We start from the raw sequence: 210604 nt of genomic DNA on the forward strand, positions 1-210604 counted from the left end.
ACAGTTGTGTAACCATCACAAAAATAATATAGTGTATTTCTATTACCCACAAAATTCCTCATCACCTTGCCAGTAAATACGTTTTCTCTACCTGTGGCACCTAGCAACTACTAACCTGCTTTCTATCACTACAGTTTTGCCTTTTCAAAAATGTTGTGTAAGTAGAATTATACAGTAAATAGAATTTTGAGACTGACTTCTTTTACTTAGCAAAATAGTTTTGAGACTTATCCATGTTGTTGAGTGTATAGTTTATTCCTCTATATTATTGTATTCTGTCGTAAAGATGTACAAAAATTTGATGATGTTTTCAACAGTTGATGTTTGGATTTTTTTCCAGTTTGTGATTATTATAAGCTGCTATGAACATCTGTATAGAGGTCTTGCTATGATCATTTTCTCTTGGTTAAATATCTGTAAGTGGAAATGTTGGGTTGTGTAGTAAGGGTAACTTAATAAGAAAGTGTTAAAACACAAAATAGCTCTGCTATTTTACGTTTTATAAGAGTTCCAGGTGCTTCACGTTCTCACCATCATTTGGTATTACTCATCGTATCTTGCTGATACGATGTCTGTTCAATTTTTTTACCCACTTATTTTATACTGTTGTCTTACTGACTTTCTCAGCAATTAGCTTTATATTCTAAATACAAGTCCTTTATTGGATGTGCCTTTTGTAAATATTTTCTCCTAAGTCTGTGGCTCATTTTTTCTTCCTTTATTTTTTTGAGACAGAGTCTCGCTCTATTGCACAGGCTGGAATTCAGTGGCATGATCTCGGTTCACTGCAACTTCTGCCTCCTGGGTTCAAGTGATTCTCCTGCCTCAGCCTCTCCAGTAGCTGGAATTACAGGCATGCGCCACATGCCCAGCTAATTTTTGTATTTTTAGTAGAGATGGGGTTTCATCATACTGGTCAGGTTGGTCTCAAACTCCTGATCTCAAGTGATCCGCCCACCTTGGCCTACCAAAGTGCTGAGATTACAGGTGTGAGCCACCACGCCTGGCCCATTTTTTCATTTTTTAAATAGTATCTTTTAAAGATAAGTTTTCGGATGAAGTCCAATTTGTTTTTTATAGTGAGTATTTTTTGTGTTCTATCTAAGAAATCTTTGCCTAGCCAAGACAGAAGTTTTCTCCAAAGTGTTTTATAGTTTTCACTGTAGCATTTAGATTTATATCAATTTTAGTATATAGTGTGAGCTCAATGTATATATAAAGCTCAAGTATAACATATATATAAAGCTATATATGGCTGGGAGCCGTGGCTTATGCCTGTAATCCCAGCACTTCAGAAAGCCGAGGCAGGAGGATCACTTGAGGTCAGATGTTTGAGACCAGCCTGGCCAACATGGTGAAACCCCATCTCTACTTAAAAAAAAAAAAAAAGGTTAGCCGGGCTTGGTGGTGCATTGGTGCATGCCTGTAAGCCCAACTACTGCAAAGGCTGAGGCAGAATTGCTTGAACCTGGAGGCAGAGGTTGCAGTGAGCCAAGATCATGCCGCTACACTCAGCCTAGATGACACAGTGAGACTCCATCTAAAAAATAAATAAATAAATCTCTATATATGTGTATAAAAAGCTCAAGGCATTTTTTTCTTTTGCACATGAATGTCTAATTGATCCAGCAATAGTTATTGAAAAGATATCAATTATCCCCATTAAACTGCCTTGGCACATTTATTGAAAACCAATTAAAAAGAAATGTATAGGTCTTTTTCTGGGCTCACTAATATATTCCACAAATCTATATCTATGGTTTTTTGTTTCTGTCTTTAGACAGGTTCTCACTCTGTTACCCAGGCTGGAGTGCAGCAGTGCCATCATAGCTCACTGCAGCCTCAAACTCTTGACCTAGAGTGATCCTCCAACCTCAGTCTCCCAAAGAGCTGGGATTATAAGCGTAAGCCACTGTGATTGACCCCATGTCTATCCCTGTGGTAACACCATACTGTGCTGACTAATGTAGTATCAAAATTAATACAAGAACTCCATTATTTGAAATTAAATTGTTTTGACAGCCAGATGTGGTGGCTCACACCTGTAATCTCAATACTTTGGGAGGCTGAGGCAGGAGGATGGCTTGAGGCCAGAAGTTCAAGATCAGCCTGGACCACATAGTGAGAACTCATGTCTACAAAAAAAAATTTTTTTAAGCACCCAGGTAGTGTGGTGCACACGTATAATCCTAGCTACTCAGGAGGCTCTACCCCATCTCAACAGCAAGGCAGAAGGATCACTTGAGCCCAAGAGTTCAAGATTACAGGGAGCTATGACTGCACCACTGCATACCAACCTGGGTGACAGACTGGGAGCCTATCTCCAAAAACAAAAAATAAATTTTTAAAAATATTTTAACTATTCTATCCCTTTGATTTTCATATAAATGTTGGAACCACCCTGTGAATTTCTATTTTTAAAAACCTGCTAGGATATTGTGAATGCATTGAATCTATCATAAATGTGGGTAGAATAGTATCTTATTATCTTCCAATCCAGTAATATGCTAAAGCTCCATGATTTCTGTCTTAACCACTAAGCATGACATTAGCCATAGGTTTTCTGTAGACATCCTTTATTGGGCTAAGGAAATTCTCTTCAATTTCTAGTTCAGGAACAATACTGGTCTGTAGTTTCAATTTCTTGCAATGGGTTTTCTGGGTTTCTGTTGTTACCAGAGTAATGCGGGAATCATAAATTACATTGGGAAATGTCCCATCTTGTTTTATTTGATAAAAGAGTTTGTGTAAATTTGACATTCTCTCTTAATGTTTAGTAGAATTTGCCACTGAACTCATCTAGGCTAGGAATTTCCTGGGTGGGAAGGTATTTAACAATTCCTTTTCAGAGATAAAAGGCTCTTTTCCAGTTATTATAATCTTGCCTGCTTTGGCATCTGTGTCTTGCAAATAATTATTTCATCTAAGTCGCCAAATGTATTGGTCTGATCTACTTATATTTTATTATTTTGATATCTATAGGATGTGCAGTATTATCCCCTCATTCATTCCAGATATTAGGTATTTGTGGCTTCACTCATTTTCTGGTGTAACTAGAGACATTTTTCAATTGTACTAATCTTTCACCAAATTGACTTTGATTCCATTTGTTCTGCTTTCTGAATCATTAATTTCTGGTATTTTTACATTCCATCTGCATAATTTGCTCTTCATTTTCTAATTTCTGAGAGAAACTTAGATAATTAATTCAAAATTTTTATTTCCTAAAATGAACATTTAAATTTTTCTCTAGGTACTGCTTTAGCTACATCCCATGATTTTTTTTCTTTTCATTCAGTCCATATTTCCTATTTGACTCATGGATTATTTTAAAATACATTTTTTTGCCAGGTGTGGTGGCTTACACCTGTAATCCCAGCACTCTGGGAGACTGAGGCCTGTAATCCCAGCACTCTGGGAGACCTGAGGTCAGAAGTTTGAGACCAGCCTGGCCAACATGGTGAAACCCTGTCTCTACTAAAAATACAAAAATTAGCCAGGCATGGTGGCATGTGCCTGTACTCCCAGCTACTCAGGAGGCTGAGGCAGGAGAATCACTTGACCCTGGGAGGTGGAGGTAGCAGTGAGCTGAGATCGCACCACTGCACTCCAGCCTCGGTGACAGAGCGAGACTTGGTCTCAAAAAAAATAGTAATTTTAAAATATGTTTTTTATGGCTGCGCACAGTGGTTCACACCTGCAATCCCAGCACTTTGGGAGGCCAATGTGGGCAGATGACTTGAGCTCAGGAGTTTGAGATCAGCCTTGGGCAACACGGCGAGACCCCATCTCTACAAAAAGTATAGAAATTAGCCAAACATACCAGCATATGCCTGTAGTCTCAGCTACTCAGGAGAGTCACCCGAGCCCAGTAGATCAAGGCTGCAGCAAGCCATGACTGCATCACTGCATTCCAGCCTGGGCAACAGAGGGAGACCACTGATGGGGGGTGGGGGGAAGTTGTTTAATATCAGAATGTTTGACATTCACCCAGATAATTTTGTTATTAATTTTCATTTAGTTCTGGTGTAATCAGAAAAAATACTTTAAATAATTTTGGCCTTCTGGAATTTGAGACTTGTTTTATGGCCCAGCATACTAGGTCTATCTTCATGAACACTCTATGTAAGCTTGAAATGAATGTGTGTTCTATTGTTTGGCTAAATGAATTATGTCAATTAGATTAAGTTGTTAAATTGTTCAAGTCTTCTAGACCCTAATTTTCTTTCAATCTATCAATTGTAAGATTTTTGAAATATCCCACTGTGACTATAGATTTGTCTATTCCCTTTTCCATTCGATAGGCTTTTAATTTATGTATTTTGAAGCCCTTTTATTAGGTATCTAAGAGTTAAAATTCTTATTTCCTCATGATCAGTTAATGAGATTGCCAACATGAAATGTCCTTCATTATTCCTGGTAACATTTATCTTGAATTATATTTTATGGAACTAATATAGCCCCCTCCAGCTTTCTTTGGATTAATTTTTGCTTATCATTAGGTATTCCTTCCATATCCAATCTGATATCTACCTTTTGTGTTTAGACCATTTTCATTAAATATAATTATCAATATGGTTGTATTAAAATCTTACCTGCAAAACAAAAACAAAAAACAAAAAGTAATAAAAACAAAAAAATAAAAAATAAAATCTTACCTGCTTCATAGTTGTCTCATGAACTTTGTTCTTTCCTTTTCTCACTAGTTTTGGATTCACTGAGTTTTGTCTTTTAAAATTATTCCTGGCCAAGAGTAGTGACTCATGCCTGTAATCCCAGCACTTTGGGAGGCTGAGGTGGATCACTTGAGGTCAGGAGTTCAAGACCACCCTGGCCAACATGGTGAAATCCCATCTCTATAAAAAAATTTAAAATTAGCTAGATGTGGTGGTGCATGCCTATAATCCCAGCCACTCAGGAGGCTGAGGTACAAGAATCTCTTGAACCTGGGAGGCAGAGGTTGCAGTGAGCCAAGATCACACCACTGACTCCAACAGGGGCAACAGAATGAGGCTCACTCTCAAAAAAAGAAAAAAAAAAATTCCACCTTATTTCCAGTATTGACTAATTAGCTATACTTCATTTTCTTCTTCAGTCTTAGTAATTTCAATGATTTATAATATACAGTAAATCTTCAAATAAGATTACGCCACTTCACATAGAGCATTAAGAACCTTGCAAATGTGTACTTCGCATTCCGTTTCCACACTTTAGTGATACTGCTTTCAGACATCTTACTTCTACATATGACATAACTCCAAAAACAATGTGAATATTTTTGCTCTAAACAATGAAGTACTATTATTATTTTGAGACAGGATGAATTATTATTATTACTTTGAGACAGGGTTACCCAGGCTGCAGTGCAGTAGTGCAATCATACCTCACTGCAGCTTTGAATTATCAGGCTCAAGCAATCTTGTGACCTCAGTCTCTCTAGTAGTTGGGACTACAGGTGCCAGCATCCCCAGATAATTTTTTAATTTTTTTGTAGAGACAGGGGTCTCCTTATGTTGCCCAGGACGGTTTGAACTCCCTGGTCAATGAATTATGTTTAAGAGATTTAACAGTGAGAAAAAACAATCCTTTTTATCTACCCACATATTTAACATTTCTAGTACTCTTTCTTCTTCGTATGAATTCAAATTTCCATCTGGTATTACTTTCTACGGGGAAATTTTTTCTTAAACAGTGTGGTCTACTAACAATGAATTTCCTAATCTTTTGCTTGTCTAAAAAAGTATTCCAATTTTAAAGTGTTTTCTTGGGTCAAAAATTTTAGGTTTACAGGGTTCTTTTTTACTTTTAAAGACATTCTTCCATTGCGTTACAGTTTCCATAATTTCAGATAAGAAATCATTTGATATTAGTATTTTTGTTTCTCTGTACCTACAGTGTCCTTTCTCCTCTAATTTTTATAAAAAGATTTTCTTTGTATCCGTGGTTTTCAGCACTTTGATTATAATGTGTCTTGCTGTGGTTCATATTTATGCTTTAGGTTCACTGTGCATCTTGGAAGTGTTTCTAGTTTTCGTTAAATTTGACAATATTTTGGACATTATTTCATCAAATATTTTTTCTATCCCTTTCCTTTCTGCCCCTCTTCCCCTGGGACTTCAAGTTACACATGTTAAACTACTTGACATTGCCCCAGAGGTCACTGATGTTTCTTCTTCCTCCCCTCAATACTTTTGTTTGTGTTTTACTCTGGAAAGTCCTGTCTTTATTTATCTTCTAGGTTTTTTGTTTGTTTTTTGAGATAAGAGTCTCATTCTGACACCAGGCTGGAGTGTAGTGGCACAACCACTACTAACTACAGCTTTGGCAACCCTGGATTCAAGCAATCCTCCCACCTCAACCTCCGAAGTAGCCAGACTATAGGTGTATGTCACCACAGGCGTGTACAACCATGCCCAGCTAATATTAAAAAAGAAAATTTTGTAGTGACACAGTCTCACGGCTACCCAGGCTAGTCTTGAACTCCTGGACTCAAATGATCTACCCACCTTGGCCTCCCAAAATGCTGAGATTACAGACATTAGCCACCACACCAACCTGTCCTGTCTTCAAATTCAAATTAGTGTCTAATTTGCTGTTACTCCCATTCAGTATATTTTTCATTGCAGGTATTATATATTTTCTCATTTCTAGAATTTCCTTTTGATCTTTATATCTCCTATGTATATCACCATGTTTTCTCCTACATTCTTGACCACGTGGAGCATATGTGTTAACAATTGCAATGTCCTTGTCTTGTAGTTCCAGCATCTCTGGCATTTCTGGATCTCTTATTGATAGATTCCCTGACCCACCCCGTTATGGGTCTTTTTTGTTTTTTCCTCTTTGCTTACTCTGTGTGTGTGTGTATGCATGTGTATGCTGGACATCTGAACCTTACATCGTTGAATACTAAATTTCGTTACAGTCCTTCAAACATGGTTGGATATTATTCTAACATAGTCGTTTGTGATCAGTGGGATTCTCTGAGTCTTGCTCTCAAGTTTTTTAAAGACCAGTATATAGCAAAGCCCTAGTCTAGAGGTAATTAAGCACATTCTGAATTCTTCCCATAAAACATATATATATTATACGGGAAGAATCCATAATGTGTGTGTGTGCGTGTGTGTTAGGTCTTTCTACTTTGGTAGAAACAAATTCCAAGTCCCTTCGGTGCTGTAACTGGTTATTCTACTCCTTTGCAATCCTCTTCCTGAACTCGGATCATCTCCTCTCAAACATGCACAGATTCGTAATCAACCAAAGACTCAATGGAATGCCCCTGTTGATCTCTATAGCCCCTTCTTTGTAAAACAAACCTCCTCTCTAGTACTTTGCTCGATAAATTCAAATCACTGTGGCTTCCCCAGTCTCTGACCTGCTTCCTCTATTGTGCTCATGTCTTGTGCTGCTTAGATTCCATCTGCTGAGCTGACATCTGGAAATAGCCTCCAGGCAGTAATCTGGTACAAATGGCCATCCTGGTTTGTTTCCCTTCACTTGTGGATTCCACTACTGTACTAGCTGTTGTCCAGTGCCTGAAAACTGTTATATTTTATCCCTTTTTCTAGCTGTTTAAGCAGAAGGGCAAATCCAGTACCAATTACTTCTTCTTGACTGGAAGAGAAAAAACAAAGCAACAATTTTGTTATTGTTGTTCTTGTTTTGAGACAAAGTCTTGTTCTGTCGCCCAGGCTGGAGTGCAGTGGTGTGGTATCGGCTCACTGCAACCTCCACCTCCTGAGTTCAAGTGATTTTCCTGCCTCAGCCTCCAGAGTAGCTGAGATTACAAGCACACTACCACATCTGGCTAATTTTTATATTTTTAGCAGAGACAAGGTTTCACCATGTTGGCCAGGCTGCTTAAACTCCTGACCTCAGGTGATATGCCCACCTCGGCCTCCCAAAGGCTGGGATTACAGGCCTGAGTGACTGTGCCCATCCAGCAAGGCAATATTTTTGAAAAGGACCTTTGATGTCATATAGATCTAGAACTTCCTATTTATGTTTGAAGATGTGGAATAAACACATTTCAAGGGCTTAAAACTTTAAAATATAATTTCATTTGGAAAAAACATCCTAAGGAAAAAACTAGAAACAGGTGTAAGAATAAGAACACCATTTATGACACAGAAAAAAAGAGAACGTCTAAACATCCAGGAATAAAAAAATCTGTGAAGTAAATTATGGTATTTCATATCTCCCATGATGACAGGTAAAATAGTATCTGGTGTATTCTCTTTCTGTTACTCCGCTGGCAGAACGAAGACAAAATTATTACCATCAACTTCTAGGATATTAAATTCAAAAGTCATAATGTAGGTAGACAATAGGAAATATCTAGAAAAAAGTATCATCAGGGACATCAATCTCTGTCCCTAATCCACTGACTAGATTCCTCCCAGTTGAGGATGACAAGAGTAGGAGTTGTAAACAGGAAACAAAGGAAGTGGGTCGCAGACACAAGGAGGTAAGACCAGTATTGTGCAACTATCCACCCCTCCCTCACATCTAACCCAAAGGAAAACTAGAAAGTCCCCTTGGAATTTTAGATCTCCCAAAAGAGTGGGCATTAGGTTTTGGGGGTTTTGTTTTTTTCCCACAGAGCAGTAAATTATGGTAAGAAGTCCCCCCCAAGCATGGTGCCAGAGAGATGGAATAAAGGGTCCAGATATAAAAACTCACTCAGTTCAGCAGAGTTAGGCAGCATAGAAGTTGATTTAGAACTGACAGTGACTCCAAGGTCCAATAAGGGGTAAGATGGAACACATTGGTGGATATAAAACACAATATAAATTCAGCAGATGGAAAGGCAAACATATGAGCAGATATTTATAGAGAAAAATGTTATATCCAAGACCCAGCAAGGGGCAAACAAGGACCAGGCATAATTCTAACACTTGGCTGGTATATCTACACTTTTGTATGTAGATATCATGTAGAAAGAAAGAAAGAATGGGACAATCTCTGAGTTGACGGAGAAAACTTTGACTTGGCTATTTTTTTCTAAAATAAGCTGACATCAGGAAAAAAAACCCAAATAAAAATTGAGTTTAAAAACCACAACACTGTATACATGGTGGAATTCTACTTTAAAAGACAGAAACACATATTATATGCTCAAAAAATATTAGCAAACCTACTATGTACCTATTTGTAGTACAGATGGGCTTTCATTATGTTGGCCAGGCTGGTCTCAAACTCCTGGCCTCAAGTGATCTGCCTGCCTCAGCCTCGTGCTGGGATTATAGGCATCAACCACCATGACCAGCTAATGTCTCAAAACTTTAAAACAAATTTTTTTCTCTTTAATTTTTTTTTGAGACTCTAGCCAAAGACAACATCTCAAAATACTGGCTAAAGGGAATGCCTTGACTTAAATGGTCAAATGTTTACATTGTCAGGAAGGAAAGTAGTACAGAGGGATTTGCAAGAGTCACCATTTCAAAGTATCCAGTACCAGAACACACTGAACCTGGCTAAAGGTATCCAGAGCAAATCTTGTTTTATGCTCAGTCCATGTTTGGGGGAAAAACACAGTTATTATTGGTTCTACTAAATGTTGAATGCAAAGCCAGGAACTATAGGAAGTATGAAAGCATTAAGCTCTGTGTTCAGGAAATAGTTGAGAAAATAGTGCTAAAACTGCATGGAAAACAGGCTACAGAAATTCAGAGAGGAGTATCAATTAAAGGAGGGTAGAGAAAACAACAGAACTGGTTGACAAATAATACGTTCCAGGAAAGGTGACACATATGGAAAGGCGAGGCATATGGAAAATGGGGAAGAAAAAAATGGCATCTTCCTAGATAGCAAAATGAGGAAACGCTGAGCAACAAATTTACCAAATTCACAAATTTCAAAAAGTTGAGGGAACAATTGAAATTATTGCAATGAACGTTGGCTTTGGAGCAAGTTAGGCTGGACTCAAATCCCAACTCTGCCTCCCAATAGGTGAATGCCCTTGAATAGGCTTACTCCCCTACTGAAATGTTTCTCCCAGTTTATGACTTGTCTTCTCATTCTTGTAACATTGTCTTTTGACGTTGAGCATTAGTTTTCAGTATTAATGAAGCCAAATTTTTCTTTTTTTTTTAATGGGTCAGCCTAGTTGGCTGCTGGGCAGAAGTTGCCCTCAGTTCCTTGCTGTGTGGGCCTTCCCAACATGGTAATTTGCTTCATCAAAGCCAGCAAGGGAGAGAGTCTGCTAGCAAGAAGTGACATACCTGTAATGATGATTAGATTACTCAAGGGGAAGGCACATTATATTCAATGTCATAAACACCAAGAGGCACAGGAGTCACCGGGGTCATCTTGGAGGCATGTTCTCTAAACTTCTTAACAGACAAAGATTTATTTGGGGGGACTGAGGGAACCTAGACCATCTAAGTTTTTGGTCATGAGTGTCTCCAAAAGTATAGGGATTATTCTTGGTCAGAAATGTTTTCTTAGCTGTGAAAACGTCTACCTAAAAATAGGGTTATTGTAAGAATTAAATAATATAAAGTATAAGATTGAATCACACTAAGTTGCAGTTTGTATAAGTAAACAACAGTTAAATGTCAGCAATTTCATATGGTTCTTAGATAAAAAATGTACAGTCTGTCATGTAGTAGGTACTCAATAATATTTGCTGAACCACACTACCTTATTTCATGAAGAAAACTAATTATTGACTAAAACAGAAAACAGCTCCTCACCATCACACAAAACGTGTTTCTTCTCAAATCTAATGATAAAATCAACTTTTTCATTCAGTATTTGTTACTTAACTTTTCCTCCAAATTCAGTTTCCTCAAATTGACACTCATGTTTGCCACTTACCTTGAACTTTTTCTCCTCTTTTTATGTTTGGGGTCCAAAACCAAGAACAACACTATAGAAAGACTTAAAATGATGAATACGATGTGTGAGAATGCCACAAAACACTGTTAGGATAGCAATTCCCCTCCCCTCATACACTGTATGTATAATCCTGAATTATTACCCTCAGCAAGTATCTGTAATAAGTAGAGTTTCTATTTCCAAGAAGTTACTTATCATGAAAACTCATTGCTTTTCATGAATAAAAGTACATCACAGAGATGACCAACCAATCGTTAGTTTTCAATGGTTTAGCAAAAGCTATTGGTCAACCAGTCTACAGACCTAATTCATCCAAAAATAATATTTAAAAAACAATGACTTTTTTCTTAAAAAGAGGGAAAGACACTGGTTAAAAAGACAATATGGAAGAAGTTGCAACCTTTCTGTTGACATCTGATTAAATAAACTCAGATTGAAGTTTTTTTTTCTTTAGGCCTGCATAATTTGCCCTACTATATACAAAAGAACCCCATTCGAGAAGAAACTAAAAAAAAATTTTATTAACAATTTGTTGGTGGCAAAGAAAACAATGTCTTTACATACATGTTTACAAAATATTTCTATAAAATAATTGAAATATTTTTCCTTTCATTTTAAAAGACTTTTTTTCATTTGGCCAAAGATTAAAACATTACCATAAGCAATGAAACTCAGCACTTTTATATAAAGTTATTTCTTTCCTTTACCCCTTTTCTTAAATTCAACACTCTTACAGGCTAAATTGACAGTGATATTTAGAAGGATGAACATGTAGTATGATTAATGATAGAACTGTTATATTAGGAGATAGTGCTAAAGTTATAAGTGCTACTTGAGAATAAGAAGGATTTGGAGGATTTTTTAGGGGGTGGGAACATAAAGCATTTTAGAATATCACTACCAGGGAAGAAAATGCCCAACACCATCCCTGCACTCAAACATGGGACTGCTAGGTCAGAGTAGTCAATCTATTAAGCTATAGTCTCCATTTTTAAATCTTGGTAAAGGATACTAGAGAATGAAGAGATTACTTGCTGCCAGAAGCTACAGACCTAGAGCTAGCTTAAAAATTGAAAACTCAAGTTCCTATCAGGTAACAAAAGACTAGTCAAGACTATTAAAGCAGCCTTTTGTTGTTGTTTCTAATATACAGAAGGGAAAACACAAGAGAGAAAAGGAGGATAGAAACAGATTGGTGTCTTCTATCTTCATATTAGTTCTTCTATCTTAGAGAAAACATCATTTTCTCTAAGATACCAGGTAATTAGTATTGCAGAATTTTAACCAGTAATACTACTATTGAAATATCTGTCAATTAATTTAAAAGGGGGGAGAGACAAGCAAGATTTATCTTTGCATTTACTGCTGTAGTTCCCAAATACACAGAGATCATCAAAATATGCAGTATCTTTTCCCAGGGATAACCAATTTATGTTCAATAGCTTAGATTTTTAAAAAATATTTTGGCTATTCATATTAATTTTTGGCTTATATTTTTCCATTTATAAACCTCATTATCTTCACTTGCCAGAACATTTTTCATTGAACATGACATAATTCCCAGGATCAAAAATTTCAATGTCTCTATTTTGTCAAAACAATCCATCTGTTACTTTCCTGAGAGTGTTCCTAAGCTGATTTGCAAAATGGGTACAAATCTTGGTAAAGGTTTTTCATTTTATTCTTTAATATTTAGCAATGCAAGCTCTGTTATGAGGGAAGTAATGTAACCTCATCATAATACTGTTCATCTTGGGCAGATACACTAAAGTTTGTTGAAAATAACTTCACTTTCAAATATTTAGTTATCCTAAATTTGTAGAGAAGGTGCTGGCAATGCTACCACTAAAAAACAAACATGTGGTGGGCAGGGGGTGTTCGGAGTAAGAATTGGGTAGAAGCTGCCAAGAAAAGCTAAAGATTCTAACCCACAAGCTTTTCGTTACCATGCATTATTGAAATTACTATAAAATTACTGCTAAAGAATATTTTTCTAAAGCCATTTTGTCACATGAGTTGGGCACAGAAACCTCCAGCTATTATATATGGACAGACATCTCTTCAGTTAAAAAGCTGAAATTCCAAGGAAAAACAAAAGAACATCTGGTTGTACCATATAAAAGTGGATATCACACACTGAACAAAAATGCCTTTGAAGTAATAAACTAGTAACTTGAATACTGCATATGTACCTACATTTCTAGCATCTAAAAATTGTGTCCATTTAAAAAATAAGCATGTTAATTGTGAAAATAAAGTTGTAAATAATGCAAAAATCTCTAAGTTACATTTAAAATATAAATTAGAATCATGCAATTTTGAATCTAATATTAACTGTACTGTAAATATCTGAGTGAAACATGATATCCTTTCAACATTGAGTCCCCAAACCTAAATTTCAGCATAAATTCTTTTAGTACTAACAATTGGTTTATCCTTAGTCAATAATATAAACATTAGTTAAAAATTGCTTGTTATTAAAAATAAATAAATGGCAAACACACACACACATCAGGGACTTGATTACTGCAAAGTATAATATTTCTTATAACACAAAATAACAAAGAAAACCAGAAATTAGAAACTTATTTATAGCAATTAAGGATATCTGCTTTTTTAAATATAAATTTATAAACTATTTAACTGTTAAAACATGACCATTGTTTCATCCAAGTTAATTTTCCCCAACAACTGTAGCAAGTAGAGCTTCTAGGAATAGACTAACCTTGTTTGCTACTCATCAAAATAACAAACATCCAAAGATACAACACTGTCAAATATATACAGCTGACATTAGTAAAAGGAAAGAGGCACTTTTTAAACCCAATAAAGACCTGGCTGTCCTTCAATGCTCAGTATAGAGGTATTGTATAAGTGGCCTGTGGTGATGAAATACATGTTAACTTTTGAAAAGAGACTTTTTCAGGCTTGTTTTACAAGTTATCATTAGACCGCACATTTAACACATGGATTCAGCTTCCAGCTAAGACTTTAAAAGGACACACTCCATTTTTCATCACACTATCTTAACACTACTTATAGAAAGTATTTAGTGTTCAGGCCAGGTGTGGTGGCTCATGACCTGTTAAAACATGACCATTGTTTTAACAAAGGTCATTGTTTTAACAAAATGCTGTAATCCCCAGCACTTTGGGAGGCTGAGGGGGCGGATCATTTGAGGCCAGGAGTTGCCTGGCCAACATGGCAAAACCTCATTTCTAAAAATACTAGCCAGCCATGGTGGCACGTGCCTGAAGTCCCAGCTACTCAGGAGGCTAAGGCAGGACAATCGCTTGAGCCAGGAGGCAGAGGTTGCAGTGAGCAGACTGCACCACTGCACTCCATCCTGGGCAACGGAGTGAGACTCCGTCTCAAGAAAAGGATTTAGTGTTCAGGAAATGACCTGGTTTTCTGAACACATTTTTTAAACTGTCTCTGGTTTTTACACAGATTTTCAATTTACCACATTGAGATAATTGATATGTCAAAGAACTATGAATTTTGTAATAAATTAGGTAGTTATTTGGATGTAACATGTCTAAAAAGCAACAAGATTAATTTTCAATAGTACAAGTGATATTAACAAACAGTTACTTAGACTATAAGTTTATTCCTATGTGCCACTGTGGCACGTTGGGGTGGGGACATTTTAAAGCACAGAAAGGCAACTTAATTCTTTATAACTAACATTCCTCCCCTAAACCTTATTATCCAATCTAATCACTCAGCTGATCATTGACCATTCCTAAGAAATACAACCTCAAAGGTCAAGAAATATCCCGCCAAATATTCAAGAGATTGTATCATAGACTCTATCTACACCAATATATAACTATATACATAGAAATATAGATATATATAATATAGAGAACAAAATATGTTTAAAGATGTTACTTTACAACCAGGATAAATATTATTACTATTATTATTATTATTTTGAGACAGAGTCTCACACTGTCGCCCAGGATGGAGTGCAGTGGCATGATCTTGACTCACTGCAAACTGTGCCTCCCGGGTTCAAGCAATTCTCCAGCCTCAGCCTCCTGAGTAGCTGGGATTACAGGTGCCTGCCACAACACCCAGCTAATTCCTGAATTTTTAGTAGAGACAGGGTTTTTGCCATGTTGGCCAAGCTGGTCTTGAACTCCTGACCTCAGGTGATCTGCCCACCTCAGTCAGCCTCCCAAAGTACTGATACAGGCGTGAGCCACCGAGCCGAACCCAAGATAACTAATTAAATATATTCTTTAAATGCTCTGTTGTTCTTATGGGAAGATGCTTGTGTCTGCTAATCTTAGGATGACTCTACAAATAGAACTATAAGCTTCCTTAAACTTCATCTGTGTTCTACCTCAAAAACCAAATAAATAGAAAATATACTTGAGACATTAAATTACAATTTTTATACCAGAAAAGAAAAAAGAAAACGGATACGCATTTCCTACATCAATTCTTGGAAAACATAAAAACTAGTATTTCCTATTTTAAAAACATGCTATCAAAGCTGCAAGTAAGAAACACAGACAAAAGCAACAAAAAATCCAAGCAGAATACTCGATAGAGGAACCCAACTCAGATCTGACTGCATATCCTCCTCCTCTTTTGAGTTACAACCATGTAATCAATTTAGTGTAAAGCTTGTTCAATTTATAAATTCCATACATATTACTTAATCTTTAATAAATATTAATCACAAAAAGTTTTGCTTTAACCAAAATCACAGAATACTATTTGATAAAATTAATAATCTTCATGTGAAGCTAAATTTAACCTTACAATCAATGTTAGGCAAGCCTAATCTTGCTCCCTGATCGTGAATAAGAAGGTCCAGGTAAGAAATGAGAAAGTTAGGTTCAACTACAAAATAATCTATAATTTTGGTTCAACTAAATTTCATGTTTTAAATCAATTCAATGAAAATAAATAATCAGTTTTGTCCTTAAGTCATTCACATAACCATCCTATGGTTAAATAATGTGTGGTTATTAAAAATAATCTTTCTACTAGATCTATTCTTGTATGATTAGAAATAAATCTTTCTACTAGATCTACTCTTTTTAAAAGTTAAATACTCTACCATATTTAAAATACAGGCTGGTGGCTCATGTGTATAATCCCAGCTTAAGGGAGATGAGGTGGGTGGATCACTTGAGGCCAGGAGTTTGAGACCAGTCTGGTCAACATGACAAAACCCCGTCTTTACTAAAAGTACAAAAATTAACTGGGCATAGTGGTGCACATCTGTAATCCCAGCTACTCTGAATGCTGAGGCACAAGAATAGCTTCAACCTGGGAGGCAGAGGTTACAGTGACCTAGGATTGCACCACTGCACTCCAGCATGGTTGTAATAGAGTAAGACTGTCGCAAAAATAAATAAAATAAATCAGAGGAACTGAATGTTTATCCTATATCTGATGGTAACTAGCTATATAAACAAAACAAAGTTATGAAATTTGTATGTGTCTCAGGTACTATAACAGTAAAATTAAGGTATCAATGTCTGGCTTGTAATCCTTGAGATTGAGAGAAGGGGAAAATGTTGTGAAACACATTAAAAAATTTTAAGTACAATACATTAAATAAATAAGGTGTTTTCATTCATGTCCTAAAAAGTCAAAGGTGGAAAGACCCTTAGAAGTAATACTATTCAATTCTAATTCACATTAATAAAGAAATAAACTCTTTATCTAGAAACAGTGACTCGTTCTAGCAAACCAGTAGCAACTCACCAGCAAAGTTGTAAACAGATTCCAGTCCAGAATTTGTAACACTCCCTAATTATCTTTTTACTTGAGAGTTGGCTGGACATGTCATTGGGCATGCAGCTAAGGACATTTTATTAACTTTCTTAAATTTTTCAACACCTTCAAGTAATGGTAAACATCACAGGACACTGACAAATATGAGCTAGGAATCATGGGCCAAAGGGTTCAATTGTACCAGATAACTTACACTACCATTTAGTTTATTTAGCATCACATATAGAGCCTAGAAATATTAAATTCTACCCTACTTTAAAATTAGTGAGGAAGATGATTTCCAGAATCAAAAACTGTAAACTGACAAAAGCCAATTAAAAAATGCTTCCAGTTAAAAGGTTTATGCTTTCCTGATCTTTAGAAAACACTTGAAGACTATCTTATTCTCCTTGCTTCAAAATTCAATTCATTGAAACTGAACAAACACCGAGTATCTATTCTGTGCTAAATTCAAATTGACAATAATTTTTTTTTTTTTCTTGAGACAGGGTCTTGCTCTGTAGTCTGTGGTGCTGTGATCTCACCTAGACTGTAGTCTGTGGTGTTGCGATCTCAGCTCACTGCAACTTCTGCCTCCTGGGCTCAAGTGATCTTCCCACCTCAACCTCCTGAGTAGCTGGGACTACAGGTGCATGCTATGACAGCCAGATCACTTTTAAATTTTTAAGTTTATTTATTTTTAATTTTTTTGTAGAGATGAGGTCTCACTATATTGCTCAGGCTGGTCTCAAACTCCTGGACTCAGGCAATCCTCCCACCTCAGCCTCCCAAAGTGCTGAGATTACAGGCATGAGCCACTGTGTCTGGCCAAATAAAAAATTTTAAGTGAAAAAAAAACCTCAGAAAAAAACTTCCATTTATAAAATAGCTAAGTTAAAAATTAGCTATTAAATCAAATTCAAGTCTTAGGATTTAATTTTCAAAAACTCACAAAACTCAGTATGATCTAATTTTTGTTTTCATCTTGTTTTACTACTTTTACTAAAATGTAACATCACATTCAGTAATTCAGAATATCGTTGACAAAAAAACTTAAGTTTTTTCAAAAAGTTACATAAAGATCAGAACTCAGTTCTGCTTATAGTTGCCTCACTTGGCCTTCAAAAGCTTAATAATGGTATTTAGATTCTCTTTGGTTTCATTATTAGGATAAGGAAAAAATAAGACTACATTTAATAAAATTACAAACAACTTTACAGTGAGAAATGTTCATTTGAACATATAATTTACAATTAATAAAATTCTTTCCATTATTTTTATAGGGTGATTGCCAAAACTTTGCATTAGAATTAATTCACACACACACACACACACACACGAAATATGATAGGTCCTGGGCATAAACCACTATGGAATCATTAGAGAACCCTAGAATAAATGACAAATCTGAAACTCCAAAGTTCTTTACATAGTACTTGAAGACAGGATGGGCAAACAAATCCATCCTCAACTTTAAGAGGTAGAGGTTCCAGTTTTTAGTATTAGTTGAGAGAGCCTTACCAAAATGTATAGCATAGCCATAGATGACATGGCTATGCTATGCCACTCAGCTGTACTTACTGGTATGTGATGGGGTACCAGAACCGGAAGTAGACAGGAAAACATCTTAAGTGACAGCTGCTCCTAATACTTTGACATTAATGGGTATTAAAAAAAAAAAAATACTTCAAATTCCTTTTCTGCTAACTGATATGGCTGTGTTTTAGATTGAAGCAGCAGCTCTGTTTGAGTTATTTATTCAAAGACCAACTTTATTTTAGAAAATGGTGGAACTCTGCCCTATAGTTAAATGTTTTTTTTTGTTTGTTTATTTATTTTTTTTTTTTTTAAATGGGGTTTCACCATGATGGCCAGGCTGGTCTTGAACTCCTGACCTCAGGTGATCCACCCACCTCAGTCTCCCAAAGTGCTAGGATTACAGGCATGAGCCACCACACCTGGTCCGTATTTAAATGTTTTAACTAAAACAGATTAATTATTCTAAGGTTCCTCCAGTAACTGGCACACCAGTGTTCGCCCAGTAACAATTAAGCAATAATCAATTTATAATTTCTGTGTTAAAGTTAGTATCAAATGATCAAAATTCATTCTGATTTAACAATAACTTCAACAGTTTTATACAAATAATCTCCATTTCACTTGTATACCAGTTTTTTTTTCAGCTTGGTGATCATAGTTACACATCTCCAGGTGATACTGATGCTGACAGTCCAGGGACCCTACTTTGATAATCACTGATCTAGTTTTTTGTCTGAATAATTCTTATGCTTTTATGAGGACACAGCAAATTTTCATTATTAGAAATTCTCATTATACAAGGCTGGCGGATCTCTTGAGTCCAGGGGTTCAAGACCAGCCTAGGCAACATGGTGAAACCCCGTCTTGAATGAAAGAAAGAAAGAGATGAGACAGAGAGAGAGACGGGAGGAAGGAGGTGGGGAGGTGGGGAGGTAGAAAGAGAGAAAAGGAGGGAGAGATGGAAGAAAAGGAAGAAAAGAAAAGAAAGAAGGAAAGAAAGAAAGAGTCCGAGCGTGGTGATTGACACCTGTAATACCAGCACTTTGGGAGGCCTAGGCAGGTGGATCACCTGAGGTGAGGAGTTACGACCAGCCTGGCCAACATGGAGAAACACAATCTCTACCAAAAATATAAAAATTAGCCAGGTATGGTATGTTGCCAGATGCCTGCAATCACAGCTACTCTGGAGGCAGGAGAATTGCTTGAACCTGGGAGGCACAGGTTGCAGTAAGCAGAGATCATGCCACTGCACTCTATAAGAGTCAGAGAGACTGTTGGGGGCGGGGGAGAAAGGAAGTGAAAGGGAGGGGTGGGGGGAGGAGAGGGTAAGGAAAGGGGAGAAAGGAAGGAAAGGAAAAGGGGGAGAGGAGGGAAAGGGGAGGAAGGAAAGGAAAAAACAAAGGAAGGAATTCTCATTATAGAACATTCAACGTAAAACCGGAAGCTCCCATTTCTTACTCATATTTTTTCTACCTAGAACAACAGAGAACAAATACTATTCTTTCTCATATATGAAAGTCACTCAAATATCTGAAGAAAACTCCCTATCTTTAAACTTACCTTCTCCAAAATAAGACTCACCAGTTTCTTCAACCACATCTCTCACTCTCTAGACTGTTGAGGCCTTTTATTATTCCCTCTACAGGGAACAATATTAAGTGTATTAAGTGCCTCCCGCTTAATACATGGCAGTTAAAATTAAAAGTATTAATCTCAGTAACAGTGTACATGTGGCTTATTCATCTACTAGTCAATAACAGCTTTGTAAGTATAACAGGTCTTCCAACAACCATATTACAGCACTTCCCAAATGTCCATCTATGGACTGACACTAATACTTGTTGATGCAGAGTAAATGAGAAAATACCAGTGTAGTAATTTTTTCATCAACTTAAAGCTATTCATGTTAAATTACTCTATCACTCTGAGTTTAAGTCCTTCCTAAATAATGGGAGTCACTTTTAAGATAAAATAGTAATGGAAGATGGTAGTTGTCTTTTCAAAGTCCTTATATGGCAAAATTTTCACATTTCACAATCCTTTTTAAAAATGTTGGTCTAGTGTCCTAAAATACTCAGGTAAAGAGGTTCATCTGATCTAGCTTCTGATATCAACTAGGTAGCCAAGCACTTAGAATAATTTAAAGAATCTGCAACAACTAATCACAAGCTCCACCGATCACTTTTTTGATTAGTTTATGGAACCAAAGTAAACCTCCCAATGTGTTCCCACAAACAAAAGGGCTATATAGTTATTTAACACTAATTTTTAAGACTTCTTAGTTTCCCATGCCCATTTCCCACTTACCTTTATGATCCTAAATCACACCCTAACCCAGTCAATAGATTACATCAAATTAAGAGACGACTGTGATGGCAGAAACTTACCACCACTTTTTGCAGTTTAGATTATTTGCCAACTTTTGAACTACAAATGACACCATCTATGACAGGAGACAGCAAATTATGGCCCACAGGCCAAATTCAGCTCACCGTCTTTGTATAAATAAACTTTTATTAGAACACATTCACATTCATTTGATTACACATTGTCTATGGCAGGTTTTGTGCTACAATTGCCAAGGAAAATACGACAGAAACTATATGGCCTGTGAAGCCCAAAATATTTACTATCTGGTCTTTTACAGAAACATTTACCAACCCGTAATCTCAGAGAATAAACTATGTTTGGAATAAATATACCAAAGCAATATTTAAGATCTGTAACAATAACCATTAACTAGCTCAGAACATCAACCATCCAAATGGGAACATCTAAATACAAATACTGGTATATCTGAATAGTTCTTTATCCTACTCTGTATGAAGATTTATTGCCCACCCAAGACAGAGCACTTACCTGCTCAATGAACTAATCTTTAACATACATTTCTCAAGGATTCACTAGCGGAATAGTGAAGAACCCATGAATATGCTGCTCTGTGCAATCTAACATAAAAAAAAAAAGTTGCTACAAAACACTCAAAAGTATATAATAAAGAAGCAACTGTATAGAGCTACATAAGAATTTCCTTTATATTTTAGATTCCAAATACAAAACTTTTAAAGGCACTTAAAAGTAGAAAAGCTTAAGTTCAACATTTTAGGTAATATTAACTGCATTAAATAATGCAAACTAATTTCCTTTTGTGTTAAATAGCAAGACTTTCATTTCCATGTATGTGAAGTTGAAATCAAAAGACAATCTCTCTAATCTACATTACTCATGTAGGTATTAAAAATAAGTGACACCAGAACCTCTAAAAAACAAAGTCACAATATCAAAGTACTTTGAAACTAGAGAGCACTTAAGAGATCCCCTCCACATTTTACAAATGAGAAAGTTTCAATATGACATGGAACAGTTAAGTTCAGAGAACTAATCAGTGGCAGAAACAGAACTAGAACCCAACACTCAACCACCAGTTTGGAACTTTTTCTACTTCATGACCAGGTATGTTCATGTTCTAGGAAAAGGTAGAGTGATATCAAAATATTCTGCAGGTCTGTTTGTTTGTTTAGAGGGTTTTTTGAGGCTTATTACATCGCCCAGGCTGGTCTCAGGCTGCTGGGCTCAAGTGATCCTCCTGCCTCAGCACTCCAAGTAGCTGGGATTACAGGTGCATACCACCATGTCCAGCTTCTAGGGTTTTGTAAGTGCTAGAAATATACTTGTACTATAGTCCACCCAACTTAGGCAACCCTCTTGTCTTCTTAAAAATCAACCATAAAATTATAGAAAGACAAAAATGATTACTTGTAAAGGAATTCTTATTAGAAAGATCAAATAAACAACTGATTATGTTGTTATGCTAACAAATTGTCAGAGATTCAAAAAACTGATACTGGTGAAGGGGCAGTAGGATGGGTGCTCATACACTGTTAGTTTAGCACAATCGTTCTGAAGGTTGGAAATATTATAAAGAGACTAAAAAGTTCTCACAACCTGAATCACTTATTCCATTTACATGAGTATATCCTAAAGAAAGAGTCTAATATAGAGATCAAATTTTACAAACAAGGATGTCTCCCCGACTATTATTTATAATGGTGAAAGATTAGAACAACCTAATATCCAAAGAGAGAAGTAATTAAATTATGGCATATTCATACAATAGAATATTAGGCAGCCATTTTTAAAAGTCACATTTTCAAAGACATGGGTAGATATTTATGAAGTTAGGTTATAAAAAACAGGGTACATAACTATATGGTCAGTATAATCTCAAATTTGTTATTACACACACACACAAACACATGTACACACACTCATACATAGAAATAGCATAGACAACGACTGAAAAGAAATACAGAAAAATATTAACAGGGTTATCTCTGGGTCGTGAGACTACAGATAATTTTTTCTCTTTTTTGTAAATTTTCAATATCTTTCAAATTGTCTATAATAATCATGTATTAGTCTTATACTCAGAAAACATTTTAAAAATTCACTGTTGTCAATTTTAAAATTTTTATAGTTCATATTAAACAGGAAATAAATATTAATGTACTCAAAAGTGTATCTAAAGTATGGAAAATAAATCACTAATGTGTAAAAGTATAATTTCCACACATACATAGGTAGATGACTTTGAATCTAAAAGGGTAACATTATTTTATCTCACTCAAGTATAGAAAGTTGATATTTAATAAATAAAAAACATAAATCTTTAAATAAAATTGGTGCAAGGCATCTAAAAATTGTGCTACTCGGGTATAACACTGAAGATATAAACACTCTTGCCAATATAATGTAGACACTCAGTGTTAAGTTAAAATAGGTATAATCAGTACATACATGGTGACTGAATTATTAACTGAATTATATCTTTTTTTTTTTTTTTGGCCAAAGTGACTAGAACCAGTCTATGCTAAAGAAAGAAATACAACACCATACCATTATTTTAGTTGGAAGAGCCGCACCAAAAATCATGACAAAAAAATTGTCTAACTATAAGAAAATCCAGTGACTTGCTGTTGATGACGTTAATGGTCTCTTGCTAAAAATTCAAGTAAAAGAGTCAAACTGCTTAAAGCACTAAAAAAGCACACAGCAGTGTATGGTCTGCAATGATATGAAAAACACTTAAGAACACTCTTCAATGTTTCCTCATTTGCAGACTATCAAACATGATCTTTGAAGTCAAGGATTACATCTAAGTTCTTTTACCAATCTTGAATATATATTGTTACAATACAGTAATGACACAAAGGGATGTCACACACAAAAAGGCAAACTGCACGTAATTTAAAAAGTTAACTTTAAGATTATATGATTCTAATTTCTGATTTTTAAAAAATCATATAAATATATAAAATATAAAATACATCCTAATATATTTTTACATAAGAGCTGAGGTTTACCATTTTTAACAAAAATTCTGAGATGGAATTAATAAAAAACAATTTTCATATATACCACAGAGCAATAAGTTTAAATCAGACTATTTTGAGTTGTGTAGCCCTTTATTAGCAACTAAAATAGAAGGTATCTGTTGTACAACATGGGTAGTAATTGACTATAACTGGAGATTTATTATATTCTAATACAGATCATTTATAAATGCAATTTCTTTATTAAAAAGCTTCCACCTTTTTTGTTTGTTTGTGTACAATTTGCAAAACTATTCTGAAAGCGGAATATATGTGCACAAGTCTGCAAAGAGTGCAAATTTAGGATATGGTAAATGCTTTACAAGTTACTTTCAAAAACTGTCTGCCACAACTGAGCCTTTACATTGTCATCTTTTTTGATCAAAATACTTTGATGCCAGCCTTCCTTACAGTGCCCTAAACTATAAAGCATTTTTAAATGAGTTGAAATTAAGGAAGGACTACACCTACTAGAAAAAAAGAGAAGAAAGTTCTATTAGTTTGAGGTTTCAGAATCCCCCCAAACCAGGACCAGTATCTTGGTAAAGGCTAGGCTGGGACCCCGGACAGAGTATGAGAATGTGCAGGTGGCATCCCTGAGGATTCAGAGCTTCAGTGGACCGTGAGTGCTCCAGCTGCATAACTCACTGAACTGTCTTGCCAGTTTCTACACTGGCTTGACTGGGCATAATTCAAAAAGGAAAAGCTCATATTCATTCCATTCTTCTGGAGCTCTGTGATAGCCTAGAAAAAGAAAAATTTGGTTAGACACACACCACATAAAAAAGTGAGCATTCAATATGTTCATGGTTTGACTTTGTCCACTTCACAGCTGAAGCCTAGATTCCTCTTTTGCTCTTTTGTTTCTTGAATTTCTCTTGTTGCATCATATTAAAATAAAAAAAAAGAATTCCTAATATCATCCTCTCAAATAACTTCTAATCTTGTTTCTTGATAATTAAGTATCAGTCATTATTTACCCTCCCTCTCCCTGTAATAATGCCACTTTTTAAGCCCTTTTTAACTTTTTAAATATATTTCTCTTTACTGTATAAACTAAATCCCTGGCCACTTCTGTCTGAAGATGTCACAGTCTTTGTCTGACTTTGATTATATTTGAAATGTATATAAATTAAAATCCAGATATAAGAGGTATATGCTAGGATTTTTACTTTAACTGTAGATTGGTTCAGTGTTTACTTTATAATGAAAATATTATTTGATTCAATTCAGATTTTAGGAAAGTAGTACAGTTTATTCTAGCTTTAATTTCAAAAATTAGTAGTTTAAGCTCTTGAAAAGCTTTTCTTTGAGCCAATCAATACAGCTTAAAAGAAAAACGCTTCCTAAAAACCCATAATATATTACCTTTCAAATCACATTAAAATAACATTGGAGTTAGGGTCCTACCCTAGCCTATTCTGGACTACATTATCTTCTCCGTTATTTCCCTGCTTCTCCAAATGAGCCCACTGTTACCTTCTCCTCCCATTCACTTTCTTCTTTCTTAATGAATGTCATATTTTCATTCAGTAAATTAATAGTTTTACTAATTAGAAAAAAAAACACATCATCTGTCTTGCTTTATTACATTATGAACACCTAAAGTGTAAGAGCAGAATCTTCCATTTATTTTTTATAGAGTCTAGACCACTAAATAAAACCAAAAAATTAATTAAGAGGTCACTTTAGTTTTTATTTATAAAGAGCATACTGGAACTAAGAATCAAGAGAAAATAAGGGTCTCTATTCTAAATAACTTCCTGTATTTAACAGAAAGTATTAAACAGTATTCCAATGATAAATAACTTTATTCAAGTAAGCAAAAGCAATGAAACTCCAAATTATGCTAAAGATACTAAAAAGAAACTTCACCACAGGTACATAAAACCAGTGATGCCACTGTATTACAATGATAATGAGATATTTTGTAATATCACATGACCAAATATTAAGTCAAGGCTTCCTAAGGATACTTACATTTAATAACACCCCAATGGGATGTCTTCCACATATAGTATTATGGTATTTCTTCAAGTAATTGCTAAAAGATACAGGGTCTAATTGTTCTATGATACTCATACCCTAAAAAAACAACAAAGAAGAAGAAGACGGGGAAAAAAATAAAAGAAAAAGGCCAATATTTATTATTTCCTAATCATATTTTAAAATTGTTACTTAAACATAATTCTTCATTAGGGAGACACAAAGAAAACAGATTAAATAAACCTTGTGAAACATCAAATTCATTCATCAAAGATAATACCATTATAATTAACTCTATTAACAGAAAACTTTTAATCCCCAGTTTATTTTCTCCAACTTCCAGGTATGTTTTTATACTACTTTAACCAATTGTCATTTATCTCATAATCCTCAAACATTTCATAATATTTTATCTTCCTCACAGAAAGAACACACAAAAGTAAGTCTACTCTGAAAATCTGTATATGGAACCTAAAATTTAATTTATGGCTCTTTTCTCCATATCCATTATATTTTTCCTGCTTTTGGCATGAAAAATCAAGAGTTAATTGTAATTGAACTATTTCCATAACATATACTTTAATATCAACAGTGTAAGATATTTTAAATTACCAGCATTAAATAATCTAGGTATGTGAAAAAAAAAAACACAAACTAAGAAAATAGTTAATATCTTTTAATTAACTTAAAGCTCATGATAAAGGCAGGTTTAAGCAACACAGATCTCTCTTTTTTTTCTTTTTGAGATGGAGTCTCACTCTGTCACCCAGGCTGGAGTGCAGTGGTATGATCTCAGCTCACTGCAACCTCCGCCTCCTGGGTTCAAGCGATTCTCCTGCCTCAGCCCTCGGAGTAGCTGGGATTACAGGCACGCACCACCACACCCAGCTAATTTTTGTATTTTTAGTAGAGACCAAGTTTCACCATGTTGGCCAGGCTGGTCTTAAACTCCTGACCTTAAGTGATCTGCCAGATCTGGCCTCCCAAAGTGCTAGGATTACAGGTGTAAGTCACCAAGCCCAGCTTACAACACAGATCTCTACGAACAAGATTAATAATAAAGAAAAGCTTTTCATCTCTTTGTTCTTTAAACTAGAATGCCTTGTTTTCAAGATCTTAATACAGAATAAAACTTGTTAGACTACTGTCAAAACAACCACTATGACTTGAACATTAGTTTACACTAAATTCTACAATCTCCAAATACATTAAATAATGTATTTATAACTTTATAGAGCAAATCACCAAGTCAGGGAAATAAATCATTGATTCAAGCTAATTCATTCACCAATTATATTATTTTCTTATTCAGTTAAAACATTTTCTATTCAATAAATTGGATTCATAATCTCTGGGAGAAATGTAAATGATAGTTTAACTAGGGACTTAACTGGTTATTCTTTGTTTTTTGTTTTTATTTCACATTTTAACAAAACAGGTACAGTGTAAAAGCACCAAGAGTAATCAGATAAACATCGTTTAAAAAAAACTCATCTGAAAAATGATAGTAACCAGTGGGTGACAGAAAATTTACAGTGGCAGCATCAAAATTTAATTCTACCAAAAAAAAAAAAAAAAAAAACTTTTCTTCAGAATCCAAGTCCTTCACAAACATTATCAATATTCCACATATGTGTGTAAATATACACATCTGAAACATAGACATATACATGTACAATCAACTTTGAATTGCTTGCACATGAATTAGCCACTCTCAGATGGTCCATAACCAGTTTGTAATGCTAAGTTGGTTGTCCCTTGCCAACCAGGGGGCTTCCAGGTCAACACCCTCCACTGACACTTGGAATATAAGTTCAGAGAAATACTAACTTAAAAGTTAAACCTAAGATGGGCCAGGCAGTGTGGCTCATGCCTGTACTCCCAGCACTTTGGGAGGCTGAGGCAGGTGGATCACCTGAGGTTAGGAGTTGAGACCAGCCTGGCCAACACGGTGAAACCACGTCTCTACTAAAAATACAAAAATTAGCCAGCCATAGTGACACACGCCTGTAATCCCAGCTACTTAGGAGGCTGAGACAGGAGAATCACTTGAATCTGGGAAGTGGAGGTTGTAGTGAGCCAAGATTGCGCCACTGCACTCCAGCCTGGGCAACAGAGCAAGACTCTGTCTCAAAAAAACAAACAAACAAAAAAGTTAAACCTAAGATAAAAATATATCATAATTCTGATGCCAAAAACATTACAGTACATTTCTAATCCAAGAATCGATTATAGTAACGCAGAGATGGAATTCTAAATCTCTTCCATAAATAATGGATAATCAAGATATAACTCCCTAGAGATAAATGAACGGAGGCACAAAAAAGGCAGTCCTGGCTCTAAATTTCTCTTTTTCATTGACTACTCTGATTTATTAAAGTATAACAAGAGTCATACTAACAATTCTTTGAATACTCACATAGCTACAACTTGCATACATATAGTAGGTGAACTTTTAATGCTCCTTAATGAAGTCTATCTAGAATACCTTACCTTAAATATAAATCCACTCATTAATAAATAATGTGACACTGAGATTTTAATGTACATTTTAATATAAAAATCTCAAAGCACATTCAGAACAAACATCACATTTATATACTGATATGAATTTAAACAGAAGAAAACTAATGATCACATTTCAGAAGACAAAGAATTCAAACTAACTGGGCAAGAAACCCTAATATAGAAAAACAGGAGATTATAAATGCAGAAAAGATACTACTAAGTAAAGAGTTCAAAATGAAGATATACTGGTTAAATAACAACAGAGAAAATTTAAAAATTGAAATGATGGGAGTTAGGAAGTTAAATATGCAATAATTTTAATTCTTGCATATATGTGTGATATAAACTTAGTGCAAAAATTAATTCAATTATACTCAATCGGCTGACACAAGTGATATTTTTTAAGAGGTATGCCTCTTTATAAGTAAATACAGAGGGGAAAATTAAGGCTTTTCTCATAGGTGAACCTCTCTTATTGAAAAATTCATTAAGTATGCAAACAAAAGCAATAATGATAAAATTTAGAAATGGAACATTATTAACTAATATAGAATACTGGCAAATACACTTTTAGAGATACCTATGTTTTTAGGTTAACAACTATGAGATTACTATTAGGAAAATTCTAAAGAGACAGAAATGCTAGTTTAATGCTGTTGGCAAAAGTCCAAGAAGGTGAAAAAGAATGTCCTTCCCCAATTACACTGAATTACCTTTTTTATTTATTAAAAAGGTATAAGATATGATCAGTGACTCTGAAGTCCAGGAATAAGAGTTTCCTAAGGCCTAGTATAGTGAAAAATTGATTATTCACATAAACTTAATGTGGAGCAGTAGAATGGGTCACTATACTACCCATTCAGCTCTAAGATATAAGGCAGACATAAATACCAAAAGTCCATCAAGGATTATAGGTTTCTGAGGAATTTAAGTTTCAGCAAGAAATACGCAGACTGAAAGCTAACTCCCTAAATTTAGGGGGTGAGCCAATCTATCATTGTGTTGACTCTTCAAGTAATCAGTGAACATTTGTGTCAAATTCCCAAGTAATCAGTGAACATTTGTGTCAAATTCCAAGTGGCAACCCTAAACTAAATAGGCAGTATTAACTGACAAAGCACAAATTCAAGACTCTGATAAGACAACAAATATCTTCTCTTTTTAAAAAAAGTTTATATTTAATAAAATGGCAATCTAAAAATTATCACCCAGAAGTAAATCTCTCCCAAAAATAACAAACGCAAAGGAGTAGCAAAACATTTTAGAGATACTTATGAAACAAAAACCAGAATCACGTCTTTTAATTCCAACCACATAATTAACACGCTATTATCGAATCAATAGAATTCTGGGCTCATTTTTTAAAGGATACATTTATATTTGCCATGAGTACACATTTAGTGAGGTGGAGTAGGAAAAGGAAATATTCTAGTTTCTTTAAGAGGCATCAACATAAAATTCTAATGGTGAAAGTTCTATAGAAAAAGCTCACCTTAAAAATAGCAGGGCTAAGTAATGTACTAATAAATGGCTATCTTACAGAAAACGTTATAAAACTTCTAAGAAGCTGCTGGCTTAGGTTCAAGAGAAAGAAGTTTGAGTTGACAAAAGGAACAATTTTCACTTTTAAAATAGTAGGAAGGAAGAAAAGTAGTTCATGTTCAAATTAAGTGACGTAACTGACAAATTTAAAAGAAAAAGAAGTTGTAACAGATGAATACAATAACATTTTCAGATTATCCTTGCCAAATCATAATTTACCAATATCCATAATGAGACACTGGTCTACACCAAAAAAAGTAGTATAATAAAAATGATAACCTATGACCACATCATATATATATACATAAAATATGAATAACTATTTTCAAGTAAAATTCACAAGATTGATATCTCCAAATAGGTTCCACTTTAGTCACAGTAATTATTGACATTGCAAAGTACTAATTACCCAAAAAACTGGTCTATAAAAATTGTAAGGTTTTCAGAGTTTAGATAGCCTATGCTACAGTTACATAATTTTTCCCAACTATATTTGATAGTTTGTTCTCCTATATTTTATGTGTTTTTTTCACATACTTAATTTCTAAGATATTCAAGTGCTAGAAATATAAACATTTTGCAATAAGAAGAACAGCTATTTTTCTTTGGCAACTTAGAAATGGTTTTATTTTCCAGCATTGTAATAACTATATTTAGTAATAGTTTTGTTAAAAAGGATCAAAACTTAATTAACATGCTAATTTTGAAGAGATAAAATCTAAAATTTTATGCTTAGTTTCTTTTTACTCTACCAAACTTTCAAAATGTATACTTATTACTTATTAATTGTAACATTTGAATTGAAATGTTACAATTCAAAATTCTTAACATTTTTCTAATGCTTCTTTGGAGAACCATCCAAGTACGTTTTGGCTGAAAATATCACATATGAAAACTAAGATAATGGTTCTCAAATGAATTAAATTATTTATAATATCTATTAGAAAAGAAATATGCAAAAGTATATTCACCATCTGATTATATACATCAATTAAGACAATACATTATTGAAGTCTGACTAACAGCAAGTATACATACATAAAGGTAACACAAACACACCTAAGTTTATGTCTAGAGCTAACCATTCTTATTATTTTGACTCTTATATTCTAATTCCCAGAATTGACTTGTAAGCTGAATCAACAGTACACTACTAAAACAGAACGCTTATTTATGAGTCATTCAAAAATTCTATATATAAATAAAAATATCTCAACAAATGGACCACAAAAATCAACTCCAAGTCCAAATGTTAAAATCAACCATTAAATTCAATCATATTAATATGAAACAAATACTCAATATTTATTCAGAAATTATATTCCAGGGGATTTAAATAGAATTTTAAAAATTATGTTCCAGTAATTTGGGATATCTAATGTAAGGTAAATCAGATGCAAACGCAGAAGTCAACCTGAGCTAACTGGTTCTACTGCACAATTTTTTCCCTTTTTTTCTTTTTTTGCGACAGGTTCTCAGCAAATTTCAACAAAGTTCCACAAGTGAGTTCTGTTGCAATGACAGGGTTAATGATTACTATAGTAGCCAATCTCATCTCTGTCCTGGTCTTAATTATCTACTGAGACCTCCCAAACGTACATCTGTAGTCCAATAGAAAGCCTTCTCTGAGCTCCAAACCAAAACAGTCAACCCATTAGCAAAGCCCTTTTGACTCTTATTTCTGGAAAGATCTGAAGTTACTATCATCTCTCCCTTGAACTTCCTTCTACCAATGGCCCATTGTTGCTACTTCTTTTTTTTTTTTTTTTTTGAGGCAGAGTCTCACTCTGTCCCTGGAGCTGGACTGCAGTGGTGCGATCTTGGCTCACTGTAACCTCCACCTATCGGGTTTAAGCAATTCTCCTGCCTCAGCCTCCCAAGCAGCTGGGACTACAGGCATGTACCACCATGCCCAGCTAATTTTTGTATTTTTACGAGAAATGGGGTTTTGCCATGGTGGCTAGACTGGTCTCAAACTCCTAACCTCAAGTGATCCACCCACCTCAGCCTCCCAAACTGCTGGAATTACAGGTGTGAACCACTGCACTTGGCCCCATTGTTGCTACTTCTGACCCTCCTGTATAATCCATTTGCCATAAAACTACCAGAGTGATCTTAAAAATAATGCAAATTATATCATTTCACTTCCTATTGTACTTACATAAAGTTCTTACCCTCAATTATTACCCTGTATCATCAGATCCCTGCCTCTTTTACCACAGCTTACACACCACTCTTCTTCCTCTTAGGCACCATACTCCCACAACACTGGCTTTTTCCTTTTCTTCTAACACACTAGCCTCTTTCCAATCTTAAGGTCTTTGCACTGGCAACTTCTCCTGTCTAAAATGCTCTTCCCTCTGATCTTTACTTGGTTTGCTCTTCCTTATCATTTAGAACTCACTGTAATTTTCATCCTCAAGGCATGAAATTATACCTTTCTCAGACCACTCAATCCAAAACAGTCTCCAATCATTTACCATCTCAAAACCTTTTTAGCTATTTTCTGCACACATTACTACTTCACACTAATTAACATATTTCCTTACCTTTTAAAATTAATATGTGTCTCTTCCAATTAGAAGCTTTATAACAGCAAGAGCCATGTTTGTTTACTGCTGTATCTCCACCAACGCCTCAGGATGTATATACACTCAAAAATAATTGGTAAAATGAAAATCCAAATGTCTACCTGACATCTCTATTTAGATGTCTTAAAGGCAACAGCAAACATAACATATCCCTAATAGAATTTATGATCTTCCTGCCCCTCAAAAAATTTTGATCCTTTCTTCCTGTGCTTATGGTCTAAGTAAACACAACCACCCAACCAGCAGCACAGCCAAAAATTTAGGCGTCATCTTTGACATTTCCTTCATCCTCAACCTCAATCCACCTCCAAGTCCCATCATCAATTTTTGTCTCCTAAATATACTGAATATATACATTTCTGTCCCTCTCTTCTACCACCACCACCTCACCCATTGTCTAAATTAGCATCATTTCTCATCTGGACTACCTAACTCCTCCAGCCTCCTTCCAACCCCTTGGCTACACTGCAGTCATACGATCTATTCAAATACAAAACAATTTTATCACTTCTCTATTTAAAATCCTTCAAAATAGCTGTTCTAGAGTCTTTAAGCTTCATTTCTCACCATTCTCCAGACTATCCATTTATCCATCATTCATTCAACAAACGTATATATTGCGTGCCCACTGACAGGCACTGGGATGGAAAATGGACAAACTTCCTGATCTCATGAAGCTTATATAATCCAATGAGGGAGATAACCCCAAGACAAATCAGCAAATGAATAAGTCATGCAGTAATAAGTACTGAGAATAAAAATACAGCAGGGAAAGGTCAATGAACAACTGTTCATCCAAGGAGCATAAGAGAAAATGATGTACACTTTTTGGCTGTCAAACTAATTTGAAGATGGTGTTGGGACTCAGTGGGATTCAAGGGATGCTGACACAGACAGTTTCATACACATAAAGATTGTTCTCCATCAATAAGACTTATAGAATATCTACAGCCTTAATTATATAATAATTCACTCTATATACAAACAGAAAGAAGTTTTGCATTGATTTTAATATACAATGAGTTTCCCAGGAATAAAACTATCATTTAAAGTGAGGGAAGACTGTACTTTGTTTTGTTTACAAGTTTACTAAAAATTGTTCACCATTTTGGAAAATCAAGTTACTAGCAATAGCACTTAGTAATTTCAGTCACAAATATATAACTGTGTAAGTTTCTATTTGTAGCTGTTTTTACATTAATAATATTATTCATAAAGATTTAAATACTTCATTATACCTTCTAATTTAGTTGTGCCTGGGTATTTACATTCTTAAATATATATTTATTATAGATTCTTTTTATTTCCCTTGCATGTTACAGTTAGGATAGTCATGTTTTTAAATTGTGTACAGGAAGATTATATCCATTAATTTATTTATTTGAATAGTAAGTACTGAGCACCTACTTATGTTCTCATCACTACTCTAGGCACTCTGTATACAAATATCCTGATTGACAGAAATGTAGTAAGTAAATTATTTAGTTTTTTAGAAGAAAAAGTAGAACAGGGTACAGTGGATTGGGAATGCTACAAGGCTAGGATGTAGGATGCAAAATTAAATAGAGCAGTCAGAAGGCCCCACTGAAAAGGTGAGAGCTGAGCAGACTTGAGGTAAATGGGACAGTCAAGTGCAAAACAGCCAAAGCCCTAAACTGGGCACATACATGGCATTATCAAGACACAGTAAGGAGATTACTGTGTCCACAGTAGAGTGAAGAAAAAGTAAAAGAAAGAAAATGGAGGGCTCTTAACATTTGGGGGCTGCAAATCAGGTTGGTCCTTTTAGCCCACCCATTGTAAAGACACTGCTTTTATTCTGACTGAAAAGGGGCAATTTTACAGGAGATATGAAGCAGAAGAGTAACATGATCTGATTTAGATTTTAAAAGAATTGCTTTGGTTCCTACTTTAAGCTACCTGAGACTGAAGAAGACAAAGGCAGGTCTAAAAAGACCAGTTCAGAAAGTGGAAGGACAGGACTACCATCACCTGAATTAAGAAAGTCTATAAGTAGAACAGGTCTTGGTGGGAAGAAAATGAGGAATTCAGTTTGGATATGTTCAGTATGAGCTGTTTGTAAGACATCCAAATGCAAATTATGTATGGTGTTTGAGAATGTGGTTCTGACTAGAGTTATTCTTACTATTTCTGGTGCAAAAAGCATTGCTGTTTCATAAAATTTAGTACAAACTTGCTAAAGATCATGTCCAGGAAGACATGATCTTTATTTACTTTGAAAAATTTTAGTACTGAGATATCTTTTAAAATTATTTTTTGTATGGTTACCTAACCAAAAAAGGGTAATTTTAATGACGGGAAATTTTACATGCATACCATTAATAATTTATATTTCACAAACATACACCCATTCCTCCTTATAGATTATTTCCTAAATGAATAAAATGTAAGACAAGAAAAGCCAGGGAGAAATGAGAATCATACAGCTGATATAATCTTGAGTCACATCTCTCCAAGACCTAAAATTAGGAATTAATGTTACTAGAAATTCTAAGTAATCTCACAGTTTCCATCTTTAAAAACTCCTCCTTTGACTGTGTTTCCCTGGATCTCCTCATCTACCACATCAGTTAACATTTAAATATTGTTCCTTTCTATCATACTTAAACTAGTAGAGAACAATTTCTCATATTTGATTTTTGCCTCTTCATTCCAATTTAGCTTCTAACCTGATTCTACTGAAATAGCTCTTGCAAGGTTCTTAATTCACCTCTGTGCAGCATTTGATACTCTTCCTCTCTCTTTGCTAAAGCTCATCCTCTCTGTGGTACCGCTCATTCTCAGTTCTCTCCAAGTAGAATTTTACTGGCTCTTCTTTAACTCTTCCTCCACTTAAGGTTGGTATATCCGTCTGATCTAACTCTCCCTTTCTTCCTATTCCTTATACTCTCTCTCGAGATTGACTCTCTGAACAATGGCATTAACATCCTTTCTTCCCATCCACTCCTCATACACCAGTAACTTCCAAATGTTTATCTCCATCTAGACCTACCTTCATGTGCTGAACCAGTACTGTCCAATAAAAATATAATGCAGGCCAGCCAGGCGCGGTGGATCATACTTGTAATCCCAGCACCTTGGGAGGCTGAGGTGGGTGGAACACCTGAGGTCTGGAGTTCAAAACCAGCCTGACCAACATGGAGAAATCCTATCTCTACTAAAAATACGAAATTAGCCAGGCATGGCTGGCACATGCCTGTAGTCCCAGCTACTCGGGAGGCTGAGGCAGGAGAACTGCTTGACCCAGGAGGAGGAGGTTGTGGTGAGCCGAGATTGCACCATTACACTCCAGCCCAGGCAGCAAGGGCAAAACTCTATCTCAAAAAATTAAATTAAATTAAATTAAATTAAATATATATACATATATATACACATACACACACACACACACACATATATATATATGTAAAACGCAGGCTATATATATAATTTTAAATTTTCTTGTAACCATATTTAAAAAATAAAAATTTCTTATAGCCGTATTTTTAAAAAATTAATTTTAAGCTATTTTATTAAACACAATCTGGCAGTATCATTTTATAATATAATCAAGATAGATTATTTTTGAGATCTGTTTTGTTCCTCTCATACTACATGTTCAAAATCCAGTGTATATTCTATACTTATGACATATCTCAAGTTGTATAACCACACTTCGAGTACTCAATAAATACATGTGACTGGTGGTATCAAAAAGTGCAATTCTAAACATAACATAAAAGCCATGTCTAAAATTAAGCTCATCTTTTTCCTTAAATCTGTCCCTCTTATATTCCCTGTATTAATGAGTAACAGCATCTAAGTATACATGGAACCCAGAAATCATCCCACATGCCAATACTCCCTTAACATGACATACCTAATTAATCACTAAAGTCCTTTTCGTTCTACCTCCTAAATGTCTCTCAGCTCTCTATATTGTAACGGCTTCTTTGTAAGTGTGTTCAACCACTGGACTCTAATTTCCATTAAGTCGTGGACTATGTTTTCTCTTCTTTGTATCTTCAATACTGCACAGAGTACCAGACATATAGCACATACCCATTCACCATTTGCTTTGACAATCATTAATCATTTGCTATATGGAGAAAGCCAGAAAAAGTTTTCTGAGGCAACTGAGAACTAAACCTCAGAATAAGAAGACTAGAACTAAAAGTCAAAGGAGAGTTAATCAACTGAAATGAAATCATCAAGAAGCCAAAAGAGAAGGTAATACATTAAAATCCAAATAAAATTCTAAAGGTAAAAGTATTGGACAATTAAGTAGCAACTAAGGTAAATCTGAATATGATAAACACACTAAGTAACCAACTTTACATTCATTACATTTGGCTTTAATAAAATATACTACATGATATATTCTATTTACACATTCAAATCCAGATTCCTTACTAAAATATTTGATATACTTTAGACCAAATAATCTTGTACTAAAACATATGCATAAGGCTTAACACATTGGTAGAGTTGATTTGAACCAACTGCAGACTTAAAAGCTGACAGAATTTAAAGACAATTTGGAGACCATCTAGTCGAAGTCTATTTTCTTCCAGATAAAGAAATGACGACTAAAGTATTAAAATAATCTGTCAACGGTCACAGAGAGCAAGTTATAGAAAGTTCTGCTATATTTCATACTGTTTATGAGTAAATACCAAAATTATTTGTGTTATTTAAAAAATTAAAATAAATATCATCAGCTTAGGCAACATGACGAAACCCCATCTGTAAAAAATAAAAATAAAAATTAGCCAGGCATGGTGGCACATGCCTATAGTCTCAGCTACTTGGGTGGCTGAGGTGGGAAGATATTTTATACCCAGCAGGTTGAGGCTGCAGTAAGCTGTGACTGTGCCACTCAACTCCAGCCTGGGTGACAGAGGGAGACACTGGAAAGAAAGAAAAGAAAGAACAAAAAGAAAGAAAGTAGAGAAAAGAAAATAAAAAATAAATATTATGACTATCATAGCCCTTCTAGAAAAAAAGACAGTAAGACTAATATCTACTCCTAAGCTAAATAAGAATATAATTATATTTTAAAATTTTGTATTTAGAACAACAAATTAAAATTCCTTTTAAGAAAAATCCAGGCCGGCCAGGCGCAGTGGCTCATGCCTATAATCCCAGCACTTTGGGAGGCAGAGGTGGGCAGATCACATGAGGTCAGGAGTTTGAGACCAGCCTGACCAACATGGAGAAACTCCGTATCTACTAAAAATACAAAATATTAGCTGGGCGTGGTGGCGCATGCCTGTAATCCCAGCTACTCAGGAGGCTGAGGCAGGAGAATCTCTTGAACCTAGAAGGCGGAGGTTGTGGTGAGCTGAGATAGCGCCACTGCACTCTATTCTGGGCAACAAGAGCGAAACTCTGTCTCAAAAAAAAAAAAAAGAAAAGAAAAAGGCCGGGCATGCTGGCTCTTTCTAATCACAGCACTTTGGGAGGCTGAGGCGGGCAGATCAGGGGGTCAGGAGATCGAGACCATCCTGGCTAACATGGTGAAACTCCGTCTCTACTAAAAATACAAAAAAATTCGCCGGGTGTGGTGGTGGGCGACTGTAGTCCCAGCTACTCAGGAGGCTAAAGTAAGAGAGAATCGCTTAGACCCGCGAGGCTGAGACTGCAGTGAGCCGAGACTGTGTCACTGCACTCCAGCCTGGGCAACAGAGGGAGACTTCATCTCAAAAAAAAAAAAAAAAAAAGAAAAAGAAAAATATTATGACTATCATAGCACTTCAAGAAAAAAAAATGACAGTAGGATCAATATCTACTATACTCCTAAGCTAGGTAAGAATATAATTATATTTCTTGATTTCTAGTAGCTTTGAAGGTCTCTTAAAAAAAAAAAGAATTATATTTTAAAATTCTGTATTTAAAACAACAAATTAAAACTCTTTTTAAGAAAAATCCAGGCCAGCCTGGCACAGTGGCTCACACCTGTAATCCCAGCACTTTGGGAGGCTGAGGCAGGAGGATCACCCAAGGTCGGGAGTTCAAGACCAGGCTGACCAACACGGAGAAACCCTGTCTCTACTAAAAATACAAAATTAGCCGAGCATGGTGGTGCACACCTATAATCCCACTACTGGGGAGGCTGAGGCAGGAGAATCACTGGAACTTGAGAGGCAGAGGGTGCGGTGAGAGCCAAGATTGCGCCATTGCACTCCAGCCTGGACAACAAGAGCAAAACTCCATCTCAAAAAAAAAAACAATATCCAGGCCAGGTGCTGTGGCTCATGCCTGTAATCTCAGCACTTTGGGAGGCCGAGGAGGGTAGATCATTTGATCTCAGGAGTTCCAGACCATTATGGGAAACAAAGAGAAACTTCGTCTCTATAAAAAATTACCAAAAAATATTAGCCAGGTGTGGTGGTGCGCATCTGTGTTCCCAGCCACGCAGGAGGCTGAGGTGGGAGGACTGCCTGAGCCTGGGAGGTTGAGGCAACAGTGAGCCATGATAGTGCCACCACACTCCAGCCTAGGTGACAAAGTGAGATCTGTTTAAAAAAAAAAAAAAAGAAAAATCTAAATGGCCCAAAAACAAGATAATAAACTAAGAATTTGTAAAAAGAGCAAAAGGACAAACGAAGAGGAAAAAAAAAATTTGCATCTGTAAAAGTAATGTTTTTTCTTATGCTTTTTTAATAGCCCTTTTTAGCAGACACCTAAAGGCTCCAGCCCATAAAGTTCAAGTCTTACTATGTGCCAAGTGTGGTGGCTCACACTGGTAATCCCAGCACTTTTGGAGGCAGGAGGATTCTTTGAAGGCAAGAGTTCAAAAGCAGCCTGGGCAATTAAAGTAAGACCTGTCTCTACACACACACACACACACACACACACACACACACACACATACAGGTTGGGCACAGTGGCACATGCCTGTAATCCCAGGACTTCTGAGAGCCTGAGGCTGCCAGATCACTTGCGCTCAGGAGTCTGAGACCAGCCTGGGCAACATGGTGAAACCCTGTCTTTACAAAAAATACAAAAATCAGATGGGCTTGGTGGTAGGCGCCTATGTCCCAGCTACTCAGGAGGCGGAGGTGGGAGAATCACTTGAGCCAGGGAGTTAGAGGCTGCAGTGAGCCGAAATCACACCACTGCACTCCAGCTTGGGCCACAGAGTGAGACCTTATCTCTAAATAAATAAATATTAGTTGGGTATGGTGGCATGTGCCTATAATCTCAGCTACTCTGGAGGCTAAGGCAGCAATAAGCCAAGGAATTCCTGGTTGCAGAGTGTTATGATGTGTGACTGCACTCCAGCCCTGGTAACAGAGTGAGACCCTGTCTCTTAAAAAAAGGAAAAAAGAAATGTCTTAATATGCATGCTTAAGAGCAATGGGAAATGCAAATCAAAACAAAAATGGAATTATATCTAACAATCTGATTTACAGGATATTTTACAGAAATATATCAATGATATGAGTTTATGTTTAAATATTAATTCCATTAAATTTTAGATCATTTTGAGAGCTTCTAAAAATTTGAAGAAAAAAACGTAGTTCCAAAATAAACATGCCTCTGTCAGGTCAAACTGCTGATCCAAGGAAATAATAAAAATAAATTAACAAAACAAAATAAACATGCCTGAAATTTTAAAAATTAAAATAAAGTATTTGTATAAATCCCTTCAGCACAGAAGACAAGATTTAAGTTAGCTAAATTTTATGTACACTGGAATTCCTGTATACTGTCATTATAAGGCTATGATGTCTTTATTTCCAGAGGTAAAGGGGCAACAATTTATAGTTTACTTATAGTTCCTCCAAAGAACACAAATTTTTATTAGCTAATTCATAAAATCTTCATTATCACTTAAAAATAAAAATATACTAAGTTATTTAATAAATTGTAAGAAACAACAATGCTGTTCAGAAAGAGTCAGAAGAAATATTTCAGAAAGCCATGAAACAAATAGGAATTAGAGTCAAGGTATCCCATCATCTGCTATAGTTATTACTGCTTAACAGTAAATAATAATATTAGTACCCCACTGTCCCTAAAGCTAAGGTACTTCTCTAAAAAGTATTTTAAATCCATATATAATTATTCTTAAATATTCTCATTAATCAAAATTATGAAGAAGGAAATTCCTATTAGAATAGGGATTATTCTTTTAGTCAGTATTTATATGATGACACATTGCATTTTGTACATTTAAAGATAGGGAAAAAAAAATTAGTCCATTATATTATTTCAACATATTAAGTCTTGAATTACTAATCTGAAATTAAAGAAAAAGCCTTACAGCATTAAAATCCCACACCTGAAAGACTTACCATTTTATCTAGATGTTCAATGGATCTATAAATCTCCCCCTGGGATTCATCATAGTAACTGTAACGGAACCTTTGACCTTGAAACAAATATCATGTACAAAATAAAATAGGGAAAAATTAGAAGCTAAAAAGAAAGCAAGCGCTTACCAAATAACTTCAGTTCTCATGAAAGGCAAAGCACAGCTTAAGCCTCTGAGAGAATCATTCCCAAGAGCCCTTGTACATAAAAATAAAAGGCATATTTGGGAAGGAAATAAAGAAATGATATCACCAGTGTTTTATGATGTTAAAAACTATTTCAAATTGTAGAAACCTTAAAATCACCAGAAATACAAGGTTAAGGAAACAAAATAGCTTAAAAGTTAGAAGCATTGTTAAACATTTTATCAGTCTATATTGGAAAGCAAACCCAAGGAATATTACTCAAGAAAATTTGGTTTGAGAAAACTATCTTGATATAGAGCAAATCACTAAAAGCTTAGGTTTTGCTGTACAAATGCAAGATTTGATCTCTCTTACAGGAAAAAAATTGTATAGGTCACAAATACTGTGACTTGTGTGATTTTTATGATGCAAATTTTAAAAAATTTATCTCATTTTTGTACTACTTGGAAAAGGATCAATACAAGTGCTTTATGCAATGTGAACAGTATACACAGAAGGGTAAACATAACATAAATATAATAAATATTCCTACCCTGACATAAAATCTCAATAAGAGTATAAGCATAGAACATTCAATGTTTTGGCTACTCTCCAAAGAACAGAGAGGGTAAAAATGGAAGAAGCTTAAAGAGAAGACAGAAAACAAAAGGCTCAGAAAATAAATTCTTTTTCCTACTATAGATATATGAAAATCAAACGTTAAACATTTTCTTAATTATGGATTGTTACTCAACTGACTGCAACATATTCCAGATACACCTAAATCTATCTTTCAGCAGTGCCTTTCTTCTAAGAACTCATTACTTTTATATTTCCTTATTGTTAAAGATTGACCAAAATGCATTTCTAAAGGAATTAGAGTATACAAATCATGTACACACATCATGTGTCCTGTGCTTCATGTTTAGAGCAATATTGATATATCCAGCTACCATCCTCACATCTGAGGACATGGAATTCTTCGGCTGGATAATTAAGATTTTTAAGTTTTCTGTTCATCTTGCTTAAAAAAATATATATAAATAGTGGGCAGCACAAAATTCTAAAATCCTCTTTGATGTCCTTTTTTGAAAAACTACACATCACAGAACTTAAACACTTCATTCATTTGTTGATATTGATCACCTTTGATGGTCACTTTTCTAAAATGTCATTATTTCCTTAATTTTCACATTTTAACTTTCATATACAGTAATATAATTATTCAATGTAGCAGTCCTTATTCTCTCCCAAGAGCCATTACTCAATCAATACTGCATCTTATAACTTAACTGATGATATCCTAGAATTAATTGGGCAATAGGGTCTAAAGTAATATCTGCTTTCTGAATGTAACAATAAAGATTACTGCATGTTACCTTAGCTATGAGATCAACTATAGTTCTTGAACTAAAAAAAAAAATTCTTAAACAATGATAATTTATCATTCAATGCCTCTATATTGATAATTCATCAAACATTTCTTTCAAAATTTAGAGTTATGTATAGCCTTATTTTTCTGTAAAGAATGTATATATTAATACTTCATATATAACTAACAATAAGAATTACTCAATAACTATATAACTAACACTATTTTTCTCTCCTTTTTTTTTTTTTTTTAGAGTTTCACCCTGTTGCCCAGGCTGGAGTGCAGTAGCGCAATCTTGGCTCTCTGCAACCTCTGCCTCACGGGTTCAAGTGATTCTCCTGCCCCAGCCTCCCCAGTAGCTGGGACTACAGGCATATGCCACCACATCTGGCTAATTTTTGTATTTTCAGTAGAGACGGGGTTTCACCATGTTGGCCAGGCCGATCTCAAACTCCTGACCTCAAGTGATCCACCTGCCCTGGCCTCCCAAAGTGCTGAGATTACAGGCATGAGCCACGACACCCAGCCTGACACTACTTTTCTCATTGCCAGGTGGCTGTGAGAAGGCTGCTCAATGCCAAATCTAAGGTGCAGTCATAATAATTTCTCGATTCAATTCATTGATACTAAATTTTTACTTCTATTTCAAAGTTATTTTGAGAAAGCTGTCCAAAATCTTTCTGAAACAAATGAACACCTTAGACAAGAATATTCTGACTCACTGTCATTACAGTAAGAACAACATTCTCGGAGGAAATCAAGGTAGTATACAACTCTGTCTTTGAACCTAAACTGCTTTAGGTTTACACTAATACATTCTCTTTTCTCTGCTTCTGGACATAGCTATTCATTTTGGCTACTATCAGTAAGCCTTGTGACTGGGACATAATCTACTGCTACTCCCAGGTGCAGAGAAAAATGCATATACTCTGTGATAGTCATTTGCTACTCAAAACTCTTTTATGCTTAATTGCATGTTAAGAGTTGCTGTTCCAAATGGCTGAAGTTGGTCAACCAAGCCTTAACACAAAGTGAAAAGTCTATACTTTAAATTGCTATCTTGTTCATATGGACCATTTTCTATGTAACTTTCACTTAAAAACTGCTTCTGAAGGAAAAGAAGAGGAAATGTTTGAAATACTTTAAAATACTGAATCAGCATGGGATTTAATGAGAATGCCAAAATGCACAGAGAACCAATGGGAGTAAATGCTCTACTTTTTGTTACTATTTAGTAGCCACCTCACACTTTAGTAACTGAAAAACTGACTATAAATATTTGAAGGGCTCTAAAGAACGTTTCAACTAAGTAGCTAAATCCATACTACATATAGCTACTACACCGAATAAATATTTTACTTGTAACAGCTCAAATTGTCTCATGGTAATTTTTTAAAATTATACAAATATTTAAAAATCACTTGAGCAATGTATTCTGGTCAATATAAATACAAAAGGCATCTAATTTTAAGTAAATAGTTGCTATCATCATAACCTACATGCATGTGTGTATTTACATATGCGTGCATACATACACACAACTTTAGTCAATCACCACTTAGAAACTTCAGTTTAAAACACCATTCTTTGGTTTTTATTATTAAAAAGTTAAGTGTCTCAAAATTTTATTTAATAGTAAAGAAAATGATAGCACAAGCACAATAAATTGATGATAAATATACCTTTAACTAAAAATGTATTACTGACTTAAATTATAATTTTATGTATCTCCTGAGCAAATATATTTTATTTTTATCAGTTTTTATGTTTCTGACATTCAGTAAAGGTTATGAAGCTAAACTATAAAAAATACAATTGTCCATGTACCTGGAGAACTGGACTTTTGTACTTTTACAAGTATCAATAAAGCGTATCACATAGTAAGAGAAAATTACTTACCTGAAACTTATCCTTTCAGAAGGTACACTGGGAAAATGGATTCTTTGAGCCCCTGTTTCAACTCCAAGTATGAGCTTTCTAGCTTTAAGAGCCATTGACACTGCCCCTAGGGGCAGCACAAGCTTTGGAACTCCCCTAGTGAGTATGTCAGTAGTTTCTTCAGGTGCCTTCCCTCAGTTCTTTTCAAATTCAAAAGATGAGAGGAAAAATAACCCAAGAAAAAAATCCTGTAAAGCAGAAACCTTACTCTTTGAGGGAAGGAGGGTAGCTCATTTGTGAATCCATTCCAGAGCACGCTTTCTGAGAAAAAGAAATACAGGTAAGTAATTTTCCCATCTCCAAAGGTGACTGGTGATTAATGAGTGGATTCACAGAGTGTGGAGAATAAGCTCCAGGGATGTCTGTTTAACACACAACAATCAACTAATGAGGACAAACATAACAATGAATGGTACAAGAACCAATGCTACTTTTTAACTCCCTTAAAACAAGAGGTATAAGAATATTAAATACCTCAACATTAAGCTATGCACTGAACTGCAAAAATAAATAATGACCTTGGAAAGTTGATCTATAAAGTCCCCAAAAGATCAGTCAGTAAGATAGATTTTTTAGACACATAGCCATTAAAAATTATACTGTCATACATTTACTTAATCACATTGCTTATATGTTAAACCACTTTCAAATATTTGAGTTAAACCTCACAACAACCTTGTGAGATAGATTATTAGGCCATTCTATACTAAGGACCCAAACTGGGGACATTCGTAATTGAAATCGCTACCAAAGAAAAAGTGTATTTCATAAAGGAAATATTCTCTAAGTAGCATCAAATAAGGTAATCACTCCAAAAAGCTAAATAGTATCATGCTTTCATGCTGAAGTCCTAGTTATATAAGTATTAGCCTTATCTCAAATCTGCAAAAAGTCAAAAACTAAATATGTAAAATCAGTATGTGCAATTATTTGAGAAGACAAATATGATGGCTTGGTTAAGATATATTTTAAGAATTAGCTAACTTACACTCAAACCAATTTAACTATTTAGAAAATAGCAACAGCTTTATACCCAAGAGACTAACAGAAAGACTATGCATGAATAATCACGTTAATATACATTAAAGAAGAAATCTGAGTAAATTATAAATTTCATAAATATTTAGGGGAATGCCACTTTTAATAAGTGGTAGATATGTATAAAAAGCTAGTCATGTAAACAAAGACAAATATAAATTTATGCATAAAAATTCAAAACTGCTGAAAAGACTATAGTAAACTTCTCATATTTAAAAATATATATAATGTCATAAATATTTACCAAGTAAATTATCTAAACTGATTTGCAAAACCACCATAAAAGGCAAATCAAATAAATCATGACTTCACTTTTTGTTTATATTTTATTAGAGATGGGGTCTCACTTGTTGTCCAGGCTAAATTCAATTAATCCTTCTGTCTCAGCCTCCCATGTAGCTGGGACTACAGGCACAAACCACCATACCAGCCTCATGACTCCACTTTTGAAAAATCAACTTTTGTTAAAACCAATTTCAATTAGAAACTTCTTAGAAGTAAAAATTATGTTATTGAAAGCTGCCAACAATCTAAATTTTGAAATGTAAATTTCAGGAAGGTCAGGAAAACACAAATATCAATCATATATATGAAGAAGGCCAAAACTGAAACTTGAGAAAACAGGATGAAAATTCTACTATTTGAAAACTTAAAATAGGTTCAGACAAAATTCTCTCTACGGAGTCATCCTATAGGATATAGAACTTGATAAGCACAAGAAGTATTGGAACAATTTACTTAACTATGGTAAAGCACACAGACTAGTGGCAAATGTCTTTTCACTTATTCTACTTCCTGCTAGTAACAGAAAGGATGAAATGAGGTAGAACTATCTATTTCGTTACCTGAGAAACATAACCTGGCATTTCTATATGTACAAGACTGGTGATGTAATACAAAGCAGGAACAGAAATGGAGGGCTTCTTTTGGATAACTCAAATGAGAGGATAGAAAGAAGGAGGATAATGGAATCTAGATTCCTGTCTCTCCCTTGGCTTACCTCAACTAGAAAGAAAACTTGAGAGTACACTTCAGTATTTCTACCTTTCTCTCTCTAATGTCTCTTTTCAAGTCTAAATAAAAGCTACAAGGCATCTGAAAAATGAACATCTTTAGGGTAAAATAAATTTAAGAAAATAAATCATTTTTATAAAGAATATTGGCTAACAAATAAGGTCAACAAGAAAAATCTTTCCAATTTACACATAAGAATCTGAAATGTCTCTATCATCATGGTTTTCACTTTACTTTCTGCAAAAGGTAGACACAATATAAAAAGAACCAATGACTAGAAGTGAAAAATGTAGTCAATGCCAGTAATCTAATAATCAATACAAAGAAACTCTACTGTGTATATCTGAGTAATTTTTCAAGTGTACTATCATAAATTACTTTTCCCCAAAAATTCAGTGTTTATAAATATAGTGTGTTAAGAGGAAACTCAACGAACCATTTAAAAGCTCTGCATGAGGTACTGAATCCCTCCTGTGAAATTATTTAGAAGTTAGTGTTATGATTGCTTTTATATAATAAAAATCAATCTGTATAGTATCTCTTTAAACAGAAAGAAAAACCATTAAGTATTATCTTCATAAGAAAAAGCTGAATTTTTAAGATGGTAATATGGCACGCTTACTAATTTAGGAAAGATGCCCAGCGCCAATACAGTATGAATGTGAGAAACATGAAACCTAACTCTTAAGATAGCTTCACCCATAACTGGTCAATAATTCATATTACTTCAGTAGGCATGCAAAAGAGAAAAGGTATCTTATTTTACAAGAATTACTATGGTAGTGAGAAGACTATCACTTTTGGAATATTATCTATGTTATACTTTTCACTTATTCCCAAAACCCCAACATATTTCTCAGTAAAGAGTAGCACAGTGCTTTCCATAAGTACAAAGAAAACATTTAATGAGTATTAGTAATGATGGTGATACTAAAAATTCAACACTTGGACAGTTCTATTACTTAACCACCAAACAAAATATAAAAATGTTTTAGTCTCTGGATAATTCTTATAACTATTATTTATGAATCTTTAAAATTCTTTAGTTCTTTTTTGTAGCTATCACCTGGAAATCCTGTCTTACAATTTAGATACCAAAATTTTCAAGAAATCAGGAGACAAAACAACCTCAATAATTTTCTGAGAATCTAGGTAGAAGGTAAAACAAATTTACTTTTCTCTCTCAGCCACTGCAGTTACATATAGCAGTGGACTAGGCTGTGCTTGCTTTAGAATTCTTTATTAATGAGGTTAACAAGGATGATTCCACAGAAAAGAGCAATATTGAAATGTTTACTGATATTTTATGTGAATTTCTGTTATGGTTGCACAAGTTGCCAACCTAGAGAGAAAGCCCAGGTTCTGAAAAATAGTATCAAGGGAACTAATTATTTAAATCAAGTGATTCATAAGAGCCTTAAAAATGAAGAGGGTATGGGGCACTTGCTTCAAGAATTTTAATTTTCAAAACATACGGACATGCTTTGTTACCAACACAAATTCACAATATTAAGGAAAACACCCTGTTTTGCAGTAATGATACTTAAGTTTTCAAGGTCACCTATTATTAAATTTCAAAATTCCACAGAAAAGAACTCCTTTTAAGCATCTACTTAGTCTTCATGTCTAAGTAGTATACTTATATCCATAAAATATAACTTCTGCCAAAGGTAGAAAACCAGCTAACCAATAGAATCAGTAAGTAAAGAACCCTGAATATTAAAAATAGATTTAAAAAAAAAGAAGAAGAATGCTGAGAGCTTCTTTGAGGGTTGGAAAGGAAGCACAACTACCTGCATACCCTAAAAATCTGGGTTTCCTAACCTCAGCACTCCTGACATTTTGGGCCAGGTTATTCTCTGATGTGGGAGCTGTCCTGTGTCATTATGGGATGTTTGTTTAGCAGCTACCCTGGACTCTACTCATTAGATACCATTAGTATTGCCACCCTCCAAACCATATCCCAGCTGTGGTGATCAAAAATGTCTTCAGACATTTTCAAACGCCCCTGAGAGTAAAATCACTCCTAGTTGAGGATAAGTACCTTATGCAAAAAACAAATCTATACCATTATGAAAGATAGTTCTCTCGAACTGAGATCTCAACTTTGAAAAGGCCATTCAGAGACAGAAGCAAGAGAAGACACCAGCCAAACCAGGCCAGATAAATGTTGAATTAATTCTGGCAATCAATGGGTAAGACATATATTGGGTAAGACATATAATGGGCTCCCTATATTTCACTGAAGATGTTTTTCTGGCTATCCTTGCATTGTATCTTATTATGGTCTTACATTTTAGGTTTCCTTATAGTCAAAGAAATAACTGATAAATGAACAGATATTGGCATCTTAAACCAATAAATTAATAGGTCAAAGAGATGTCCTAAAAGGAACAAAACTTTAGAAATATTCTAGGACAGTAATGGATAAAGGAAAGCAAACTTCATCCAAAGACTGTAAAAGCCAAGTTTACTAAAAGAGGCGTCCACAAACACCTCACTTCTCTTATGGTGTATTCACTATGAAGCGCCCTTACTCTAATTCACAATGATTACAAAAACTACTCAAGAATCCTTACCCTTATAAAAGCATTACCAATGAAGTCCACAGTGTTATAATCTTTGGAGGGTAGTTTTAAACTGATGGCAATTGTGAGCAAAAACTAAGCACCAAAGGAAAAAAAAGAAAGACTAATTACAAAAAAGGAAATGTGGAAAAGGACTGGCATAGCACACAGTGCTCTTCTGTATCCTAAAGAACATTGGATTTATCCACCACAACTAAGTTCAGAAAATCTACCATACACACTTACCTGGAAATGAGGTTAAAAAAGGTCTTAACTCCCACTAAATAAACGTCTAAGCAAGGATGCCTTCACAGTGTGAATCCAATTATACCAGTCGCCTTTGGAAATGTACCCATAATCCACTATTGTAATCTGATCCTTTTTAAAGGATCAAAAGATTTTTTATTCACTTTAAACATTGCTGCCAGAAGTAAAACTTTCCAAGGAAAGTGATAAAGAATTGAAAATCAGAACTCAGAATGAAAAGATACCTTTAACCAGAAGTATATAATATCTACCATGATATGTTAAAATCTAGAACTTACCCCAATGGCAGAAATCAGAAGAAACCACAAAGAGATTACTAGGATCCGCTAGATATTTACTGAAGAGTTTTCCGAATTCCTGTTCTTTTGACTCACTCAGAGCTCCAACCAGTACAGGAATAATGGTAAACTCATCCTTATGGCTTAAAGAAAACAGAAAAAAAAAAAAAAAGTCATTTAAGATGCTTAAGAATAAAAATACTTTTCCAACTGTGTTGGCATTAGACAGTGGAATATTTATTAATAGTGATAAGGATAACATACATAATATTGTTGAATTCTTAAAATCCATAAATTAAATGCTTAAAGGGTACGAGGGTACGATTAAAAATGAGACATACAGAACACTAAAAATAACCATTTAAACTACAGAAATGCATATTACTACTTTAGGTAAACAAAGCTATTTTACTATAATAATAATAATAAGGTATAATAATATCTCGAAAAAAAAAAAAAACAAGCCTATCACAACAGCACCAACTCAATTCTTTTCAAGTATTCCTCAAGGTTACAGTTACCTGTCAAATCCTTCTGTGATTTTTAAAAGAGCATTAAACTCTTCCTCACCTATTTTAATTCTATCCTATTATAAAAACCATCATTTCTGGCACTTGTTCTATAAACCTGCCAACTAAGACCTACAAAAGTTCATCTTGGCTCCCGTAAGATTTATCAACTGCACTTTTACACTCATTCTAATGATCAGATACAAGACAGTCTGAATATACAACTCAAATATCATTGGCATCTAGGGTAGACAAAGAATTAAAGGAAGTAAGTATTAATTTCTAGCAGCAAGAAAAAGACACCACACCCACCCACAATGTTTATGGCATATCCGCAAGTCCCTTTTTCACTCTACAGATTGACAGATTCATGGAAAAGAAACAAGGTAGATTAATAAAGAATAACTACGATGAGCTATAGAAACAGATGCTCACTCAAAACCTTTTTTTAAAATGTTATTGTCATGAAATTTTACTTATATATACTCAGTGATGTATATTCTAAATGATCCCAGATTTGATATTTTCAAAGCATGAATCATGTTTGTCTGAGTTGTTCTGAACAGGACCTTTTAAAAACAAGCCATTACAATAAATGCTTTTTAATATGATAATCTGGCACTTAACTGATATAGGACAAACAAAATTCATAAAAGTTTTTAAAAATATTAAGTTTAAGTAATCCCCAAATAAATGTTAGCCCAGCTGCATAAAGCTAAATTTAGGGCACCCAAGCACCTCCCCCATAAGGCCCCCTTACCCTGTCAATTGCGAAATAAACAGATCATACAGATCTCCAGTCCCTCTGCAATGCAGGGGCTTCTTGGGCAGAATCTGCATCTAGGGAGTAAGAGAAAAAAAGGAAGCTGGCAGAGGAAGCTGCCACAGGAACTCTTGCTCTAACTCTTACCAGTTTGCTAAATAACTGCCTGACTGAATGGGGCTCTTCAATTAGTTAAGAGTGATTATCAATTGAAAGAAAATAATTAATTATTCTAACCTCAACTACTAACTACATAAAAAAAAATACATTAAGACCATCAAAGAGTCTGCAAGTAATTATGATATGACTGGGAAGCAGTTATACAGAGTATAAAGAACAGGTAGAAACCAGAAGAAATGCGTTCAAGAGCCATCCCCGCCACATACAAATGTTCAGAGCATAGGTAAGTTCCCAACTTGCAAATATATTTCCTTATCTGCAAAATGATCATAATTACAATACTTATTTCATAAAATTGTTATGAACAAAAGAACACTATAGGAAAGGTACTTTGTCACAATAGTTGGCTCACTCTGAATAAACAACACATGTCTACTCTCCACAAGAGCCATTAATCCCTTCAATTAACCTCAGTTTGAGCTTGCAAATTTATAAGGAGATATAAAACTATGCCCTCTGTAGAAACCTAGGATTTGAATCGAGGCTCATTCATCCACCCCTCTGTCATCTCTCTTTTTAAAAAATTACTTGTTCTAATTAGAGAAAAGACCACTTAGCTTTGAAATGTAATACTAGTAGGATTTAAAATCCAAGATCTGAAGTAGAACTTTCCAGTAAAGGAATACAAAATGTCATTCCCAAAAAGTAATTATAAAACTGAATAAAAGCATCAAAAACAACCATCTTTGTGCTATGGAAATTGACCAAAGACAAAACAAAACAAAACAAAAACAAAACAAAAAACCCACAATGACGGAAGCATATTCATGAAAACCTACAGAATTTCTTGGTAACAACAGTGGAAATCTGGCATCCTACCAGGAGCTGCCTCCATCCCCTACCCCAGCTCCACTGAAGTAAAAGTTACATCAAGAAACCAGCACCTTCATTGCAAAAAGGGGATGACTTTGATTTGGAGCAGAGGGTGGAAAACCCACATTCAGTAGGAAACACAAAAGCTTGCAGATTTCCTAGCCCAAGATTGCTGTTGTCGGGGTGAGCCAGAAACCTGAGGACTAGCTAGAAATTTAATAGAAAGATCCTGGAAATGGAAAAGCCACGAAGAGACTTGATAAATTTTCCACCTATCCTAAAGAGATAACCTATGCCCTCCACACAACACTGGCTGACTAGGAGACTGCGCACATGTACAGGGGAGCCCCATAAGGTGCTAAGTTTCACACAAAATGCAGACCAACTGACAGACTGGCAGTGTATGCACAGGGGAAGCTGGAAACCTGAGAGACCTAGCTCTCCACATACCCCTGGCTAACAGAAAATTTGAGTGCACGCACAGGGCTTAGGTCAAAGACAACATAGTAAAAAGTAAAAGAGAAAAACATGAAAACAGACTACAATTAGTTGATTTTTTCTTTAAATTAGAAACAGGGTCTCACTATGTTGCCCAGGCTAGCTTCAAACTCTGAGCCCAAGTGATCCTTCCTTCACACCTTCCATACAGTCTCCCAACAGAGGGTGAAGGCCTTACTGGCTCAAGATGTTTAGGTACAGTATTCAACCAATAATTAGCTAAGCACTAAATTATTCAATTGCAAGTGGAAACCATACAAAACCAACCTTAACATTAAAAACTTTTAAAAGCTGGGGACACACATAAGTAGCTACACATAGTGGGAGAGACAGATGCTGCAGCTGAAGTCCGTGAAAGTTAGAGTGAATAAATAAATACAATGTGCAAGAGGAAAAAAAAAGAATAAAAACAGAATCTAAGGTTACTATAACATACTACACAAAATGTACAGTTTCAAGAAAAAATTGTAAGTCATGCAAAGAAACAGCAAACTATGACCCATATTCGGGGGGAAAAATAAGCAGCCAGCAGAAGATGTATCTGAGTAAGAGCAAATATTAGATTTAGCAGACAAAAACTTCAAAGGAGTTACTATAAATATATTTGAAGAATTACAGGAAGCCATGCTCAACGTTATGATGATATAACTAGACAAATTGGGAATATCAACAAAGAAATGCAAACTATTGGCCGGGCGCGGTGGCTCAAGCCTGTAATCCCAGCACTTTGGGAGGCCGAGGCGGGTGGATCACGAGGTCGAGAGATCGAGACCATCCTGGTCAACATGGTGAAACCCCGTCTCTACTAATACAAAAAATTAGCTGGGCATGGTGGCGCGTGCCTGTAATCCCAGCTACTCAGGAGGCTGAGGCAGGAGAATTGCCTGAACCCAGGAGGCGGAGGTTGCGGTGAGCCGAGATCTCGCCATTGCACTCCAGCCTGGGTAACGAGCGAAACTCCATCTCAAAAAAAAAAAAAAAAAAGAAATGCAAACGATTAAAAAGAACCAAGCGGAAATTTTAGAGCTGAATAGTAACAAATAAAAAATTCACTTGAGTTCAATAGATGATCTGAAGAGCAGATTTGATACATAAGAAGCAGTCTGTGAAATTACAGATGAAGAAATTAATCAGTACAGAGAAAAAGAACAGAGCACTGAAGACTTGTAAACAATATCAAGCATACCAGCATGCATATATATAATGGGAGCTCGGGAGAGGGAACAGTAAAAATATTAGAAGAAATAACTGCTGAAAACTTTACAAATTTCATGAAAAAAAAAACATTTTAACCTACAGATCTAAGGAATTCAACAAAAATCCGAAGTAAGGTAAGCACAAAGAGATCCTCACCTAGATATAACATAATCGAACAGTTAAAAACAGAAGAAGAAAACCTTGAAAGCAGCCAGAAAAAAAATAATATATTACATATAGGAGAGTTTTTCAACAAATGGTACAACTGTATATCCACACAGCAAAATAAAGATAAAAATAAAAATGATAATGAACTTGTCTCTCTGCCTCAGACCATATACAAAAATTAACTAAAATTGGATCCTAGAACTACAAGAGCTAAAACTGTAACACTTCTAGAACAAGGGTCAACAAACATCTTTTCAAACGGGCCATTAAGTATTTCAGGTTTTCTGGGCGATACAGTATAGCAACTGCTTAACAGTTCAGGCAGAGAAGGCAGGCACAAACAGTATGTAAATACAGAAGTTGGCTATGTTTAAATCAAACTTTATTTACAAAAGTAGGCTATGGGCCAGATGGAATTCACAGGCTACAGTTTGCTCAAACTTGTTCAAGAAGAAAACAAAGGAGAAAATTTCTATGACCTTGGATGAGGCAAGTTTTCTTAAATTTGATACCAGAAACAGAATCTATACCAAAAAAAAGTTAACTGAAATTATCAAAATTAAAAACTTAAGAAAATGAAAAGTCAAGTCATAAAATAGAAAATCATTGCAAATCATGTATCTCATAAAGAATTTGTCTCCAAAAATTCTCTTATAACTCAATAAAAACAACAAATTACAAAAATAAAAATTGGGAAAATATGAATAGATATTTCACAAAAGAAGGTATACAAATGAATAAAAAGCACATAAAAAATTGCTCCATGGTTTATAGTTCTCCTTGAAGAGGTCATTCACATTCCTTGTAGGTTGTATTCCTAGGTATTTTATTCTCTTTATAGCAATTGTGAATGGGAGTTCACTCATGATTTGGCTCTCTGTTTGGCTGTTATTGGTGTATAGGAAGGCTTGTGATTTATGCACATAGATTTTGTATCCTTAGACTTTGCTGAAGTTGCTTATCAGCTTAAGTAGATTTTGGGCTGAGACAATGGAGTTTTCTAAATATACAATCGTATCACCTGCAAACAGAGACAATTTGACTTCCTCTCTTCCTATCTGAATACCCTTTATTTCTTTTTCTTGCCTGATTGCTCCGGCCAGAACTTTTGATACCATGTTGAATAGGAGTGGTGAGAGAGGGCATCCTCATCCTGTGCTGGTTTTCAAAGAGAATGCTTCCAGCTTTTGCCCATTCAGTATGATGTTGGCTGTGGGTCTGTCATAAATAGCTCTTATTATTCATTTTGAGATACATTCCATCAATCCCTGGTTTATTGAGAGTTTTTAGCATGAAGCAGTGTTGAATTTTATCGAAGGCCTTCTCTGCATTTGTTGAGAGAATCATGGTTTTTGTCTGTTTCTGTGATAGATTACATTTATTGATTTGCGTATGCTGAACCAGCCTTGCACCCCAGGGAAGACGCCAATTTGATTGGGGAGAATAAGCTTTTTGATGTGCTGCTGGATTCAGTTTGCCAGTATTTTTTGAGTATTTTCGCATCAATGTTCATCAGGGACACTGGCCCGAAATTTTCTTTTTTGTTGTGTCTCTGCCAGGTTTTGGTATCAAGATGATGCTGGCCTCATAAAATGAGTTAGGGAGGAGTCCCTCTTTTTCTATTGTTTGGAATAATATCAGAAGGAATGGGTACCAGCTCCTCTTTGTACCTCTGGTAGAATTTGGCTGTGAATCCGTCTGGTCTTGCGCTGTTTTGGTTAGTAGGCTATTACTGCCTCAATTTCAGAACTTGTTATTGGTCAATTCGGGGATTCAACTTCTTCCTGGTTTAGTCTTGGGAGGGTGTATGTGTCTAAGAATTTATATATTTCTTCTAGATTTTCTAGTTTATTTGCGTAGAGGTGTTTATAGTATTCTCTGATGGTAGTCTATATTTCTGTGCACTCAGTGGTGATATCCCCTTTATCATTTTTTTATTGTGTCTATTTGATTCTTCTCTCTTTTCTTCTTTATTAGTCTAGCTAACAGTCTACCACACTTCATTAATCTTTTCAAAAAACCAGCTCCTGATTTTTTGAAGGCTTTTTGTGTCTCTATCTTCTTCAGTTTTACTCTGATCTTAGTTATTTCTTGTCTTCTGGTAGCTTTTGAAATTGTTTGCTCTTCTTTCTCTAGTTCTTTTTGTGAAATGGTGATTTTAGGGTGTCAATTTTAGATCTTTCCCATTTTCTCCTGTGGGCATTTAGTACTATAAATTTCCCTCTAAACACTGCTTTAGCTGTGTCCCAGAAATTCTGATATATTCTGTCTTTGTTCTCATTGGTTTCAAATTTTCTGCCTTAATTTTGTTATTTGCCCAGTAGTCATTCAGGAACAGGTTGTTCAGTTTCCGTATCGTTGTGCAGTTTTGACTGACTTTCTTAATCCCAAGTTAGTTCTAATTTGATTGTACTGTGGTCTGAGAGACTGTTTGCTATGATTTTCATTCCTTTTCATTTGCTGAGGAGTGTTTTACTTCCATTTATGTGGTCAATTTTAGAGTAATTTTGATGTGGTACTGAGAAAAATGTAAATTCTGTTGATATGGGGTGGAGAGTTCTGTAGATACATATTAGGTCTGCTTGGTCCAGAGCTCAGTTCAAGTCCTGAATACATTTGTTAATTTTCTGTCTCATTGATCTGTCTAATATTGATAGTGGGATGTTAATGTCTCCATTAGTATTGTGTGGGAGTCTAAGTCTCTTTGTAGGTCTTTAAGAACTTGCTAAGATGGCCGGTTAGGAGAAGCTCAGGATTGCACCTCTCAGTGAAAGTGCAGAGGGTGAGTGGACACTGCATTTCCAGACAGATTTTTATTGCCCACAGACCAGGAGATTCCCAGGCGGAGGAGCCCCACGGGTCACCAGCGCAGGTGTTTTGGCCAAGGTGGCTGTTTTGCCAGCGCCCCGATGCGGCGGTTCCCAGTGCAGAGTAAACGGCACTGTGTCCCCACTTAGCCAACAAGGGGAGCTGAAACAGGGAGCCAGGCCAGGAGATTCCCAGGCAAAAAAGTGCCACGAGTCTCAGAGCCGCGGTTTCAGCCGGCGCAGTGGGTCGCTACACGGGAAATCACACAGATCCCAGCGCCTTGTCAACAGGCGACCAGGACACCTGGGAGAGAGCCGACTGTTCAACTAAAAAACAAAAGGCTCTGAGGCAGGGAGCCAGGTGATCAGGCCCGGCTGTACCCACCCCCACAAAAACAAAAACAAAAACAAAAAAACAGCAATTGGAAACGCTCTGGGTTGAGAGCTTCACAGCAAGCACAGCTGAACCCGGGACAGTCCAGCTCTGTGGGAGAGGGGCGTCTGCCATTACCAAAGCACTCCACCACTACGGAGGCAGTCCGCCATTGCTTAGGCAGCCTGCCATTGCCGAGGGAACCTGCCACTACAGAGAGAGTCCGTCATTACACAGGCGGGCCACCATTGCCAAGGCAGTTCTAACTACACCCATATAAACAGGACTGCAGGAAGTTCACATGGCAACTGGGCGGAGCCCACAGCAGCTCAGCGAAGCCTCTGCAGGCAGAGAGTGACTACGCTGCATCCTTGTGGGCAGGGCAGCCCTGAAGGAAAAAAAAAAAAAAAGACAGCAGCACAGCGGAAACTCATAAAGCCCTAACTCCCTGGGACAGAACACCTGGGGAAAAAAAGGGGTTTATGAGTTCTGCTGCTGCAGACTTAAACATACCTGCCCAGTAGCTCTGAATGAACAATGTAGCTCAAAGTTCAGCACTTGAGCTACTATAAAGGACAGACTGTTTCCTCAAGCAGCTCCCTGACCCCCGTATGTCCAAACAGTCACCTCATAAAGGAGAGCTCAGACTGATGTTTGGCAGGAATCCTTCTGGGACAAAGCAGAAGAAGAAACTGGTAGCAACCTTTACTGTTCGGCAGCTGCTGCAAGTGATCTCCAGGCAAGTAGGGCCTGGAGTGGACTTTAGCAGTCCTACAGCAGAGAGGCCAGTTCAAAGGAAAACTAAGTAAAAGAAATAACTTCATCATCAACAAACAGGACATCCACTCAGAGACCCAATCGGAAAGTCAGAACTACAAAGTCGACAGGTGTATAAATCCATAAAGATGGGAAGAAACCAGCACAAAAAGGATGAAAACACGTGAAACCAGAACACCTCTCCTCCTCCAAGGGATCACAACTCCTCACCAGCAAGGGAACAAGACTGGATGGAGAATAAGTGTGATGAAATGAAAGAACCAGGCTTCAGAGAGTGGGTAATAAGAAACTTCCGTGAGCTAAAAGAACATGTTCTAACCCAATGCAAAGAAACCAAGAACCTTGAAAAAAGCCTTGATGAAATGCTAACAAGAATGGACAACTTAGAGAGGAATATGAGTGAATTGATGGAGCTGAAAAACACAACACGAGAACTTCACGAAGCATGCACAAGTTTCAACAGCCGAATTGACCAAGCAGAAGAAAGGATATCAGAGGTCAAAGATCAACTCAATGAAATAAAACGAGAAGGGAAGATTAGAGAAAACAGAGTAAAAAGGAATGAACAAAGTCAACAAGAAATATGGGACTATGTGAAAAGACCTAATCTACGTTTGATAGGTGTACCTGAATCTGACGAAGAGAATGAATCCAAGCTGGAAAATACTCTTCAGGATATTATCTAGGAAAACTTCTCCAACCTAGCAAGGCAGGGCAATATTCAAGTCCAGGAAATACAGAGAACACCACAAAGATATTCCTCAAGAAGAGCAACCCCAAGGCATATAATTGTCAGATTCACCAGGGTTGAAATGAAGGAGAAAATGCTAAGGGCAGCCAGAGAGAAAGGTCGGGTCACTCACAAAGGGAAGTCCATCAGACTCACAGCAGATCTCTCAGTAGAAACCCTACAAGCCAGAAGAGAGTGGGGGCCAATATTCAACATCCTTAAAGAAAAGAACTTTCAACCCAGAATTTCATATCCAGCCAAACTAAGCTTCATAAGTGAAGGAAAAATAAAATCCTTTGTGAACAAGCAAGTACTCAGAGATTTCATCAGACTTGTTTTACAAGAGCTCCTGAAAGAGGCACTACACATACAAAAGAACAACCAGTACCAGCCACTCCAAAAACATACCAAATGTGAAAAGAGCATCAACACAATGAAGAATCTGCATCAACTAACGGGCAAAACCGCTGGCTAGCAACAAAATGGCAGTATCAAATTCACACATAACAATATTAACCCTAAACGTAAATGGACTAAATAAATGCCCCAATCAAAAGAAACAGACTGGCAAATTGGATGAAAAGCCAAAATCCATCAGTGTGCTGTATCCAGGAAACCCATCTCACATGCAAGGATACACAAAGGCTAAAAATAAAGGGAGGGAGGAAGATTTACCAAGCAAATGGAGAGCAAAAAAAAGCAGCAGTTGCAATTCTCATCTCTGATAAAATAGACTTTAAAGCAACAAAGATCAAAAGAGACAAAGAAGGACATTACATAATGGTAAAAGGATCAATGCAACAAGAAGAGCTAATGATCCTAAATATATACGCACCTAATACAGGAGCACCCAGATACATAAGGCAAGTTCTTAATGACTTACAAAGAGACGTAGACTCCCACACAATAACAGTGGGAGACTTCAACACACCATTGTCAATATTAGATCAATGAGACAGAAAATTAACGAGGATATCCAGGACTTGAACTCAGACCTGGAACAAGCAAACCTAATAGACATTTACAGAACTCTCCACCCCAAATCCACAGAATATACATTCTTCTCAGCACCACATCACACCTACTCTAAAATTGACCACATAATTGGAAGTAAATCACTCCTCAGCAAATGCAAAAGAACGGAAACCATAAAAAACAGTCTCTCAGACCACAGTGCAATCAAGTTAGAACTCCGAATTCAGAAACCAACCCAGAACCGCACAGCTTCATGGAAAATGAACAACTTTCTCCTGAATGTTCACTGGATAAAAACAATGAAATGAAGGCAGAAATAAAGATGTTCTTTGAAACCAACGAGAGCAAAGACACCACATACCAGAATCCCTGGGACACATTTAAAGCAGTCTCTAGAGGAAAATATATAGCAATAAGTGCCTACATGAGAAGCAAGGAGAGATCTAAAATTGACACCCTATCGTCAAAATTGAAAGAGCTAGAGGAGCAAGATCAAAAAAACTCAAAAGCTAGCAGAAGACAAGAAATAACTAAGATCAGAGTAGAACTGAAGAGATAGAGACATGAAAAACCCTTCAAAAAATCAATAAATTCAGGAGCTGGTTTTTTGAAAAGATCAACAAAATAGACCACTAGCCAGATTAATAAAAAAGAAAAGAGAGAATAACCAAATAGATGCAATAAAAAATGATAAAAGCGATATCACCACAGATTCCACAGAAATTCAAACCATCATCAGAGATTATTACAAACAACTCTATGCACATAAACTAGAAAACCTGGAAGAAATGGATAAATTCCTGGACAGTAGCCTCCTCCCAAGCCTAAACCAGGAAGAAGTCGAAACCCTGAATAGACCAATAACAAGGTCTGAAGTCAAGGCAGCAACTAAGAGCCTACCACCCAAAAAAAGCCCAGGCCCAGATGGGTTCACAGCCGAATTCTACCAGACATACAAAGAGGAACTGGTACCATTCCTTCTAAAACTATTCCAAATAATCCAAAAAGAGGGAATCCTTCCCAAATCATTTTATGAGACCAACATCATCCTGATACCAAAACCCGGCAGAGACTCAATAAGAAAAGAAAACTACAGGCCAATATCCATGATGAACATAGATGCAAAAATCTTCAATAAAATACTGGCAAGCCGATTACAACAGCACATCAAAAAGCTTATCCACCATGATCAAGTAGGATTCATCCCCGGGATGCAAGGCTGGTTCAACCTACCCAAGTCTATAAATGTAATTCACCACATAAACAGAACCAAAGACAAAAACCACATGATTATCTCAATTGATGCAGAGAAGGCCTTCGACAAAATTCAACAGCCCTTTATGCTAAAAATCCTCAATAAACTAGGTATTGACGGAACATATCTCAAAATAATAAAAGCTATTTACAACAAACCAACAGCCAATATCATACTGAATGGGTAAAAACTGGAAGCATTCCCTTTGAAATCTGGCACTAGACAAGGATGCCCTCCCTCACCACTCCTATTCAATATAGTACTGGAAGTTATAGCCAGAGCATTCAGGCAAGAAAAAGAAATAAAGGGTATTCAATTAGGAAAGGAGGAAGTCAAATTGTCTCTATTTGCAGACGACATGATTGTATATCTAGAAGACCCCATCGTCTCAGCCCAAAATCTCCTGAAACTGATAAGCAACTTCAGCAAAGTCTCAGGATACAAAATCAATGTGCAAAAATCACAAGTATTCCTATACACCAATAACAGACTTAAAGAGAGTCAAATCAAAAACGAACTGCCATTCACAATTGCTACAAAGAGAATAAAATACCTAGGAATACAACTAACAAGAAACGTAAAGGACCTCTTCAAGGAGAACTACAAACCACTGCTCAACGAAGTAAGAGAGGACACTAACAGATGGAGAAACATTGCCTGTTCATGATTAGGAAGAATCAATATCGTGAAAATGGCCATACTGCCCAAAGTAATTTACACATTCAACGCTATCCCCATCAAGCTACCAATGACCTTCTTCACAGAACTGGAAAAAACCACTTTAAATTTCATATGGAACCAAAAGATAGCCCGCATAGCCAAATCAATTCTAAGCAAAAAGAACAAAGTGGGAGGCATCACACTACCAGACATCAAACTATGCTACAAGGCTACAGCAATCAAAACAGCATGGTGCTGGTATCAAAACAGAGATATAGACCAATGGAACAGAACAGAGGCCTCGGAGGCAACACAACATATCTACAACCAGCCGATCTTTGACAAACCTGACAAAAACAAGCAATGAGAAAGGATTCCCTGCTTAATAAGTGGTGTTGGGAAAACTGGCTAGCCATATGCAGAAAGCAGAAACTCGACCCCTTCCTGACACCTTACACTAAAATTAACTCCAGATGGATTAAAGACTTAAACATAAGACCTAACACCATAAAAACCCTAGAAGAAAACCTAGGCAAAACCATTCAGGACATAGGCATAGGCAAAGACTTCATGACCAAAAAACCAAAAGCATTGGCAACAAAAGCCAAAATAGACAAATGGGACCGAATCAAACTCCACAGCTTCTGCATGGCAAAAGAAACAGTCATTAGAGTGAATCGGCAACCAACAGAATGGGAAAAAATTTTTGCAGCTTACCCATCTGACAAGGGCTGATATCCAGAATGAACAACGAACTAAAACAGATTTACAAGAAAAAAACAAACAAGCCCATTCAAAACTGGGCAAGGGATATGAACAGATACTTTACAAAAGAAGACATACATGAGGCCAACAGACATATGAAAAAATGCTAATCATCACTGGTCATTAGAGAAATACAAATCAAAACTACATTAAGATACCATCTCACGCCAGTTAGAATGGCGATCATTAAAAAATCTGGAGACAACAGATGCTGGACAGGATGTGGAGAAATAGGAACACTTTTACACTGTTGGTGGGAGTGTAAATTAGTTCAACCATTTTGGAAGACAGTGTGGCGATTCCTCAAGGACCTAGAAATAGAAATTCCATTTGACCCAGAAATCCCATTACTGGGTATAGATCCAAAGGATTATAAATCGTTCTACTATAAGGACACATGCACACGAATGTTCATTGCAGCACAGTTTACAATAGCAAAGACCTGGAACCAACCCAAATGCCCATCAATGATAGACTGGACAGGGAAAATGTGGCACATATACACCATGGAATATTATGCAGCCTTCAAAAACGATAAGTTCGTGTCCTTTGTAGGGTCATGGATGAACCTGGAAACCATCATTCTCAGCAAACTGACACAAGAACACAAAATCAAACACCGCATGTTCTCACTCACAGGCACGTGTTCAACAATGAGAACACATGGACACAGGGAGGGGAGCACTATACACTGGGGTCTGTTGGGGAGAAATAGGGGAGGAACAGCAGGGGGTCGGGAGTTGGGAAGAGATAGCATGGGTAGAAATGCCACATATAGGTGAAGGGGAGGAAGGCAGCAAATCACACTGCCATGTATGCACCTATGCAACAATCTTTCATGTTTTTCACATGTACCCCAAAACCTAAAACGCAATAAAAAATAAAAAATAAATATAAATAAATAAATAAATAAAAACTTGCTTTATGAATCTGGGTGCTCCTGTATTAGGTGCATATATATTTACAATAGTTAGCTCTTCTTGTTGCATTGATCCCTTTACCATTATGTAATGCCCTCCTTTGTCTTTTTTGATCTTTGATGGTTTAAAGTCTATTTTATCAGAGACAAGGAAATAAGAAAAGACACAAACAAATGGAAAAACATTCCACACTCACGAAGAGGAAAAATCAATATTATGAAAATGACCATACTGTCAAAAGTAATTTAGAGATTCAATGCTATCGCCATCAAGCTACCACTGACTTTCTTTAAAGAATTAGAAAAAAACTACTTCAAACTTCATATGGAACCAAAAAGAGACCGTATATCCAAGACAATCCTAAGCAAAAATAACAAAGCTGGAGGCATTGTGCTACCTGACTTCAAACTATACTACAAGGCTACAGTAAACAAAACAGCATGGCACTGGCACCAAAACAGAGATATAGACCAATGGAACAGAACAGAGGTCTCAGAAATAATGCCTACAACCACCTGATCTTTCACAAACCTGAAAACAAGCAATGGGGAAAGGATTCCCTATTTAATAAATGATATTGGGAAAACTGGCTAGCCACATGCAGAAAACTGAAACTGGACCCCTTCCTTACACCTTATACAAAAATTAACTCAAGATGGATTAAAGACTTAAAAAGAAGACCTAAAACTATAAATATCCTAGAAGCAAACCTAGACAATACCATTCGGGACCTAGGCAAAGGCAAAGGATTCATGACTAAAACACTAAAAGCAATGGCAATAAAAGCCAAAATTGGCAATTGGGATCTAAATAAACTAAAGAGCTTTTGCACAGCAAAAGAAACTACCATCTGAGTGAACAGGTAACTACAGAATGAGAGAAAAGTTTTGCAATCTATCCATCTGACAAAGGGCTAATATCCAGAATCTACAAAGAACTTAGACAAATTTACAAGTAAAAAACAACCCCATCAAAAAGTGGGCGAAGGATATGAACAGATGCTTCTCAAAAAAAGACATTTATGCAGCCAAGAAACATATTAAAACAATTTAATCATCACTGGTCATTAGAGAAATGCAAATTAAAACCACAATGAGATACCATTTCACGCCAGTTAGAATGGTGATCATTAAAATGTCAGGAAACAACAGATGCTGGAGAGGATGTAGAGAAATAGGAACCATTTTACACTGTTGGTGGGAGTGTAAATTAGTTGAATCATTGTGGAAGACAGTGTGGCGATTCCTCAAGGATCTAGAAATAGAAATTCCATTTGACCCAGCAATCCCATTACTAGGTATATACCCAAGGACTATAAATCATTCTACTGTAAAGACACATGCACATGTGTGTTTATTGCAGCACTGTTCACAACAGCAAAGACTTGGAAGCAACCCAAATCCCCATCAATGATAGACTGGATGAAGGAAATGTGGCACATATACACCATGGAATACTATGTAGCCATGTAAAAGGATGGGTTCATGTCCTTTGCAGGGACATGGATAAAGCTGGAAACCATCATCCTCAGCAAACTAACACAGGAACAGAAAACCAAACACTACATTTTCTTACTCATAAGTGGGAGTTGGACAATGAGAACACATGGACACAGGGAGAGGAACATCACACACCAAGGCCTGTTGGGGGGTCGGGGGTGAGGGAAGGTATAGCATTAGGAGAAACATCTAATGCAGATGACGGGTTGATGGGTGCAGCAAATCATCATGGCATGTGTATACCTATGTAACAAACCTGCACATTCTGCACATGTATCCCAACACTTAAAGTATAAAAAAAAAGTTGCTCAACATCATTAGTCATTAAGGAGATACAAATTAACAGCACAATTACACTACATGTCTATCAGAATGGCTATAATCAAAAATACTGTCAATAACAGACGTTTGCCAGGAAATAATGAAACTGGAACCCTATGCACTGTTCCTAAAATATAAAATGGTACAGTCACTTTGGAAAACACTTTGGAAATTTGTGATAGAGTTAAAACATAGACTTATCATATGACTCAACAATTTCCTTTGACATAAAGATTTGCACAAGAATTTTTATAACATTACTCATAATAGTCAAAAACTGGAAATGGTTCAATAGTTTATCAACTGGTAAATTGATAAATAAAATGTGGTATATTCATATAGTAGAATAATCATTTGGCAATAAAAAAGAATGAGCCAGGGACGGTGGCTCATGCCTGTAACCCTAACTCTCTGGGAAGCCGAGGTAGGCAGATCACTTTAGAGCTCAGGAGTTCAAGACCAGTCTGAGCAACATGGTGAAACCCCACCTGTAGTAAAAATACAAAAATTAGCCAGGTGTGGTGGCGCACGCTCCTCGTCCCAGCTACTAGAAAGGTTGAAGCAGGAGAATCTTTGAACCTAGGAGGCGGAGGTTGCACTGAGCTGAGATTACGCCACTGCACTCCAGCCTTAGCGACAGAGTTGAGACTCCAACTCAAAAAAAAAAAAAAAAAAAGAAGGAACTACCAACATATGTGACAACAGTGATTAATCTCAAAAACAGTATGCTAAGTGAAAAAGAACAGACTACGTTTTGTACAATTCCATTTATATGAAATTTCCAGAAAAAGCAAATCAATGGTTGTCTGAGATTGAGGGTAGGAACAAGCATTAACCTCAAATAAACACCAGGTTTCTTTTTAGGGTGATGAAAATCTTCTGGCCGGGTGTGAAGGCTCACGCTTGTAATCCCAATACTTTGGGAGGCCAAGGCAGGCAGACTGCCTGAGGTCAGGACTTCGAAACCAGTCTGACCAACATGGTGAATCCCTATCTCTACTAAAAATACAATAAAATTAGCCAGGCATGGTGGTATGTGCCTGTAATCCCAGCTATGTGGGAGGCTGAGGCAGGGGAATTGCTTAAACCAGGAAGGTGGAGGTTGCAGTGAACCGAGATCACACCACTGCACTCCAGCCTGGGTGACAGAGCAAGACTCCATCTCAAAAGGAAAAGAAAAGACAATGTTCTAAAACTAGACTGTGAGAATATTTACACAATTCTGTAAATTTACTAAAAAAAACATTGCGTTGATGCCTGGTGCTGTGGCACGTGCTTGTAAGTTCCAGCTATTTGGGAAGGTGAGCCCAGAAGTTCAAGTCCAGCCTGGACAACACAGCAAGACCCCTAAACTTTAAAAAAAAAAAAAAAATTTTGGCCAGGCATGATGGCTCACACCTGTAATCTCAGCACTTTGGGAGGCTGAGGCGGGCAGATCACTTAAGGCCAGGAGTTTGAGACCAGCCTAGTCCACATGGTGAAACCCCATCTCTACTAAAAAATTCGCCAGGTGTGGTGGCATACACCTGTAATACCAGCTACTCTGGAGACTGAGGCACAAGAATCACTTGAACCCAGGAGGTGGAGGTTGCTGAGATGAGCCGAGATCATGCCACTGCATTCCAGCCTGGGTAACAGAGCAAGATTCTGTCTCAAAAAAAAAAAGTTAAGGGCCGGGCGCGGTGGCTCAAGCCTGTAATCCCAGCACTTTGGGAGGCCGAGGCGGGTGGATCATGAGGTCAAGAGATCGAGACCATCCTGGTCAACATGGTGAAACCCCGTCTCTACTAAAAAAAATACAAAAAATTAGCTGGGCATAGTGGCGCGTGCCTATAATCCCAGCTACTCAGGAGGCTGAGGCAGGAGAATTGCCTGAACCCAGGAGGCGGAGGTTGTGGTGAGCCAAGATAGCGCCATTGCACTCCGGCCTGGGTAACAAGAGCGAAACTCTGTCTCAAAAAAAAAAAAAAAAAAAAAGTTAAATCATCAAGTTGAACTCTTACATGAGTAAATTTTAGTATGTAAATCATACCTCAATAAAGCTGTTGAAAAAAACAGAAAAGAAAATCCATCTCTGCCACTCACAAGCTTGCCATCTATAGCAGATTACGATCCTAAGCCTCAATTTTGTCATATGAAAAAAAGTTAATACCTCACCAGGTTCTTGTGAACATTTTAATAACACAGAAGAACGTTTTAGTCCTTCTTTTTTTGCCTTATAGCTTAAACCATGTTGCAGGAAATGTATCAATCCAAGATAAAAAGAGTTGAAATCCAAGAATATTTTTTTTTTTAGATACAGGATCTTGCTCTGTCACCCAGGCTGGAGTGCACTGCTGCCATCACACCTCACTGCTGACTCAAACTCCTGGAACCCCTCACTTTAAAACAAAAACAGAAACACCATATTACCAATGCTCTTACTAAAACAGACTATGAAAATTCTAAATTCTAACATAAAAAGATGAAATCTAATAAAAATACTACAAGTGGTAAGAAAACATTATAATTTAATTGAAAGTGGTTTATTAATTTGTGGTATATAAATAAAATCTTAAAATTTTAAATGTGTAAACATTGACATTTATTAGATATACAAATTAAATATTTATATATGCATTAAATACACAAATACTTATTTGCTTAATCTTCCCCTGCCATTAATTTGAACATTTCTCCTCTGGATAACATTGATGAATATGCAAATTTTCCTTCCTATACACATTCTTCCAGTTTCCTAATAAGTCTAGAAACAGTCCCAATTTCTTAAGATGTGAGGAGAATTAAACCAATTATAACAACAACTACAGTTAGCCAGTCAGAAGGGACATGATCCTTATCCCTAAGGTACCAAGGTTGTTGTCATAGTAACATCACTGTGATTTATTCTCCTCTCCCGTTTCAGTTTGAAAATACAGAAAAAAAAGAGGGGGACAAAAATTCTGTGGGTAAATACAAAAAATCTTGACTCTGATAAAATATATTCTAATCTTCTCAAATGTCTTTTGCTACCTCTTCTTTATGCTTTTCATGGACATAGAAACTGAAATTGTTCCATTACCATCAACAAAGAATGATTTCCTATTATTCCAGAGCTCATCCATGTTCTATACTTCTTAAAAATGCTCTCCTACTGATAGGAGATAAGGTAATACTCAAAGAGAATCAACATACAGAAAAAGGGGAAACTGAGAAACATAAAGAAATGTTACATTTGCTCTAAAACCAACAATAAAAAATATTTAACTGTAAGACATATGCAGACATATACAAATAACTGTAAATATAAAAGTCACAGAATAAGAAAACACTTGAAAATGCCACTGATCTGGGGAAAGGAAGAGAATCTCTGGCTTCTTTTTATTCTAGATCCAGAGAGAAATCATTCAAATCTCTTAAAGACTACTTATATAAGAGCAGATCTACTTTTCTCTATTTCTAATATTTGAAGACCTCATTGAGGCCACAATAAGAAAAGCAAGTAAAATCTTGAGATGCAGTGAAACCTAGGCTATAATAAAGGTTAAGATGGCATTTCAGAGAGTCAAAAATCCAGAATGGCAACATGGTAGCCTGAAACTGGGTAAAAGGCATGGGAGCTTTACAGGAGAGTTAACATAGCAGGCCTGATGCTACAATCTTTAGAAGCACCTGTTTGTAGTAAGACTGGTCCTTGGTTGGCATCTGGGAACTTGGTTTTTAGAATATTCCTTATGTTGATAAAGCTGTTTTACCCATTTAGGACACTGAATTCTGCTATACCAGCTTGCTGAAATTGTTTGTAAACAATGTGATTGCATATAGTAAACACTTTCCTTCTGAGAGCCTGGAATTTTGTAGGCAGAGTGCAAAATTCCATGGACCTGTAATCCCAGTTACTCAGGAGGCTGAGGTACAAGAATCACTTGAATCCAGGAGGTGGAGGTTGCCACTCCCATGGCATGGTCAATATATGACCAGTCCCCAGTAAAAATCCTGAATTTTGAATCTTAAAACAGCCTTCCTTGGGCAAAAATACTGTGTACTTTCTATGTAGCCCAGCTCTATGGAAGGGAGAACATTAGACACCTGTAACTGGATTCTAGAGCACACAACCCAGATCCCTCACACGTGCAGTTCACAATAGGGTCCACACTCCTATGAGAATCTAATGCCACCACTGATCTCACAGGAGGCAGAGCTCAGGTAGTAATACTTGCTAGCCCACCATTCACCTCCCACTGCACAGTCCAGTTCCTAACAGGCCACGGACCAGTTGGAGACCCCTGCTCTAGAGAATCACCAAATATGAAGGTGGTCATGAAAGTCTCAAACAGGTGTTAAAAGCAAACTGACATAAAAGAATCATAACTACAGTTTTAAAGAGCCCTGTAAGGAAGAACTTCTCATATCTTTTTCTCTTGATCAAATTCACTTTCAGACCAAAGAGACATACATATAGAATTTAAGCAGAATACTGTGATTCACCTAAGAAAAAAATAAACCACAGAGATCAAGAAAACAGGCTGGGTGTGGTGGCTCATGCCTGTAATCCCAGCACATTGGGAGGTCAAGGTAGGCAGATTCCTTGAGCCCAGGACAAGACAAGCCTGGACAACATGGCGAAATCCCATCTTTACAAAAAATACAAAAATTAGCCAGGGGTGGTGGTGCACACCTGTAGACCCAGCTATTTGGGAGGCTGAGGTGAGAGGATCACTTGATCCTGGGAGGTGGAGGCTGTAGTAAACGTGATCATGCCACTGTACTCTAGCCTGGGTGACAGAGTAAAATCCTTTCTCCAGAAAAGAAAAAAAGAAAAAAGATCCAGAAAACATCAGAGGCAAGGAACTACAGAAAGAGGTAGAGGATGGGGAAGAAGGGTAAACTAGCTGTCAATGACTTAACTAAAATTAACATTTAAGTCATTATAAATCTTTATTGTTTGATCAGTTAAATGAATCTAATGAGATTCCCAAAATTAATTTTTAAAATTATATCTTTCCAAATTTCTATTTAAGTAGGAATAATGATAAGAAAGGTTTTCTAAGAAAGGGCATACTTCAGGTACTACAGAGCCATTCCAAACTCTATATTTAAAACTCAACCATTTGAAGCTACTACGAAGTAACACAATCTTATCATAAATTGGCCAAGTTTGCTGTCAGAATCATAGAGAAATTCCACTATGTTGTTAAAAATAAGTCAACATTTCCATACCCTACATTCTCTTATACTTACATTCATTTCTGGCTTTACCATTTCTGATAATGGCAATATTGTAAGGCCTTGAACCTCATATTCTCTTCATTTCATCTTAACTTTCTCACACAGAAACAAATCTATCTGCATAGAATGCCGTGTAGAATCCTGATGATTTTAACCCTTAAACAACTCCCACATCTGCTCAATTTATTACCCCACCTGCCACTGCCTTGGTTCGAAGCCCCCATGATTTTTTTACTTCACTATTTCTATTTATTTCTTCCAACTCCAATCCATCCTTCATATTTTCATCACACCAGCAAGGAGTGCTATTCCTTTTTTTGAGACAGAGTCTCACATTGTCACCTGGGTTGGAGTGCAATGGCACGATCTCAGCTCACTGCAACCTCCGCCTCTGGGTCCACACCATTCTCCTGCCTCAGCCTCCCAAGTAGCTGGGATTGCAGATGCATACCACCACAGCCAGCTAATTTTTTGTATTTTTAGTAGAGATGGGGCTTCACTACGTTGCCAGATGAATCTCAAACTCCTGATGTCGTGATGCGCCCGCTTCAACCTCCCAAAGTGCTGGGATTACAGGTGTGAGCCACCATGCCTGGCCAGGAGTGCTATTCTTATTCAGTTCCAATCATTACCCCCTCCTTTGCTAAGAACTTCCATTAGCTCTGTACCACTCATAGTACAAAACACAAGCATCTTACAATGGCATTCAATTCCCTTCATAATCTGGTTCCAATCTATTTTCCAACTCTCTAATTCTGCTCCTCTTATGCAATATCTCTATAGGTCACCTCTCCAGCCCCAGGTTGGTGTTATGTATGTGTGAAAAGGTAGACAAGATGTAAGATAATAGGGAATGGTAGGACCAATATCTAACTATAAACATCTATAGAAAACATTTTTTTTCTAACCATGCAAGCCAAACAAAAAACATCTACAAACAGATCTCAGTTACTAGCCAAGCCTTTTACAACGCCTACAAGTTAAGCCAAATAGTTTCCTGCTACTAAAATAAGCCCTGGGTTTTCCTACTCCTATACTTTGTATTTACGTAACTCCCTTTCTCATGAAAATCTTATGCCCAATTCCATGAAAATTACAGGCATCTTCAAAATCCATTCAAACGCCATCCCTTCAATGAAGCCTCCTCTGTGCTTCCCTAACTCAACTATTACTTCTTTCCTCCCAACTCCCTACTCTTTGCTCCTGTAACTCTTTAATTACACTTAATTACATTTTGAATTGCATTATAATCATTTATGTACATTTCTTATCTATTCTACCAGACTATAAGATGAGAAAACAAACAGCGTGTTTTCTTATTTTTGTATTCTCCATCCTTAAACATAGGTTAGTACAATTAGGTACATCTATTATACTTGAAAAATTCAGTTTAACCAAAATTTTTAAAATCTTAAAATGTTGAGAGTAAATGTCATCTTAAAAACAAGCCAATTATTATAAAACATAACTAGTAAGGCCAGGCACAGTGGCTCACACGTCTAATGCCAGCACTTTAGGAGGCTGAAGCAGGCAGATTGCTTGAGCCCAGTTCGAGACCAGCCTGGAGAACACGGCAAAACTCTGTCTCTACAAAAAATACAAAAATTAGCCAGGTGTGGTGGTGTGCGCCTGTGTTCCCAGCTACTCAGGATGCTGAGGTGGGAAGATCACTTGAGCCCAGGAAGTGGAGGTTGCGGTAAGCCAAGATTGCACCACTGCACTCCAGCATGAGCAACAGAGCAAGACCCTGTCTAAAAAACACACACACAACTAGTACAACTAGTAAAACAGAAAAGACGAAAAATTACCACTTAGGAGCCAAAATGAGTTTCATTAACCTATTTATTTACTCCCACATGTAAAATGCATTATTCTTAATCTGTGTTTAAGAGAGACATCAGAAAAGAGTCTCTTATTTTGTGTATTTTTCAGAAGGAGGTAAAGTTAAAGGGAAAAAAATTCTGTTTACAACCACCACAAAACAGCAAATTTTAAATAGTGAAATCAGAGCTATAAACTGGTATAATACTTTTACATGGTACTTGGGTCATTCAGTAATTCATTTAGAAGAGTTTTCTTTAAGAAAGTGAAAGAAGCTCAGATTTCTAAGTGTCTATATTTTTTTCTAAACATTTTTGACCCTTGACCCTCTCTTCCTAACTCCAGTCCTACCCACACACTGCTTAAAGCAACTGTCTACAGAATGCACTGAATCTTCTTTAAGAATCAAAACAGGTAGTGATATAAACAGGTGCTAGTTAAGATTTCAGGAAACTTCAGACTTCCTCCCATATGGTGAGAGTTAAAAAAAAAAAAAGAGAGAGAGAAGAAAAAAAGGAAAGAGATTTCCAGTTTCTGATCCAACATGGAAAAATTTTAGAAGGCATTACTCTTATCCTAACAATTAAAACAGCTGTACTAAAAACCTATAACTCTTACCAGATCCATCAGAGAACTGAGGTGACAGAGCAAACCAATGCCCCAAAAACTGGAAACACAGACAGAATCAGAGAATCATAAACCACCCTTGGAGCCAGCAGGAATACTTAAAGAGTAATGAACTAACTGCTGGAGACTAAATGTGGACTACCCTGAGAGATACAAACTCCTGGGAACCAAAGGGATCAAGCCATAGAAGGCTTTTTGAAAGTTTTACTTCCAAGAGCCCCAACAAATACCTACTTCACTAAGTATTCTGTTATCTTTACAAAAATGTCTAACTGCAAGAGAAGCTATTTTACCAGAGCCTAACAAAATTGGGCCTTACAAGAGCGAAACAGACTTGGAGTAAAAGTAATACCCAAATCCAGCCCCCTCCAGCCATCTTATCTGATCTAAAGTGGGAAAAAATCTGAGAAGAACTTGTTAAGTCACAGACCAGTGGCATAGGCTCACCTAAAATCTTACCACTACATGAACAGGGCACCTGTATAATAATAGGGGAAAGGAACTGAAAGAAATGCAGGACTCAGACCTTATCTAAAAAGTCTCTTAACAAATTGGGTGTAGAAAGAACATACTTCAACATGACAAATATCACATATGACAAACCCACAGCTAATATCATAATGAACAGGGAAAAGCTGAAAACCTTTCCACTAAGATCTGGAACAAGATAAGGATGCCCATTTTCACCACTTCTATTCAACATAGTACTGGAAGACATAGCCAGAGCAATTAGTTAAGAGAGGTTAAATAAAGGGCATCCAAATGTAAAAGAAGAAGTCAAATTATCCTTGTTTGCAGATGACATGGTCTTATATTCAGAAAAACCTGAAGACTCCACCAACAAACTCTTAGATCTAATAAACAAATTCAGTAAAGATGGAGGATACAAAATCAACATAGAAAAATCAGCAGCATTTCTATATGCAAACAGTGATCAAACTGAAAGAAAGCAAAAAAGCAATCCCATTTACAATAGTTACCAAAAAATAAAATACCTAGGAATAAATTTAACCAAGGAAGTGAAAGATCTATACAAGGAAAATTTTGAAACACTGATGAAAGGAATTGAAGAGGACACAAAAAACTGGAAAGATATCCCATGTTCATGGATTGGAAGAATTAATATTATTTAAATGTCCATACTACCCAATGCAATTTAAATATTTAATAAAATACCTAGCAAAATACCAATGACATTCTTCAAAGAAATTTTTTTAAATGCTAAAATTTATAAAAGATATAATACACATAAAATGGGAAAACCAGAAAGAGAGAAAGAAATACAGTAACTGCTGAGAAGTTTCCAAAATTAATGACAGACAGCAAACCACAAAACCAGGAAGCTCAGAGAACCCCAAGAAAAATAAATACAAATAAATTGACACTTAGGTATATTAAAACGGCAAAAAAAAAAAAAAACAAAGACAAACAAAAGCTCTTGAAAGAAATCAAGAGGACAAAAACACTTTAGCTATAGAGAAAATGAATAAAAATGATTCTTTTCAGAAACCATGCAAGAAGTGATAAAGTGCTGATAATGAAAGAAAAAAACTCACTAATTTAGAATTCTACATCCACTAAAAATTTCTTTCAAAATTAAAGGAGAAATAAAGCCTTTGTTAGTCTAACAAAAATTGAGGGAGTCTGTCAATTTAGACATTAGATCTGCCTTGCAAGAAATGTTAAAATAAGTCCTTCAGTGAGAAGAACAAGGATATACATCAGAAAAGCATATCTACATAAAGCAAGCAAGTACATTAGAGAAAGAGTAAATGAGAATAAAATAAAATATTTTATTTCATTTCTGTCTTATTCTTAATTGGTCTAACAAATAGTTCAAATTAATAAAAACAGCAATGTATTTGATGATTATAGCTTATGGATATAAGCTTAACTGTAGCTTACGGAAAAGTGAAACAAATGACAGTAATGTCATAAGGGACAGGAGGGCAAAATTAGGAAGACCCTTAGATGATGCTTCTACTACCCATGAAGTAGTACAATGTTATTTGAAAGCTGTTAGCCAGGTGCAGTGGCTCGTGCCTATAATCCCAGTACTTTGGGAGATCATGGCAGGAGGATAGCTTGAACCCATGAATTCAAGACCACCTGGCCAAGATAGTGAGACTCTGTCTCTACAAAAAATTTAAAAATTAGCCAGGCATGGTGGTGCATGTCTGTAGTCCCAGCTACTTAAAAGGCTGAGGCAGGAGGATCTCTTCAGCCAAGGAGGTCGAAGTTGCAATAAGTCACGATTGTGTACCACTGCTCTCTAGCCTGAATAAAGAGTGAGACCCTGTCTCAATAAAATAAAAAATGAAGAAAGTTGTTAATTAGTTGTAAATGTATGCTGCAGACTCCATGGCAAAAATGAAAAGACAATAATAAAAAAGTATAAACATATCTGGAGCCATTTGTTCATAATAAAAAAATATATAAACATATATATGTATAAATAATATGTTAAGAGAGGAAAAAATCATATTCATATAAAATGCACAATTAAAACCAGAGAAGTCAGGAAAAAAGTGGAAGACCACAAAAAGAAAAAAAAAAGGTAATGATTAGAAAATGTAATAAAGGCCAGGCATGGGAGCTCAGGCCTGTAATATCAGCACTTTGGGAGGTGGAGCCAGGCAGATCACCTGAGGTCAGGAGTTCAAGACCAGCCTGACCAACATGGAGAAACCCCATCTTTACTAAAAATACAAAATTAGCTAGGCATGGTGGTGCATGCCTGTAATGTCAGCTACTCGGGGGGCTGAGGTAGGAGAATTACTTGAACCCTTGGCGGAGGTTGCAGTGAGCCAAGATCGTGCCATTGCACTCCAGCCTGGGCAACAAGAGTGAAACTCCATCTCAAAAAGAGGAGGGAGGGAAGGGAAGGGAAAAAGGTAATAAGCAAGGTAGATATTAATTCACCATAGCAACAATCCTTCAGTAGGTGGGATGGATAAACGAACTATGATACACCCATAAAATGAAATACTATTCAGTGATAAAAAGAAGTTATCAAACTCTAAAAAGAAATGGAGGAATCTTGAAGGTATATTGCTATATGAAAGCTAATTTGAAAGTATATATATACTGTATGACTCCCAAGTACAGGACATTCAAGAAAAGGCAAATTATTGAGACAGTAAAATGGTAAGTGGTTACTAGGAGTTCAGGGATGGGGAGAAGGTGATGAATAGGTGAAGCACTGGTTTTTAGGCAGTGAAACAATTCTGTATGGTACTGTAACAACAGAGACATGGCAGGCATTTGGCAAAAACCGTAAGACTATCCAACACAAAGAGTAAATCCTAATTAAACTATGGACTTTAGTTAATACAGTAATGTATCGATACTGGTTCATCACTTGTAACAAATGTACCATACTAATTCAAGATGTTAAGAACAGGAAAACTGCTTAGGTATGAATGGTATTTAATGCCATATAAAAGCATCTAATGTAGCATTCTCACTTAGGGAACTCAAAAATATAATCATTATGGATAAACACAACAGATAAACATAACTAGACCTCCCAGGCTGAAGTACTCCTCCCACCTCAGCCTCCCAAGTAGCTGGGACCACAAGTTTACACTACCTCGTCCAGCTACTTTTTTTACTTTTTGGAAAAATGAGACGGGGTTTCACCATGTTGGCCAGGCTGGTCTTGAACTCCTGACCTCAAGTGATCTGCCCGCCTCAGCCTCCCAAAGTGCTGGGCTTGAGCCACCGCGCCCGGCCCCTAACTATATCTTAATTGAACCTCCCTCAAAAGCAATTATAAAAAGCAATTATAGGCCAGAAGTAGTGGCTCACGCTGTAATCCTAGCACAAGGCAGGTGGATCACTTGAGGAGGCCAAGGCAGGTGGATCACTTGAGGTCAGGAGTTCAAGACTAGCCTGGCCAACATGGTGAAACCCCATCTCTACTAAAAATACAAAAAAATTAAATGGGTATGGTGGCGGGCACCTGTACTCCCAGCTACTTGGGAGGCTGAGGCAGAAGAATCGCTTGAACCAGGAAGGCAGAGGTTGCAGCGAGCCGAGGTTACACCCCTGCACTCCAGCCTGGCCAACAAAATGAAACTCCATCTCAAAAAAAAAAAAAAAAATTAGGCTGGACACAGTGAGCATGCCTGTAATCCCACTACTTGGGAGGCTGAGGCAGGAGAATCACTTGAATCCGGGAGGCAGAGGTTGCAGTGAGCCAAGATCGTGCCATTGCACTCCAGCCTGGGAGACAAGAGTAAAACTCCATCTCAAAAATATTTTAAAAATAATTAGAATAGTAAAAGTATGCACTTCAATATAAAAGATAATATATGATGACATATAAAAGAAAAAGTAATCATAAGAAAAAAATTTTTTTTTACTATATGGACAAAACATAACAAAGTGCATAAGATATGATCTCGTGTGTATGTTTTAACATAAACATGTGTATGTATGAATTTTACATATATACACAAACTTACCTATGCAAAAATGTTAATGTATGCCATAAAACTTTTACTGACAGTAAACACAAGCTAATTAGAACCAGAGTCTTCCACCATTCATTTTGTACTTCTTGATTCTATTTACATTTTCTAACCACGTACATATATTTTTTGTCAGTAGAGTTAACTGAGAAATGAGATCATGAGTCATTTTATGTTTTCTTTTTTATATTACTATTTTTTAAAAGCTCTAATTTTTAAATCTATTAAAAACATGCAGAAGTTTAAATATCTTAGACATAACTTTTTTTTTAAATACATAATGTGGTTTATAATAGTGAAAAATGAGGGGAAAGCTTAAAAGTTAAATGGTCAAGAATTGATTAAAGTACTACAAGGATCTTTACTAGAAAGCTTTATGTATAACCAATAAAATGGAGTAAAAAATGACAGGAAAATACATTCATGACAAGAAAAGCAGTTTTAAAAAATATATATTTATAGCTAAAGATGATTCAGAAATTTTTTATTTTTTGAAAATTAAAAAAGGTAATTTAAAAAAAAAACATTTGATCCACTTTTTGGAAAAAAGTATTTAATTAAAGTATTGAAAATGGCAAGACAGTTTATTAATTCATTCAACAATTAATTACTGAAATCCTTTTATATACCAGGTACTGTGCTATGCATAGCAGACATGGTGAAGACTAGCTGCTCCAGGCAGTAAACATTAGGGAACTACCATGGAAGGAACAAAGACTTATTTACAAATAATCCCTCAAGTATTTAACCACAGTTTCTACAAATCTAATCACCAAAAATTCTTCCCATCTCTCAATGCTCAATGTCACTCCTCCCATCAAAAGTAGCATCTGTAGTTCCCTCTCCTTGAATTTAGCCTTATGACACACTTTGACCAGGAGAATGAGGCATAAGTGATGCTGTGCCAGTTCTACACTTAGATATTAAGAGGACTGGAAATTTCTACTTTTGCTCAAATTGCTGTCCTGCTAGAGAGGTTACACCATGTGAACAGAGAAGCCCTGAAGGGTGAGTGTCAACAGGCAGAGACAGATGAGAACCAAGATGAAAAAACTGATGTGCCTCAAGAAGATAACCAGCACCATGGGCCCAAGAGAGGAAGCTAGGACATCTTGGAGTCTTTAGCCAAGCTGCCTCAAATGACAGCAGGTCAAACAGAGACAAATTATCTCCACTGACCCAACTAAATTTCCAAACTATAGAATCATAAGTGAAAAAGTACACATTTGTGGGACCTAAAAACCAAAATTATTGAATTCACAGACATGGAGAGTAGAAGGATGGTTACCAGAGGCTGGGAAGAATAGTGGAGGGCTGTGCAGTAGGTGAGGATGGTTAATAGATACAAAACAAAATAGAAAGAATGAGTAAGACCTAGTATTTCATAGCACAACAGGGTGACTATAGTCAGTAACTCAATTGTACATTTTTAAGTAACTAAAAGAGTATAATTTGATTGTCTGTGATACTAAGGATAAATGCTTAAAGTATTTTTAATACCCCATTCTCCATGATGTGATTATACTGCATGACTGTATCAAAACATCTCATGTACCCCATATATACCATGCACCCACAAAAATCAAAGTTTTTAATTTTTTAAAAAAAGAAAAAAAATACATACACTGAGGTGATTTGTTATGCTGCAATAGATAACTAAGACATTACTTGGGAGACTGAAGCAAGAAGCTCACTTGAGGTCAGGAGTTCAAGACCAGCCTGAGGAACATAGTAAGACCCCGTCTCTAAGAAAATGTTTTTAAAATTAGCCAGATATGGTAGTAAATTAGTCAGATATGGTAGTACCTGTAGTACCACTACTTTGAAAGCTGAGGTAGGAAGATCCCTTGAGCCCAGGAGTTTAAGGCTGCAGTGAGTTATAATTGTGCCACTGCACTCCAGCCTGGGTGACAGAATGAGACCCTATCTCTTATCAAAAAAAAGAGGCCGAGCACAGTGGCTCATGCCTATAATCCCATTGCTTTGGGAGGCTGAGGTGAGAAGACCTCTTGAGACCAGGAGGTGGGGGCTGTAGTTGAGCAACGATCATGCCACTGCACTCCAGCCTGGGCAACAGAGCTGTGACTCTTCCCTGCCTCCTGCCCCGCCCCCTGTCCCCCAGAAAGAGGACCCACACTCCAGGAGCCTCATTCACATCCTAACTTTATGGAGATCATAATAGATTTTGAGCCTGGGGTCATAGTAAGTAAGATTTCTGAACATCCTGAGAGGGCTGGGTGTATATGACATGTTAGCGAGACATGAATTGTCCACCAGAGGAAGAACTGTAGTAGACCATCAGCAAAGACAGCTGCCAACAATTTATCTTATTCCTGTATACACATGCTATTCCTCCCATCAAGAGAAGCAATATGTTGCTCTTTTCCTTAAATCTTAGCTGACATAGTGATCTTACTTGCTTTGAAAAACACAATTCACTGGAAATGTGCTATGTAGTTTCCAGCCTAGGACATAAGAGGCCTAGAAATTTCTGGTGTTACTCTCATGATTTAAAAAAAAAAAAAAAAGTTTAAGCTATTATTCTAGAGAGCAACACCCACCCGCCCAAAAAAAAAGAAAACATACCGTACTTGATGAACAAACAGGTCAGCTGCAGAAGAAATGAGGGGGTCTCAACAGAGAGCCAGCACTAAGATGCAAGACACATGAGTGATGCTATCCGAGATACTGTAGCCCCATTTGAGCTCCCTCAGTGTCTTGTGGACTGGAACAAGGCATTCCCTGCCCCAATTTTAAGTCACAGTTTAAATCTGTTACTTAGTAATAGATAACTGATATAGGTAATTTTAAGTAGCAGCTTTTGTTACTTAGTAATAAATAACTGACATAAGGTAATGAGTCCAACTAATGTTATAAAGATACTTAGTACCATCAATATTAGGGATCCTAATGTAATGCGGCAGTAGTTTATTTGATACTATTTAAAACAGGGAATTATAAATAGGAATTTTATCTGCTGGCTTTCAGTTTCTATTTTCCTAAATGTTCCACAATGTACATGTTTTACTTTTAAAATAACAATAAAAATGTTGTTTTGCTATAACCTCCTTGAGAATACTATTGTCAGTTTATTGGTCCTGTTTTTTGGGGTTTTATTGTGTGTTTTTGTTTTTTTGAGACAGGGTCTCACTGTGTCACCTAGGCTGGAGTACAGTGCCACAATCTTGGCTCAATGCAGCCTCAACCACCCAGACTCAAGCAATCATCCCACCTCAGCCTCCCAAGTAGCTGGGACTACAAGCACCCAACACTACACGCAGCTAATTTTTGTATTTTTAGTAGAGATGGAGTTTTGCCACGTTGCCCAAGCTGGTCTTGAACTCCTGGGCTCAAGCCATCCACCCAGCTCAGCGTCCCCAAGTGCTGGAATTACAGGCAAGTGCCACTGCACCCAGAGTATTAGTATTTATTAAGTCTAAATTATATTTTGTCAAGAGAAAATATGCAAACATTTCAGTGAATAAAAATATTTGATTATCTTTTCTGGTTGAAGAATAGAAAGTTCTGATTACATCAATAATTCAAGAAATAATATATATGGTTTCACATTTTTGAAGAATTAGAATGTGTTAAAAACCCTAAAATTATACTGCTTATAATGTAGTATCACACTGATTTTTTTTGAAACTTCCGTAGATTTATATAATTCCTCATGGTTATCATTGTGAGCAGAAGCAGATAAAATACTGAGAAAAGTAAATAATACTTTGAATACAGAGTAAGAGTGGAAATAATCCAAAAAGACTGCAATAATGAGCTAAACAAGAAAAAATAAACAGCAATAATTGAGAAGACATACATATTCAGGGTTTAAAAAAAATCAACCACACAAAAGTCTGAGAACAGAAAATAATTCATTGAATATTATGAAAAGGCCTTGGGTTTTAGCTGAGCACATTAGCCAATAGTAAGCTACATCAACATAAAAATAACGTTATCTTAGACTTTATTAGTGCATTTAATATTTACAGACAGCCTACAGAGCATCATCATGTACTTTACTAAGAAAATACAATGAACGAATCCAGAGAAGGAATTATATTACTGTACTTAGAACTGCCCAACTAAATATGAAATATTAAGTCCATATATAGGAAATGGTTTTAAAAATTAGAGAAACCTACAAAAGAGAAGACTTCCTAATCCAAATGTTTTACTAAAAGAAGAAAACCCTTGAAATAATTTTTTCATTTTATCAAAATACTTTAATAACTACTATGTGCTGGACATTGTGCTAGGCAGTGGGGCATACAGTAGAGAACAAAGTAAGTATCATCCTTGTCCTTGTTCTGCTCACAGTACAGTGAGTACCTCATCACAGGAAGACCTTTAGCAGGTACTACATAATAATCTGCCATGTGTATCATAAAAAGATTCACGTATCTTGCAAAAGGTTGAAATAAATGACCTCCAAAATTAAATACAAGTCTAAAATTTAATGATTAATTATAGCATGGTACCATAAAAGAATGTAATTATTATTCTAAGATAAAGAAATGTTGAATGAATAAAATACAAGCAAAGCAAGATATATACATACCCACATACACTCACATATCCATGAGTTTTTTTTTTAATACTTCCACCTAATAAAACAATCATGTCAATTCATACATTCAGCCTTCATAGGCAAACTACTCAAAACCAACAATCCACATTAAGACACTCTTGTCTCAATTTTTTATCTCATTTCTTAATCTCCTTATCCTGATAATTATTAGGATTTACTAGTTTTAAAATACCAAAGAAATTAATGTCTATGATTTCCTGGGGATTTCTTATATCAATCAATATACCTTTCCATGGCTTTAGCTGTATAAGGCAAATGCATTTCAATACTGTGTTCATCTTCATCTGTCTGCAGAGACATGCGTTCAAACATTCCTGTCTTCCATAGTTCTCCGTAAACTAAAGAGATTTCAAAATATAGTAAAACAAATATATTAATGTATATCCTTATCCTTTGAGATTCCACCCAGTAACACAATTAACTACATGCTTTGGCAAGAGACAGAAACACCAGATAATATTCTCATTTTTATTAAAACAAAACAAAACAATCGCTTCTCGGCCTTTTGGCTGAGATCAAGTGTAAAACAAAACAAAACAATGGAAAGGAAGGAGGGAGGGTGAGTAAGGAGAAAGAGAGGGGGAAAAAAACAGAACTAGTTTTTATTTAACAGGTAAAACAGTAATACATGTAAAGACTTACTCATTATTTGCATATGTTACATAGTGATATAAAAAATGATCACTTCAATTCTTCATCAGTTCCCCTCATTATTTCTAAAATCACCTTTGGGTCTAGGCTTTTCCTTGACTTTAATCAGTACATGCTAGTGAGAATATAATTAGAATTTCTACTGAAAAATGGAAAAACCACTGGTCTATTTAACTCATGAGGTCAATAGTATAGTTTCTGAGTTTTTTTTTTAATAAAATGTGTGGTATTATTTCACACCTCAGGTTTCTGCCATACCAAGAGAAAATTCTCACTAATGCTATTTTCCTGAAAATTCAAAATTAAGCCTGTAGGATAGATCAAAATATAAATTTGCCAAAATACCATCCCAACTTAAAAAGACCTAGTAATTCAGGCCCTTCTGATGAACTATACTTAAAATTGAATACTGTAGAACAAGAAAAACGTAAAAGTTAATGTGTAAAAAATATATATAAGAATATTTTTAGCACAGAACAGAACCAACAACTTTATAACCAGATCCTTAAATGGGTTTACCTATACCAAAGAAAGAAAGAAATGGCTGCATGACCTCTTTTCTTTAAAAAATTCTCTATTTCTTCACTGGTAAGCTACCCAAAATTAAAATTTTGTGAATGCCTCAACAAGGTTTTAAAAGTAAAATGTGTTCCCTAAAACCATCTCAGGAAGTAAGATCAGAAAAACTCCAGTTTCATTAATAAGATGCATTAACAAATTGCTAATATTCTATGATACCTAAAACCCCAAATCATAAAAATTTACATCAAAAATAAGAAAAAAGAATTTTTTTCTTGCAAATAGACTCCTTTATTATTTTATTTATTTATTTTTGGAGACAGGGTTTCACTCTGTCACCCAGGCAAGGCTGGAGTACATCAGCATGATTTCAGCTCACTGCAACCACTACCTCCCTGGCTCAAGCCATCATCTTCCCACCTTACCACCCTACCCTCCGCCCTTTCCCTTCCCACCAGGTGGCTGAGACCACAGCCATGTGCCACCATACCCATCGGAGTTTTGTACTTTTTTGTATAGACAGGGTTTTGCCATGTTGCCCAGCTCAAATTCCTGAGCCCAAGCAATCTGCCCGTCTCAGCCTCCCAAAGTGCTGGGATTTCAGACATGAATCACCACACCAGGCCTCAACTCCTTTCTTCTACACAAGACATTTTTGCAAAATTCTTTGAAACAATATCACCCCTAACATACTTAAAAATATAATTTGAGGCCAGGTACAGTGGCTCACACCTATAATCTCAGCACTCTGGGAGGCCAAGACAGAATTGCTTGAGACTGGGAATTCAAGATCAGCCTGGACAACATAGCAAGGCCCTAACTCCACAAAAAAAAATTTTTTTAATTAGTTGGGTGTGGTGATGTGTGCCTGGGGTCCTAGCTACTTGGGAGGCTGAGGTAGGAGGATCAATTGAGCCCAGGAGTTTGAGGCTGCAGTGAACTATAATCATGCCACTGCACTCCAGCCTGGGCCACAGAGTAAGACTCTTTAAAAAACAAAAAAGTATATATATGGGTGGGTGTGTGTGTGTGTGTGTGTGTGTGTGTGTGTGTGTGAATAATTTGATGAACTGAAAGGACACATACCCAGTTCATGAAGCTGGTTACTTCTGGGCAGGTAAACTGAGTTCAGGAGGAGCGAGAAACTGAATAAATTGTGGATGTTAATTTAAGTACATCAGTTATTTCTTATACTATTCTTTATACTGTTCTATATTTTTAAAATTACCCCCCCTCCAAAAATACCTTTATAAAGTCAAAAGGTTTTTACTTTATACACCTATTGTGTAAGAACAACTAAATAAAAATGTGACTGGAATCCTATAGAAAAAATAAGTCAATCAAAATTGTAGGCATGTTTAAAAATAAAATATATTTATCATTTATATAGCACACTTCTTTCAGAGTTTCATAATTACAGGCTCATTTTTTCCCATAAAAATCATTTGAAAGAAAATATATTATCAGCATTACCTATTTACAGTGAGAAAAGTGACACTACATAGAAGTAGATTAACATGGCCAAAATCTTTCATGAAACTGGTATGGGTACTAATTTCTTGTCTCCTGGTACACTGAGTACATGGCATTTTCCTGAATATTAATGTAACCACTGCAATCTGCAGACTAGCAGATCTGACAGATTTCTGTAGCTAAGTGAAAAACACTAGTTGCCTTTTAGGGATATGGAAGAGTTTCCTTTTTTTTTTTTTTTTTTTTGCTGTTTTATGCAGATTAGTTACAACAAATTTTATTTTAAATATTGAGATATTACTTATGATTCTGTTCATATTTGTAAGTTTTTAATTAATTTACAAGTCCTATTAAAAGAATATTAGCTATTTGAAAGCTATAATACTTCTATATACTTACTCTTTTGGTCAATATGAAGGTCATACAGGGGTGTCCTATATATATCCACACTGGAAAGTGCACATCGAGAGAGGGGCACATGATGAGAAGGCCCAAGGATGAAAATTCTCCGGCTAGGAGATACACAACAAAAAACACAGAACAATTGCACTTCTACACAAACCTTATTAAATAAAGAAGGAAACAAGTAATTCTTACAAATTACTTGTTTCCTTCTTGATTGATTTAATTACCAACTGTTAATGGCTGAACTGTGTTCCCCTGCAAAATTCACATGGTGAAGTACCAATCCCTAGGAGCACAGACCATATTGCTATTTAGAGATAAGGTCTTCAAAGGGGCGATTAAGTTCAAATGAGGACATTAGGGTGGGGACCTAATCCAATGAGTCTGGTCTCCTTACAGGAAAAAGAGACACCAGGGGTATGCCCACAAAGAGGTATGATCATGTGGGAAGGGGCAACAAGAGGGCAGCCACCTACAACAGGCAGAGGAGAAAGTTCAGGAGAAACCAACCCTGACAGAAACTTGATATTGAACTTCCAGCTTTTAAAACTGTTTAAAAAAAAATTTCTGTTGTTTAAACCACCCAATCTGTGGTGTTTTGTTATGACAGCCCTAGCAAACTAATATACCTAATAATGACTTGCTCCTCCATTAATTAAGTTCAATTCCTTATTTTTGTCTTTATTAGATGGCCTTTAAGAGAATCATATTCAATACTTGGAAATACCAGCTATTAATACAGTAAACCAATCCACTATGCATAAAATATGCATAAAATAATCTCTGTATTCACACTGACAAGGATACAATAGGTTTTAATAGATTTTCAGAAGCTGTATTTTATTAACTGGATTTTATGCATTTAAGCTATTAAAATCTCAAAATTCTAACACATTCTGAAATTACCTTCTAAGATCCACCATGGGTTGGGCGTGGTAGTCACGCCTATAATCCCAATACTTTGGGAGGCTGAGGCAGGTGGATCACGACTGGAGTTCAAGACCAGCCTGGCCAAGATGGTGAAACCCTGTCTCTACTAAAAATACAAAAATTAGCTGGGCACGGTGGCACATGCCTGTAATCCCAGCTATTCAGGCGGCTGAGGCAGGAGAAGCACTTGAACCCAGCAGGCAGAGGTTGCAGTGAGCCGAGATCACACCATTGCACTCTAGCATGGGTGACAGACCAAGACTCCGTCCCAAAAAAAAAAAAAAAGATCCACTATGATTTTAATAAAAATACATAACAGCATAAAATTCTAAATATCTATCTAAAATATCCATTATAAAGAAGCATTCTAATAAAGCTATTTCCACATTTCTTCGACAGTAGGGGGAAAAGGAATCTTGTTGAAAAGAATTCTATACAATAAGCTTTCTCTATTCCCATTCAAGTAGAAGTCATTCTCAAAAACGAAGAAACTAGATGATGTGCTATTTGCACTGTAGTCTAAAGAAAAGAACAGAGCTAAAGTGTAGCTTAAATCTTTATAATCTCTTTATCTTGACATCAGTAGTAATATTAATTTCCTCTCATTCTATGTCAAATATCCAAACCTGCCCTACAATCTGAATTCCAAAACTATCAATGTTCTCTGTTCTCCAATATTCATATGAACCAACCTTCCCACATCACATATAAAACTTAGACTCATAAAGCCAAAACTATGAGAAGAAAGTATATGATATGCTATGTAACTAGAAAAGTATTACTGATTGCTCAGTTCAAGGAAAAAAGCTGAGAGATAAGCTAGTTCTTTTCTATCAAAAATTTGCAGGCCAGGGAATGTGTGTGTTAGCAATGTATTTAGTCACATAAAATTCTATCACAGCTAAGAAAATTAACCAATTGTTTGTTATGTGTTACTTCATATATTGCAGGGAGGGAGAGAGGAGATAAAGCTGTGGATATTAAGTTGATCTGCTATGAAAAAAAGGAGAAAGTTGTGGGTAAGTGGTTCTCAGTTTAGAGTCCCAAAACCTCCTTAAGATAGCACACACAGCAAATGTAAGACTTCATTCACAGGCCATTTCTGGTCAGAAACAATCTCTTTTTCTTTCTTTTAACTTTTCCTTTAGGTTCAAGGGTACCTGTACAGGTTTGTAACATAGGTAAATTATGAGTCACCAGGGTTTGGTGTACAGATTATTTGAGACAAAGTCTTGCACTGTCACCCCGGCTGGAGCGCAATGGTGTAATTTCAGCTCACTGCAACCTCCTGCCTCAGCCTCCTGAGTAGCTGGGATTACAGGCACCCACCACTACACCCAGCTAACTTTTTGTATTTTTTAGTATAGATGGGATTTCACTATGTTGGCCAGGATGGTCTCGAACTCCTGACCTCATGATCTGCCCACCTTGGCCTCCCAAAGTGCTGGGATTACAAGCGTGAACCACCATTCCTGGCCCATAGTAGTTTTTTAATCCTCACCCTCCTCCCACCCTTTACCCTCAAGTAGGTTTCAGTGTCTGTTGTTCCCTTATGTCCACAGGTACTCAATATTTAGCTCCTAACTTGTGAGAACATGGAGTATTTGGTTTTCTGTTCCTGTGGGAGTTTGCTTAGGATAATGGCCTCTAGCTCCATGTTGCTGGAAAGGATATGAGCTCAATCTTTTATATTGCTGCATAATATTACACAGTGTGTGTGTGTGTGTGTGTATATATAAATATATATATATATGTGTGTGTACCACCTTTTCTTTAGTTTACCACTGATAAGCATTTATGTTGATTCCACATCTTTACTATTGTGAACAGTGCTGCAATTAACACATATGTGCATGTGTCTTTATGGCAGAACAATTTATATTCCTTTGGGTACATACCCAATAACTGGACTGCTAGGTCCAGAGTTACTTCTGTTTTAAGTTCTTTGAGAAATCACCACAATGGCTGTTTTCCACAATGGCTGAACCAATTTTTATACTCCTACCAACAATGTATAAACTTTCTTTTACACCACAACCTTGCCAGCATCTGTTAATTTTTGACTTTTCAATAATAGCCATTCTGACTATTATCAGATGGTGTCTCATTGTGGTTTTGATTTGCATCGCTCTAGTGATCAGTGATTATGAGAATTTTTTTTTTATGCGTGTTGGCCACGTATGTGTCTTCTTTTGAAAAGTGTCTTTTCATGTCCTTTGCCCACTTTTTAATTGGGTTGCTTTTTGCTCGTTAATTTAAGCTCTTTACAGACGACAGAATCTTTTTTCTACCCCTCTTCCTTCAGTATGTTATTAGCACTGCTAATTCTCATTTCTTGTCATTATCTCTATCATCAATTCAAGAACCATTTCACAAAAAAAATTCAAATCTATAGATTTCTAAATGAAGAAAACTAAAAGACAGCACTCTAGTCACCTATCTTAATAGCACATAAATAATATGACATACCTTTTTAAAATTAAAGTCTAATGTGGGCTATTTATACTGGTAACTCAGAAATGTTTAGGTAACCTGACTAGACCCAGGTAATATACGAAACAAGAATCAAATATGGGAAAGGGTATTTTTCTGACTGGGGAATATATGAAAAAATAGAGAGAAAGAATATTTAACATCAGAGCACTCCTGGAAAATCTAAAACACATAGTCAAAATATGAAGTGATTTTTAAAATATCAATCTAAATTCAAGGCATACATAAATTTCCTAAGTATAATAAGGTTCTAACAATAGCCAAAACATACACTGCTCCAGAATAAGCACCAGAGGTCTGCTGGAAGCCTAATTAACTCCTCTGATACCTACTTTCCTTGCTTGCCTTTTTGTCTGCCCCAACCTAGATGAAGGGAAAAGAACCCCATCAATCTGAATTAACCAACTGAGCACCCTACAGATTCTTTCTGGTTTGGTAGAAAAGTCACCAATAGCCAAGTGAAGTTCCATATTTGATTAAAAGAAATAATGAGGAAAAAAAAGATTTAGGTTCCATCAATATAAAACCCTTAAAAGCAATATATCTAAAAACAAAACCAAAAAAAAGTTAGATGTCATTGAAAGGGAAGTAAAATGGGGCATTTAAACCAGTAGTAATCTCAAAATGGGTCTCTTTGTTAGCTAAATACTAACAAAAGAAAATGAATAGTGTACATTAAAGTTCATGCATTTTCTTTGTTAGAATGCCAGATCTATAAACACCAAGGCCACAGGAATATTTTGAAGAGAAATAAATAATATAGGCATTAGAAGCAATGCCACTTTCTCTCCCTTTATTTGACTGCAAGGGTGCTTTGTCTTTAAAGGAGTAACTTTTCAATATTAGCACATCATCATTGTTGATACACAGGTAAAAGAAACCTTTAATATGGAAAAAATGGGGGAGGAGCAAGATCAGTAGGCATTCTCTTAGAAATAAATGTACTTCATATATAATAGCTCCAGAGAATTCACATTTGTAGAGTTACAATGATGAATGTAGTCTGTGCACCCAATGTACAAGCTGCCTGAGTGTGTATCCTCATGATTGTTTATTCAGCCACTTAGTCCAAATAATGGAACATAAGAGTAATTTTATAAAGGTTTCACAGGAAGTGAAGATACTTTAACCAAAGAATAAAATGTCATGTGGCCCCAAAAAGCATTCCTTTTGCTTTTTTCTGTCCTGCAAGGATTTCTGAAAAATATGTATCCAAATCAAGTTACTACTAGCTAAAGACATCCTGAATTCTGAGTAAAAAATTTTTAGAGTTTTAATTATACTCAGGAAAGAATACTGCAACTACCAATATGGAAAAGAACTAAAATGTATCATTTTTAAAATTCCTTAAACAGTCAGAGTGATTTTCTGGAAACCTAGATCATATCACTTCCCTTGCTTAAAGCCTTTCACAGCATTTCATGGTCACAGGGTAAAATCTAGAATCCTTAAAACGGGTTCTACACTCTCAAATGCACTGGCAAATTTGCTATTACTCTTGCCCGCCTTGATCATAATACTTTATGTGTACTGGTCTTCTTGTAGTTCCTTGATAACACCAACAACTTTGCCTACTTCAAACTTTTCACCCGTGCTACTGTCCCCTTGACTTGGTTAGTCTGGCTTACAAAATCCATTCCTCAGAGATACCTTCCCCAATACCTCTTCTACAATTTAAATCAAGTCACCCTCTTAAGGTCTATCACAATAGTTCCGAAAAGTGTGAACTTTGGATTCTTGGTATTAGTCCTCAAGATCCTATGCAGCAATCCATAAAATTATTTTCATAAGAATACAAGGAAGTTATTTACTTTTTTTATTTGTACTTATGGTGCAAAAGTGAGGGAGCATAAAACCATTGGTCCATTAGAACAAAGGTCAAAGTAGTATAATCAACATGTACTAGTAGTCCTATTTTTTTAACCTTACTCACACTAAGTTTAAAAAGAAGGGAGTTCTTAATTTCATTAAATCTTGACTCTTGAGTAGATATCTTTTTAATATTCTATATGGCAAAATGTATTCAATCTGTGGTGATAAATAAAACGCTTCTGCTGCATATGGAAATATGTCTCAGGAAAAAGCACTTGTGTAGTTGTGAGCTGTAAGCTAAACTAAACATTTTCCTCATGGAACAAAATTTTTATTTCAAAAGATGACTATAGATAAATTATGGCTATTCTAGTTTAGGTAGCTGGCAAGAGTTTTCTCAAAAGTAAACAAAAGACAATCATGGTGGTTCATGCCTGTAACTGCAGCACTTTGAGAGGCTGAGGTGGGAGGACAGATTCAGGCCAAAAGTTCAAGACCAGCATGAGCAACACAGTGAGAACACATCTCTACAAAAATAATTTTTTAAAAAATAGCTGGACATGATGGCACGGGGCTGCAGTCCTAGCTACTCAGAAGGCTGGGGCAGGAGGATCACTTGAGCTTGGGAATTCAAGGCTGTGTGAGCTATGATCAACTCACTGACTCCAGCCTGGGTGACACAGTGAGATCCTGTCTCAAAAGGGGAAAAAAAAATAGAATCTAGTACTTTAAAGAAAATAATATATTTGTTGTCAAGGATAAAACTGAGGTTTTCAAGTGAAAATCAGACTTTCATAAAACTTTTATCACTGTAAGCTTCATAGTCTCAAAAGAATTAATGATTTTTCTGATAAAATACCTGGTAACATTAAGAAATGTGACTTTTGGCCGGGCACAGTGGCTCCTGCCTGTAATCCCAGCACTTTGGGAGGCAGAGGCAGGTGGATCACAAGGTCAGGAGTTCAAGACCAGCCTGGCCAACACGGTGAAACCCCATCTCTACTAAAACTACAAAAATTAGCTGGTCGTGGTGATAGGCGCCTGTAATCCCAGCTATTTGGGAGGCTGCAGGAGAGAACTGCTTGAACCTGGGAGGCGGAGGTGGGAGTGAGCCGAGATCATGCCACTGCACTCCAGCCTGGACAACAGAATGAGACTCTGTCTCAAAAAATTAAAAAAAAAAAAAAGAAAGAAATTTGACTTTTAATATCACATAATGAAATACCAGCATTGAAAATATCTGCATAACCCAATAAAAATTTTCCAAATGTTCTATGCATGATGTTACAAAATCATGCAAGGGTAAAAGATCCATTCAAACTGTAAAATAGACAATGACTTTATAAAAGTACAAAAATTCATTAATACTAACTTCAGGTTTTTCATTATAACTAACCTTTAAGAAACTATCATTTGTTGAGTTTTGGTGTAGTATTAAAGAAAAATATTCACAATTATCTGGAAAGGTAATTACACTACTCCTCTTCCTTTCCTAACTACATACGTGTGTGAAATTGAGTTTTCTTCATATACTTCAACCAAAACAAATGATCACAACAGAGAGAATGCATAACCAGATGTGAGAACATAGTTGTCTTCTATTAAGCCAAATAATAAAAGGAAATTTAGTAACTGGTAAAAATGTCAGACATTTTTATATTTTATTTAAGAAAAAAAAAAAAAAAAAAAAAGTTAAGCAAGGCCCGGTGCAGTGGCTCATGCCTGTAATCCCAGCATTTTGGGCAGCTGAAGTGGGTGGATCATTTGAGGTCGGGAGTTTGAGACCAGCCTGACCAACATGACAAAACCCTATCTCTACAAAAATACAAAAATTAGCCAGGCATGATGGTGTGTGCCTGTAATCCCAGCTACTAAGGAGGCGGAGGTGGGAGAACTGCCTGAACCCAGGAGGCGGAGGTGGCAGTGAGCCAAGATCAGGCCATTGCACTCCAGCCTGGGCGACAGAGCGAGACTCCGTCTCAAAAAAAAAAAAAAAAGAAAACAGTAAAGCAATGCCACTTTTCCCACTATCTTATAATAGAAATGTACTTATTTCTCGTTTTTTAAAATGTTATTTTTGTTAACCTCTAATCTGTTTACTTTTTTAAATAATTTAAGTATCTCATTTTAATTTTGAATGCATTCAACAAAGGTAGATGTAGCCTATATTTGTTGTTCTTAATAAGTTAAAAGTGTACAGGGGTCCTGAAACCAAGAAGTTTGAGAACCACTGTATTTTACTTTCAGCTTTTTCATTAGATTTTTAGCTTTTAATAAGATATCTATATTTGTTAATATGCTTAATAAGATCTATCTCACCTACCAGTGTATCAGCACAGAGCTAAAACCATGTCTGTATTATTAATCACTGTGTCTGTAGCACTACCACAATATCTGGATCATAGCAGTCATTTAATAAACTTTTAAAAGAAATATTGTTTAATTTATTCATCCATTTCTCTTGGAAAGCAACACCTAAAAACCTTTGTTACCAATTCTTCATAAAACAGGCAAGTTTGTTTGCAAACAATCTTCATTATCACCTCAAAAGCTGCCTCTTAAACTCCCCATTAAGTTATCAGCCCTAATAGTTACTGTGAAAAGAAAATTTTGGCCAGGCATGGTGGTTCATGCCTGTAATCTCAACACTTTGAGAGGCCAAGGCAGACAGATTACTTGTGGTCAAGTGTTCAAGACTAGCCCAGCCAACACAGTGAAAACTCATCTCTACTAAAAATACAAAAGTTAGTGAGGCATGGTGGCACATGCTTGTAATCCCAGCTACTCGGGAGGCTGAGGCAAGAGAATTACTTGAACTCAGGAGGCGGAGGTTGCAGTGAGCTGAGATTGCGCCACTGCACTCCAGCCTGAGTGTCAGAGAGAGACTCCATCTCAAAAAAATAAAAAAGGAAAGAAAAATCTTATTAGGCCCTGACCAGTCATATTATAAATCAAAGAACCATTCTGTCAGTTTAAGAATCATTAGTCCCTTCAACTTGTAATCATTTTTGCACAAATGCTTTCAAATTTTGTATTTTTCACCATAAAAATATGTCCATTTATCATACAAGAAAATATATGCAAACTATTATCAACCATTATAATTTATTTAACCTCATAAAGTACATTCTTTTTTCCCAATTTTACACAATTTTATACCCTGATTTTTCTACTTGCCATATTATAAATATTTTCCAAGTTACAACAAAGCCTTCATAACCATTATTTTCAACAGCTACATAAGATTTCATTGAGTAAACTATCATATTTATTTAGTCAATACACTATTAGAAACTCAGATTCTTTAAAAAATAATGCTGCTGTAGAAATCTTAACACATTTAACTTTTTCTGTTTGGGGACTTATGATAGAGCTTTTGAACCTGAATTTCTAAGCCAATAACTATATGCATTTTTATGACTCTTACGATATATTATCAAATTGCTTTAAAATGATATAGTCCATTGAAATGCATTTTTTTAATTTAAAAAAACTAATTTTGTCATAATCTAGCCAGTTCTCGATTACAAGAATTACAAAACTGTATTGTTCTTCAAACTGTTCATTTAAATTGGTTCCTCACTACTGTCAAAACCACATTGAGATACCACCTCATGCCAGTTAGAATGGCGATCATTAAAAAATCTGGAGACAACAGATGCTGGAGAGGATGTGGAGAAACAGGAACACTTTTACACTGTTGGTGGGAGTGTAAATTAATTCAACCATTGTGGAAGACAGTGTGGCGATTCCTCAAGGACCTAGAAATAGAAATTCCATTTGACCCAGAAATCCCATTACTGGGTATATATCCAAAGGATTATAAATTGTTCTATTATAAAGACACATGCACACTTATGTTCATTGTGGCACTGTTTACAATAGCAAAGACCTAGAACCAACCCAAATGCCCATCGATGATAGACTGGACAAGGAAAATGTGGCACATATACACCATGGAATACTATGCAGCCATAAAAAATGATGAGTCCGTGTCCTTTGTAGGGACATGGATGAATCTGGAAACCATCATTCTCAGCAAACTGACACAAGAACAGAAAATCAAACACCGCATGTTCTCACTCATAGGTGGGTGTTGAACAATGAGACCACATGGACACAGAGAGGTGAGCATCACACACTCGGGTCCATTGGGGGAAGCTAGGGGAGGGATAGTAGGGGGGAAGGTGGGGAGGGATAATGTGGGGAGAAATGTCAGGTGTAGGCGATGGGGACGGAGGCAGCAAACCACATTACCATGTATGTACCTATGCAACAATCCTGTATGTTCTGCACATGTACCCCAGAACCTAAAGTGCAATAAAATATATACATATATATGTAAAGAAAAGAAAAAAATTTTCCATTTTTATTTTATTAATTATATTTTTTGTAATTTCAATTAATATTCTTTGACTAGCCCTAAATACTAAGATTTTTATTATTTTTGATATTAATCCTTTGTCATTTTTTCGCAAATATTTTTCCCATTCTGTTCATTGCTTCCTTTGGTTACATTATGACATGAGTTTCCCCCTGCCATGTAATTTAATCTAATTATAATTTATCACATTTTGTACTCTTCCCAACAATGTCTCATAAATATTAAGACATATTGTGTTCCAAATTAGCTGTGGCTTGAAATGCCTCTCCAGATATTTTAATACCCTCACCTAACTAGTATTTACTTTGATGGACAGTGTTAGCAGGGATTCTAAACCAAGTTCTTTTTCCAAGCTGCTAGTCAGCTTTCTAACATCAATTTTGGAATAATTTTTACCTGTTATTTGTAATGCCTTTTAAAATCTTATTTGTACCCCCACTGACTTGTAAATTCTGGAAAGTAACATGATATCATTTACATTTTCAAAACATGATCCTGGCTGAAATACAGAATGAAAATGGATTAATGTGGAAGATAAGAACAGAAAGTGGTAGTATAGAATTTAACATTCTCTCATGGACTCTCATTTTTTTCTCTATATTTCTCATAGATGCCAAAAGGATATTCTTTCTCTACCTTCTCAAAGCACTCTAAAGACACTATAATTCCCAGAAAGTACCTCTTTCAAGAGAATTCAACTGTGACTGGCAATTGTTAATTTTACACTTAGACCTTGAAATTTATTCATGCAGAATTCAACTATTATATACTAATAACAAAAAAAATAATTTCACTGGGCTGAGCACAGTGGCTCATACCTATAATCGGAGCACTTTGGGAGTCCAAGCTGGGCGGATCACCTGCGGTCAGGAGTTCAAAACCAGCCTGGCCAACATGGCGAAAGCCAGCCTCCACTAAAAATATAAAAGATTAGCTGGGTGTGGAGGCATGTACCTGTAGTCCCAGCTACTTGGGAGGCTGAGGCAGGAGAATCGAGTGAACCTGGGGGCAGAGGTTGCAGTGAGCTAAGATCACACCATGGCACTCCAGTTTGAACGACAGAGCCAGACTCTTTCTCAAAAACATTAATTAACTAAAATAATTTGATCACATCAGCCATCATTTGCCTCTTTCTACTCATCTTTATTTTCCTCTTCTTAGTCCTTGGCTCACTTCCATTTTTTCCTTTCCTTTTGCCTCCGATTCTCACTTTCCATTAACTTATTTAATACATAAGCTTTCCACTTCTACGAACATAAACTCTATACCCCTCTACAAATTCCTAAGCCTAATTTAATTCTGGGGTGTCCCACCAGCACATGAGTTTTATCAATAAAACCTTTGCCAAACAGAGGAAGGTTTGGAAAAGAAAAGGCTGTTATACAAACTTTTATTACAGCTGGTTTATAGGCCCAAGTCAAATGAAAGAAGCTTATAAAAAATCTTTTTTTTTTTCTTTTTTGAGACAGAGTCTCTGTCGCCATGCTGGAGTGCAGTAGCAGGATCTCAGCTCACTGCAACCACTGCCTTCCGGGTTCAAACAATTCTCCTGCTTCAGCCTCCTGAGTAGCTGGGATTACAGGCACACACCATCATGCCTAGCTAATTTTTGTATTTTAGTAGAGACAGGGTTTTACCATGTTAGCCAGGACGGTTTCAATCTCCTGACCTAGTGATCCACCCACCTCAGCCTCCAAAGTGCTGAGATTACAGGCATGAGCCACCACACCTGGCCAAAAAAATCTTTTTTTTTTTTTTTTGAGATGGAGTCTTGCTCTTATCACCCAGGCTGGAGTGCAATGGCACAATCTCAGCCCACTGCAACCTCCACCACCCAGTTCAAACGATTCTCCTGCCTCAGCCTCCCGAGTGGCTGGGATTACAGGCACCTACCACCACACCTAGCTAATTTTTGTATTTTTAGTAGAGACAGGGTTTCACCATGTTGGCCAGGCTGGTCTCGAACTCCTGACCTCAGGTAATTTGCCTGCCTCAGCCTCCCAAAGTGCTGGGATCAGAGATGTGAGCCACCTGGCCTGGACTAAAAAATTGTTTCAATTTAACTTCTATTTGGTCTTATTGATGAAATAAATTACTTAAGATTATATATTAAACATGTATCAAGGGATAATTGTTAACAACACTCCTCAAAACATCATAAACAAGACAGGGCTAGCCAAAACCTCACCAATTTAGAAATACTATTGTTTTATCATTAGAAAAAACTTGCTAAAAATAACTTTTCAATGAATTATAATATACAGAGAATACTATATAAACATTTGAAAGAACAACTTTTTTGTTTTAAAACTTTGAACAAATTGCTCAAAGGCAAGTGGGCTGGCTGTGCATAATTTTCTTTTTCTTTCCTTTTTTTTTTTTTTTTCCAAGTTTTGCTCTTTCGCCCAGGCTGAAGTAAAGTGACACAATCCTGGCTCACTGCAACTTCCACCTCCCAGGTTCAAGCAATTCTCCTGCCTCAGCTTCTCGAGTAGCTAGGATTACAGGCACCTACCACCATGCCCGGCTAATTTTTATATTTTTAGTAGAGATGGGGTTTCACCATGCTGGCCGAGCGGGTCCGAACTGCCGACCTCAGGCGTTCCACCCAGCTCGGCATCCCAAAGTGCTAGGATTATAGGCATGAGCCACCTCACCCAGCCATGATTTTCTTTTTTAATCATGGCTGCTATGAGCTATTTCTTTTGAATAACTATCCTACATCTCTACTAATTCAGACCTAACAATCAGTATTTGACAGAACTAAGACAATCACTTTACCTATTCACATAGCTTGTACATCTGGCAAAGTCGAAGCTGATATAGGTTCATATCTAGTAAATTAACTGTGTAAATAAAATGCCGCTCAACAAACTAAGTAATCTGAGTGACTATTTCCAGAAAAACCTCTTGTAAGTTCACAAGTTTCTTACAGAGTAGTATACTACTAAAGGAGTCTCAAGTTCCCAGGAAATATTTTTTTAAGTTCATTTCAGAGCTGTCATTGAATTATTAAGAGTTAACATGCCTCAAACACCATATCAAATGCACTGTCAGATTCTAAAATATTTCAAATACCTTATCCTGTCAATGAGAAATTATCCTTTCAGTAACCACAACTTTAACAAGTACAATAAAGAATTTTAAATTACAAAATGATTAAAAATAGATCAGAGGGCTTTGCATTTTTCTTAAGAATGCTCATCTCTGGGTTTTCAAAGAAATATTAAAAACCAAAATATTTAACCTTCATAACTAAACATTTTAAAGGGAAGGTAAAAACCAAATGCTCAAACAACAAAAAAAAGAGTATTGGAAGTTTTCTGTAACCTATATAAGGTATAGTGAAATTCATCAAAAGTCAAATCCCTCATGAAATTGAGTACATCATAACAGTAAGTATAAAAAGCAAATTACTTCTATAACAAAGCAATGAATTCTCAAGCTTCTCCGAGTTAAAACAAAACTATATTACTTACGTAATAGACGGATCCACTTGTTTATAAGCATGGGCAGCACAAGACCCACAGTACGTATATCCTGCATGGCTACAAAACAAAATATTTTTGAACTTAATCATCAGATTCAAAATCAAGATATTCTAGAAAGAAAAACCTTTGAAATAAATATAGTAACTATGGTAAACACAACAGAATTGAGAGCATACGTTAAACAGCAATGTAGTTAATGATGCCACTTCTAGAATAAATTAGGAAACACAAGATCTACACTGTGTTCCAATTCGAAACTTTTAAAATATTTTGTAATTTTTTTGTCTGAAAGACAAATTTAGAGGCGTTTAAGGTTTACTTGAAGTTGCTATGTAACACAATTATTGTGGTTGTTTTGTTTTTTGGTTTTTGTTTTTTTTGTAGACAGAGTGTCACTTTGTCATCCAGGCTGCAATGCAGTGGTACAATCATGGCTCACTGCAGCCTCAACCTCCCAGGCTCAAGCAATCCTCCTGCCTCAGTCTCCTGAGTAGCTGACACCATAGGCACATGCCACCATATCTGGCTAATTTGTAATTTTTAACAGACCCGAGGTCTAGCTATGTTGCTGAGACTGGTCTTGAACTCCTGGGGTCAAGTGATCCTCCTCCCTCAGCCTCCCAAAGTACTGGAATTACAGGCATGAGCCACCACACCTGGTCTACAATTGAGTTTTTAATACTCCTCTTCAGTAGCATTAGCAGACTATTACAGAAAAATGACAAACCAACAGGAAGTCAAGTCAGACCAAAACAAATACCCTACAACTATTAAAATACCTTCTGTGTCTTTATAGATAAAAGTAAAGATAAAGACAAAGACAATTATTCTAATTTTCTTTCCATACTATTCTTCACTTTCATCTGCTGGTCTCCAAATTCAGTCAATTCTCTTGTCACCTATAGAATGACTGTTTCCTGGTCTCAAAAGATATACTATATATCCATACAATGGAATACTCTTCAGCAATAAAAAGAAATGAATTACAGACACGCAAAATAATTAAATAAATATGCTGAATGGAAGAAAGTCAAACAAAAGAGTTCATTCTGTCTGATTCCATTTAAATAAAATTCTAAATAGCGAAGCATGGTGGCACATGCCTATAGTCCTAGCTACTCAAGAGGCTGAGGCAGGAGGATTGCTTAAGCCAAGGAGTTCTATATTATACAGTAAGCTGTGATCACACCCCGACTCCAGCCTGGATGACAGAGTGAGATCCCATCTCTTAAAAAAAAAAATTATAGAAAGGGGAAGAGAGGGGAAAAAGAGGTACAGAAAGGAAGAATTATAAGGGAACACAAGGAAACTTTTAAAGGTGATGAATATGTTATTTTCTTGATTGCGATAGTTTTACCCTCATACATATGTGAAACATCAAATTGTGTGGCTTAAATGTATACACTTGTACGCCAATCATATCATAATAAGGCTCTTTTTTAAAAATGGTCCTAATCTGAACTAGCTCAAGATACGAATGGAGAAAATGAGACTCACAGCACTCTACCACAGCAATACAAGACAGTAGTGGTGCTTAACCAGGAGCTCAACAATATGGAACATACACTAAGCTCACTGAAATCACTGAACGTCTTAACTAATGGTAGTCACTCTACCCCTACACCTCTGGTAAAGGAGCCTATCAAGTTGCCTCGACATAGCAATATTCTCACAACCCAGTTTTGATCTTAGCCAGAAGGAAATTCTTTAGCTCAGCATACTCAGTTTTGATATCATCCTGCACTAGTCTTAATACTAGAGCCTAACCAGGAGACCTATTTTATTCTGTTATGACTCCAATCTCTGAGTTCCTGAGACTTCACTGCTCACTACTTCAGATTCCTAACACCCAGTTCTTGATCTTAACTGATTCTCTTACCAGTCTAGAAGTATGCCATCTTGCCTGTCCATGTGGACCTTAAAGCCACCGGGTCCACCTGGATCTGCCCAGGTCTATCTGAAACCTTAACGACATTTCAGATTTTCAACACTGCCTTGAAACTTTGCTCTCAGTTGTCACTCATATACCATCCCTTCAATGCCTTATCCTTATATCTTAAAGTGCTCCTTCCACTTTATATCAGCTTTTCAGACTTCAGTTCCTCTTTTTTTTTTTTTTTTCGCTCTTGTTACCCAGGCTGGAGTGCAATGGCGCGATCTCGGCTCACCGCAACCTCCACCTCCTGGGTTCAGGCAATTCTCCTGCCTCAGCCTCCTGAGTAGCTGGGATTACAGGCACGCGCCACCATGCCCAGCTAATTTTTGTATTTTTAGTAGAGACGGTTTCACCATGTTGACCAGGATGGTCTCGATCTCTTGACCTCATGATCCACTCGCCTCGGCCCCCCAAAGTGCTGGGATTACAGGCTTGAGCCACCGCGCCCGGCCCAGTTCCTCTTTATCATTCTTAAATTTAAAGGCTCTAATCCCCAATCTATAGCCTGATCTCTAAATCAACCTGTCTTTCTAGTCTGAGTCTCTCCCATTTCTACCAATCCTATTCCTGACCAAGCTCAGTTCTTTAAATCCAGAAAGACTTCTTACAAACACTGGATTCTTCCCATCACTGCACTCCATCCTGGGTGACTGAGCAAGACTTTATTTCAGAAAAAAAAGACAAGAAAAGAAAGAATCGTTGGATTCTTGAAGTATGGCTAGGACAGAAATAGTAAGAGTACAAGGGTAAGGACATTAAGGAAGGGCATAAAGACTAAAGGAAGAACATGAGCAAATGTCCAAGTACACAATGTAGATGAGAAAATACAAGACTGGTCTGAGTAGAGGAAAAGAGTAATGATAAGCCAGAGTCAGGTAAAGGAATATGGGCTTGATAAAACAAGATACTAAAACATGCTGTGGGCTCTTGGGCAGGGGTGTGTCAATATCAAACTGTTATTAGTCCAGTACTGAAAAGCACTGGCACAAACTAGATATTAGTGGCAGGAGAGTGTTAATAGAACCTCTCCTGGAAATTGTGGCAGTAGTCGCCCAAGCATGAGGTACTCATGTCATGGTCTAGAACTGTATTAGTGCTGGAGGGCAAAGAGAGGCAAATGTTATAGAGTCTAAAAAAGAAAAATTGACAAATCTCAGTGACTGAGTATGGGAAATGAGGAGAATAATGGTAATAATAGTAGTAACATTTACTGAATACTTACTACGTATCAGGCAGTCTTCTATGTACTTCAAAGTATTAAATTATTTAATCCTCACAGCAACTCTATGAGGTAGGAATTATTATTATTCTCATTCTACAGATGAAGAAACTAAAACAGAGAGATTAAGAAACTTGCTCAAGTTCACATAGATAGCCAGTGACCAAGTCAGGGCTTAAGCCAGGACTGCCTGGCTCTAGAATACATACTGTTACCCACCATAAGAGATCTTTACATGTTTGAAGGATCAAAGGAAGGAGTCTGTGGCATAGGAAAAGCAACAAGTCTGAAAACAAGAATTCTTATACAGCCATATACCCTATAAAACTATAGGAAAGGATGAAAGTTTTGAAAACACAATTAGCTAAGGTAAATACATGATTAATAATGGAACTCAGATTTCATGGTTTCAGTCCATGCTGAAGCTGAAGGCTTCCAAGTCTGCTTGAAGTAAAGACAAAACAGTTACAGGGAGAGAAGGAGAGTCTTAACTTGAAAAGGTCTTAACTTCAAGACTATACTACAGAGTATTGAAAAAAAAATCTTTCAGTGCACCGTGCTTCTTAACCCCATCACAAAGAACTTGACTTCATGAAAGGAGGAAGATAATAATCAAGGAAGATAATTTCTTGTACTTTCCTTTATCCTAACCCAGAAACATGATAATGAAGAAAATCAGAGTAATAACCATCAAATCTCACTACAGATGCTCTTTTCCTACCCTTTCTCTTGCTAACAGAATCTATGATTCTACATGTATGTGGAAACAATGTTTTATCAAGAGATGGTTCATAATAAAGGAGGCTTCACTAAAAAATGGCTAGTTTTTTCTTCTGTCCTAACAGCCAGAACAATGAAAACTTAAGATATTCTAACATGTACCATAAAAGTGTGTCCCACTCAGTCTTTTAAAATCTCTTAAAGTCCTTAATACAAAAAGCCATCCCCACTAGCTTTTCCAAGTCACTTTGGTTCCCAATCTAACATATCATGAAGGCAAATGCAAAATTATACTTAAAGCCTACAATACTTTGTTATTTTTATTAGTGGAACCTTGCCACTAAAAATTGATCCTTCTTTTAACAGGGAGTGCTTTTGCTTCTCCCTTTGCTCCTACACAGTAGACCCTTTACATCAGCAAGTCCAGTTCCTGACACCAGAATTTGTTTTCCCTGTGGAGCTGCAATAAAGTGAGGATGCAAAGGCCATTCATTGCTCATGAACATTTACTGGTTAAGTGACACTTTCCCACACAGCAACCTTGCTGTGTGGGTATAATTCAAATTTTTACCTCAGAAAAATGACCAATTACTACAGGACATGGATTTTCACTTGTTCATTCTGAGACCTTCAAGGTCACAGGTGAATAGTATAAACTGTCAATGCCAAGAGTCATAATAAAGAAATACTTAACGAGGATTCAACAAAGTCAGGTTCAATAGTCCTAGTTCTACTTAACAGTAGCAAAATGCAAAATAAAAAGGTTAAAGTAGATGAAATAAGAAACTGAACCAGAGGAAATGGAGAGATCTCCAACAATAAGTCACAAAATCTACTTAAGCTAAGTAAGATCAAAAAAGCTAGAAACTAGGCCGGGCGCGGTGGCTCAAGCCTGTAATCCCAGCACTTTGGGAGGCCGAGGCGGGTGGATCACGAGGTCAAGAGATCGAGACCATCCTGGTCAACATGGTGAAACCCCGTCTCTACTAATACAAAAAATTAGCTGGGCACGGTGGCGCGTGCCTGTAATCCCAGCTACTCAGGAGGCTGAGGCAGGAGAATTGCCTGAACCCAGGAGGCGGAGGTTGCGGTGAGCCGAGATCGCGCCATTGCACTCCAGCCTGGGTATCAAGAGCGAAACTCCGTCTCAAAAAAAAAAAAAAAAAAAAAAAGCTAGAAACTAAATTAGAAAACTCCTCTGAACAGATGGGATCAATTTGATTGACAACTGGCCATAAATAATTTGCAAAAGCAGCAGCTTCCACATTGCCTTTCTCAATTTTATTTTGCTGTACCTAGTCTTTTATTCTTTTATTTTGTAGGCATTGCTCAATGGCCCTCAAGATTCCTGTTTTGATTTAAAAAAAAAAAAATCAGTAGGAGCCAGGCGTCATGGCTTATGCCTGTAATCCCAGCTACTCGGGAGGCTAAGGTAGGAGAATCGCTTGAACCCGGGAGGCAGAGGTTGCAGTGAGCCAAGATTGCGCCACTGTATTCCAGCCCTGGGGACAGAGTGAGACTCTGTCTCCAAAAAAATAAAAGCCAGTAGATAATTATGCCCAAAAAAAGTCCAAGTTATATCGTTATTATTCAGAATATCTTATTTTTACAAGGCTCTTAAAGTCCTTAAGGCAAAAAGCCATCCCCACTAGCTTTTCCAAGTCACTCTGATTCCCAACCTAACATATCATGAAGGCAAATACAATATTTTTACAAAACAGAATACAAAATACAATATTTTACATAATTTTAAAAGTTCTTTAAGAACTTTTAAAAGACTGAGTGTGACACAAAATACAATCTCAAAAGATTCATTGTCTCATGATATACAGTGATAAAGCGCTGTACAGGTATGCTTCACTATATACAAACTGGTCTTCTCTATAAAAGCTTTTTAGCTTTTACATTTTTTAAACTAGTTTTTATATTAAAAGTAATAAATACACGTAGTAAAAAAGTCAAACAATAAAGAAGGGTACACAATGAACAGTGAAAGTGTCCTTTCTACCATACTACTCCTACTAGGTTAATTAATATCAAGTCAAACTCCTACTAGGTTAACTAATAGCAAGTTTTTTTTTTTTTTAATGTGTAAGACGGGGGTCTTCAATATTCAAAGTACCTGTTTTATAATTTTAAAAAATTCATCATGTTAACAACCAAGTCTTTGATTATGTTTTATATTTGTTAAGTTTCTTAAGTGATGCGTATCTGCACAGCTTCATTCTAGGGGTTGCTGACATATTTCTGCATAGTGCAAGACAAGCAAGAAGATTGGTATCAAGGTATCTGGAAGTCATGTAAAAAGGCTTTTCAGACTTTTAGCTCATGAGATCATTTCAATATATCCCTGGGACACACACTGTCTCCTACACATCAAGATAAGGTAGTTCTAAATTCAACCACAGTACATTTTAATCAAATTAATTTCTTTTAAATCCTCCAAATGTGCCTGCCTTATGTCATATAGATTAGAATTCATTAAGATAGAACAACAGTTGACAGGTCAATATTTACTCTTTAATGACATATATCCTATTTCATTGGTATCAACATAAAAACGAACAATATGTTTATGCACTTTCAAAAATTTGCCATTTTCACTCAGCCTGATTAGTTACAACTATATCCAGGTTCTGGGTTTATTTAAGGTTTCCATGATACAATTTATACCTATAAAGGTAAAAAAAAAATCTAAGAAAAGCAAGTCCTAGCGAGCTAACATTTATAAATCTTAAAGTAAGTTTTTGAGTAACGTGATTTTTCTAATTACTATATAACATAAAGACACTTTCATGCCATAGAACAATAATTTTATATTTTTTTGAGACAGGGTCTCACTCCCATCACCCAGGCTGGAGTGCAATGGCGTGATCTCAGCTCAGTGCAGCCCCAACCTGCCGGGCTCAAGTGATTTTCCCATCTCAACTTCTGGAGTAGCTGGGGCTGTAGATGCATGCCACCACACCCAGCTGATTTTTGTATTTTTTGTAGAGGAGGTTTCACCATGTTGCCCAGGCTAATCTTGAACTTCTGAGCTCAAGTGATTTGCCCACCTCAGGCTCCCAAAGTGCTGGGATTACATGCATGAGCCACTGCACCCAGTAACAATGAAATATTTGTTGTTTTCTACCTCAAAAAAAAAAAGGTAACCTTGGAAAGGAAAATAATTACTTCTGGAAACCATGTAAGATAAAACTTGGCTATACTTAAAGTCTTCCTATGTTAACAAAATAGAAATTGCCTGTGAATGCACATTTACATATGTTTATTATACATTTATATTTATGTTTTTATATGTTTATGTAATGTTTATTACAACATTTATTATATGTTATATACAAAGTCAGTATATAACAGAAACACACCAAAGCCAAAACTATTTTCATTTTAAAATCTACAGTAACTTGGAAATCAACATATTTGTAATTTAGGCTGAAACATTTCATTTCCCAGGTCACTCCCAATGATTCCAATTTAAAATTAATTACAAGAAGGAAACAAGTCTGGCTACTTTTTTATGAATACTAGCCTCAACTTAATTATATGTTGATTCAACTCAGCTTCCAAATTTAGAACAAGTTTTAACTGGAAAGACAGCATACCATAAGAAATGAAAATAAAATGTCTCTCATGAGTTACTATAAAGAAATGATTATTAATCCATTGTTTCTTACCTAATCAAGGATCTCACTTAGGTAAATGCCCCCTCTTATCCCTGCATCAGTTTTTCTTTCCATACTGACTCTCTTCATATACAAACACTTTAAAATCTCTCAAATGAAATAAAAATCCTCCTTACCATAGAGGTATTGTCCTATTTCTCTGTTTTACAGCAAAATTCCTCAAAAAACTACCTATATTGATGTCTTCATTGCCCTCACCTCTCATTCTTTCCTGAACCTACTCCCTCTAATAACGCTTTCATTTCCACCACCCACAGAAACTTTTCTTCTTAAGGTCACCAGTGATTTCCACATTGCCAAATCCAATTATCAATCCTCAGTCCTCCCTGGCAGCATTTGATACAGCTGATCACTTTCTCCTTCCTGACACATTTTTCATCCTTTGGCCTCCCAGAGACATCACTCACTCTTGGTTTTCCTCCTTCCTCACTTCTTCTCCCTTCAGTATCTCCTTTGCAAATGTTCATCTTCATTCTGGCCTCTAAATTAAAGTTGGCTTGTCCAAGAGCTTAGTCCTTGAAACTCTTCTCCTGTCTATCTTCATTTTATTACCTAGGCAACCTCTGTGATTATATATACTAATATAGCCCTTATTTCTATCTTAAGTCTGGTGCCACTTCTTTGTACTCCAGATTCATTTAGCCAGCTGCCCATTAGTAATCTCCGTTACTAATTAGATAACGGAGATTACTATTAGATATCCAATAAGCACCTCAACATTAACAAGATCAAAACCAAAAACCTAGATTCTATATAAACACTTCAAAATCTACTCCACACTTCCACTCGTCCTCCCCTTATCAGTATCAAAGTAATTCCATCCTTCTAGTTTCACAGGACAAAACTTAAAAATCACTCAGTCATGATATTTTAAAACCATGTCTTTATAAATATTTTTAAAGACAGGGTATCTCATTGCTGCCCAAGCAGGAGTACAGTGGTGCAATCAGACCATAGATCACTGCAGCCTCAAACTCCCGGGCTCAAGGGATCCTTCTGCCTCAATCTACCAAGCAGGCAGGACTACAGGTGCATGTGCCACCACATCCAGTTAATTTTTGTAGCGATGGAGTCTTGCTTTGTTGCCCAGGCTGACCTCAAACTCCTGGCTTCAAGCAATCCTCCTGCTTAGGCCTCCCAAAGTGCTGGGATTAGAGGTGTGAGCCACTGCCCCTAGCCAAGTGTCATTCTTGACTCTTTGTCTCCCTATCTTGTTGGTTCAACTTTTAAAACATGTCCAGACTATAATACTTCTCATCACCTCCACCTCAAGCCCCCAATCCAAGCCACTATCCCGTCTCTTTTCTAAAGAGATGAGAAATAAGCCTCCTAAACTGGACTCCCTGTTCCCACACAATATAATATCCATACAGCAGCAAGTGTAATTCTTTTCAAACTTAAATCAGATTATGTCACTACTGCTCAGAACTTGTCATGACTTGCCATATCACTCAGAATAAAAACCAAAATCTTTATGACTACAAAGTCTCTTCATGATCTAGCCCTCTGCCGCCTATCTCATCTACCACTCTTCCCCTTGTACTGCCGCTCCAGCTGCACTGGCCTCCTTGCCTTTCCTCAAACACACTAAGCACACTCCTGCTCCAGAGCCTTTGTGCTTGCTGTTCCTCAACCTGAAACCCTCTTCCCCCAGGTATCTGCACAGCTTGCTCTCCCACATCATTCAGACTCAAATGTTACCTTACCAGGGAGTCCTTTTCTTACTAATCCTATATAAAACAGTGACTCCCTACTCATACTGTCACTCTCAATCCTCTATCTGCTTTATTTTTCTTAGCACCCATCAGCACTTGACACAGAAAATAATTATTTGTTTACTGCCTGTCTTCCCTAGTACCAAAATGCTAGTACCACAGAGTAGCAATTTTGATTTACTCAAAAAGCAGCACAAAGAGCACCTGGCCTTTAGCCTGGTACATAAATGACTAAACAGTAGTAAGTTGCTTGCTAAAAGTATTATAAAGATTTGGTCATTTAATCTTTTGTTATAAAGCATGAAGGAAGTACTATTATTATTCCACCTTTACCAATGAGGAGCTAAAATCACAACAGATAAAATAAGTTGCATGTCACATAGCTTGTAAGTGGAAGTCAGGCTCCCGTACCCCTTAAATGAGATCAAGTTAGATATACAAAAAAGGCATTTAACAAAATACTTGGTATATAAAATCCCTATCATTAATAGAACACTTCTAATCTAGGCTTTTTATGTGTATTTACTATTTACTCATTTAATTCTGATATTAATAAGCAGTTATTATATACTGTCATCACTATTTACTATTTATCAGGGCATGAACCTTAACCTAATAGTAGTCACAAACAGCATGCTATGAGATAAATGGCACAGACTGAACCTTCACTCTTCTCAGAAAAAAAATGCTACCATGTGTTTCAAACAATATGTTGTGAAGGTTAGCACTGGAAACCAAATCAAAATTAACTGAATTCATACCATACATAGACACACATCATTAACTAGGTATGTGCTAGCTTGCAGTTCTAAAAAGCAAACTCTCTAAAATCTCTAAAATTAAACTCTCTAAAATTTAAAAAAAAAAACTACTCAAAAATTAAGCTGCTATTCCACGTTGTAGCATACTATGCTTAATATATCTTTTTCATTATAAATTAAAAATATCTGGATTAAATTAGATCTCTTTAATATTTAAAACAGAACTTATTCATTTATAGCAATGACTACTGATATTGGCAAGTTTACCTAATGTAAATAACCCTTTTCTTTAAAAGTCAGTTTTATTACCAAAAATAAATTTTGAAATTACTGCCTCTGAGGAAATAAAGTAGCCAATTCTTTTTTTTTTTTTTTCTTTTTTTTGAGGTGGGGTCTTATTCTGTCACCCAGGCTGGAGTGCAATGGCACAATCTGGCTCTCCACCTCCCAGGCTTAAGCCATTCCCCCCACCTCAGCCCACACCCCCACCCACCCCAAGTAGCTTAGCTGGGACTACAAGTGCATCACCAAGCCCAGCTAATTTTTGTATTTTTAGTAGAGATGGAGTCTTGCCATGTTGCTCAGGCTGGTCTCAAACTCCTGGGTTCAAGCAATCCTCCCACCTTGGCCTCCCAAAGTGCTGGAAATACAGGTGTGAGTCACCGCACCCAGCTAAAGTAGCCAATTCTTTACTTAAGTTACAGTGAAAACCCACAGGAATTGTGGAAATTACTGAATACAATTTCTTCAGCTCCATATAGACTTCAGTTTTTAATTTTTAGTTCAATCTGTAGATATTCATTTACTAATAATAAACATACAAAAGATTTTAAGTAGACTCTTAAAACTTACAGTGCAGACCAAGTGCGGTGGCTCACGCCTGTAATCCCAGCACTTTGGGAGGCTGAGGAGGGTAGATCACTTGAGATCAGCAGTATGAGATCAGCCTGGCCAACATGGTGAAACCCCGTCTCTATTAAAAATACAAAAATTGGCCAGGCGTGGTGGCACATGCCTGCAGTCCCGGCTTCTAGGGTGGCTGAGGCAAGAGAGTAGCTTGAACCTGGGAGGGAGAGGTTGGAGTGAGCTGAGATCACACCACTGCATTTCAGCCTGGACGACAGAGGGAGATTCCTTAAAAACAAACAAACAAAATTAAAAAATAAAAAAACTTACGGTGCAATAATGGCTCTAGCAGGTCTTTTTGTAGACTGTACTTGTGAAAGCCAACCTTCTAGCTGTGCATTCAGCTGCGGTCCTATAAAAAGACAAAGACAAAATTAGAGTCAGCAAAGCAGTGCACTACAGATAACCACACATGGCATAAAGCCCTCATTGAACTTACGTGGGATAAACTAGCTTAATGAGCAATAGGATCATCAGTTGGGATGTTAATGTTTAATTTTACCAACTACACAATAAGGCCGAATTCTGATTAAACAAAATTTGCTTTTATCCATTTACTTATTTACAACTGTCTTCATTTCAGAGCAACACAATGTGATTTACAAGTTGAGGCAATATTTAAACAAAATAAAACAGGAAACGAAAGATTCTCAGTATATGAAGAAGAAATAATTGAATATGTTATAGAGCACCAAAATCTCCTTTACAGATTAGTCACTGAAATGACATCCATGAAGGTAATCACTTCCAAACCCAATCATTTTTTCTTCCGTCCCACTCCAGGCCCCTAGTCTCATGATGAAATTGACAACCAGTAACTACACTACCTTAAAAATCTCAATTTCAAGCATCTCAGCTTCTTTACTCAATATACTTACATATCTTTCCAATTCACTACCAGAAACCTGTTAACTCCAACAGACCCTACACATTTTTTCACTATCCTTCATCTCTCTTTTTTTGAGTCTCTAGTCTGAAACTCAAGAAAATCCATGACAATCATTCCCTTACTTGCGGCCTCACTTCTCTGCTCCTCTCTCCCACCATCACAGTCAAAACACAGTTTAAAACCAACTTTCCACTTAACACAGTACTTTTACCTGAATAGCTGAATGAGACTAAAGAGAAATACAACCATACAAACTTTAAAATAATAACCATAGGGAGCCACGGTGGCTCAGGCCAGTTGTCCTGGTGCTTGAGGAGGCAAGGCTATGCGTTCGAGAACAGCCTGGGCAACATACAGAACTCTCATTCACTGAAAAAGGATTAAAAAATAATAATAATAATAACCATAAATTTCAGCAGACCCCTGAAATGCTCAAAAATCCTATCACATTCACATAGTGAATCTGTTCTCCTATCACTCATAGCTTCTCTTTTCACCTTAAGCCTGTATACTCCCTTCATTCCCTTATCTCTCCCAGAAGACAATCAATGCTTTTCATTTTGTCAAGGAAAAACAATCAGAAGTTGGCCCAAGACTTTCCCAGTTTTAGCACTGGAAGTCCTGCATTCTGAGAAACTGCTAAATCACAAGCAAACCTTGATGTTGGTCACCCTAAATTCAGAAGAGAACTACTTCATCTTCCCTCCACTTATTCTGCTTTCCCTCCTATTTCAACAAATTATCCATGTTCCTATCAAGAACCAAACAGTAGTTCTATACTGGATCCCCTTATTTTTCTCTTTCTCAAGGATTCTGCTCCCATAACTATTATAGGTCTCCTATATCAATTCTTCCCTTTTTACATGATCATTATTATTAGCATGCAAATGTGTCATACTAACACTGATTAATTTCCCTTCAACTACCTCTCCATTTCTTTGGTCCACTTTACAACAAATTTTCTTGAAGAGATGTCCTCATTTCCTTCCACCGCTTGCCATCCATTCTTCCTTTTAAAACTTTCAATCATTAAATATTTAAACATTACAAAAGAATCTAGGTAATAATATAACAAATGCACACATATCCACTGCCTAAATAAATTAAATCTTAACATTCTACCTTATTTACTTAAGATTTTCTTTGGTTAAGAAATAAAAGAATCCCTTGCTGATCCCTTTGTACACCTCCCTCCTTAGAGGTAACCACTTCCTGATTTTGGTGTTTATCATTCTATTCTACTTTCACTGTATATGTATCAGTAAAAAATACATGGTATTGTTCTGCATGTTTTTAAATGTTATATCACTATACTGTACATATTCTTCTGCAACTTGCTTTAGTAATTAAATATTGTTTTTGAAAATTACTCAAGTTGATACATTCCCCTAAATTATTCATTTGCAATGCTGTATAGTATTGTACTACATGAATATAGCAAAATTTATCTACTCATTTCTCTACTTAAAAATATTTTGGTTGTCACCAATGTTTCACTATTAATACATAATGCTACAAGTATCCTATGAACATGTGTTAACAATTCTTCTAAGATTTATCTAAAAGTAAAAGTGATGAATCAGACGGTGTACTCTTCTTCAACTCGACTACAACACTGCTAAGTTGCCCACTAAGGTAGCTGGATCAACTTATCCGTCAGTATACAGGTAAATGAAAATTTAAAATAAGAGGCCTAATTCTACCTGTACTCCCCCAGCCCTTTTTTTCTTACAGTATTTTCTTTCAAAAACTTGTAAATTCTTTCTATGCTCACTTAGAGATGTATGTAAATCTTTGTAAAAGCTAGCCAGCAGCAGCCCAAAGCTGCCTTTCTCAAGGACCTAATGGCCATCTCTTTCAAATGAGATCATCAAAAGAGATGGTGCCCTTATCTCTCAGTTTCTGTGGGAGGATAGGGTGCCTAACTTTGGCAGGCCATTTAGTTCCAAGTTGCAAAATTAAATCCTTTCATAAAGATATGAGTTCATTTTTCCTTTGGAAAAAGTCAATTCATTCACACAAAAGGTCGCTCCAATTACCAAGTGAATTTAGGATAAACTATATGTGGCAAAAGATGGTATCAAGTCCTCTTAGTTTAACACCATTTATTGTTGATCTTGAGAACTGGTTTGTAATGGGTTGCACCTACTTGGCTATATGTAAGGGTGAACGAACATCCTTTTGGTCTTTGCAATCTTTTAGCAGATTGCTTGTGATACATGCGTCATTCTGGTTTAATACTTACTCAAAAATGAAATTGTTTCCTTTCTCTTCTGCCTTTGAAGAGATGTTTTCTGGGGGAAGCAGATATCAGTTTTAATCCTATTTCATCATTGTTAACACAAGCAATAGTTAAAGGTTCCCATTTCTCTACCTCCTTCTTAATATTTGACACTGTCAGAATTTTTCTTTTCTGTCAATCCGGGTATGAAATGGTATTCATTCCTTGTTTTCTTTTTATTTGTATTTCAATAATATACACTGAAATCAAGCATCTACTGATTTAGAAGTCCTTCTGTATATATTTAGGATGTTACACATAAACAGGTCAAGTTTAAAATGGACAGTAAATCTGTAAATTGCCAAAGTACAAAAAAAAGTCTGACTCAGTGATTAAACAGAGTTCATCTTAAAATTTGAATTTAAGAACAGTTACCAAAAAAACTTATACAAAGTAATTTCATAATTAACTCAAGGAAAAATAACTCATATGTCACATAATGACGTTTCAGTCAACAATGAACCACATATTCCGTAGTGGTCCAATAAGATGACAACAATGGGCCAGTCGTGGTGGCTCATGCCTGTAATCCCAGCACTCTGGGAGGGCAACACAGATGGATCGCCTGGGCTCAGGAGTTCAAGACCAGCCTGGCCAACATGGTGACACACTGTCTCTACTAAAAACACAAAAAATTAACCAGGAATGGCGGGGTGCAGGTGCACCTGTAGTCTCAGCTACTCGGGAGGCTGAGGCAGGAGAATCACTTGAACCCAGGAGGAGGAGGTTGCAATGAGCTGAGATTGAGCCATTACACTCCAGCCTGAGTGACAGAGTGAAACTCCATCTCGAAAAAAAAAAAATTACAATACTGTATTTTAACTCTACCTTTTCCATGTTTACATACACAAATACCATTTAGTTACAACCTCCTATGGTATTTCATACAGGAACATGCTATACAGGTTTGTAGCCTAGGAACAACAGGCTATATCATCTAGCCTTGGTGTGTAGTAGGCTATACCATCCAGGTTTGGCAAGTACACTCTTATGATGCTCAGACTACCATTTCTGGAGTGCATCCCTGTGATTAAGCAACACATGACTGTATAACCCTGAAAAAGTCCACAACACAAGAAGTTTACCAAACCAATATGAAAAACATATAAAAGCGAAAAATATATACCTAAATTCATCCACCCCACTTCCACCAACTTCACTGTTTTCAAGCACTAAACCAAGCTTTCATATGGCTACTTCTGTAAAAGAACCAATTTCTTCCCAAGGATGCTAAGGTAAGAGCCAAACTTCCAAGTTTCCCACTCATCTTTGAATAAGATAATTAGGCATATCTATTTATTACGTATGGTTGCTTAATTATCTATAAACTGTCAAGTATAAAGGTGACTCTGAGTTCTTCCACAGAGACTAGCCAATATTTGGCAATATGATATCCTTGATACATGAAGAATGTAGAAATATGCGCTTTGTTTTTCAAATACCACTGGGTTTGAAGAAATACTGATAAATGGAAAAAGAAAAAGCATTGTTAAATCCCAGCAAAACTACTTAATGTCTGTGTGACCTTGCCCTTAGAGGCAAACTGGGCACTCATCTTTGAATAAGATAATTAAGCATACCTATTTATTACATATGGTTGCTTAATTATCTATAAAGTATCAAGAAAAAAGATGAATCTGAGTTCTTCCACAGAGACTAGTCAATACTTGGCAATATGATATCCTTGATACATGAAGGATGTAGAAATATGTACTTTGTTTTTCAAATACCACTGGGTTTAAAGAAACACTGATAAATAGAAAAAAAAAAAAAGAGCATTGTTAAGTCCTAGCAAAACTACTTAACGTTTGTGTGACCTTGCCCTTAGAGGGAAACTGGGCATTCACTTTTTTGGATAAAATAGTAAAAGTAGGTTCCCAAAGAATTAAGCTAAGGTATTTCCTCAATAAATAGACAACAAACAATGTGCTGCAGGAAATGCAGGAACACTTCTATTTGAATCCCACTTGACTCAAATAATATTTTCCAAGTATGTTTGTTTGCGTGGCGACAAAACCAGACACTAAACGCACACACATGCACACACACCTGCTTTTCAAGAATTCCCTTGCAACTATTAGCAGAACGATTTGAAAATAAGCTAATGAACTAAGGCAAAATGGTTTTCTATACTTCTCTATTGCTGTTTAGCCTGCTCCTCCTTACTCTAGACAGAAGTCATGTGTTCTATAAACTCTTTTCAAACTTAATATGAGTATGAACCATCTGAGAATCTTGTTAAAAACACTGATTCTGATTCTATAGTTATAGAGTAGCACTGAGATACTGAGATTCTGCTTTTTTTTTTTTTTTTTTTTTTTGAGATGGAGTTTCATTCTTATTGCCCAGTCTGGAGTGCAATAGCGCGATCTTGGCTCACTGCAACCTCTGCCTCCTGGGTTCAAGAGATTCTCCCGCCTCAGTCTCCCAAGTAGCTGGGATTACAGGCATGTGCCACAACGTTCCACTAATTTTGTGTTTTTTGTAGAGACAGGATTTTTCCATGTTGGTCAGGCTCTAACATGCTTCTGAGGTGACAGCAATGTTGCTGGCCTAGAGGATATATTCCAGCAACTAGTCTAAATCAATGGTTGTCATGAAATTCCCAAATCCGTATGTATACAAAGTTTCCTTTAGAGATAAAACCAAGGTCTAGATAAAGATGTATTTTAGAAACCAGGACAAATGTGTAAGAGAAACATTTCTCCACAAGGGACCCTTCTAGTATTGCTCAAACTATTCTACATATGTAAGTTAAAGAATGACCAACTGCCACAGCCTTTTTCCATTCTTTTATAGGAAATACTTGCCTATTAGCACAATAAACTCAGCCCCACATGATTGGGTATAAAGTAACAAGAAGCAACACATAAAAAGCCAAAAAGAAGTAGGCTGTTGGCATCTAGGGTTTCATTATTAATTATTCTGTGAAATACGTTCAAACAAAATTAAGAAATAAACTCATCTATAGTTAGAAACCTATAAATAATAAGATGAATAAGCCAGATTTTTTTTAAACAGTGGTTCCTGGATCTCTGATTTTCACAGGCCAATAACATTTCAAAAGAGGGTGTGGTGGCTCACTCCTGTAATCCCTGCACTTTGGAAAGCCAAGGCAGATGGACCACCTGAGGTCAGCACTTTGAGATCAGCCTGGCCAACACGCGAAACTCTGTCTCTACTAAAAATACAAAATTTAGCCAGGCGTGGTGGCACATGCCTGTAGTCCCAGCTACTCAGGAGGCTGAGGCAAGAGAATTACTTGAACTCCCAAGACGGGGAGTTGCACTCCAGCCTGGGAGACAGAGTGAAACTCCATCTCAAAAAAAAACTCAAAAGAAATTTGGGGAACGAACAGAGCTTCCAATTTATTTTTCTAAGAAAGGATGTTTAAAACATAACCATTTATCTATCATCATCATTTCATAAAAGAAATAATCTAACACCAAAAACTTAGAAGAGCAAAAATTTAAGATAATCTAAATCCTTTAAACTGAATAAATTAACCACAATTCATCAACTTCAAGATGCCATCAATAACCAGAATATATAAGGAGTGCTAACAACTCCACAGGAAAAAAATCTAATAACTGGATCAAAAATGGGCACAAGATCTGAATAGACATTTCTCAAAAGAAGATATACAAATGACAAAGAGGCATAAGAAAAGGTGCTCAGCATCACTGATGATCAGAGAAATGCAAATCAAAACTACAATGAGATTATTATCTCATCCCAGTTAAAATGGCTTATATCTAAAGAGAAGTGTAAAAAAAGGAAGCCACTGCACACTGTTGGAGGAAATGTATAGTACAATCACTACAGTACAACCACTATGGAGAACAGTTGGAGGTTCCTCAAAAAAAAAAACTGAAAATTGAGCTACTATAGGATCCAGTAATTCTGCTGCTGGGTGTATACCCAAAAGAAAAAGGAAATCAGTATATTGAAGAGATATCTGCACTCCTATGGTTGTTGCCGCACTGCTTACAATAACTAAGATTGGATACATCTTAAGTGTCCATCAAGAGATGAATGGATAAAGAAAATATGCTACATACACATAATGGAGTACTATTCAGCCATAAAAAAGAATGAGATCCAGTCATCTGCAACAACATCGATAGAACTGAAGATCATTATGTTAAGTTAAATAAGCCAGGCACCAGAAAGACAAACAATACATGTTCTCATTTATTTGTGGGATCTAAAAAAACAATAAAACTCATGGACATAGTAAAAGAATGGTTACCAGAGGCTGGGAAGGGTACTGGAGGGTTGGGAGGTAGAGATGGTTAACGGGTACAATACGTGTGTGTGTGTGTGTGTGTGTGTGTGTGTGTTTAGAAGGAAGAGGACCTACTGTTTGACAGCACAATAGGTTAGCTACAATCACTAATAATTTAAAATAATTTAAAGATTATAACTGGATTGTTTGTAACTCAAAGGATAAAAGATTGAGGGGATGGATACTCCATTCTCCATTATGTGCTTATTTCATATTGCATGCCTGTATCAAAACATCTCATGTAAAGAGAAGGAAGGAAGGAGGGAAGGAAGGAGGAAGGAAGGAAGGAAGGGAGAGAGGGAGGGAGGGAGGGAAAAAGAAATTAATGGAAATAACTAATTTAAAAAACAAAAAAATGAACTTATTCAGACATATATTATCATATAACTCCTGTGCTTATTATATAAAACACAAAACCAAAATAAGGTATTTTTAAAATTTTCTTCAACATTCACAATCTGATCATTAAATTGCTTTTTACTCAGAGTCATCAGCAATCCTTGTTATTCTGTAGTATCATCCTTTGTATCATTAAGAGAATTCATGATTCAACATTTTTTTAAAGTGTTTCTCTATTGCTCTGGGACTCTCTTCCAAGCCTCTGACATACATTGCCCAAGTCTCAATGCAGTCCTTTTCTGATCTTATCAAAAGATATCACTGGAAGACGTAACAGAAAGTTTCAGTAAACAACCCAGGGATGGTACACCTTCCATAATTGGTACTTAACTGGCATGTTGACTAAAACATCAATGGGATGACATTAGTCAGTCATATCAGTAGGATTAACTACCAAATGAACAGGCAGTGACAACTGTTTTCCAAATGACAATTTTAACTTGCTACTGATTGGAAAATACATCTCAAGTTCAGAAATGTAAAAATGTGGGAAAATGTACATCTTAAAATTCATGAGATATAGTACCACTATGAAAACCCCAATCACTATGATGTTCTGATGTTCTTTCTTTCAATGCAGAACAGTGAAAAATTCATCAAAAATCAGCATTTGCGAACTACTGCTTCTCATCAAAATGAAAAGTGTTTCTGAGAAGCCTTACCAACTACAAAATCTCATTTAAAACAAGTAATACTTCAGCAGCTTTCTCCGAATCCTTTCTCTCATTACTAACGCCCTACCATGATAACACACTTGGAATTTATTGCTATGCTTTTTACAAAATTTGAATCTTATTTTTAGATATATCTCAAGGGATGTTGTTTGTTTTTACATGTCTGTGATAGGGTTAGTCACACAGAAAATAGCATGCCCTTGGTACAGCACCTTAGGGAGTGCATGAACTGTCACAGCAAGTCTGAGCCAAAACCTATCCACAGCAGTATTGTATCAAACCAAAACAAATTTTAAAAGTTAAAATTAAAATAAAAATCATGCTGTGAAAAACACTGATTGTTCACCTTGATATAAACCTCAAGGTTAGGCTAAATCCAAATATCTTGGATTCCTTATTATCTACTAATTTATGTAAACTTTATAAGTATTTATTTACATTTTTGGCTATACTGTATTTCAGAATACAATGGCAGGGGGCAATTAACAATCCAATAAATAATATTTACTGTGTACCAACCACCTCTTAGATTTGGCCAATTGGAAATCACTTACTACTTTGCTGCCCACTCATATATAGTCTCAAAATTTTCATACAGCTAAAATCAATTCCATTGGCATTTTATACCCAAAAGAGCTACAAATTTGGAAGATCACAGTATACTCCTTTCAGATCATTTACAAATGCCTAATCTGAAATGGGTTTAGCACTGATTCCCGTAACAGTCCGTTAATTTGGATTCTCTCTTCCTATCCCTATTCAGTGTTTATAAATCAATTTCCTAGCTCTGTCAAACGCCACTAAATACTTTGATAATATCTGGTTGTAGTATCTTATCTAAACTATTTTTTGAGATCAAAATATTTATTTTTGCTTGCTATGTTTTCATTAGAAAAAAAAGCATGCACAGTACAGAAAATTCAGGGAATATGGATGAGGGGAACCACAATCCCATAATTATAAAAAAAATTACCAAAATTAATATTTTCCAAATTTCCTTCTAGTCTTTAAGATGATATACAATTCTGTAGCCTACTTTTACTTACATAACATTCTAGTACAAGCACTTCCCTACATTATAAACTCTTCAAAAACACTGTATGATTAAATAATATTTCCTTGTGTGAATAGATCAGTTTCCTTAAACATTAATATAAAATCTTTAGACTGTTTCCAATTTTTGTGTTATTATAAACAATTCTGTAATATGTATCTATACTTATAAAGCTTTTTCCATATTTAAGATTATTTCTGGCCAGGCACGGTGGCTCACGCCTGTAACACAGCACTCTGAAAGGCCGAGGTAGGCAGATCACAAGGTCAGGAGTTTGAGACCATCCTGGCCAACATAGTGAAACCCTGTTTCTACCAAAAATACAAAAATTAGCTGGACATGGTGGTTGCGCACCTGTAATCCCTGCTACTCAGGAGGCTGAGGCGGGAGTATCGCTTGAACCCCCAAGGTGGAGGTTTCAGTGAGCTGAGATCATGCCATTGCACTCCAGCCTGGGTGACAGAGCAAGACTCTGTCTAAATTTTTTAAAAAAAGATTATTTCCTTTTGAGATTCTCAGAAACGGACTTATTATGTAAATCAGTATGAACTTTTATATGACTTTTTTTTCTTCATTTAAGACGGAGTCTCGCTCTGTCACCCAGGCTGGAGTGCAGAGGCACGATCTTGTCTCACTGCAACCTCCACCTCCCAGGTTCAAGCAATTCTCCCACCTCAGCCTCGTGAGTAGCTGAGATTACAGACATGTGCCACCACATCCAGCTTACTACTTTTTAGTGGAGATGAGGTTTCACCATGTTGGTTGGGCTGGTCCCAAACTCTTGACCTCAAATGATCTGCCAGCCTCAGCATCTCCAAGTCCTGGGATTACAGGTGTGAGCCACCCCGCCCAGCACCTTTGTAAGATTTTGATACATATATTCAAAATGTAATCCAAAGCTGTATCCATTCAAAATCATGCATGATGCATGAACAGGCCTATTTCGCCATAATCTTGCTACTCTCCTGCAAATAATATTTTGAAAAATTAACTCATTTAACCCGTGCCCCCATTTGATAACAACAAAATCTAATGTCCCATTCCTCAATGATATTTGGCATTTCAAAATAAATATTCTGATTTTTTTAAATCAAAGCCATTTTAAATTCCAAGACAAAGGTATTTTGACTTCTAAGATATTTATTTGCTACTTAGGACATGTATAGCAACATGATTGTTGAGTCTTCTTGCCAGCCACATCACTAACACTGAAGGAACAGCTTGTATCTATCTATCAGTCTTCACAGAAGACAAACCAATTTCAAGCTTACTGTGTTGCACTATGGTGTTGTTTTAAATTACCCACAATCCTGAAAATGTTTACATGTTCCTGCCTGTAAATCTCTTTAACAAATGGGGTATGATTTTTCATCCTTTTAGAAATCATAATTCTTGGCCAGGCTTGGTGACTCATGCCTGTAATCCCAGCACTTTGAAAGGCCTAGGTGGGAGGATCACTTGAGGCCAGAAGTTCGTGACCAACCTGGTCAACACAGTAAGACCCCTAGTTAATATAGCAAGACCTTGTCTCTATTTTTGTAAAAATTAAATTTTTAAAACATCATAATTCTTACTCCTATAAGTCAAAAAGTGGTCTACAGACCAGAATCATGTAATATGTTTAAGAAAAATCCCTAGATTTTATCCCAGAGATGTGCCACCACAATCTCTGGGATGGCAACCAGGAATTTTTAACAACCTCTGCAGGAAACTCTGCTGCACATTAAAATGTGAGGCTGGACACAGTGTCATGCCTGTAACCCCAGTACTTTGAAAGGCCAAAATGGGAGAATCACTTGAGCTCAGGAGTTCAAGACCAGCCTGAGTAACATGGTGAAACTTCATCTCTACAAAAAAATACAAAACTTAGCTGGGTGTGGTGGTGCGTGCCCCTGTAGTACCAGCTACTCCAGGGCTGAGGCACGAAGGTCGTTTGAGCCCAGGAGGTCAAATCTGCAGTGAGACCCTGTCTTCAAAAAAAAAAACAAAAAAAAAAAACAAAGGTGAGGACCACTGCCTTAAAGGAGTTTATTTGCACATGGTATGTTCTCAATGAATGCAGCTAACAGACTCCTGGAAGGTTTATAACTGAGATTTTTCAGTATAATTAAGAAATCATATAATCTATAAATTATCAATAAACACATTAATTTTAGCTCCAAGCTACTATGAAGCCTTAAGTAACCCCCACTGTTTCTTAGACTAACTTCAATTAATTCCTCTCCAGCTTTTCCAAATAACACTGATAATAGAAGAAAATAAAACTCAGACTCTCAGACCCTAAGTGATACTTAAACCCAAAATTCTCTTTAGAAGTCTTCTGTTTTAGTTCAAAAATTCATGAGAATGTTCTAGTCTAACTGAAAATATCCAGGTTTATTTCTTTTCTTTTCTTTTCTTTTTTTTTTTTTTGAGATGGAGTTTTACTCTTGTTGCCCAGGCTGGAGTGCAATGGCGTAATCTCGGCTCACTGCAACTCCACCTCTGGGGTTCAAGTGATTCTCCTACTTCAGCCTCCCAAGTGGCTGAGATGACAGGCGTGCACCACCAGGCCCAGCTAATTTTGTATTTTCAGTAGAGACGGGGTTTTACCATGTTGGTCAGGCTTGTTTTGAACTCCTGACCTCAGGTGATCCACCAGCCTCGGCCTCCCAAAGTGTTGGGATTATAGGCAAGAGCCACCACACCCGGCCATCCATGTTTATTTCAAAACTCCCCAATATTCCTCCTTGCTCCCATTTGCAATTTAAATGAAGGCTTCAAAAAGCCCATGTTTACCCTCTGACAAAAGGGTCCAGTACTCTAGTGAGGGAAATATAAATCTGGACCATAAAAAGCAACCACCTCAAGTGACACAAATGCTTGAAGTTGAGTCCACAGTACCTCCCCAAAACAGATCTAAACAGAAATCATTATTTCCTTCCAAATTCAGCTAGCATATTTCTTTTTTCTTTATTTTTTGGAGTTTACAATTAGTCAATAGTAGTAATCAGGATAATTCAGTACTCAAATCCTAAAACAAAAACATAATCTGTGGAAAAATAAAATGAGTCTGCCTGATTGGAAAGAATCAGGACTAGGATAATAACACTTCCCACACAATGTAGCACTTCTTATGGAAAGAAAGAAAAGAAGAAAAGAAGAGAAAGAAAGAAAGAAAAGAAAGGAAAGAAAGAAAGAGAAAGGAAGAGAAGGGAAGGGAAGGGAAAGGGAAGGGAAGGGAAGGGGAAGGGAAGGGAAAGGGAAGGGAAAGGGAAGGGAAGGGAAGGGAAGGGAAGGGAAGGGAAAGGAGGGGAAGAAGGAAAAAGAAAAATTTCTTAAGAGAAAATGAAGTTAGAATTTTTATTTTTCATATATTTCCATGACACAACAGATTTATAAACAAGCACTGTCTCACCCTATTCAGTGTGATACAGATTTCCTTCTGTAAGAGCTTTCACTTTGTTTTTTTTTTTTTGAGACAGAGTCTCGCTCTGTCACCAGGTGCCAGGCTGGAGTGCACTGGCACGATCTTGGCTCACTGCAACCTCCACCTCCCAGATTCAAGCAATTCTCTTGCCTCAGGTTCCCGAGTAGCTGGGACTACAGGCACATGCCACCATGCCCAGCTAATTTTTGTATTTTGGTAGAGACAAGGTTTCACAACGTTGGCCAGGATGGTCCTGATCTCTTGACCTCATGATCTACCTGCCTTGGCCTCCCAGAGTGCTGGGATTACAGGCGTGAGCCACTGCGCCCGGCCCACTCAGTTTGATCAGGAGAAGCAGATCAAGCCCAGTGGATGACACCATGTAAAATGTGGTAAGAGAGGCACAGATTACATATGTGTGAACTGATAGAACAAACAATCTGAAAATCAAAGAGTTCCTCAAAAAATAAACTAGTTAAATAAATTATGTCAGACTTATAAACCAGAATATTAAGCAATCAGAAAACAATGAAGCAAAATTTAAGAACCTCTGTGGAATGTCTTTTAATTGAGGGGGAAAAACAAGCATTATGCAGAACAGAAGGTACAACATGTTGCCATTTTTGTGTGTACATATGTATCAGACATGATTATATACTGGTTTGTATTTATGTAGAATACCTCTGGAGGAACACAAAAGAAATGTGTCACAGTTACTGCAACCTGAAAAGGGAACAAAGAGAGACACTTTGCTTTTTACTGTATACTCTTTCAGGTCATTTGTATTTTGTACTATGTACATGTATTATCGATCAAAAAATTAAGTAATAAAAAATACAGTGCAATCATATAACAGAATACTATGAAGTCATAAACAATGATGTGGCAGGATATGTGTACTGATGTGGAAAAAGGCCTCTGAATGCTACACCTAGCTAAAAACAAATCATTGTTGAACCTCAGACAATAGCTACATTAATAATCTATGCTAAAATGCATAAAACCAAACTTTTGAGAATTGTTATTTAACCAATAAAATATACATTACAGTAACTAGATATATGTAGGCCAATGTGACCAAGTTTCCCTATTAGCAAAAAGAAACTTCCTCCTTTTACTTCACTTTCCTAAGTATGATAACCATCACCAAATATCTGGTAGAAAGAATCAGAGAACATGGGAATACCACAGAAAAGAATAATCTAGAGAAGAGTCAAGACATGAAATACCTTATTAATATCTTTCTTCATAATTCTTCTCCAATTAACAAAGTTAATAGTTTCATTAGTTTTATTTGTCTAGCAAGGGCTTGAGCTGTTCTCTACTCTGACTTCGTCAGCATTTACAAATAATCTAGAGAAGTTAAACTGCCTTTTGAAGTAATTAACTATAACGTGATACAATTTTTGGTTTTGTGCATTTGTTGTGGCATGTTGAGGTCTGTTTCCTTCTTTCACTAAGCACTGGTACTGCAAGCACCAGCTTATCCATCTAAAAAGTTTCTGATTTAGCAACCATAAGACGCACACAAAAAGAATCCCAGCAAACTCTGCCCTTCAAACTTGCCAAGAAACATGTCTACTGTGGACAGTGATAGCAAATGGGCATGCCAGGTTTCAGACGTGCAGGGGAATAAAAAAACTTAATCAGATATAACAGCTATCACAATAGAAGACTTTCCAGAAGGTTCTGATATTGATAAATTAGGGGGAAACTACGCTTGGAAAGTAAGGGCACAGTTAAACATAAAAGTTGAGTTGTATGCGTGTATCCACTCTGCCAAACATTTTTCGTGTCCCTTTGGAATGAACTGCCTCACACTGAAGCAGACATGTTAACGTAAAAACAGGTGCCTGGATTGAAGCGGTACGTCTCCAATTAGCAGGAAATCATATCAGAAAAGGTCAGCGTCTCAGTCATGCTCAAGCACCAACACCTTTAAAAGGCCTTCCACAATGCCATGACACCTTCTTTTAAACCATAGTCACCACAAAACTTCTATTAAAGAAATAAGAACCTACTCCTACTCTTAGGCCAATTCAGTAAATGAATTAAGTAAATAACAAATCAACCAACTTCAATTTTGTAAAAATCAGCATTTCCCAACCTGTGTGTGGTGTTTTGTTTTGTTGTGTTTCGTTTTGTTCTGAGATAAGCTCTGGCTCTATCACCTAGGCCGGAGTACAGTGGTACCATCTCAGCTCAGTGCAACCTCCACCTCCCTGGCTCAAGCCCTTCTTTCACCTCATCCTCCTGAGTAGCTGGGACCACAGCCATGCGACAGCACACCTCATTAATTTTTTTTTTTTTTTGAAACAGAGTCTTGCTCTGTTGCCCAGGCTGGAATGCACTGGTGTGATCTCGGCTCACTGCAACCTCCCCGTCCCGGGTTCAAGCAATTCTCCTATCTCAGCCTCCCAAGCAGCTGGGTCTACAGACACGTACCACTATGCCCAGCTAATTTTTTTTTTTTTTTTTTTTTTTTAAGTAGAGATAGGGTTTCACCACGTTCACCAGGATGGTTTTGATCTCTGACCTCGTGATCCACCCACCTCGGCCTCTCAAAGTGCCGGGATTACAGGCGTGAGCCACCAGCTAATTTTTATTTTTAGTAGAAACATGGTTTCACCATGTTGCCCAGGCTGGTCTCAAACTCCTGGGCTCAAGCAATCCATCCTCCTCAGCCTCCCAAAGTGCTGCATTACAGGCATGAGCCATCGCGCTCAGCCCAAACTGTGTTAATCAAAGTTAGAACAGAACTGTGTGCCCAAATAAACTGAATGGCGATAAGAGTCCATGATAATTAAAATGGGGCTACATGAATAATAATACCAGTACCAATAACAAAATCAAGGAAGGCCATGAAGTTTGTTCCAAGATGAAGACTTTGATTTTGGACACACCAGAAGTTATAGGAGACAACAAGGAGGCAACCAGGTGAAGATTCCCATTAGTAAGAGTAAGAGCCTTAAGTGCAGGAAAACAGATCGAGGAACAAAACAGATTTCAGAATCATTTAATTACGGTAGTAAAGACAAAACAAAATGAATAAGAGCCATCTGAATGTGTACTGACTGATAATGACAATAGAAATGTTAGAAAAAGTTGATCCTGAGATACAGGTACTTGGGCATAGAAGTAAGAAGTTGAGCCAGTAAGGAAGGGAAAAGAGGTACAGCTCGAGAGATAAAGAGAAAATACAGTATAAGGGAAGCAAAGAGATGAGATCCTTCATGAAGATTAACAGAATCTGATTCTCTCTAATGAATAAGCACAATGAGAACAGAAAAAAAATGCCAATCAATTGATTTGGTTATTATGAGAAATCAGGAGTCTATGAGCAATTACTTTTCAGGGGCTGCAGGTAAAAGTTGCATTTACAAGTAGTTACAGACAAGATGAGGTACAAGAAAATGGAGAAAGCAAATGAAAACTACTCCAAAAAAAATGAAAGTAGTTAAACTTTCTATTCATCACCTCAAGGATCTCCCAATTTGAAGTCTACAAAACCTCAAAAAAATTCATTCACCTTATGAAACACAACCTCAGGCATTAGCAATCATATTTCTATACCTTACAACAAAGAAAACTAGCTATCTGTTAATGTCATGGGAAAGTATCTGACAACATGCTTCTGCAACGGTATTCAAACAGGAAACAATCTGAATCTAAAAGTGCATTTTTGGATAGATAAGTATTAATCATTTCTGGCCTGGTGTGGTGGCTCATGTCTGTAATCTCAGCACTTTGCAAGTCCCAAGAGGGTGGATCACTTGAGGTCACGAGTTCAAGACCAGCCTGACCAACATGGCGAAACTCCATGTCTACTAAAAATACAAAAATTAGCCAGGTGTGGTGGTGCATGCCTGTAGTCCCACCTACTTGGGAGACTGAGGCATGAGAATTGCTTGAACCCAGGAGGCAGAGGTTGCAGTGAATCGATATCACGCCACTGCACTACAGCCTGGGTGACAGAGCAAGATCCTCTCTCAAAAAAAGAGTTTCTAAAATGTTCTCTGCACATTCACATTAAACATTACAGGCTAACAATCCTGTAGCGAGCACTACAGTACTCAAGCCATTATTTCAAATTAAAAAGGAGAATGATAATTAAAAATACTAGCATTTGGTGTTGGAAGCATAGCTTTCATCTAAGGACATCAAAGCAACTTTTGAACATCTATTAATTATGGCCTTTCCAAACTATCCTGTTTACTGTAGCAAAATACAAGCATGAAAATAATTACACTGTACCCTGCTAACACACAAAATATGATTAAGAACTATTTGTGATTAATACTCAATAATTACAATAAATTGGAATTAATAACAAAAGTTACTTTGGATAAAGTACTTCAAAATGAAAAGTAAAATCTTCCCAATTTATTTTATTTTTGTTTTTTTAAAGACAGAGTCTTACTCTATTACCCAGGCTGGAGTGCAATGGCATGATCTCAGCTCACTGCAACCTCCACCTCCAGGGTTAAAGGAATCCTTGTGCCTCAGCCACCCAAGTAACTGTAATTACAGGCACCTGCCACCACACCCGGCTAATGTTTGTATTTTAGTATTTTTAGTAAAGAAGGGGTTTCCCCACGTTGGCCAGGCTGGTCTCGAGCTCCTGACCTCAAGTGATCCGCCTACCTCGGACTCCCAAAGTGCTAGGATTGCAGGTGTAAGCCACAGAGCCTGGCTAAATCTTCTAAATTTAAATTTCAGTAACTGTCACCCAGAAAAATTCAGAAAAGGAACAAATTTTTTAGTCTATTGAGGAAAAAAGTTTGCTAAGCAAGTACTATAAACAAAGTAACAAATGTAAGAAAAGCGTATTATTTTCAGATAATTTAGATATACTTGATGTTAAATTCAAAAAGGAGGGAAGAGGCCAGGTGCGGTGGCTCACGCCTATAATCCCAGCACTTCGGAAGGCCGAGGTGGGCAGGTCACTTGAGGTCAGGAGTTTGAGACCAACCTGGCCAACACGGGGAATCCCCATCTCTACTAAAAATACAAAAACTAGCTGGGTGTGGTGGTAGGTGCCTGTAATCCCAGCTGCTCAGCAGGCTGAGGCAGGAAAACTGCTTGAACCTGGGAGGCAGAGGTTAGATCTTACCACCCCACTTTAGCCTGGGTGATAAAGAAGACTCCATCAAAAAAAAAAAAAAAAAAGAGGCAACAATATGCCAGAAAAGACTGCAATCTGGGAGGACAGGAAAAGAACAGAAATTGCAGTGTACCTACAATGTGCCAGGCACACTAATGGATTCTTTAAAATATGTTATCCTGGGCCAGGCGTGGTGGCTCACACCTGTAAACCCAGCACTTTAGGAGGCCTAGGTAGGCGAACTGCTTGAGCTCAGAATTTCAAGACCAGCCTGGGCAACATAGTGAGACTCTGTCTCTACAAAAAAAAAATTTTTTTTTAATTAGCTAGGCATGGTTACACACCCCTATAGCCCAGCTACTCAGGAGGCTGAGGCGGGAAGATCACTTGTGCCTGGGAGGCAGAAGGTACAATGAGCCAAGATCGTGCTACCTGTACTGCAGCCTGGATCACAAAGTGAGACCCTAACTCAAAAAAAAATAACAATGTTATACTGGTTAACTGTCACAGTAGTCCTACAACATAGTTATTCTGCTGTTCAATACAGGAGTTACTAGCCACGTACTGCTACTGGGTACTTGCAATGTGGCTAATACCAAGATGTGCTGTAAGTGTAAGATGCACACCAAATTTCCAAGATTTATACGAAAAAAATGCAATATATCTCATTAATTTCGTTGATTGTATGTTGAAATAATAACATTTTGGATATACTAGGTTAAATAAAAATATTGTTCAGGCCAGGCGCAGTGGCTCACGCCTGTAATCCCAGCACTTTGGCAGGCTGAGGCGGGTGGATCACGAGGTCAAGAGATCAAGACCATCCTGGTCAACATGGTGAAACCCCGTCTCTACTAAAAATACAAAAAATTAGCTGGGCATGGTGGCCAGTGCCTGTAATCCCAGCTACTCAAGAGGCTGAGGCAGGAGAATTGCCTGAACCCAGGAGGTGGAGGTTGCGGTGAGCCGAGATCGCTCCATTGCACTCCAGCCTGGGTAACAAGAGCGAAACTCCGTCTCAAAAAATATATATATATTGTTCAAACCAATTTTACCTGTTGCTTTTCACTTTTTAAAAAAAGTATATATGGAAAAATTAAAATGATATATGGCTTAAATTTATGGCTTACATTATATTAGACAGTAGTACTCTAAATCAAATTACCAAATTGTATAAAATACATGAGACAGAAAAACACTAAACACCATCATAATCTCCATGGTATGAGGACATTTAGAAGTCAAAAGATCCAGTTTCTTTATACATACACACACACAAACACACGTACATTTTTTGTTTTGTTTTGTTTTGTTTTTTCTTTTTCACACATTTTTTTTTAATGCAGGAAAATGAGAAAGTGAGATAGAGGTGAAATGTGTAGATTAGAGACTTAACAGACATACCAACTAACTAAAATGTATGGGCCTCACATGAATCTCAGTCAGTTTAAAAATAAATTATGACAATCACTGAGTAGACAGGAAGGAATTAATGTTGTTGTTTTTACAGTGATAACAGTATTGTGGTTATGTTTAAAATTTTTACAAAATAGTTTATGTTTTTATTTTTATTCCTTTCTTTTCACAGGTGTTGAAGTTTCTATCTTTTAGAGCTATATACTGAAATGTCTAGAGATGAAATAATATGGAGAGGCCGAGTGCAGTGGCTCACACCTGTAATCCCAACACTTTGCAAAGCCAAGGTGTGTGAATAACCTGAGGTCAGGAGTTCAAGACGAGCCTGGCCAACATGATGAAACCCTATCTCTATTAAAAATACAAAATTAGCCAGGTGTGGTGGCGCATGCCTATAATCCCAACTACTTGGGAGGCTGAGGCAGGAGAATCGCTCAAACTCAAGAGGCAGAGATTACAGTGAGCCAAGACTGCACCACTGCACTCCAGCCTGGGCAAAAAGAGCAAAACTCCATCAAAAAAAGAAGGCAAAGGGAACAGAGGAAGGAAGGAAGGATATGGTGACATGTGTGTCAAAGTAATGTGGTGGGAGAAAATAATGTTGGGAGGCAACGATAAAGGGACACTGATGAAACAAGTCGACCACAGGATAACAATTTTGCAGTTCAGTAATAGGTAAATGGGGGTTCATTACACTGTTCTTTCCACTGTCATAGAATCACAACTTTAGAGTCAGAAAGAATATTAGAAATCAGAACACAGTAAATGTAAGGGAAAGAAATGAAGATAAAGCCAGAAATACCTGGGTATGTGACCTAAACAAAACTCTCTGAGTTTCAGTTTCCTCATCTATAAAAATGAGGATAAGAAGGAATGAGATCACATCCTTTGCCGGGACATGGATGAAGCTGGAAGCCATTATCCTCAGCAAACTAATGCAGGAACAGAAAACCAAACACTGGGTGTTCTCACTTACAGGTGGGAGCTGAACAATGAGAACACATGGACAAAGGGAGGGGAACACCACACACTGGCCTGTCAGGGGGTTGGGAGAGGGAGAGCATTAGGAAGAATAGCTAATGCAAGCTAGGCTTAATACTTAGGTCATCAGTTGACAGGTGCAGGAAACCACCATGGCACACATTTACCTATGTAACAAACCTGCACATCTTGCACATGAACCTCGAAACTTGCAATTAAATTAAATTAAACTTTTAAAAATGAGGATAACACTTTGTGAGGCTGAGGCAGGTGGATCACCTGAGATCGGAAGTTTGAGATCAGCCTGATGAACATGGAGAAACCTCATCTCTACTAAAAATACAAAATTAGCCAGACATGGTGGTACATGCCTGTAATCCCAGCTACTCAGGAAGCTGAGGCAGGAGAATCACTTGAACGCGGGAGGCAGAGGTTGCAGTGAGCCGAGATTGCGCCACTGCACTCCAGCCTGGGCAACAAGAGCAAAACCCCGTCTCAAAAAAAAAAGAGGATAAAACACTTACCTTATATGAAGTGGTTAAGCATTAAATCGAGTAACACATATTAAACATATGTTTGCTAAAAGTAAACTCTTTTCACCCTTTCCTAAAGTACTAAACAAACAAGAGCTCAACTGGCCCAATCTCCTGATTCAAAAAGTGAGAAAACTAGCAAAAATTCTCACAAGTCTACATGCAGTTAGCACCTCTTTCCAAATATCATCCCTTCATGCCCAAATAATACATTAACAAATGGCTCTGTATACCTCCACTGTTTAAATAGAGACTTATTTTAGGATGCACAGAATTTTACTAAGTTCTCACCAGCCAGTGTTAGTTACTGCTACTGGTTATTTGATGATCTGTCATTAGAGATCCAAGTAGACACCCTTCTTCTGAAAGACGTATAGTAAGTATGAATTCTGTCTTTAATAACTATTTGCCATTAAAACTAGGTCTGGCTGGGCATGGTGGCTCACATCTATAATCCCAGCACTTTGGGAGGCTGAGGAGGGTGGATCGCTTGAAGTCAGGAGTTCGAGACCAGTCTGGCCAACATGGGAAAACTCCCTCTCTACTAAAAATACAAAAATTAGCCAGGCGTGATGGCGACCACCTGCAGTCCCAGCTACTCGGAAAGCTGAGGCAGGACAATCACTTGAACCGGGGAATCGGAGGTTGCAGTGAGCTGAGATCGTGCCACTGCACTCCAGCTTGGGCAACAGAGCAAGACTACCTCAAAAAAAAAAAAGAAAGAAAGAAAAAAAAGAAATAAAATAAAATCTTTCAAAATAATACTGTATTTAGGTTGAAAACAACTTAACTGAGTAAACACTGCCACATTTGTAAATAATGTAAACCAATACACTTTCAGTGATTATTCTGGGGTGTCAAATTATAAATACCTTCTTTTGTCATCTCTATATGTTCAAATTTTTCTATAATAACCAAGTATTTTTAGAATTAAAAAAAGCTTTGTATAAATATAGAATACAGGACTTTGTTCTATAAGACAGAAATAATAATGCATACTAAATTATTTTGTAGTTATTGACATAATTTCATTAAATAAAATTGCTGTGTGAAAAATATTAATAGATTGCAATCATTTACCAATCAATAGTAACTATTTTTAATAAAAGTATAATTTTTTCTTTGAGACAGGGTCTTGCTGTGTTACCTGGGCTGTAGTGCACTGGCACAATTACAATTCACTACAGCCTTGACTTCCCAGGCTCAAGCAATCCTCCTACATCAGCCTCCCAAGTAAGTGCGGACTACAGGCGTGCACCACCACATCTGGCTAATTATTTTTTGTAGGGACAAGGTTTCATGATGTTGCCCAAGCTGGTCTCAAAATCCTGGCTCAAGTGATCCACCTAACTCAACCTCCAAAAGTGTGGGACTACAGGCATGAGCCACCATGCCAAGACTAATAGAAGTATAATTTCTGGCTGGGCACAGTAGTTCACATCTGTTATCCCAGCACTTTGGGAAGCCGAGGCAGGTGGATCACGAGGTCAGGAGTTTGAGACGAGCCTGGCCAACACGGCGAAACCCCGTTAGCCAGGCATAGTGATGTACACCTGTAGTCCCAGCAACTCAGGAGGCTAAGGCAGGAGAATCATTTGAACCTGGAAGGCAAAGGTTGCAGTGAGCCGAGATGACGCCACTGCACTCCAGCCTGGGTGACAGAGTGAGACTACATCTCAAAAAGAAAAAAAAAAATTATAATTTCTTAATAAAACTTAATAGATTTTTGAAAATGGGTGTTTGTGTTTAGTGGGAGGATTTTTAGTGGGAGGTTTTTTTCCCACTAAACACAAACATACTGTTTTAAAAAACTATGTAGAGTACAAAAAGTAGTTATCATGAAATTATTATGACTTCTATCTTCAAATATTATATTGGAGAGTCACCCGAGGCCTCAGAAGAATGAGAGACTGACCAGGATACTTAGACAATATGAATCAAAACTCACAATGAGTAAGCATATTTCTGGAGAAAAAAATAAAATAGAAGTAAAAACTCACAATGGCCAACCAAGAGTCAAGAGTTCTACCTGTGTGTCTCAATCTGTGGTTCAAGAGCCAAATAGAATAGAATCAGCTGCTGTGCTTAATAAAAATTAAGACCCAGTCGGGCGCTGTGGCTCACCCCTGTAATACCAGCTCTTAGGGAGGCAGAGTCGGGAGGACAGCTTGAGCCCAGGAGTTCAAGACCTGCCTGGGCAATAGAGCGAGACCCCATTCTCTAACTAAATAAATAAATAAATAAAAATTAAAATTAAGACCCTCCAAAAGCTGACCCAGAAAGACTGAAGCAGAATTTCTGGGAGCGTTCTCAAACCAATGAACATCTGTCTGAGCCAGTTTCCTCATCTATAAAAAAAGGAATGATGAAAATCCTTTGCAGGGGAAATATGGGAATAGGATGCATCTGCAGATCTGAGCTCCTTCTGGCTTCAAGTAACACCAAGGGGCCCAAAGATGTCTACACCCAACTGAGGCCAACTGCAAACACTTCCACCATGGAATGGTAGAACTATGCTCTGGAGCTCTCGTGCTGATATCCTGATCCAGAATTCCCTAAATCCTGCACTATCTGCCACTACTAATAGTAAGAGAAGATTTCCAGTACTGTGGACACCTCCTGGTAGCAAACCCCCCAGTTAATTAATGGGCAGTCTCTGTTCTGTTAGTGACCAAACTGCAATGACAAGTCCCCCAAGAAGTGTCAGATTAATTACAAAGGAGGCCGCCATTCCTTTCAATTGTTTCCCTGATAACAAAACTACTCTTGACTCCATATCCTTGCATTCCAATCTCCATGCTTGCCCAAAAACTCCTAACATATAAACTAAGTGTTCTATTTGTTTCACAATTCAATGTCTATTTGTTTTTGTTTTCATTCAAATGTCTTTGTCAATGTTGTCCACCATAGAATTTTAGATAGTAAATATGTTCTCTAAAGAGGACATTTCCATTCCATTTTTAACTCTTTCTTCTCATAAACTAGAAAATACTTTAAAAGTCCTGATTCAGTTTACAGCATATTTATAATAAAATTGTTAATTTTAAAGTAAAAGTTTAAAAAATGGTTGATAAACTACTAAGAAGTTTAAAATACCAAACAAGTTGGTAAGTAGACTAGCATATATGCAGAATACATATTATTAATACTAATAACGTGATTTTAGATAAATGATATGGACAAACCAATTTTTCCAATAATGTCTATTTCATATACAGAAAAATCTAATCACTATATCCAGCTGGCCATTTGATAAATAAGATTATATTAAATACACAGGAAACTTTCTGGCAGGATTCCTAATCACCAATATTTCAGTATTTCCCATGTTAGACTTACGGTTAAGTGAATTAAGCAGGCTACAAAGCCATAATATATAAATAATAATTTATATATATACACATATACACCCATGTGTGTATACATATATACACACATATGTATATATACACATACATATATGTGAATGTATACACACATATATACACACATATATATTAAATAATCTCATTTTCATACACAGAAAAAAGTTTTAAAAAGATTATATCAGGATAACAAGTGACTTATTTCAGCTTTATATTTATCTACACTTTCTAAATCTTTTCTGGGTAGGTGGGTGTGTGTGTCTGTGTGTGTGCTTTTAAGACAGGCTCCCTCTCTCTGTTGCCCAGGATGGAATGCAATGGCACAATCATAGCTCACTGTAACCTCAAACTCCTGGAAACAAGCAACCCTCCCACTTCAGCCTCCCAAGTACCTGGGACTATATGCATTCAAAACTGCACCTAACTTTTTTTTTTTTTTTTTTTTTTTTTTGTAGAGTAAGGGTCTTGCTATATTGCCTAGGCTGGTCTCAAAACTCCTGGCCTCAAGCAATCCTCCTGCCTTGACCCCCCAAAATGCTGGGATTATAGGCATGAGCCACTGTGCCTGGTCCCTGTATTTTCTAAATTTTCTATAACATATCTGAATTACTTTTGTGATAGAAATAACACAAGGTCACTTTTCTCTCTCTCTTTTTTTTGGTGGGGCAGGGGATTTACAGGGATCACATGCCTGTAATCCCAGCTACTCAGGAAGCTGAGACAGGAGAATTGCCTGAACCTGAAACAGGGAGGTTACAGTGAGCTGAGATCATATCACTGCACTACAGCCTGGGCAACAGAGCAAGAATCCGTCTCAAAAAAACAAGGATATTTCATGTAATTGCCTACAAATTAGACCAAAAATGTTTAACTCGCTCCAAAAGCCACCTTAAAATTTTGCTGTTACATTTTCAGATGTTTTAATTTACTTATTGATGCATTCATATGGATCTCTTACCATTTGCAGGATATGTTCTCTGTTAAATTATAAAGACTGTAGACCCTTCTTTCTCAGGCATAAACCTAACATAGGCACAGTCACCCAGAAAAAAAATGTAAATATAAACCTTTTTTTTTTCCTTTGAGACAGAGTCTCACTCTGCTTCCCAAGCTGTTATACAGTAATGCAATCATAACTCACTGCAGCCTCGACCTCCTAGGCTCAAGTGATCCTCCCAACTCAGCCTCCCAACTAGCTAGGACTACAGGCTTGCATCATCATGCCCAGATAATTTGTTTTTAATTTTCTGTATCCCAGGCTGGTCTTGTACTCCTGGCTTCAAGAGATCCTCCAACTGTGGCCTCCCAAAGTGCTGTGATTATAGGTATGAGCCTCCATGTCCAGTCTAAACATTTTTTATTATTTTTTTTAGAGACAGGGTCTTGCTATGTTGCCCAGGCTGAACTAGAACTCCTAGGCTCAAACAAACCTTCCACCTCAGCCTTGCAAGTAGCTGAAACTATAGGCAAAAAAACCTAATTTAAAGAAATACAACTAATACCAAGCAAGTGGACAATTCAATAATATAAATTATATCAAGTGTTTTATACCACGAGATTCAGAAAGGTGCAGACTAGGAACAGACTACACAAAATTGTATGTGAAATACCTTTTTTTGGTAATAATCTTTCTCTCAAATGTTTCTATAACTGATATAGCAGAAAGACGGTCTAGGGGTCTGATGAACCTTTCTCTGAATTGATATACAGAGAATCCAGTACAAAGCAACTTTTCGATGTTGTATTTCTGATTTGTTTTCAATTCCCCCACCTTCTGAAGCAAGTGAAACAAAGCTGTGTCAAAAACATACCAAATCAAGAAATAACCTAACAACAACAACAAAATTAAAAGTTCTATTTAAAAGCCAATGTAATAAAGACATTACTAATTACCTTACAGAAAAAGATAAGAGAATACTATGGGCCGAGTGCAGTGGCTCACCCCTGTAATCCTAGCACTTTGGGAGGCCAAGGTGGGTGGATTACTTGAGGTCAGGAGTTCTAGACCAGCCTGGCCAACATGGCAAAACCCTATCTCTACTAAAAATACAAAAAATAAGAAGGCGTGGTGGTAGGTGCCTATAATCTCAGCACTTTGGGAGGCAGAGGCAGGTGGATCACCTGAAGTCAGGATGTCAAGACCAGCCTGACCAATATGGCAAAACCCCATTTCTACTAAAAATACCAAAATTAGCCAGGTGTAGTTGCATGCACCTGTAGCCCCAGCTACTCAGAAGGCTGAGACAGAAGAACTGCTTGAACCCAGAAGATGCAAGTTACAGTGAGCCGAGATCGTGCTACTACACTCCAGCCTGGGCAACAGAGTAAGACTCCATCTCAAAAAAAAAAAAAAAGAAAGAAAGTTAAGACAACCTACAGAATGGGAGGAAATACTTGCAAATCACGTATCTGGTAAGGGATTAATGCCCAGAATATATACAGAACTCTTACAACTCAACAACAAAAAAGACAACTCAATTTTAAAATGGGCATAAGACTTAAGTAGACATTTCTCCAAGGAAGAAATACAATGACCAATAAGCACATGAAAAGATGATCATCCTCTCTGGCAATCATGGAAATGCAAATCAAACCACAATGAGATACCACTTCATATCTACTAGGATGGCTATTTTTTAAAAAGGGAAAATGGCAAGTGACAGCTAAGAGACAGACGAATCCTCGTATATTGCTGGTGGAACTACAAAATGGTGAAGTCACTGTGGAAAACATTTGTCAGTTCCTAAAGAACTTGAACATAGAATTGCCACTAGCAATTCCACTCTTAGGTATATACCTAAAAGAATTAAAAACAGGCCAGGCACAGTGGCTCACAATTGTAATCCCAGCACTTTGGGAGGCTGAGGCAGGAGGATCACAAGGTCAGGAGTTCAAGACCAGGCTGACCATCATGATGAAACCCTGTCTCTACTAAAAATACAAAAATTAGCAGGGTGTGGTGGTGGGCACCTGTAATCCCAGCTACTCGGGAGGCTCAGGCGGAAATATTGCTTGGACTTGGGAGGCAGTGGTTGCAGTGAGCCAAGATCACACCACTGCACTCCAGCCTGGGTAACAAAGGAAGACTCCATTTCAAAAATACAAAACAAAACAAAAAAAAGAATTAAAAACAGGTATTCAAACAGAGATACCTGTACACAAATACCGATGGCATCACTGTTCACAAAAGCCAAAAGGTGGGACAGTCTTTTGAAATGTCCATCAACAGATGAATGAATTAAAAAATTTGTTATATACATAAAGTATTATTCAGTCATAAAAAGGAATGAAGTACTGACATATGCTACGATGTGAATGAACCTTAACAGTACCAAGCCGGACATGAGAAATCACAATACTGTACCATTTCATTTATATAAAATATCCAAAATAGGTAAATCCATAGAGACAGAAAGCAGAATTGTGGTTTATGGGGGATAAGAGAAGGGAAAGGAGAGTGACTGCTCTCCTAGGGGTTTCCTTTTGGAATTAAAAAAATGTTCTGAAACCTGACACAGGTGGTAGTTGCACAACACTGTAAATGTGTTAAATGCCAATGAAATACACACTCTATAATTGCTAATTTGCATTATATGAATTTCACCTCAATAAAGCCAACAAAGAAAAAAGACAATTTAGATAAATCTTTAGTTTGTGGGGGTTCATAAGTATGATAAAAATTAAAAATTAGTTGAAGCAGAAACTGGTAAGTGATTGTCGCTCACTCGCTCCCTCCCTCTAATCTTTTCTACCAGTTTAATATTATGGACATTCACAAACATGCTAACTTCCTCTGTAACACAAAAAGAGGAGCACTTCTTTATTTACCATGTTTTTGCCTGATAATCAACAAAGTTAATGTATGACATCATTTGCAATTAATTTAAATATGCACACTTAATGCCAATTACTATAATATAATGGTGTGAAAATCATACTTTCAGTTTTATATTCGAAATATACTTATTTAAGGTACTTATCCCTAACAAGATGATTTATGTAATGAATATTTGAGGTGTTTCATACTTTTCTAATGACTCAAATTTGCTTCTAAGTAAAAATTAAAACATTTGTATATGCATACAGTTTGTTTTGGTGGGGCTTCAACACCGCCAGAAATCTAGCATCTCAAACCATAGAACACCAATAAACTTATGAAACATCTAGGAACAGAGTATTCCTTTTATATTTTTTGGACAAGGTCTCACTCTGTCGCCCAAGCTGAAGTGCAGTGGCGTGATTTTGAACCTGGGAGGCAGAGACTGCAGTGAGTTGAGATCGCCCCACTGCACTCCAGCCTGGACGACAAGAGCAAAACTCCATCTCAAAAAATAATAACGTTTATTCCTATTTAGTCTGCAAAAGGAAAGTAAAACTAATATAAAAGAATTATTTTAAAAGAGATACACATGCACACCAGGTTGGTTAGTAGAATGATACCTAAATTCTCCTGGGACAAACAAAGCTCCTTTTAGACAAAACTAGAGTTTGAAGAAATTTTTCCTCTCCAGATCTATGTGACAGTCAGAGCAGTCAGCAGGCAACATATAAAACATTTTGGGACTTTTGGAGACCAGTTACGTAAAAGCCCACACTTCTCTTGAACCCACCCTATCTCCTACACACATGGACTGTGCCGCCCAGATCTCAAAAGTACAGCACTTAGCTTCCACATCCATTAGTGTGTATCTAGAAAAAGACAGTAGTGTCCTAGTTTCATTTCTTCCTAAGAAGCAGAACACTTTAATGATGAGCTAAGAAAGGAGTTTAAACTCTGATACATTTAAAGTGGCAAAAATGAAAAATGCTGAAAATGATGTCAAAATAAGCATTAGTGCTCAGTAACAAGTCACATTCCTAAAAATTACTAAAAAATACATACTCATATTAAAAATATAGAGACAATAAAAAAAGAAGAGCCCATAATTTCCAGAGTTGGACTGTACATACAGTGGCACAATCTTGGCTCATTGCAACCTCCATCTCCCAGATTCAAGTTAATCTTCTGTCTCAGCCTCCTGAGAAGTTGGAATTACAGGTGTGCATCACCATGCCCTGCTAATTTAATCTGAATTACTTATGTTTCTTCTGAGATTAGTACTCCACAACTGAACAACAGATGTGGAAGAGATAAAGTAGCAAATGGAAAAGCAAATTCTCACAGTTTAAAATTTTTAAATAGAGTTAAAAGTAGAAAAACTACTAAACAGCACAAAAAGGCTAAACTTAAATGCTCTCTCCATGTACATTCCAAACTTAGAAAGTATAATTCAGAACTATAAAGAATATACTTTCGGCCAGGCGCGGTGGTTCACGCCTGTAATCCTAGCACTTTGGGAGGCCGAGGTGAGTGGATCACCTGAGGTCAGGAGTTCAAGACCATCCTGGCCAACATGGTGAAACCTCATCTTTTAAAAAAAAAAAAAAAAAAAACGCATTTCGTGAAGAGACGAAGACTGAGCGGTTGTGCCCGCGTTGCCGACCTCGAGCAGCAGTTGGCTTCTCCACGTAGAAACCAGGAGTAGGAGACTCAGAATCAAATCTCTTCTCCCTCCTCCCTCCTGTTTCCAGCTTTGTGAGAAACCTTATCAAACACAATGGCCAGCAACGTTACCAACAAGACAGATCTTCGCTCCATGAACTCCCATGAGTTCACTGGGAATCTCAACACTCTCGTGGTCAAGAAATCTGATGTGAAGGCAATCTTTTTGAAGTATGGCAAAATTGTGGGCTGCTCTGTTCATAAGGGCTTTGCCTTCATTCCATATGTTAATGAGAGAAATGCCCGGGCTGCTGTAGCAGGAGAGGATGGCAGAATGATTGCTGGCCAGGTTTTAGATATTAACCTAGCTGCAGAGCCAAAAGTGAACCGAGGAAAAGGAGGTGTGAAACGATCTGCAGCGGAGATGTACTGCTCCTCTTTTGACTTGGACTATGACTTTCAATGGGATATTATGATAGGATGTACAGTTACCCAGCACGTGTACTGCCTCCTCCTCCTCCTATTGCTCGGGCTGTAGTGCCCTCAAAACGTCAGTGTGTATCAGGAAACACCTCACGAAGAGGCAAAAGTGGCTTCAATTCTAAGAGTGGACAGCGGGGATCTTCCAAGTCTGGAAAGTTGAAAGGAGATGACCTTCAGGCCATTAAGAAGGAACTGACCCAGATAAAACAAAAAGTGGGTTCTCTTCTGGAAAACCTGGAAAAAATTGAAAAGGAACAGATCAAACAAGCAGTAGAGATGAAGAATGATAAGTCAGAAGAGGAGCAGAGCAGCAGCTCCGTGAAGAAAGATGAGACTAATGTGCAGATGGAGTCTGAGGAGGCTGCAGATGACTCTGCTGAGGAGGGGGACCTACTGGATGATGACGATAATGAAGATCGGGGGATGACCAGCTGGAGTTGATCAAGGATGATGAAAAAGAGGCTGAGGAAGGAGAGGATGACAGAGACAGCGCCAATGGCGAGGATGACTCTTAAACACATAATGGGCTTTAGAAATCTTATCCCATTATTTCTTTACCTAGGCGCTTGTCTAAGATCAAATTTTTCACCAGATCCTCTCCCCTAGCATCTTCAGCACATGCTCACTGTTCTCCCCATCCTTGTCCTTCCCATGTTCATTAATTCATATTTCCCTGCACCTAGTCCCACTTTCACTTCCTTTGATGCTCCTAGTTGTTTTAAGTCTTACCCTGTAATTTTTGCTTTTAATTTTGATACCTCTTTATGACTTAACAATAAAAAGGATGTATGGTTTTTATCAACTGTCTCCAAAATAATCTCTTGTTATGAAGGGAGTACAGTTCTTTTCATTCATACATATGTTCAGTAGTTGCTTCTCTAACTGCAAAGGCAATCTCATTTAGTTGAGTAGCTCCTGAAAGCAGCTTTGAGTTAGAAGTATGCGCGTTACACCCCAACATTAGTGTGCTGTGTGGGGCAGTTCAACACAAATGTAACGATGTATTTTTGTGAATGAGAATTGGCATGTCAAATGCATCCTCAAGAAAAATAATTAGTGTTACAGTCTTAAGATTTGTTTTCTAAAGTTGATACTGTGGGTTATTTTTGTGAACAGCCTGATGTTTGGGACCTTTTTTCTTCAAAATAAACAAGTCCTTATTAAACCAGGAATTTGGAGAAAAATCAAAAAAAAAAAAAAAAAAAAGAATATGCTTTCGGCCAGGCATGGTGGCTGGTAGCTCACACCAGCACTTTGGAAGGCCAAGGAGGGTGGATCACTTGAGGCCAGGAATTCTAAACCAGCCAGGCCAACATGGTGAAACTCCATCATACAAAAAATAAAAAATTAGCTGGGCGTGGTGGCACATGCCTGTAATCCCACCTACTCAGGAGGCTGAGGCATGAAAATCACTTGAACCTTGGGGGGCAGAAGTTGCAGTGAGCTGAAATCACACCATTGAACTCTCCAGCCTGGGTGACAGAACAAGACTATCTCAAAAAAAAAAAAAAAAAAAGAATATATTTTCAAAACTAATATAAGATATTCCAGAAAATTACTTTTAAGTAATTTTTCAGTTAAGGATAATTAAATATCTCAACTGTCAGAAGAATATCCATTTCTAAAAATTCACATTACTATGATCATATTTGTTTTTGCTTTTTGCTAATCAATACAAAATATAGCTTTTTTTTCTTTTAGGGAGTCTTTCATTTCCTGATGAAATTAAACACCAAAAATCTTTCAAACAAAAATATAAATTTTCAGATTATAAACAAGATTTATAATGAGACTGGATAAACAAAATGAAAATGTTAACTAAGCAACATTACTGAGACTGCATATATGGCTTATCCTCTTTATTGGCAATCAATTATTGAGACCTTCGTGTGTATGATACTACCTACAAAACAGCCATGTCCATCAGAAGGCCTATCTAGTTGGGTAAACAGCTAAATAAAACAAGGTAGGATATATGCAGCACCTAATGAGGAATTTATAGTTCAGAAGAAGAAAAATGTTGGGAAGAAAAAGGGACAAACTAGAAAGCAGCAATAGAAAAGCAGAAGATGGCAGGGTATTTCAAACAGAAAGCAGCAATGAATAAAAGCATAAAAGTGGATATGACAAATTCAGTTCATGAAACAAAAGCCTGCAGAGTTGAGAAGGGGAAAGCTGGAATAGGTGAGCCCTTTAAAGCCTAGTTAAGCAGTTTGCTCATTTTCTATATACACAGTCAACGAACTACTGATGGTTTGGGACTTCTTATACTTGAAAAAATTTATCATATGCACTGTATAGTTTAAGCAACATGCATGGCTAAAATCTTTTTTTTTTTTTTTTTTTTGAGATGGAGGTCTCACTCTGTCACCCAGACTGGAGTGCAATAGTATGATCTCAGCTCACTGTAACCTCCGCCTCCCAGGTTCAACTGATTCTCCTGCTTCAGCCTCCCGAGTAGCTGGGACTACAGGCTCTTGACACCACACCCGGCTAATTTTTTTGTATTTTGTTTTAGTAGAGACGGGGTTTCACCATGTTAGCCAGGATGATCTCGATCTCCTGACCTTGTGATCTGCCCAACTCAGCCTCCCAAAGTGCTGGGATTAGTCATGAGCCACCGCGTCCAGCGCATGGCTAAAATCGTTAACCTTATGTCACCATGATGTCTGCAAGAAAACAGTATCTTTAATTTTACACATTAGAGAATTTTCTCATAATTATCTTGCTTTTATTTTTACTTTATTTTATTTATTTATTTTTTTATTTATTTATTATTTTTTTTTTTTTGAGACGGAGTTTCGCTCTCGTTACCCAGGCTGGAGTGCAATGGCGCAATCTCAACTTACCGAAACCTCCGCCTCCTGGGTTCAGGCAATTCTCCTGCCTCAGCCTCTCGAGTAGCTGGGATTACAGGCACGCGCCACCATGCCCAGCTAATTTTTTTGTATTAGTAGAGACGGGGTTTCACAATGTTGACCAGGATGGTCTCGATCTCTTGACCTCGTGATCCACCCGCCTCGGCCTCCCAAAGTGCTGGGATTACAGGCTTGAGCCACCGCGCCCGGCCTATTTTATTTATTTATTTAATTTTTAGAGAGGGTCTCACTCTGTCACCCAGGCTGGAGCGCAATCGTGCGATCTCAGCTCACCACAACTTCTGCCTCCTAGCTACAAGTGATTCTCCTGCTTCAGCCTCCTGAGTAGCTGGGACTACAGCATGTGCCACCACCACCACCAGGCCTGGCTAATTTCTGAATTTTCTGTTAGAGACGGGATTTCACCATGTTGGTCAGGCTGGTCTCAAACTCTTGACCTCAAATGATCCACCTGCCTCAGTCTCCCAAGGTGTTGGGATTACAGGCATGAGCCACCACCCTCAACCTATCCTTGCTTTTATTTTTCACTATGAAACTTCACAAAAAAAAATATGTATAATGAGTTATTTTGTAAAATTTTATATTCAAATAAACATATGCTTAATAACCTACAATACTGCTGTATTAAAACCTTGTATGAGAAACAATATGAAATAGTGACTAAGAGCTCCAACTACAGAATCACCTGGTTGAAAAACCAGCACCAACTGCATGATTTTGAACAACCCGAGGCTCAGTTTTTTCATATGATTGCTGTATTAACAGAGAAATGCATCCAGGCATGGTGGCTCTCACCTGTAATCCCAGCACTTTGGGAGACTGAAGCGGGAGGATCATTTGAAGTCAGAAGTTTGAGACCAGCCTGGCCAACATGGTGAAAACCTGTCTGTACTGAAAATATAAAAATTAGCTGGGTGTGGTGGTAGGCACCTATAATCCCAGCTACTTGGGAGGCTGAGGCAGGAGAATCACTTGAACTCGGGAGGCAGAGGTTGCAGTGAGCCCGGTATCAGGTCATTGCATTCCACCCTGGGCAAGACAGTGAGACTCTGTCTCAAAAAAAATAAAAGAGAAATGCAAGTGCAAATGCCTGGCATATAGTAAAGGCTCAACAAATGTTGGCTATAATTATTAAAGAGAATCCAGAAGCTCATACTGGAGTGTAGTGGCATGATCATCAAAGCTCACTGGGCTTACACAACCCTCCCACCTCAGCTTCCCAGGTAGCTAGGACTACAGGTACATGCCACCATGACCAGCTAGTTTTTTAATTTTTGGTAGAAATAGGGTCTCGCTATGTTGCCCAGACTGGTCTCAAACACTTGGCCTCAAGTGATCCTCCCACTTTGGCCTTCCAAAGTGCTGGGGTTGCAGGCATGAGCCACCGCATCGGGCCTAAAATGCGTCTTCTCATTTTGAGGAAAGCCTCAAACACTGGATACTATTAATTACTCAATTTGTCTCCTTGTTACTCACTATTTTTTCTCTTTTGAAATGTATTTTCCCAAACAATACCTAATAATTTACTTCCATTATTGGCAAACTTTACACATTAGGTATGTTTCAAATTTTTTTTCATAAGGCAATAATTTGCCTATGGAATCACATTTTTCCAGATCTTAGCATTCTATGAAACACTTTTCTATCCCACAAAAAAAAAAAAAAAATCTTGAAGTATTTCACACTGCTATAAAGATACCACTCGAGACTGCGTAATTTATAAAGGAAAGAGGTTTAATTGACTCACAGGTCCACATGGCTAGGGAGGCCTCAGGAAATGTACAATCATGGGAGAAAGTGAAGGGGAAGCAAGGACCTTCTTCACATGGCATCAGGAGAGAGAAGAGAAAAGCCCAGAAGAAATTGCCATTTATAAAACACATGAGATAGCAGAGAGGAAGTGGTCCCCATGATCCAATCACCTCCCACAAGGTCTCTCCCTCAACACCTGGGGATTATAACTCAAAAGAATATCTGGGCACTTTGGGAGGCCGAGACGGGTGGATCACGAGGTCAAGAGATCGAGACCATCCTGGTCAACATGGTGAAACCCTGTCTCTACTAAAAATACAAAAAATTAGCTGGGCGTGATGGCGCGTGCCTGTAATCCCAGCTACTCAGGAGGCTGAGGCAGGAGAAGTGCCTGAACCCAGGAGGCGGAGGTTGCGGTGAGCCGAGATCACGCCATTGCACTCCAGCCTGGGTAACAAGAGTGAAACTCCGTCTCAAAAAAAAGAAGATTTGGGTAGGGACATAAAGCCTAACCATATGACTTGACATTAAGATATTAACAATCATCACATATAGGAATCCTAACATTGAATGCAAGAACCATCCCTAATGTTCATTTTATTTTTCTTTGCTGTCCTTAAAAGTTAACTAATACTAAACTGATCTTAACATGAGCTTTCACAATTATTAATTATATATATTAAGTAAAATATATTTCTTATTTTTCAGAAAGTCATCAAAATTTATGAATCTGCTATGGATAGATACTAGTGGGGATAGCACAATGTCAATGTACTTAATGCCTTGAACTATACACTTAAAAATGGCTAATAAGGTAAATGTTATATAATTTTTTTTTGAGGCAGAGTCTCGCCCTGTTACCCAGGCTGGAGTACAATGGTATGATCTTAGCTCACTGCAACCACCAGCTCCTGGGTTCCCAAGTAGCTGGGACTACAAGGGCACACCACCACGCTCGGCTAATTTTTTGTATCTTTAATAGAGACGGAGTTTCACCATGTTGGCCAGGCTGGTCTCTTACTCCTGACCTCGTGATGCGCCTGCCTCAGCCTCCCAAAGTGCTGGGATTACAGGTGTGAATCGCTGTACCCGGCCAATGTTAGGTAATTTAAACCACAATTTTTGTTAATAAAAAAATAAAGTATTATTTGTGAATCTGGATTTTAAAAAACAAAAAGCAAGCTAAAAACTATGGTATTGGAATGTCATGCCATTGCTTGATGATTGTCAGAAAAACCATAATTTAAAGATAGATATTGATAACTTCTAGTGTTGGCTCTTCTGAACTGCAGTGGGGGTTCATTTGTACTTATTTTCTACTTCCCACAACTCCTTGTAAAATGCTACCATGTAGTTAGTCAATAATTATTAACTGATATATAGAAACTAGCCATTTATTAATATAACAGATGATGGATTGCATCCAAGTCCAAATCAGAAACTGTATTAATTTTAAAAACTGGATTGTATCCAAGTCCAAATCAGAAACTGTATTAATTTTAAAATAAAACTGTCTTAACTCAGTTATTTTAAAACGTATTTTAAATTTAAAAAGAACGGAAACTAATGATCAAATTATATTGATGCCAAAGTTACATTAGCAATGAAATTTTAAAATATTTTGCCAGGCACAGTGACTCACATCTGTAATCCCAATACTTTGAGGGGCTGAGGCAGGAGGATTGCTTGAAGCCAGGAACTGGAGACCAGCCTGGGCAATAAAGCAAGACCCCCAACTCTACAAAAAAATTTAAAATTAGCTGGGCATAGTAACACACACCTGCATTCCCAGCTACCTGGAAAGCCAAGACAGGAGGATTGCTTGAACCTAGGAGTTGGAGGCTGTACAATGATCTATGATCACATGTGCCTAGGTGACAGAAGACACTGTCTCTAAAAATAAAAATATAAATAATTTTTAGAATTTTTTTTTATTTTTAAGTCATTGCTCTTCATTCAGTACTGGTCTGTTATAAACATTCTAAATGCATGAGTCAAATTTCTTTATTTGAACTCTCTCTGCCATTTCACATGGCTTCCTATTGTAATTAGAATAAAACACAAACTATTTTACCAACCCTATATAAGATTATATATGAAACAGTTTTAACCTCCTTCTCCAAAATTTTTCACTATATTTCAGCTATACATTCCCTCTAAATGGAGATCTCTCCCACTGAGAACGTCACAGCATTTGGGATTTCAATTTAATTTCTACCTGCACAGAAAAGCCACCTCTTAACCCATATTTATAATAACTTCTAGTCACTTCTGCATTACTCGTTGACCATACCCAAATGGAGAGGCAAGCAGTGGCAAGCATGGTAATATAAGGCATAATCCAGGACCCTTCCATCTAGTAACAGGTGACTAGAACAGGAAGAGCTGGCAGTCTCACTAGCCAAAGAATTCTACACAAAGTAAACATGGTGACTAGATAAACTATCAGTGTCCAACTCTCCCTCCCATCTTCCTCACATAGTTTCAATAGTCAATAGTACCAATTCAGAAGAAGCAGACCTTGAATCACCTAACGTCAAAACAGTAGAGCATAAGTGTTTATCAGAATCACATATGGAACTTTAGAAGAAAATACACAAGCCTACAATCCCCATTACTAAAGCAGTGACTGACTGACTGAACAGATCTGAAGTAGGGCTCCACAGACAATTCTTACTACTGTCTCTAGTTGAGAACCACTGCAGGGGTGGAGTAGTTAGAACTCCCTGGTTTCCTAAATGACTGCCCATTTCCTCAACCACAGTCTGTCTTCCCGAAACCTTGTTATGCAGCAGTTGGGATTTTTATGTCACTTACCTTCCCATAATAAATCTCTATTCCTTGAGATAACTTAAACCTATCTCTCTGCCTTAAAACCTCAACAATATATTATCTGACTTGTGGCATGAAAGCCATGTATCCAGATGTTAAAAATAATCACCAAACAAATGTTCTTCCTTGCCACATTTGGCCCAATCTTTCTAAACATTGTGATATTTATCAATCTTATACCCAAACTTCAAATGAAACCACAAACAAGAACCAAAGAAGAAAAGCATTTGCATTAACAAAATCAACGTTTTAGTTAATATAATACAAGGAAAACTCATGTATTTTACTCCCAAGAAAGTTCCCAAAAATTAAAGACTTAACTTCACTCAATTCCAATAAATTTATTTTCCAAACACCCAACACCTCAGGACCACAGGTTCTTTTTTGAAAAGCAACAACCAAGGGGAAAGTGACGGACTGCTACAAACAGGCATAATGACACCTAAAAGAAATAAAAAATGCATACACACATTTTTTCAAAGAAACAGATTTTTAGGCATTTGTCAAACCACAGAACTGAAATCATAAAGAATGAACTTTAATGTATGCAAAGTAACCAAACAAAAAAATTTACCAGTATGTCAGGAAATCCTAGGATGAAATATAGATAATAACAAATGAATCTAACTGTATTACAAATACAAAATACAACCTCACTGAAGGGAGTGGGGAAAAAAGCTGCTATAAAGTTTAGTAACTTTCCAAAGTTACTTAACTTTAGGGAATGATGTTTGATTAGAAATTATAAGCAAAAGGCACAAAAGCTGTATAAAAACTTATACACTAGTTGGTAAATTTGTTTCAATCAGAGGTATAGGTTAACAATTCTAAGCCTGTTTTTCATGTATACTGGCACTGAACAAATGGGTAAAATGAACAGTAGATGGGGGGTGGGAGCTAGGTTTCTCAATGTTGAGGAAGGAAATTACAGATAAGTACAAGGAAAACAGTAAAATGAACCTTGTGGTACTGGACTAGAATTGGAGAAATAACTCATGTTAAGTTTAATATACATAGGCTGGATGCAGTGGCTCACACCTGTAACCCCAGCACTCTGGGAGGCTGAGGCAGGCGGATTACCTGAAGTCAGGAGTTCAAGACCAGCCTAGCCAACATGGCAAAACCATCTCTACTGGAAAAAAAAAAAAAAATACAAAGATTAGCTGGGTGTGGTGATGGGAGCCTGTAATCCCAGTTACTTGAGAGGCTGAGGCACAAGAATGGCTTTAACCCTGGAGGCAGAGGTTGCAGTGAGCAAAGATTTCGACATTGCATTCCAGCCTGGGCGACAGAGCAAAACTCTGTCTCAAAAAAAAAAAAAAAAAGGAAAAAAAGTTTGATACGCATATAAATGCATAGATACAGAAATAGAGATATGTATGTACATAAGTTGCTACAAATAAATATAGTTCCTGTCTCTACCCCGACAGGACTTAGAAGCAGTGACATCCAGTAGTCATGAACACATCCAATGCCCAAATCTTGGTTTCTAAATACCATTTCCCAATAATAAAAGAAAGCAAGGCTCCTTGGAGAAATAGCACATTCTATCCACAGGGCAGAAAAATACAAGATGAGTTTGGAGCATCCTGAAGAAAGCAAGGGAGTGCTTAAAAGTCAAAAGAATGAAACATGCCAAAAGGATTCAGGTACCAACCTAAAAATACTCCCAATAGCTAAGGCTGAAAAATTCTGAGCAACAAAATAGTGTGGGATTGGATTACCTTCCAAAGTACAAAACAAATATACATGAGTCCATACTGATATAAATAAGTTGAGTGGGGAGGGGCAGAGAAAACCTTCCTTAGAGAAGAATTCAAGTAATATATGTAGATATTTCCTCATCCAAAAGAGTGGGTTGGACTTTAGCAACTCATAACCAAAGAATACAATATGGGAAGAGGAAGATAGCAACTTTACAACAGAGAAAACTGGCAAACACTCACTACCTTAACCAAACGAACAAGGTTAACCACACCAACAATAATTTCACATAACCCCAACATACAATGAAGCCATTATACCTCTGTGATATTCATCCCCAAAACTGGTAACTCCAATCTAGTTGGGGGGAAAAAAATCAGACAAATGCAAATGAAGGAACATCCTACAAAATGCCTGACAGTGTTTCTCAAAACTGTCTTGGTCATGAAAAATAAAGAAAAATTAACAACTTGTCACAGATCAGAGAAAACTAAAGACATGATCACTAAACACAATGTGGAATCCTTGATTAGACCGTAGAACAGAGAAAGGACATTAGTGTAAAAACTGGTGAAATCAAATAAAATCTGGAGTTAATTGTACTGACCAACTACTATTTTTAGTTTTAACAAATGTACCATGTAACACTAAGGTGTTACTGTAAGATGTTAACAGTAAGGGAAATTGGGTAGGAATATATAGAAATTCTGTACTACTTTGTAACTTTGCAGTAAATCTAAAACCATTCCAAACTAAAGGGTTATTAAAATAATAATAAACATGAATAGTACATAAATCTGAAGTCATTTAAAGAGCAGGCAAATATCACGAAATTCCTCACTAAATCCTGACAGTGTCACTATTTTCCACCACAGTAAAATATGGTCCCCACTGATTTCTTAAGAAAATAAGAGATACGTATTTCCAAGTCCCTAAAATGAAAGCTATAAACACTAAAAGTATTTACCTAAAATAATTAACAAAATGATTCTTAGATAATTATAAACAGCAAGGATTTTAATCTTATTCATTTACACATTTATTTATTTATTTAGTGAGATGGAGTCTCACTCTATCACCCAGGCTGGGGTGCAGTGGCACAATCTTGGCTCACTGCAACCTCCACCTCTTGGGTTCAAGTGATTCTCATGCCTCAGCCTCCTGAGTGCTAGGATTACAGGCGAGCACCAACATGCCCAGCTAATTTTTGTATTTTTAGTAGAGACGGGGTTTCACCATGTTGGCCAGACTGGTCGTGAACTCCTGACCTCAAGTGATCCATCCACCTCAGCCTCCCAAAGTGCTAGGATTACAGGCATGAGCCACCACACCCGGCTTACAGACTTATTTTCCACCAGAAATTAGTGTTGCTCCCCTTTACATGGATTTAACAATTGTTTAGAATTACATTTATTCATTTATTAATAGAAAATGTCCTATTCCACAAGCAATTTTATACACCAGAAGCCCTCATACGTATGTAATGTTTAACTTAATAATATAGCAGAAAAAAGTTATTTATGCAAAACCTTTACTAATAAATATAACTGGCTTCACCAGCCAGGCACAGTAGTTCACACCTGTAATCCCAGCACTTTGGAAGGCCAAGATGTAAGGATTGCTTAAAGCCAGGAATTCAAGACCAGCCTGATCAACATGGTAAGACCCCGACTCTATTAAATGTATATATTTATATATATATTTATATAGCTTGTCTGAAGGCTAGTGAGTTAACTCAATAGATTATTCACAGTTACATATTGAACTCCTTATTCTAGTCTTTCCTCCCTTCTTACTACTACACTTGACTAACCTAGTTTTTAAATTTAAAAATAATACTGTTACCTTCATTCATTATTTATTGTGTAACCAAAATAATTTTTTTCCATATATCCTTTTCACTCATTCATTCATCTATTTATAAATTTATTTAATAAGTTTAGCAAAATACCTATTATGTACCAGGATTGTTTCTGATTATGAGGATAGAACAATAAATAAGACAGGCAGGTCTACATTCTCATGGAACATATATTCTAAAGGAGAGAGGCAGACAGTAAGTAACAACTTAAGTAACTTCAAATTGTGATAAACACTATAAAAGAAACAAACAGAAACATTTATTTCACTGCTATTCTATGTGCAATACAGAAAAACAGACTACTTCCAAAAAAACAGACAGGAAGGGCACCTTTAAGTGTGTGACAACCAAATTGTTATCTGAAGGATAAAAAGAGTCAAGAAAAGATCTGGGGAAAGAAATGTCTAGGAAGAGAGAATAGCAAATGCAATGGCCCTAAGGTAAAAGAGTGTAGCATGTTGCAACAACTAGGGAGAAAAAAAATGGCCAAAGTTTTCTGTTTGTTTTGGGTTTTGTTTGAGATACAGTCTCACTCTGTCATGCAGGTTGGAGTGCACTGATGCAAACAAAGCTCACTGCAGCCTTGACCTCCTAGGCTCATGTAATCCTCCCACCTCAGCCTCACCAGCAGCTGGGACTACAAATGTATACAGTCATGCTTGGCTAATTTTTTATTTTTTCTAGAGACAGGGTCTCGCTATATTGTCCTGGATGATATCAAATGCCTGGGCTCAAACAATCCTCCCACCTCAGCCCCCGACACTGCTGGGATTACAAGTATGAGCCACCATGCCTAGACCAACAAATGTCTTGTTAATCCTAAAACACAGCAAACAAGGAGAATGATAAAAGACTAGGAAGGATAGGGTAGGCACAGGCCAAATCATGTGAGCTGAAATAAGAAGCTTACGTACAATTAAAAAATCACTATTAAGCCAGGCGAGGTGGCTTACGCCTGTAATCCCAGCACTTTGGGAGGCTGACGCAGGCTGATCACCTGAGGTCAGGAGTTCAAGACCAGCCTGGCCAACAAAGTGAAACCCCATCTCTACTAAAAATACAAAAATTAGCCGGGTGTGGTAACATGTGCCTGTAGTCCCAGCTACTCGGGAGGCTGAGGCAGGAGAATCACTTGAACCTGGGAGGCGGAGGTTGCAGTAAGCCGAAACCTTGCCATTGTACTCCAGCCTGGGTGAGAGTGAGACTCCATCTCAAAAAACAAACAAACAAAAAATTAATGATTTTAACTAGCACAGTCACATTAACCAATTTACATTTTTTAAAATTCTAAAACATACACTTGTAACTATAATTTAATATATAATTTAAGGCTAAATTTGTCATCATTCAATTTGGAAACTTGGTATCAGACAAATAACATAATAATCTAGTCAGATTAGTCATTCAATCATTCATGAAGCATTTGGCCAGCTCCTGCTCTGTGCCAGATAGCTCTGGGTGTTGAAAATACAAAGATGATAGTGGTGATGTCACCTTCCACTCTGAGCAATAAATACAAAAATGATAATGATGACATCATCCTCTATTCTGAGTAATCTAGTTTTCTTAAGGCCTCAAAGCTGTAGTTCTCTAACTCTGCTGTGTATTAAAACCACCTTTGGTGCATGGTAAAAAACGCAAATACCTGGGTCCCACCTAGCAGTAATTCTAATTCAGTAGGTTTCCAATCATCTGTCACCATACTTTGAGGTGAAGAACGAAAAATAAAATCACCTGTAATTTATAAATTACATTTCCCCGTGGTCCTCTTGAGAATCATGCCAAAATGAGCCACTGTAATTAATGGAAGGAGTATGCATAACATGTGTTAGTAAGAAGGACTTGGAGTCAGTATGCAGAGAGAGATTAAGATTGTTCAGCAAGATTAAGATTAAGACTGATAAGAGTTCTTGGTTTCTTTTTTAATTGCCAAGGAAGAAGTAAGGATTTCTACATACCAGAATTCTGCAGGACCTTTCAGAAGGTCCACCAAATCAGAACCATTTTCATGATAATACTAAAATATTATTTGTTTCTTTCACTGTATTGGGATTTCCCCTAATGGCTCAAAAGTAACATTGAGCCAACCATGGTAGCTCATGCCTGTAATCCCAGCACTTTGGGAGGCTGAGGCAGGCAAATCACTTGAGGTCAGGAATTTGAGACCACCCTGGCCAACATGGTGAAATCCTATCTCTACTAAAAATACAAAAATTAGCTGGGCGTGGTGGCACGTGCCTATAATCCTAGCTACTCGAAAGGCTAATGCGGGAGAATCTCTTGAATCCGGGAGGCAGAGGTTGCGGTGAACCAAGATGGGGGCCACAGCACTCTAGTCTGGGCAACAGAGCAAGACTCCATCTCAAAAAAATTAAAAAAAAAAAAAAAAAGGGAACATTGGATAAAACTGTTTATGTCTCATTAGCAGAAGCACCAAACTATAGTAGTAGTGACTACACTCTTCACCACCACAAACTCGCCAAATTTTTTAAGTCAGTTTCACTTAAGAATGTCCTTGATATAGCTGCAAATATTACACATTAAATCTCAGCCCTTAAGTACACAACTTCTTAATATTAATATTCTGTGCACTTAAATGGGTGGAAAGATGGCTGTCTCAAGAAAAAGCATTTTATGAGAGCTGCAAGCTGAACTAGCTAGCTATGTGCTTTTTTACAGACTACCATTTCTGTTGAAAGAACAACTAGTTACTTAATCTTTGGTTTCCTTGAAAAGGAATAGTGGGCTTGTCACATCAGGGAAAGCAACCAACAATATTTAAACTTCAAAAAAATTAGAATTTTGCAAAACTTTTTCTATCGCTATGGGCTTAACAACTTCCCTGGTCAAAAACACTTTTCTATAGAGAATGGTGATGATATTAACAGGTGTGATTCTTTCACAATGAATAATGAAATGCGTAAACATTTAAAAGATCTGCGTAACTCAATAAACAAATATTTTGCAAATGACTAATGCATGATGTTAAAAAATCCTGCAAGGATAAAAGATACAATCAAAGTGGAGGATAAACCAACTAGATTCACATATCTTAATGAAAACTTTACTGAGATGGTTTCAAATTCTACACAGCAATTAATCTTTAAGAATCTACCTTTAAAAGGTACACCATCTTCATTGTGTTGACTGTTTCACAGATGTATTAAATATATGTAACTTAGGTAACTTATCAACTATATCCCAATAAAATGATTTTTTTTTAAAAAGAAACTACCACATGTTGAGTTTCAGTGTAGCATTAAATATGGCTATCCAGCTGGGCGTGGTGGCGTGTGCCTGTAGCCCCAGCTATTCGGGAGGCTGAGGTTGGAGGATCTCTTGAGTCCAGGAGTTCTGGGCTGTAGTGTGCTATGCCGATCGGGTGTCCGCAATAAGTTCTGCATCAATATGGTGACCTCCTGGGAGCAGGGGACCACCAGGTTCCCTAAGGAGGGGTGAACCCGCCCAGGTCGGAAACAGAGCAGGTCAAAACTCCCGTGCTGATCAGCAATGGGATCGCGCCTGTGAATAGCCACTGCACTCCAGCCTGGGCAACATAGCGAGACCCCATCTCTTTAAAAAAATATATATATATATATATATGGCTATCCATGGGCAACATGGCAAGATACTGTCTCAAAAAAAAAAAGTCTCCAGCCACCTCTTAACTCATATACTACTACTCTGTTCCAGTTCACTTCATTTTAGCTGCAACGACCTTGCTTACTGGGTCTTCCTCAAATATTCCAGGCCTGCTCTAGACTCAGAACCTTTAAATTTACTGTACCCTCTGCCTAAAATTATCTATCCCCAGATAATGTACAATACGAGGCTTGTTTTTTTCACCTAATTCAGGCTTTTCTTTTTCTCTTTTGAGACAAAGCCTCAATCTCTCACCCAGGCTGGAGTGTAGTGGTGCAAACATGGTTCACTGCAGCCTTCACCTCCTGGACTCAGACAATCCTCCTGCCTCAGCCTCCTGTGCAGCTGGGACCACAAGCACACATCACCACATCACTACATCCAGCTAATTTTTTTATTTTTTGTAGAGATGGTGGTCTCATTTTTTTCACCCAGCCTGGTCTCCCAACTCCTGGGCTCAAGCAATCCTCCCATCTCAGCCACCCAAATGCTGAGATCACAGACCTGAGCCACAGAGCCCAGCTCAAGTCTTTACTCAAATGTCATCTCAGTGAAGTCTTCCCTTTCTCACCCCCACACCCAGAAGGAGTTTTGCTCTTGCTGCCCAGGCTGAAGTGCAGTGGCGCCATCTCAGCTCACTGCAACCTCTGCCTTCCGGGTTCAAGTGATTCTTCTGCCTCAGCCTCCTGAGTAGCTAGGATTACAGGCACACGTCACCACGCCTGACTAATTTTTTGTATTTTTAATAAAGACAGGGTTTCATCATGTTGGCCAAGCTGGTCTCAAACTCCTGACCTCAGGTGATCCACCCGTCTCGGCCTCCCAAAGTGCAGGGATTACAGGCATAAGCCACCACACCCAGCAGAAGTCTTCCCTTTCAATGCCATTTAATATTGCAACCTTGACCCCCAAGCACTGAACGTTCCCTATACACCAACTATGCTTTGCTACTCTCCATAGCACTTTCCTCTTTCTAGCATACCATATATTTTCTTTTCTTTTTCCCCATGACACAGTCCTCAGGATGTCCTGAGAACATGTACTCGATTTTCCTTACTTTATTCATCTGTCTTCTCCAATTAAAATGTAAACTCCAGGATTTTTGACTGTTTCATCCCCAGCTATTCACCTAGTCCCTACAGCAGTGCCTTTCACATAGCAGAACTCAATTCATTCAGTATAAAATTACCAAATGTTAAATAAAGCTTCTTCAGAAGTGCCATAAATTTTGTTAGGTCCAATTCAAAGGCTAGGACTAGCCTAATTAAAATATACCAACTATTCTGTCAGTATTATATATGTATTATATTTATATTATACTCAGTATTCCTAAGTGTTTTTAGTTATGCTTTTATTATTTTTATAATGTAAGATATCACTTGACAATTACAAAGATGTTTACTGATTCCAAATAGTTAAACTTCTCACTTACTCTGGCATAACTATAAATGGAAAAAACAGTAGACTTCAGCCAGAAGTCCTGGGTTCAAATCTTAGCTCTATAATTTACCAGTTACAATTCATGCAAGCCTCCTCCAAGTCTTAGTTTTTCTTCTTAACAGTAAGCTTTTGCCAGAAGTCCTGGGTTCAAAACCCCACTCTACCATTTACAAGTAATGTGACTCAGACAAGTGTAGCTTCCTCCAAGTTTTCATTTCTCATCTATAAAATGGCAAGGTGAGTATGGGATTAAAGACTTACCTGCGGCCAGGCACTGTGGCTCATGCCTGTAATCCCAGCACTTTGAGAGGCCCAAGAGGGCGGATCACAAGTTCGGGAGTTGAGACTAGCCTGGCCAATATGGTGAAACCCCGTTTCTACCAAAAATACAAAAATTTGCCAGGCATGGTAGCACGTGCCTGTAGTCCCAGCTACTAAGGAGGCTGAGGCAGGAGAATCTCTTGAACCCAGGAGGTGGAAGTTGCAGTGAGCCAAGATCGCACCACTGCATTCCAGCCTGGGCAACAGAGGGAAACTCTGTCCCCCCCAAAAAAAAAAAGACTTGCCTTGCATTATCTACCCTACACCTAATCATGGGGTTATTGTAACAATTTAAAATATATGAAGAAATCCCTTATATAAGTCATAAATAATATACATGTATGAGTTAAATGTCCATAGTGTAGTTTGGGGAAAATGAAGCAGGACAGAATAAGTTCAGTGTTTCAGGAAGCATATTTTACCATACCTCCTTGCCCCTAATACTAAACTCTAATCTTAGAGTCAGACTGGTTCTTCAACTTATTTGTTATACCTTAAATAAGTTACTCAACTTAAGTCATTGTTTCCACATCCATAAATGGAGATAATACCTACCTTGGATGATCTTCTTGAAGATTGGGGATTATGTACACCCATACGTAATATACCTATGAAATATTCTTAATGACAGAATTTCTTTTGTCATTTTCATCTTCTTTCAAATGGACAAAAACCTCAAAGGCAGTTGACAGGAACCAAGATGATGATTTTGACTTGGAAACTGCATGTGAAAGGACAAGGAAACTGACAACTAGAAGTAATCAGGTAATTATAGCAAGTATCCTATTAAATTTGTTCTTTCCTTCTTGCCTTTCTTCAAGGTAAAATAGGATGGGATGCAAAGAAAAATCAGCATACAGAAACCTGTATTTAGTAACATAAAAGAATTTACTTTGGAACTAAATTTTATTATATAGTCTTTCCAAAGAGAAATACTTTTATTATTCAGTTTTTCAATTTCTCACACACCAAGATCTATTATTTTGACACTCTTATCTTTTTTTTACCCAATCAAACTTAGAGCAAATATTTTACACTCCTGAACTTAAGGTACTTGCTAAAAATATTAAGTTGTAGTTTTCCAGCTATAGAACCCTGATATCATTTTATTAAATGTTTAGAAACATAGAATAAAAACAAAAACTAAAACTGCATTTAAGATATGTATCATAGAAATACTTGAATAATGCTCTTTGAAATTATCAGACTTTGATATTTCCTCAATTCCATGACAGCCATGATTATAAGATGTACCATCAATAATATAACCACCATTTTCCAAGTGAAAAAAAGCAAAGAAAATTTCAATTTCTATTTTCAAGGGAAAATGTTACATAGGGTATATTAAATCTGTGAATATCTACCAAGGTATATACTTGATTTGCATACTTTTTCAATATATGTTTACTTCAACAAAAAAAATTTAGTGTAATGTCCTGCTGCTTCACAAACATAGCATACATATGCTGCAATCAATCTAAATATGAAAGATAAAAAGAGAAAGCTCTTGGGGAAAAAACACAGGAGAGTAACTTCACGACATTCCGATAGGTAGAGATTTCATAAATGGGAAACAACAAAAGCACTAACCAACTGATAAACTGGGCTTCTTTAAAATGAAGACCTTGGCCAGGCATGGTAACTTATGCCTGTAATCCCAGAACTTTGGGAGGCCAAGGCAAGAGAATTGTTTGAGATCAGGAGTTTGAGACCAGCCTGGGCAACAAAGTGAGACACCATCTCTACTAAAAAGTTTAACAATTAGTCAAGCATGATGGTGCATGCCTGTAGTCTTAGCAACTCAGGAAGCTGAGGCAGGAAATCACATGAGACCTGGAGTTTGAGACAGAGACCCCCACCTCTACAAAAAATTTTAAAAATCAGCCAGGCATGATGGCGCACACCTATAATACAAGCTACTCGGGAAGCTGAGGCAGGGGGATCACTTGAGCCCAGGAGTTAGAGGCTGCAGTGAGTTGTGATCACACCACTGCCATCCAGCTTGGGCAACAGAGCAAGACCCTGTCTCAAATAAATAAATAAGTAAATAAACAAAAGTAAGAACTTTAATTCACTGACATACCAAGATTCTAAAAGAGCAGAAGATAGGAAGATAGTTGCAATATGTATCTAACTATCTAAAAAAGAAATGTAGCCAGAGGTCAGGTGCGGTGGCTCAAGCCTGTAATCCCAGCACTTCAGGAGGCCAAGGCAGGCGGATCACAAGGTCAAAAAATTGAGACCATCCTGGCAAACATAGTGAAACCCTGGCTACTAAAAATACAAAAAAAATAAGCTGGGCATGGTGGCATGCACCTGTAGTCCCAGCTACTTGGGAGGCTGAGACAGAAGAATCGCTTAGACCTGGGAGGCAGAGGTTGCCATGAGCTGAGATCACGCCACTGCACTCCAGCCAGGCAACAGAGCACTCAAAAAAAAAAAAAAAAACAAAGAAAAGAAATGTAGCCAGAATGAGAACTACAAGTCAATATGAAAAAAACTAAACCACCCCAATAGAAAAAAAGGGCAAAAGATTTAACAGACACTTCACAAAAGCAGAAATCCAATAGCCAATAAACATGGGGTCCTTAATGTGAAAAAATGCTCAACTTCATTAATCAGGAACATAAAAATTAAAACTATACTCCACTACCACTATACACCCTTCCAGAATAACTAAAAAGACTGACAATACCAAGTACTAGCAAAGATGAGAAGTAACTAGAACTCTTATACACTGCTGGTGGGAGTGTAAATTTGTAAAACCAGTTTACAAAACTTCAACACAATCTACTGAAACTTATCATATGCATAGACCATGATCCAATTACTCCACCCTAAGGCTATACTTTTCAAAAATCACACATACATTGACTAGAAAAAGGTGTAAGTGTTCACAGCAGCAAAACTAAAAAACCCAAGTGTCTATCAACAGTAGAATAAACTGGTGTCATCACAACAGAATGAGCAAAGTACAATATAACAATATTAATCTTACAAATGTAATATCGAGCAAAAGAAGCTCAAAGAAGCCAGACACGGTGGCTCACACCTATAATCCCAACACTTTCGAAAGCTAAGGGATGAAGACTGCTTGAGCCCAGGAAGCTGAGGCTGCAGTGAGCTATGATAGAGCCACCGCACTCTAGCCTGGACGAGAGAGAGACTGTCTCCAAAAAAAAATGGGGGGCCGGGCGAGGTGGCTCACTCCTGTAATCCCACCACTTTGGGAGCTCAAGGCAGGCGGATCACCTGAGATCAGGAGTTCGAGATACAACTGACCAACATGATGAAACACCATCTCTACTAAAAATACAAAAATTGGCCAGGCGGGGTGGCACGTGCCTGCAATCCCATCTACTCAGGAGGCTGAGGCAGGAGAATTACTTGAACCCGGGAGGCAGTGGTAGCACTGAGCCGAGATCGGGTCACTGCACTCCAGCCTAGGCAACACAGCAAGACTTCATCTCAAAAAAATAAAAATAAAAAAGAAGCTCAAAGAATACATCCTATATAATTCCACTGATACAGAATTTGAAAACAGACAAAATTTTTCTATGGTCTTAGAATACAAGGAACATGGAATGTGGGGAGGGGCATTTGTTGGGAATTCCAGTACTGTGTGTTTCTTGAGTTGAGTACTCATTATGTGAATGAACTTATTCATCTAGCTGAACTTGTTTAAAATATGTCATACTTTAAAAATCTTATACTCACTGGATCCCTAACTGGAAGAACAGGATTTGTAATCCCTTTCTACCACCAAGATTCTTCACCTATACACATGATTAGAGACAGGCAGCAGTCTTACATCAGCCCCACCACTCTTCAGAATGTAAACATTTGTATCCCTGTCCATATATGCTACCAATACCTACCACCTGCTAATTACCTACTATATGTCAAGCACTTTAACATTCAGTTAAATACTTAATGAGCATCTTCTATGTACAAAGCCTGTGCTAAGTACTTACGGTACAAAAAATGAGTAAGACACGGTACCTGTCGTACCATATACACAGATAACAAGAAACTTAAAAACTACGTTGGGGAGGCAAAGCACCACGGTAGGTTTCTTGGAGGTGTTAACACTTGAATCGTTAAAAGAGGAGTAGGAATTATGCTGACAAAGAACATTTCAACAGAGGGACCAGTTTGAGCAAGAGCACAGGGGTAAGAAATAGCATGATGTATTTAAAGAAACAATGCACAACTACTAGATATCATTTAAGGGGGGTAAAACCAAAACTGGGTTGGGGTAGAGGAAGGCAGTCATAGAGATAAGAAGATGATGGCAAGTTATTAGGGGATGTAGACCTTATCCAACAGGCAAGATAAATGTGTGGCATTTCCCAATTCAATGTTCTTTTTTTTTCTTTTTCTCCTTTTGAATCCAGTGTTCTTTCCTCCTGCTCCAAACCTGCTCAAATACCCTTCCTTCAAAGCATAATTCAAATCCTACCCCAAAATGATTCTACCCTCCTCAGAAGTCCTAAAAGCATATCTCAAAATAATGGAATGAAAGCTGTAGGAAATTGGAGAAAACAGACTACATTTCGATTATGCTGCTGGTCCAGAGATCAAACTTTGACAACCACTAACCTACACTAGCCAGGGTTTGGCCAATTTTTTCTATAAAGGGTCAAACAGTAAATATTTCAGACTTTGTGTGTCACATACAGTCTCTACAGCATTTCATGGTTTTGTTTGTTTTTTAAACAACACATTAAATACTAACAACCATTCTTAGCTACTGGACCTTATCAAAATAAATAAATAAATAAAAAGGGCTGCAGCTTATCCCTGCTACACACCCATACAGAAGTGAGAATGAAACTTCCTATAAGATTAATTTTCCTAAAATGCTACTTGTGTTATAGTAGTCCCCTACTCAGAAACCTCCATTGGTCCTCTCTCTCTACTGAGTAAGTCCAGTCCCAATGATGTCTGGCATTCATAGGCCATCTGTACTCTAGGACCAGTCTACTACTTCAGACTCATGAACTATGCCCTGTGTACCTTCCATTCCTATTAAACTGAGCTATCTACATTTACCTGCCTCTGTTATCTATGTGGCGTTTCTCAATCCAATGTTCTTTCCTCCTGCTCCAAACCTGTGAAAATACCCTTCCTTCAAAGCATAATTCTAATCCTACCCCCAAAATCATTCTACCCTCCCCAGAAGTCCTAAAAGCATATCTCAATTTACCTGATATTTATTTGCTGCCCTATGTTATTACTTACTTCAAATAAACTGAAAATTCCTTGAGGGCAGGAAATAATTTATATTACTCTCTATCAATGGATCCAGCACATAACAAGGGGTAGACACAAAGAAGATATATGTGTGTGTATATATGTAATATTTATATATGTACACACACACATTTTTTCCTGAAATAGCCAGATAACTAAAACAAATGTGTTTTCACCCTTATTTATGCTAGTAATAAAATACATTAATTCTGTGGACACAACTTGAATGCTGTAGGAACCACAGAATGACAACCCACAAAAACCTCTCCATCTCCTATTACTCACACTTTTTTAGGACTAGTATACTAGAAAAACAACACAATACAAGTACAATTTTTCCAATGGTCAATGTTATCAATGTAGGTACACTGGCAACTATTAAAGACAAATGTTACTAAACCCAGTCAAAGTTTACTTATCTGTAGTTGTACTTCATTTATTTTTAAATACAAAATAAGCTTTTACAATTGAATTGCTTTAAATCTACCCTCAATTATTACTCAAGTTTAAAAAGTCACACACCAACTTCCCCCCCAAAAAAGTCACATATATGGCCTTAATTTTAAGGTTCTCTATGACAATGTATATTATCAAAAATGGCATTATTGATTTCACTCAGAATTTAGGGAAATAAGAATACATTTAGAATTTTTAAGAAAATAGTCCACTTTAGTTCATTGTTGATAAATAACAATAATCACAGAATGTTCTGAGCTGGATTAACGAATTCATCTTAGATCTGAAAAGACAAACCAAATAACTCTCTCCAAATCCTATGCCCTATAAGATTATCCAAAGAATGTTCAAGAATCTATAGAAATTCCTCCAGAAACACTTGCCCACATTCCAATGCAAACTACAACAAAAGTTTAAAACACTGAACTTCTGGCAGGGCGTAGTAACTCACGCCTGTAATCCCAACACTTTGGGAGGCCGAGGCGGGCAGATCACGAGGTCAGGGGTTCAAGACCAGCCGGGGCAAGATTGTGAAACCCTATCTCTACTAAAAATACAAAAAAGTTAGCAGGGCACGGTGATGCGTGCCTGTAATCCCAGCTACTGCGGAGGCTGAGGCAGGAGATTCCCTTGAACCCTGGAAGCAGAGGTTGCAATGAACCGAGATAGCACCATTGCACTCCAGCCTGAGAGAAGCAAGACACTGTCTCGAGGGGGGAAAAAAAACCACTGAACTTGAACTTCTCTACATCTTTTCCCATTCACTGAACAAGAATAATTTAACTGGCATTCTCGGGCTGTGAGAACTGATTAAATGTTTATGAAGTACTTTAGGACCATGAAGGGAAACCACTGTAACCATAAAATGTCATATTTGCTTAATGCAAAACTATAGCTACCTGTTAGCTATAGCTGCAAATCCAATCCTCAGAATTCTTTTGTGTCTCCCTAACACAGAAAATCTTCAGTGAGTCATGTATTTCAGTAAGGTATATTGTATTTAATGAGCTAGTTTAGCAATCTCAGAGAAATGAATTTTCTTCCAAATCTTTGCCTTCTCACAGGCCATGTCACTCTCCAAGCCAATTCTTTGCAAAGAGAAACATGATCCGATTCATATGGAGAAGTTAGGTCTGCTTATTGATAAGCCAATACCAAATGACTGAAGACTATGAGGAATCACAGTAGAACTTTGTTAACATACCAGAAATGTGACTCCTGAAAATAATCCCAGAAAACAGGCGTTCTAACAAGCACTTTAAAGGGAAAGTCCCTATACTCTTGAAGAAAGAACTCTAAAATGTTTTTAGACAGTGGAGACAGAAGACTCAACTCACTCAAAGATTAAACTTAATTCATTAGGTAGTTCTAGCACCTGCCTGGTGTTGGGCAACCAGTGACTAGGGCGACTGCTCAGGAAAAGTGCTGATGCCATCTCCAGCTGCCCCTTTCGTGAATGACAGTAACAATGCAAACACTGACAAAAGAGCTGGGAGCCCCCCCCCGCAAGCCCCTGCTTAGCAGTACTTCCACCCCAGCCCCAGCATACAAAGCGACAAATCCCTGAAAGGCCCTCCTCTGACAGATCTCCCCATGCAGAAACCTCGCCTGTAGTCTGGTAACATGAAAAAGTGCTACCCTTCACTCCTTGCAAGACAGCGGAGCCCTTTAAAGGTGCGGAGAAACGCTGCCTCCTTCTCCAGCGCCAGAGCCACCGGGCGAGAAGACTTCCTCTCCGGCTGCGGGCGCGGGGGCTCGGGGACAGACCAACAGAACTCCCTCTGGGCGAGGGCGCTCCCCGGACCGCCGGCGGGGAAGGCAGGGAAGACGGGAGAGAAAAGAAAAAGGTCCCTGGCTCGGCAGAAGGGCGGAGGGTCGCTGCCCTGAGGCGTGGGGAAGCGGGGCTCGGCGCCGGGCACACCGTCCTTCCCGGGGGTGGCAGGGGCCGGCCGCCCGCTTCCCGCGAGCCGGAGGCGGCGACAAGTCGGCTCGGGTCCGGGAGCACGTTCCTTCCTCGAGCCTGGTCCCGAGGGAGGGCGCAGGCTGCCGAGGCGGCAACTCTCCCTCTCGCCCAACTTCGGCGAGCGTGAGGCCGGCTGTCCCTGGGCTGCCGGCGCGGGATGCCCGCCGCCCGGATCGGGGAGGCGGCGAGGCCGGCCTCGGCTCGCTCCCTCCCCACGCGTTCCGCGCCCGGCGGCCCGTCCGCACCCTCGTCCCCGCCCGCCGCCGCCGTGGGGCCGGGCCGCCGACCTCGGCCGGCCGGGCGCGGGGCCAGGCGGCGGCGGCAGCGGGCGGGCCGGCGGCCTGGGGCCCTACCTGAGGCTGTGTACCAGCTCCCGGCGTGACTGGCTTCCCGGCAGACCACTCGGTTGGACATCTTGGTGCCTGTGCCGCCTATGGTGCACGAGGATGAATGAGGAGGCGGCGGCGGCGGCGGCAGGAGCGGCTCCGCGAGGGGACGAGACACCGCGGGCCCAGCCCAGGAGGAGGCGGCAGCGGGGAGGGGATCAGCCCGGCCCAGGAGGAGGAGGAAGAGGAGGAGGCGGCGGCCCAGGAGGAGGAGATGGCAGCCGGGGCGGTGGCGGCGGCAGCAACAATCACCACAAACTCCGGCGACCGCCGGAAGATGGGGCCCACGAAGGCTTCACCGAAGCCCGGAAAGCCCTGGCCCCAGCCCCCGGCGTCGCCGCTGCTGCCCAGCCGGGGCTGGTTCCGCCGAGCCGCCCCCACGGCCCCCCTCCCCTCCCAGCTGGCCTCCCCGAGCCACCGCCGGTGACCCCACCCCCGTGACTCCGCGCCCGCCCCCCACCCCCCGCGGGGCTCCCCGCACCCACCCCCACCCCTGGCAGGGCCCTCCAGCCCGGCCGCCCGTCGCCGGCCCCGCCCCGCTCCTCCTCCCGGCCGCACGGCGAGGTTAACGGCGGAAAGCGGACAGGCCGGACGGCAACTGGGGTCGGGCAGCCCCGCGAGGAGGCAGCGGTGGCTGCAGCTCTGCGCACACAAAAGCCCAGGGCCGGGGCCTGAACCGGGGAAGGCAGACCCGGAGAAGAGCCAACGCTTCCTTACTCGCCACTCTAACGGGTCCTGCCCACTGAGCATGCCCAGCACCGCTGCCAGGCCCGCCGAGGAATCTCAACGTGCACGCTCCGCTCTCCGGGGTTTAGCGGCAGCAGAGGCTGGGAGGTGGGGGCAGGGCGCGGGGAGCAGGACGCAGTCGCAAGGCAAGCCCCCTCCCCCAGCCAACTTCCTCAAATGGAGAGCACCTAGGGCTCGTGGATGCGGCTTTCCACGAGGACAGTCCTGGTGGTATTCCTCATCATATACAGGCATCTTCCATGGATTCGCACCCCCAAGGTCTCATTCCTAGGGTGGCCACGCCGGGAAGTTCATTTGTAGAAGCAGGCACGTGGTAAAGTGTGCCTGTGGTCCTGCAAATGCTAGTTTTTGCTTCACAGGGTCACCCTTACCACCTAATGGTGGCTTTGACACTGTAACCATTTATCTTGTTTCATGGTGTATTTATGTAGGTGCATGTCATATCTCCCTAACTAAAGTATTTTGATATAACTAGCCTCAGTTATCCTCAACTGTAAAATGGGGACACTCAAGGAGTGAGTGCTGAATGTGAAGAGCCTGACAGGGAAAGCATACAACAAATATCATTTCCACCCTTGTCATCTTATAAATCCCAGTATTCCACATAAATGTCAGGAATAAATAATTTCTTTACAATTGTGTAAGAATCACAGTAAAGGAGGCTATATCTTGGACCTCCGAGGAAGTGTTATTGTTACAAAGTACACCATTGCAAAAGTAGGAATAGAGGAAGAGAAAGTTGCATACATCCAATGAAACTTTTGGGGCAAACACTATAAAATGTAACTCCATAGGCATGGTACCTCCTGCCTATAATCCCAATACTTTGGGAGCCTGAGGCAGTAGGATTGCTTGAGGCCAGCGGTTTGAGACCAGCCTGGGGAACATAGAAGACCCTGTTTCTATACCTTTTTTTTTTAATCCGGGCATGGTGGCTTCACCTGTGGTCCTAGCTATTTGGGAGGTGGAGGTGGGAGGATCACTTGAGCCCAGGAGGTCGAGGCTACAGTGAGCCATGATCACACCACTGCATTCCAACCTGGGCAATGTAGCAAGACCCTGTCTCAAAAAAAGAAAAGAAAAAAATTATATCTGAGTTTCACACTAAACAGGCCCCTGACAGAATCCAAAGTAGAAAACTGTCTAATATTCAAGTTTACTTTTTCTTTTTAAAGGTCTATTCTGTTTCCTCTCCTCCTCCTACCTTCTCCAACTTTAGGGTCCAAGGGATTTTGTGCAAAATCCCTGTCCTAAAGCCTAGTCAATTACTAGAGCACTTCTAACTTTCATGCCTTTTTCTAATTAGGCTAAAATCTCTACGATATATTTGTTTACTCAACTTTTACTCTCTCCCTTCACCACTAACCTGCACAAAATATGCAACAAAAAAAATGGACATACCATGTAGCCAAAGCCACTTTTTTTGGGGGGGAGGGGATGGAATCTCTCTCTGTTGGCCCAGGCTGGAGTGCAGTGGCGTGATCTTGGCTAACTGCAACCTCTGCCTCTCAAATTCAAGTGATTCTCTTGCTTCAGCCTCCTGAGTAGCTGAGATTACAGGTAGCCGCCACCATGCCCAGATAATTTTTTTGTATTTTTAGTAGAGATGGGGTTTCACCATGTTGGCCAGGGTGGTCTCGAACTTCTGACCTCATGATCTGCCCACCTCAGCCTCCCAAAGTGCTGGGACTACAGGCATGCGCCATCGTGCCTGGCCCGATGCCAATTTAGAGGTAACAGAAAAAGGAAGGGTGGAGTTCTGATTACATGGTACTCTTCTGAGAGTACCAAAACTCAGTGATCACTGATGAAATGGTAAACTTTTTGTTGTAAGTTTCAAAAAAAAAGAAAACTGTCCTAAGTGCTTCTATGATGACAGTTCTTGTAGTTATTTATTGCTGATTTTGTTTCCATGGAAAAGAGGTGTAGGGTGTGGAGGGGGGTCGGGATTGGATACAATGAAACAAAGAAAGCTTATTATTTCAGGCCCTTCAAATTAGAAAGTCAGATTTGAGTCCTGGCTCTGTCATCCATCAGCTGTGTAACTATGGGCATCTAGTAATTTAACCTTTTCAAGCCTCAGTGTTATCTGTCAAATGCAAACAGGAGTAATATCTAACTCATAGGCTTGCTGTGAGGATGATTAAGTTATGTTAAAATGCTTCATAAGCTGTTCTTTATAAATATTTGTTATTCTTATTATCCTCTGCTCCTAGCAACAATCCTAGGTCTCATTCCAAACTAGTAATCTGATTTAAAATTCTGCTTTCTCCCTATTAAAATGCTCTACTGAAATTTTCTTGCTGGTCAAACTGAATAAAGACCACAATGCAATTGAACTGAAAGGTTAACAGATACTTCATGGCTCTCAATATATGCCAGAATTATTCCCGTCTACCTTATTCTAGCTACCTTACTCTAGTATGCTCTTGAAAAAAGTTGAAACTATTCATTTTATTCACCTCCCCCAAATTAAGGAAAATTCATGTAATGTAAAATACTTACTTTGTATTTTAGGAGAAGCTTATTTGGCAATACTGTACAATCCTCATGTTATTATCAATAATTTCCATTATATCAACCAGTGATTTTGGTTTGACACTCCATAACAATTATTCATAGTAGAGGGCAAGGAGGAAACCTTTATTAACAGACAATCCTTATGAAGCACAGACTTCAAGAACTAAGAAGGAAGGCCGGGAGCAGTGACTCACACCTGTAATCCCAACACTTTGGGAGGCCAAGGCAGGTGGATCATGAGGTCAGGAGTTCAAGACCAGCCTGGCCAACAGGGCAAAACCTCTGTCTCTACTACAAATACAAAAATTGGCCAGGCATGGTGGCGGGCGCCTGTAATCCCAGCTACTCAGGAGGCTGAGGCAGGAGAATTGCTTGAACCTGGGAGACGGAGGTTGCAGTGAGCTGAGGTCTTGATATTGCACTCCAGCCTGGGTGATAAGAGCAAGGCTCCATCTCAAAAAAAAGAAAAGAAATAAGAAGGCACCATTAGATCCCAGAACCCAATGTTAATACACATTAATATACATGCTTCTGAAACAGTATGTCCACTATTTACTGCAGCAGTCTGTAGTAGCAAACAACTAGAAACAACCACAATGTCCATCAATGTGAAACTTGTTAAATTAGGACATACACATACACCCATTAAAAAGAATGAAGTGGCTGGGCACAGTGGCTCAAGCCTGTAATCCCAGCACTTTAAAAGGCTGAGGCAGGAGGATCACTTGAGGCCTGTAGTTCGAGACCGGCCTGAATAACATAGCAAGACAAAAAAAAACAAAAAACTAAAAAAATTTTTAAAAATTAGCCAAGCATAGTGGCACATGCCTATAGCCTCAGCTACTTGGGAGAAGTAGGAATTGCTTAAGCCCAGGAGTTTCAGGCTGCAATAAGTTATAATTGCACCACTCTACTCCAGGCTGAGCAACAGAATGAGACCTTATCTTTGAAAAAAAAAAAGAAGAAGAATGAAATGGCACTATATGCTAGTATGGAAAGAGTTTCAAAAAAGTGAAAAAAGCGGCCAGCCACGGTGGCTCATGCCTATAGTCCCAGCACTTTGGGAATACAAGGTGGGTGGATCACAAGGTCAGGAGTTCAAGACCAGCCTGACCAACATGGTGAAACCCTGTCTTTACTAAAACTACAAAAATTAGCCAGGCATGGTAGCACGCACCTGTAATCCCAGCTACGCAGGAGGCTGAGGCAGGAGAATCACTTGAACCCGGGAGGCGGAGGTTGCAGTGAGCAGAGATCATGCCACTGTACTCCAGCCTCAGTAACAAAGCAAGACTCCATCTCAAAAAACAAAAAGTGAAAAAAGCAAATTACAGAACATATAAAGTATGCTACCATTTGTATAGAAATGAATATTTGTATCTTTGTATACCTGCATATGCATGGAATACTTCTAGTAGGTAATAACTTCTAGAAGTAATTGGGTGGCTCAGATGGAAGGATGAAAAAAAGATTTAACCTTTCCAATGTATATCTTTGTGTATATTTTGTATTTTGTACCATATACATATACTACTATACCAAAAATAAAAAAAAAAAACCTCTATTTTTACATCTTTAAGCTTGATTTTAAATCTACATGGTGATATTAAACTGATCATTTTTAGATTCTACTTATCCACAGCTGACAGCTTTAGAAGCTCCCTAACACTGAAAGCCCTATAGATCAGAAAAATATTCTACAATGGTAACACAGCGTTTTGAACAAATCAAGAGAAGAGTTTAACACAGAGAGGGTCTTTTGATTTCAACTAAAACTGGCGTTCTAACCTAGTATCAGCGAACTTTGCCCCTGTCTACCTTAGAAGTCAAACTTAATAAATAACACTTATTAAATACTGTGTATCCGAACACTGGACTAAGTACAGTAGATATTTAATAATTCCTGTAAGATAAAAATTTATTCATTTCCAATGTTTTGGAATAAAATTTTTTACATAGAGCTTTTTTCCATATTTATTAATATTTAGGCATCTCAGAAATGGAATAACAGAGTCAAAAGAAATAAGGAGCCAGGCTCAGTGGCTCACACCTAGAATCCCAAAATTTGTGGAGGTCAAGGCAGGAGGATCACTTCAGCTCAAGAGTTCAAGGCCAGCCTGGGCAACACAGTGAGATCTCATCTTTACTAAAAATAAAACAAGTTAGCCAGACATGGTGGCACACCCCTGTAGTACCATGTGCCATAGTACCAGGATTGCTTGAGCCCAGGAGTTCAAGGCTGCAGTGAGCTATGAACATGCCACTGCACTCCAGTCTGACAGAACAAGACCCTGTCTCTAAAAACATAATAAATAAATAAAAATATTTTTTTAAAAAAAGCTTTGTTAAAGGCTGGCAAGGTTTTGTTTTGTTTTTTCTGTTTTGTTGTTTTTGAGACGAAGTCTCGCTCTGCTGCCTAGGGAACGGGGTGGCGCAATCTCAGCTCACTGCAGGCTCTGCCTCCCAGGTTTCAGCGATTCTCCTGTCTCACCCTCCCGGGTAGCTGGGATTACAGGCACGTACCACCACACCCGGCTAATTTTTGTATTTTTAGTAGAGATGGGGTTTTACCATATTGGCTAGGCTGGTCTTGAACTCCTAACCTTGGGTGATCCACCCGCCTGAGACCAGCCTGACCAACACAGAGAAACCCCGTCTCTACTAAAAATACAAAATTAGCCAGGAGAGGTGGTGCATGCCTGTAATCCTAGCTACTCAGGAGGCTGAGGCAAAAGAATCGCTTGAACCCAGGAGGTGGAGGTTTCGATGAGCCAAGATCACACCATTGCACTCCAGCCTGGGCAACAAGAGCGAGACTCTGTCTCAAAAATAAAAATAATAAAAATAAATAAATAAAAGTTCAATATTCTTCCTTTAAGTGGATCAGAACTAGGTGGATGATCTCCTTTTATCCAATCCACTCCTCTCCCTTTTTTTTTCAATTCAAGGTTTCTGTTTCCTCCAGGAATCTATTCCTAATTCATTCTACTGGTCCTCCCAACAAACCCACCCAGCGTAATTCATGAACTCACTCTTAGGAGATACAGTAGGTTTTACTCAATTTTTGTATTTGTTTACAAAACAACGTCTGCATTAAATGGTCAAAGGATAGGAACTGTTTATATGATTTCCAGTTATATATAATTTACCACACCAAAGTATTTTTTATCACTCTGTCACCCAAGCTGGAGTGCAGTGGTGCAATCTCAGCTAACTGCAGCCTCCGCCTCTCAGGTTCAACCGATTCTCCTGCCTCAGCCTCCTGAGTAGCTGGGATTACAGGCGTCGACCACCACACCCGGCTAATGTTTATATTTTTAGTAACGACGGGGTTTCACCACGTTGGCCAAGCTGGTCTCAAACTCCTGACATCAGGTCATCCACTCGCCTCAGCCTCCCAAAGTGCTGGGATTATAGGCGTGAGCCACCGTGGCCAGCCATATAGTAGCAACTTTCTAAACTGACTTCTATTTAACCAATTTATGAGAGTAAGTGGTACTCTCCATTCCCTCAGCAAAATATACTGAATAATACCCATGAATAAACTGAACTCTTGAAGCTACTAGGCTACACTCTTTAAGAAATTCTCACATTATGGCACTTTTTCTACATTTGCGTGTACGCCCAACAAAGATCAATTATGTTCTCTAACTTATTTATACCAGTTGTATTAGGTACTGCCATTATATAATCTAGTTAAATATTACACAAGCCAAAGAAATATAAATATATAACATAAAAGATGTGCTATGGTCTGAATGTTGTGTTCCTCCCAAATTCATATGTTGAAATCCTAACCACTAAGGCGATGGCATTATGAATGTGGGACCTTTCGAGGTAATTCGGTCATCTTAGGAACGGGATTAGTACCCTTATAAGAGACCTCAGATACCTAGCTAGCCCATGTCCATCATGTGAGGACAAAGCTAGAAGGTGCCATCTATCAACCAGAACATAAGCCCTCACTAGACAACTTTGATCTTGAACTTCCCAGATTCCAGACTTGTGAGAAATAAATTGTTTACAGGTCACCCAATCTATAGTATTTTGCTGTAGCAGGCCAAAAGAACTAAGACACAATGTTTGTAGCAAAATTAGGTTGAATGTTTTCGAAAGACTCAAGTGAAAAAAAATACTGTCAGAAGCAGACAAGATGAATAAAGACTGAAAAAACAAATCTAGCATTCTACAAATTACTTCTTAAATGTCTAAACCGTAAGATACTTTCAAAAAAATTTGAAACTGAAATTTTTAGACCATGCATGATAGGTGTGCTTTGTGGAAAAAAGATGATACAGAATTCCATGGAAGAACTCATACCCAAAGACAAGACTAAAATCAAAAAATTACCAAATTCACGTGAAATATTTTTAAGTTTAAAAAAAAATGTTTACAGCTGGACATGGTGGCTCATGCCTGTAATCCCAGCACTTGCAAGGCTAAGGCAGGTGATTGCTTGAGCCCAGGAGTTCAAGATGAGCCTGGGCAACACGGTGAAACTCTGTCTCTACAAAAAAATACAAAAAAAGCAAATTAGCCAGGCGTGGTGGTGAGCACCTATAGTCCCAGCTTCTCAGGAGGCTGAGGTGGGAGGTTCACTTGGGCCTAGGTTGTCAAGGCCGCAGTGAGCCAAGGAGGCTGAGGTGGGAGGTTCACTTGGGCCTAGGTTGTCAAGGCTGCAGTGAGCCAAGATCGTGCCATTATACTCCAGCCTGGGGGATGGAGCAAGACTCTATCTCAAAAACAAACAGAAAACCTTTTTACAGTATGTATCATTTATGATTACCTACAGTGACTCATTCATTCATTCATTCGTTCATTCATTTCTGAGACAGTCTCGCTCTGTCACCCAGGCTGGAGTGCAGTGGGGCAATCTCAGTTCACTACAGCCTCAGCCTCCTGAGTAGCTGGGACTACAGGCACGCACTACCACACCCAGCTAATTGGTGACTCACTTTTTCAACTACTGGCCAGATCAGTGGGACTAATTTTTCCATCAAAGAAAAATTTAGGCACACCTGAGAGGTAATAGAGTATTAAGCAAAAATTAGCCGGGTGTGGTGGTACATGCCTGTAGTCCCTGCTACTTGGGAGGCTAAGGTGAAAAGACTGGCTTGAGCCTAGGAGGCAAAGATTTCAGTGAGCCGAGATCATACCACTGCATTCCAGCCTGGGCAACACAGCCAGATGATGTCTCAAAAAATATATATATAGTATTGGCTGGGTGTGGTGACTCACACTTGTAATCCCAGCACTTTGGGAGGCAGGGGCAGGTTGATTACTGGAGGTCAGGAGTTCAAGACCAGCCTGGACAACACTGTGAAACCCCATCTCTACTAAAAATACAAGATTAGCTGGGTGTGGTGGCGCACACCTGTAATCCCACCTACTCAGGAGGCTGATGCAGAAGAATCGCTTGAACCCGGGAGGTGAAGGTTGCAGTGAGCCAAGATTGTGCCACTGCACTCCAGCCTGGGCAACAAGAGCGGAACTCATTTAAAAAAAAATGTGCAGAGGACATATAGGAAAAAAGAAAATAAAGAAAAAAAATAAAAAATTTTTAAAAAAAAGATTCCAGTATGTCCAGGTTTTTCCTATTCAAATATATAGATCTGCAGATGAAAACCAAAAACACAGCACCTCCCCTAAGTGTCAGTTCTACTAAAATAAGTATTTCTTCTACTTAAGACATATCTAATCAGCATTAAATTTCTAACTTTGCAAAGGCCTTAACATGTTTAGCTTGGAGGCACACAACTTTAATCAGCTTCTAATAAAGGGTTTTTCGACTTTGGCACTGACATTTTAAGTTAGATAATACTTAGGGAGAGAGAAGATGGACATGCAGGCTGTCCTATTCATTGTTGGGATGTTTTAGCAGCATCTATACCCACTAGATGCCAATAGAACCCCACCTAGCTGGGTACAATGGCTCATGCCTATAATCCCAGCACTTTAGGAAGCTGAGGCAGGTGGATCACGATGTCAGGAGTTCAAGAACCCCACCTTATTCCAGTTGTGACAACCAAAATGTGTCCAGACATCAACAAATGTTCTCTGGGAAAATGGGGGTGGAGAGGGACAATCACTCCCATTTGAGAACCACTAATCTAGTGAAATGTCTTTCCTGGCTCTCTTCAGGCAATTTCTCTATTTTCTGAGCTAGTGAGCTACCTCAATTTCTTCACAGGAGACAATGGGAATAGACTCCAAAAAGGATTGGCTGCTTTTTATTGCAAAAAGAAGCAATGAAATTCAGCAACACATTGGTAGAACAGGATTTGAATTCCCATTCAAAAAAACTTACCAGCAGTGTTGTCTTGAGCATGTCACTTAACCTCTCCAAGTCTGTTTCCTCATCTGCAAAATGGGAATAATAATATCTACTTTGCAGAGCTGCTATATCAGAGATAATTTAAGTAAAATTGTATTATGTCTGACACTTAGTAGGAATGCAATAAATTATAGCTATTGCTATTACTATAAATGTTGATAGCATTAGAGGATATTGTATTCCCTTTGCAATGCTTTTATCAGTACTCCAACATTATTGTACATTAGAATCACCTGTGATATTTCTTAAGCTATTGAAGATGCCCAGATCCCACCCTCAGAAAGGTCCAGAAACAATACTGAGAAAAACTGGCTAAATTTTTTACATTAGACTTGACTGCTGTATTTTCTCTCTGTTGTAAAACTCTGTAGCATTTGAAGACAGAAGAAAAAGAGAAATTCATAAAACAATTCAATCATGTAAAATGTTTGTCATACAGAACAAAAACTACTTTAAAATAATGGTGTTTTGACAGTTTATTTTGAAGGTCATTTTAAAAACAAAGTTAAAGACAATCTGAGAAAAAACTGCACAGGATACACTCATTAAATAAGTATGGTTTATGATGATTAAATCAAAATAAGGGAAATATGTTCTCTTCTGCAATTCAAGAAATAAGTTCTGTTGTCCTGAAGGTTCTTATACATCCAAAAAGGGGAAATAATCATGGCAATTAAAGCTGCCTCTTAATCATGTAAATCTACAGTAGCAACTAAATGTTTCTGTTCTTCCCATTAAGTCAGTTTCGATCTTCAAACTGTGCCTTGTTTTTTAAAAGATAAGATGCTAGAAATTCAATGGGATTTGGTGGTCTGTAAGGGAAAAGAAATCCAAAGTTTAGAAATATATTTCCTAGATGTGTTAATTTAAACATATTGTTCCATAATGAAAACGCATCTTTTTAAGTTTAATTTTCATTTCACAGTCAAAGGACATTTGTAGTAATAAAATAAATAAGATAAGCAAGCAAATTAATTAGCCAACAAAATAGTTTAAAGAGACTGAAATTTTTGTATGGCTTAAATCTGGTTATGAATTCCATTTTAAAACACAAGTTTAAAAAATGTATTGACAATGGGATGATCATTACCCCAGAGAGAATAATGACTTGAAGGGGTCACATGGATGGCTTCTGAGGTACTGGCAGTATTCGGTTTCTTAATCTGAGTGCAAGCTACACAGGTTTCATCATGTTGCCCAGGTTGATTTTGAACTCTTGGGCTCAAGTGATCTGCCCGCCTTGGCCTTCCAAAGTGTGAGGATTACAGGCATGAGCCACCATGCCCAGCCCAAATTAAGTTGTTTTTTTTTTCCCCCCAAGACAGAGTCTTGTTCTGTTTCGCAGGCTGGAGTGCAGTGCTGCAATCTTGGCTCACTGTAACCTCCACCTCCCAGGTTCAAGCAAATTCTGCCTCAGCCTCCTGAGTAGCTGAGATTACAGGCATGCGCCACCATGCCCAGCTAAGTTTTGTATTTTTAGCAGAGACAGGGTTTCACCATCTTGGCCAGGCTGGTCTCAAAACCCTGATCTCGTGATCCACCTGCCTCGGCCTCCTAAAGGGCTGGGATTACAAGCATGAGCCAACGCACTCAGAGTTCTGGTAAAATAATTCATCATGTGAACCCTAAATATTACATGAAAAATACTATTTGTAGACAGCTTTTAGGGCTGTTTAGAGTGCTCTGGGAATGTTTTGAGATCCTTGTAAACACATTTTCAATATGCCTTTTCATAGTAGAGTTTAAAATAGATGTCTCCTAGCAGTGAACTGCTCAAAAATAAAATAAAATTAAATTGATGTTTCCCCAATTTTTCATCTTTGGATTTTTTTTCCAGCAAGAATAATTTAGATAGAAGTGTTAATATGAAATAACTCCGCTTAGTTTTATAAATGTATTTATCTTCTTAGGTGCACTGTAGTTGTATTACATAGTATTAGAATTATTGATTTAAATTATTTGAAGAAAGAAGTAGCTTTTAGAAAAGAAACATAACAACCAACTTATCTGTATTAGTGTTGCTTCTTTGACTAGTCACTTGAGTTCATCTACATGTCTTGGTGATGCTACATCCATTGTCCTATATTATTTTTGTTCTTTTATTGAAGGGTAATACACAGAATATTACACATATCATAGGTATACAGCTTGATGAATTTTCACAAACTAAATATATTACAGGCGCATGCCTGTAATCCCAGCTACTCGGGAGGCTGAGCAGAATTTGCTTGAACCTGGGAGGTGGAGGTTACAGTGAGCCAAGATTGCACCCTGCACGCCAGCCTGCACAACAGAACAAGACTCCGACTTAGGGAAAAAAAAACTTCTTTGGGCTGGGCATGGTGGCTCATGTCCGTAATCCTCACACTTCGGAAGGCCAAGATGGGCAGATCACTTGAGCCCAAGAGTTCAAAATCAACCTGGGCAACATGATGAAACCCCATCTCCACAGAAAATGCAAAAAATTAGCCAGGCATGGTGGCGCATGCCTATAGTTACAGCTACTCAGGAGGGTTAGGTGGGAAGATCACTTGAGTTCAAGGCTACAGTAAGCCATGATTGCCTCACTGTATTCCAGCTGGGGCAACAGAACAAGACTCCATGTCAAAAACAAAAATTTCTTTTTTAACAAAAAAATGTATTTACTGGCCAAGCACAGTGGCTCATGCCTGTAATCCCAGCACTTTGGGAGTCCAAGTGGGGAGGATCACTTCTAAGCCTGAGCAACATAGTAAGACCCCCAACTCTACTAAAAGTTTAAAAATTAGTCTGGCATAGTGGCACACGCCTGTAGTCTCACCTACTCAGGAGGCTGAGGCGAAAGGATTGCTTAAGCCCGGGAGGCCTAGGCTACAGTGAGTGGTGATCTCACTACTGCACTCTAGCCTGGATGACAGAATGAGACCCTGTCTCAAAAAAATTAACAATAAAAAAAATTTTTAATGAATTTCCTAAGAGCTTGAACTTAAAATTTTTTTTTCAAATGATTTTCTAGCATTTAAAGTAATATTTAGAGCCCAGGTGCAGTAGCTCACGTCTGTAATCCCAGCATTTTGGGGGCCGAGGCAGGCAGAACACCTGAAGTCAGGAGTTCCAGACCCACCTGACCAACATGGTAAAACCATGTCTCTACTAAAAATACAAAAATTAGCCAGGTGTGGTGGCAGACACCTGTAGTTCCAGCTACTAGGAAGGCTGAGGCAGGAAAACTGCTGAACTAGGAGGCGGAGGTTGCAGTAAGCCGAGATTGTGCCACTGCACTCCAGCCTGGGTAAAGAGCAAGACTCTGTCTCAAAAAATAAATAAATAGAGTAATATTTCAAATTTTTTTTCTTTTTTTTTTTTATTTTTGAGACAGAGTCTTGGCTCTGTGGCTAGGCTGGAGTGCCGTGGCACAACTCGGCTCACTGCAACCTCCACCTCCCGGGTTCAAGTGATTCCCCTGCCTCAGCCTCTCGAGTAACTGGGACTACAAGCATGCGCCACCACGCCCAGCTAGTTTTTGTATTTTTAGTAGAGACGGGGTTTCACCACATTAGCCAGGATGGTCTCAATCTCCTGACCTTGCGATCCACCCGCCCCGGCCTCCCAAAGCGCTGGGATTACAGGCATGAGCCACTGAGCCCGACCTCAAATTTCTAATATATTAGTCTTCCCTAGAAGAAAAACAAAAAAATTGAAAAGATGGCCATTTTTTTTTCTTTTTTCCCTTTTTTTTTTTTTTTTTAAGACTAGTCAAGTGCAGTAGTAAGAAGGGGGGAAAGAGCAGAAAAAGGGAATAAGGGCCAGGAGCAGTGGCTCACACCTAAAATCCCAGCACTTTGGGAGGCCCACAAGAGCAGATCACCTGAGGTCAGGAGTTAAGAGATCAGCCTGGCCAACATGATGAAACCTCGTCTCTACTGAAAATACAACAATTAGCCACTAGTGGTGGCATGCACCTGTAGTCCTAGCTATTCAGGAGGCTGAGGCAGGAGAATCACTTGAACCGGGGAGGTGGAGACTACAGTGATCCAATATTGTGCCACTGCACTCTAGCCTGGGCAACAGGGTAAGTCTCTGAATCAAAAAAAAAAAAAAAAAAAAAAAAAAAAACACCAAAAAACCAGGCCACGTGCAAGGATCACTCTGAGGTCAGGAGTTCAAGACCAGCCTGGTCAATACGGTGAAACCCCATCTGTACTAAAAATGCAAATGTGACATGGGCATGCTGGTAGGCATCTGTAAGCCCAGCTACTCACAAGGCTAAGGCAAAAGAACTGCTTGAACCCAGGAGGTGGAGGTTGCAGTGACCCAAGATCGTGCCACTGCACTCCAGCCCTAGGTGACAAAAACAAAACTCTATCTCAACAAAAAAAAGAAGAAAAGAATAAGGAGCTTAATCTGTAAGACTATCAATAGTCAATTGAGTTAACTCACTACCTTCAGACCATCAAGATCCCCATATTTTAACTGTTGGTAGTAGATGCTAATTTACAAATATAACCATCAAAAACAAATACTTATTGCTCATTCATATAATTTTTATATAAACAAATGTATCGATTCTAAGTTAATAATTCACTTTTACTATAAGAAAAGACATATTTCCTTTTTTTTTTTTTTCCTTGCAGTAGGATCTCACTCTGTCACCTAGGCTGAAGTGCAGTGGTGCAATAATGGCTCACTGCAGCCTCGAACTCCTGGGCCAAAGCCCAGGTGATCCTCCCACCTTGGCCTCTCAAGCAGTTTGGGCTAAGGCATACACCACCACACCAGACTGAGATAAGACATAGTTCCATCAAGTTCTTTATCCAGTTATATCAATTTGCTATTACAATGTTTATTATTATTCTTTGAATAAAATAGAATATGCACCTAATAAATGTTGATTAACTTCCAAAACAAATTTTCTTATTACATTTGCTTACACAAAAAAAAATTTAGGTGAGAATTACTGGGGAAAACATGTTAAAAAAAAGATAAATAGTAGCTGGGCACGGTGGCTCACACCTGTAATCCCAGCACTTTGAGAGGCCGAGGTGGGCGGATCACGAGGTCAGGAATTCAAGACCAGACTGACCAATGGTGAAACCCCATCTCTACTGAAAAATACAAAAATTAGCTGGGCATGGTGGCTTGTGCCAGTAATCCCAGCTACTTGGGAGGCTGAGGTAGGAGAATTGCTTGAACCAGACCCAGGAGGCGGAGGTTGCAGTGAGACGAGATCGCACCACTGCACTCCAGCCTGGGCTACAGAGCGAGACTCCATCTCAAAAAAAAAAAAAAGATAAATAATTGTATCCTTGCTATTAAGAAAATTTAAGGCTGGGCACTGTGGCTCATGCCTGTAATCCCAGCACTTTGGGAGGTCAACGCAGGTGGATCACAAGGTAAAGAGATCGAGACGATCCTGGCCAACATGGTGAAACCCTGTCTCTACTAAAAATACAAAAATTAGCTGAGCATGGTAGCGCATGCCTGTAGTCCCAGCTACTCGGATGGCTGAGGCAGGAGAACTGCTTGAACCTGGGAGGCAGAGGTTACAACGAGCCAAGATCGCACCACTGCACTCCAGCCAGGGGACAGAGCAAGACTCTGTCTAAAAACAAAAAAAAAAAGAAAGAAAGAAAGAAAATGTAAATTAAAACAACTGGCAAATGTTTATTAACACTACTAACACTTACGTATTGAGGCCATGGTAACACTAGAAGAATTTTTTTTTTTTTTTTTTTTTTGAGACGGAGTTTCGCTCTTGTTACCCAGTCTGGAGTGCAATGGCGCGATCTCGGCTCACCGCAACCTCCGCCTCCTGGGTTCAAGCAATTCTCCTGCCTCAGCCTCCCGAGTAGCTGGGATTACAGGCATGCGCCACCATGCCCAGCTAATTTTTTGTATTTTAGTAGAGACGGGGTTTCACCATGTTGACCAGGATGGTCTCGATGTCTTGACCTCGTGATCCACCCACCTCGGCCTCCCAAAGTACTGGGATTACAGGCGTGAGCCACCGTGCCCGGCCCAACACTAGAAGAATTTTAAGGACAAACTTTTGAAAACAAATATGATATGTCAAACATCATAAAAAGCATCATGACCTTTGAACTGGTAAACCAGCTCTTGGGAAATTATCATTTAAAAAGTAACTAAACAAAAGCAAAAGACATATGAAAACAGACAAACTGCCTGGGTGACCAATTAACAAAGGAAATTCTACCTAAATGTTCAACAGTGGGAAAATGGCTAAATTAAATGTGGTATTACAACTTAAATTATAGGCTGGGTGCAGTGGTTAACACCTGTAATCCCAGCACTTTGGGAGGCTGACACTGGCGGATCACTTGAGGTGAGGAGTTCAAGACAAGCCTGGCCATCAAGACAAAACCCTGTCTCTACTTAAAAATACAATAGGGCCGGGCGCGGTGGCTCACGCCTGTAATCCCAGCACTTTGGGAGGCCGAGGTGGGTGGATCACGAGGTCAAGAGATCGAGACCATCCTGGTCAACATGGTGAAACCCCGTCTCTATTAAAAATACAAAAAATTAGCTGGGCATGGTGGTGCGTGCCTGTAATCCCAGCTACGCAGGAGGCTGAGGCAGGAGAATTGCCTGAACGCAAGAGGCAGAGGTTGCGGTAAGCCGAGATCGCGCCATTGCACTCCAGCCTGGGTAACAAGAGCAAAACTCCGTCTCAAAAAAAAAAAAAAAATACAATAATTAGCCGAGCATGGTAGCAGGTGCCTTTAATCCCAGTTACTCGGGATACTGAGGCAGGGGTAACACTTGAACCCGGCGAGGCAGAGGTTGCAGTAAACAGAGATTGCACCACTGTACTCCAGCCAGGGAGACAGACCAAGACTCTGTCTCAAAAAATAATAATAATAATAGGCCAGGCGCAGTGGCTTATACCTAAAATCCCAGCACTCTGGGAGGCCAAGGTGGGCAGATCACTAGAAGACAGGAATTCAAGACCAGCCTGGCCAATGTGGTGAAACCCCGTATTTACCAAAAATACAAAAATTAGGCAGTCATGGTGGCACATGCCTGTAGTCCCAGCTACCCAGAAGGCTGAGACACGAGAATCACTTGAACCCAGGAGGCAGAGGTGGCAGTGAGCAGAGATCACACCATTGTACTCCAGCCTGGGCAACAGAGTGAGACTCCATCTCAAAATAACAATAATAATAATAATTTAAATTATAATCATGAAGACTATAGAGAGGTACAGAAAAACATTATGTCATAAGTAAAAAGAAGATTTAAAATTAATGTATATCATGATTACAAATCTTTACAAATACACGTATGATCTAAGACTGGTGGGAAAAAATTTAAATGTCTGAATTATGAAATTATGGCTGAGCACGTTCTCAAAAACTTTAATTATTCATAAATCACACAGTAAAAAGTTGCTATACATAACTAATGATATTTCAGTTAGGGGAATCTATTTTGCTTTCTCTACTAACTCCATTTGTGATCACAATTATCTTACCTTTCCTTTGCAAGCACAGCAAGTCCCTGTAATAAGATAGGCACAACTGTCTGATCCAGGTAGGCACGAGTTGGCAAAGACTGGAGATCTACCTTCTGCTTTGATGACTTTTCTGCATTAATCTTCTCATTTTCTACTATCCTCTAGTGAATTCAAAAAAACAGTACATGAACATTTCAAATAACCAGGTTATTTTGTGTTCTAAACAAAATTACTGGAAATATGACACTAATAGAAAAGGCAAATCAATAACTAGAAAGCTGGTACTAGACCACAAACTTCTCTGCCCAAAATAAATTCAGACCCATCTTTCAAACTCATTCAAGCTTTTTCTCTCCAAAAGCACCATAACATCTCATTCTTCTAAAGTCATGTCTTAAGATCCTACTCTTTCTTCCTTTCATTCTGCCTTTGTAGGAGTAAATACCAATGCTTTTCTTTTTTTCATGTGAGCATCTTCTCAGAGTATGTTCCCAAAAAAACTGGACATGACACCAAACAGCACCATATCACAAGAAAGCTGGTCACAGCAGAGAGAGCAAGCTTCAGGGTATAAGGCTTATACACTCAAGAGAATCTAGCTAAAATTTATTACCATTGTCTTGTATTCACTATTGTTATTTTTATGGTTACCACCTATTTATCACAGTGAGAATACTTTTCCCTGTATGTTTCTTTTTTAAAGAAATACATTCAGCTTGGGCAACATGGCAAAATCTAGTCTCTACAAAAATTAGCTAGGCACAGTGTGCCTGTAGTCCCAGCTACTCAGAAGGCTGAGATGGGAGGATCACTTGAGCCCAAGAGGCAGAGATTGCAGTGAGATGATATTATGGCACTGCACTCCAACCTGGCTGACAAAGCAAGGCCCTGTCTCTAAATCAATCAATCAATCAATCAACCTATGATTTTTAAAAATGAACAGATTTAAGAAAATACATTATGTAAATACCCCCAAAATGAAGAAAATTATTAATATAGAAAAAAATCACTAATGTCATATTTAAATGAATGGTTTTCCCCACTCCAGCAGGTAACGCCAAAAAGCAATTAAGTAATTTTAATTAAAAATAAATGAAGCTGGCCAGGCTCAGTGGCTCACACCTGTAATCCCGGCACTTTGGGAGGCTGAGGTGGGCAGATGACGAGGTCAGGAGATCGAGACCATACTGGCTAACGCGGTGTGAAACCCCGTCTCTACTAAAAATACAAAAAAATTAGCTGAGCATGGCGGCACACACCTGTAGTCCTAGCTACTCGGGAGGCTGAGACAGGAGAATTGCTCGAACCCGGGAGGCGGAGGTTGCAGTGAGCCAAGATCACGCCACTGCATTCCAGCCTGGGCAACAGAGCAAGACTCCGTCTCAAAAAAATAGATAAATAAAAATAAATGCAATTTAAAAAATAACAAGTTATATTTTCTTTTTTACAACCTCTCAAATTTTGGAGCTATCAAATAGATTCAGCTGACATTCAGAGAATTAAAAACTAACTTATTGCCTCCAACAGACTTAAAATTTTTTTTTTTTTTTTTTAGTTTCGTTCTTGTTTCCCAGGCTGGAGTGCAATGGCACAATCTCAGCTCACAGCAACCTCTGCCTCCTGGATTCAAACAATTCTCCTGCCTTAGCCTCCCAAGTAGCTGGGATTACAGGCATGAGCCACCACGTCCAGCTAATATTTTGTATTTTTAGTGGAGACAGTTTCTCCATGTTGGTCAGGCTGGTCTTGAACTCCCGACCTCAGGTGATCCGCCTGACTCAGCCTCCCAAAGTGCTGAGATTACAGGTGTGAGCCAACGAGCGTAGCCTTTTTTTAAACTAATGTATTAAAAAATGTTGCATCTGGGCACAGTTGCTCATGCCTATAATCCCAGAAATCTGGGAGGCCATGGCAGGTGAACCACTTGAGGCCACGAGTTAAGACCAGCCTGGCCAACATGGTGAAATCCCATCTCTATTAAAAATTTTAAAACTGGCACAAAAGTAGTCATAAAAAAAAAAGAAATTAAAAACTAGATGGGCATGGTGGCACATGCCTGTAGTCCCAGCTACTTAGGAAGGTAAAGCACAAGAATCACTTGAACCCGGGAGGCAGAGGTTGCAGTGAGCTGAGATCACGCCATTGCACTTCAGCCTGGGTAACATAGCAAGATTCTGTCTCAAAAAGAAAAAAAAAAATTGCTTTTTTTTGAAAATCTAACATTTCAGATGTTTAAAATGGGGGTTGGGTGTAGTGGCTCATGCCCATATTCCCAGCACCTTTGGGAGACTGAAGCAGGGTGATTGGTTGAGTCCAGGAGTTTGGGACCAGCCTGACCAACATGGTAAAATCCCATTTCTCCCATCTCTACTAAAAATACAAAATTAGCTGGGCATGGTGACACATGACTGTAAGCCCAGCTATTTGGGAGGCTGAGGCAGAACGGCTAAACCCAGGAGGTGGAGGTTGCAGGGAGCCAAGATTGAGACTCTGTAGTCCAGCCTGGGTGACAGAGCAAGACTCTGTCTCAAAAAAAAAAAAAAAAAAAAAAGTGGTTCTAAAAGTACAAAACAGTATTCCTAAGAGCACTTTCATTTAAATGAACTTTTGCTTCAACATACTCAAACTAGATATAAAAGAGCTGACAAAGAAAAATTTTTCTACTTTTAATTGTATTTTGGTAAAAGTAAGAAAAAAATCTTTAATCACATCGGTAACATAAATAGCATGGTTTCCAAAGACACGTCCCATAACTATGTCAGACAACTTTTGTACTTCTGCTTATGGTTTTGCAATCTAATTTTAGAATTTAATTAAAAGATAATTTTCTATTAAATACAAAGTTTACTTAATCTATAAAATACTATTTATTTGTCCATGGACTGAAAAATTTATTTTTCGTTAGTAAATTTTAACAGATAATACCTTTGGCACACCATCACTTCAGAAACTCTTACTGAGCCTTTGTAAAATTCAGCTTTTCATTGCAGAAAAGACTGTACAACTTTATTGTTTCTGAAAACTGACATTATCATCTTAAATGAATTCTCCTCCCTTAAATCAAAATCCACTATGTCCAAAACTTGACATTGATCACAACAAAGACAATGCAGCAAACTTCAAAATCTCAGTGTATTTCCTAAAAATAGTCCTAACTTCCAGGCACAGTATACGTATACAACAAAAACTATTCAGGGCCAGGCGCAGTGGCTCAAATCTGTAATCTCAATACTTTGGGAAGCTGAGGCAGGAGGACTGCTTGAGCGCAGGAGTTTGAAACCAGCTTGAGCAACATAGTGAGACCCTGTTACTATTTTTTTTTTAATAATTTTAAGAAAATTTAACTTGTCAGTTACATGACATTACAATGCCTCCAATAAGAAAGAGCAATACCTAAGCAACTCCTATAAATCCTGTAATAAATTCCTTAACCAAATCTTCCCATTTATTTCATCTGAACATTTACTAATTATCCATTATGTGCCAACTGTGATGCTCAATTTCACTTAAGTCAAAATCTTGAACTAATCTAAAAATAGCTATATCCAAACTACCACAACAAAAAATGAGCTCGTAAGACAGTGTAGAACAGTGATCACAAAAAGGAGAAAAATGAGGTGAGCACTATGACTGTCCCTGCTTATCGCTTTCTGCCTGGAGAACTTACAGGATACAGTGTAGGGAGAGAGAACTTAAACAGACCCTAGTAGTCTCCCTGAGTTGAGAAAACAGAGTTGAAAATTCTGGGAGACCAAAACAACTAAAATTTGCAAGGCAGAGCACTGAAGGGAAAAAAGTGCACGGAGCCAAGAAAAAATTGCACAGAGAGAGACTAAGAATATTGCCTTGCAGTCTTCAGGTGAGTACTTAACAATAGATGAATGTAACGTCAACTATCCAAGGCCAGGGAAACAACCGTCTTGTATTAGTCTATTTGCATTGCTATAAAGAAATACCTGAGGGTGGGTAATTTATAAAGAAAAGAGGTTTATTTGGCCACAATTCTGCAAGCTACACAAGCAGGGCACCAGCATCTGCTACTGATGAGTGCTTCAGGGAGCCGCCAATCCTGACAGAGAGGGACTGAGGTGTCACATAACAAGAGAGGGAGCAAGAGAAAAAGGAGTAGGTGCCGGACTCTTTTTAACAATCAGATCTCATGGTAACTAATAGAGTAAGAACTCACTCATTACCAAAAGATGGTACCATGCCATTCATGAGGGATCTACTCCCACGACCCAAACACCTCCCACTAGCTTCCACCTCCAACATTGCGGGGGTCACATTTCGACATGAGATTTGGAAGGGACAAATATCCAAACTATATTACACCACAAGGAACAATCTTTGCAGCTCACACAGGCTGGAAATGGTTTATGTTCCAGTGAGGCAGGGTGAGAAAATCTCATAATACACCAGCATATTAGCTGTTGCGGAGGTTGCAGTGAACCAAGATCACACCAATGCACTCCAACCTGAGCGACAGAGCGAGACTTTTGTCTCAAAAAAAAAAAAAAAAAAAAACTCATAATACGTGGAATATTGAGTAAAATACACAATAAAAGGAAATTAAGCCTAAAGTAAGGCTGGTCTGGTCTCACCTAACAAAGCTTAAAAGCAAGCCTCAAAAGTATCAAACTGTTTCTAAGTAACTGTGTCCCAGAGCAAATTTAAAAATGTTTTTGTTTTGTTTTTTAAAGGCTGGATGTCACCATGTTTGCCAGGCTGGTCTCAAACTCCTGGCCTCAGGCAGTCTGCCCACCTCAGCCTCCCAAAGTACTAGGATTCCAGGCATGAGCCACTGCACCCAGCCAAGAATGTTTAAAAAAAAAAAAAAAAAAATTGCCAGGCGTGGTGGCTCAAGCCTGTAATCCCAGCACTTTGAGAGGCCAAGGCAGGCAGATTACCTGAGGTCAGGAGTTCAAAACCAGCCTGGCCAACATGGTGAAACCCCGTCTCTACTAAAAATACAAAAATTAGCTAGGCATGGTGGCGGGCACCTGTAATCCCAGCTATTTGGCAGGCTGAGGCAGGAGAATCGCTTGAACCCAGGACACAGTGGTTGCAGTGAGCCAAAATTGTGCCGCTGCACTCCACCCTGGGCAACAAGAGCGAAACTGTCTCAAAACAAAATAAAAATACAAAATTGTCCAATATTCTACAAAGTAAAATTCATAATGCTCAGCATACAATCAGAAATTACCAAGCAGGCAAATAAGCAGGAAAAAAATATCTACAATGAAGACAAAAAGGAATCCACAGAAATAGACCCAGAAATTTTACAAATGATAAAATGGGCAGGGTCATTAAAACATTTATAATAGGGCCAGGCGCGGTGGCTCACGCCTGTAAACCCAGCACTTTAGGAGGCCGAGGCGGGCGGATCACGAGGTCAGGAGTTCAAGACCAGCCTGACCAATGAGGTAAAACCTCGTCTCTACTAAAAATACAAAAATTAGCCAGGCGTGGTGGCAGGCGCCTGTAGTCCCAGGTACTAGGGAGGCTGAGGCAGAAAAATCGCTTGAACACGGGAAACGGAGGTTGCAGTGAGCCGAGATCGGGCCACTGCACTCCAGCCTGGGCGACAGAGAGAGACTCTGTCTCAGAAAACAACAACGACAAAACATTTATAATAGGCCGGGCGCGGTGGCTCACATCTGTAATAGCAGAACTTTGGGAGGCCAAGGCGGGCTAATCACGAGGTCAGGATTTCACGACCAGCCTGGCCAACATAGGGAATCCCCGTCTCCACTAAAAATACAAAAAATTAGCCAGGCATGGTGGAATGTGCCTGTAATCCCAGCTACTCGGGAGGCTGAGGCAGAAGAATGGCCTGAACCTGGGAGGCGGAGGTTGCAGTGAGCTGAGATCGCGCCACTGCACTCCAGCCTGGTGACAAAGACTCCATCTCAAAAAAAAAAAAAAAAAAAGCCACCAAGCAATACGATTCAGACAGTATCCGTCAAGAATGTCTGTTTCAAAAAAAAAAAGAATGTCTGTTTCATAATAAAAGTTCAATCCTTTGGCTCAAACCTAATTTGTACGTCCGTACACCACGCAGCATTAGTACCGCTACTAAAACAAAGCTTTTCATAACTTGATACTATTCAGTTCAAGATAACGAAGTTTTCCCTTGTGCACAGTAACCTAGTAAAAGCGGATCCCAAGTTTTCTCCAGCTCACAAGAGACAGGCAGATGAGGCATAGGAACTGGGCGAGTTACCTCAACATTGTCTGTGAGACCGTACTCAGAGTGAGGATTTTCTGCAACCTAGAAAACAAAACACCAGTCACAGAGATATAAGCCCCCCTTTCTCGCTGCCTCCCTGCACACCGCCAACCCTGAATCCAGGGCCTCCTGATACCTGCGTTTGTCCCTCCAGCATCTGCTCTGGCTCCATGGCGGACCCTGCAAGTCACAGTCCCCGGATACCAGTCTTAGAAAACAAGAAGAGCCGGGAGTTACCTGGGAGATTTCGCCAAGAAGACTCTAGGATGGAGCGCAGCCCAGCCCCCGACCCCGCCCCTCACCCCCACCTGGGCGCGGGAGCACCCCGAGCAACAGAGCAGCAGAGTGGTACAGTCCACGACTGGGCGCCTGCATCGGGTCTGGAAACTCTGCGACAGTCCCAAGTACCTATAATAAGTGAAAAAAGGGGGGAAAGGGAGCTGATTACCCTCGCCCAAGCCGTTCGTTCTTAAGAGCCCTGCACCGCGCCACCAACTCCCAGTGCTAACAGCTCCGGCCGTAAATGACGGCTGTCGCACGACTGCCGCGCCTGCGCAGAACCTCCCGGCGGACAAGAGGTTGGGAGGCGTGCAGACGCGTCCTGAGTCTGTCCGTGGGGTCTCTGCTGTCCGCGTGAGTCCTGGCAAAAGTCTGGCCTTGGAAGCTACGAGCGACATTCTTTCTTCATCCTACCCAACCACGAAGAGCGCCACCCCAGCTGCAGACCGAATGACCAGCCCACTTGGAAGGGGCTCGGCCCCATCAAACCTCGATGCTGCCTCAAAGCATCTGCTGAAGCTTTTCCTCTACCAACTGAACTTCCTCACTGAGTGATTTCTTACTAGAAAATTACAAGCACAGTCTGACAGGCTCTGAAAGAATGTCGGTGTTTTACTGTTAAGCCAAAAATGGGGAGAGAAGCAGTTTTGGGGTTTCCTAATTAGCTTTTATTCAAGCCCTTAAATCTGTGAATATGCGATGTTAATGCCACCTTACATTTGTATTAGATTAGCATATGCAGCTGGCTTTCCAAACCGCGGTTCTATTGATAGTACTGTAGTTGTAAAACGTACATAGGATAATTTGCCTCCTACACGGTGGGAAAATAGCAAAGAACATCTATTTACTTAGATTTTTAAGAATTCCAATAAATTCAATTTATTTTTATGTAAGCATAAATGATAACACGCAAACTTCCTTCCTTTGACACAATTCTATTTGTAATTGCACTTTGTAATATGAAAACGTGAAAACATTTGGAGTAAATTATGGCATAACAATATGGTGGAATACAAGCCATTACAATTAAAAATCATAACGACATATACAGAAATGTAACATTGAAGGTTTTTTGTTTTTTGTTTTGTTTTGTTTTGAGACAGTCTCACCCTGTCGCTCAGGCTGGAGTGCAATGGAGCTGTCTCAGCTCACTGCAACCTCTGCCTCCCGGGTTCAAGCGATTCTCCTGCCTCAGCTGCCCCAGTAGCTGGGATTACAGGCACCCGCCACCACACCCAGCTAATTTTTGTGTTTTTAGTAATGACAGGGTTTCACCATGTTGGTCAGGCTGGTCTCAAACTCCTGATCTCAGGATCCACCCACCTCGGCCTCCCAAAGTGCTGGGATTACAGGCGTGAGTCACCGTGCCCTGCCTAACATTGAGATTTACTTCCAGCTGGCATTTTTTAAGTAGACTACAACTTCATATTGCTACTCTAAAAAACCATGAATAAAGATCTAAAGTAAATAAAATTTGGTTAGGAGCTAGACATGTAAATCAGTTTTTAAAGTTTCGCAGTGTATACTTGATAAATAGTATTGATTGGTGACAGCTGTCATAGAACTTTGAAGATTTTTTCATGTAATGCTGATGCAAACGTGTATGCATATGTACAGGATATATAAATTGACTAGTAGATATAGTAACTCAAATTAAGATTAAATGCTTTTCAATAGTGGGAAATAAAAGGGAGTACATACAACTAGAGAATGGGAAATTTTTAGAATAGTTATGTGTATTGTCATGTTATCATATATTCATACATTTCCCAATACATAGTGGACTCTCACTAAATATTTCCAAACTCCAGGAAGTAACTGAGAGCTGCTAATTTACTTTTTTTTTTTTTTTTTTTGAGATGGAATCTTGCTCTGTTGTCCAGGCTAGAGTGCAGTGGCATGATCTTGGCTCACAGCAACCTCTGCCTCCTGGGTTCAGGCAATTCTTCTGCCTCAGCTTCCCAAGTAGCTGGGACTACAGAAGTGCGCCACCAGGCCCAACAAATTTTTGTATTTTTAGTAGAGACAGGGTTTCACCATATTGGCCAGGTTGTCTCAAACTCCTGACCTTGTGATCCACCCACCTTGACCAAAGTGCTGGGATTACAGGCATGAACTACTGCATCCGGCCCTTTATATTTATTTAGTTTTTATTTATTTTTATTTTTTTTTTTTTTTTGAGATGAAGTCTCGCTCTGTCGCCTAGGCTGGAGTGCAGTGGCATGATCTCCACTCGCTGCAACCTCTGCCTCCTGGGTTCAAGTGATTCTCCTGCCTCAGCCTCCTGAGTACCTGGGATCACAGGTGCGAGCCACCACACCCAGCTAATTTTTGTATTTTTAGTAGAGATAGGGTTCATCATGTTGGTCAGGCTGGTCTCGAACTCCTGATCTCGTGATCCACCTGCCTCAGCCTCCCAAAGTGCTGAGATTACAGATGTGAGCCACCGCACCCAGCCACGCGCCTGGTCCTTGATTTACATTTTCTAAGTACTGACAGTTTTAGTAAAGTAGTAATTTAGAAGAGCCCCTTCAGGGCAGGGCCCATGTCTTAGATATCTTTAAACTTCACAAGATACTTAATACATTGTAGGTGCAGAATATGTATTAAGTTGGGCTGGTTCATAGTCAAAATTTGATGTTAATATAGATACTGACACTTCTAAAGCAAAAAAAGAAAAGACATAAAAATGTTTACTGAAGGGAACAGCACAGAATAATTAGCTATCATCCAGGTTTCCATCAATCTAGGTAAAAGTTATTGATGCAGTTTATCAAAAAGCTTCATTGAAGTTTTTGCATTTAAAATTTACTAATTGGTAGCAGGTTGTGGTGTGCCTGCCTGTAGTTCCGGCTACTTGGAGGCTGAGGCAGGAAGATTGCTTGAGCCTGGGAGGTAGAAGCTGCGGTAAGCTGTGATGACAGAGCAAGATCCTGTCTCAAAAAAAGAAAGACAGATGGGCACTGTGGCTCACGCCTATAATCCCAGAGCTTTGGGAGGCTGAGGCGGGTGGATCACTTGAGGGCAGGAGTTTGAGACCAGCCTAGCTAACATGGTGAAACCCCATTTCTACTAAAAATACAAAAAGTAGCTGGGCATGGTGGTGTGCACCTGTAATCCCAGCTACTCGGGAGGCTGAGGCAGGAGAATTGCTTGAACCCAGGAGACAGAGGTTGCAGTGAGCCGAGATTGAGCCACTGCACTCCAGCCTGGGTGACAGAGTGAGACTCCGTCTCAGAGAAAAAAAGAGAGGACAGCTGAGTGCGATGGCTTGTGCCTGTAATCCCAGCACTTCGGGAGGCCAAGGCCAAAAGTTCACGACCAACCTGACCAACATAGCAAGATCCCCATCTGCAATTTTTTAAATGATTAATTATTTTTTTAAAGAAAATAAGAAACAGGAAATATAAAGTTAATTGAAGATATTGCAGTATGCTGACTTTTTATGTGAAATTAATGATTCTAAAGAAGATGACTTGAAACATGATTATGACAGAAATTTGCAGTAATGTGTTCTGTCTAGAGAGGGGTAAATTAAAAGAATGAGAAGACAGCCTGGGCAATATAGTAAGACCTTGTCTCTACAAAAAAATTAAAAGTTAGCTGAGTGTGTGCATACCTTTAGTCCCAGCTACTCAGAGGCTAAGATCAGAGAATAGTATGAGCCCAGGGAGGTTGAGACGTAAACTATGATTCCACCACTGTATTTCAGCCTAGGTCACAGAGCAAGACCCTGTCTCAAAAAAAAGAAAAAGAAAATGAGAAGAACATTTAACTCTTATTTGGACTTCCACCAAATTTTGTTCAGGACTTCTTTCATCTGCTTCCTACATAGCGGTACTTACCTCATTCTGCTTTATATTTTGCTTATGTTTAAACACAATTAGATTTTGAGTTCTTTAAAGGCAAAGACTTTATTCTTTTCTTAAATTATTCAAGGATTTATTAACTCATACATGCAAAACGTACTGCTGATTGCATTACCAAAAGATTAATATAAAAACACTCCACAATTCTGCAACTGTCCATTAAAAAACTTTCGTTCATGGTCAGGCGTGGTGGCTCACGCTTGTAATCTCAGCACTTTGGGAGGCAGAGGCTGATGGATCACTTGAGGTCAGGAGTTTGAGAGCAGCCTGGCCAACATGGTGAAACCCTGTCTCTACTAAAAATACAAAAAATTAGCCAGGTGTCGTGGCACACGCCTGTAATCCCAGCCACTCGGGAGGCTGAGGTAGGAGAATCGCATGAGCCCGGGAAGCAGAGGTTGCCAAGATCACACCACTGCACTTCAACCTGGGCGAAAGAGAAAGACTCTGTCTAAAAAAGAAAAAAAAAAATTGTTCTAGTGGTTGAAAGCTCCAGTGTTGTATTCTTTTTTTTTTTGAGACGGAGTTTCGCTCTTGTTACCCAGGCTGGAGTGCAATGGCGCAATCTCGGCTCACCGCAACCTCCGCCTCCTGAGTTCAGGCAATTCTCCTGCCTCAGCCTCCCGAGCACGCGCCACCGTGCCCAGCTAATTTTTTGTATTTTTAGTAGAGGCGGGGTTTCACCATGTTGACCAGGATGGTCTCGATCTCTTGACCTCGTGATCCACCCGCCTCGGCCTCCCAAAGTGCTGGGATTACAGGCGTGAGCCACCGCGCCCGGCCACAGTGTTGTATTCTTAAAAGTGATTTAAGTTGTACAGAACAGGCCAGTCATGGCGGCTCCCACCTATTAATCCCAGCACTGTGGCCAAAGTGAGTGAATTGCTTGAGTTTAGGAGTTCAAGACCAGCCTGGACAACATGGCGAAACCCCATCTCTACAGAAAAAATACAAAAATTAGCTGGGTGTGGACCTGTAGTCTCAGCTACTAGGTGAGAGGATTGCTTGAGCCCAGGAGGCAGAGATTGCAGTGAGCCAAGATTGCACCATTGCACTCCAGCCTGGGCAATAGAGTGAGACCCTGTCTCAATTAAAAATATATATATATACTGGCCGGGCGCGGTGGCTCACACCTGTAATCCCAGCATTTTGGGAGGCCAAGGCAGGTGGATCACTTGAGATCAGGAGTTCGAAACCAGCCTGTCCAACATGGCAAAACCCCGTCTTTAAAAGAAAAAAATTTAAAAAAAGTTTTAAATAAATAAAAATAAATATATATATATGTAAAAGAGAAAAGAAAAGAAAAGAAAAAAAAATATATATATATGTAGTGGCCGAGCACAGTGGCTCATGCCTATACTCCCAGTGGTTTGGGAGGCAGAGGCGGGTGGATCACTTGAGGTCAGGAGTTTGAGACCAGCCTGACCAACATGGAGAAACCCCGTCTCTACTAAAAATACAAAATTAGCCGGGCATGGTGGTGCATACCTGTAATCCCAGCTACTCAGGAGGCTGAGGCAGGAGAATCACTTGAACCCAGGAAACAAAGGTTGCGGTGAGGCAAGGTCGCACCATTGCACTTCAGACTGGTCAACAAGAGTGAAACTCCATCTCAAAAACAAAAAATCTCTCTCTATATATAGGTATATATATAGATAGATAGATATAATTTCTTTATATATAGATACATATATAGAGAGAGAAAGAGATTTTTTTTATATAGTACAGAAAATCATGAAGACTAGCACGGTTTACAGAATCTCACAGACCCAAAGGGACATTGTTAGGCAACACAAATACAGAAGGTGTGTATCCACGTGACTGAGGTAAAGAGAGTCAATATTAGTCAAGTGACAGTGTCAGTAATCTGGCAACAGAGTGGTTAAGAAGGTTCATAGTTTACTAAGAGTATCTAAAATATTTTAAAAACTGCAAAGCTACAACACGTGTTTTTGTTTTTTTTGTTTTGTTTTGTTTTTGTTTGTTTGTTTGAGATGGAGTCTTACTCTGTCGCCCAGGCTAGAGTGCAGCGGTGCAATCTCAGCTCACTGCAACCTCCGCCTCCCAAGTTCAAGCAATTCTCCTGCCTTAGCCTCCTGAGTAGCTGGAATTATAGGTGCCCAGCTAATTTTTGCATTTTTAGTAGAGATGGGGTTTCACCATCTTATCCAGGCTGGTCTTGAACTCCTGACGTCGTGATCCACCCATCTCAGCCTCCCAAAGTGCTGGGATTACAGGTGTGAGCCACAGTGCCCAGACTTGTTTTGTTTTGAGACGAAGTTTTGTTCTTGGTGCCCAGACTGGAGTACAGTGGTACAATCTTGGCTCACCACAACCTCCGTGCCCCAGTTCAAGTGATTCTCCTGCCTCAGCCTCCTAAGTAGCTGGGATTACAGGCATGTGCCACCACGCCCAGCTAATTTTGTACTTTTAGTAGAGACGAGGTTTCTCCATGTTGGTCAGGCTGGTCTCAACCTCTTGAACTCAGGTCATTTGCCTGCCTCGGCCTCCCAAAGTATTGAGATGATAGGTATGAGCCACCATGCTGAACGCAACACATGATTTTTATACCTAGTTACTACAAAATTCAGGAAAAGTACTTATTAGCTTTGAATAAAGTAACAGGGAAAGCACTTTTACTAAACTACAAAGAAAAACTTCTAATGCATTATCAGAAAGATTTTATAATACAAGGAGGCATATTGCTCAGTAAGAAAGGGGCTCTATAAGAAAAGCAAATGCCGGGCCTGGCACGGTGGCTCACACCTGTAATCCCAGCACTTTGGGAGGCCGAGGTGGGCGGATCACCTGAGGTCAGGAGTTGGAGACCACCCTGGCCAACATGGTGAAACCTCATCTCTACTAACAAGACAAAAGTTAGCTGGGCTTGGTGGCAGTGCCTGTAATCCCAGCTACTCAGGGGCTGAGGCAGGAGAATTGCTTGAAACTGGGAGGCGGAGGTTGCGGTGAGCCAAGATCACGGCATTGCACTCCTGCCTAGGTGACAAGAGTGGAAAAGGGAAGGGAAGGGAAGGGCAGGGAAGGGAAGGAAAGGGCAGGGAAGGACAGGCATGGTGTCTCACAACTATAATCCCAGAACTTTGGGAGGCCAAGGCAGGCAGTTCACTTGAGGTCAGCAGTTAGAGACCAACCTGGCCAACATGGCAAAACTCCATCTCTACTAAAAATACTAAAATGAGCCAGGCATGGTGGCTCAGGCCTGTATCCCAGCTACTCCGGTGGTTGAGGCAGCAGAATTGCTTAAACCTGGGAGGTGGAGGTTGCAGTGAGCCGAGATCCTGCCACCGCACACCAGCTTGGGGAACAGAGCAAGACTCGGTGGCGGGAAAAAAATAAAGAAAGAAAAGCACTTACTAAGTCAGGGACTCAGGGAATGACCAGTTCAAAGATGAATTAAATGCCCAATTTGGGGAGGGATGGCAGATTTAAGAGAAAGAAAAAGCTTAAAAAACACTTACTGATAATACCTTTTTGTGAGACAGAGTCTCCCCTCTGTTGCCCAGGCTGGAGTGCAGTGGCACGATCTCAGCTTACTGCAACCTCTGCCTCCTGAGCTCAAGTGATTCTCGTGTCTCAGCCACCCTAGTAGATGGAATCACAGGTGTGCACCACCACGCCTGGCTAATTTTTGTATTTTTAGTAGAGAAGCGTTTTTGCCATGTTGCCCAAGCTGGTCTCGAACTCCAGGCCTCAAGTGATCCTCATACCTTGGCCTCCCAAAGTGCTGAGATTACAGGCCTGAGCCACCACACCCGGCCCCTCGCTTTTGTCACTCAGGCTGGAGTGCAATGGTGTGATATCAGCTCACTGCAACCTCTGCCTCCTGGGTTCAAGTGATTCTCCTGCCCCAGCCTCCTGAGTAGCTGGGATTACAGGCACCTGTCACCATGCCCGGCTAATTTTTTGTATTTTGAGTAGAGACAAGGTTTCACCATGTTGGCCAGGCTGCTCTCCAATTCTTGACCTCAGGTGATCCACCTGCCTTGGCCTCCCAAAGTTCTGGGATTACAGGTGTGAGCCACCGCACCTGGCCTATACTGGCTTTTCTTTTCTTTTCCTTTTTTTTTTTTTTTTTTTTTGAGACAGAGCCTCGCTTCGTCGCCAGGTGCCAGGCTGGAGTGCAGTGGTGCAACTTCGGCTCACTGCAACCTCTGCCTCCCGGGTTCAAGCAATTCTGCCTCAGCCTCCTGAGTAGCTGGGACTACGTGTGTACAACACCACGCCCAGCTAATTTTTGTATTTTTAGTAGAGACGGGGTTTCACCATGTTGGCCAGGATGGTCTCGATCTCTTGACCTTGTGATCCACCCACCTTGGCCTCCCAAAGTGCTGGGATTACAGGCATGAGCCACCACACCCGGCCTTTTCTTTCATCATTTACTGCATTTGACAGAAATTAACCTTTTAGAATTTTTACACATGACACTTTCATTCAGTTTGAAGATTCCTTGTACGATGTAGTATAAATTAGTCTCCATTTCATTTTTTTTCATTTTTTTCATTTTGTTTTTTCACTATCTCCAGTAATGGCTATAAGCAACCATTTCGTATTTTATCCAAATACTGTCTTCATCCTTTGGTCACGTCAAGTGTTTCACACTCCCCAACCTAGCACACTCACAACTAAACAGAGTATTCATTAGAGAAAACACATGAGTTCTGTTCAAAATCTCAGCAAAAGCAGGTCAACTAATTTTTTTTTTTTAATTCGCTATGAAGGCCAGGTTCAGTGGCTTACACTTGCAATCCCAGCACTTTGAGTGGCCGACATGGGCAGATCACGAGGTCAAGAGATCGAGACCATTCTGGCCAACATGGTAAAACCCAACGCTATAAAAATACAAAAATTAGCTGGGCGTGGTGGCGGGTGCCTGTAATCCCAGCTACTTGGGAGGCTGAGGCAGGAGAATTGCTTGACCTGGGAAGCAGAGGTTGCAGGGAGCCAAGATTGGACCACTGCATTCCAGCCTGGCAACAGAGTGAGACTTCGTCTCAAAAAAAAAAAAAAAGCCAGGCGCAGTGGCTCATGCCTGTAATCCCAGCACTTTGGGAGGCCAAGGCGGGTGGATCACGAGGTCAAGAGATCGAGACCATCCTGGTCAACATGGTGAAACTCCGTCTCTACTAAAAATACAAAAAATTACCTGGGCATGGTGGTGCATGCCTGTAATCCCAGCTACTCAGGAGGCTGAGGCAGGAGAATTACCTGAATCCAGGAGGCGGAGGTTGCGGTGAGCCAAGATAGCGCCATTGCACTCCATCCTGAGTAACAAGAGCTAAACTCCGTCTCAAAAAAAAACAGAGGCCGGGCGCGGTGGCTCAAGCCTGTAATCCCAGCACTTTGGGAGGCCGATGCGGGTGGATCACGAGGTCAAGAGATCGAGACCATCCTGGTCAACATGGTGAAACCCCGTCTCTAAAAAAAAAAATTAAATAAAAAAAAACAAAAAAAAACAAATACCAAAATAGCTAGAAAGGAATTGTAATGTTCTCAACACGAAGAAAAAATAAATATTTGAAGTGGTATCTATATCTCAATTGCTCTGATTTGATCATATACACACTATATGCAAGTAAAGTATCAAAATATCACATGTATCACCCCCCAATATGTATAATATTATTTAACAGTCAATAGATGGAATGAACTAAAATCAAATGTATTTTTTTTTAAATAAAATTTAACTTTTAGCTACTGGAAATCAACAGAAATGTATTATTATTGTTATTATTTTTAATCTCTCCTCACAATCTGTTCTCAGAAATTTTCACTTTGACACAATAATTCTACTTCTAGGATTTTATCCTATGCAAATATGCAAAGGTATAAATATATTTATTATACCTTTGTAAATATGCAAAGATATAAATATATTTATTATATCATGGGTTTATTTTTATTAATTTATTTTTTGAGAGTCTTGCTCTGTCGCTTAGGCTGGAGTATAGTGACACAATCTAGGCTCTTTGCAACCTCCTTCTTCCAGGTTCAACCAATTTTCTCGCCTCAGCCTCCCAAGTAGCTGGGATTACAGGTACATTCCACTATGCCTGGAGAATTTTGTATTTTTAGTAGAGAAGGGTTTTGCCATGTTGGCCAGGCTGGTCTCGAACTCCTGACCTCAACTGACCCACCCATCTCAGCCTCTCAAAATACTGGGATTACAGGTGAGTGCCACCTTGCCTGAACCATTTTTATTTTTTTAATTGACAAAAATTGTACATATTTATCATATACAGCATGTTTCAAAATACATATACATTGAATAATGGCTAAATTAACCTAATTAACATATGTATGGCTAAAGTGGCTCACGCCTGTAATCCCAGCACCTTGAGGCCGAGGCTGATGGATCACCTGAGGTAGGGAGTTCGAGATCAGCCTGACTAACATGGAGAAACCCCTTCTCTACTAAAAAAAAAATTACAAAATAAGCCGGGTATGGTGGTGGGCACCTGTAATCCCAGCTACTCCGGAGGCTGAGGCAGGAGAATCGCTTAAACCTGGGAGGTGAAGGTTGTGGTGAGCTGAGATCATGCCATTGCACTCTAGCCTGGGCAACAAAAGTGAAACTTCGTCTCAAAACAAAAAATGTATACCTCAAATATGATTTTTGTGATGAAAATATCTAAAATCTCTCTTAGCAATTTTCAGGTATATACTACATTGTTGTTGTTGTTGTTGAGACGGAGTCTGACTCTGTCACCAGCCTGGAGTTCAGTGGCTCAATTTCAGCTCATTGCAACCTCCGCCTCCTGGGTTCAAGAGATTCTTGTGCCTCAGCCTCCCAAGTAGCTGGGATTACAGGCATGCACCACCACACCCACTAATTTTTGTATTTTTAGTAGAGACGGGGTTTCACCATGTTGGCCAGGATGGTCTTGATCTCCTGACCTCGTGATCCGCCTGCCTCGGCTTCCCAAAGTGCTGGGATTACAGGCGTGAGCTGCCACACCCAACCTATAATACCTTGTTATTAGCTATAGTCACCATGTTGTACCATAAATATATACCATAGTTTTTAATAGAAAAAGACTGGGAATAGGTAAATTATATATCTCAATACAATGGAGTACTATGTAAGCATTGAAAAGAACATGTAGATCTATGGGTGAAAAGACATTTACAATATAATTTTATGTGAAAAACGGATGTTGTAAGAAATATATATATATATATATATATATTTTTTTTTTTTTGAGACAGATTTTGCTCCTTTTGCCGAGTCTGGATTGCAATGGCTCGATCTCAGCTCACTGCAATCTCTGCCTCCCGGGTTCAAGTGATTTTCCTGCCTCAGCCTCCTGCATAACTGGGATTACAAGGGAGTGACATCAAGCTCGGCTAATTTTGTATTTTTCACCATGTTGCCCAGGCTGGTCTCAAACTCCTAATATAAATCCAGACAATCCGCCTGCCTCGGGCTCCCAAAGTGCTGGGATTACAGGCATGAGCCACCCGTGCCCAGCCAAGAAAATCTTATATTGAGATTTTTATATATATATATATATATATATATAATTTTTTTTTTTTTTTTGAGACAGAGTTTGGTTCTTGTTGCCCAGGCTGGAGTCCAATGGTGCGGTCTCAGCTCACTGCAACCTCTGCCTCCTGAGTTCAAGCAATTCTCCTGCCTCAGCCTCCTGAGTAGCTGAGGTTACAGGCATCAGCCATCATGCCCAGCTAATTTTTTTTTATTTTTAGTAGAGATGGGGTTTCACCATGTTGGCCAGGCTGGTCTGGAACTCCTGACCTCAGGTGATCTACCTGCCTCGGCCTCCCAAAGTGTTGAAATTACAGGTGTGAGCCACCGCACCTGGCCAAGATTATATTTTTGTACATATCTATTTGTACATTCATAGGAAAAACTCTGGAATGATACATATCAAACTCTTTTTTTTTTTTTGACAGGAAGTAAATTTATTGGTTCATATTACGAGGGGGGCAGCACAGTGGAAGCCCTCATGAGTGCAGGGCCCGCCACTTGTCCAGAAGGCCACGATTGGGGATGTACTTAACCCCACGGCCATCTGGGATGAGCTGCTTCTCAGCCACCATGTCTTCATATTCATCGGCATTGAACTTGGTGAAGCCCCACTTTTTTGAGATGTGGATCTTCTGGCGGCCAGGGAACTTGAACTTGGCCCTGCACAGGGCCTCAATCACATGCTCCTTGTTCTGCAGCTTGGTGCGGATGGACATGATCACTTGGCCAATGTGAACCCTGACCACAGTGCCCTGGGGCTTTCCAAAGGTGCCTCACATGCTTGTTTGGAGCCTGTCAGCCCCAGCACAGGACAACATCTTGTTGATGCGGATGATGTGGAAGGGGTGGAGCCGCACTCGGATATGAAAGCCATCTTTGTCACAACTTTTAACCATGTACTTATTGGCACAAATTCGGGCAGCCTCCATGGCTTCAGAGGAGAGCTGCTCATATTCATCTGATACCATGTGGCCACAGAGTGGAAACTCGTCTACTTTTGCCTTCTTCCACCCAAGGTCAAAGATGCGAATCTTGGCATCAGGGACACCTCGGCAGAAGCGAGACTTTGGGTACGGCTTGTTCTTACAATATCGGTAACAACGGGCGGGGCAGCAGCCCATAGCGACACCAGGATCTTCAGTGGCGTGCTGAAGGAAAAGAGCTCTTTTTTTTAAAAAAATAAAGGCAGAGTTTCACCATGTTGCTCAGGTTCGTCTCAAACTTTTGGGCTGAAGCAATCCACACACCTCAGTCTCCTAAAGTGTTGGCATCACAGGAGTCTGTCACCAGTGTCCAGTCACACCAAAATACTAATAGTGGTTCGCTGTGGAGATGGAAAATGGAGAGGGGATATATCTGCTTTTTATAAAATTTAGATTGTTGAAACTGTGGGTTTTTTTAACCAAAAGCACAATTTGTTTTAAAATTGAAAGAGTAAAAATATCCAGATAAATTTTCTTTAATTGGAAAATATGTAGATTTTTAAGTTATAAGACACATAAATCAATGGGAAGAATATTTATGTGAGTAATGGGTCTAATTCATTGTATGATAGTATTTACAAAAATCTCCCAGTTCATTCTTTTTTCTTTCACTCAAGAATTTAGTGAGCATCTATTATTTGTTGAGAACTCATGGAGAGTGTACAGAGAATTAACACAGCAAGCCTAAGACTGTTATCCTTGAAAAGGTCAGCTTGCAAAACAGGGTGCTGGTGTCTAAGAACCTAAATAATAGTTTCCTATGCTGATATAAAATTTTCCTTTTTTTTTTTTTGAGACAGTATCTCACTCCATTGCCTAGCCAGGTTGGAGTGAACTGGCACGATCTAGGCTCACTGCGCCTCTACCTCCTGGGTTCAATCGATCCTCCCACCTCAGCCTCTGCAGAACCTGGGACCACACACATGCTGCACTGCACCTGGATAATTTTTGTATTTTTTGTAAAGACAGGGTTTTACCATGTTGCCCAGGCTGGTTTCCAACTCCTGGGATCGAGAGATCCACCCACCTCAGCCTCCCAAAGTTCTGAAATTACAGGTATGAGCCAAGGCACCCAGCCAAAACTTTTCCTGAATGATAAGAATAGCTCACTGTCTGTACCTAAGCTGTACAAACAATATGGTGTATATTAAGCACCTGCCTTGCTTCTAGGAGTCTGGAATTTTGTTAGGTGTCAGAGGGTGCCTATATGACCAGTCCCAACAAAAAGCCCAAGCACTGAATTTCTTATGAGCGTTTCTGGTAGACAGTATTTTACCCATGTCCTCTGAACCTGTTGCTGAAGGAATTAAGCATATTCTTCTTGACTCCACTGGGAGGACTCTTGGAACTTTGTGTGCACCTGGTTTCCTCCAGACTTTATCTCATGCACCTCTGCTTTTGCTGATTCTGTTTTGTGTCCTTTTGCTGTACTAAATCATGCTGTCGGTATAAAATTGGCCAGGCATGGTGGCTCATGGCTGTAATCCCAGCATTTTGGGAGGCTGAGGCTAGCAGATCACTTAACGTCAGGAGTTCGAGACCAGCCTGACCAACATGTTGAAACCCTGTCTCTCCTAAAAATACAAAAAGTAGCCACTCCTGGTGGTGCACACCTGTGTCCCAGCTACTCGGGAGGCCAAGGCAGGAGGATCTCTTGAACCCGGGAGGTAGAGGTTGGAGTGAGCCGAGATCACACACTGCACTCCATCCTGGCAGCAGAGTGAAACTCCGTCTCAAAAAATAAATAAATAAATATACTGAGTACCCCTGGTGAAGTGAATCACCTAACTGGAGGTGATCTTGCACATCTTAAACTGTTGGGAAGTTTAGAGTAAATATAAATTGCAGTCCCTGCCCTCATAAACTTGTATTTTAGTTCAGCCACATCAGACATATCCATGTGATACCTTTAAATAACAATACAAGATAGTAAGTGATTAAAGGTTAAGATGAGTGATATAGATCCTAAAGTCTGAAGAAGTTCAGGCCGAGCACAGTGGCTCACACCCATAATCTCAGCACTTTGGGAGGCTGAGGCAGGAGGGTCACTTGAGCTCAGGAGTTCCAGAGCAGCCTCAGCAACATCGTCAGACCTCATCTCTACTAAAAACCAAGAAAAAAAAGTAGCCAGGCATGGTGGCCAGTGCCTGTAGCCCCAGCTACTCAGGAGGCTAAGGTAGGAGGATCGCTTGAGCCTGGGTGGCATAGACTGCAGTGAGTCATGATCCTGCTACTGCACTCCTGCCTGGGTGATAGAGTGAGATAGTGTTGAAAAAAAATTTTTTTAATTAAAAAAACTAACAGTTCAGATGAGGCTGAGATAAATTTAAGTAGATATCTTTGGAACAGTATTGAACTAAGAATAAACTTTTAAGCAAAGTCTCAAAGGAAAAACCTCTATGGGAGGGCTGGGGAACATGATACAGATGGAAACTTTAATGAAGAGAGTAAGTGGAGAAATGGGTATCTGACAAGATAGAGAGTAGGGTCTCAGAATAAAAGACACTTTCCCAAAACACTGCAGTTGCTAGCAACCACCTTTGAAAACAGACAGCTCCTCTTAAGTGTCCCAGCATTTACCTGGTGCTAACATTTACTCTGCTTTTCATGTGTGCTGGAGTCCACTACAGATTTTCATGCGTGCTGGAGTTCACTATAAATATAGATATGTAAGATTATATTTATATACCTAAATATTTTGTTTAGAGTGCTGACTGAATATACCCTCTGGTCATCTAGATTGCCATTCTAGGACATTCATTTAAAGTTTCATATTAACTGACTCTGCCTTGATTCCTTGGCATCATAGCTAATCAAGTCAAGCAGGTTAGGTAACAATTTATACTTACACCTACTATTTCGAAACCATGAGCTCATTCACACTTTTGCTGAATTAACAAATCCTCCGTAAAGTAGAAAATCTCAAACTGGTGATTTGGAGTTTTGGTTTTGTTTGTTTTTATTTTCAAGATGGACTCTTGCTCTGTCGCCCAGGCTGGAGTACAATGGCACGATCTTGGCTCACTGCAGCCTCCACCTTTCGGGTTCAAGTGATCCTCTCGCCTCAGTCCCGAGTAGCTGGGACTACAGGCATGAGCCACTGTGACTGGGCTGGTTTGTTTGTTTTTAAATTTTGAGGCCAGACCCGGTGGCCCAGGTCTGTGATCCCAGCACTTCGGAAGGCTGAAACAGGCAGATTACTTGAGGTCAGGAGTTCAAAACCAGCCTGGCCAACACGGTAAAACCATGTCTCGGCCGGATGCAATGGCTCACAGCTGTAATCCCAATTTGGGAGGCCGAGGCAGGCAGATCACAAGGTTAAGAGATGGAGACCATCCTGGCCAACATACTGAAACCCTGTCTCTACTAAAAATACGAAAATTAGCTGGGCATGGTGGCGCGCACCTGTAGTCCCAGCTACTTGGGAGGCTGAGGCAGGAGAATCGCTTGAACCTGGGAGGCAGTGGTTGCAGTGAGCCGAGATCATGCCACTGCACTGTAGCCTGGCGACAGAGGGAGACTCCATCTCAAAAAACAAACAAACAGTCCAGGTGCAGTGGCTCATGCCTGTAATCCCAGCACTTTGGGAAGCCGGGGCGGGTGGATCACCTGAGGTCGAGAGTTCGAAACCAGCCTAACCAACATGGAGAAATCCATCTCTACTAAAAATGCAAAATTAGCCAGGCATGGTGGTGCGTGCCTGTAATCCCAGCTACTCGGGAGGCTGTGGCAGGAGAATCACTTGATCCTGGGAGGAGGAGGTTGGGATGAGCTGAGATTGAGCCTTTGCACTCTAGCCTGGGCAACAAGAGCAAAACTCTGTCTCAAAAACAAACAAACAAACAAAAACATGTCTCTATTAAAAATACAAAAATTAGCTGGGTGTTGTGGTAGTCCCAGCTATTCAGGAGGCTGAGGCAGGAGAATTGCTTGAACCCGGTAAGTGGAGGTTGCAGTGAGCCAAGACTGTGTGCCACTGCACTCCAGCCTGGGCGACAGAGCAAGACTCCTTCTCATCAATCAATCAATAAATAAATAAATAAATTTGAGCTGGTTATGGAAGCTCAGGCAGGAGGATCCCTTGAGCCCAGGGGTTTGAGGCTGCAGTGAGCTATAATTCTGCCACGACACCTCAGCCTGGCTGACAGAGCAAGACCTTGTCTCTAAAAAGAATAAAATAGGCCGGGTGCGGTGGCTCACGCCTATAATCCCAGCACTTTGGGAGGCTGAGGCGGATGGATCACGAGGTTAAGAGTTCGAGACCATCCTGGTCAACACGGTGAAACCCTGTCTCTACTAAAAATACAAAAATTAGCTGGGCATGGTGGCACGCGCCTGTAATCCCAGCTACTCAGGAGGCTGAGGCAGGAGAATTGCTTGAACCCAGGAGGAGGAGGTTGCGGTAAGCCGAGATCACGCCATTGCACTCCAGTCTGGGTAACAACAGCGAAACTCCGCCTCGGAAAAAAAAAAAAAAGAATAAAATAAAAATTAATTTTGAGCCAATAACTCTTAGCCAGTAGATTTCATGTAAAAATTTAGAAATCTGGTTTTTTTTGAAAATTTTTAAAAATCTGGCAATGTTAAGCTTCACATTTCTGAAAGGCAAAAATTAGTGGGAGCTGGCTGAGTGCTATGGCTCACGCCTGTAATCCCAGTGCTTTGGGAGCCTAGAGTAAGTGGATTGGTTGAGCCCAGGAGTTTGAGACCAGACTGGACAACATGGTAAAACCCCATCTTTACAAAAAATACAAAAATTAGCTGGGCATGGTGGCATGCACCTGTGGTCCCAACTACTCAGGAGGCTGAGGCAGGAGGACCACTTGAGTCCTGGAGGTTGAGGCTGCAGTGAGCCATGAATGTGTCACTGCACTCAAGCCTGGATGACAGAGAGAGAACTTGTCTCAAAAAGAGAAAAAAAAATTAGCTCAGTGGGAGCTGAGTAACAGCTGTCGTGTTCAATTAGAGGATGCAACTCTTTAGCTTCTCATAGTTTCCATCATTCACATTACACATGCATTTTTGTATGCCACACAACGCTTGCATAGAAACTGTATATGTTATTATGCCTGACCACTGTTGCTATTGGAAGTTTTGGCCAATGCATTAAACTGTAAACTCCATTTTATTCCCCACTATAGTCCTGATGCCCCATTCATTGCCTGATATATTGTCTTTTTTTTTTTTTTTTTTTTTTTTTGAGATGGAGTCTTGTTCTGTCACCCAGGCTGGAGTGCAGTGGCATGATCTCGGCTCACCGCAACCTCCGCCTCCTGGGTTCAAATGATTCTTCTGCCTCAGCCTCCTGAGTAGCTGTGATTACAGGTGTGTACCACCACACCCAGCTAATTATTGTACTTTTAGTAGAGACAGGGTTTCACCATATTGGTCAGGCTGGTCTCAAACACCTGACTTTGTGATCCACCCACCTCAGCCTCCCAAAGTGCTGAGATTACAAGCATGAGCCACCTCACCCGGCCTCATTGTCTGTTTCTTTTTTCTTTTTTTTTTTGAAGCAGAGTCTTGCTCTCTGCTCTGTCGCCCAGGCCGGAATGCAATGGTGCAATCTTGGCTCACTGTAATCTCCGCCTCCTGGGTTCAAGCCATTTTCCTGCCTCAGGCTCCAGAGTAGCTGGGATTACAGGTGTCTGCCATCGCCCCTGGCTATTTTTGTATTTTTAGTAGAGATGGCGTTTCACCATATTGGTCAGGCTGGTCTCGAAATTCTGACCTCATGATCCACCTGACTTGGCCTCCAAAAGTGCTGGGATTACAGGCCTGAGCCAACATGCCCGGCCGATTGTCTGTTTCTTAATACCTATTCATTGAACAAATGAATGAATAATATGTGCCACATTGTGGACTCAATTTAGGGAAATGATTAATTGTTCACAATTATGTTTCTCCTTATTAACACAGAGATTAGATAATGATTCCCCAATTGTTACTTAACTTCTCTCATCCCTCCCCTCCAACCATATCTTTTAATTTGTTTTTCTATTTTAGGTTTTCCACCTTTTTCAAAATTGGCCATTTCCTCACTGGACACTACATGTGCCTTTTTTTTTAAACTAATTATTTTAGTTGAAAAGAGGTCCTTAATATCTGTCATTGGTCTATACTTCAAATCTAGAATCTCTCAAATTGAAAGTTTGAAGAGTTGCTTAGAAGGCAATGAGGCCCAAAATATTTTTTTAAAAAAAGTATTTGATGGTAGGCACTGTGGTAAATAAATATGGGTTAAAGTGATAAAGTTACTGAATGCCCTGGATTAGTTCACACAGTACCCAGCTCCTTCTTTTTGTCCTGGTGAAACTGGCTCAGATTCCATTCAAGATTAAGTGTCCTGAAAGTTCCTACAATCAGAAAACTGGGAGGCTCTCCCACTGTAGGTGGCATGGCTAGAAGGGTTAGGATCTCGTCTAGGCACATTATAAAGCCAGGGTAATACCAAGGCGCTATTTTTTCTCTTTCTTTACTTTTCTTCTTTGTTTTTAGAGACAGGGTCTCCCTGTTATGTTACCCAAGCTGGATTCCAATTTCTGAGCTCAAGTAATCCTCCTGAGCAGCTGGGACTTCAGGTGTGCACCGCTGTGTCTGAAGGCACTGTTTTTTCTTGATACAAATTTAGGAAGATGTTAATTCACAAACAGTCTTAAGACTGAGACATAATTCCAAGGGGCAGAAGATGTGAGTTTACAGTACTAAAAAATGAGATTCCAGTAGAGTCAGAAATCTGAAATGTGGGCGGAGTGCGGTGGCTCACACTTGTAATCCCAACACTTTCGGAGGCTGAGGCGGGTGGATCATGAGGTCAGGAGATCGAGACCATCCTGGCCAACATGGTGAAACCTTGTCTCTACTAAAAATACGAAAATTAGCTGGGTGTGGTGGCACATGCCTGTAATCTCAGCTACTTGGGAGGCTGAGGCACAAGAATCACTTGAACCCAGGAGGCGGAGGTTGCAGTGAGCCGAGATTGCACCATTGCATTCCAGCCTGGCGACAGAACGAGACTCCATCTCAAAAAAAAAAAAAAGAAAGAAAGAAATCTGAAATTCATTACAGGTGTAAGAGACAAAAACAAAATTTATTGAGCGTAGCAACCCCAGTTGTACTAACTCTAAATCTCATATTTCCACCATACAAAAAACAACAAAAGTGCGGAAAAGCATAGTCAATATTAAGTGCAACTGGATAGCAGAGACTCAGCAAATGGGAGGCTGGAGGCACGAAACCCAACATGATGCCCATGAATGAAAGATCACTTGTGCTTTACATAATTAAAATAGAAACAGACTATGTAAAAATATTATTCTTGAGATCCTAGATTTTTACCTTAAATTACTGAAGTAGTATGACTAACGAACTAATATGTGATGTTGGGCAAATAACAGACTCTTAGAGCCCCTAATTCTTTATTTTAAAAAACTGAGGCCAGGCAAGGTGGTTCACACATGTAATCCCAGCACTGTAGGAGGCTGAAGTGGGCAGATAGCTTGAGCTTGAGCTTAGGAGTTTAAGACCAGCCTGGACAACATGGTAAGACCTCATCTCTACAAAAAATACAAAAATTACCCGGACATGGTGGTGTGCACCTGTGTTCCCAGCTACTCAGGAGGCTGAGGTGGAAGGATCACTTGAACTTAAGAGGTTGAGGCTGCAGTGAGCCATGATCTTGCCACTGCACTCTAGTCTGGGTGACAGAGCGAGACTCTGTTTCAAAAAAAAAAAAAAAAAAGAGAGATGATAACGCTTAACTGAAGTAGCAATATTTTAACAAGGCACTAAAAGTTCATCTGCTTAGTTCACAATATGAGTTCAATAAATGTTAGCAAGCAGTAGTAGTCATCATCATCACTGTCACTGCTGTTCTCTCCTTGAACTTAAGCACGTTTTTTGTTTTTTTGAGACAGAGTCTTGCTCTATTGCCCAGACTTGAGTGCAGTGGCGTGATCTCAGCTCACTGCAACCTCTGCCTCCCAAGTTCAAGTGATTCTCCTGCCTCAGCCTCCCAAGTAGCTTGGACCACAAACATATGCCACCACCATGCCCAGATAACTTTTTGTATTTTTGGTAGAGGTGGGGTTTCACCATGTTGGCCAGGCTGGTCTTGAACTCCTGACCTCAAGTGATCCATCTGTCTTGGCCTCCCAAAGTGATGGGATTACAGGCGTGAGCCATGGCATCCAGCCTTAAGTGTTATAATTAAGGTTTTTATAATTCAGCAAAATGGTTGGGAAATGCTATCCTAAATGAGATGCGTAAGCTGCTATCTGAATATGAGGTAAAAGGAAATTCCACCCTTAATCACTGTGCTAAATTACTTGCAAAGATTACCACAACAATTCCTTCTATCCTTATATATATGCCCCTCTGCAATGTGAATTTGCAACTTGTCTGTTAAGATGTGGAGTTTATTTTCCATATATTGCACTGGAGTTGGCCTTGTGACTTGCTTTGACAACAGAGTGTAGTACAAATGACACTGTGCAACTTTGGATTTTAGGTTTCGAGAGACCTTACAGCTTTGACTCACACCCTCTTGGAAAACAGATGCAATGTAAATAAATTGGGGCTATCCTACTAGAGACATATGTCCCAGCTAATAGCCACAACCAACCTCTGAACACAGGAGTGAGGCTACCTAGGCCACACAGCCATTCAGTTAAGCCATCAGATGACTGCATCCACATGAATGATCCACAGGCAAGGCCATCAGAAGAACTATCCAGCTGAGCTTACCCCAAATTGCTGAATTACAAAGTTGTGACTAAGTAAATGTCTGCTATCTTATACCAGTGAGTTTTGGAGTGGCATATTACATAGCACCAGAAATCTAATACAGTCTTCATTTTGAATTGTTTTTCAAAGTATTCATATTTATTAAATGAGTACCATAAGCAAGGTGTCAGGCTAGATGCAAAAAGTGAGGCAAAATGTATAAAGTGTGACCACTGCCTTCAGTAAGTTTATGATCTATATCAAGAGGTGATGAAGTGTTTAAATAAGCGTCACGCAGAGCAATATAATATAAGAGCCATAGAGTAATACAACCATATTGTCATAACAACTGAAAATCAAGATCATTTCTGCTGGAGGTGATAATGGAAGAATTCATCAAGAATATAACATTAGAGACGGGCACGGTGGCTCACACCTGTAATCCTGGTACTTTGAGAGGCCGAGGTGGGTGGATCATGAGGTCAGGAGATAGAGACAATCCTGGCTAACACAGTGAAACCCTGTCTCCACTAAAAATACAAAAAAAATTAGCTGGGCATGGTGGTGCGTGCCTGTAGTCCCAGCTACTTGGGAGGCTGAGGCAGGAGAATCGCTTGAATCCAGGAAGCGGAGGGAGCAGTGAGCCGAGTTCATGCCACAGCACTCCAGCCTGGGTAACAGAGCGAGACTCTGCCTCAAAGAAAAAAAAAGATAAAAAGAATATAACATTAGAGTTAACTCTTGAAGGACTTTGACAGTGGAAGTAGGAGAGGCCATTCTAAGTGAGAGAAAAATGACAGGAGAGTAATTGTAGTCCTGGAAAAGAGCAAAGTAGGCACAGACTAATAGTCTATGTTAACTAGATTATAGTGAAACTGTAGAGACAATGTCAGAGAACCACTCTTTTTTTCTTTTCTTTCTTTCTTTTTTTTTTTTTTAAAGATGGGGTTTCACCATGATGGCCAGGCTGGTCTTGAACTCCTGACCTCAGGTGATCCACCCACTTTGGCATCCCAAAGTGCTAGGATTACAGGCGTGAGTCACCTCACCTGGCTTGAGAACCACTCTTTATTCAAAAAGTATCTTCCTCATGGCCAGGAGTAGTGGCTCATGCCTGTAATCCCAGCAATTTGGGAGATGAAGGTGAATGGATCACTTGAACGCAGGAGTTCAAGACCATCCTGGGCAACATAGTGAGACCTCATATCTGCTAAAAAAAAAAAAATTTTCAAAAAGATTAGCCCAGCATGGTGGTGCATGCCTATAATCTCAGTTACTCAAGAGGCTGAGGCAGGAGAGTGGTTTGAGCCAGGGAGATCAAGGAAGTGAGCTATGATGGCCCCACTGCACTCCAGCTTGGGTGACAAAGTAAGACCCTATCGCAAAAACAAAAACAAAAAACCAACAAACCTCCTTGTTAGTATCATGGCAAGTAAAAAAGAAAAGAAAAGAAAAATAGAAATAAACTGAACATGGTGGCTCATGTCTACAATCCTAGCACTTTGGAAAGCTGAGGTGGGAGGATTGCTTGAGGGCTGGAGTTCAAGACTGGCTTGGGCAACACGGAGAGAGAGGCCTCGTCTCTATGAAAGAATCTTTTAAAATAAAAAAGAAATAATTTGCCGGGTGCGGTGGCTCACACCTGTAATACCAGCATTTTGGGAGGATGAGGTGAGCAGATCACGAGGTTAGGAGTTCGAGACAAGCCTGGCCAATATGGTGAAACCCCGCCTCTACTAAAAAATACAAAAATTAGCCGGGCGTGATGGCGTGTGCCTGTAGTCACAGCTATTCGGTAGACTGAGGCAGGAGAATTGCTGGAACCTGGAAAGCGGAGGTTGCAGTGAGCCAAGAGATCACGCCACTGCATTCCAGCCTGGGCAACAAAGCGAGACACCATCTCAAAAAAAAAAAGAAAAGAAAAAAGAATCTAAAAAATATTTAAAGAAAATAAAAAATAAAAAAAAATCAAGATCACAGAAAGTGATGGAACACAGATTTGAACTCTTGGTCTGACTCCAGGACCATTAACCATTCTACTATTGGACCATATCTTGGCTAAGTTAAAAAGTTAGTTACTTTCTTTTTTTTTTTTTTGAGTTGGAGTTTCGCTCTTGTTACCCAGGCTGGAGTGCAATGGCACAATCTGAGCTCACTGCAACCGCCGCCTCCTGGGTTCAAACAATTCTCCTGCCTTAGCCTCCCGAGTAGTTGGGACTACAGGCATGTGCCATCATGCCCAGCTAATTTTTGTATTTTTAGTAGAGACAGGTTTTCACCATGTTGACCAGGATAGTCTCGATCTTTTGACCTTGTGATCCACCCGCCTAGGTCTCCCAAAGTGCTAGGATTATAGGCGTGAGCCACCATGCCCGGCCTTGTTACTTTCTTGAGTGATAAAGACCAGAGGGGTGGCAGGGAAAATAGTTACTTAAGAAAAAAAAAAACTGGCACCAAACTAAATATCCATCAATAGTTGAATAGCAAAATAAGTTGTGGTAAATTCATATAATGGAATACTACATAGCCGTGAAAATGTACTACAACTATAGAAATCAACAGGTAGGAATTTCTACACTTAAATATTGAGGAGGTAGTCAGGTACAGTGGCTCATGCCTATAATCCCAGTACTTTGGGAGACCAAGACAGGAAGATTACTTGAGCTCAAGAGTTTGAGACCAACTTGGCCAACATAGTGAGACTCCATCTCTATTTTTTTAAATGAAATTTAAATTTATTTATTTATTTTTTTTAAAGATGGGGTTTCACCATGATGGCCAGGCTGGTCTTGAACTCCTGAACTCAGGTGATCCACCCACCTCGGCCTCCCAAAGTGCTAGGATTACAGGTGTGAGCCACTGCACCCGGCGAAATTTTAAAATTTTTGAGGAGGAAAGCAAACAAGGGATACTTGCAATATGATTCCATTTACATAAAGTCAAAGTGAGGCAAAATCATACAATACATTGTTTGTTTAGAAATACATAAATACACTGCAAACCTAAATGAGACACGAGAACGAGTAATATAAAATT

General features: G+C 38.5%; 2 protein-coding genes and 2 pseudogenes across 6 annotated transcripts; 1 reads left to right on the top strand and 3 right to left on the bottom strand.

Annotated features, from left to right (window-relative positions):
• Window positions 1-11340: 11340 nt before the first annotated feature.
• MEMO1 (mediator of cell motility 1) lies at window positions 11341-163709 on the bottom strand. 2 transcript variants are annotated; one of them, XM_021674429.2, is made up of 10 exons: window positions 163641-163709; window positions 162891-162968; window positions 108344-108425; window positions 97119-97187; window positions 84015-84127; window positions 81199-81310; window positions 49041-49183; window positions 40423-40499; window positions 25473-25577; window positions 11341-24236 (listed from the first exon to the last, which is right to left on the bottom strand). In XM_021674429.2, the coding sequence occupies exons 2-10, from the start codon at window positions 162949-162951 to the stop codon at window positions 24105-24107; spliced, it is 894 nt and encodes a 297-aa protein (XP_021530104.2). In that variant the 5' UTR covers window positions 162952-162968; window positions 163641-163709; the 3' UTR covers window positions 11341-24104. The 2 variants fall into 2 exon arrangements, with proteins under 2 accessions (XP_021530104.2, XP_021530105.2); XM_021674430.2 differs by lacking the exon at window positions 163641-163709 and having other exon boundaries at window positions 162891-163016.
• LOC105733159 (heterogeneous nuclear ribonucleoproteins C1/C2-like) lies at window positions 138052-138947 on the top strand (annotated as a pseudogene).
• A 2583-nt stretch (window positions 163710-166292) lies between the features above and the next one.
• On the bottom strand, window positions 166293-186759 carry DPY30 (dpy-30 histone methyltransferase complex regulatory subunit). Of its 4 annotated transcripts, XR_010337911.1 has the most exons (7): window positions 186655-186759; window positions 186343-186414; window positions 186201-186248; window positions 179996-180138; window positions 172498-172550; window positions 167368-167489; window positions 166293-166643 (listed from the first exon to the last, which is right to left on the bottom strand). XR_010337911.1 is itself a non-coding variant. In XM_064363970.1 (6 exons), the coding sequence occupies exons 2-5, from the start codon at window positions 186376-186378 to the stop codon at window positions 172547-172549; spliced, it is 231 nt and encodes a 76-aa protein (XP_064220040.1). In that variant the 5' UTR covers window positions 186379-186414; window positions 186655-186759; the 3' UTR covers window positions 166293-166643; window positions 172498-172546. The 4 variants fall into 4 exon arrangements, 3 of the variants coding, with proteins under 3 accessions (XP_064220040.1, XP_064220038.1, XP_064220039.1); XM_064363970.1 differs by lacking the exon at window positions 167368-167489; XM_064363968.1 differs by lacking the exons at window positions 166293-166643; window positions 167368-167489; window positions 172498-172550 and adding an exon at window positions 172986-173336 and having other exon boundaries at window positions 186655-186758.
• Window positions 186760-198277: 11518 nt separating this feature from the next.
• LOC105733160 (large ribosomal subunit protein uL16-like) lies at window positions 198278-199039 on the bottom strand (annotated as a pseudogene).
• Between the last annotated feature and the right edge of the window lie 11565 nt (window positions 199040-210604).

Source organism: Aotus nancymaae, unplaced genomic scaffold (genome assembly GCF_030222135.1).
Source record: "Aotus nancymaae isolate 86718 unplaced genomic scaffold, 86718_ANA_hifiasm-v0.15.2.pri h1tg000057l, whole genome shotgun sequence".
In the NCBI taxonomy this organism is placed as follows: Eukaryota; Metazoa; Chordata; class Mammalia; order Primates; family Aotidae; genus Aotus; species Aotus nancymaae.

What these genes read in the sequence shown, in the direction of transcription:
- MEMO1 (XM_021674429.2), bottom strand. Translation starts at nt 162,951, where the DNA reads ATGTCCAACCGAGTGGTCTGCCGGGAAGCCAGTCACGCCGGGAGCTGG. An exon ending in CAAGTGGATCCGTCTATTAC is followed by an intron (nt 84,128 to 97,118) that starts GTAAGTAATATA and finishes TGTATCTCCTAG; the next exon opens with CCGGAGAATTTTCATCCTTG. An exon ending in ACAGCTAAAGCCATGGAAAG is followed by an intron (nt 49,184 to 81,198) that starts GTATATTGATTG and finishes GTTTTCTTTAAG; the next exon opens with CCATAAGGATGAGTTTACCA.
- DPY30 (XM_064363968.1), bottom strand. Translation starts at nt 186,378, where the DNA reads ATGGAGCCAGAGCAGATGCTGGAGGGACAAACGCAG. An exon ending in TGCTGGAGGGACAAACGCAG is followed by an intron (nt 186,249 to 186,342) that starts GTATCAGGAGGC and finishes TTTGTTTTCTAG; the next exon opens with GTTGCAGAAAATCCTCACTC. An exon ending in GTCTCACAGACAATGTTGAG is followed by an intron (nt 180,139 to 186,200) that starts GTAACTCGCCCA and finishes TGAATTCACTAG; the next exon opens with AGGATAGTAGAAAATGAGAA.